Source organism: Podarcis erhardii (genome assembly GCF_964252035.2).
Source record: "Podarcis erhardii genome assembly, chromosome: 8".
NCBI lineage: Eukaryota > Metazoa > Chordata > Lepidosauria > Squamata > Lacertidae > Podarcis > Podarcis erhardii.
Window position 1 is genome coordinate 52458601 of NC_138499.1, and position 288358 is coordinate 52746958.

The 288358-nt window shown below is 41.1% G+C and overlaps 1 protein-coding gene and 1 long non-coding RNA gene across 5 annotated transcripts; one reads left to right on the plus strand and one right to left on the minus strand.

Moving 5' to 3' along the window:
• Positions 1-40527: 40527 nt before the first annotated feature.
• On the plus strand, positions 40528-161162 carry CDH7 (cadherin 7). Of its 4 annotated transcripts, none has more exons than XM_081875077.1 (12): positions 40528-40707; positions 51366-51590; positions 90889-91183; positions 120390-120509; positions 127822-127989; positions 130088-130275; positions 136365-136618; positions 142383-142519; positions 144240-144361; positions 145442-145559; positions 148586-148837; positions 159727-161162. In XM_081875077.1, the coding sequence occupies exons 1-12, from the start codon at positions 40582-40584 to the stop codon at positions 160218-160220; spliced, it is 2499 nt and encodes an 832-aa protein (XP_081731203.1). In that variant the 5' UTR covers positions 40528-40581; the 3' UTR covers positions 160221-161162. The 4 variants fall into 4 exon arrangements, with proteins under 4 accessions (XP_081731203.1, XP_081731204.1, XP_081731206.1 ...); XM_081875078.1 differs by having other exon boundaries at positions 40586-40707; positions 51177-51590; XM_081875080.1 differs by lacking the exon at positions 40528-40707 and adding an exon at positions 40828-41376 and having other exon boundaries at positions 51177-51590.
• Positions 161163-266716: 105554 nt separating this feature from the next.
• Positions 266717-269301, minus strand: LOC309348430. The gene is made up of 3 exons (XR_014159391.1): positions 269139-269301; positions 267997-268093; positions 266717-267104 (listed from the first exon to the last, which is right to left on the minus strand). It is a non-coding gene; the product is annotated as an uncharacterized lncRNA (long non-coding RNA).
• Positions 269302-288358: the final 19057 nt, after the last annotated feature.

The following is a 288358-nucleotide window of genomic DNA, read 5'->3' on the forward strand; positions in this document are numbered from 1 at the left end:
AGAAGATGGGAGAGGACTGGAGGATGAGAAAAGGGAAGGAAGATACTGACTTTACTAAAAACAGTTTAAGTGTTGTCAGTTCTGGTTAGGTGTTGTTTCTTGATAATTAGCTGGAGACATGCTCGAAACAGCTTCAAAGCACATTTTAAATGAGGCCATACTGTGGAGTCCACAGAAATACAACGCTAACTATTCAGTGCAATGTTAAGGAGTGTTGGATGTTTATTAAGCTAAGCACGTCTTCCCATATATAAACTTTAGTCAAATACACACCCACCCACAAAATTCTGTTTTGTAGTGTGTTGTTGTATGTTACAGTATTGTTGTCCTCTTCTGCTGCAGTTGCAACATAGCAAGCTATGTGACAGTCTAAAAAAGCTAGATGACAAAGTCTCATAATTTTTAATCCTTTAAGTCATGGGTGCAGGAACTTCCCCTGCCCAAGGGCCTCCTTCCTTTTTGGACAACTTTCTCAGGGCTGCATATAAGTGGTGGGAATGGCGAGAGACAAAAAGGCAAAAGATGTGACTCTTAGCTTTGCGCCAGTCGCATCTCTCCATCCAGACAAGTGTAAGGCATTGCGACAGTTCAGATACACTAGTCAGGCAAAAGAACTTGAGGAGAGTTCAGAGCAGGGCCAGTGAGAAGCAGAGCGTAAGGAAGTGATATGGCCTGAGGAAAGCACTTGTAGTGCATCTCTCTCACACACAGATCACCCCCGCCACTCAACAGCTGAGATTGCCCCTATTGAGAGGAAGGGGCAATTCCAATTTCTAACATTCCTCTCACACCACAGGTACCTTCTGGTGTGAAGGAAATTTAGCCTGGCATGGTGGTATGTAGGCACTGCAGTGCAAAAGGAACATTAGAAATTGGTCAGAAGTGCTACCATTATAATCAGTAAAACTAACACTACAAATGCCATGCTTGAATGCAGGAAAACAGGCAACCTTGAATACTTTCTCCCCCTCAGGACATTTTCAGAAAAATGTACAATACAAGGTTTGCCTTTATAGGCTAATGAAGGTCAATTCAAAATAAAATCTTAAAACCTTTAATTAAGCCTGGATAAATTAAACCAGTCATTATAAAGCTAGAAGTAAAACCATGCTTTGTTGCCCAGGTGATACAATGAGCATAAGAAGAGCATTGCTGGATCAAGCCAATGGCCCATATAGTCGAGTATCCTGTACTCAAAGTGGCCAACCAGTTGCCTGTGGGAAACTCTCCACAATTTCCATATAAGTGGTTTTTGAAAACACAGAGATACCAGGCATTTTAATAACCTTGAAGACCCCCTTCTTACACTAGATGACAGCGTAGATGGTTCAGGACATGGCCTCTGGGCACAATTTTAGTTCATGTGTCCCTTCTTTCAACACCCAGGAAAGTCACTTGAACAACCTCTCTTGCATCTGTAAATAAGTTTCAAGAAGCTGTCTCTTTAGTTGGCTGACATATCTGATTGTAGGGAGTATCTGAGGAACATGATACAAAGCAATAGTGGCAAAATCCAGTTCATAGCATACATTATAAATTGGCTGTCATTTCTGTTATTTCTGATTCACGCAGTCTAGATGTGTTACAGTGCTAACACAGGAGACACTTTCAGAAGTTGAAATAGCAGCTTCCTTGAGTGGGGCATGCTGTCACTTTGTTCTGGGGGTGAGCATTTCTGGTGATTTGTTGCTCCTGTGAGTAAATCACTTTCGCAGACAGACCCTCATGCTTGTCAAAGCTTATTCATGATGCACTTTGCATCAAGGCTACCTCTGAGTGTGTGGACTGACCTGCAATTGCTGTCCCAATCAAGCACCACCACCCCAATTGGCAGGTGGCCATTTTTTAATTAATAAATTTAGGGAATGGAGGTCAAACCAGTTTGGAGAGCCCTTATCAGTGTTGAGGGATTCTCCTTTAAATCTTTTGTAGTTGTAGGTGGCTAAAATGAGTGACGTGTTTTATACCTCTACTGACAAGGGGACTGTATTGCCTTCCTTAGGTTTAGTTCAGGCTTGGACATTGTGGTACTAGGCAAACATCATGGTGGACTTTCTCTGAGCATCTTATAGGCTTACTGGTCTTGGCCAAGTATTTTAAAGCTCCTTCAATAAAATTGTGGCCCAAACAATCCTGTCTCTTTTGTTCTACCCTCAGCAATAAATCATTTAAGGTTTATCCAAAGTTGAAACCCATGAGGAGTACGTCTGAGTCAACAATGGAGAAAACCTAGGCACAAATAATGAGACCAAGAGTCATGAATTAAGCCCTTGCTGCAAGATGATCCACAGTATTTCTGATGGTGTTTGGTACTTGAATGTAGCCAGAAGCTCAGCAAAATAAATCTGCTTCCCAAATCCCTCAGCATTAAGCTGGGAAGGAGAGACAAAGAAATCAGAAACACATGCAGCGTTTACAAGTAGATAAAAGCAGACAGATTTGACAGTTTGTCTCTGGACCAAACAAATTTATTGACAGTCCACCTTTGAAGCATTTGGCACCACTCTGTTTACGAACAGAAGAACAGGGTAAGATACACTTATTATAAGGAAAGGGTCGCGGGAGGCAGGTAGGGAAGAAGAGAATTGTGTGCCTGTACCACCCCCTCCTTCTTCCACAGGTCAACAATGGAAGAGCGGCAAAGCAATTCTGAACTTCGTGTTGCATTACAATCTCAGCTGGATTGTTATATTTGAATTATGGTGTCTTGTGTTTAATAAGTATGCAGATCTTTGCAAGAAGGGGCAGTGCCATATCACACAGGGCAAACCATATCTGGGTAATGAACAGCCATGAATCGGTATTTACAAGCAGTTTAATTTCCGAGGTCAAGACTCACAAAGAAGTTATGTTCCTTATTAATTCATTAGAGGTGCAGGGCTATTTTATTGGAATATAAAAGATAACCCTAACTTTGATTTAAACAAGCTGGTAAATCCAGAGCTTAAACGATTCTGCTATAAACAAGGAGCTTTTAAAAAGAGAAGAGTCTATTGTGCATAACACTTCTATTTCTAACAACATAAATGTTAATGTGATAATAAAGCTGCTAATACATTGCTCTAAGACATTCGCTTCATATAAACAATGGTGTAGTTTTCAAATTTACTTTTAGCATTTTGTGGACACAGTGATGGAAAAACTGCTCATATCTGGAGCCACCTCTGTCTCCCTCAATAACCTACACATCACTTTGCATGTGTGTGAGCTAGGGAGGAGGAAAAAGGTCGTTTACACTTAAGGTGGATCTACTGAATTTGCACTTTGTGAAACACAATGCGAACTGTCACAGTCATCCCGCAAAGTTCACACATTTCACATTTTGCAATACGATTCTACAGCCCAGTAATGTGTGTAAAAAACACATATTTTATTTATTTCATAAAATGTATACAGCTCTTGATTGTAAAAAACCTGGTTTATGAAAAAGATAAAACAATAAAATAATCAATAAGAACAATTAACAATAATTTAAGACATTCAAAAGAAAATCACAATCAACAATTAACTAAAACAGATTAAAACATGAGCTTTTGCATTAAGTTAGTTTTCTTGCTTGTATTTATTCTTTTTCTTATTTAAAAAGACCCTAGTGCTTGTGTAGGGTGGATGGTAGGAAGACAGATCATAACATTTCTTACAAACTAATAAGAACTCCAGCATTACCAGAACCTGAAAACTATTGAAGCATTCTAACAAAAGGTAAATAGATTTGAAGACCTAACCAGCAATTATTGTGTCAGGGCACCATGATAAGGAACGCTGATAACAAAGTTAATGGCAGGATAGGTGGCAGTCTATCAGTTGGAATAAATTGTTAGGTATGCATGGAAATATGTAGTTAGTTCCAGGGTAGTCAGAAATCACTCCATATATTTCCTATTCAAGCCCTCATATGGTTTCATCAGCAGTCAAACTGCAACACATGAGGGAAGTATTGGCACTCTTGAAGTAGGCGAAGCAGGGAGTGAAATCCTGGCAGCTGAGTAAGAGAGGAAATAGAATGGAGTAGCTTGAGATGGATTGTGTGTGTGTGTGTGTGTGTGTGTGTGTGTGTGTGTGTGTTTGCATCTCTGCCATATATCTGTGTGTATATGAACATAGGCATGAACATGCACACACATATACAGATGTAGAAGGGGGAAAAATAGCCAGCAGCCTGGTGAGAGGCATCATCACTCATCTAATCTCTGGGCAATCATGTTGAGGCCACTTACCTGGAGATAGAGAGGAAGGGGTGAGACACCAGTGAGGTCTGTGTGGTGTAAATACACCAGCAGACGTTCTGAATTGGTTCAAATGGTTCAAATTGGTTCACTGAACTTTCTGTTGCCTTGCCACTCTCCCACTACCTCCCAGTAGTGATACAGCTGACCAGAGGTCAGTTGAGCAGTGAGGCCCCACCACATTGCCCACTATTGGCAGAATGAATGACTGTTTGGGCAAGTCACTTTCTTCTTCACACTGAGAAGTTATTTTTAGGTGTTCCCAGAACTGAGCACTACCCAGAGAAAGCAATGGAGAAATCCAAGACGTCAGTATAGCGGTCCCTGCCAAATGCGGAATTGTGGGAGGGAAGCCAACTGGAGTCAGAGCACCTTAAAAAGCTCAGTAAGAACTGAGCATACTTGGCCATTATGGAATGCTGACTGACTTCTGGAGACAATGGAAAATTCTCTCTGTGTGTGAATGAACTGGAGTGGCCGCAATCCTAAATAGAAGCACTCCAAACTGCAACTTTCTATTGCAGTACATAATTTGTATGTTCTGATTTCATGATCAAGTTTATTAATTTATAAGAAATGTTGCTTTGTTGGTAAAAAGCCAATTTTCAATGATTCAAATAAAATTTTGAAAACGCAAACAAGGTATGCAGTCTTCCTCCCCACCACCAATATAGAAATTGACTAATCTATCATACAAAGGTTCAGTTGCCATGATTCTTAACTTAGTTAATCAACAATAATGGGCCCTGAAATACATACTACTCTTCTTTGTTCTGGCCTTCATACTTCTAAGATTCAGCTGGATTCATGATGGTTGAGTGTGGAACATTCATATATATTTTCTTTCTTCTTCCAACAACCTGTGTAGTAATAGGTACCCCTGACTGTTAGGTCCAGTTGCGGATGACTCTGGGGTTGCACGCTCATCTCGCTCTATAGGCCGAGGGAGCCTGTGTTTGTCTGCAGACAGCTTCCGGGTCATGTGGCCAGCATGACTAAGCCGCTTCTGGCAAACCAGAGCATCGCACAGAAACACTGTTCACCTTCCCACCAGAGCAGTACCTATTTATCTACTTGCACTTGATGTGCTTTGGAACTGCTATGTGGGAAGGAGCTGGGAGCGAACAACAGGAACTCACCCCATTGCGGGGATTTGAACTGCCTATGTGTAGAAATAGCTCCCTGCTAATGCAGGTAGTAATAGCTCCCTGATAATCTATGAGTGGAAAACGTGAAGTTCTGAAGAGGAATACCCATGCATTAGGGGCAAGGCTTGCATTTGCACCCCTGCCCAACCAGTCTTTGAACCTTCTTGTGTTTAGGTGAACTCATAAATACGGCTAATTTCCCTTTCCCATTAAACGTTTCAATTGCCATTCCCAGATTGTATATGGAAATGTTCAGGTCTGTTTCGATGAGGCATACTGAGAATTCAGGAATACTCATGCACACAGTGGAAGTCAGAATGGTTGATTTCATTTCTTATACCCACTTTCCTTGGATTTAGCCCCAATGAACCCGATCAGACAACCTTCTGCATATGCATGTCTAGGGTTGTATTGCCAACATCATGTTCAGAAACATCATGGCAAGTTCAGAAATAGGGATATACTTGATGTCATGGCTGCTTAATCATCTTAAAATCATGCACATGAAATTGCCTCAAACGGAAACAGTGATGTGTCAGGTTGCCAATAAAGAATAATTTTACTAGGCAAATATAACCCACTCCCCAATTATGACTGCATGATAGAACTGCAACATAGCTGAATACTGGAGGGTTGGGGGTGGTGGGTATCTGATTGCACATTTTTTGGCACATGATGCCACAAGAACATTTTATTAGGCAAATTGTTATGTCTATATACTATGCATGCAGATTACCATCTATAGAATGACAGCTGGGTAACATCGGCTGAATTTGCACCCACATCGAAGATATAAACAGGCACACATTTAAATAATGGTGCAGCATTTGATAACTTCTTATTTATGAGAAGAGGCATGGGAAAGTATTTCTCAACAGCAAATATGACTAACTTATTGATCCTAAGATAGTTCTTAATAAAGCATTAATAGCAAAGGGCAAACTAGAGTATATCTCTTCTGAGTAAATATTAAACCAACTTAACTTCACCAATTGTTTCCGTTGCAACTGTTGTATAATACAGAGCTAATTGTTTTAATGTTCTAGCCCTCCAAGCTGTGCAGATGTTATGCAAACTGCTTAGTTCTAATTTTCAGAAAGCAAAGAAGTTGTGGTAATTATTGGAAGAGTTTTCTGGATGTTTCAAATATTGTGTGGTGTGAGTTGGTAGCCTTAGAAGGAGTGAAGTTGCAATGAATCTTGAAAAAATATCTGAACGCTAGGACATATACCGGCATTGACCTGCCTCTGGTGAATGCATCATCTACTATGTATATGAAATCCTAGATTCAGATCACAACAAGCAAATAGAATCCTATTGCATAAATAAGAGTACTCCTATTTGATAACACTTAAAGATAAGAACACTCATGCCTTGGAATATATCTAGAATACCAAACTGGGGAGGTAATTGGCTAACAGAAAGTGTCATTGATAGAAGATTATATTCCCCAAGTTGCTGGACCCAGGATGGTCAGTGTGTAATTGCAGGACCTAATAAACTTGTGTGGCTCTCTCCCAGTCTTCAGGTCAGTATGGCATCCCATCTTGCTTTCGAATATACTGTCCTTCTAATGGTTGGGTTGGCATAGAGTCTGGTCTTCTGCCCTTAATATTGTACCTCTTTAATTCAATTTGTGTGAATACATAAGCTGTTTTCTTGGCTTGGAATGAAATCTTAGCAGAACTTTGGTGCAAACTGATATTGTCAGATCAGTGCTCACTGCTATGTTTAATTTATATACGAACAAAAAATTATTTCTAACATTGCTTTGTTCTATTTTCATCTATACTTTAGTATAATGGCATTGTGGTGTCTGCAACAATCTGTCTCATTCAATTAAACCAGCCTTTTTCACCCAACCTGGGGACCTTCATATGTTTTGGACTACATAACCCATCTGCACCAGCTGGTGTGAGGAGATGGAAGTTGTAGTCTAAAACATCTGCAGAAAGCTGTTGTAAACAATAGAAAAATCAGTACAAAACTTGTACATGTTGGAACTTCATGCATACATAGTTCAGAAGCATAACCACTATTTGGGCACTAACTTCTCATAACTAATAGTGAATGAGTTGATTTCCAATTGTTCTTATCGATGTATTTCCAAGATGTGAGTGGGTAGAACGACAGTGCCCTACCAGATGATCTGTGCTCAGCCTAAAGCAAAAGTGAATTAGGAGAAGCACCATGCCACCCATGCTCTGGGCCAAGGGCACAAGGACAGGTGGGAAATGTGCTCCATTGAAATGCATAATAACCTGGTAGGAAATTACCTTTAGCATTTCTCGTTTTCCAACTGCATTCAGACCCCAGAGCAAAGATGTGCTACTGCTGCTGCCACCACCAACCTATTTCCACAAGGCTCAGCATGAAGACAGTGTAGTTTTGCTGCACCAGATTCTGCAGTCATCTTTCTGTGACCTGTTTCAACCCACACTCACGGGGGAACAAATGTACCAACCTTGTCAAAGGACCTTTCCTACAATTCTTGCTGTTCACTAGGCAACATGGAAAGCAACTATGAAGGCATGACATAAAATGATATCATGCAACATTTGAAAAGCAAGCCAAAATATGGGAGATCATATGTAAAACAACAACAACAACATGCCAAGTGGAGATAAATGATAAAGGATATGATCCCCACAGTGGAATTATATTAGATCTGCCGAGCTGGCTGTAATTGATAAATGAGTTGAGTTTATCCTTTCAAAGTCTGTGCAATGACATCATGTTGTAATTTAATGCTGGGATCAGCTAAAGCTACACCAGCAGCAGCCCCCTCCCCAATCTTATCACCAATATGAGGGGACTTTTGCAGACAAATAATAAACAAGTTTCACTTTAGGCCAGGAAAGACTTCAGTAAAATAATTGCTTGAGGTCTGACACTGATTGATGAAGGGATGCTTATTTGTCCCCTCTATTTTGATTACTTTATTCTTTTTTTTCCACTTTGCTGGTGATTAGAGGTGTTTCAAAGGTATCTAGATTAATTCTGGCAGAAAATGAAGGATTACCAACATATATTTCACCCTCCCTGCAAAATTGCCTCAAAAGATGTTGCATCTCTTCCTTCCTGCTTAATTGTACTCAACAACTAATTGTTTACAGGGGATTAAAAAATAATAATAGAATAATCTTAGAACAGTTTTCCCCACCCCTTCAATAAAAATGATGGGTTGATAAAGCAGTAATTAATTAACTTTAGGGTCTGATATGAACATTCTAACATTGCCAGCACACCATGGAAGAAAACTTGAGAGGCAGAGTTGTGGTGGAATGGTAATATTTATTCAAATTTAACAAATAGAAGCAGTACCAAACAATAACTAAACTACGGGAACGTAGATTTTAATTGACATATGAAGGAAGGATCCCTCCCTCCCCAGGGCATGTAAATAGCCACATTTCATGTCTCCCCAGACAGGGATTGAGAGAAACTTCTCTCTTCCTTCTAAGTGAGCTTTGCATATGTGAACCTAATACATGTATCCAGGTATCGCTGTCCAGCATTCACCAAGGTGTGCATGTCAGGCCTAAAGGGCAGCCCCAGGGACCTCCATCCCAAGCCAAAGGCTGTAGAAGAGGACACAAAAGTGCCCTGAAACCCCATAATGTTTCAGGGTACCGGTTAATGCTCTTTCACACTTCTGCTCGTCCTGGTGCCTTTCCCCTGGGAAAACTCACTGTTTACTGCTGAATTGAAACAAATGTCAATCAGGTTTTTCTGCAGATTGACCCTTCTTCTGATTCAGCAGTAAACAGTAGAAACTCCTAGAGAATGTGGCAGGACAAACAAAAAGAAACTGCTTTGACTCGAGCCTAGAAAACAAGCAGAAAACCTCTCAGACCTGTGCTTTGTAGGCATGGAACAAGTGGAAGTGTTGATGAGCCCTCAGTTAAGTTCTTAAATTCTGTTACCTGTCCACATTGAATGCCAAATAGCCCAAATAAGTACAAACATCAAAAGCAAGTAGTAGTAGTAGTAGTAATAATAATAATAATAATAATAATAATAATAATAATAATAAAACCCTACAGTGTGGTGTAGGGGAAAACAGAGGATGCCAGTAGGCCAATCAGGGGCTCCCCTCAAAAGTTCTACTCAGGCCTCAGAAAGGGTGACTAGCCAAAAAAAGATCCCACACTATAGAAGGAGGTAGGACGCTGCATAAGATAAGCAACAGGTAGAAAGGGCAGAGGAGACTTCAGTTGCAGCCTGATAGATGCCCTCCTATTGGCATTCCTGCCATGTGATTCCCAAGACCAACTTGTGTCTTCCCCCAAGAAAAAGGTGTGTGGCAAATCCACCCTGCTAAATTGCAGGAGTGGCTTTAGGCCAGGAGAATAAAACTGATTTCATTCAGTTCCACTGGACCCTAAACTCTGCAAAACATTCGTGCAAAATTTGATAGCAGCCATTTGCTACAGTTTAGTGAATTGGGTGATAGACAGTTCAGTATGTAGGTTCTGCCTCAAGCCAAACACTGGTCATTTCATTCAAGCTGTTTACAACCATCAACCAACTCATGTGTGATCAAAATGTGGAGGTTTTCTCACTCATAACTGGCACCTGCAGAAACCCATTCATTTTTTTTAAGTAAAATGTTTCTTTGGTATTGGAAAGGGGCTAGCTGAAGACCCTGGCACTTAACTGCAATGAGATGGCTATCTCAAGTATCAGGTGCAGGGACAGAACATTGCTTGTCTCATCACCTGCCGGCTACTGCTTCAACTGCCCATCCACCTGGTGATGGTCCTTCAGAGCTGTTGCTCCTTCTTTAGTGCCTCATTCTGAAGAAGGGCTAAGGAGGTCCTTCCTAAGAATGAGACATTGTAGGCCCAGGCCACTTTCGCTTTACCTCATTGGCCAAAAATCCTGTTTAAGGTGAAGCAAAAGGTTGCAATATACTGTACACTTTTACCTAATTCTAAACATAATTTCTAGCCACCATGGCAAAGCAGTGGCAGCACAGCTGCTCTTCAAAGTTACCTCATCCATTGCTCCTTCTTCAAAGTAAGGCAAAGAGGAGAGGTAGACTGTGAGTTTGCTGGTGCTGCCATCACTTAAAGGTAAAGGGACCCCTGACCATTAGGTCCAGTCGTGACCGACTCTGGGGTTGTGGTGCTCATCTCGTTTTATTGGCCGAGGGAGCCGGCGTACAGCTTCCAGGTCATGTGGCCAGCATGACTAAGCCGCTTCTGGCGAACCAGAGCAGCGCACGGAAACACCGTTTACCTTCCCGCCGGAGCGGTACCTATTGATCTACTTGCACTTTGACATGCTTTTGAACTGCTAGGTTGGCAGCATCAGGGACCGAGCAACAGGAGCTCACCCCGTCACAGGGATTCGAACCGCCGAGCTTCTGATCAGCAAGTCCTAGGGTTTAACCCACAGTGCCACCTGTGTCCCATCACTTACACAGAAACAAAACAAAAGTGTAAGAGGATGGATAATGGAAGAAAGAAGGGGGACCGTAACAGTAGGAGGGAAAGAAGAGTAGGAGGAGTAGGGGGCAGTAGCAGAGATGCCACCCATCTCAAGTGACACAATATGTTGTGGTAGCCCAAACCACAAGCAAAATAGTCCTTTTTTGCTCATATCCCCCAGCCCCTGGTATCCAGAGGCATGCTGCTCTGATCCTAGAGGGGTCACATGGGCAGCCATTATTCATTAACTCCTTTTCAGAGCCATCCAAGTTGTTTGCCATCACCATATGTTGTGCTCCCAAATTCCATCCCACCTGCGAGATGGGGTTAACAACATTTTCAGAATGGGACCTGCTATGTTACATTGAATTCCATCCTGCTCTGAATGCACCACCTAGAAGCCAGAGGTTTGTAGCACCCATAATGGCATCCTTCCATGCCCAGGAATAGTCTGTTTTTTGCCCTGCCTAGCATGGTCTGATGGCACACAACTCTGACAGAAACTCAGAGCACACCAAGCAATTTCTAAATGCCCTTGCCAATCAAGACGATCTTGCACTGATTGTCTCTGTTGAAAATATTGCAGAGTCATTGTATCAGATTCAGCTGGGACATATGAGCCAGCATCGTAATATAACCTAGGCACACTTGGCCATTATAGGTCCATGTCTTGCAAGCATGTTCCAAACTAGGCACATGTAAATGAATCACCTAAGCCCTCTTTGCACATGCCACTGCCAGGAATGAATTTTTGAACATCCCAGCTTCTGAGGTCCACTCGAGTTCAGCAGAGTGGGGGGGGGGGATGTGTTAAAACTTTGTTTCCATTAATCCTTAAAACAATCTGATTCTGAACATGTTTTTGTTTAACTCTGTCAAAACCAATGGGATTTACTTCTGTCTCAGTACCCTTGAACTAGAGTCTCCCTACACACAGAAATAAAAACCCTGAATGTTCATATGGAACATTTGCATTCTTTCAGTGTCAGGGACAGTACTGCCCATACACCTCCCACTGTGTGCTTTAAGCCAGCCCTGACATTGCCCTGAATGGTGTAGCTAGACTCTCTGTGTTCATTCATGAAAGTGCCTGTGGAATTATGGATTGGATTGAGTGTGCTTAAGGCAGTGGTGTTAAGGTTTGATGTTTGAAAGGGAAACTTAGATGTTCTGGTCTTGTTTATTGATTTAGTTTTGCAACATATCTTAGTAGGAAGGAATGAAGCTCAGTTTCTGTTTCTCATTTTCTGATCTTCAATTCATTTGGTTCTATTTCTGCATCAATTTGGGATGATGTGTTGTTTTGCAAGCAATTTCTCTTAATCTTATGCTTTTATATACATTATTTTCCACTAATGTGTGCATATTTTGTACACAATTTTTGCTTGGAGAACTTCGCGAAATCTGAAGAAGTGTGATTCTCAAAGAATAGCTGTTTTGGCTTGCATATTGGTTCGGGAGGTAGGCTTTCATTAAAATTATGCCCCCACCTCCCCAAGTCTAAATATTAGTAAGCAACTTATTGTCTTGTAGGAAAGAGTCTCCCACTTCATCTTTATTTTTTCTTCCATCTTTCTATGTAGTCCTTTGATTACAGTCTCTACAAGTTCCCCAAGGTTCAATCTACTTAAATAGTAAGCTAAAGTGTCAATGTATATAAGCCATATGTTTATTTCAGATAGCAATAAACTCAGAAATCAAGATGCACGTAAAGAAAAAGAGAAAGTATTTGATCTGAATTGAGACATATAATTTTTCCATAATGGTTTCTATGAAGGGCTTGTGTAAAAGGCAATTGTCTTGTGACACATCTGTTAATTCTGTGTTTTCCGCCCCTGGTTTTTGCATAAAGCCTGCTATGTCTAATTTCAACATTTGAAAAGCATTTTCTCTTTCTGTCTTTTTCCTAGACGCTATCAGGAGAATAAAGCATTATGGTTTTGCCTCTGGGGCACAGAGAGACATTGTCCCACTTAGAGAGAGGGGGAAATAAAATCCTTGTATAATAACTGCAACTCCATCCTATTTTATGAGCCATTCACAGCTGCTAATTTATAAGCTTTGCATTTCTTTCTTCCAGAGGAAAGATCCATACAAATACAGCTGCTCAAACGTCCCAAACTGTATAATGCCCAAATGTGAGTATGCAGAGCAAAGCCAAGAAACATGGATTACAAATGTGGATGGTTTGACAACAATAGAACTTTAATTTCATAATTTTGGAAGACAGACTTTGTTAGGTTTATTCATCCTAAGCCATTTTACATTTACTAAGTAGAATCACTCTCACTTCCTTTATTATATATTTCTGATTGCTGTTGGTTTTTGAATGTGTGTGGTAGGGATATATGTGGAAATTAGTACTTTGAGCACTCCTATGTGCTGATGCAGGCTGCAAATTGCATACTGATAGCTACAAACCCAGCACACTGAAATACAAATGTGGGCAAAAGACATTTTAAGCACTGGTGTGCTTCAGATATTGTGGGCTTGCCTTAAAATAAGGAGTTTCTGGACATGAAATTGAAATTATAATGCACTGTACATTACTAGTAGATCCACTAGTGTTTTTCTTTTTTATGTAAGATATTTGGTTTTACTGGAAGATGTGGAAATCATAACTTATTTGTTAACAGCTGCCCATAAAATGATATATCACAACTGGAGGGGAAAACAATCCTACATTAGATGATTAGATCTTAAGGATTTGGGAATTAGTTCACATGGTTAAGCCAAGTAACTTTGCGAATGTAAGGAAAGGCAGACAACCTAACATAAAATGGCTCTATTTATTCTTTAATAATTATGTACGAAAATAATTGCCAATCTGGTTTTGTTCCTCTTTTGTTCTTTCTTTCTTTGTTCCTTCATCTCATCTGTTTCCTCTTTCCTCTTACATTATCTAAGACAGAAATTTATTGTGTTATTTGCTATTATAATAAAAGCAAAGAAATAAATAGATGTGCGTAAAAGGCTACTGTTGTTCTTTTAATTTTAAAAAACAACACTAAATGGAGTTGTAAAAACGTCATGCAGACTTCCTGTTTTACTGCCAGTCATGTTCTTTCCTGATGAATCTGCGTTCCTAGCTATAAATGAGTTAATTACAAGAAGCTAACTGCAATTTTATACATGTCTACTCAGAAGTGAGCCCTATTGAATTCATACTAGCTTTTTTGTGTGCTTTCTCTAATGTTTCTGATTCAAGAGAATGTGTGTGTAAGGGCATAGTCCCTAAGTGCCCTGAAAATAAGACCATCCCAAAATCTCTAGCCATTGCAGATTCTCAATACGTCACAGAGAGTCCCAAATTACCAAGGGGCCTTCCCTTCAGTACAACATTTCAACATGTTACTGGAAGTTCAGATCCCTGCGTCCCTCTAACTAGTACTATTTTTCTAGAAAAAGAGGTGTCAACACTCACCATGAACTTCTCCCTTGTTCTCTTAGAATGGCAATGGCACCCACCTGAGAGGTGCTGGAGCTTTACTATGCCTTCCTCTCCCTTTCTCCCCTACTCAACAAGCATCAGTTCCTGTTAGGGGAGAGTGATGTGTAAACAGCCTATAACTGTTTTCATGTGTATGTAAGAAAGAGTGTGCACATCAGTTTGCAAAAGCCTAAAGAGATGTGTTTTCAGCATCTTATGAAAAATGCATAATGAAGGTGCCAGATAAGCCTTTGTGGAGAGGGAATCCCACATATTACAGGCAACCACAGAAAATGCCCTCTCCTGGGCTGCTATTCCATCTCCCCACAAAAAAAGCTGAGGGCAGTGAAACTGCCAATAAGGCCCCCTTTGTCAAGCTTAACATTGAAGAGTATCTTTAGTGAAGGATGAGGTCTTTCAGTTATTTGGGATGTAAGTTGTATTTAGGCAAAAATCTAAATACATTGATACCTCAGGTTAAGAACTTAATTCGTTCTGGTGGTCCGTTCTTAACCTGAAACTGTTCTTAACCTGAGGTACCACTTTAGCTAATGGGGCCTCCTGCTGCTGCTGTGCCACCGCTGCACGATTTCTGTTCTCATCCTGAAGCAAAGTTCTTAACCTGAGGTACTATTTCTGGGTTAGCGGAGTCTGTAACCTGAAGCGTCTGTAACCTGAAGTGTCTGTAACCCGAGGTACCACTGTATCAGTCACAAGAAAATATTAAGTGCTCTTCAGTTATTGAGAATGTGGTCTATTTATAAATGACTCTTTAGTTAACACAATGGAAAAGAAAAGTCATACATTGTCCAATGTTTACCTTTGCATTTCCTTTCAAAGAAAGTAGTTTAATTATTTTTCAAATTAAACCTCTCTGAATTATGGTTTTGATGTACTTTTTTGTCAGTATAATGTAAATTATGAAACACCACTGGAATTAAGGACCTGAATTAAGGACCAAACCATTTTTGGAAATGGTTGTTGTGGCTGTATAGACACCATACGTTTAAAAGCACACTTAAAGCACATGACTTCCCCCAAAGAATCCTGTGTAGCTTACCCCTCAGAGAACAATTCCCACACCCTGGGAAATAATGTGCTTTAAATGGATGTTGTGCAGATAGCAAAAAAGGGAGAGGGAAAAGTAGCTTCTTTATGCATCAAAACAAATATTTACTTGTGCATATAGTGTTGGCAAATAAGGCATAAGACATTTGTTTCTAAGATACAAATCTGAAGGAAACAGCCAAGACTTACATTGTAAATCACTGAGATCACTGAACACAAGCATTTCTGAAATGCATTATATATAGTGATGCTTTAGATCTCAATTATATTTAGTGATTCATTTTGGCTGTTCTGAGATGCTCCACTGATGCAAAGTAGCTGTAAACCAGGATTTACCAGCAACCTCGCTTCCCCTTCTCCATGCTTCATGAAATATACAGGGAAGAGAGAAGCAGAGAAAGAAGGATGAGATAGTCTCCTTTCTCTCTCATGCTCCATTCTCTTTGTCTTTTCACCTTGAGCTGTTTGAGGAACACAGTTTATTGTTTCTGAATTATTAGGATGAGAAGATGGGGGGGGGGAGCTGGTCCATATTCATCTCCTAATCCTCTTGAGTGATGAAGGAATGTTGAGTCTGAAGTGCAAGAAAGTGCCACACCTTGTCCTTGAAGGGTAAAGGACTGAGAAAAGTGGTCATCTCCATAAGGAAACTTGGTTCATCCTTTGGGGAGCCCATCAATAAGAAGGACTACAATCTGAAGAACATAGCACTGAATAGCGATGATCATTTTATGACCCATCTTTGCCACATGTAAAGCACATTCCAGTTGTTGAAAGGGCAGCGTGAGGGGTATCAAGTAGAATTTCAGCCTGTGAGCTACCACTGAGTTATACACAATGGCTACAACTGCACCAGCCATACCAGTGAGGAAGCCTCCTAATAGGTTGATGGAGGTCAAGTGGTACTTCCTGACTCTTACAAAGGCTCATGGATCAGGCTTGCTAGCTGGGCTCCAAAACTAAGAGACCATACACAATGCCTATTGAACACCCTTAGCCTATGCGCCGACTCTTTTCCTGCCTCCAATAATAGGACTTGGGTGTGAAAGACTGACAGTGTGTCAGGATAATGAAGACAATTGGCTTACCAAGAATCAATCTGAATATCATATTATCTCACTTCTGTGGTTTTCTGTATCCACTCTATGTCAACCAGTAGCAGTTGGATCCTATATAATCTCTTTGGTGTGCTATGCTTTCAACAAGTGAGTTATCTCTTTTAGTTTAGCATTCCTTTTTAGTCTACCATGATATATAACCTTGCACTGAAAATGTGGTATATTGCAGCAAAGGGAATATTATGACTCTAAAACAAAAGTAGGAAGCATCAAAAGTAGATAAAGAGAGATATAAAAGGGCATGGCATTTCACTCAGTTGTATTGTTTATAAAGCCAGATTTAATTCTCCAAAATTATCAGGAGATTTACAGCTTGGAAGTTCTGAAGGCTCAAAACACAATCTGCAAAATGAGAGTAAGGGAAGGAAAAGCAATTTTCTTTTGCAAGCATGTACTATCAAATTTACTAATTTGGACACTAACTCCATTCCGAAGCTTAGCCAGCCTTTAATAATTTAACAAGTAGCCCTGATAATCTGCTACATTGTGCACAGTCATTGTGCCATTTCTAATTAAAATTGACAAACCCCCTGAAACTTGCCCTGGACAAATGCGCTGGCTTTAAAGTAACTCAAATTAATTTAACTCTTTGGGAACATGTTTGTTTTATAATGTTTGGACACTTCTAAAAAGGGAGATGGAAGCTTCTATGATGGGTTTGAAATTCTTTTGAAATGTCACTGAAAATAAAAAGCAATGGTTCACATAATGTGTAAGTGATAGCACTGCTATATGTCAGCTGCATGTCCAATATTCTATACCCAGGATTTTATTTTGTTTTACAGTTCTGGGTAGGAAAAAGGCAAAAATAATCTCCTGCTTTAAAGTATGCTATGATTTTTCAAAATGTAGCTTTTATTAGGTAATGTGGTATATATTAGCTAACTTCTTGCAGGGAAGTGGTACGCATAGTCAATCTCTGCAGGAAGCAGAATTGAACTCCCACACATCTGCTCAGTTTGGCTGTGGATTCCAGTTGCCCACAGGGAACCGATAATGAGCAGTTGATCCCTGCAGATGGAAAGCAGGATTGTACCACCATCAACTTGGTCAATCTTCTTTGGTCACTTTGTTGTTGTTTAGTTGTTTAGTCGTGTCCGGCTCTTCATGACCCCATGGACCAGAGCACACCAAATACTCCTGTTTTCCACTATTTTCTCCCAAACCCTCTGGCCAAAGTTGAAACCTTTGGCATCAGATGATGGACAGGTAGATGACCCTGCCCACCTGTCAAAGTTGGCCTATGGAGGTGCAAGGAGGTAAAGATCTGGCCTGCTAGGCCAAAATTGTTCCCCAACCCTGAGCTCAAAAATGGCATATCTCATTACATGTTTGCAGCTCCATGCTGTGTATGGTTTCCAGTCTTTACTACTGAACAATAATTGATGCTCCGTCAAAGAAAGAACCCAACTGATAAGAGATACACTGCAGAGAACCCAGTGAGTGAGAATTCTAGCCATGAAACACCCATAACAAGGCACAGTTCACTCTATCAGAGTGGATGCATGTTGGAGAATACTTCCAAAAGAATCAGAATAACACACTATTGGGATAAAGGAAGATTTTGAGGAGCTTGGTCTTCTCAAAATGAAAGCATCTCATAATTAGATAGTATATGTGTGTGGGGGGGTATTTTTTTAGGGTGGCCTTGAAAATGGAATGGGGGAAATAAGCAACACCAAGAAGAAAATTGAGGCTAGAAAGACAACTGAGAGGGGAAAAAATAGTTGATTGTGCAACTTAATGATAAAGTACCCAATACTTAAACATCCAAGTATTGTAGACCACATTCCTCCCTCATCTTTTATAGCGACCATTCAAGTGTTTCCACAGCACTGTCACACACGGTTTAAGCTTGGCGTATGGGGAAATATGGCTTTGTGGTCTGCTTCTCCCATCTCCCCTTGAGAGTCTGGATCTATGTGTATTGTATATTATATATATGATAACCTCAGTGTCATGGGCAGCAGGTGTGTGTTGGAAGGTCTGGATATTGATTTATGGGAGTGCAATGCACATCCCCATGTGCCACTTTTTATATGAGAGATCACTGCCTCTTCCCTTACAGCCACATGGGGGAAAGTAAAGAAGTGCATTAAGATGAAAGTTTATTAAACCTACATTCTTCTACTATGGTGCATCCTTTGTTTTCATCCTGTGTTCACAGCTTTATCTCAAACTACAGATCCTTTACTTTGCTCCACAGAGCCACTGAGAACTGAGCCAGTTCGCGTCAGAATAGCCTGATTTCTTCATTTGTACAGTACAACACTTTGTTCTCTCTCTAGATCACACTAGTGGATTTCTTCAGTGAGATGGAATCCAAACAGTGGCTTCTATAAAGAGAACAATTATCACAGTCCTACTGGTGGTCCAGAGATGGTGACTTTGTCTGATTGTGCTCTCAAGTACAACAGCAGCACTGATGACAATGATGCTAGCAAGCCAAGCCTTCTTCTGCCATTGTTTAAATTTCAGTAGAGAGTACCTACAAATTTAGCTGGGGGGAGGGGTGTTGCAATTTGTAAGATTAGCAAAGCTGATGATTTACAAGGTGGCCACTGGGTGGGGCAATAGTGCATGTTTATATAGACAAGTGTGCTGTTGCACTCTGCAGGAGAATTCAGGAGAATCTAACAGAGTAAATGATGTAATGATAATTAAGAAAAATATCATTGATTTATAGCATAGTGAGAAAATTGGCTTTAAAATGTTCATGTGACATTTTTCTTCCCCTCTTACTTTTTTAAAAAACAAAGGCACATTTTAGGAAAACTGCAATATAGCTTGCCTACAATAATTGATCTGCCTTCCTTTATCTAAGTATTTCGCTTTTTAATCCATTTGTGCATCCGCCTTCCTATTCCTCACATTGTGTACATTCTGAAATCAATTCATGGTCAATTTTCTCTTAAGTTAAAACCAATATTGTCAAATATTTGTCAGAGTTGTTGCTGTGGCTCAATCTAGGATTAGATTAAATCCTAGATACCTCTGGTTTCTGAAAACTATTGTTTGGGAGTTTTAAGAAGTTTTACCAAGAATATTTTTATACTAACGTATAGGCAGTTCAGCAGAAGAATCCCGAAATATGAGTCATCCTCTACTCCAGCCCACAAGGAATTAAAAAGCCAATGGGTGACCCTGACCTCCTGTGGGTTTATGGAATCTAATTTTAGTGAACAGCAAGGCATATAAGTCTGCCTGAGGGCAGCAAGCCACCCCTATTTTCTCAACAGCATAAAGGAAATTTTTTTGAATGGGAATCTTTGATGAATGCTACTGTCCTAAAATGTTTCGTGAAACTTCACAATTTCAACAATAATATGAAAGGCTACTAATCTTGGTTAGCACTACTGGAAATATGTGTCCAAGCTTGTTTGTTTGTTTGTTTGCTTTTAAAAAACCAACAACAATAAAACAAGGAAAGTGGACTTTTTTGTTAGGGAAATATTCCTTTTGTCCCCCTTCAAAACCTGGCATTAATTGATGACTTTTGTACTGCCCATGGCCTGTTACTTTTATAAATTGTGACTATCATTTAGAAGCAAGGTTAAGGTAAAGGTAAAGGGACCCCTGACCATTAGGTCCAGTCGTAGCCGACTCTGGGGTTGTGGTGCTCATCTCGCTTTATTGGCCGAGGGAGCCGGCATACAGCTTCCGGGTCATGTGGCCAGGATGACTAAGCCGCTTCTGGTGAACCAGAGTAGCACACGGAAATGCTGTTTACCTTCCCACCGGAGTGGTACCTATTTATCTACTTGTACTTTTGATGTGCTTTCGAACTGCTAGGTTGGCAGGAGCAGGGACCGAGCAACAGGAGCTCACCCCATCACGTTGATTCAAACCGCCAACCTGATCAGCAAGTCCTAGGCTCTGTGGTTTAACCCACAGCGCCACCATACTTAAACAAAGCGTGCACAACTATGACTGCTTTATGCATTATGAATGCAAGAATACTGCTGTCCCTACTCTGCCTGTAAAGCATCAGGTTTGCTCTAATACATGCAAATTACAGCCAGCTATAGCTCTTTCCATGCACTGTATGTTGAAGCGGCAAAGCATACAGAAAAGGGATATGGGGTTGCATCTTTCCTTCTTTTCCTGCTGGAGATGGGGCAGAGATATGATTCAGTTTGCATTCAGAGGCAAACCTACCTAATTCTAAGTTTCTGAAACAATTCACAAGTCTAAATACAGCCATGCTTCAAAAGTAGAAATTCTCCGAATTTTACAATGCAATTTTACAGCCAAGTAATGTCTGCAAGAATGCATATTCTGAAGTGTGCATTTTTTTAAAAATAGTCATGAAAATAAAACTAAAAATGCATTACATTTGGGGAAATTGCTTTGCAAAATGTTTATTTTATTCAAAATTGCATACAAATATATGTATCCTAGGAGAAATTCACTGATGAATTTTCATGGCAACTTCAAAAACAACAACAACCTGATGAGGAAACGTGAAGAACTGAACCGGACACTGAAAACATGAGAAACCAAGGGAAACCAAAATAGACAGATTCACCTGCTGGCCCCATCTTCACATGTTAGCATGGACATCAAAGGACACCTTCATGTATACATCTCGATATTGTGGAAATTTCCCTGGGTCCCAGAAAGGTCTCCATTCAAAGTCTTCCCAGCCTGGTAGACTTCCATGCCAATGTATGATTTATGGTGTGGGGAACAGCTATATGTCACTGGAGGCAGTTCCAGAGGCGTTGGCCCTGAAGCCCTTTTCCGTTTGCTCCTTTGCCATAACTAAATTCTTTATTACTCATATTGTTCTTACCCACATATGACTATCCTCATTTATGCTACCAGGAAATGCACCCACTGAAAGCCCTAAATGGCCTCGGCTCAGTATACCTGAAGGAACATAACCAGCCCCATCGTTCAGCCCAGACATTGAGGTCCAGCTCCGAGGACCTTATGGCGGTTCCCACACTGCGAGAAGTGAAGATACCAGGAACCAGGCAGAGGGTCTTCTTTGTGGAACCCCCTCCCACCAGATGTCAAGGAAATAAACAACTATCTGACTTTTAGAAGACATCTAAAGGCAGCCTTATTCAGGGAAGTTTTTAATGTTTGAAGTTTTATCATTTTTTAATTATTATCATAATTAATTCTGTTGGGAGCTGACCAGAGTGACTGAGGAAACCCAACCAGAAGGGTGGGCTATAAATAATAAATTTTATTATTATTATTGAAAATGTTCCTGCTATTTGATTCTGGTTTTAATATGTATTGTTAATTATGTGATAAGGATAGTTGTCAGGCCTAACTATCTTTCCATAAGTCTCACTGGATTGTTTTTTCCAACAGCCTAGCCCTAGAACATGTACAAAGTGCAATAAAATAAATAAAACAAAACAAAACTGGAGGGTAAAAGAAATGGAGAAGTTAAGAGTTCTGATAGTTACATTTCCATGCGCAGGATAAAAGAAGGAGCTCAAAGTGAATAAATATAAATGGTAACATTAAATGGAAAGGAAGGGGATATTTTCCTTTTGGTTACCAAATCTGATTTCAAGTCAGCTACTTGAGATCCAAGCAAGATAAAGGGCCAATAGTTGTTTGCTGCCTGTCATGGAAACTAAAGAGCTGGGTTTGCTCCACATCAGTCATGACAGAAAACTAAAAGGTATTTATCTCTCTCTGGTGGGGAAAGGAAGGGAAATAAACCCTCACATAAACACCAATAAAGGTTTTGCCTGACAGCAAGTGATCTATCTGTTCCCTAACAGTTCCAACATCCAATTTTCCTCATGCTGAGGCAATTCCTGTCTTTATCAACTTCCTTGGCCTCATGTGCCTTGAAACTACATACAAATCAACAGCACAAGAAGTAAAATGGAGGCCCTTTTTAAAAAGGGGACAGCAGTGTACAATAATGGGAGACAAATTGCTACTCTTGCTCCAATTCCTAGTGCCCAAGAAACCCCACAATTGGCAAAAATACCATTGCAAGATGGCTGGATGGGCAATCGCCCTTCTAACCCTTGTGCTTGTGGCATTGTGTAAGTACACTAAATCAGTAACTATATCTCTGGCAAGCTAACTTGCTCTGTACACTGAAATTATTCCTTAAAACAATTAATGACTCTAAGAACTAGCTATGCATGGCAAATTGATGTGTTCCTGTGATCTTACTGCAAAACATGCCTTTTTAAAAAATGCAGAAGGGATATTCCTGCACCAGCAAATACGTTCATAGAAATCAAGTGAGAACTGCAGATACTCTGGTGCATCTCAGACATGGACAAATCTGTGATGGAGATACATTTCCGTGAACCACATAGCAATGGATTTCATTTGAAGGATAGAGCCACATGAGGGAGGCTCATTTCCCATGCATAGGATCAGAGTTAATCCCAGAAGAAAAGCTAAGTCAGTATTAGGGTTGGCATTTGGGGGTATTTGCTGATGATCCCATTCCAGCAAAGGGCCCAGTGAGAACTGTGGAAGCCCCACAAGGTAGCTACTCTTCTTTGTTGTTGCCACTGCCTTTTCACTACCCTCTAAGTCAGGTAGAAGGGAGAGCAGCTCCCTTTCCCCAGTTCACCCCTTTGGCGGATACTCAGATTGGGCGTAGAGGAATAAGGGGAAATGAATGTACAACGGTGACACCAGGGAAAGAGTCAGCCTGCTGAATGTACCTAGACTGTCTGTATAATCTGGAAACTGAAACACACAGGGCTGGATAAAATTAAGGCATGGGGATTCCCCTGAAGAATTCTGGGAAATGTAGTTTAAGAGTGCTGGAAATTGTAGCTCTGTGAGGGGTAAAGTACGGCTTCCTTTACAGCACCTTTACATCTCTGCATATATTACAAGTGGCCAATTTGGATCCAAAGGCAAGTTTGGCAAGATTCCTCCCTTTAGGCTTTCCCTTGACACCTATGGGTGGGGGCAGCATGGGGTGCAGCAGAAGGGCTGGGTAAGCATGCCCAGAAGAGCTGTTTCTCCTCATGTGATCTTAATTGTGTGCAATATCAACCTAGGAAGATGGTCCCAACATTGATATTGCGCCAGTTACCAAGAGGTATGAAAAACAGGCAACAGTAATTTCTGAAGCTCTGCTGGTTTGTCATATTGCGAGAGAGGCGACTTCTAAAAGGAAAGGGGGTAGAATCCCCACTGTACCCATGAACCTCGCGGCACAGCCTTTGGGATCCACACCAGTAGCTTTCATTACAGCATTGCATCCGTGTTCAAATATTTAACAAGCTTGTTGTCAAAAGTAAACCAAGTATTAATTCAGGGCGTAAAGTAAGCATAATAAAATATTCATAAGTACTGGCATTAAAACAGCTGAAAGTAAAATAAGGGGGGGAATTAAAATGAAATTCAAGATTTAGTAGGAAAAGAACTTACTCACTAACCTTGCTAGTCTTAAGCACAGTGACTGTCTACAACATAATATTGCAGATTACTTCAGCGATATGTAAATTTAACTCTCTGCATTCAGTAATTATGGGTGTGATGCACAAATCACTTACGTAAGAAAACTTGTGTGTGTGTTTTATATCAAAATACGTGTTATTTCTATTTAAATAAATGAAATGTAGTTTACGTGGAAGCACCTCTCTAGCTAAGCAGTTTGTAAATCGCATTCTCTTTCTCTCTTTCTCTCTCTCCTTACATTTGTGTGTATCTAGTCTAGTGTCTGTGATTTATATCACTTAGAAAAGCATGCATATGCAGTGCTTTTTTTCTTAAAAAAGTTTCGGGGTACTCTCATTTTGACTCAAGAAAATCTCCATTTTATAGTTCAGATTGGGAAAAATACATACAATAAATGGACAAAAGTACAAAGATTCACAAAATGTTTAGGGATATGTGTACTCCTGCGTACCCTCTCCCCAAAAAAGACAACACTGTACATATGTATACAACCTGTAGTGGCAGTAACAAGCAAAAAAAAAGTAGCTAGACAAGCAAAGCTGTAAGTAACAACTGATTCAAACTAGAGGAGTCCTGTTGAAAACAGTGGCTATGACTACTGTTTTGAATGTTGGATTCAGACCTGGGAGACCAGGGTTCAAATTCCCATTTCGTCACAAAGTTCATCTTGGGCCATTCACTGCCTTTCAGGCTAACCTATCTCACAGATTTGTTTTGGGGATTAAATAAGGAAGGGAGACTCATGCATGTCACCTTGAGCTCCTGGGAGGAAAAGGCTGAATATCAATGCAATAAAATAAACGAATGAATGAACAAATAAAAATAAGCTGCTTGATTTCACTGGGTCTGCTCTGAATATGACTTACAGCACAATCCCAAACAGGTCTACTCATAAGTAAATCCTATTGAATTCAAAGGGACGTACTCCCAAATAAATGCGATTAGGATTGCAGTTTTAGCTGAATACAATGCATAGATGTAGATGTAGATATACACCAGTACATTATTGTAAATCTTACACACATTGATAAAAAGAATGCAGTCGTTTTAGCATTTTTGATCATTCTATAAAGCAAACACAAAGCTACTTCATCCAAGTTGTTTCAGCCAACTATAACACTTAACCCAAATGAAAATGTGGTACTCATATATTCCATCTGTTGAGTATGTTCATTTATCCATCTGTGAGACTGTACTAGCCATTGGCTGAACTACTGTGATGTCAATTGCCGGGGTTCTACTTTTAGGGTTCTCTTCACATCTATCTAAAATGATCTGTTCATGAGTTAACTGTGATCACAAGGAACCTGTAAACTGGAGGCACTGTGTACTGTTGATGCAAAAAAGAGGGGTCAGATATTTAATGTCTGAATTTAGAATAAACCCATTATGTTTTATGTTTCACTTTACCGCTAGTACTGAACTAATACGAAAGCACCAGTGCAATGTGTTGTTGTTGCTGCTGATGATGATTTTTTATTTCTCAATTGTATATTAAAATACAGGGGTGCTGATTAAAGTTTCAGGACTACAAAAGTAAAGAGGCTAAAACTCTTGACAGTCATTAAACTAGCTTAACATTTTCACATTATTGTGTTAGGCATTGTTGTCTCATTATAGTCCTTCTGGTGAGCATTACAAGGCTGCCTGTCTCTTGCTCTTGAGAATCCCTCATTTTTCCTCATGTGTCAATAACTCTCAAAAGCCCACAGTGTGGTGAACCTTTATTCCCTTGTGACAGCTGTCAAAGCATTGCCGTGCCACACAATTCACGCTGTGTTCTGGTCCTACATATTAAGGCTTATCCATTCCTTGCAGGGCAACAAAAAGGAGGTATGCATGAAAAAGCAAGTCCAGGAGAATCATGGGACACCCAAAAAGAAACTGGGGGGGGGGACTAAAAACATAAAGAAATTTAATTAAGAAAGCTGAAAAAAATAAGACTTTCTTGCCTACGAAAGGCAGAAAGCATAAAAGTGACTGTCCGGGTTGCTTCATAATGCTATAAATACACTTGAGGGAGGCAATTCTATGGCAAGATCTGCCAGGATGGGCACCTTATGATGCAGTGGATCTCTGGTTCAGCTGGTGTTAAGTCTCAAACCCTAGCTCAGCCAAAGACATGGCAGCATAGTTTGCTCATCCCAGCATAGTTGGGGCTCAGCTGGCTGAGCTGAGGCCATTGTAAGATCTCAGATAGGGGCGTTCTTAGGGTGGGCCAGGACCAGAGAGCAGGGATTCAGGCTGGATCCTAAGCCCAGTCAGCTCTGTCACATGATCTGTCAAGCTGGCATACACTATTTTAAAGCCTTGTTTCCCCTCTGCCAGGCATAGGCAGAGCAGCAGCAGCAGGTTTTAGATGTGGTGTAACTTTAAGCTGTTGTGTTCAGGTCCAGATAGCAGGCTTCCCACAGGCATCTAGTTGCTTACTTTGAGAACAGATTGCTGGACTAGATGGTCCTGCTCCAGGAGGCTCATCTTATCTTCTTATGATTCACACATAAGCACCAGAATGCACACAAAACTCTGTGTTGAGGGGCATGTGGTTCAGAGAAACAAAGGTTCACACCAGCCTTTTTCCCAGCAATTGTACTTAGCAACTTCTGGGAAATTTGTCTCTGTTTAGAATAACTATTTATAAGCCAGGAATCGGACAATGTAACACAGTTCTAAAAAAAGCAACATATCATTATTCAGATACAAGTCTTTGCCAGTTTTAAAATAATTGAGGTATTTATTTTGGAAACTAATTTCTAGCATATGCAATAGATACTCCTCTGTTACAATCGTTTTAGGCACTTTATATACTCTATGCAGGTTTTGTATTTGTTATCTGTGCTGTGTATTGTAGTTTTGACCTTCTAATTTGCTACTAAGTAGTGTAGTTGTATTGATTCAGTATCTATTGCACTGCAAAGTGGTGTGGCCTCATTGATTTAACTTGTAAAATGCTACTGGAATAAATCTGACAATTTCCCTCCCCCCCCCCCAAAAAATCATCTCTTGAATTCACTTACAAAATTCCTGATTCAATTTCAGAAGGATAGGTCAACTGCTGTTTACTCAAAGAACAGTCTTGAGTCATCAGTTTTCTAATATTCCCCGCTCCACACCTGAAACATAAAAAAGCTAGGGATGAAGTGGTATAATCAAGGTCAAATTTCCAACTGAATTCAGCCAAGGTGGAGTTTCACCATGTGGGTGAAACCAACTTATTTCAATATTATAATAAGGCAAACTCCTTTTAAATTCATCACAGAATTCTCAAGATATTTGCCAAGCCCCATTTCATTGGGTAGCATGAAGCTAACAACACAATCCTAAGCCTACATCCACTGGGATGAGCAAGTTAAGATGTGGCAGATCATAACCAGAGTTAAGATGTTGGGCCTCATCATCTGCTGCCCTGTGCATGGACTGTGGCCATAAATTCTAGCCCTGGCTGTACCGGTGGAACAATAGAAGATGTGTTTGAGTTTGTGTTAATGCTTATGACTCCAGTGGCTGCTTTCTGCTGTTGTGGAGCATATAGGAGCACATTTGCTTCAGTGCCAAAAATAGGGAGGAGAACAGTTCTTTTTGTTGTGTATCTGTTCAGACTCCAGGGCCTCCTATACCCTGTTGCCATTTTAGAGAGGAGCAGTGGCCCATTGATGTGTTAATTAATCTGTTATGTCTGGTCTCACTTCACAGATTTGCTGGGCTGATTTGTAGCAGGGACAGAAATGGCAGGATTTGAGGAATGCTGTCTGACTACAATCATCTGCGGAAGCTTTGCTACACACCAGTTCAATTGCAAGGGCTTACATTTCGGCCTCCTGAAGTGCACTATGCAATTTTAGCTCTGACTGAATGTTAAACTGTAAATTAAAAAAAGTTTGGAAAGGAAGTCAACACATCAAATTTCCAACCTTTGTCAAATGCTGCATATCCTTTATATAGCAATTTGGTGATGTGTTTCTTCCAAGCACTAAGCAAGCTGATAAAACAATGTGAGCTGGTGGTTTGTCACATTTTTGAAAAATAAAATTGGGAACCAGAAATGAGGAGTCACAAAAGAGGAATAACAAACAAACAAGTATTCTAAAGATGCTGTAAAAGGAGAAAGCAGCAGCAACCAGACACACATTTAACATGTGCCAACAAGAAACTCTGCAGTATGTTTTGCCATTTGCAGCTCAGCATATTCTCAAGCTCTCCCCTCCTTACCTCCTTTTAATTAAATATATTCACACATGAAATAATTTGGTGTAACTTAATAAATGTTTAAGCACCACTCCCTTCCATGTAACTGTCTTGTAGTTTAAGTCATTATGGCCTACTTTTCAACAGGAGAATGTCTTAATTTTGAGTGTATCAAATCTAATCCTACGGTTTATTGTGGGTAACCCCAGTTGGTCCTGTTCTAAGGCTTTCCCTTCTTTTTGGAGGAACAGAAGTTGCACGCCGGCACCGCTGGTGGCCTGAATCACCTCAATTTGTTCTAGCAATCAGAGGCAGCTGCTCCATGTGAAAGGAGCGTGGACCAGTGAGCAGAGCATTAAGACTGACCTCGGGCTGAATGTGAAAAGACTCAGCCTTTTCTACTAGGCCACTGGAGCATGTGCAAACAGATTTGCCGAGGTACAAAATGCTCCAGTGATTTAAAGCAAGGTTTTCGCCTCTCTTTCTCTCTTTTTCTTTTTTAAGGAATGAAACAGGACAGAAGACAATCTTAGCAACATCTGTTGCCTTTCAGTTGTGCCTTGGCAGAGGACAATATCTTTTCAGAAAGCACTGACACGCATGAGAAAAGGGGTGGGGGGGAAAGGCTTCAAGAGAGAAGTGTTAAGACATGTTTCCCAACACACACAGTTGGTTCTTTTTTATGGAGGGTCTATCAGAATTCTTTTGATGAGGAAAATAAGAGGGTGGGGACGGGAGACCCCCTTCCTTTGCCATTTCCCTCCCGTTTGTGGCAAAATTGTCCAGAAAGAAATCTTTAGCCAATTACAAGGTCCAAGTGGCCTCTATAACACTGCAGAAACTGTTAAATCTGCCTCCTTTTGCTTTTATTCTCTCAGTGAAAGGATGCTTGACAGCCCTAATCTGAAACACACTTAATAATAAGTGTGAAGAAATTTATGCTTAACATGGGCTCACATCTGTTACTTTTTAATTTTCTCATTAATTTGAGTTGGCTAATCATAGCTCAGGAGTGGCAGCACTGTTGTAACACTTGTACTGTGAGTTTTACGACTTATTGTTTTATTATTATTTGTGCTTGTTGTTTAGACAAGTTCCTTTTCCAATTCCTTGACGACTATCCCACTCCCCCCCGCACCATTCCATCTCACACTTTGCAAAACAAGAAAATGAAATGAGCACTAATTTTATCTAACTCAGAGAGAGAAGGGGGTTAGCTGCTCCCTTCCCTGCATCACTTTTCACAGGCAATTTTGCTCAGTCCATCCATGACATGCCTTCATAAAAATGACAGATGAAGCAACTGAGTAACTGGTGGGTATATTATCCTCCTGCAGGCATCTGCAGCTCAGAAAAGCACCTATTCTATTGTTAGCCTTAGGACTGAGAAGTAAATTCTATATTGTACACAAAACCATTCTTACATCCATCCCACCATTTGGTAGATAAATTAAATGTGACCACCCCTCTCAAAAAAGAGAGAAAAATAACAAGGAAATGGGCTGACACAGATTAGCGGCAAAGATGGGGTGGGGACAAGGCAAGATACAATTTTAAATAAACAGGAGGATATTGTCAGCCTATACAAGTATAAATGTGCAGATATTGAAGATTTCACACACGTTATTCACCTTTTGTGCCATGGTCTTTAGAGTAATAGTATCATACAGGTCATGTGTATTTTTGTCTGCAAGTGCTGATGTTTATGTAGCCAAAACAGCACCATCCATGCACAAGAAAAAAAAAGTATTATCATGTTCAGGGAAACACCAAAGTCTGCAAACGTACAAACAAATAAATAAAAACTAAGGGGAGAGAGAGGAGAACACCAGAAATAGATTACTGTGGATTGAACACGTTCAGTAGTCATGGAACATTGACTGTTGGGAAGAAGAAAGGAAAGCTGGGTGGAAGGGAGAATGGAATGGAGTAACCTGGAGATGGGCATGGCTGGCGGGCTGGAACACCAAGTAGAAGCTATCCACACAGCAACAGGAACAGCCAGTGGCATAGCGTGGGGGGTGCAGGGGGGGCCGGCCGCACCGGGCGCAACATCGGGTTAGGGCAAATGCACGGGTTAGGGGGTGCAAATCCACGGGTTAGGGGGCGCAAATTACTTGCCTTGCCCCGGGTGCTGACAACCCACGCTAAGCCACTGGGAACAGCTTGTTCTCTACTAGTGGTGAAACTACTTTTGTGGTAGGCATTAAGGGAGTGAAAAGCCACTGGAGGCATAAAGAACATTTGTTTTAACTATTTACAAAACAGTGTAGAGCTGGAAGGGCAGAATCTTGCATGTGAAACTAGGGTTCTGGTGGGGTGGACCTAGAGAAGGGGTTCTAAGCCTCTTGGGTGGGACTAGAGAAAGGGTTCTAAGCTGATTAGGGTGGGACTAGAGAGGGGGTTCTAAGCCTGTTGGGTGGGACTAAACCTGTTGAGCATGGTCATGGGACCTGGCAACCTGGTGTAAATTAAGCCAGCAAAAGAAGCACTGCAACTCAAACACTATTTTTAAGGCTTGTTTTCTACTTTCCAGACTAAGGCTGGTTCAGCTAGCGGTAGCCCTGCTGAACGGAGTTTGGCTCTGGTGTGATTTTGTACCTGCTTAACATACACACTTGCTTTACAACAGCTATATATATATATGTATATACACACACTATATATACACACATATACACATTTACACATACATATACATATACAGGTATAGGATTGCTCCCTAAAGGATGTGGTCAGGTGGTTTTTTATGAGATGGACAGAAGCAGTGGTGTATGAACACAAGAAGAGCTGTAAATGAGATGGAAGGTATACAAGTAAATATTTCCTCTGAGGGAAAGTATATCAACATAATGAAAGAAGCTTGTTTATTTGGTGGGCACATTCCATGGATGTTTCATTTGCCAGCATTATCCCCCCACCAGCCCCTGGAGTTCATCTGTGCTCCTCATTTCCTACCACAACTAGTAGGGAACTTTCATAAATGGCCACTGTCCTCATGACTGACAAGAAGCTTCTCTAGGCAGTGACCCAGTTATGCATTGCTACCCACATTTAGCCCTAAAGTACAAGAAGTAGTCTTTACTATTTCTTAGACAATGAATCAAAGTCAGTACTTTCTTAAAGTTACAGATAGGTAGCCGTGTTGGTCTGCCATAGTCAAAACAAAACAAATTCCTTCCAGTAGCACCTTAAAGACCAACTAAGTCAGTTCTTGGTATGAGCTTTTGTGTGCATGCACACTTCTTCAGATACACTGAAACAGAAGTTTCCAGACCCTTCTATATAGTGAGAAGGTGGGGAGGGGTATTACTCAGAAGGGTGGTGGGAATGGGTGATTGGCAGATAGCTGTGATGAGCCTGTTGATGACTCTTAACGACTGCAATAGGTCTTACAGGAAAAAGCAAGGGGTGAAAAGGTGAAAAATGGCTTTGTCATGTATAATGAGATAAGAATCCAAGGTCTTTGTTCAGACCAGGTTTCTCCATGGTTTTAAGTTTGGTGATAAGTTGTAATTCAGCAGCTTCTCTTTCCAGTCTATTTCTGAAATTCCTTTGTAGTAAAACAGCTACTTTGAGATCTTGTATAGAATGTCCTGGGAGATTGAAGTGTTCTCCTACTGGTTTCTCTGTCTTGTGATTCCTGATGTCCGATTTATGTCCGTTTATTCTTTGGCGTAAGGTCTGGCCTGTTTGTCCAATATAGAGAGCTGAAGGACACTGTTGGCATTTTATGGCATATAGAAGGGTCTGGAAACTTCTGTTTCAGTGTATCTGAAGAAGTGTGCATGCACACGAAAGCTCATACCAAGAACTGACTTAGTTGGTCTTTAAGGTGCTACTGGAAGGAATTTGTTTTGTTTTGTTTTGACTTTCTTAAAGGTTCTCCATACACAGGTGACCTTTAGCATTTTGTCTACAAGAGATCTGCTACCCCACAGTAAGATGGAATTGCCTCGTCTTGCTCCTACAGTGAGACTATGAGACTTATATATCAAAGAACATATGCTAGTTTCTCCGTACAGCATCTCAATGCCTCAGGCAAGGTCCAATTAGCACTTTCTGTTCCTTTATTTGACCTTTGTTTTTCTTTACTCCTACAAATTTGAAAAAAGGACAGTTGTGCATTTTCAGGTGAAATAAAATAACAGCATAACATATGGATGGATTTGTTCTACAGATGTGTTGATGTTTGGGGACACACCCAGGATACATTCCCAGAGTAGTTTAATAATCAATCTCACTGAATGTGGAACTCTTGGAATTTTACCTCTGGGAGAGGTATAGGGGTCTCCTAACAACTCTCAGCATCCTTAACAAGCTACAGCTCCCACAATTCTCTGGGGGAAGCCATGACTGTTTAAAGTGGTATCCTAGCACTTTATATGTATGATGTGAATGTGGCTATAATGTGGAAACCAACAGGTAATATAAACAACAGATTGTGATATGTCAAATACCACAATGGCATATATGTATTCTACCTGGCAATGACAGTCAGAATAATCTAGCTTAGTCTACAACACAACTAGCATGTATCTTCTGAATTTGCATATGCTTGCACTAACCATTTATACATGTATAGTTTGCACAACCCTGTCTTCTTCATGCTGAGCAGAGGGCGCTTCTTCATTCACTTCACCGGGCAGCTATGAATGCTCAAAAGGCTGCACTTATAATATTGTGTTAGACTAAGGACAGCAAATGTGGTGCCTCGACATATTGTTGGACTACAACTTCCATCATCCCAGACCTTCGACTATGGGGCTGATAGTTGTAGTCCAACAACATCTATATGATTAAAGATTGCATGATATACAGCAAGAGAGAGAGAGAGCATGTGTGAGAGACATTCATGGATTCATCTTCCTATTAATAAATCAATGATAAAACATTTTGCTGTAGCTGCAGTGGAATATCCAAGGTTTAATGAATTAATGGAGAAGTGGGACAAGGAAACAGTAAAGTGAATTCCACTACAGAACTATATAATAGACTGTGAATGGCAATCAAGTTGAGTTCTTTGTTGCTAGAAAGTTTTCCGTCTTTTCTTGACAGGTGTTTTCTGCTCTTTTGAGAAATGTGAATGAAAGAAATAAGCGTAGATTGAAGAGAGTCAGAACATGTGGATCTGTGTTTGATTTATAGTTATATCAGGATGCTTATGGAAATAGAAAGCATTCTCCTTTCTCAGACGGAAGGTCATATATTCAAGTCGCACACTTAGAGTTTGGCTTCCACATAATGCCGTAGTAAGGGAGTGGGGTTTGTGTGCACACACTTAGAGCTAGTTATATTTCTGTCATGCTTATGCAGAGCATGGAACACTATGCCTGCTATCCTTCTGATGGAGTATCTGGCAGATGGAAAGATAAACTTCCTGAGAATGTATCCTTCCTATTCCAGAAAAGCAATGTTATGGCTTAGATTGTAATAATATCCTATTCACGAGGGACTGGGGCTCTGCTGTTGGCATTCGTCTAAGGACAAAATGGAGGAGTGTGCCTTTGGGGGCGAAGTCAAACTGTTGAAACTGTTGAAAGCTCTAAAGACAAATATGGGAGAGACATGTTTTGTTGTAGCTGGGGCAGAGGAAGGTTGTGCTGATGCAGGCAGATGCACCACACAGAGCGGGCTTGAAGTTCCCAGCCTTCCTGAGAACATATCCTTCCAGAAAGGTAATGTTGTGGCTTCGATTGTAATAATACCCCATTCACAAGGGATTGTGGCCCTCCATATGTTGTTGGATTCTAACTCCCCTCAGCCTCATTCAGCAAAGCCAATGGTCAGGGAAGATGAGAGTTGTAGTCCCTGTGTGAGACAACATATGTAAAGAGTTGCTGGGTATTTCAGAAAGTGCCAAATGTACATTTTTTAAAAAGTACACATTTTGTTATTTCTGAGCTTAGCATTATACTTCATAAACATTTAAACACTGGTTGACCATCTGATCAGGGACGCGGGTGGCGCTGTGGGTAAAACCTCAGTGCCTAGCACTTGCTGATCGTAAGGTTGGCAGTTCGAATCCCCGCGGCGGGGTGAGCTCCCGTCGTTTGGTCCCAGCTCCTGCCCACCTAGCAGTTCGAAAGCACCCCTAAGTGCAAGTAGATAAATAGGTACCGCTTTATAGCGGGAAGGTAAACGGCACTGGTGCTGGCTCGCCAGTTGCAGCTTCATCGCGCTGGCCACGTGACCCAGAAGTGTCTTCGGATGGCGCCGGCTCCCGGCCTCTTGAGCGAGATGAGCGCGCAACCCTAGAGTCGGTCATGACTGGCCTGTATGGGCAGGGGTACCTTTACCTTTTACCTTTGACCATCTGATGGCCTGTAGTCTTGATCTGGCACCAAGCAATTTTATCTGGCGCTAGTGGCCATACCAAATATTTACCAAGATAATTTCCTGCGTAATTTTATTCGCAGGACACAAAAGAAGATTGCACTGGGAAATGCTTCTACTACTTACAATGTTGCCTCTCTCTTTTTGATACTGTATCTAATATGTAAATGCACAGATCAAATTGCAAAAGCTACTTCCCTAAGGTGTCCATCAAAATTATGACAGTTGCTACCTCCCAGGGAATGCTTATTTTTAGGGGCTAGCCATGTCAGTTCAGAGCATTTGATCACCGCAATCTATGTGTTAACAATCTTCGCCTTATGTTATTCCTCTGCCTAGTCACACAGGAAATGTGACAGATTGCATGAGCAGAAACAGCTCAGTAGTATTGGCGTAAGGCTGTCTGAGGGATGAAAAGCCTGCCCCCTGAATCCTACATGCTCCTTTGTGAGCTAAAGTGCCAGATATAGAGGCTGAGACTACACCATTAGAGCAGGTGTATGGCAGTGGCTAAATGTGTGCAGAAAAGGTCCTGATTAATATGAATGCTGTAAGGATTACTGGCAAAACGTATCTGAAGAGCTTTGGACAATGGAAAGTACTCTTAATGTTATGTACCATTATCCAAATATGAGTAAGAGAAGATTCCTTGGTTGCATCTGTTCCATTCATACTAGACTACTGCAATATGCTCTGCATCACGCTGTTTGGGTTTTCCATTTGCCTCACTACTAAATCAGACCAAATGGCAACCACGTTTTCCATGGCTGTTTGCACTGATTCAGCGGTAGAGTGCATGTTCCTCAGGGGAAGCTGTGGGACAAACACAAAACCACTCAGACCCGTGCTTTCCAGGCACAGGACAAGCGGAAGAGTGGATAAGCCCAGTGTAAAGATAGTTTGGAAACTTCCGCTGACACAGAATGCAGCCACAAATGCTCAAGGGAGCTAGATATTCAATGGAACCAATGCTGTCCTAATCACATGGTCTGCCTATTTGTTTTGGGGTTTCTTTTAAAGTGCTGAGGGTTGTTGTTGTTGTTTACCAGTAAACTCATAAATGGTTTGGGATCAGATGATCTGAAGGACCACCTGCACCCATATCAATCGGTCTCTAAGACAGACAAGCACCAGAGACCAAGTCATTTTGGTGGTGACCTCATATCACAGAGACTTTCTCCTGAACCTTGCATTGTTTCAGTCATGCTTGCAAGCTGCCCTAAAAGATGGCACAGGAATGCCTTTAGTTAATAAATAAAGCAAGTCTGAGGTCATCACAAACGATGCCCTTCCTTTGCTCAGAAAACGTCTTAGTCCTTCAGCCTTGCTCTTTAATGGCTAGCCTAAGATTCCACTTTTCTTAACACACACACACAAACACATGAAGAACAGAATCAGCTCCCGTGGTTAATTATATAGGCACGCACAAGAATGTCACAGGCTTTTTGTGGTTGAATGCATTCTATTATATTGCATCCGTGGCCTTGGATGCACAGGTTTGAGATGGGAGATTTCTTCTACTTGCCTCTTCAAAAAACCGACAAAAAAACCTGTCCTTGAATTCATGGTGCTAGAATGTTGTGCTTTTGGTCTTTGCTCATAACCCCTAATCAAAGATGCAAAACCTCAAAAAAGGGTTAGGAGATATGGTAGAGATTGTGATAAAGCTGCTCTTTGATTTTTACCCTTACAGAAATACCAGTGTTTGTATTTCATGTTTCAAAAGCTACACAATTTGAGACTGACATGATATTAGATTTTCTGAGTGATTAGGAAGCATACACACACACACACACACACACAAACCGCCCTACCCTTTTTTCATTCTTAAAAGAAGGAAATTGCTTTATTCTTGAGATATTTTGTTATCACTGTTGCCACAGTTCACAATGTGCTTTGAATTAAAGAACTACATTTAATTAGAAATCTACATAACAGCTTTGCTCTTTGAAAGTATGCAAAAGCTTTGAAGAAAAGGCTAATGCGCCTAAAAGGCAAATCAAAAGGCAGTGCAGGCCCAGGTTTATTTTGATGAGATTTCTGTGGTTGTGATGCTTGTTTCTTAAGGACAGGAGATATTAAGCATAAACAAATAATAGTAATCTTTGAGGAAAATTTAATCTTGGCACCAGCCATAGTAAAATCTAAGTTCACCAATTTTTCTTTTTCTTTTTTGCAGATTCAACATCTACATAAAACAAAGGGCACACAGATTCTCATAGGCTGATGGCCCAAACCTGATGCCATCATCTCTACTTTTTACTAGCTGCTAAACTGGGGTGGGGAACAGTAAGTCCAGGGTCCAAATGTAAACCTCCAAGCCTCTACATCCAGCCCTGGCCACACCTTCTTCAAAGACCACACTGGTTCTCCCCAAGCTACGCTCCCCACCAGAATTGTTCTGACCCTCCCTGAGAGCTTTTGCCTTGGCTGGGTTGCTTTCTCCAGCTGTGATAATGCCTCTTGCTTGCTTGGATGAAGGATGGAATGATGCGTTTGCAAGACTTCTGACTTCCGAGTGGCTGAAATGTAGCCTACTGAATGAATTGTAAGAGCCAGATCCACCACTCCACTCACTTTTGCTCCTGGGCTACCCACCACTAGCATGTGCCCCCCCCCAAGTATGTCCACAGTAGAATGTGGTTCCCCTCCCAGGTGCCAATCCGTTTGTCCTTCTTCCACCACCATAAAGGAGAATGTGGATGTCAAGAGTGGAATTGGGGGGTTGGGTGTTAATGTTAAGGGAAGGCACACAGACTCTTTGCAAAGGAAAATAGAAGCAGAGGCAGAAAGGATCAGCCTTAAATTCTGATTAGTTGCATGACTTTGCCATTCTGTGTCAGCTCAAAGGAGTGTTGCTTCTAATATAAATATTTATATATATATATATATATCACAGAGATTTGCACCTTTTCTCACCCTCTGGTCTAAACACACTTTCAAGCACCAGGAGGCAGATTAACTGCAGTCCCTTTCCCTCTCTCTCAGAGGAAACCCACTCTCTGCTATTGCTTTGGATCCATCTGGATTCACTCTTTTGAAGGGAGGACTAGATGACAGTGGTAGGTAAAGGAGAAAAAGGAAAGGGTGATTGCTTTAAAAAAATAAATTCTACATGAAAAAGATCCAGAAAACCTCCTGGCAATTCCGTACTGTGGAGCAGCTGTTTCCACCCCAGCATCTCAGGAAAGCCCACTGGTGCTGACCAGCTCCTGCTGAGGCCCAAGAGCCTCCAGAAAGGTTAGGGTCCTCTGTGTGTTTGTTTGGAGGGCGGGTGGCATAAGGCAGCTTCTGCTCCCCTGCCCACAAAAGTGAGCAAGTGAGTGGTAGTTGCAGCTGCCTCCCATCACTTATCATGTCACACCTTACTTCTAGAGGTGCGATGGAAAGAACCGGGGCTGCCCTGCTATGCCCCGGGATTTCAGGTGAGAATGTAAGCTAGAAGAAGTAGCTGCTTCTGCCTCTGCCTTTTCCCTATAGGCAATGCAGTTGGGCCATGTGTCAATTTATCCATCAACAGGGCACCTAAAGAGAGTGAAGGTGTGGAAGCGAGAAGCAAGCCCTCACCTATGCTTTCTTTCTTGGTGATGCAGCAGTGCAGCTCTGAGGGCTGGGCCTGACCCCTTTGCTGCACTGCCTACAGAGAGAGTACAGGCAAGCAAGAGGTGGCTTGCAAGATGGCTTTGCCTATTCCTGGGCAATTGGTCCCACAATAGTGCAGCTGGATCAGGGTGGATCAGCTGGATGGGTTCATCTAGCCCATAATTTTGTTCCCCAACACCAGTCAGATGCTTCTTGGGCAGCGGCAAACAGAACCTGAGCATAGCAGCACTCTATCCCCACCTGGGATTCCCCAAAAGGGGCATTTAGAAATATAGTGTCTCCAACACCTTTCTCTTAGCACATGGTAGGATTAGACAAGTGATGGTGGCACAGCTGGTAGGAGTGGGCCCAGTGGGGCTGGCCAGAGATCCATTCCATCCATTCAAAGAATATCCCATGCACCTTCAAAGCACGTGAATTCCAGCAAAGAATCCTGGGAACTGTAGGTTTCCCCCTTCACAGAGCTACAGTCTCACCATTCTTTGGAGGAAGTCATGTGCTGTTAATGTGCATTGAAAGTGAATTGAATATGTGATGCCAGACTGCCTCATTTATCTTTTTCTCCGTATGGCACAGTAGGGAGGCGCAGGTTGCCCTACTGGGCAACCAAAATGGTCAAAGACCTGGAAACGATGCCTTATGAGGAACGGCTAAGGGAGCTGGGCATGTTTAGCCTGGAGAAGAGGAGGTTAAGGGGTGATATGATAGCCATGTTCAAATATATAAAAGGATGTCACATAGAGGAGGGAGAAAGGTTGTTTTCTGCTGCTCCAGAGAAGCGGACACGGAGCAATGGTTCCAAACTACAAGAAAGAAGATTCCACCTAAACATTAGGAAGAACTTCCTGACAGTAAGAGCTGTTTGACAGTGGAATTTGCTGCCAAGGAGTGTGGTGGAGTCTCCTTCTTTGGAGGTCTTTAAGCAGAGGCTTGACAACCATATGTCAGGAGTGCTCTGATGGTGTTTCCTGCTTGGCAGGGGGTTGAACTCGATGGCCCTTGTGGTCTCTTCCAACTCTATGATTCTATGATTGTAGGTCCAATCCTGACTACTGCTACCCGCAAAACAAGCAGAATATCTGAGTGAAACGAGCTCTCCTTCCTGGTAAATCTCCTTTTTCCATTCGTGTGCTGTGGATATGAGGCCTGTGTGGACACTCTAGAGAGAGGACAAGCAAATGGAACACAGCAGGAGCCTCGTCTGAGCACAGTATGGAGACTCAGGCCTTATGGCTGATGTACCTCCACAAGTGAAAACCCTACACACTCGCCTGGCTTCCTAGGCATGGGAACAGCAGCTGAGCCTGAACAGCAGGCCCTGTTGCCATTATTGTGTACATGGCTGGGTTGAGGGCACTTGCCCCACAACACCAAACTCTGCAATTAGCCCTAGCTTCCTTGTTCGCCCTGTATTTTGGTGAGGAGGATGGGTGTTCAAGGTCAGCTTGAGATGCTCTGCTGCCCAAGGCAGGGTAAGTGCCATGCGGTGGTTAGTGCATTGGGCCTCCCCATTTGGTTATGAAGCTCCCTGCTTGACCTGTGGCCAGTTACTTACCTCACAGGTTTGTTGTCAGGATACCATAAGGAGAGGGAGAACCATGAGCTCCTTGAGAGGAACGGTGGGATATCGATATCATCAACATCATCGCACACCTCTGTCCATGGATACAGCCAGGATTTATGTGTGGAGGGGCAGGGCAAGGACACTCACCTGTCACCATCCTCTGTCTGGCTCTGTCTAGCAGATTTGGAATGAAATGTCTCCACAACAGTTGCTTTAAATTATTTTCTATTGACCCCGAGTGCTCAGAAAAATCTGCTAAAATCTTTCTGCAAGTTCTGCTTTTAGTTAAGTCTTTTTAAAAAAATTATTTACTTGATTTGGAGGGTGGGGACAGCTGCCCCTCGGGCCTCTGTCCCCTGAAAAAGTAAATGCATATAGTAACCCAGGCTAGCCAAATCATTTCTCCGTCCCTGAAAGTATTTTATTAATTAAATTGATATACCACCTTTCATCCCACTGAGCTGCAATACAAATGCAAGGGTGCCATGATAATAAACTAAGGAAGGCGCACTTCCCTGCGACTTCTTCCCGAGACCTCGAATGGGCCGCCTGAGGCCTCCCTCTGCCTAATGAAGAAGGCTGGTCCCGGGAGCTCGCTTCCCGGTCTAGAGCCGTCTCCTTGGATCTCTTTCCTTCCGGATGGGCTCCCTAAAGCGGATCCCGGGGTCGACTTGCGCTGCAGCCGCCCGCCCCTCGCATCCCGGAGACTCTCTCCTTGGATCTCTTTCCTCTCTCCATCGCCAGTCGAGGCGCAGGAAGCGCGGCCCCCTCTTTTCTCCAAGCGGGCGAGCGGGCGAAGGCAAGGCGCGCGGCGCTCGCGATCGGCCGGGGAAACGGGGCTCTCCTCGCCGCTGAACCGCCGCGCTCGGGCGGACGGCGCCGATTGGGCAGGGCGGGGCGGGGCCCGGCGCCGCAGGAGCACCCCCCTCGCCGCTCATTGGCTCTCGCGGCCTCTCGGCAGGCTCCGATTGGCGGGGAGGGAACCCCCTGTGTCGGCGTCCGCCCGAAGCTAAGCCGCTCGCCTAGGCGAAGCAAGTTCTCGAGCGGAGCCCGGGCACATGGTCGAGAAGAGGCGGCCAGGACTTCGCCGCTCCGGCGCCGGCCCGCTTGGATTAAAGGCTTCTGGCTCGGCGGCTGCGAGGCGAGAGAGACGCGCGGGGAAGGAAGCAGCGCGGAATAAGCAGGTAGGGCTGCATCGTGAGAGCAATTGCAGGGAAAGCGGCGGGTTAATTTCCCCCCACCTTCCCCTCCCTCTTCGCATTTTCCTCCTTCGCAAGCCTTTCTCCCGAGTCCCGGGGCAAAGTCAGCTGCCGCTCTGCGGCTAGACGGGCGGGCGAGGGGATCGCGTCCCGAAGTTTGCCTCGCCGATCGCGTCTCTCGCTGGCGGCAAAGACGCTGCCTGGGCAAAGAGGCTTCCCCGGGAGAAATGCTCGATTTCGCCGAGCTTGCAAAAGGCACCCGGAGCGGACTTCTGCTGCCTCTTCCCCTCGCCCTCCCACCAGCCGATGCCATAGATAGCAAGATATGATCGCGGGGAACAAACTCCCCATAAGGACCCTTAGAAAGAAAGCGGCTCGAGAATGGCTCAGGAGGTAGATCACGTAGGCAGCTGGGACGAAGCCAGCTACTCTTGCAAAAGGAAGCAAGGGAGGGGGCAAAGCTTCTCATCCCCCCTCCCCGCCGCCCCATGCTATTGCTGGAGAGCTAAACTGCTACCACCTTGCGCTTGTCCTACTGCCTGCTGCTGGTACTGATGCTGTGGACTGGAAGGCTAGTGATGCAGGCAGATCTCCGCGCGTGCCTCTGCCGCCTCCATCCTTTGGAAGCCGGGTTGTTTCGCAGTTTTTGCAAAGGTGGAAGTGAGAGCGTGTTTTTAATTAGCATGCACTTTGTGAGGTTCCCTCTGCGGTGTGTGACTGACTCCTGCTGACCTCCATCGTGTGCATGTGCGTGCGTGTACCCCCGATTCTTTTTTCCTTTTTTTTTTTTTTGTAAATTAGATTTGGCTTTTTGCCCTGCTTGCCTAGCTGATCAAACGTCCTGCTGATCGATAAAGTAAAATGGACATTTTGTCTAATGCTCAGGTCTTCCTTTTGTGATGTCAGGTGAGTCCCTGTTGCCTTCAGGATGACTTTTGTTAGGCATGGGTTTAAGGGAAGGGGGGGGGGGGACTGTGCTCGGTGAAGCTTTTTTGATTCCGCAAATGGAATCGTTGATACTTTAATCCTTTTCAGTTCTTGGGAAGAATAGCCCTGTTTGATAGAAAGTGCTTGGAGTCAAAGCAGACCTGAAATGACACTCTTGACTTCATTGTTTCATCTAACAGGACATATTGTCCTTTCTCTCCCCCTCCCTTCTTTCTTTTGGAAAATAAAAATATTAAGGCTTTGTTGAATATAATTATACCTTGCTAGGATGACACAAAGAGCCAACCACCATCAATTACAACCAAAAACCCCTCTTGGTAATGATATATAGGCTACTGTAGGCACCCCTGACTATATTGTGCTAATTTTGATGGCAGATGAATTTATGTGTCTTTTCCATTTATGCCTTTTAGTGAAAGTCAGATATGTCCATCTTTTGCAAAAGACAACAACCTAGCTTTTCTGCTGACATTTGGATTCTGGGATTTTGTGTGAGTGCTAATATGTCAGGTAGCCAGATATCCTGACGGGTCAGTGGTAGGAAATGGTATTGAGGGGTCTGGTTGTTTTCTGGCAGTCAGAATATAAATTGTAAAGCTGCAGATACATAAATTCCAGCAACGATTGATAATAACTGGCATGGCAGTACTCAGAGTGTTTAGCAAAAAAATAACTATAGGTTTCTTTAAAAGTATTTCCCTGCTGTGCTGCCATGATTTACCTTTGAAATCTGTGACTGAAGATGAGCTTTGTCTTCAGTTCAAAACCTCCCAAGTCTAACTTTTAAAGCACCACAAGGTGTGAGTACCTGAGGGAGTACAATGTGTATGGCCTGTGGTCTTCATAAAGAGTAGCAACATTTCAAATAAGTAAATAAAATCAGCTGACAGAAATGGAGCTTAATTGATCAATGTTTTGTTTGGCATTAAAATAAGCTGATAAAGGTTTCCTACGAACAGAAAATACTTGAGATTAGACACAGAAGCAGAACTTAGAGATGGATGGATGATGATCTGAACCAGTAAGGATATTCCTATGCGAATACCAAAAGTTTTCAGGTTTTGCTAGAGCTACACATGGAAGGCTTAAGCTGGTTAAGATAAGGGGGCGAGGGACACAGCACCATCCAGTGTTTAATAGTGATCATCTTTCTGAAAAAACTTTTAAGGTCTTCAGGGTTAATTGGAGGACATTGTACCTTTAAAAAGTGAAAGATTATAACTAATTAAGTACCGCTTATAGGTCAGGGGGATGGTGTTAACAAGGACACTCTTTAAGTCTCCCTGTGCTGATAGAACCACAGTGCTCTGCTTTTGTAAGAGAGTAACTGCAGAGCATCTGTAGAACTGCAATACATCCTAGAGTATGGCCATTTTTGCCTAAGAAGTATGGTCCTCATTTTGATGTCTTGTTTTCAATGCCTTAAACCTGCACCCTAGGTCTTTGGTGCATGCATGTGTTTAACCTTTAGAAAAGTCAGCCGCTGGGCTGGGCATTCCTATAGAAAACCATGTTTATTTCATCCTGAGTCAACATTCTTAGAGTGAAGAAGATTTTTTTTATCCCAAAGTGTTCAAAAATGTAAGTAGTTAATGGAAGTTGCTTATTTTCAACTTTTAAGTGATCTGGAGTTGAGAAACTCTTAGCACAGCCTGGGATGAAGTAAAATTCCATTGTCTATCTCACAACCAGATATTGCAGTAACATTTTCTTCTCAACTGTCGTCTTTAGCTGATGAGGTACCATTTGTTCATGTGTGCTTTCTCGCTAGACTTATCTTCTGCTTTCTCATGACAGTAAGGCATCAGATGAGCCTTGCTGAGAAGGGGTGCCTAAAGATAGGTGGTGTGAATGTGGAGCTATAAGCAGCAATACAGGAGTGCCTCCTCTGGGAACATAGTGGCTTTGCAGGGAGGGAGCTGCTACAAAGTAATCCCTTCTGTATATGGAGATGTCTTAATCTTGACAAGGAAATGAAAACAAAGGCAGAGTTGAGTGCTGGACTTGATTCCTGCACCTCTGCTTTAGCTATAGAAATAGCATAGAAAAACAGTCTGTCCTCTCTTTTCCCAAATGGACATTTGGGGGATTTTTTGAAATTTTGTCCTCAATGGAAGACAAATGGAAGCAAGATAGAAGAGCTCAAACTTCGTGTGTGTGTGTGTGTGTGTTGAGGCAGGCAGGGGAAGCAGCACTTTAGTAGGCTATCATTGGATAAAGTGCTCCAAATGATGGAATGGCTTTTTCTTTTTCACCTTCGAAATGATTTCCCTCTCCACTTATCTTCAGAATAAGAAAGAAAGAGAGAATTAGGGGCATTTGACTGGAATAATGTGCTCATTTTAATACCATAGGCTCATTTGAGAAAACCTTAGGAAAATGGGTTGGGTTACTCTAAACACACATCTTAAAAAGTTGTAAAAACTTCGTGCACTTTAGTCCTGTTTCTTGAGCGTTGTGTAAAGAATCATGATCACTTTTTTTTTGTTTGTATATAGTCCTTACAGAAAACTGTGCCATACCCAGAAATATGCCTTTTCTTTGTTTTGCAAACTTGTCAAGTCCTTTCTTGTGAGTTTGAAGAACCGGGACTTAGTTCGATGTAGTAGGGCCGTATATTTGGACCAGTTCATGCTCCTTGGATGTAGATACCAGGAAGTATGCCATACATGTTTTCACTCCTTTGTGACTATTTAGCCAAGTTTAATAGTTAATACAGGGAACTGAATGCATATAATCAAGCCAGCTTTAGCTTCAGAGAACTGTCTTCTTAAGGGAACCCTCCTATACTTCTCCCAATAAGACAGCTTCTGTCTTTGAGAACATCTGGGTCAGCAGTTGTAATATGGATCACAATCTAGTTATAATTGTGGTGTATGCTGTACCTACCTAGATTCCACTCCCTCCACACTGTTTAGGGTCCATGAAGCAAAGGTGCATTGAACATGCCTGAAAAATTGAACATTTCTCTTTTAAGGTTGGAGAGGAGTGTGCAGTTATGCTTGAAAGCCCACAGGAGGCGGACTTAGATGTTGCACCAAAAGCAATTTGGTTTTCCCTGTGGGTTTGTGAAAGAGAATGACAAATTGTAAATGATGTAGCTATAGCTGATCAGCTATCATGGGGCAGACCTGCTGCTTCCACAAGTATTCAAGGGGTCGTAGTTCAGACTCTGGGGATAGCAGTCAATGGTGGAATTATCACAACACACAGAGCGTTACTTGATTGAAAGACTGAGGAGTAGTGTGAAGATGAAGGGATAGATCTTGCACTGTTGACCTAGATGAGGTATAATTTTCCAGTTGCCATTGTCTGCGCTCCATATCAGGGTTGTTTCCAAGGAAAGTAAGAATCAGGGTTAACAACTGGGCGGTGCGATAATGCCGAGAAGCCAAAGCCATTAAGAAAATGGGAAATAGATGTGAAAGAAGCATTGAGGGCATTAAAAGGCTGCACATGACCTTGCAATGGAGAACTCTTGCTCTGTGGATGACATGGATAAGATATGGAAAGTTCTTAGAGCAAGCTGCCTTTCTATGGGTCTGTAAGTTATAACAGGAATACATTGGCGGTCGTGTCGTGTGGAGGTCAGGAATAGAGGAGAAAAATACTGATGGGGCAAAGCCTCGTGCAGAAGATCTGTCTTCCCCCAAAATGGCAGATTGAGAGTTGGGGTGAAGTGGACTTTGGGATGTAAATGGAAAGGATGGATTTGTGCCTAAAGGTCAGGTAAGGGAAGGAAAAGAACATGCCACATCCCAAAAGTTTAATTGCTATATAAGTTAATAAACACTGTTAAGATCACTCATTCATGACATCTCAGCTAACTGGATCAGAATTGCAATTATTGCTATCATGGTGCTGATCGTACTTGTAGTCAAATATAATAATTAGTATTTTTAGAGGTGAGAAAAATCTTATGCATCCTATCTAAATCTGTGGCCGCACGCTATAGTTAACTGTTTATAATGACTGCTCGTATATGAACACTGTGAAGCACAGCTGAATGCTAAAGGCAGTTTCTTGGAAGTAAGTCCTTGTAACTTTAATGTAACTGTGTTTGCAGTCACGGTGTATGGGCATTGTGTTCCATATATAACGGTTGGAACCTTAAAAATCAGTTTACTTGGAAATAGGTTTCATAGAGTCAGTGGGGCTTATTTCCAAGCAAATGTACTTGAGATCAGGTGCAAAAAAAATTAAGTGAAACTTTATTTGCCACTATATTTTAGAATACAATTTCTTTCCCAATGGGACACTTAACGTTACATGCAGGTAGCAAGAACTGTTAATTAAAAAACAACCTCAACAGTTTTATAGGCTAGTGAACTAAATATGTGTGTTAAAACATATTGGAGTGGATTTTTAGTAGTCATTCATTACTAATATTTTTTAAAAACCCTTTCTGTAAAATATACATGATTACAGTATCCTATCCCAATATAAAACCAAGAACCAGAGAATATGCTTCTCTGTGTTTTTGTATAGAGATTATTGAATTAAAATGATGAGTTCTTTCACAGTATATGGGCTGCAGCGATAAAAAATGAAAATATTTCAAATTAGAGTTAAAAATAGAGTTTTTAATAGAACTTGAGGGTTTTTTTTAAAAAAAAACCTTTTGAACTGTTTGATCTTCAGTTATAATTAGATGTTTAACATATACGCTAATTGCAACTGCAAATAATTTTTCCTCCAGCTCTTTTTGCCCGTTCATCAATTGTGCATTCCGAAGACATTCAAGGTTGAGACAAGTGCATTTTAAAACAAAATCTTTGAGTCACTTTCTCCTTCACTTAGTACTTTACTCCTTGAAGCAGAGATGACACAAATGACACCTAAATCGTAGGAGGAAGGTGCAGTCTCTTTATTGCTTTCAGTGGTAGTAATATTAGTTGCTGAAGCTGACAAACACAAGCCTTGAATGTATGCCTTGGCAGTTAAAAGGCCTTTCAGTAATATGAAAGCTGTGATGATATTTAACGACTTTGTACAGTAAATGATCCTGAAACGATGCTTATTCCGACACATACATATAGCTCAGTAATGTGTATTTGTGTGTTTATAGCTTTAGTACATACTTCTATATGAAACAGGGAATAAAGTATATTTAATAAATAATTGACTGTTCTGCAAGAATGGAAGGATATTATAAACTCGATATTGCTTTCCCATTTTTTTTTTTTTTTAGAAGTTTACTACACCGCAGTGTTAAACAGACTGGAAAGGCAAAGAAATAAAAGTAAAGAATTTGTGCAGATAAAATAACAGCCATTAAGACGAAAGCAAGTAAACTATCCAGTTGGAAAAATGTGTTGCCACTTAACTGAACAAAAATAATTAGAACAATGAAACATCCTGCTCAACCCATTTGAAAATGGGTAAATAATGAGGGCTTCCTGCAAACGATGCCAGTGTTTGTAGGCCAGGGTTAGTCACTTGTTTACTTACTTCAGGTATCCCCCCCCCCAAAGTCACTCCCTGTGGATCTGACACCAGAACTGCATAGATGCCTCCTTCCCAAGACTGCATCTGGCTCAAGGTTCTGGTGGTTTTATATAACTCTTCTTTCAGATATTTAGCATTGTGCTAAGGGGAGTTATTGATGACCTCTGTTACCATGAAAAGGTCTGCAAGGTTTCTTACTATGCCATGGTGATAGTATGTATGTAATGTGTACACACCATATATTTAAAGCACGTCTAAACACATGACTTCCCCCCCCCCCCAGATCCTGGGAACCAGCACCCTTAAACTACAGTCAGTGTTTAAAATTAGCCAGTCACCAGACGCATTTTGCAAATAACACGGGTCCAATTGCAACCACGTGGCGATCTCTAGATGCAAGCTTGACGAATGGGGAAAACAAAGTGTCACTTAGAGAAGGACCTGGAATATTTTCATTGAAACTTGAATTTGTTTTATTCTGGATTGTTTTATTTGATGTTTTCATGTGTTGTAAACCACTTTGAGATTCGTTCTTTAAAACATGAAGCACTGTAGAAATGAAAATAACAGCAGCAGCAGCAACAACAACAATAAAGTCCACTGCAAAACAACAAACAAAAACAGCACTCAGACTTTCCATGGTGGTGACCGTAACCCAGGTTTAAGGCGTCATTTGGTAATTAGATTGTATATGAGTTTCTAACACTGACTAGAGTTTCCAGGACTCTTTGGGGGTTTCAATACATGGTTTAAATATATAGTGTTTATGCAGCCATGATAATAAACCCAGGGCTGCCAGCCAAAATGTTGCAATATTTGTCCCCATGTCCTTTGCAATATATAGTTCAATTTACATCAGAGCCTGATTTCTTTACACTGCATGTTCCCCGCCAGCCGCCGCCAGTAAAGTGAAGCGGTGCTAATGCTTAGCAAAATTATGTCAGGATATGATGTAACTGGAAAACACATGCGATGGAGGGGGAAGCAACAACACGAGACTGCCATTTCCTTCAGCAACCCTTTGTTTCTGATAGCTCCACAGTGGTGGCTGTGGGTAAGCTCTTGACTGTTTGCTGCTTATGACTGTGCCTTTGGATTATAGTGGCTCTCCACATGGCAATTTTCACGCTCTTCTTCAGGTTTAGAGGAAAGGATAGCAGCTTTTTTTTTTTTTTTTTTTGGTCACAATAAAGGTTACGGCAATCCTGGAGTATAAATGTTTCCTGGGAGCAAGACATTTCAAAGTGCTTTGAAAAGAGGCCCTAACATATTGCAAATGTTTTACTGACATTTCTTATGAAAATTGAGCTGGTATTTTTATCCCTGTTAAATAACAATCTGTTGCCTCTCTGAAGGAAGCTGACAGTTTATCAATATCAGATGGCTACTACAACTAAGCTGGATCTGTGTGGTTAGAACGGTAATGGAAGGATGCAGAAACAGGCACTGTTCAGCCGTTAAACCACGTCAAGGTTAGGGAAACTGAATCATAGTTTGGTAGGATGTCTGGACAAACCATGGCTTCTATCAGCCAGCAAACTAAACATGACTTGAAATAGATTTGCAAAAACATCTTGAGGCCCATCAGGAAAAACGCGGGGTAGAAATAAGTATAATAAAAACAACAACATGGTTTGTATATTGTGTTTACTATGGTTTGTTATTGTACCTGAATTGACAAACTATAATTGCAACTATAGTTGTGGCTGTGGGGCAAGGTACCTTATAGAAACAGAAGCACTGAGCAAATGGAAAACAAAAGGCGGAAGTCATAAAAGCAGAGAAGCAACTGTAAATCAAAAATCACAATTTCCCTGTATGCTTGGACACTTAACCATAGCTTAATAACCTTTATTAATGCAGTCCACAGTTTGTTATGATGTCTGAATCGAGTCACCCTCATTCTTGCACTTTTTAAAGCCATCTCAGTGTATCCCCATGAATTTAGTTGGAAAGAAACGAAGTGACATCTCTTTTGTGTTGAATTGTTAAATCTTATTTAAAGCTGTGGTTTAATTAGAAACTCCAGGTTGATTTCATCATTCTGTTTAAAAGATAGACACTGCAAGTGAAAGGCCAGACTATTGGCAATCCATGATAGGCTTAACAACTGCCAACTTGCCTCTCTGTTGCTGAATAATTGCCTGAGGTCTTTAGAAGTGGGGTGGCGGGGGGGGGGGGGGCAGAGAGGGATCCAACATGGCTCATCATTTGGTGATTGTGATGTTAGTTGTTTCTCAGCTTCAAGTTGCCAACAATCACTGCAGTTCAATTCAAAATCCTTTATTAGGCATAGCACACCACACATTAACAAACAAACATCATATACAAACTGTATAAAATATGGGTACAGCAAACACAGTTTATCCTAGTCCCATTCTTAACTCCCAGAAATTAATCGATGTACATGAATAACATAATACAATATAATATAAAATAATACTGAAGAAGTGTGCATGCACACGAAAGCTCATACCAAGAACTAACTTAGTTGGTCTTTAAGGTGCTACTGGAAGGAATTTTTTTATTTTGTTGTCCTCTTATCATTGTTGGACTACAGTTCTCATCATCCCTGACTGTTGCTTGCTGGGACTGATGGGAATTGGAGTTAAACAGCATCTGGAGAGCATTACTTTGGCTACCTCACTTTGGCTGCCCTGCCAAAAACAAGCAAGCAAGCAAGCAAGCAAACAAAACCCTACAATATAATCATTCCACTTGAGAGAAGTTCTAAACATTCAACTTGCCATATAGCATAACAATGCTATAAAAAAATAGGAAAATAAAGAGATCATTGGAAGGAATATGATACCTGCTTTGAACTAGGTTTGAGAAGCATATGCAGAGAGAGGGGGCACATTTGATAAGACAAATGGTTGCTTAGGTTACCATGTTCCATCCACCTGAAGCCACCATATTGCATTACAGACTATTTGCATATTACAGACATATCGCAAACATTGCACAAAGGAGGCATGTGTTGGTTGACTAATTGGTACTAAAGTTGATGGAGCTGTTCCAAGAAAAAGCAAGTGCTTCATTTCTGTATTGTATTTTCATGCCACCCTTTCGCTCAGTGGTTCACAGTGTTGTATGTATCACCCCCAATCCACCTCTATTTTATTTTATCAACAGTCCAGGGTAGTAATATAGGCTGTGATATAATGACAGTCTCAAGGTTGCCCTGTGCTTTGTATGTTACTTCAACCAAGGTCCAACATTGTACTGTGTTCTTTAAGAATACAGCACAATGGCAACTAACCACATACTTTATTTTAAATTTTAAATATGTTTACTCAGATGTCAGCTCCAGTCCACTGAAATAGATTTCCTTGTGATAATGTTTAGGTTTACAGCTCTTGTTGTAAAACAATAGGATTAGCACCCTGATGCTAAATATTAGTGGCAGAGCATCTGCCTGTGACATTGGTATAACATTACTGTAACATTGCAGGAGCAGCATGTGCTTAGAAATAGTTGAGAGGGTGTCACTACCAATGTGTCCAGCCTAGAAAGTATATGTCTCTGGGATGAAATACTCTTGCCTGATGGCAGAGGATTGCAGGCCAAAGAGTCAACTACCTACCCAAATTTACCTTCTTCCAAGTCTCATAGTGCAGGTGCTGGTTTTGACCATTAAAGCTCTAAATGGCTTTGGACCAGGATATCTTAGAAACTGCAGATATCCTGCCATATGAACCTACCTATCATGTTCATGCCTCTTCAGAGGCCCTTCTTCATTTCACCTGCAAAGTGTTAGCTAGAACTGCCAAGGGACAGTGGAGGCCATTCATAAATTCAGGACATAATCCTGACAGGCTTTCTGCTAGTAAAAAGAAATACTCTCAGTCTTTCTCTTTCTCAAACATAGATACACTTAGCCATTGCTCAATAACAGTAATCAAAGAAAAAAGCACCCAGAATGCCAAAATATTGCATCTCGCTTCCTTTTGATGGGCGAAATGTAAAGTACAACTTGCAGCAAATGAAAGCTGAAAGAAATGTAATTTACCAAGAAATAATTCTGACAACAGTTCTTTTCTGTTTTTCCTTTATAGGTGTCTCTTACACCATTTCTCTTGTGAAGGCTATTCAGTAGTGGAGACCTTTTTTAATCGAACACTCCACAAATTATTATCTCTGGACTCCCAGCTGACATCCTGCTGGAGGCTACAGCTACTAAGCCAACTGGAACTGTGCCCACTCTCTCTTGTCAAGGTTTTTTATTTTTTATTTTCCTCACACAGGGAGAAGAAGAAAAAATGAAGTTTGGCAAGGTGGAGTTCTGCCATTTTTTGCAGATAATAGCGCTTTTCCTCTGTCTTTCTGGGATGAGTCAAACAGAACTCCCTAGATCCAGGTCAAAGCCCTATTTCCAATCTGGGAGATCACGAACCAAACGCAGCTGGGTGTGGAATCAGTTCTTCGTGCTGGAGGAATACATGGGAAATGATCCCCTCTATGTAGGAAAGGTAGGAGATTTGATCAAATGTCCTATGGCAGAGATACTTGTCTGTCAGAAGCCACTAAAACTGTGATCATGAATTATTGTAGAGTAAGTTGTGGTAAAGAGACATCTACTTGGAAGTAAGATTCATTTATTTCAGAAGACTTGGGCCTTATGCTACAAATCCCTCAAGTGTGATTCTTGTTTGTTGCTACCTTTCCATTTTCCCTCACACTGGTAGACATGTGTAAAGTCTTCAGCCCCATTGGTACCTCTGGCACTACTGTTAGTATCCATGACAGTGACACTGAACCTTTTGTGAAATATCCTCAGCCCCTTGGCCAGTGGGATCAGGAAAGCAATTGCAAGGGTTTGTGGGCCTTAATGGAAAATAAATGTGTTTGGCTTGAGCAGAAACTGTCTCAAAAGGTCTTACATTTCCCAAAGTGCCACTTTCAAAGCCTGACTTGGAAGATAAAATTACATTTGCTTGGTTACCTCTGGGGTTCTATACTAATCTGCCTCTAAGCTTTCTGAAACCTCCCCTTGGGAGGAATCGAACCATAGTTAAACTGTGGAATTCACTTCCAGACGATGTGGTGATGACCACCAATTTAAAGGGATGTACAGTGCAATCATATACAGAGGTGTCACTGAATTAATGTTGAATTAAGGACCCCAGTCTTAAAGAATCAGAGAGGAAAGACATCAGAAGTTAGATTTCTTAGTACATAAATATATAGATTCAGTTTTGTAATAAGAATTCTTTATTTTCAGAAATGAGGCTGTTTGCAGGAGGTTACTTATATTAATGGAGGATAGAGTTACTAGACACAATGGCTGTATGATTCCTCCAGGATAAGAAGCAGTACTAGTGGTTAGGGAAGAATAATAAGGCAGACCCTTCTTATGGGCTTCCCAGATGCATCTAGCTAGCTCCTGAGGGAGCCAGGATACTGGACTAAATAGACAGGCTTCTTCTTATGTTCTTATATTTAGGGAATAACAGATTGTTTAAATGGCTGTTTTACAGCTATTAGATTTTCGAGCATTTGCCTTTTCTTATGGAATTGACCTTTTTGGATAGCACTTTAAGCAGCATCACTGGATAAAGTAATAGATGCAAAGACCAGAGTTGCATCCTCATGTCTTTCCCCTATGCTGTGCAATTGAATAACATCATTTAATTTGTTTGCTTTGAACTGAATATTGGTAAGAATTCTTCTGAGGAAATGAGCGTGGTATTTCAGTAGCTTCCAGTTAATTGCTTCACGTCACATTTGCACAGCACCACTTTCTTCCTGCCCCCATGGATCTGTGATGTCCACAAACCTCTTGCTATTTCTGGGATACTTATTCCATTTCCACAGTTCACACATTACCTGAGGATCCATTTAGTTCTCCCATACCAAACCTTAACATAAGAAAGCTTTCTCCAATGTTCAGCCCTCCAGATGTTGAACTCCCATCATCCTTGACCACTGGCCACGTTGGCTAGTGCAGGTGGGTCTTGGAGTCCATCAGCATTTGAGGGGGCACCATGTTGGCGAAGGCAAACGTAATGCATGAGCTGAGCTCTCCATGAATGCACACACACGACTTCTTGGCAGCCTTAGTTGTTCCTGCAATCACAGTAGCTAAAAAAAAAGGTGGAACTGTGGCAGGTATACTGCATTATGAACCAGCTTTTAGCTTGAGTAGGGAATGAAGCATTTAATTGCTGAGCTCATTTGGCTGATTGCACGTACATTGGCAATATTTAGGAAGGGGTAGGTGACTTGGAAGCAGACGAGCTGCAAATGTTTGTTGTTATTGTAGAGTATGCTGGGTGAAAATGGATTACTTTGTGCTTTTTTGTTTTTCAGTGGGGATTGTTTGGCATACAAATAATAGCGAATGGCACTCTCGGATTCTGTGCATGTGTGTCTGAAGCTGAAGGAGAAATATCACACACTGTTATATTATTTGAGAAATACTGTAATTAAAGTCTGTATGGAAATCCATGTACACAGGCAGGCAGAGCTAAAGATGTGCATGCAACCATATTATGGGAATTTCCATATTTTGTTTGACTGCTTAACCATGCAACCCTAATGTTCTTTAATTTATTTGCTTTGGACAGAATACTGATAAGAATTCTCCTGAATCAATGAGCTCGGCATTTCAATAGCTCCCAGTTTCATCCAGAATCTCTAAAGTAAAACTTGGAACCTAAAACGGACAGATTACCTTCTTACCTGCCTCCCTTTGAATCCAAAGTTCCCATATTCAGATCAGTGGCAGGGTAATAAGTCAGTTCACAATGGTGTGATGTGCCCAAGCTGCAAATATCAGATTTACTTCCAGATCTGGATTATATAGTTATCATATGCTTGGGTAGCTCTGTCCGTCATGGGTATGAGCCCAATGTTGGGCAAAATATTCTGGCATCACAGGAGGTTGGCTAGAGGAGCCTTGTGGTCCCTTTCAACCCTACAGTTCTATCATTATATAATCTGTAAGTAAATATAAGTCCAGAATGCTGGGCTTGGTCCACATAGAAAGGCCATTCTTATGTTCAGCACCTTGCTTAGCAAAGTTTTAATAGTGGTGAAGGACGTAGAATAATCTCTGCACATTGATTATGCTTATGCTAACTTCAGCTGTCCAAACGGGTTTTTGGAGTCCAGCAACTGTGAAATCCTATCTTTGCACATAGGGTAGTTCCAGATACCTAGGATTTTGTTAGTTCTCCCTCTTGATCAAAATGTAGTGTTCTATCCAAAGCATCATCCTAACGAAACACATGTGGCAAGCACTGTTTCTCTTAACTTTGGTTTTGAGCATCTTTTCTTCCCAAGGTAACCAGCGCCAGGCAGAGTTCTCATCAAGACAGCAGTTCAGATACTTATTCCCCCTGCTGCCCCTGCCACACCTTTCACAGCTCTAAAGTGCTTCCAGGCCTCTGACAATACACTGTGCTCTAGGCCATCACTTTCTCCGTAAGGCTTATGCTGTGCCTTTTCCAAAGGCTTTGATTGTGATTGAATATACTATCCCTGATTTGCTGTCATATCTTTGTTCTGTAGTCCTTTAGTGACAGACTGACAAAAGACAGTGGGGAAGGACAGGAGAGATATGGAGATGAAGTTTGGATAGCATGTGTGTGCATGTGTATAGACTCCCCCCCACCCCCCTGCAAATCTCTATTTATTTGATCAAGGGAAATTGATAAAAATAGCATTTAAAATGACTGATCATTATTAAGTGCAACTGATTGTTAAGTGCAAGTGATTAAAATTGCCTATAATGAGATGATTATAGATGAAAACAAACAGCTATTCCCTGGTCTTCTTATTACGAATCTCTCTCTCTCACTAGAAGAAAGGATTCATCTTAAAAAAAGAAACCCTTTCCCCCATCCCCAGATACACTGAATCTCTATTACTGGTTTGCAGATCACTGACAGGTGCATCATCCTAACAAGATGTTTCTGATGAGATTGTACAAGGAACCCAGGAAGGAGTTGTGTTGTACAAGATCCCATTGTGGTTATTGTTAGAACACTGCTGACTCCACCAAGTTTTGAAGAAATGCCTCTTTAAAAGAATACCATTTATGTAGCCAGATTGAGATACACTTTACAAAGAAGGACTTTAGCTGTCAGTAGTGAATGAAAGTCAGAACTAAATAAATCAATGGGTGAAATCAGAATTAAAGCACCAGGCCTCTTATAATTATTATTGTTATTATTAGTTACTGGCACATCACCCTAAGGTCCCAGGGCAGCTTACAGCATTGACACATGATGGTAAAAACAGTTTTAAACAACTTACAATCACCAAAATTAAAGTGGGTCCCTAATATATCCTCAGGTGTCAAAAGCCGGGGTAAAGAGGTGCGTCTTCAGCATTTGCTGGAAGCTGTATAATGAAGATGCAAGACACATCTCTGTGGGGTGGGAGTCTCACAACTTACGGGCTGCCACAGAAAATGCCCTCTCTTGGGCTGCCACCCCCTGAACCTCAGGGCAGAGGAACTACCAAAGGGCCCCGCTGTCAATCTCAGCACCCATGAGGATCAATACAGGAGGATCTGGTCTTTCAGATATTTGGGGCCTGTATTGCATAGGATCTTAAATACTATTGTGAGCACTAACGTGACATGACCTGGCAACCAGTTGCAGCTGTTTTAAAGCAGGTGTTATGTCCAGGGGACATGGGGGTGGGGGAATCTGGCTGCTGCATTTTGGAACAGTTGAAATTTTTGAGTTGTCTTCAAAGGCAACCTCATGTAGAGTACATTGCATTATTCCAAACTGCAAGTTACCATAGCATGGAGTACAGTGGCCATGTCATCTCTGTCTAAAAGAACTGTAGCTGGTGAACCAACCAGAGCTGAAAAAGGCACTGCTAGCCACTGAGGTCATCTGGGCCTCTAGCAACAAAGATGGATGCTGAAGCACCCCCAGATTACAAACCTTCTCTTTCAGCAGGTGTACAACCCCATACAAAACCAATATCCAGTGGACCAATATCCAGGATTCAGGAACTATTCACCCATAGTTCCTTGCTATTGCCAGGAATCAAAATCAGTTTATGGGTCATCATCCAGCTCACCACCGAGTCCAGGCATTGGTCCATCATATCAGTTATAGAAAAGTAGAGGAGATTATTGACAACACAAATCTCCTAATAACTGATCTCAGTGGCTTCATGTGGGTGTTAAACAGCACTGGGGAGAAGATGGTACCCTTTAGCAGCCCTCCGCACAACTGCTAGGGGGCCAAAAGACAATCATCCAATGTTATATTCTGAAACCGATCCCAGAGATAGGATTGGAGCCACTGTAAAACAAAGCTTCCAATACTCACCCTACTAAGCGTGCTCAGAAGGATACCTTGATGAAGCCACTGAGAGATCAAGTAAAAATAACTGGGTCATACTCCTCCTATTCTTCTTCTGATAAAGGTTCACAATCATTTTAAAAGTAATGTGGTTATATGATACGGGTTTTGGTTTTTTCCTCTTTTTCAAAATTGAGGATATGCACTTCTGCCCTGGGATCACTTGGTGGTGAAGATGGGAATTCTAAATCTCACATATCAATAAAGAATACATCCTAGTCAGAAATGGTGGTGGAAGTATCTAAGTACAGTGGTACCTCGGTTTAAGAACAGCCCTGTTTACGAACTATTCGGTTTATGAACTCCACAAAACTGGAAGTAGTGTCCTGGCTTGTGAACTTTACATCGGTCTAAGAACAGAATCAAAACAGTGGAAGGGCACCAGTGGTGGGAGGCCTCATTAGGGAAAGCGCGCCTTGGTTTAAGAATGGTTTTTGTTTAATAACGGGCTTCCGGAACAGATTAAGTTTGTAAACCGAGGTACCACTGTATGTAGGAGAGAACAGGAGTGGGGTATCTCTACTGTTTGCAGAAAATAAGTAGATATGCAAAGAAGTGTTGAAGGGGAGCACATAGTGTGCCAAAAGTCTAAAGGATTGTTTTGAACCAGAAGTTCAAAGGTTTTGTGAGGGGTTGTATAGAGATGGGGAAGAAATTCAATTTTGTTTTCATTTTAATGGAGAGCTATCTAATTTGCGCTTCTCAAAACTAGCAAGCTATCTTTCTATATTTGTGCTTTTATGAATTTTGTGATGCAGTTCTCTCTTTTTTAAAAAATAATTTTTATTGAATTTTCCATTATACAAATTTGCCATATCAAACAATTTTCACAATTTTCAACTTTTTGGACTTCCCTCAGCTTCTCTGCCAATCATTCATATTTCCCCCTTTTTACACATTTTCTAAATTGAATATTGCATTTTTAGATTATCCTTACTGTCCTGTTTCTGTTTAACAATACTCCTCTCACTTCACAAAGCCTCTTTAAATCCCACTAGCGTTGTTTGTTCATCACATATACTTTTCAGATATTCTGCAAATTTTCCCCAGTCCTCGATGATCTCGTTGATATCTTATCTTCCCAGTTACAATTTTGTGATGCAGTTCTCAAGCTGAAACAAAATTTTTCACGAGTTTTTCAACAAAATTCGCAAGTTGCTGAGAATATAGAGAACTGAATTTAAGATAGGAAAAGTTAGAAATAGAGAGAACAAAAATGGACAGATTGGTGCATACCTAGCTGTGCATGTGAATTTTACATACTCTTTTGAACTAACAAGCTGTTACCTTTAGTTATATTATATTTATTTTAAAGAATGATTTACCTTAAGCAGAACAGCAATAACCTGCTTCATCATTCTGTTTTGCTAGAAAAAGATGTATTAATTAATCAATCAACAACATATTTAGATGAAAAATTACAAAGCTTAGTTGACTTTTACCATTTTTATACTCGTGTATCAAGCAGTAATGTACTAATGTGTCTCTAATGATATTGATTTGCTTGGCCTTCATATCAGTTGTGTGTTGGAGGACTTTAATTTTTCCATTTTTCATATGTGGGGTTGAAGCTGAGAGGTAAATCCCTAAAGCAACGTTGCTGAGCCCATAGCTGCGGTGGGATTTAACATTCTCTGATAGGAAATCCAGTGCACTTTCTGCTGATTCATAGGAGATTTTAGCTGAGGGTTTTATTCCACTGAGCAAGAAAAAAGCATGACAGAGCTCCAATTGCTAGTTTGCTTCTCTCTCCCTCTTTTTTTTTATTTAAAAAATATTTATTAATTTTTAAAAATACAACTGCAAAATATCAAGATGAACAAATCAATAAAAGGAAAAAAAAATCATAACTGTGACTAATAGAAGTGGTTTACATCATCGTCTTCATCTCCGATATTAAGAAATAAATGTCTTTTTTCTGGGTGATTGTTGGCATTCACTTCAGTAAACTTATATCATTTTATATATAATCAGTTTGGTGTCTGCATCCCTCTCCCCACAAACCCCTGTTTTTCCACAAACTTTTCCATTATGGGTGAAACCTGTTTCTGTTAAGATTCTTTACCATTAATATTTAGTTTGCTCCGATAAAAGGATGATAAATGAAAGCACTAAGACTCTGACCCTAATTATTTATGGGTTTTCTTGTATTGGAGTCATTTTTTAAATAAAAAAATGCAAACCAGTACAAATAACCCACCTGTCTTGCATTCTAATTATAATATTAAAGACCCAGGGTGCGCTTTTACATAGAATCAGATGCTATTGCTATAAACATTCAGTTAAATGTATTCATAATTTTTGCTCACGTGGAAAACATCTGTTTTGCCTAGAAAGCTTAACTTTTTTTCCAGGTGGGAAAAAGCAGATACTACTACTTGCTTAATGTAACAGTTGCTTAATCTTTATTTTGTACTATCTTTAGGGTTTGGGACTACTCAGTGTACCCATGGAAAAGACATTTGATTTACTTCTGAGAACAATACTGGTGGAATTTGTTGCACGCCAAGGCCCTGGCACACCCCTAAGGATAATAAAAACACATTGACACAGAATTTTAGTTTAAACATTAATGGGCAAAATTTAGGCCAAAACTTTATTGATTACAGAAATTTGAGTGGTATTGGCTTAAAAAGGTAAAGGTACCCCTGACCATTAGGTCCAGTCACGGACGACTCTGGGGTTGCGGTGCTCATCTCGCTTTACTGGCTGAGGGAGCCGGCGTACAGCTTCCGGGTCATGTGGCCAGCATGACAAAGCAGCTTCTGGCGAACCAGAGCAGCGCACAGAAACACCGTTTACCTTCTCGCTGGAGTGGTACCTGTTTATTTACTTGCACTTTGACATGCTTTCAAACTGCTAGGTTGGCAGGAGCAGGGACCAAGCAATGGGAGCTCACCCTGTCGCGGGGATTTGAACTGCTGACCTTCTGATCGGCATCCCTAGGGTCTGTGTTTTAGACCACAGCACCACCCGCATCCCTCTGGTATTGGCTTAGGCATTGGCAATAACTATATCTGACTCCTGTCCACCTTACAGGAAGTCTAGAAGGGTAAACCACCAAAAGAGGGAGCTGCATCAATGGCAACCAACTGAAGCTCATCCTGGGGTTCCCGCTGGGTCCTGGCATGGCCCTAGTCCCCAAGCGGACTTCGGACGAAATCCAGACCTGTGGATTCCTTTACCAGAATACTCTTTTACCTGGAGGGACAGGTGATGGTTGCACCTCCCCCCCCAACTCACTAAGCCAGTGCCTAACCACCCAACCTTACAAAGTTGTTATGATTGCTAAGAGGTAGGCAAAAATCAAATGGCCAGTGCCAATCTGCCAAGTGGAAAACAATTCCTACCTGGCCCCTGTTACAAAATAGATGACCAACCAAAGTCCAGAGCAAGGCCAAAGCAGACACCTGAAACACTAGGGCGGGTGAGCGGGCGTTTGGTGGCGTGAAGCCAGGTAAAGCCCTAGCGACATGCCGCTGCCTTTTAAAGGCCCCCACAGTCACACTACCACTCTCTGATTGGCCAATAGGCTGTGGCATGATCATGGGGCCACCATGTGGCTCAAACTCATCCCCACCCCCTCCATGGATTGGGGACGGGGTGCCTTGGGCACGGGCGCAATGTGGACCCTCAATTAGGAGGATCTGATTTCTAAAAAGTCCATGACTGGTTCAGTAGAAGGTATTCTGAGCAGCCACTCAGTGCTGCTTTAATAAAGCTACAGTTCTGTCGATCTGCTGTTTAGCTGGGAGTGGGAAGCTGCCAAGACAAAATCCTATTGCAACCTCATCATGGCCACTTCACGCAAGATGCTTCCTTCTGCAACTGAATTGGTTGTGACCATCTCTAGCTGTCCATGTATGAAGACAAGGTGGTTCATGATTCATGTGATTGTTAATACTATCAGCACCACAGCCTTAAAAACAAAACAAAAAAATGAAAACACGTTCCTAGGAAACACCACAGATTGTTGGTATGGAGTCAACTTGAGCTCATTTTGAGATTGGATGAAGTGTCAGTTTTCCTGGCGAGGGAAGAAGGATGAATTTGGGATCCTTTGAATCTGTAGAGGACTTGCACCCACTTTTTGTATTCCAGCATCGGTGTGCTGTACACTAAAGTGTGTGTTTGTGTGTATGAGCATGCTTGCCTCTCCTTTTCCCCATTGCCCTCCAATAAGTGACAGCAACAGTCTGAAGCAGGGAGTTTGCTTCTGTTCATTTTGCAGGGGTCTGCGCCATGACTTCACACAGCTGCCCTCCAAAATGGTGCTAGCATGCTGATTCCTTCACATGCCGCTGGTGTGTTAGTGTACACGGATGCCGGAAAGCCTGAAGAGGGTTATTGTCATGCTTGGGGAATTCATTACATGTTTGCGAGAACAAATGAAACCTATGACAAAATGTTTCAGTTCATTCTCACCTCCTTAGAAAAGTGCTTTCGCTCTGAGCTTCATCCAGCCTGGGACAGGAACCAGTTCAGGCTTCAGATGAAGAGGGGAGTTTCAGGAGTGGGAAAACAATCCTTTTCTCTCTTTCCTCCCACTTTCCCCTGCTGAGATACATAGTGCTAGATGGCTCAAGTTTGGTTCTAGCTGTCAGTTATAATATTTGTGTGCTTCATAGCTATATAGTGTGGCTGGGAGGGGCAGATTCTGGAAATTCAGGATGGAAAATGTCTACCTTTTCCTTGCCTTCCTCCATCTCTGTATAGTTAAGGAAGACTTTTTTGACTGCATGATATGCACCCCCAAACCTAGTCCTCCCTCCTCATGAATACTTTAGAATAAGCTCTTAGGAGCTTGAGTAGACTAGTTTCCTCTAGGCACCCTGCTAAACACTCACGTTCTTCCTCCACTCTTACTGACACCTCAGCTTTTCATACATATCCAAGTAGCTGACCAGTCTTTACTAGACAGGGTTTGGGGGATTTAAGCATTTTTCTTCTTCTAAAAACACATATATACCTAGGGAGTCCCCTGACTATGCAAGAACTATGCATTATTTTTGGATCGCTCCATTTTCCTTCCAAACTGATTGGCACTCAACCACCCGAGTCTGTTATTAGGGGGAATGATAGAAATTAATATGCTTTTTGTTGTAGTATCAGTCTAAGGATGTTTCAAGTGAGTTCACACATCTGGAACTTGTAATTAAAGTGCAATTATAAAAATGTGTGTCATGTGAGGAGAAAGACTGATACACCCCCCCCCCGAGAGGTAATTATATTGATAGTCTATAGCATATGATGTATGAGGATATCTTCAATGTTATTATATTACATGAAGCATTTTCATATATATCTGGTATGTTTGGTAGTTTTACAAATGTATACCATACTTTAATGGAATGACATTCTCTCTGATTCCATACTATGTTTTATATATTATTTTTTTCCTTTGAATGAATTGGTGCACCTTTTTGGATAGACATCGTGATGTAGCCATTGCAATATAGACAGAAAGTTGAATCCACCTAAGTCATGTTTAGAGTAAACCACTTGAAATCAATGGACATCATGAACTTAGGTCCATTGATTTTAGTGGGCCTACTGTGATATGATTTTGTTGGACCCATAATGTATTACTTGAGTTGAGGCTTTAGTTGGCTTTGTACAAGTGACATTTTCACAGCCACAGGGCTTGGTTTGTAAACCAAAAACTGGTATGCTCACATTGGAGAAAGCTTTCATGCACAATAAGTGCTTTGTTCCTTGTTTTCCCACTGCCAAAGATCCAAGCTGCTCTTCAGTTTTAAAAGAAGTATCATTTGGCAGTGAAAAATGCTACACTGTTATTTAAAAAAACAAATTGATTTGTCTGTACACATGATTGTTTTCTGAATACACAGATCATTTTTTAGGTGGCTTCTGTAGCATGGCAATCTGAATTAATGCCATTGCAGTACTGACCTTACTGAACTGTAAGGAAATGAGTGCTAATGGCTATAAGCAATTTGTACATTTAAAATGAGTTATGTATGCTTAAATATAGGGACGCTTGGGATACACTTAATAGTAATTAGACATTAATGAAATACAGTGTGGAGTGAGTAGGTTCTTATTCTAGTCTCATCCTACACAAAGTCTGACTGACTTCAGTAGGGCTTAGTTTATGTATTTTGGATAAGAGTGTTGGATTAGTACGTTTACTGCTTCTGTGTATTACCAGTATAGGTGAAAGGGCTCAGTATTAAAATAGTTATTCACATAAATACACGGAGATAGTGTGTGTGTACACGCGCGCGCGCGCACACACACACACACATCAAGTTTACCAACAGAACTGCTGAAAATTTCACTAGGAAACACCACCTTCTTCTAATACCCATATCTTAACCAGATAATATTGTGGGCTCCTCCAGACTTTCTGAATTCCAGGCCCAGGTCCGCACTTTAAAGCGCTGTGTCTGAGCACTTTTTCCCACTGGCACTTTCCCAGTGATAATCTACACTTTACTGCTGCAAACTGGAGCAAATGTCAATCCACAGAAAACCCAGTTTGCCATCTTTTCCAATTTAATGTTAAAGAAGGGATTTCATAGGGAAAGTCCTGGGGCCAAAAAGAGCCCTTGGAACACGATGCTTTAAACCATGGATCTGTGCCTAGAAAGTGTGGGCAAAAGTTAATTGTGATTGGCTCCTATATTGAGCCTGACTAGTGAGAAAACAGTAGAAAAAGTGGAAAGTGATCTTAACTAAATAGCATGCCTCTGTCCTTCATTAACTATTAATGCTTCCAACTCAGAGGATTTCAATAGGATGCAGTACAACTTAACTAGTTGGATTGGCCACTGACCATGGCTTTTATGTGCATTTTCCTAAATCTTTTTTTTTTTAACTAAATGGGATATCAAAATACAGCCATATGTCATGGCAAGAAGCGCTAATGGGCTTCAGAATGCGATTCATGTCTCTGGAAAATTATACAATGATTAACAGAAGGAGGTTGGGGTAAGTATCACAGCTGGATCATTAAGATGAGAAGTATAAAGTTTGTAATTAAAAAAAAAGGATGAAGAGCAGCATTAAAAAATTTTGTGTTCTGTCACCTGCAAGGTGTTCTTCAGTATGACAGAATATATTTGCAGTTAATTTATTGAGAGCCATCAAGCAGAAGAACAAGTTAAAAAAATATTGTGGTTTCTCCTTGCATAGTCACTTGAAAACATAAACCTTAGAACGCCAGTCTCTTTGGAGAATTTTGAACACAATTCTGTTCCTTTTGAGATCTATGGGATAGATCTATCTAAACTGACCGCAGCATGGCTCACAGATCATAAGGGGGAAATCTAGCCCTCGTTATAATATGAGTCCTTGTATACACTATTTTAGCTGACTTTTATTGGGAAAAATAAAGAGATTTTAGGGCCAACATGGTGATGGGGACGAAACCTGCCTGTTATGCATAACACTGAGTGACATTGCTTCCACTCACAGGGAGTAACCCAAGAATTGTTTAAAATGTTCATAATCTATAGTGGAATTTATATTAACTTAAATTTCTCTGGAAAACAAAAAGTACAAATAGGAGAATTCAGATATTTGCATATATTGTTCTTAGATTACTAGAATTTTTATAGCACTTTTCAAAGTAGTCCACAGTTCATGTTGCATTTTATCCCCACAACAGCAATGAAAGGTGTCATAAGCTAAACTTAATCTTCAGCCCCCTTTGCATTTAGAACATTTATAGAGTTATCAGAAGTTGTTTCAGAGGTGAGGATAAAATGTGTCCAGTGAGCTTTGTTAGCCTTTTATGCACTTTTTAAATGACACATTAATGCCACTACTGTATACACTAATTATGACTTCTACAGCTTGTTTATTTTGTGTGACAGTCAAGTTAAATCACTTGTGTTTAACGATAGTATTTGCTTATGTTAGCCATCTTGAGTCAGTAGCTGTTAAGGCCTTAAAGCAGGTAGGATCTATCTTCCTTTTTCTCTTGCACCACACCCTCCTGTGGCCCACTGATTGCAGTGGGTATTGCAGAGGGACTCTGTGCTCAGCTACAGTTGTGACCCACGGAATCCCAGTTTTTGGTTACTCTGAGTGGCAGCAGCTTTCTAGGGTCTCATAATATTTTCCATCACTTGGAATCTGATATTTTAAATTGAATATGACACGGGTGGCGCTGTGGGTTAAACTACAGAGCCTAGGACTTGCTGATCAGAAGGTCGGCGGTTTGAATCCCCGCGACGGGGTGAGCTCTCGTTTCTCGGTTCCAACTCCTGCCCACCTAGCAGTTCAAAAGCACAAAGTACAAGTAGATAAATAGGTACTGCTCCGGCAGGAAGGTAAACAGCGTTTCCGTGCGCTGCTCTGGTTCACCAGAAGCGACTTAGTCATGCTAGCCACATGACCTGGAAGCTGTATGCCGGCTCCCTTGGCCAATAAAGCAAGATGAGCGCCCCAACCCCAGAGTTGGCCACAACTGGACCTAATGGTCAGGGGTCCCTTTACCTTTATGACAGATAATGAACCTGAATCTTTTGTATGTAAGGCTGTACACTATTGCTGTGCTTTCACCCCTCCCCTTACAACCAAGTTGGGTTCTTGCAAGTTGGACCTTGAATGGTCCTTACTTTTCCTTTTTCTCCAAGGGTGGTAAAAGGAAAGGTTTAATAAACTATATCCTTGCAATGCCACCCTTTCTTCTCTTTCCTCGTAACTCAGAGCAGTAGGCGTAATAATTCTGTTTACCGAATTTTTGTTGCTGGTTATGATACATGATGATTGAAAACAAATAACTTTTTTACAAGACTGGCTGGAATTGGGGAAGCTGTCACAAAGAGCTGTACCATAAAATCTGTACTTATAAGCTGCATGCCTTTGGTGTGAATACAAATTAAGAGAAGCGGAGGTAATTTATTTTACTAGATCAACTAAGTGGAAATGCCAATCCCCACAAAAAGTAAACTTGAAGTTTCACACACTTTTTAATTTAAAATGGAGACTATGCTTATGTTTCCAGTTTTTGCAGAGCAAAAGTTTATGGATACAAGACCTCTTGCACCTAGACAACGTTCAAGTCAGGCTATTGCACTTATAAAACATGGAAAATGCTGTGCCAGTGCATTGCTTTAGGCTGTGCAAAGCATTATCCAGGAGTTGTGTTGACATGGCGGAATAGGGTGTGTAAATGAATTGTAGTAATAAACATAACCATATCTGTGTCGTCAGAAATGTGTACTAGTGCAAGATACTGCAATCAATTTGATGCAAGCACCTGATCTATACATAACCCCCACATAAGATGGTGTGGTAATCTGTTGGGGTTCAGTAATGGACTGGATGAGGCTAAAGAAGCTCACCTGCATCAAGATGGAGATGCTGTTGGTGGTGCTTCATATATGGACAGATGTTGAATTCAACCGGTTCTGAATAGGGCAATTCTCTTCATGCACAACACAGCTTGGAATACTAGTAGAGTCAGTATTATCAGTTGAAGGTGAACTGGCTTCCATTGTGCAAAGCTATTTTCATACTAAGGCTGGTGCGCCAAATGTGAACTATTGTTGGTAGAGAAAGGCTGACTGTGGCTATTCATACTTGGTTAACTACAGTAGAGTGGAGAAACTTTAGTTCAGAATACTCATTTATGCCCAAGTGCTTTTATTTAGGGCATGTAGCTCTCCTAACACCAGCAAGACTAATTAGGATGAAATCCTCTGCATACTGACCTGAAAGTAAGCTCTGTTTATCTTGGCGGAACTTACTTCCAAGTAACTGTGGCTAGGATTGGACTGCATGCTGACTTAAATTCAAGTGCTTAAACAGAAGATTGTGGATTGGGCTAATGGGGCAATAGTCGTCCTGGCAAAGCCCATTGATCGTCCACCCCCCACTGGACCACAATGCAGCAATAGACAGCGCACTGCCCTTTAGAGATAAATTGGATGAGCAGGTTGCGAAATTAAAGCAGCTGTTCTAAAGAAAGTGAAATACCAAAGTTAGGAAGCTTTCTGCATAAAAATGATGCACATTTAAAGTGAGCTACAATTAGTAACAGAAGGCCAATCAGTGAGATGGTGGTGCTTTAGAAATGGAGAGAGATGAGATGTCATGAGATAGAAAGCTTTAACATGGGTCCATGAAAGGGGGTGACGGAAGACCTGCAAACCTACCATATGCTTTGTGCTTATAATGATTACATTACGATCACATTGCCCACATGGGTAGATAGATAGTTCTGCCAGGATGAGACATGCAAATTGGATCAATTAGGATTGGAGAGTGCTTAGACAATCTAGGGAAAATGTTTACATGCTGTGTCAAGTGAAACTTCAGAATGATCAGTCATCAGCACTGGGTGTAAGTGATGCTAGCTTTGGCTCTAATCTATACAAATAGCAGAAGCTTTGAGGGAAATTCAGGTTGAAGAAAGATTGTGTTGTTGTTTTTTTTAATTTTAAAAATTGCTTTAGAAGCTATAATGACAGCTCCCTTTAGGAGATGGCTGATGATGTACACTGTCCAAAAGTATGGCAGGCACATTAGCAGGAGTCATTATAATGAAGACAGATTTGGTATAGGTAGGAGAGAAAGAGAAGAGTCTGATTCAGTTTGCAGTTAATGGAATAACTAATGTAAATAGCTGGTTCGCTTACTGTCATCATGATCACAATCCTTCAATTAGATGAAAGAGTCGGCCTCTGGGTGTAGGTGGAGCTCACCGTGCTTAACCAGAGTTCATTTCATTTGGAGGGGAAGACAGCAGGGGTGGGGGGAATAGAGAGCAGAGCTCTAATTTTAATCAATGGTTGGAAGCCTTTGTGTGCGAAAATGATGTATCTTCCATCAAATAAGTTGAGCTTGTGTTATAGTGGCTAATCAAGGAAGGCTGTGTGCAAATCTTAGCTTCTTGGTGGCGCATAGACTCTATAAGGCTACAAATGTTCCGGCAGACACTGAGCTGTTTCAGGATTTGCTCAGACTGCACAATTTGAATCTTAATGAAGATTCAGCAAACCCACAGGACCAAAATATAACAGCACAAGTCATTTCTGTAATTTCTCACCATTGGGTCGTTAATGGAACATAAATCCACTTTAACACCAGCAATTAACAGTCGTGGCTAACTTACAAGAAACGCCAAGAGTAGGGCATAGCAAGATTCAAATTCATGCCATTTTTACTGATCTAGGAGAGAAGAGCTAATGCACCGCTGTCTTGATTCTAATCCATTAATGTCTTCATTTGCAGTTTAAACGCCACAAGGTGCTTTGTTAAGCGAATAAATTTCACTTACGTGTGTGGGAGTGTGAGGAGATTATGTTTATTTAGTGCTATGCATATTCAGCAGAATAATAGGATTTTAAAAATGCAGTAGAGAAATGTTTCAAAATGTGTATCGGTTGTGTGGTTTACACTGAAGTCAATGCATTTGCTGATTCTTATTTTCCCGGGTTCTCCACTTAAAATTCTACAGTGTTTCTCCCCCCACCTACCCAACCCATAATTTCACGTGGAAGGTCATGGGCTTAGCCACAACCTCCCCACCTTCCTCTTCAAGAGTTGAACATTTAGCCTTGCTCATGCTCACGGTACCTGGAAGGCCTAGTAACAAAGTAATAAAATAGCTAAGAAAATTATTAAATATTGTACAAACTATACAAAACCTTTTTACTTGGAAGGACTTAATTTTAAATGAACTAAACCAGGTGAGAGTTACAGCACACATTGGAATGAATGTAAACTGTGGGTTGGGATCCAGAAGAGGCATATAGAGTGCTACAACAGCAGGCATTGGCATATTGTTACAGTTGGCATCTAGTATGCAGGCACCATGTGTTATAGTTCCACTAACTTAATCCAGGCAAAACAGAACTCCTTTTGGCAGGTGGACAATATGACTCGGGACTGGATTTACAGCCAGTTCTGGGAAGGCTTGCAGACTCACTGAAAGAGCAGGAGTTTAGTTTGGGGGTATTCAACTGGTCCTCCTGTTTGCTGTGGAGGTGCCAATGTGGCAGTTAGACTGGTGACTGGGAGTGGCCACTGAGACCATATAACACTGGTCCTGAAAGACTTACATTGGTTCCCAGTACATTTCCGAGCACAATTCAAAGTGTTGGTGCTGACATTTAAAGCCCTAAACGGCCTCGGCCCAGTATACCTGAAGGAGCGTCTCCACCCCCATCGCTCAGCCTGGACATTGAGGTCCAGCACCGAGGGCCTTCTGGCAGTTTCCTCACTGTGAGAAGTGAAGCTACAGGGAACCAGGCAGAGGGCCTTCTCAGTAATGGCGCCACCCTGTGGAATGCCCTCCCATCAGATATCAAGGAAATAAACAACTATCTGACTTTTAGAAGACATCTGAAGGCAGCCCTGTTTAGAGAAGTTTTTAATGTTTGATGTTTTATTGTGTTTTTAATATTCTGAGACTCTTGAGAGTCCCATGGACTGCAAGAAGATCAAACCTATCCATTCTTAAGGAAATCAGCCCTGAGCGCTCACTGGAAGGACAGATCGTGAAGCTGAGGCTCCAATACTTTGGCGACCTCATGAGAAGAGAAGACTCCCTGGAAAAGACCCTGATGTTGGGAAAGATTGAAAGCACAAGGAGAAGGGGACAACAGAGGACGAGATGGTTGGATAGTGTTCTCGAAACTACCAGCATGAGTTTGACCAAACTGCGGGAGGCAGTGGAAGACAGGAGTGCCTGGCGTGCTCTGGTCCATGGGGTCACGAAGAGTCGGACACGACTAAACGACTAAACAACAACACCAATATTCTGTTGGGAGCTGCCCAGAGTGGCAGGGGAAACCCAGCCAGATGGGTGGGGTATAAATAATAAATTTTTATTTTATTTTATTTTAGTAGCTAAGGGTGCAAGTTTTGACCCTTCCTGACAAAGCCAGACTTTCCTATGGCCATTACTGCTTGAGTGACCTCCCAAATTAGACTACTGTAACAAGCTACAGGGAACCAGGGAACAAGTTACAGGGAACCAGACAGAGGGCCTTCTCTATAGTGGTGCCTACCCTGTGGAACACCCTCCCTTCAGATGTGAAGGAAATAAACAGCTATCCTAGCTTTAAAAGACATCTGAAGGCAGCCCTGTTCAGGGAAGTTTTTAATATTTAATGCTGTACTGTTTTTAACACTTGATTGGGAGCTGCCCAGAGTGGCTGGGGAAACTCAGCCAGATGGGCGGGGTATAAATAAATTATTATTATTATTATTATTATTATTATTATTATTATTAGCTCTACGTGGAACTGCCCTTGAAAAGTGCTTGGGGACTTTAATTATGCTGCACCCTGAATTCTGATAGGAGCTAGGTAATTGGATTTTATCATGTTGCTTCTACATGATTTGCACTGGCTGAAAATTACTATCAGGGATAAATTCAAATTGTGGGTGTTAACCTGGGTACCTTTGGAACCACATATCATTTGTGCTCCACTCATCATCTGCTGCCCTCAAACTTGGGACATGAGACTGATGCCTACTGCGGTTAGGACCTTTTCAGTTGTGGCACCTACTTTTTGAAATGCCTTGCTGAGCAAGTTCTGTTAAGCCCCATTGTATTGCCTCAGGAAATTGGTGAATATCTGGCTTTAAAAAAGTCACAGAAATTGTGTAATCTTTGCTGGCTCAGTTCAATTATTTTTGAGCTTCTGTGATTTGTTAAACATGTTGGACAAGGATAATGTATTAATTTAAATGCGTATTGGGGTTTTAAAGGATTATGTCTTTTATTCTGTTTTTATTACTTTTTGTTATCTCCTGTTGGGGAAATAGTTGGCATAGAAAATTTAAAAATAATATAAAGAATCCTAATGAAGGGCAAGGGCTTAGAAACTGATCTGAAGACATACTCAACTTCTACTTTGTTATAATTAAGCAAGGTTTGCTCTGACTTCAATAATGGAAGAAAAGTGGTAAATTAATATGATAAAATTAGTAAATAAGTCTAATGTACGGGGAAAATTTAAGAAAGATGGTTGAATAAAGCTTACTCTTGAAGTTCTCTGTTGCCTGATTATAGCAGTCAGCTGTTGCCACACACTGAACTGATAAAAGGTTTGTTAGATGTTTTATGATGGCTGCTTTTTTACAGTGGTTTTGTGTAATGGGTCTCTCATCCCATTCAATATGCAGGGGCTGGCTGAAATCAAAACAAGAGAGGAGATGCACACAGAGCCAGGATGGTGTGCATACTATAAGCTTGTCATGAAACTGTTGCAGAACCTGGTATTGCTGGATTCAGCATCATGCACCCCCCAAAAAAGAAAGGGTCCCAACAAGTCTTAGAGGTGGAGGAAAAGGTCTTCTGGGTGGTGAAGTGGAAGAACATGAATGAGTGACATGTACAACTCCATGTCATTCATCGTGGCTAACAGATGACAAATTCATTTTGCAAAATAAGTAGAGGTGTGCAAATGTGCCTGGTTTCTGAGTTCTTTTGTGTGCAGTATTTTGATTTTATTATTTAGCAAGTACATACAAAAATTTGCATCTGTACCATAAAAACTTTGCAAATGCTTTCCATCCCACAAATATGTGGACCTGGAAGTTTTAAGCTACATGATTTTTCTCACATCCAACCTGCCCGTGGTAAGTGCTTAAGTATCCACAAAAGTACCAGTGCCACAGGTTGGGAACAAGAGCTGTCGTAGAATAGTTGTTGTTATGGTTATTAATTAGCAATTAACCTGCACATTCCTCCTCCACTTTTCTCCACACTCTTGCTCATTACAACACTCAGAGCCTTGCATGCACTCTCACCCCCCATCCATTTGAGCATCTTCTTAAGGACCCATTCACCACACTGAATTGTGAGTCAAGTGTGTGTTTAAGGATCATTTCTGAGAAGAGATGCTTTTATTAAATATGTGTCTTGTATGACATAGATGTGAATAACCTCACTCCCAGTATAGCACGCAATGAATTTGCTGCTAAGGCAAAGGGGGTTAGGAGGGGAGTAGGCTATAGTCTATTAATTTAAAAAGGGTCTATGGAGTGCTTAACACACTCCTACACACACACACACACACACACACAAATGCAAAAGTATGGAAGAAGGTAAAGCTCTGAATTGTTCTTTGACAGCCTTCAAACATTCACCAATCCTGAACTTTTGTCTATTATGTATGTGAGGTCGCTGATTGCAAGGAAACAGGCAAATAAATCTGGCATATAAAAAGTCCATCTAACTAGTCAATTTAACACTCTTTATTGTGTACACTGAATGATAGCAGCTCTGCACAGTTTTGTAGGGTGGTCTTCGCCAACCCCAGGACTGAATGAAGCTGGGACCTGTTTGAATAACACCTGATCCATCACTGAGCTATATTGTCTTTCCTAAGTCCCACTGGTCTGTGACACAAAGCCAAGAAAGACACAAGTCAACCCTATCCTCTGCAGATTTATTTAGATGTAAGTCCCATAAATCATAGTGGTGGAGCCATGGAGCATCCCAGCACTAGCATCACTGCAGCCTGCCTGGCTGGGGCAGGGCAGTGGCAAGTTCAGGAGTAACAGCGGCAGCAGCAGAGGCAAGCTGATACTTCTGCCAGTAGGTAGGCTGTGGCGATGCAAGGTTGGCCCCATGGCTCTGTCACATGACATAAGCCTCTACTGATGCTCCTAGTGGCCATAAATTCAGTGGAGCTTACTTTCATGCACATTGTACATATGATTGCAGCCTTAGGTGCTTAGTTAAGGCCTGTTCTTTACACACACATAATTAGGAGTAAGTTTGAACTTTGTGGGATCTACTTCTGAGTAAACATGTATTAAACCGAATTACAAGCAAGTCTCATTGATGTGAATTTGATAGAGGCAGCAATTCTAAACTCACTTACGGTACCTTGGTATAAGCCTCATTGAATTCAATGGAACTTACTTTGAGTAACACATGAGTATGTTATAAAGATGCAATCCCAAACCACTGAATTTAATGGCAGAACTCTCCTAAATTTTAATAAAACCTACAGCTTGTTGCTAAGCATGTTTATTCAGTAGTGACATTCATTGAGTTTAGTGAGACTTTCCTGTTCAAATGTAGGCAGCCATCACATTCTCTGCATTATACCCAATGCATTTTGATCAATGTGTTGTCCCCCGTAGTAATTATGTTTACCTGTCATTTTATGTCCAGATTTTTCTTTTCTACCAATCAGAACAAAATGGTTTGGTATAAAATAAATAAATTCATGGAAGTTAATTTTTGGAACTATATTAATAATTTCCCTAATTCACAGAATTCATTAGAATTATATAATTAGAGAAGATAATTTCAGAGTCTCGTCATATTGAAGGAAGAATTTGAGAACCATCCCCTCTTCTAAAAAAAGAACAATGAGATTTGGGGGAAAATCTGTTTCTTGACATTAACTATAAGACTTAAAATAGATGATGTGATGAGATCTGCCACAGTAGAATTATGCATCTTTATTACACATAATGGAAAGGTAGTTAATTATCAGCTATATTCAGAGAAAAATAATTTATTAATGATTTCCTTCTTATTAATAAGTTATCTTTCTCAACTGCATAGTTGATAAAATTCATGAAGTTGGGCAGACTATTAAGTCGTTTTGGGTGGAAGTCCATGGTCCCGTTGAAGATGTCTCAGGGCCAAAGGACAGATTGGGTTACCATAAGATGTCAAGAGACACAGCTCTGACATTAAGTTGGGCCTACCTCTCTGACATCACTGGCTCCTCAAAAGTCCTGACCCAACTGATATTGGAGCTCCAATGCCCAAAGTGGTGGGAAGTGGATCGTTTCCTCTCACCCTGATGTTTATGTGGTTGTCATCAGCTTAGTCCAACTTTTGCAGAGCAACGGAAGCAGTTAAGACTGCAATCCTAAACATGCTTATATGGGAGTTAGCCTTCCTGAACACATTGTAAGTGGGGCTTACATCCAAGAGAAAAGGTATAGGATATCTCTATAAGACACAGCATTCTAGACTGTAGTCTGTCCAGCCTTTTGTTTTGGCTCCCTAGGAATGAAGACATCCTGGTCATCAACTTGTTTTATTTAAGGCCTACTTTAGAAATTACAGAAAAAGGACAATTCCCATCATCCCTGACCATTGGTCCTGCTAGCTAGGGATTATGGGAGCTGTATTCCAAAAACAGCTAGAGACCCAAGTTTGGGAAACACTGGTGTAGAATCTCAGCTTGGGTTGGCAAAATATGATTCAGGAGTGGCTGGGGGCAGTGGGCCTGGTGTTCTCTCCCAGGACCAGGCACTCCCTTGGGAGAAGGGAACAGAAGCAGGCACCTAGACACAGCTTGCACCCTAGCTGCTTATGCAGAAATAAAGACTCTCATGGGTAGGTGCAGCACCTAGATGGGTAGGTATGGAATACTTGTTGCAACAACTTCTCCTGAGCTGTCTTGAACTTCTTGTAACTGACTCCAAACCCATGTACCTTGGACATGCTTCCTAGATTAGACCCATCCCAGCCAACTTTGTACTTTGTAAGAGCTCTGGGACTTGAAGCACTGTTTTCCTGCTGCTGAGTCTTTACACTTAGTAAGGATCCTTTGCTTACTTACAAGTAAGAGCATCTGTTGCTGGCAAATCCTACCACCAGCGCTTTCCTCACACACTGTACTTGCAGGAGTAGTAGGGGGTTGCAGGAGCAGATACTGAAGAGGAAAGGGTTCCTGCAGTCTTGTGTAGAAGGGGAAAGTTTGTCTGACACATACTATGCTTACTGAAATTCCCACTTCAACGCAACTATTAAAGGTGCAGGAGGACTGTCTTCTTTTGAATCTCGTCACCCTATTACGAGGTGTGAATTAAGTGTCATCAGGTGCCTAGAATTTGCCCTGAGGGTGCCAGTTGCTGAACCTTAACAAGCTAAGCTCCTTATGCTGTCTATATGGTTTGAATGTTTTTCTCCCACTGACACTTTTTCTAAATCTACCTATTATCCAGTAGTTTTCCTCTCTCTCATTCATCCCAGTATCTTTTCAAATCACCAATTCTTGCTTTCTGCTTCACAAGTTGATCTTGGCCAACCCTCCTCTGTTGAAGGTGGCACAGTTAGATATATTATCTCAGGGATGGGAGTCCTGCAGCTATGCAGTTGTTACTGGGCTTCAAATCAGCTAGGGCTGATGGGAGTTGGAGGCCCATAGCATTTGGATGGTCATAGCTTCTGCATCTCTGCTGCCTCTTTGGATCTCCTTTTGGGAGTAACTGGTTTATTTCAACATTTATTTTTGGTTTATATTGAGTAGTTTAAAAGTAGCAAAGGGGTAGCAGCTAGAGGACATGGAGTAATGAGTGGCCTTAATCATGTTTTGATTCAGCAGCTTTGCACATTTTATTTATATATGGTTTGACTGATTTTATAGAATTAAAGGTTAGAATGTGATTCTAATTTATTGCAGCTTTACTGTATCGTAAATCATTCATCATTAAAATGTGCCGATTATGCATGGCGTTGTAGTCCAGTGCTTTATGGGCTTCCTCAGAGTCAATTAGTCACAGTAATTACTTCAGATGCTTCACATTCACAGACTTTACCATTTTCACCCGTCCTATAAAGTTGAAAGATTTCTAGCAAATGTGCAACATTACATTACTAAAAGGTCATATGTGGTTTGTTTGTTTGTTTGCTTATTTGTTTGCTTGCTTGACCACTGAGCAATTTTCAGTAAATGGATCTGTTTCCCCCTCATTCTCTTTTAAAAAATAGCCCCTGGAAACCTATTTCTCTATATTAATGCATTTTGGAAACAGGTTCCTGTAAGAAAATCACTATGAACCAAATAGTGCTGCAAGCTATTTTGGATGGCTTTATGTTGCAATGGAATAATCCTACTAAACTATACACCAGTAATTTGACAAAAGAAATTCATAGGTTATGTAATGCTAATAGTTCAATACCTACAGATGTTGGCATGCAGTATATATTAGTTACTTTGAAACAGTTTGAGGAACAAAGAATCTCATGCTGAAATTGGGGGGAAATTGGGTAATATTATGCAGAGTATTCTATGACAAGCTGTAACATAATGCCACACTGATGGTTGCTAAGGTCATTAGAGATGTTTCTGTGTCTTGTATTGCTGCTCCCATAGAGTCTCTTTATGATTTGTTTGCTCATTTAAATCCTAGCTTTATTATGGGCTACTTCACCAATAAAGAACAGTCAGTGCACCCTGTCAGCACCTCTACAGGTGGTCTGAAGTGTTCAGCTCCTTATGCGTCCTCATTAATTTTGATGGAGACAGCAGCTCTGCAAGTTCAAAACCTCTACATGCAAAAGTTACACTTTCCACTGAAGTGAATGAGAAAGAATTGAGAGGGGATTCCAGATCACAACAAAGAGGAACTATAAGATTCATGGTTCCAGCACCATGTCATAATTTTTAAACATTGCACCAGTGTCATTTATCCAGTGAGTAACACTGATAGATCTGAATTTATATTCCAGCACTGCTATGGACCTGCTAAAGGACAGTGCATATGTTGTAACTACCACGTGAAGGTTGCTATAAAAGTTCATGTGCAAGTGCAGATCAGGAGTATTGGAAACAGTTCCCACATAAGTTAGGAAAGAGATTTGTATTGGTGAATATAATTTGCGTAAGAGGAAAAGAGCAGTTGTGGGGTAGCCAAGAATAGTGAAGAAGAAAAGAAGATCACATTGTTATCAGTAATCAGACATGATCCAGGAACAGTTCTGTAGAATTCCCAACCAATCAGCATCACATGCTAAAAAACTATCAGTGTCTTTGAGACACCTTGAATAAAAGAGAAAGGTGAAAACATCATTTGGTTAGCTGAGTAACTGAATGCCGTTTCCTGCATCTAAAAGATCTGAACTTTCAGTGTTGACAATTTGAAGAATCATCAGACTTAATATGGTTGAGCTCGCAGTCCATCTGGATCCTCATGGTCTGAGCTCCTTGCTGTTATTCATTTGGCCTGCATCTCTCTGTGAACATGATGGTGGTATCAACAATGACATTTAAATTTATTATATAACCTGTTATAACTCTTGAATGAACTCATCAGGATAAGTACGCCTCTCCTCTTGTGTGTTCAGTTAACACTGAATACCTGGGCAAACAGTCTGTAAGCTGGATCTCCCCATCCACAAAACAACTTTATTGTTGTGTAGAAAAAGCATTAATGGCAATATACACATGGCAGTCTCAAACTATTCTGCATTAATTGTTTTGTGTTGTCATGTGTGTTCTTATTAAAACTTATTTCAGTACTGAAATGGTGAGTAATATTTGCAGTAGCTACTTGGATGGAATTGAACTTTGCAGAGCAATTTTAATGTTCAAATGAATCGAGAAATAAATGCAAGAGTGCATAGATCAATTTGAACAAAAGGGATAAAGCAGCTAGTTCATTATTATTTGAAAATAATTTCCTTAGTTCAACTTGCAGCACTGTGTATGTGTGTGTGTGTGTGTGTGTGTGTGTGTGTGTGTGACTGTTGGGGGAAAAACTTGTGGCTGAAGAACTGCATATAGTTTTATGACAAAAGTCGAAGGTTTGTTCTGTTTAAATCAACATAAATTGACCCCACAATTGCCTCTCAGAATGTATCATTTCATTACCTATTGCAGTCCAGTTCCAATAACATCTATGCAGGTTTTGCCATTTATTTCACCCCTTTTTGACGGTGCTGAAATGTGAAATTGTTTCTTCCCCAAATTAAATCTTAGATTGAATATTTAAGATAATGACATCACTGATTAGTTACCTCTTAATGCCTTTTTAATCCTCCTGATGTATTCCTTGCTAGGGTGCTAAAAGAATAGATTGCTTCGTTTAGTCAGTGCAGGCTTAAAAGTGTCATGGGGATACTCATCTACATTAATGAGCCTGGGAATGTGAGCATTTAAATGTGAGCAACAAAGACTGCAACTTTATAGAATATCAGATAATGAACAAATGATGTACATCACCCTGTTGATTTTTACCACCCAGACTTGCTGAGCGGCATTTAAAATTTGATATTGACAAATGGCCATTTTGTTGAGAGGCGTGCAGTGATTATAGCCTGCAAAAACTTCTCGCACCTCCATGGCATACTAGCTTTCCTCTGATTCTGCTCCACCTGTAACAGCTGCTGCCCTGTGCTTTTTCTGTGGCTGAACTCCTCTTAATGGACTGGCTTCATATTTCTGCATTGCCAGAGGGCTTTCAGTGCTGCTATTAAAATTGAGAAGGAGGAATAGAGTAGTTTACTGCAGTAGCTACACAGATGGAAAACTGAGAAGGCCTAGCAAAGAAATACATGTTTATGTATATGTGTGACAGTGACAGTACTTGAGATTGAATTTATATGACCCAGCTGGTGCTCCCTCTCCCCCTCTCTCACACACCTCAGTATCTTTCCATCAGATAGTCAACCCAATAGCCACTTCATTACATTATTTTATGTTTCCACGGAAAGCTACCATCTGCATTTGATCCTTCATGTTGAAGCCTTGAAAATGTCCATGGCATGCAAATTGTAACAGGGGTGTATTTTAGATTTTTTATCTCACCCTGTAGACTGGCTAGGATTTAATAAGGACTGTGCCTGTGATTGTTTCACAACATAGTTTTACATATTGTCTTACAAGTGTTCAAAGACATTTAGAAATACGACATATCCAGCAGCACAGACACAGCTGTAAGATATGAGCTGTGAGACATTATTTCCCTAAGATGTCTAATGCTTGATACAATAGACATATGATTATATTTTGAGGAATAGAGAGCAGACTTCAGATGTGTGGGACCTATATTATTATTATTATTATTATTATTATTATTATTATTATTATTAAACTAGGAGGTCCACCAAAATAAAGAGTTCAGGGAAGACATGCGTTAACATTAAGGAACTAGATGCTTCTGAAGACCTTCTCAACCCAGGAATATGTTTATTTTCTGTAATCGAATGGAAAGTCCTTTGATTCTTAGTTTCAGCATCCTAGCTTAGAGGACAAGAAACTTCTGTTGTATTAAAAAAGTGTTGAAAACAGTTGCTGAATAATGACAGTTCACCCAGTGATCTCTAGCCCAGCTAGTCTTCTGCCTGTTCCTGGTGTACTTTTCTATTCCAGGAGACATTTTAATGAAGTTCTCTGTTTTTGTAATTGATTTTAATAAATATAAGCCTTTGTTGGGTTTGAGAATTAATTTTAATTTATTTTATCCATTGCATGCTTTTTGAAATTTGTATGTATGCTTCTTAGACATTCCAGTGATTAAGCAGTCTATAAATAGCTCAGATAAATAAATAATGCATATTTACAGCAATGATGAGAGCACTTAAAGTATCTCTATGTGGTTGTCATTGCCATGTCATTTTATTCTATTTGTTTTATTCATAGTGTTTGTGTGTCATCCAATAACAAAGCAGAAATTAAAGCTGTAAGATAAACCATAAGCATGGCAATAGAATAAGACCAGCAACAAAGAAAGTCAATATAAAGGCTGTAAGTGGCACTAAAAGAATTAAAGATAAAAAAGCCAGGGAAAATAAAAACAACTCTCACCTAGTGCTGAAAAATAATCACTAGGTGGACCACAGCAAATAGCAAACCAAATAAAGTTTTTACAGAAAGAACCTGAGCTGCAGTGAAATGGAAATGGTGCTGCATGTGGCTGATATGGGGTAGAGTTTTATGATATGGGGTAGAGTTTTATGGGCATTCTGGTGGGAATGCCCTCCCACCAAATGTCAAAGAGAACAACAACTACCAGACTTTTAGAAGACATCTGAAGGCAGCCCTGTTTAGGGATGCTTTTAATGTTTGATGTATCATAGTATTTTAATATTCTTTTGGAAGCCGCCCAGAGTGGCTGGGGAGGCCCAGCCAGATGGGTGGGGTATAAATAATAAATTATTATTATTATTATTATTATTATTATTATTATTATTATTAGAGTATAAACAATGTTTTTTTATATTCCTCATCTCCAGTAACAAAGACGTGTATCAATGAACATCCACAGACTGTGAATTTGTTCCTTTGGGGAGGACTGTAACCCTGCCCAGCAAACACCGGTAAACTGGACAGATGAGCCAACCAAAATAAGGACCACTGTCTTATCTGGATAGAGGTTCAGTTTATTGATCTACATCCAGTACAGTACTGCATCCAGGCGCTATTCTAGCACCATCACAACCTCACATGAGAAAAAGTGTCATGTGTAATCTGCATATTGATGACACTTCAGCCCAAACCAGTAAGTGAGCCCACTCAGTGGTTTAATGAAGGTGTTTAAAAACCTGGGGGAACAAACATCCTTCAGGACAATGGCATAGATGCAAGGGAGTGAAGCAGCAGTTATGCAGAACTACCTGATGAAATTGCCTGTAGCACAGAAGTTTCTGATGTCACCCCCCCTTTCACTGAGAAGGAATAGTCCCACAAATGTAGGGGGACATTCAGTCCAAAATTAGTTAAAACAATCTGAAACTGCACAGAAGTTAACATTTCAGAAAGCTGGATCATAGAGTGGAATGCATACTTAACACAGTTTAACCTTGGGCTTGGAATCCATACCTTTAATATGATTTGAGAACTTCTACTGCCTCTGCTCCCCCAATAACAGAGGCCCTACACAAATTATAAAGTTGTTGGGAGTGTCTTCCTTGAAAGAAATAGAAAGAGCCTATTAACTGTGTTTCAAACTAAAATCCTTTTCATCTACCCTTTCCAACACAGCATAGTTATGCTTCACCAAGCTCTTCCACCAAAATGATCGCACAGTCTTGAGAAATGGAATGAAGTGAAGTGAGTGGTCTTCATGTCCATCCTAAATTTTGCCTCAAGGGACAACGGCTTTATTTCCAGTGAAACATTTTAGCAATTACAGCCACTCTTTTCTGTTTTCATCTCTGTGAACCAGACCCTAAGGGATGCAGAACATACCAGCTCAATGTAGAACAGTCCCTAGGCTGCTTCAAATTACTCAGGAGGCTACGGGGAAACTATAAGTAATTGGAAAAAAAATACAAAGGCTGTTAAAAGCCATATTTCCTTTCAGTCTACTAAGCTCTGAGAGATGAGAGGCTGGACTTCAGCTTCCAGAAAGACACATTTGTTTGTCTGTTTTGTAAACATATGGCCACTTGATAGAAAATCCCATTTTTAATTATCCTCCTTCTAGACAACATTTTTGATGTAAATTTTATCATGCAATTTTAGCTGTGAATATCCTGAAGCTCAAGCCAGTGTTTAGAAGCAATTCTGCGTGGAATACACTCCCTTTATAATATGGGTGAATGGTTGGATACTGTCACGCAAATGGTAAACACTTTCCATTGATGACAATGTGTTCGATTACCACTAATACTACCCCCACCTTACACTGTAATATAATGTGTCTGGGATGCATTCCTGTGCTAATATAGGATGGGTTTTGCTCAACAACAGCATTCTTTGGGAACATCTGCATGCTATTTATACCCAATCCAAAAATCAAGAGTCTACCGCAAACCCATTTTCCTTCTCATGTTTATCTTTCTTTCATTTTTTACAAAATATTTTCTGTCATTATTAAATGATTCACATTCCTCCCTCTCCAGCTTCTAACAGTGTTGCCATCTTCTTATTCCTTTTAGCATCTATACTAATAGTGAAATCATTGTTCAAGGATGGATCCTTATGCAGCCGGAATGACTGCATCTTCATACAAGAGGCAGGAAGCAACAGGCTTGGGAAAAGAACTGAACTAGTTCAGTGACCTTGGGATGCTGAATGACTGTATATTTGCGGGGGGGGGGGGAGTCAGATAATCAGGGATGGAAGGAGGGAAAGGAATAGAATATCCTGGAAAATGATGTGGTTAGTGGTTGAAGCATTTTTCAGGGATTAAGACAGGAGTGGCTAAACCAGCCTTTCTCAACCTTGGGTCCCCAAATGTTTTTGGCCTACAACTCCCATCATCCCTGACCACTGGTCCTGTAAGCTAGCGATCATGGGAGTTGTAAGCCAAAAACATCTGGGGACCCAAGGTTGAGAACCACTGGACCATATGGTTTTTGTGGTTTCTTGAGATCTCCCTCCCTAAATTTTTGTGGCTTGTTTAGAAATACAATTTTTAGTTTTAGTTAACAACAACAACAACTGGCTGCTAATATGGATTTTTGTGGCCCTCTAAGGATCATTCAAAATGTTTCTGTTTTAAACTTTTTGAAACAGTAGTGGAGAGTGCCTGGCACTTCCTGGGAGTTTTTACAAACCAAAGAAATACTGTGATCTTTAAAAGACATTGTTTATTTCTTTGCCAAGTCATGGTATGAAGCAAAATATATTTTAGTACACAAAGAAGGGAAAGAGGTTGCGCCCCGAGGCCCCCAAGCCCTTTCCCAGTAAATAACTTCAAACGGACACATAATTTTAGTTTAAGTTTTTGAGCAAAATTTAGGCCACAACTTTACTGATTACAAAAACAAATCGAGTGGTATTGGCCTAGGCATTGGTCAGAGACTATAACTGCCTCCTGCCTCTCTGGCTGGCAGTCTGAAAGGGTAAAACACCAAACGAGGGAGCAACATCGGTGAAGATCAATTGAAGCTCACCCTGGGGTTCCTGTGGTCCTGGCATGGCCCTAGCCCCTCAAGTGGACTTCAGACGAGATCCAGGACCCCCAGATTCCTTTACCGGAATACCCTATTTCTGGAGAGCCAGGTGATAGCCACACCTCCCCTCCCCCACATTTCTATAAACCAATGCCTAACCGCCAAACCTTACAAAGTTGTGATGATTGCTAAGGGGGCAGGCCAAAACCAAGTGTCTAAAGCCAATCTGCCAAATGGAAAAATTCCTACCCAGCCCCTGCTCTAAAGCAGGTGACCCAATCCAAAGCAAGGCCAAAGCAGCAGCACCAAATTAGGGGGGGGCGGGTGTTCGGCAGCGCGAAGCAAGTGCCCCACCCCCATCGCGCTGCCACATTTATAGGTCCCTGGGATCACGCCACTCTCCCCAGTTGGCCCAAACAGCCAAGCGCGATCCCGGGGCCCAACAGACAAGGCTTGGGCCACGCCTAGCAACAACACACCCCGTAGGGGTGGCTTAAGGGTCCCAAGCACAACCAGGACCCTCGATTTAGGAGGATCCCATCTGCTAAAGTCAAAACATAGAGTCCTAGCACATTTTCCTAGGCGCAAACCCCATTGAGCACAGAGACCTATGTGCCTGTTAAGTAAATGTGCATAGAATTGCTTTGTGATCGTAAAATATTGGCAGGAATATTAGATGATTGACTGAATCCAGTATTTCACAGTTATATCCATATAGATCCAGGCTCTTAGAATGCCCTGGAACCTTGGAATTCCATTGCCAATGCTGAGCTAAATGGATCTGTGCTCTTACTCAGTATAAGGCAGCTCTCAGTATACAGTATAAGACAGTATAGTGTCCTGTCCCTATGAACTGTCTTTCTATGTCCTTAGCAACATTCTCATATCACTGTATAAAGCAATTTAACACAGAGATGCAATGACATATATTATTCAAATGTCTTCTAATTTTTGGAATAGTTTGCAACAAAAGCAATCAAAATAGCAATAGCAGCCGTCCAAAAGTTGTTGTTTTTTTAAAACAGCTTTTCTGGAGAAACAGTTTGCTTCCCAAGAACTCACATTGCTGCTCCCTGGCAAGACAAAGCCCTTAGTTACCCTGACAGTTTGCAACATATTGGTGCCAACTTGAGGGACCAGTAACACAGATCTGACATGCGCTGCCTATGTTGAAAACCTCTGGGAACTGATGCAGAATCAGTGTATGAGCTTGTTTGCCCCATCAGGCATTCTGAGGATGTTATCTCAGAGATCTTTGCCCGAGATGTCAATTCCTGTCTAAATAGAAAAGAAATTCCAGGGTATTTCCACCAAACAACCTTGCTGACTAACTTGGGTCATACAGAGGTCACTGTTAACATCTCTTGGGATAAGGTTCTCTGTATAGTGAATATCACAAATGATCATGGGAAAGGCGAGTTAACCAAAAGCCTTTGAAAGTGAATTAAAGCCCCGTGATTTACCCCATGAACACAGAAACAGGCCAGATGGTTTGGTACATTATGTATTACATTATCTGAATGGGACATCTGGAACATGGAGACTACTTTAAGTGTTTTGGCCATGGCGTTCACTGACTTTAAGCCAAGGATGACTGGAGATCTGTAAGTGTCTGCTAGGTACCATTTTGTTCAAAGGGTTTTATTTTGTAAATATTAGAATTGTATTATTGGCCACAACAAGTCAACAGCATAGGACAGGGTAGCAATTTTAATGTTGCTAAAAAAAACATTCAGGGCAGGAGAAAAGTAAAAATTGGGAATCCTCTTCCTAAAGAGCAGTAGTTCCAGACTTTGAATTTTGGGGTTAGTTGAACAGGATCTGCTCATCTAGCCCCAAATCTGTGTAGTAGAATGGAAAGGGGGATGTAATAGTTCTCACTGTTCTTCACAGCGTATGGGATAGGGTCTGAAGAATCACACCTTTTCTGGAATGCCCTCACCCTGGAAGCATGCCTGGGATCAATGCATGTAGCATTTGGGTGTTAAGTGATGACATTTTTGCATGCCCAGACCTTAGGATTTGATAGAGGGATGTGTGGCCTGCCCTGCAGTTTTAAATAGTTTGCCTGGGAATTATTCTGTCGCTGTTTTTTAGTTGCTCTTATTGCTCATTCAACTGATCTCGAAGCTTTTGGTGTTTATAATCACTCTCAGGGCCATTTTTGTGTTTTTCCATTCTTTTTCTTTTAATTTACATGCTGAGTTATTTCTGCACACTTGTAGAGCACTCTTGATTATTTAGAAACCAATCAGAGTAGACACATCGAAAACCATTGATTTAAGTACCATGCATTTTATGATTATGAGGTTGGGAGTGAGTACATGGAAGCACTGATCGCCTACCCTTGGATAGATCTGGGCCCCTCTCAGGTGAGAAATGGAAGAGGAGCATTACATAGTTTGGGGGTGGAGGGTGCATGAGTGCTTCAGAGATTTGGAGAATATATTGCAGTGTCCCTTTGTATGTGGGTTGTAATATTGTTGAATTTAAGTGGTTTATATATGAGAGGTTGATAGAGGCAGTATTTGACGTAATGAACGGTTGCCATGGTTACATGAAATGGAAGGTGAATGAGATTGGCTGATTGATTGATTGATTGATTGATTGTATGTTGTCTTTGTGTTATACAATCAGGTCTCACTTACTGAACACAATAAATTCCCTGGAAATTGTTCGTTAGGTGAGCATTTGCAAAACAAGTCCATAATTTCCATTATTTCCTATGGAAGTAATTCTAAAGTGGAATTTGTCCACTCTCTTCCCCCACTCTCTTCATGGTTTCTTCCTGAAATGACTACAGCCAATAAGCAAAGGAGAGACAAAGGAAAAATGGATTTGTCTGATCTTTTCTGCTCCTTGATTTGTCTGATCTCACCCCCCCCCCATTTTCTCCGTGGTTTCTGCCCGAAAATGGCTGCCACCAACCAGCAAAGCATAAAGAAACAAGGAAGTAAGAAAGCTGGCTGTTCAGATGAGTGAATCTGTGGAGCATATAGCAAGGTCTGTGGGTATCAGGGCCTTATGGTGCTCTCTGATTTTATCTATTTTTATATTGTGCTTATGTATATGTTATTGTTTACTTATTTTATTATGGAAGTCACTGATATGGCTTTATTGTCCTTTTTGTGTATATATGTGTGTGTGCTTACATGTTTATCTATTGTAAACCACTTCAATATCCTTCAGATAGTAAGAGGTTTATAAATGGAGGAAAGAATAAGAAGTAAGAATAAACCAAAATAAAATAATTCCTTCCAGTAGCACCTTAGAGACCAACTAAGTTTGTCATTGGTGTGAGCTTTTGTGTGCATGCACACTTCTTCAGATACGTAGAATAAACCATCTGCCAATTTTATTTGGATTCAAACCAAAATGTTGCAGTGTACATGCACCTCTCTCCAGAGTACTCTTGTTCAGTGCTCAAAGCAGCCAGGAAGAGAAGTCTTGTAGTGGTTCTTGGGCTTTGAAAGGAATGAGAACCTCTTCCCCTACTTCCCATTGCATTAGATACTGTTAAAAGAATTTCAGAATTTGGGCTGTCTGCCAGCTCTGAATCTCAATGTTTTGTTTCTGTGGGCAAGGATGAAAAATGGTATGGGGGACTTTAAAAAAACAAACAACCCACATCATGCTCATTCCTCATTCCGCATACCATGGATTCTATGGGTTCATAGCATATCATGAATACAGGATACTGTGGGTTTGATCCAGACTTTGCTTCCACGGGCAGAGTGGGGAAGGCTCCTCTTTCTGATTCCTCCTTCCACCCTGCAACACCCAGCAATATCTCTCACATTCTTCTAGAGGGTTGGGAGGGTTCTCTAGAAAAGTGTGGGGTTACAGGAGGAGAGGGGGAATCCATTAACTGGATGAAAGGTCATCTGTGCATGAAATGAACCTCTCTGTGGAAGGAGAAGTCTGGATCCAGTCTTAAGTGCACTTAGTTGCTCAAGCAGGTCAACTCCTTCCCTCTTCTCCATTGTCCATTTTTAATACTGACAACTTCTAATATTCCATGGTTCAACTTTCTTCAGCCATAGACTGTCTTTCCAGAGCTGGCAGCATCTCTGTGGTAGAAATTTGTGCTTCATTTTCTTCTTCTAATAGTCCATTTATACCATTCTACCAAGAGCTAAGTTGTGACTAAGGAAATTGCTGAGGAAATGTATTTCTGACTCTTTTCAAAATATTTCGGTTATGCATTGTTCCCTCGCTGTGTTCTTTCATTTCCCTCATGTTGGCACTAAAATACTCATAACAATGTTCACAAAAACTCTTCAGAGTGTTCTTTGCAGCACTGGGAACATCACAAATGTAACAAGCCAACCTATGGTAATTAAAGCTTCCCCCCACCCCGCTGTGGGCTCAAGGTTTTCTGTGCATAGAATCTGGTTCTTTTTAAAAAAGCAACCTTTATTGGAGAGGTGGGGGAGAGACCAAGCAGTTATTCACTGATAATGATGATGATGATGATGATGATGATGATGATAATAATAATAATTTATTTGTACCCCACCCATCTGGCTAGGTTTACCCAGCCACGGGCAGCTTCCAACAAAGGTTAAAAATACGTTAAAATGTCACTATTGCAAGTGCATGGAAAGCAAATGCAGTAATTTAAGTTATATGGTGGCTATATATCAGCTAACGCATCTGTAAACAGGAATCTCCTTAGTTAGCATGGACCTTTTAAAATACAGTGTCTAGGGTCCCCCCCATCTTCAGTTAACACCAGCCCTGTTATGTTGTTAGACAGTAGTTTTATGTGTGTGTGATTGTAACACTTGTGATATTTCTAACCGGAAAGAGAGGATGCAATAAACTTGATGGGAGCAATGATAGTATGGTGCAAGGAAAGGAGTGTGCCGTGAATCTACTGGGGTTGAGAATATTCAGTGGGACACATGGAGAAACCCCCTTCAGAGCTTCATCCTTAACATACAGGGTCTGAAACAAGTCAGTGGGCTGATGTACATGGCTTGCTTGTGAGCACTAATCAGAGCATAAACAGAGAGGGTAGCACTGTTTCCAGAGATCTTGGATATGCTGAAAGGGATATGCTGAAACAGCACATTTGCTTTCCTATGTATGTCCTTGAATGTGCCCTGTCCTGACCACAGTTGGGCACCCTGTGAGGTATGTTTGAGTGTTTCAGGTTGGTATTTGAGAAGGGGTAAGGCTGGAATTGCAGTACCTTGGACAGCTCCAAGCATAGAACTTGATGGAGAATCTCAAAAGGGTAGTCCTTTGACCGAGAGCCTTGTCTTCTGTTATCTCTTAGTCTGTATTCATGAGTGTGGATGCCATAGTGTAAAGGAGGTTCATTCCTCAGAGGAATCTGGCTCAGAGGGTATTATATCGGAGTGTCTGACTTGTGGGATTTGGCTCAAAGGGACTGCTGGTCTTTCTGATCCAACTGGTGGCAGTGCTTGCTATGACTTACTTGCAAAACATTTTGAGGACAAAATTGCTATCCTCCACCAGAACTTCATTAGTACAGCAGATGAATTTCAAAAGGCACCCACAGCACTGTCTATGTCTGCGGTATTGGATGAGTTTCAGTTAGTAAGGCTTTAGGACATAGACAAGGACATTGGTTCTGTTTGGTTGCTCTCTTTACTCTCATGGATGATAAAAACTATCAAGGAAGGGACAGCTCTCTGGGCTAGAAGGTGATTAATGCTTCCTGTCTAGAAACTCCTTAAGATCTGGATCTGGAACATCTAAATACTTATTAACCAGTTGCTAAAGTTTTCTTCTTGGGCAAGGTTCTTAAAGATAGAGTTGTGAGCTAGTTCCAGGCTCTCTTGGATGAAAACTGATTTTCTAGACTCACTTCATTCAGGGATTACAACTGGTTTTGCCACAGGAACTGGCTTGGTCCCCCTGTATCATGACCTTTGTCTGGAGAAAGGAACAGGGGAGTGTGTGACTGGCTTTCAATACTATGGTATTGTTCTGGAGTGGCTTCCCACATTGGGAGTGAGAAAGCAGTGGCTCCTTTCGTTCTTAGTTGACCATCTTCAGTGGGTAGTGCTTGAGGAGTGTTACCCGGCTTCATGGATCCTTCAATGTGGGGTGCCGTAGAGCAGTGTTTCCCAACCTTTTTTGGGCAAAGGCACACTTGTTTCATGAAAAAAATCTCGAGGCACACCACCATTAGAAAATGTTTAAAAAATTAACTCTGTGCCTATATTGACTATATATAAAGTAACTCTCTTTAATAGGAATCAAATAAACACAAATAAAGTATTTTATAATTACTTTATTATGAAATAGTAAGTAAACAGAAATATGAAAAATTATAAAATACTTTATTCAGTGAACCTGTGAGGGCCCGCCCTTTGCGGCAGCCGATTGGCTGCCGCCGTGGGCAGTGAATATTAATGATGTATCATTTTTGTGCTTCATGCTGTGGCCACAGACATGTGATCTGATGGTGAATTTGGGGTGACCCAATGCAAAAATCCTGAGAATCCCTGTGGATCCATGTTTTGTAACCACGTTTTTGCACCATTGCAGCCCCAGGCAACAGTGGGTGTGTGATTTTGGGGGGGCAGGCTGTAGCCATGGACATGCTATGTGATCTGATGGTGAATTTGGGGTGACCCAATGCAAAGATCCTGAGGATCCATGTGGATCCATGTTTTGTAACCACATTTTTGCACCACTGCAGCCCCAGGCAACAGTGGGTGCGTGATTTTTGGAGGGCAGGCTGTAGCCATGGACATGCTATGTGATCTGTTGGTGAATTTGGGGTGACCCAATGCAAAGATCCTGAGGATCCATGTGGATCCATGCTTTTAAACCACATTTTAAGTGGGGAGGGAAGGAAAAACACAGAACGGACAAGGAGCACGAGAGGGGTGTGCAGAGAAGCAGCTGGCTAAGAATGCAGGAGAGGGGTATAACGGGGAGGGAGGAAAGGAAGGCAAAAGTTTTCCCTCACCTACTCACCCAAGCCAGCCAGCTCGCACGCGCGCTCTCTCTCTCTCTCTCTCTCTCTCTCTCTCTCTCCCTCCTGCCTGCTTGCCTGGAGGGGAGGGGCTTTCCCTGCTCTTTGTTCCGTTTGAGCAAGCACAGCAAGGAAACAGAGGCGGGTGGGCAGTAAGACCCTGAGGCAAGTGCGGCTTGTGCTTGCTCAGCAGCTTCTTCACGGTGCTCCGCGGAACGGTGTTCTTCATCCCGGCGGCGGCGGCTCCCTCTCTTTCCTCTCAAGCAGAGCGGCCTTCCTGCTCCAGCCGCGCCTGCGCCTGAGGAGTTTCGAATCTGCCGCCGCGCGCAGGGTGACGTCACGGCCGCCGCTGGGCCAATCCGCCTGCTCGGCCCCGCCTCCCTTCTTCTCGCCTCCCTCACGAGAGGAAGCGCCTCCCTCGCGCACGGCGGATGCAGCCTGAGCAGAGTCCCCTCTCGCTTAGAGCAGTGTTTCCCAAGCGGCACACGAGGCAACGTGTCGCGGCACACTAGTGTGCCGCGGAACACCGGTTGGGAAACACTGCCGTAGAGTTCAATTTTATCTTGCATGGTGTTTAACATGTATTTGAGGCCTTCTCTGTGGTAGCTCCTCATCTTTGGAATACTTTCTCCAAGGAGGCATGCCTGGCACCATCACTATCTGCTTTTAGGTGCCAAGCAAAAACATACATGTTCTCCAAGGCTTTGGGATCTTAATAGCCTACTTATATTTTAGAATTTAATCTGCTTTTTTCTATAAATTAGTGGTTTATTTTAGGTTGTTTTAGGCTTGTTATTCGACTTGTTTTCAAATACTTTTTGTAAGTTGCTTTGAGTTCTTTTCTCTGAAAAAAACCAAATAGAAATATGTATAATACAATACAGTATAACATACGACTGTACGCTATAGTAACCATCCTGTTTATGTGAATGTAGATAATAGATTAACAAGCACACGGGTATAGCCATAAAGAATGCAGGAGTGCAGTTTATTTCATATTTGTACCAATCTAGAATTATCGAATTGTGGAAGAAAGCTTCCTAGTTGAACATGATCTCTATTATGTTTATGTTTCACCAAATTTGATTTGTTTTGATTGTGTTAAAACTGAAACAAGCAAAAGAACTTCTTTAAGACCAGACAGATCAGTTAGGACTCAGTTATATACACAGATGCTTTGGAGAAAGTCCTGTCAAGTTCAGTGAGACTGGCTTACTAGGCATGCAGGTAGTATGTGAGAACATATTATTAATGATTATTATTATTCCATTATTTTAGTAAGCAATTAACAAAATACAACACATTTGCTATCAACAAGTATATTGAAAAGTTTTTCTATTCATACAAATCCATGGTATTACTTTTCTTTATGATTATTTGGATCCAAATATTCAAAAATCTAAAGGTGCAAGCCATGTAAGTCAATATCACAAAGATAAACCTACTAGTTCAGTTGGTAGCTAAAGAGGTACTTATTCTCAGGGTTGTGGGTTCATGTCTCACATTGGACAAAAAAATCCTGCATTGCGGGGGGTTGGACTAGATGACCCTTGGGGTCCCCCCAACTTTACAATTCTATGATTCCATGAACTTCTAAGTAGTGGATTACTCTGGGGTAAATCTACAAGATTGTCAACCTCCTAAGTTCAGCAGCTGTACTCAGAGAAAGCTACAGGAATGGGATGTTCTTGCTTTGAGCTGCCATGAAATACATTTGAAAATAAGATTGTTTATGGAATGAGATGGGACTGTCTGGCTCACGGGAGCCAGCTGAGAGCTTCCCATTGTTTGTTACATGCTGTGCATAATCAACATTTGGCTTAACTTTCCAAGAATGATAAAATTTCATATACTGCTGCATGACATGTGAATTATTATTATTATTTTTTACATATATTCATACCACCGACTTTCCTGTAAGTTAATCTCATCTCTCATCAATTTTTCACCAGCTTCACTCTGATGTTGATAAAGGAGATGGCTCCATCAAATACATCTTGTCAGGAGAAGGGGCAAGTTCCATTTTCATTATTGATGAGAACACGGGGGATATTCATGCTACAAAGAGGCTTGATCGGGAGGAACAAGCCTACTACACCCTCCGAGCACAAGCACTAGATAGACTGACAAGTAAACCCGTGGAACCAGAGTCAGAATTCGTCATTAAGATTCAGGACATCAATGACAATGAACCTAAATTTCTGGATGGCCCTTACACTGCTGGCGTGCCTGAAATGTCTCCTGTGGGTAAGTACTTGCAGTTGAAAATCAATTCTTGTTTTTCTTCCCTTTTCATTATTTGCTTTTTCAATATTTTCTTTCTTCCTATTGCTTATTGCTTTATCACACTACTGTGTTGTCTGTGACTTACTTCTCTTGAGTAAAAGCCAAGCTTGAACCCACCCCTGAAATCTGCTAATCCGTGACATGCAACACTTAAAGTTTCTAGATGAATATTTCAAGAATAAGGGAGGGAGCGTATCTGTGAAACTATTTTCTGAAACAGATAAAAGGTACCATACATTCAATTGGCAACTGAAATAATCAGGTGACTGAAGAAACTAAAATATGGTTTTGTAGAACTGGAACAGGTTTCAGTGACTGGGGCTATGTGAGGGATGGGACAGGATGGAGGTGTATGAAATCAAGCATGTTGTGTAGAAAATGTACATATAAATGTTTTTCTTCCATTTATATCGCTAGAATGAGGAGTCATCCAATCACTGAATGTTGAACTATTTGGAATAGACAAAAGGAAGTGCTGCACAACACAGAGCCTCTTAAACTATGGAATTCTCCTCCATAAGATGTAGTGATGGCCACCAAAGGAGATTAGGCAAATTCAAATTCAAAGAGGATGGGATAGGACTAAACTAGTAGTGATGTCTATATGCCACCTTCAGGATCAGTGGTAGCATTCCTTTATACAGTATACCAGTCAGTGGGAAACAATAACAGAAGGGGGCTGTTGCCTTTATATCTGGGCTACTCACAGGCAATTGGTTGGCCTTCGTGAGAAACTGGATACTGAGCAAGGGAGATATTAGTTCTGAACCATATGTACAAAAAGTTCTTAAGGGACTTTTTTGAAGATTCATTTGAAGTGCTTAAAAAACGTTAATTTGATGTTGCACCCTAAGTGGTCCTTCAATGTCCTCAGCAGGAGAAGTCCCTAGGTACCAATCCATGATTGTCCACATGTCTCTGCTTCACCTTAAAGAAGCAGATAAAACAGCCCTGTTGAAATGTAGTAATTCGGTATTGTCACTGATTGCTAAATATTGTAAGAGTTAGTCATTATTAATAACATTGTTGTCAGTCAAGATGAGCTTGGGTTTTTAGGTACTGCTTGTGTATTTGGCTATTGTTCCTTCTCAGGAATAGGAAGAAGATACCATCAGTTTCTGATAAGTATTCCATGTTCAGTCTCAACAGACTATTATCTGGGTGTTTCATTTTTCCCCTTGTACAGTAACTGGAGTCTATCTTGTCTTTTCTCCATTGAGTTTGATATACACACTCTCTCACACAGTTCTAAATGTGTTAGTTTTCTCACTGAACTGTGCTGGTTATAGAAACATAATTTCTTTTACCTTAATAACCTTAAGATACCATTCCCCCCCCCTCCGGATCAAGTCACTTTAGAAAGGCATTCATCTCTAGAGTTTGGGAAGGTATTCTACCTTCTACAAATTAAGCTAGTCTCTACACCAGAGGCAGTCAACCTTTTTATACCTACCACCCACTAATGCATTTTTCTTGATGGTAAAATTTCCTTACCACCCACCAGTGCTGCAGTAACATGTAGCGTAGAACCCCCTACTGCCCACCTGGAATCCTGAAATGCCCACTAGTGGGCAGTAGGGACCAGGGTGACCACCCCTGCTCTATACAGTAGCTATCAGTGTGTTCAACTGTAGCTTAAAATAACAATATGTGGGCTGTTCTGTGTCAATATTTTCTTTGCAGTCTATACTGTTCTAACTGCCTCCCTTTTTGCTTCAAGATAGTGGTGGCTTTTGGTAATATGGTTAAAAATTTCTGGAATGATGGGAATTCTTTTGCTGTAAATTAAGTTGCATTGTCAGTCATGAGTTCATGTGGCAGGCCCAAGTCAACAAAGGTATTGCTCAGCTGTGTAACAAGCCTATAGCATGCAATAGTAGGCAAATGTGTAGGCAAATATTGATACCCCTAGAATAGTAGCCCACAATAACCAGATAATATCACCTTCCCAGTGCACACAGGTCAGTTGTGAGCCCCAAATGCATAAAAGTTCATTGCTTTGTGTTGATCAAGTTCTTTAGCAGTCACAGGGTAGAGTTTTGTTATTTATGTCATATCAAATTCCAGTCTACCATACTGTATTCTTGGCCCCTTTACAACATTTGGTTAGACCCTGATATCCTTGTTTGAGAAGGTCTAGGAAACTTCTTCTTGTATATCATGGTGCAACAATATAGGTTTTTTGTTTTGTTTTTGCTTACTTGTTTGTTTGTTTTGCTCTTAGGCCTTTCAATTCACTCAGTTGCATACAGACAGAAGAGTACTTCCTAGCATACTCTTCAGATCGTTTCTCTTCAGATCGTATAAATCTTTCCCCTTTTTGAAGAGTACTTCCTAATAGTCTCTGAGGTATTGCTAAGGTATTCAGGTCCTCCTGATCTAATATAGTGTAGGATTTATCCATGAGTAGATGTCTACATCTGACAAGCCTGTTTTAGAATGCTGATAGAGAAGCACACATAGCATGTGCCTGATTTCTTCCTTTCACTTGCAAGTCCCTGTTTGCACTGTGGGCTTCATAATAATGCATCTGCTATGGATGCCTGTTTTTGTCTTCTAACGTACTTGTCTACTGAATTGATTCTCATCATTGTTAGTAGAAGATGCTGGCCTAGTAATGTACTTGAACCAAACATTTTTCTTAAATCAAGGTCACCAAGGGTTTATAGTCTGTGAAGAGTCTGAAAGAAAGTAGATCACATAGGCATCTATAAAAGCTTTATAGTGCCCAAACACTAGTGAAACATTCTCTCTTTTCAACCCCTTCAAATTTGTGCATAGCATTTTTCTGCTTCAGTAAGAGGTTAGGTAAGCAGTCTGGAACAGAATGCAGTGAGCTTGCATTCTGAACTAGGCAGATGCGGTAGCATCACACCTTATTCAAAACTCCTTGCAATAATAATAATAATAATAATAATAATAATAATAATAATAAGAAGAAGAAGAAGAAGAAGAAGAAGAAGAAGAACAACAACAACAACAACAACAACTTGTTGGCATCACAGAAAGTATAAGATTGGCTATCAGAAGTTGTGTGCCCTTTATATTTGTAAAGGTAGCCTCCTGAACTATCTCCCAAGCTGGTCATTGTGGATTTCAGTAAAAGGTTTAGTGGCTGTGCCTCTTTGAAGACGTCTTTTGAATATTTATTTATTTTAGTTAGAAGAATTTATAAAGCACTTAGTCAAAGTGTCCCTATGTGGTGAACCTAAAGCAATTACAAATAAAACCAGCAATGTTTAGAAACAGCTATATGTAACTTGTTAACATGTCCAGGTAAGCTTGATGCATTTTTTTTTTAAGCCATTGCATTAAGCAGGACAATGAAAATGTTCAACAGTGTCAGAAAGCATCTTGGTTCTGTAATGTTAGTCAGTGCTTACCACTCTTTGGACAATGTCCTTCTCTAGGCCTGTCCTTGTCCCATATTGTGTGATTACTTGACCCAAGAACTGCATTTCAACTTTGCATCAATTGGTTTGGTCCAGATTCAAGGAGACTGTTCTATAAGATGACCAGAATTTTGTCATGCTCTTCCATTGATGTATTAGGATGTGTATTAGGATCTTGTTCACTAATACCACAGCTCTTTTTGTGTTTCTAAGGAGGCTTGTCATCTTTCTCTGAAAAATCCTGGGAGCACTTGTGATTCCAAATGGCAGACATTGAAAACAATATCCCAAAGGATGTGATAAATTTAGTCAGTTCACCACTCAGTTTTGTCAAAGGTGTTTGCCAGAAACTGCTTGAGGCATCCAATTTGGAAACTACTTTGGCTCCTGTCACTTTGGGAAAAAGGTCATCTAGCATTGGGAGTACATATTTTTCTCTGACTATAGCTTCATTAAGTTTTTAAAGATCTAGACAGGTGTGCTTTTCCCCATTTTTCTTGATGACAGGGAGCATTGGTTCATACCGTGAGGTGAGCTCAGTCATTTGCTTAAGTTCCTTTCTTTTATCCTTCCTAGCTCCATTTCTACATTGTGATATAGGTGAATAGATGTTCTGTGGCTGCTTGTATGTAGTATTGTTTGGCCACAGATCTTAAAGCAGTGTCCACAATGTCTCATTTTCTTAGGCAGTTTTTGTCAAACAGTCCTATTTCTCCCACAACTTTTAGTAGCCCCATTCAGGCAGCTATTTCATGACTGAGGATTGTATGGCAGACAGAAACGGCTCATCCGTGTAGCTTGTTACTGTAGTAGAGCATCCAAAACCATGTATAATGTTCATTGGGCTGTGTAAAACAATTGCTGCCTTTTGCACATCTGTGAGTGCTCTGGAATTTTGCATAGGCCTTCTCTGAAATAAGTGTAAGATAGGCTCCTAGATGTATTTTGAAATTAATAGCATTTTGACTGGTAGTTAAGTTTATTTTCCAAGGAGGGTCAGTGTCCTTACGCAACATAAACTTTAAGAAAAAATGCCTGTAGACCACTGTGGTGAGTTGTTGCACCACCTGAATACAACAGGTTCTCTAGGCCTATAACGATAGTAAAATGTCCTGTCTTCAAACACTTTCCGCACTATGCTTCTCTAGCTTGACTTTTGTAATTGGTTTTTGTGAATTGCATAGAGAATTTTGATCAATGGGTTGTCTAGAAATGGCATTAAATCAATAAATATGGCTTTGTAAAGAGTTACATCCTCTTACAGTTGCATACTTTCAGAAAGCACTTGGTCTATAATTCCAAGCACCAATTTGTCTTTAGAATCTTCAAGCTCACTGTGTTCATCCTGTTAATTCATGATATTTATGGCCCTCCTCAGCAAAGGTAAAGGATTTAAAAACATTTTTAGCTCCCCACACCTGTACCATAAAGGAATAAGCACAATTCTTTTCTCTCTGGAGCTTTTTTGGTCAGGCAAAGGTAAACAAATTTGACTCTTTTCTTCAGGATTCTTTAAACTGGAACCTTCTGGTCCTGGGAACTGTGCCTAGAGCTGGGTGAATCTCTCATCTTTTCAGTCCTAAGTTCAGTTCTCCACATTTTTATATGAAAATCAGCATTTTAGTGTGAATTTATTCTAATGCACACATTTTTCTTTACAGTTTTGTTCATTATTCATTTTTGCAAAGCAATTTTCCCTAATATAATGCCTTTCTGTATCTCATGTTCACTAATATATGCATTTTTGTACACATTGCTTGTCTAGAGGATACCACTAAAAATACAGAGAAGTGTAAATTTGGGAAGGTGGCTGTTTTTGTGTTGTTTCAAAATGTACAAATTATGTAAGTTTCCCTTTCAGTGTGGGCTAAATAATAATAATAAAAATCCCCTCCATAACGGTGACACTGTTTGTTATATTTGGAATTTGTGAGATCTGACACCAAGTCATGGAAGAATCAGGACACCAGTCAGTCTCCACGAAGAACAGAACAGTAGCAGGAATCTCATGGCTGCACATAGATACAATTATGCCTGGTGCTATCAAATGATTAATGCAATCTAAAGCCCCTACTCTACTCATGTGGCTTTGCCGAGTGGTGGGGCTACTGCCACATCTGCAGTCTTGCAGCACATTGTGGCCATGGTGGAATATGGGGAGGCAGTAAGACTGCTGTACTAGCCTGGAGCTGGCTTCACAATCACAATCGGATCAGGCTTAATGCCATCATGTGGCAACAGTGAGACTGGCTCAAGATCCAACAAGCCCCAGATTAGCTCAGCCCTTTGCACTTCCTATATCAGGGACTTCTGCTGACTCCCCATGGCTGGCATCCCACTACTGTCACTCTCACTCACATGTTTGGCAGGCAGAGTGACATTTGCATTATACTCTTTGCAGTGGGAGGTCATCTTGGCTAGGAGAGCTGGGTAAAGGGACACCTCATCTCGATCCAAACCCCACCCAACTCAGCTCAAGTGTCTTTTGGATTGCTCTGCTAACTATATAAGGACACCGTCCACACAGAGAAAGACTAGTTTATTGTGGCATGAGCTTTCATAGCTAAGGTTCTACTTCATTTGATGCAGTTTTAGACCTAGGTAAAGGGATGCCTGACTGTTAGGTCCAGTCGCGAATGACTCTGGGGTTGTGGTGCTCATCTCGCTTTACCGGCCTAGGGAGCCAGTGTACAGCTTCCGGGTCATGTGGCCAGCATGACTAAGCTGCTTCTGGTAAACCAGAGGAGTCCATGGAAACGCCTTCCCACCAGAAAGGTCCTTATTTATCTACTTAAACTTGTTCACAGATGCCATTTGTTTATCTCAAGTCAACAGTCTCTTGGTGTTTTTGAGAATCCAGATTGTATCCAGACTTATTTCCCCAAATAGCTTGGCTGTATCTTTGGGTATATTTATTCCCTTCATTGGTGTCCATCATTAGTCGTACACAGAGTAGAACCATTGAAGTGAATGGACCTAACTTAGTCATGTCTATTAAATTCAATGAGTCTACTCTGAATGACCAACACTGGGTACAATCTCTTGTGTTCATGTAACTGTGTTAGCAAGTAAGTCTTCCAGATTGCAGACTGAGAATATAAAAATACCACATCAGAACAAACAGTCTCCAGTTGCTGTGCACTGCTCTTGAAATCATTTGTCCCTGTAGCAACGTAAAGGAGAGTGGTTTGAAACATGAGTCAGGGGCAGAGGGGAGGCAAGTAAATCACTTTTACTGCAATATGATTTTACTAAAATGTAAGCATAAATATTATTGCTGAGTTGATAGCTGGCTGTTTTCCACAGTCCTTTAACACAATGTCAGTGAAGGAAAAAGGAGAGTAACCTCTGAAGGAAAGATGGAGATCAGTGTTTCTAGAGGGGGGGAATCATGAGGGCAAGAAACAGAATTCTTAAAGCTGTTTCCAGCTGCAAAAACTTGGATAATCCATTACTTTTAAGACCAAATGATTCCCCAACTTTACGAAGGCTATATATTTGAACAGAGAAAACCCCAATGCTGAGATCTCTCTCTCTCTCTCTGTGTCTCTCCAGTGGCCTCTCCTAGGGTTAGGAAAATTTGATAGAAGCACCACACTTTAGGTTGCCTTTGTATTAAATATATATTGTTCTTAAATCTCTGAGATTTTTGTGTGGATTTGTATTCCCCGAGTTCAGCAGGGGGCAGCATAGGAAAGTATCTTGCTCCTTCATCTTACCCCCTGAAGAGGACGGCTCTCCAGCTTTCAAACCTTTGTTATTTTTCTTCCCTTTTCCTATGCTGATCTTTTTAAACTCAGTGCTTTAATCCCCAAGCCACATTCTCAACAGCAGTGTTTTTGTCGAAACCCAGAAACATCTCTGAAATAAATATCATGAGGCCTCAAAGGTTTCATTGGGTTCCAAACACCCCCCTTTTTTTGCAAAAGAAAAAAGAAAAAAAATGAGGTTAATGACTCCATGACCCTCCATACTGTCTGTCTGTTGCCAACATGATTGGAAGCACCACCACACTTTCTAAGATTCTCTACTTTTCCAACCATGATCATTTAAGGTTTCCTGTGCTGTAGGAGGGCAACTAGCTACAATTCCCAAAGTTCCCTGGGAAGGATTGTTAAAGCACTCAGGGAATTGTAGTTCGGTGAGGAGAATAGTGCTTTCCTAACAACTCTTAGCACATTTAAGAAACTGCACAACCATGGGTTCTTAGAATATTTTTTTATAGCTTATGAAGCAGCATTCTTTAATAATAGGCATCACTGAAACCTGGTGGGATAAGTCCCACGATTGGAATGTAATAATGGAGGGATACAATCTATTTCAGAGAAACAGACCAGACAAGAAAGGAGGAGGAGTGGCGTTATATGTCAGGGATGTGTATACCTGTGAAGAGATCCAAGATTTAGAACCTCAAAGCCAAAGTGAGAGCATTTGGGTCAAAATTAAGGGAGAGAAGAATAACAGTGACCTCATTGTGGGAGTTTACTATAGATCCCCAAGCCAAACGGAGGACATAGATGATGCATTCCTGTAACAGATGGCCAAGCATGCAAAAGGAAGGGAGATAGTAGTAATGGGGGACTTCAATTACCCGGATATTTGTTGGATGTCAAACTCAGCCAAGAGCATAAGGTCAAACAAGATTCCTCACTGGCCTTGCAGACAACTTCATTGTCCAGAAAGTGGGAGAAGCAACAAGAGGAACAGCCATTTTAGATCTGGTCCTAACCAATGTTGATGACCTGGTTAGTGGGGTAGAAGTGGAAGGATCATTAGGCACGAGTGATCATGCTCTTCTGAAGTTTACTATACAGCGGAAAGGAGCAGCCAAGCATACTAGGACTCAATTTCTTGACTTTAAGAAAGCCGACTTCATAAAACTTAGGGAAGTGCTGGGTGAGATCCCATGGACAGTAATACTAAAAGGAAAGGGAGCTCATAATGGCTGGGAGTTTGTTAAGAGGGAGATAGTAAGAGCACAACTTCAGGCAATACTAATGAGACGGAAACATAGAAGGTGCCTAAAGAAGCCAGGGTGGCTATCTAAAGAACTTTTAACTGAGTTAAGATTAAAAAAGGATGTGTACAAAAAATGGAAAAGGGGGGAAACCACCAAAGAGGAATTCAAGCAAATAGCCAGCACGTGTAGACACAAAGTCAGAAAAGCTAAAGCACAGAATGAACTCAGGCTTGCTAGAGAGGTTAAAAGCAACAAAAAAGGCTTTTATGGGTATGTTCGTAGCAAAAGGAAGAACAAATAAACAGTGGGGTAACTCAGAGGAGAAGATGGTGAAATGCAAACAGGGGACACAGAAAGGGCTGAACTCCTCAATGCCTTCTTTGCCTCAGTCTTCTCCGATAAAGAAAACAATGCCCGACCTGAAGAATTTGGAGCAAATGATTCAGCAGAGGAAACACAGCCCAGAATAACTAAAGAGATAGTACAAGAATACTTGGCTAGTTTAGATGTATTCAAGTCTCCAGGGTCAGATGAACTGCATCCAAGAGTATTAAAAGAACTGGCAGATGTGATCTCAGAACCACTGGCAGTCATCTTTGAGAATTCCTGGAGAACAGGCGAAGTCCCGGCAGACTGGAGGAGGGCAAATGTTGTCCCTATTTTCAAAAAGGGGAAAAGAGAGGACCCAAATAATTACCACCCAGTCAGTCTGACATCAATACCAGGGAAGATTCTGGAGCAGATCATTAAGCAAACAGTCTGTGAGCACCTAGAAAGGAATGCTGTGATCACCAATAGTCAGCATGGATTTCTGAAAAATAAGTCATGTCAGACTAACCTGATCTCGTTTTTTGACAGAATTACAAGCCTGGTAGATGAAGGGAACGCAGTGGATGTAGCCTACCTTGATTTCAGCAAGGCATTTGACAAGGTGCCCCATGATATTCTTGTAAAGAAGCTGGTAAAATGCAGTCTTGACTATGCTACCACTCAGTGGATTTGTAACTGGCTGACTGACCGAACCCAAAGGGTGCTCATCAATGGTTCCTCTTCATCCTGGAGAAGAGTGACTAGTGGGGTGCCACAGGGTTCTGTCTTGGGCCCGGTCTTATTCAACATCTTTATCAACGACTTGGATGATGGACTCAAGGGCATCCTGATCAAATTTGCAGATGACACCAAACTGGGAGGGGTGGCTAACACCCCAGAGGACAGGATCACACTTCAAAATGACCTTGACAGATTAGAGAACTGGGCCAAAACAAACAAGATGAATTTTAACAGGGAGAAATGTAAAGTATTGCACTTGGGCAAAAAAAAATGAGAGGCACAAATACAAGATGGGTGACACCTGGCTTGAGAGCAGTACATGTGAAAAGGATCTAGGAGTCTTGGTTGACCACAAACTTGACATGAGCCAACAGTGTGACGTGGCAGCTAAAAAAGCCAATGCAATTCTGGGCTGCATCAATAGGAGTATAGCATCTAGATCAAGGGAAGTAATAGTGCCACTGTATTCTGCTCTGGTCAGACTTCACCTGGAGTACTGTGTCCAGTTCTGGGCACCACAGTTCAAGAAGGACACTGACAAACTGGAACGTGTCCAGAGGAGGGCAACCAAAATGGTCAAAGGCCTGGAAACGATGCCTTATGAGGAACGGCTAAGGGAGCTGGGCATGTTTAGCCTGGAGAAGAGGAGGTTAAGGGGTGATATGATAGCCATGTTCAAATATATAAAAGGATGTCACATAGAGGAGGGAGAAAGGTTGTTTTCTGCTGCTCCAGAGAAGCGGACACGGAGCAATGGTTCCAAACTACAAGAAAGAAGATTCCACCTAAACATTAGGAAGAACTTCCTGACAGTAAGAGCTGTTTGACAGTGGAATTTGCTGCCAAGGAGTGTGGTGGAGTCTCCTTCTTTGGAGGTCTTTAAGCAGAGGCTTGACAACCATATGTCAGGAGTGCTCTGATGGTGTTTCCTGCTTGGCAGGGGGTTGGACTCGATGGCCCCTGTGGTCTCTTCCAACTATGATTCTATGATTCTATTATTCTGCAATCAGATAGGTCTTTGATGGTCTTCCATTGCCATAAGCAAAACTGTGAATAGTTTTGTAAGTACCGCTTTGCCGGTGAGTCTTGGGGAGGACCGCTCCCCCTGGAAGCCCATTTTCCACCTTGGTCCTGGGGGCGGGCCCCATACTCCACCACAGCATATAAGGCTCCAAGGAGGCCTTGGGAGAGGTTCCACGGGGGGGGGGGGGTGTACTGGGACAACTAATCTCAGTGATCATGGGTAGGAGGAGGAGTTACGCTAAGACCAGACCATGTCATTACCGAGGAAGCAGGCTTAGTCGTTGTCTGAGGACTATCCCTGCCTCCAGGTCTGGTCCTGACCGGACGGATACTGGAATCAGCAAGGGATACCCACACAACCTGAAGGTGCTGCTGTGCAATGCCAGGTCAATAATCCATAAAACCATTGTGATCCATGACTTGATCGTGGATGGAGGATTTGACCTGGCATGTGTGACAGAGACTTGGTTGGATGAAGCAGATGGGCCTGTCCTTGCCGCTGCTTGTCCACCAGGTTTCTCTTACACACAGCAACCCAGGTCATGTGGGCGGGGAGGGGGGTGGCAGTGATTTTTAGGAAGTCATTAGTTTGCACCAGGTGTCCTATTGGAAAGACCCAGTTCTCTGAGTGCATGTTCTGGAAGTTGGGCAATAGGGGCAGTACAGGATTCATTTTGGTGTACCGACCTCCCCGCTGCACCAAGGATTCCCTGTCCGAGCTGCTTCAGGTCGTGGCGGATGTTCTCCTGGAGACACCTAGTTTGGTTGTTCTAGGGGATTTTAACATCCATGCCGACACGACCTTACAAGGGGCCTCTTGGGACTTTGTGGAAAGCATGGCCTCCATGGGGCTGTCCCTGAATAAGTTTGGCCCAACTCATAGTTATGGACATGCCTTAGACCTGGTGTTCACCTCTAGTGATGTGGGTGATCTGACACTAAGTAATAGTGAAACAAAAGAAGTGCCATGGTCAGATCACTTCCTGGTGCAACTGGACTTCTCCGCGACCCTTCCCCTCTGCAGGGAGGTGGGACCAATTTGGATGGTCTGCCCCCGCTACTTAATGGATCCAAATGGTTTCCAGAGAGTGGTAGGGGATGCTTTATCCCATGTTGATGGCCTTTCAGCTGATTCCCTGGTGGCCCGCTGGAATGCGGAGTTAACCAGGGCTATTGACTGTTTGGCTCCGAAGCGCCCTCTCTGATTGCATGGTTTTCTTTGGAGCTGAGGGCAATGAAACAATTGTTGAGACGGCTAGAGCGTCGATGGTGGAAAACTCACTCCGAATCTGACTGGACACAGGTCAGAGCTCAATGTCGAGCCTACCAAGTGGTGATAGCGACGGCGAAGAAGACTTTCTTCACCGCCTCTATTGCATCTGCAGAAAATAGTAGCAGGAGACTCTTTCAGGTGGTCCGCAATTTAACGGAACCACCTTTACCACCGGGGCCTTGTAAAGACCCCAAGATCTCCTGCAACGATTTTGCAAAGTTTTTTGCAGATAAAATCACTCATATTCGGAAGGAGCTAGACACCACTGTGGGAGCAGGGCTGGGGCGGGAGAGTTCTAGAGCCCTGTCTGGTCAAGTTGCATGGAATCAATTTCAATCCGTTACCCCCAAGGATGTGGACAGGCTGCTTGGACGCGTGAAACCAACCACCTGTCTCCTTGATCCTTGCCCATCCTGGCTAATAAAAGCAAGCCGGGAAGGGCTGGGCGATGGGCTCTGCGGGGTGGTGAATGCTTCCCTCTGTGAGGGAACATTCCCAGATCCGCTAAAAAAGGTGGTCATTAAACCACTTCTTAAAATACCATCTTTAGACCCGGCCAGTATGGCCAACTATTGCCCAGTCTCAAATCTTCCATTCTTGGGCAAGGTGATTGAGTGCATGATTGCTGAACAACTCCAGGCACGCCTGGAGGATGCGGACCATTTGGATCCCTTCCAATCAGGATTCAGGCCTCATCATGGGACTGAAACTGCCTTGGTCGCGCTGGTTGATGATCTCCGGCGAGCTAGGGACAAAGGTGAGAGTTGTTTCCTAGTTCTGCTGGATCTCTCAGCGGCCTTTGATACAATCGACCATAACATCCTTCTGGACCGTCTAGAGGGGCTGGGAGCTGGGGGCACTGTTATACAGTGGTTTCGCTCCTTCCTCCTGGGCCGTGTTCAGAAAGTGGTGGTGGGGGATGAGTGTTCAGACCCCTGGGCCCTCACTTGGGGGGTGCCTCAGGGTTCCGTCCTCTCCCCCATGCTTTTTAACATCTATATGAAGCCGCTGGGAGAGATCATCAGGGGGTTTGGACTGGGTGTCCATCAATATGCAGATGATACCCAGCTCTACCTCTCTTTCAAATCAGAACCAGTGAAGGCGGTGAAGGTCCTGTGTGAATGCCTGGAGGCGGTTGGAGGAAGGATGGCGGCTAATGGATTGAAGTTGAATCCTGAGAAGAGAGAAGTACTGTTTCTGGGGGACAGGAGGCGGGCTGGTGTGGAGGACCAGGTGTGCAGCCTGGGAGTCATTTTGGACTCACAGCTGTCCATGGAGGCGCAGGTCAATTCTGTATCCAGGGCAGCTGTCTACCAACTCGACCTGGTACGCAGGCTGAGACCCTACCTGCCCGTGGACTGTCTCGCCAGAGTGGTGCATGCTCTAGTTATCTCCCGCTTGGACTACTGCAATGCGCTCTACGTGGGGCTACCTTTGAAGGTGACTCGGAAACTACAACTAATCCAGAATGCGGCAGCTAGACTGGTGACTGGGGGCGGCTGCCGAGACCACATAACACCGGTCTTGAAAGACCTACATTGGCTCCCAGTACGTTTCCGAGCACAATTCAAAGTGCTGGTGTTGACCTTTAAAGCCCTAAACGGCCTCGGCCCAGTATACCTGAAGGAGCGTCTCCACCCCCATCATTCTGCCCGGACGCTGAGGTCCAGCGCCGAGGGCCTTCTGGCGGTTCGCTCATTGCGAGAAGCAAAGCTACAGGGAACCAGGCAGAGGGCCTTCTCGGTAGTGGCGCCCGCCCTGTGGAACGCCCTCCCATCAGATGTCAAAGCGATAAACAACTACCTGACATTCAGAAGACATCTTAAGGCAGCCCTGTTCAGGGAAGTTTTTAATGTGTGATATTTTAGTGTATTTTTGGTTTCTATGGAAGCCGCCCAGAGTGGCTGGGGAAACCCAGCCAGATGGGCGGGGTACAAATGATAAATTATTATTATTATTATTATTATTATTATTATTATTATTATTACTATTATTATACACATTTCAACAAATTTCACATTGTTAGAGGTGTGAAGTAAATTTTTGCTTTGAAGGCTCAAGTAGTGGTTATGAAATAGGAAAAACTTCCATTAAAATGCAGGAAACAAGTGCCTGCCAAAGTCCTAAGACACAAAATTAATGTGACAAGAAATCTATGGATCACCTTACCAAGTAAATTTCGACTTCTTGGTTGCCATACCAAAACATTAAGATATACTGGCTTACACTGACTGGCAAGGCATCTGTAGAGTTTCAACAGGAGTCTCCCATTCCTACCTGGAGATGCTAGAGATTAAACCAGTAGTGCAAGGCAGATGTTCTACGACTGAACTAAGACCCTTCCATTGATCCGGCTGCCTTGAACCAAAGTGGTATTGTCCAAATGTCCAAGGAAAGCAGGAATGCTTTGCTCTGGTTTCAGATGGATTTTGTGCCCACACTCAAGTCATGCTTGTTAGCTCATTGTAGCTCATGTATTTGAACACAAGTGGAGAAAATATCTGAATAAATGCAACCGAACAGAGATTGTCCGTGTTGTACAGGGCCATTTACAGGCTGGCCCAAAGGGGGTGGTAGAACCAATGGTAGCTCATTGTGACTTGTTTACAAAGCATTTTGAGGATAAAATTGTTTGCATCCACCAAGATCTTGACTCTGCTGTTATAGCAGATGAATCTCATGAGGTGTCCAGAGCACAGTCTAGTCCTGTTGTGTTGGATGAGTTTCAGTTGGTAAGGCTCAAGGATATAGACAGGGTGCTTGGATCAGTCAGGGCGACCACCTGCACTCTAGACCCTTACCCCTCTTGGCTGATAAAAACCAGCAAGGAGGGAACAGCTGGCTGGGACAGGGAGGTGATCACTCCTTAAGAAACCTTCCCTGGGTTTGGGAAACCTAGCTAACTACTGGCCAGTTGCTAATCTCCCTTTCCTAAGCAAGGTTGTGGAGCGAGTGGTTGCAGACCAGATCCAGGTGCCTTTGGAAGAAACTGATTTTCTGGATCCATTTCAATTAATGTTTTGCCCCGGTTTTGGCACAGAAACTGCTTTGGTCACCCTGTATGATTATCTCTGTCGAGAGAGAGACAAGGAAAACATATTCCTGTTAATTCTTCTTGACCTTTTACGGCTTTCTGTACCATAGACCATGGTATCCTTCTGAAGCGACTGCTCAAGCTAGGGCTTGGTGGCAGCATTTTGCGGTGGTTCCAGTCCTACTTGGATGGTCGTTCCCAGAGGGTGTTGCTTGGGGAATGCTTTTCAGCCCCATGAAACCTTCACAGGGGTTCCACAGGGCTCAATCCTATCCCCCCTGTTGTTTAACATCTACCTGAAACCGCCAGGTGGGGTTATCCGGAGGTTTGGAATACGTTGTCAGCAGTATGCTGATGTCACTCAGCTCTATTTCTCCTTTACATCTGCAGGTGAGGCAGTTGAAGTGCTGGACCAGTGTCTTGCCTTGGTAATGGACTGGATGAGAGCCAACAAACTGAAGCTCAATCTAGATAAGACTGAGGCGCTGTTAGTGGGTGGTTACCTAGACCAGGTGGGTGGGAGATCACCTGCTCTTGATGGGGTTACACTTCCTCTGAAGGAGCAGATTTGTAGCTTGGAGGTACTCCAGGTTGCTCACTGGAACAAGACAGTTTGAACATATTACATGGATCCTGGTTCAACTGCACTGGCTACCAATTAGGTTCTGGGCCCAATTTTGACCTATAAAACCTTAAACGGCTCAGGACCGCAGTACCTCAAGGACCGCCTCTTTCCATATGAACCTACCTGGACCCTGAGATCATCTTCTGAGGCCCTTCTTCATGAGCCTCCTCCTCAAGAAGTCCAGAGGGTGGCAACACGAGAATGGGCCTTCTCTGTAATGGCTCCCCATCTGTGGAATGCTCTCCCCAGGGAAGTTCGCCTGCCATCTTCATTATACACCTGTAGGCACCAGGCAAAAATGTTCCTTTTTAACCAGGCCTTTGATTGATTTGATTGGCATCCTATGCCCTTTTAAAATGTGTTTTTTTGGGGGGGTTATTGACTTGTTTTTTATTATGTATTTTGTAGTTTTATATTTTGATTTTATTCTGTGAACTGCCCTGAGACCTCCGGGTATAGGGCAGTATATTAATAATATTAATAATGTAATTAATAAATGTGGCCCTTTTTGCCCAACAGAGCCAGTGTGGTGTAGTGGTTAAGAGTGGTAGACTCATAATCTGGTGAACCGGGTTCGCGTCTCCGATCCTCCACATGCAGCTGCTGGGTGACCTTGGGCTAATCACACTTCCCTGAAGTCTCTCAGCCTCACCCACCTCACAGAGTGTTTGTTGTGGGGGAGGAAGGGAAAGGAGAATGTTAGCTGCTTTGAGACTCCTTCAGGTAGTGATAAAGTGGGATATCAAATCCAAACTCCTCCTCCTCTTCTTCTCCTTCTCCTTCTCTTATTTTCATTGAGGGGAGGGATGAAAGTGCAGTGAGATATGATCTTCTCCTCTTTCTGGGAGTTGTTGACACTCTTTCGAATCAATGAAGGAAGAGGCAGGCCTCAAGCTAGTGCAGTAAAGGTCATGTCTCTTATTCTAGTACAGCACAGATATTTCACTCAGGAATATCCTAAGCATATCTGCTTGAGGCTCAGCTCTTCTTCATTTGTGTTTGTGTGTGTTTGGCTCACTTCCTTGCATTTTCTCTTGCTCTTTGAAATAAATCAATATCTGAGACTGCCTTGTATGTCTGATCCTGTGCCAGTGAATGCTTAAGGCCTTGTGCCCTGTGGCTAACAACCACACAGGCAATGTACTCTCCGAGCACCCAGGTAATCCTTGCATGATGCTAGCCATGGTGTTAAAGGCAGTTGTGCAGACTGAAGATTTTACACATGCAGGAACTGGGGTGGGAAGTCCTGTGGAGACAACCAAACATGTCACATTCAAAGTAAGTGTAGAGTAAAAGAAGCTTGACTCCTTCATAAACAATGTTTGAAAGTAGGTGGTAATTAAGCCATTTGGACAAAAGCCCCTATGTAGCTTCTTGTATAATCCTAGCAGATGTCTTTGTTTTGGAGAATGATTAGAACTTGAAATCAGCGGGCTTTTCAGAGAAGATTCATTTAAGCTGTGTGGTGCAGCTAGATGGAAGTTACTTTTATAGATAATTGGAGACACATCCTTTCCCTGATTTATGATGCTAACAGTTTACTATGGTTATATATGGCAGACTACTTTATTAGTTCTGTCGCACGTACAAGTTATTCCTTCACAGTGTATATTCTTGTTCAGATGGTAAAACAGAGGGAAATTAATTCCTTTACAAAGGAGCAGCAAAAGGTGTATAAATCACCAGAAAATAAGGTTTAAGTGGGATTATATGTGGTGCATGGGCCTTGTATACTACGGCAAATTAAATCTACTTCAAGCTTCTTGGAATGGTATATTTAAATGCCTTTGGGGTTACCAGTGGAGTAATATTTAATACTGCATTAATATTGGATTAAGGATTTAGTACCATGAACTGCTTGTGTGGCATTTATCTTACATAGTCACATTGATTCATAGTTTATTTATAAGACACGGCTTCTAATTAAACATCTACAGCATTTATGAAATATTAAGGGGAAACAAAGTATCTACCTCCTATTTTGTTTAAAATTATATCCATGGCAAGGATTTTATTAATTAGCCATTAAGCATAGCAAAAATAATTTTCAGCCAAAATAAATTATGAAAGCATGAAAACTACCAATCTCATAGAGATGATTACTAAATTCTCCCCAGTTTTTTTGGTCCAGATTTTCTGATCTTGTTTGCAGCATGGCAGCAGTGCATTAGCAATCCACTATTCTTCCATTTAAAAATAAACAATTCTATCTGTAAAGACTGCTGTGCATGCACAGTTTGCCTGATATTCTTTCTCATCATGTCTCTCTCTTTCCCCTTCCCCCCCTTCCACATTCCAAGTTCTCAATGTACCTAAATATCTTTGCAAATTAATTAAATACTAGACAAAGCTTTCTGGGTCATCTTGGATTGATCACATTCTCTCAACCTAAACTCTACCTCACAGGGTTGATGTGAGAATAAAAGTGGGGGTCACTATGCATGCCCTGAACTCTTTGGAGGAAGGTCGCAGTGATCAATTAGAATATAATAATGTGTTTTAAAGAAATGTTGATGGAATGTTATGTATGTTTCCATCACCATATATGTGCACTGTGATTCATTAATCCAAACAGATGCTGGTGTAACCCTGACACCAAAAAAGACAGAAATGAACAGATGGAACTGAAAGCTGTGACAAAATGCATGTATGTTTGTTCTGGAATTAATTTTTGATTTTATCCCATGTAAAATAAGCAACAAGATAGATTGGAATGGTTAGAATGGTGACTGAATGAGTCTTGACCTTGACTGAATCAGGGTGACCTTTATCAGAAGAAAGAAGTATGGGTATATGTGCCAACCTATCATTCTTGATCTTTCAGCAGCTTTTGATACCGTTGACTATAGCATCCTCCTGAACTGACTCAGTGAAAGAGATAATGGGCACTGTTTTACAGTGGTTCAAGTCCTATCTCTGGGGTTGGTTTCAGGTAAGATCATCTTTTGGCTCCGTAGCTCTTGTGGCTATTTAACATCTAGTTGCAGCCTTCGTTATTATGAGATTTGGGGTGAACTGTCATCAGTATACTGTAACATCTGCACATCTCTGTAGTGTCTAAATCAGGAGAGGCATTGGAAGCCTTGGGCCACTGCCTGGACTTGGTGATAGGCTGGATGAGGGTCAAGTCTGAATCTAGGCAAGATGAAGGTTCTGTGGGTGAGAGAGTCAGTTGTCTTCTTTGGATGGTGGTGTACTTCCCATGTACTCCCATGAAGCAGCTGGTTTGTACGTTAGGGTGCTCCTGGATCTATCCCTGTCACTAGAACTCCAGGTGACCTTAGTAGCTAGAAGTACCTGTTGACCAGCTTCAAATGATAAACAGCTATGGTTGTTTCTGGACTGGGATAGACTGACTACTGTCATCCATGCAATTGTAATCTCAATATTGGATTATTGCCATTCACACTATATGGGACAGGCCCTAAGGTTGGTCCAAAAGCTGCAGCTACTGCAAAACACAGAGTCTTGACAACTCACTGGGACAGCAAATTGCTACCATGTTACACCACTGCTGAAAGCATTTCACTGGCTGCCAATTAGCTTCCAGGCTAAATCCAAGGCACTGGGTTAGCTAAAGGATTACCTAAAAGATTGTCTCACCCCTTAAATACCCACCTGATTACTGTGCTCTGCAGGACAGAGCCTCCCACAGTCATTATCTCACCAGAATGTCCATTCCATAGATTGTCAGAATTTGGCCATTAGTGTGGCAGTAGCTACCCTTTGGAACTCCTTCCTATGACATATCAGACAAGCACCAATTCTATTGTCTTTTGGGGGCCTGTTGAATGTTTTCTTTTCTTTTTAGCAAGCCTTTGAAGTGGAGATTCTTATCCCAGTCTGCATTGGATTTGAAATTATTTTTATATATGTTTTAAATTGTTAAATCACCTTGGTATGTTTCACAGAAAGCCACTCATAAAGGAGATAAATAAAATATGCAATATCTACAATCACAAATATACATTTTGTGTAAGAATGGTGATTGGCCATGAGATTACTTTTCCATGATGAAGAGTCAGCACTTGGATACAACTAAGAGAAAATTAAGTATGCTTAAGTACCGCTTCACTCAATATGCCAGCAAGTTTGGAAAACTCAGCAGTGGCCAGAGGATTGGAGAAGATCAGTCTACATCCCAATTCCAAAGAAGGGCAGTGCCAAAGAATGCTCCAACTACCGCACAATTGCACTCATTTCATATGCTAGCAAGGTTATGCTTAAAATTCTACAAGGAAGGCTCAAGCAGTATGTGGACCAAGAACTCCCAGAAGTGCAAGCTGGATTTTGAAGGGACAGAGGAACCAGAGACCAAATTGCAAACATGCGCTGGATTATGGAGAAAGCCAGAGAGTTCCAGAGAAACATCTACTTCTGCTTCATTGACTATGCAAAAGCCTTTGACTGTGTCGACCACAGCAAACTATGGCAAGTTCTTAAAGAAATGGGAGTGCCTGATCACCTTATCTGTCTCTTGAGAAATCTCTATGTGGGACAAGAAACTTCAGTTAGAACTGGATACAGAACAACTGATTGGTTCAAAATTGGGAAAGGAGTACAACAAGGCTGTATATTGTCTCCCTGCTTATTTAACTTATATGCAGAATTCATCATGAGAAAGGCTGGGCTGGATGAATCCCAAGCCGGAATTAAGATTGCCGGAAGAAATATCAACAACCTCAGATATGCAGATGACACAACCTTGATGGCAGAAAGTGAGGAGGAATTAAAGAACCTTTTAATGAGGGTGAAAGAGGAGAGTGCAAAATATGGTCTGAAGCTCAACATCAAAAAAACTAAGATCATGGCCACTGGTCCCATCACCTCCTGGCAAATAGAAGGGGAAGAAATGGAGGCAGTGAGAGATTTTACTTTCTTGGGCTCCATGATCACTGCAGATGGTGACAGCAGTCACGAAATTAAAAGACGGCTGCTTCTTGGGAGAAAAGCAATGCCAAACCTAGACAGCATCTTAAAAAGCAGAGACATCACCTTGCCAACAAAGGTCTGTATAGTTAAAGCTATGGTTTCCCCAGTAGTGATGTATAGAAGTGAGAGCTGGACCATAAAGAGGGCTGATTGCTGAAGAACTGATGCTGGAGGAGACTCTTGAGAGTCCCATGGACTGCAAGAAGATCAAACCTATCCATTCTTAAGGAAATCAGTCCTGAGTGCTCACTGGAAGGACAGATCCTGAATCTGAGGCTCCAATACTTTGGCCACCTCATGAGAAGAGAAGACTCCCTGGAAAAGACCCTGGTATTGGGAAAGATTGTTTATATATATATATATTAATATTTTATTGAGTTTTTACAAAGTAACAAACAAAATAATACAATAAACAACAAACAACAAAATTAACAACATAGAAAAGTATAAAAAAGAAAAAATTTAAGAGCAAAAAAAGAAAAGAAAAAAGACAAAAAAGAAAAACTCTCGTTCAAATTCGTATCATTCATAACCTTATTTTCCTTACTTCCACCTGCCTTCCTTTCTTGTATTCCAGTTTAACACATTAATTTAGCAAGTTCATTTCTTATTCGGTATTATCTCTTAAATATTCCTTTAAGTATTCAATTATTCAAATTTTTAATCCAAAAAACCTAACCCTTCTTTCATATTCTTATATCTTGTTCACTAGAACCCCTTAATTATATTCCAATGTCCTCAGCATTCAAAAATTTTACAGTGTTTCTGTAGGTAAGCTTTAAACTTCTTCCAATCTTCTTCCACCTGCTCTTCTCCTTGATCTCGGATTCTAGCGGTCATTTCTGCCATTTCCATATAGTCCATTAGTTGTATCTGCCATTCTTCCAAGGTGGGTAGATCTTGGGTCTTCCAATGCTTTGCAATAAGTATTCTTGCTGCTGCTGTGGCGTACATAAAAAAGGTTCTATTCCTTCCTTGGCACCAGTTGGCCGACCATGCCCAGGAGAAAAGCCTCTGGTTTCTTCAAGAAAGTATACTTAAATACTTTTTTCAATTCATTATAGATCATCTCCCAGAAAGCCTTAATCCTTGGGCACGTCCACCAAAGGTGAAAGAAAGTTCCTTCAATTTCTTTACATTTCCAACATTTATTATCGGGCAAATGATAGATTTTTGCAAGCTTGACTAGGGTCATATACCACCTATATATCATTTTCATAATATTCTCTCTTAAGGCATTACATGCCGTGAATTTCATTCCGGTGGTCCACAACTGTTCCCAATCAGCAAACATAATGTCATGACCAATATCTTGTGCCTATTTTATCATAGCAGATTTTACCGTTTCCTCCTCAGTACTCCATTTCAGCAGCAAATTATACATTCTCGACAGTATCTTAGCATTGGGTTCTAACAATTCTATTTCCAACTTTGATTTTTCCACCTGGAAACCATTTTTTCTATCCAAATTATAGGCCTCTCTTACTTGAAAATAGTGTAACCAATCTCGCACCTTATCTTTAATTTTCTCATAACTCTGCAATTTCAATTTGTCACCCTCCTGCTCCAGAATTTCCCAATATTTAGGCCAATTAGATTCCATATTAAGTTTTTTCAAGGCCTTTGCCTCCATAGGTGAGAGCTACCTGGTATTGGGAAAGATTGAGGGCACAAGGAGAAGGGGACGAGAGAGGATGAGATGGTTGGACAGTGTTCTCGAAGTTACCAGCACGAGTTTGACCAAACTGCGGGAGGCAGTGGAAGACAGGAGTGCCTGTCGTGCTCTGGTGCATGGGGTCACGAAGAGTCAGACACAATTAAAGGCCTAAACAACAAGTACCGCTTCAGTTATTAAAATGACAAACAGCCATGACTGACTGTGGCTTCCCAAACTTAACTGTACGTAACTTGGAGGCTGGCCCATTGGGGCAAACAAGACACTTTCCCACCAACTTATAGGGATAAAAGTAGAATTAGTTGGCTCTGCCTCTCATTGGCTCTTATTCTTCCTGTCACTAGCTCTGGCTCCACCTACTGCTGGCCTCCTTGCCTTTGACCCTACCACTTCCAATGTACAACTATCATATGTGACAGTTTATCCCTGTGTATAAGTGATTTCTGTACAAAAAACAATGTTTGATGACTGTCTCACCTTCAGTAAATATGTATGTTGGTTTCTGTATGTGTGGATAACATGCTGAAGTTCACTTCTTATTCAGTGCTCCACTGAAGTGGTATGTCAACTACAAGTTTTTAAATAGAACCAAACCACTTCATGCATGTGATAAATTCATGCTTCTGAACCATGTAAAAATACTGAGGGCTGGGGAGTAAAAATATAAGGTTCTACCTTCTTCTTTTCTACAGTGCCAAAAAAGGATGGTGAGCCACATCCCAGGGTTTTTTTTAAAATAATAATAATATTAATAATAATAACAATGCAGAATACGTTGTTGACAGCACAATCATATGCATATTGACACAGAAATATGCCTCATTGAGTTCAGTGGCATTCAGTGGTAAGTGTTTATAGGATTGCAGCCTTAGCCCTTTACGTGATAAGCTCACATGAACTGCTCAGTTAAAGACATAGAAAGGGTCCATAAAAGGTAAAGGGACCCCTGACCATTAGGTCCAGTCGTGACCGACTCTGGGTTGTGGCGCTCATCTCGCTTTATTGGCCGAGGGAGCCGGCGTGCAGCTTCTGGGTCATGTGGCCAGCATGACTAAGCCGCCTGGATAGCTCAGTTGGTTAGACCATGGTGCTGATAATTCCAAGGTTGCAGGTTCGATCCCTGTATGGACCAGCTGCATATTCCTGCATTGCAGGGGGTTGGACTAGATGATCCTCAGGGTCCCTTCCAACTCTACAGTGCTATGCTATGCTATGCTTCTGGCGAACCAGAGCAATGCACGGAAACGCCGTTTACCTTCCCGCCAGAGCGGTACCTATTTATCTACTTGCACTTTGACATGCTTTTGAAATGCTAGGTTGGCAGGATCAGGGACTGAGCAACGGGAGCTCACTCCGTTGCGGGGATTCGAGCTGCCGACCTTCTGATCGGCAAGTCCTAGGCTCTGTGGTTTAACCCACAGCACCACCCGCGTCCCTTTCGAGAAAGGGTGCATAGTTTGTGCCAATTCTTACATTATGCAAATTGTGACTTTGCAACACATTTAAAAAAAAAAAATCAGTGGAACTTTTCCAGGAAAAGTTATGCATCAGTGATGGTGCTTCTCTGAAGGAGAGGGAGGGATGTATCTGGCCCACATCTGTGCAGAATCACATAGAAGAGAAGAATGTGCAGAGAGTTATGTTGTGGAGCTGGTTCAGCTTTCCCCTAACTTTGCTGTTGTAATGACACAAGGGGAATGTGTGTGTGTTTTCCAATGAGTGACAGAACAACCCATCAATTAGTATCATGCTTATTGCAAATGTGGGCATTGCTTTGTGATTGACACAAGGGCCAGCCAATTAACACTGTGCAAAACTCACTTCTCACAGTGGAAAATAATCTGTCACAGCCCAGGGAAAGGATATTGATATGTGCAGGGATTTCTGTAGTAGGCTTATTGTCAAATGTATGTATATATCCTTTGCTATATGCTTTGTTTAGAGTTGTCTATATTAGGAATATTAATAGTTGTTTGTGCTGCTTATTTTGTGTTGTGTGTATGCATGTGGATAGTTTGGATTTACTGATTGTTCATGACCAACTAATCTAGGATTCCAAATTAATCTGGTTCAGTATTACTGAACCAGTGTTTTAGCACTGGCTAAAACAAGACCTGATGAACTTTGCAACAGTTGCTTGGCATGCTGTGAGCAATGGTGCACAAGCATATTTCTACTCCTCCGAGACAGAGTGGAAAAGCAAAGTAATATAGTCTCCCTGCACTGAGTTGTGTGTTTTGACTTCCTAACAAGTGTGCAGACCTACACACTTCATCGTGGAGGGTGATCCATAAGTATCCCCTTTCTAAAATAGCTTCTCTTCCTTCACACACTTCCATGTTATAGTCTTCTCTCATACTTGTTCCACCTCAGAATGCATTTGGGAAGATTGCTGATCAAAAGCATTTCCCCTCCATGTGATATGCAGACACATACAAATCAGTATGGAGTGGTCTGCTCATGTGACCTTGGCATAATATCACTGCAGTTGGATTATTGTGAGAAGGTAAAATGAAGGTTGCAAGGTTGCCTGTTGAAAGTATAGTAAAAATGATAGTGGAAAATAGCACTGGTGAGAGACAAATGAGCTGTTTAGGCATTGAAACTCTTCATTTCCTAACCACTTATCAACTCAGAAGTAAGTTCCATTGAATTCCTATACTTATGTACCTGAGACTTGCAGCCTGAATCTCTGACTCTGTTTTTACTTGTTATAACTTATTTTTTGTCTGTGTTATGTTAATGCTTATTGTAGTCTTTGTAGTCTTTGATCTGATAATCTCTGAAGTGGTAAATCCCCTGGTAGAAAGGTGCTATAGGAATGCATATAGGAAGGTGCTATAGGAATGCAGGATGGTGCTTCTTCCTACAGCAAGAATGGTGAACTGGGGGCCCTACAGATTTGTTAGTGATGGAAGTTGGCATCAAACAGTTTCCACAAGGCCACAGGTTTCCCACCCCTGGCCTTTAGCAATGTCTGTGGCTCTTTTCAAATTCTGCATGCTGTGAAATACAGGTCACCACTCATGACAAGAATTGGAAGCTGCTGAGCAAGAATAGCTTGATCATCCTTCAAGAAGAGCATCAGTGAAGGGAGTAGGCTGGGCTAGTTTACTCCTTTCCCCTGCCTTCCCCCTTGCTGCCCATCCTACAGCATTTGATCATTCTTCTGGGGACATTTTGTGTTCCAGTTTCCCTTGTATATGTGGGAGCAACTTTTCTATGAACAACTCCTACATAGCTGGGGGGGGGACCCCCAATGTTTAAATGAGCCAGTCATTGGGTAGGGCCTGATTGCGAATATTTTCCACAGATCAGCACCTTCCTCTGGCTTACTTCTGAATCTGTTGGACAGCGCCATACAATTTTCCTTTCTCCTCTTGCCGTTGTACTCAAATCCTGCTTGCTTGTTTCCTACCGGCATCTGATTGGCCACTATTAGAACAAGATGCTGGACTTAGATGGGCCATTGGCCTGATCCAGTAGGCTCTTCTTATGTTCCCTTGTGTCTAGAAGAGGTTCACTCAAGACCCCAAGCATTGCACTTGTTTTAGATTTACATTTAAATCATCACCTTCCACATTTTCTGTGTAGAAAATCCATATTTCCCACACGTATCATGCAAAGAGGTTTGGGCAATCAAAAGATATTTTAGTAACTCCATTTTTTTATTTGACCCCTGGAGTTTAGCAACTGTACTGGCTTCATCCATAATATTGTCTGCAAGAGAAACACCTGGCATTAGCAAGCCAGCAGGATTTACAAGCCACCCCTAGTGGGCTTACAGAAACTGTCATTGCAGTTATGTATGATTCTGTGGTTCCCTTAAGAATGATCAGCAGTAAACATAGAGCTTACTACGGGAGGAATTTGTAAGGATTGTTGTCAGTAACTGCAGGTCTTGAGAGTTCAGTTAGCACTTCCTGGAGAGATTGTACATTTCAACATGACAACACAGGTATTCAAAAGAATGAATTGAATGAGCTTTAGTAGCTTCACAGTATAGAGCCCCTTACCATGATCACTACAGAGAATATAACAAATAAATAGATCCAGTTTAAAAAGTCACAATTTTGCTGGCTTAGATAAATTTGCATTTTCTTGTCCAGTTCCCAGAATGGGAGAGTTCCAAGGCAAAATAGTAATAATAAAGTATTACATGCTATCACTGCTTTTTAGAATAAATAAATATATAAACCTTCATTGGGGACACTCTGGATATGCTCCGATGTACCCACTCTTAGACCTTTTAAAGAGGTGTTTTCTATCAGAGGGGAGAAACATTCTGCATCTACTAAAAAAAAAGGACCTTATATCCTTACCCCACCCCTTTTTAAAGAAGTTAGATCATCTTGTAAAGGAACAAACATTTTGTACATGTTTAAAGGCTAGGGTCTTTGGGAAGGGACACTCTGGACATGCTCAGAATAAATCAAACTTGAGTACTCAGAGGTACTTAAACTGCCAGAATAACATGAAAGTGCATTTGATATTGCTAAGTTTGGGACTTGTTGCATATTATGCACACTCTGGAGAAAAGCATGTTTGCCAGTGCTCATTGGGAGAGGTTTTTTGTCACATTGTCATAAATCTTTGCACTTATTTCAAAATAATTTTCACACAAGTTTTGAACACAGGTCATACCAGGGAATTGCTGCTATTCTTCGGAACTTCAGTAGTGCTTCCCTCTGATGTGCTCTGAATTCTTCAGGTGGCCTGTATAATCTTAGGACCCCAATGACGTGGGATCTGTGCACCTCAAGGACCACCTCTTTCTGTAGATTCCTCTTCACAAACTACAGTCAACGTCTGGAACCCTGCTCCAGGTCCCTTGATGGCAGGAGCTTGACTGGCAAAAATCAGGGCCAGATCTTTTCTCTTGCGGCATGCCTTACCAATTGAGGAGTGTTACCAGATTGCTTTATTTTTGCTGGTGCGTGTCACCGTTTCAATGGCTTTTTTGGGTCTTGTTATAGGGGCTTCGCTTTGATGTCCATATTTGTGACGTGCAGGGGGAAGTGCTTTGGATTGCAAAGCACCTTGAGTGTCTTTGAAAATTAGGCAGGGTGAACATTTTAACAACAACAACAACAACGCCGCAGTAGCAGATGTCAATAAATAAGGCGTCACCCTCTCATTGAGAAACACATATTCCTCAGATCAAGGTCATTCAGCAAGTTCTTCCCTTCAGAGCTGAGCTTTCCTCATTCCCATTCCCCATTTTCTTTGAAAGAGGAAAAAGCATCATGTACTTCCTGTGCTGCTGGCAGTGATAAGAGCCTTGCTAGTGAAGTTAATACAATTAGACACATTTGCACAATAAAGCATAAGCAGTCCTGGCTATTTACTAAATTATATTGTGAGCAGTTCATTAATTAGAGAATCAGACCAGGACATGACTTTCATAAACTTGTTAAATTGGCTTAGAGCTACACGCATTATGAAGTTTTAATATCCTATTTAGTATCCTATTTAAATAGGTGTACAATTCTTTGGATTTCAGAATCTTTAAGGCATTTAGAATGAAGGTAAGGGCTTCAGAATGAAGCCTGTGCTAATTTGTGTTGAGATGGGGAACCATGGTTTCTGTGGATTAGCAGTTCTTTCATTGTAGACTGATTTGGGATATTTGACCCATCCAGTACTTGACCTTAAAGGAGGCAATGATTACTTTATTTTCCTGAGGCTTATCTTTAAAAACAAACAAACAATTTTTATTGCTTTTTAAACAAATACAAATACAATAAGCATTAAATATTTATCCAGTAGTACAGCTAATGGTGTTTGTTTTATCCATTGTCTCTAGACTTCCATTTAAACATTCAGCATTCAAACATATTACTTTAATGTAACCTTGCCACCTAGAATATTGAGCAGACCCCCTTCTTTAACTATGTTAATGATCAAAATCAGAGGAATACTTTATTGGTCACTGAGACCATTTTTACTCATCCCCGCCCCCCAAACCTGGAAACACTACTGCATTACATGACCAAAAACCATGGAAAATTCTTACCGAAAAGTCTGCATGCATAAGTTAATGTGATTTGTCGAAATCTACACACATATGGGAATACTTTTATTGAACATTGTACATGTGCTGGCATATGCAATTACGTTTATAGTGTAATATATGAGGAAGCCCTTATTAAGCAAAAAAACTAGATACGACAATTTCCAAATGTAAGAGCTTTTTTATGTTTTCCAATTTCATTACTCACCAAAGGGCAGTGAAAGTATATTTTTATTATAAATTTAACATTTTTTATTATTATTAACGATTTACTGCTTCAGATTAGGCATATGGGTTTTCAGAGAGAACAAAACCTCATTTTTCTGCACGGTGTGAAAGGTCAATATTATGTTTAGAATGACAACTCTCTGGTTCCCTTCTAGAAAAATTCACAGCCGTACCTTTATAATGAAGCTGGTAGCACAAGTCAATTTCTGAGTGAATAAATGTTTACATAGTGAATTACTTCTAGTCAAGGATTGCCTTGTTTGTAATCTCATCAGAGAGGCCAAAGGTTAAGTGTTCACAGCAAATTAACAACCACCTCACTCCAGTCATGGTCTGGGGCAAGTCACCTTGACACACAGGTGACTTGAGGAAAGCTTTTTCATGCCATTCTGTTCTCATCTCCCTGTGGAGTCATGGAGCACCAAGATCATTAAAAGTCGATCAAATCAGCACTTTTAGCAGAGGAAGGAAAAAATTTAACGGCAAGAAAATAGGTTTAAAGGCTTATTAAAAGCTCAGCGCCTCTTTATTTTTAGAGGATCAGCCGTTTCTGGGGGGTAGCAGAAGTCATTTAAACTGCAGCTACCATTTTACATCAGAAGCCCCTTTACTTTTAATGATCCTCGTGCAAGTCCTGCCAGTGATGACTGAATTCACTGGGATGCCTTGGCAGGCGGCTGAGGCACATTTTCTATAGCAGCAAATGGAAGAAATAATCTAATCCCATCACTACCATTTCTTACAGAGATGGGGAATTTATGGCCCTTGAGTTGTTGCTGAACTAAAACTGTCAACATCCCTGAATCTTAGCCATACTGGGAGTTGAAGTCTGTTACCAAGGCTTTTCCTCCCCCAGCCAGAATGCCATTCTAAGAGAATGAGGGAGATGTTCATGGTGAGTTCCAGCACCTCTTTTTCTATAAAAATAGCACTAATTATTACTCCTCTGAACATTTTCACAGGAACCTCCGTGGTACAAGTAACAGCTACTGATGCCGATGACCCTACATATGGAAACAGTGCCAGAGTGGTCTACAGCATTCTTCAAGGACAGCCTTATTTTTCTGTGGAACCAAAGACAGGTAAATGCTCTTACACTTCCCATATCTACAGCTTTTATCAGGGAAAACTGAAAAGAACCTCCAGAGTTCTCTGACAGAGGTGCACTCTATTTGACTATCACTATAATCCCATGATGCAGGAAAGTAGGGCTGCCCATGTTCACCTTGTGAATGAATGCATGAATGAAACTTTCTTTGCATCAGCCGTCGGCAATAGCAACAAAAAACATTCCGATATACACAGAACAAAAGAAAAAGTCAATTATATAAAACACAGTTTAGGGTCCTGAATTAGCAGTCAAATAGTGGACCTTATTCTGATTGCCCCAGCTAGAAACCTTGCAACTTTTGCAGTCATCTGCTCCTCTGGCTCCACGAAAGCCAGCGTGGTGTAGTGGTTAAGAGCGGTGGACTCGTAATCTGGTGAACCGGGTTCACTTCCCTGCTCCTCCACATGAAGCTGCTGGGTGACCTTGGGCTAGTTACACTTCTCTGAAGTCTCTCAACCTCACTCACCTCACAGAGTGTTTGTTGTGGGGGAGGAAGGGAAAGGAGATTGTTAGGCGCTTTGAGACTCCTTAGGGTAGTGATAAAGTGGGATATCAAAATCTAAACTCGTCTTGATCTGCCAGGAGAAACGACACTGTGGCAGTGGCTGGGTGACCCAAAATGGTCAATAAAAGAGGCATGATAATCTCATTCCTCAGGTCTTTGTAAAGAGTGCATGTGAGGACGACATGTGCCACTGATTCAGTGCTACTGTCTCCTCAGGGACATATGCGTTTTTTGTGTGGAATCTGTCGGAATCGTCCCTCAAATACAGCCAAATTATTATTATTCTCATTGTGAGAAGTGAGGTTACAGGGAACCAGACAAAGGGCCTTCTTGGTAGTGGCACCCACCCTGTGGAACACCCTCCCTTCAGATGTGAAGGAAATAAGCAGCTATCCTATCTTTAAAAGACATCTGAAGGCAGCCCTGTTCAGGGAAGTTTTTAATATTTAACACTGTATTGTTTTTAACACTTGATTGGGAGCCGCCCAGAGTGGCTGGAGAAACTCAGCCAGATGGGCGGGGTATAAATAATAAATTATTATTAATAATAATAATTATTATTATTATTATTATTATTATTATTATTATTATTATTACCTTGTGTTCACCTTGTGTGCTCCCTCTGCCCCACTTTGTCCCCTCCGCAAGCCTATTCATGGTCATGGTTGCAGTTCTTGGAGAGAGTTTGCATGTGCTTGGCAGACTGCCTTGCTGCAGATGTGTCCCCAACCCCATGGGAAAGGGCTGTCATTGGGGCAAACAGGGCAAGCATGCAGGGCCCTGCTGTCCAGCATCCTGCAGTTTGAATCATCTGAGCATGGACATCCGAATAAAGCTTAACTGAACTCCAGATTGCAGGCAAAGGCTGTCATCTAGTAAAGCTGTCTGTGGATAAGTAGACACATAAATGGCTGTGAAGGCTAAATGGGACCGAAATGGAAGAGTATTTTTTATTATTTGTTGATTATGGCTATTTGGAAAATACATATCACCCAATTAAACATGGTCTCTGGGTGGTTCACAATTATTATTACTTAAAAAAACACAACCGGTCAGATACAATCAAAACTTAAAAAAAAAAAAAATCAATAGGAAGGAACTATATCAGCTAAGGATCAGTGTAAAATCAGCATGAAACCATCATGAGGCAACATAAAATCAATAAGAAGGGGGGGGACCCAGCATCTTTGAATATCAGATGCAGGAGTCAAACAGCAGGGAATTATCATCATGTCCTTACTTCCAAAGTTATCTTCTTGGCCATTGTTGGAAATGGAGTGCTGAACTCAATAGACATTAGGCTGATTTGGTAAAACAATTCTTATCCTCTAATGCAGGCTTTGCCTGTGGATACATTTGGAAACCTGAGAAACTGTGGCAAGCAACCTTGCAGCTGCACACACCACATATTCACTCTCTCTCTCTCCACACACACACACACACACACACACACACACAATCCAGTCCCCAGCTGTGACCTTCCCCACACTCAAAGTCAAAACAACTGTGCCACAGTTAAGTTTGAAAAAGATTTGTCTACAACTGGAGGCTTCTTTTAAGCCTGATTGCAGCAGTGGAGTGCTGCAGTCATTGGGGTGGGTAAGTCCAGTTGAGGTCAATGGGATTTACTCCCAGGTAAATGTGTATAGCGGGACACAGGTGGCGCTGTGGGTAAACCACAGAGCCTAGGACTTGCCGATCAGAAGGTTGGCGGTTTAAATCCCCACGACGGGGTGAGCTCCCGTTGCTGAGTCCCCGCTCCTGCCAACCTAGCAGTTCGAAAGCACGTCAAAGTGCAAGTAGATAAATAGGTACCGCTCCGGCGGGAAGGTAAACGGTGTTTCCATGTGCTGCTCTGGTTTGCCAGAAGCGGCTTAGTCATGCTGGCCACATGACGCAGAAGCTGTACGCCGGCTCCCTCGGCCAATAAAGCAAGATGAGCGCCACAACCCCAGAGTCGGCCACGACTGGACCTAATGGTCAGGAGTCCCTTTACCTTTACCTAAGTGTGTATAGGATTTCAGCCTTAAAATGCAGTCTAATTTTCTTCTGAAAAGTAAGTCTCCTTGGGTCTACTGGGACTCACTGCCAGGTGTGTGTAAGATTGTAGCCTTTATCTTGAGGAAGAAGCCACTGGTCATTTTAAAACTACCTTGTCTCTTTTGGCATGAGAGCTGTTGCAGAGTGGGAGGGAATCAAAATTCTCACTGTGATTGTGGCTCTCTTTCCCAATTGACATGCATGGACCGTATATTTGGATATGTGGAATTTATAGTCTAGATTTTATTAGATGTGTGTTACTGCAAAAAAGTATGGGGGTTTTAATGTTCTTACTTATGTTCTTATTTCCACATCCCTGAAATGTGTTTGGTTTTTGTAATAACAAGTATATATTTGAAACATGTAAATACTTGAAATTATTTGTATTCATCTCTACCTTTCCCCCCCCATTGTGATCTCATCCATTTCCCCAGCTTTATTTATCTGCACTCCAGCAGGTTTCCTGAGACTTTTTTTTTTTAATCTTCCAAATATTCTAAGAGGATGGGTTTGGGTTTTTTATGTCTTATCTTTGTGAAGAGTTGTTTGCACTTCAGAGTTAGAGTCTGCCTGAGTTCTACAGTTTGCATGGTACAGTTTTCAGAGGAAATTTCCTACATTCAGAATACTGTCCAGTATTATTATTATTATTATTATTATTATTATTATTATTATTATTACCTTTATTGTCAATGTACAACCTGTGTACAATGAAATTAAAATGTGGCAATGTTTATGATTATCTCTTAAGTAAAATATCTCCCTTAGTCATTGTGCCAATTTTGAGCACTTTGGAACCTCCTCCTTACAAATACCTGTGCAAAATGAGTAAGTGTAGGGTTCTCTGATCATACAGACAATCAATCATGTGGAAATAGCCCTCTGTGCATACCACTATATGTACAGGGGCTTGCTGCAAAGATAATGAATGTGCACCCATCAGTGATGGAACCTGTCACTTCCACGTTGTTCCCTTCCGCTGACCCACATTGATTTTGCACAATGAATGTATGCAAGGGGCTCGCAAACAATTGATGGGGGCTTCCAAGCAGAAGCATAAATCGTTTGGTCCAAGGGTCAAGTTTCTGGTGCTTTAAGACTCACTTTCTGCCCCAGAACAGCTTTTCTCCCTTCTCGCCTTACTTTCTACTCAAAGTTTGCTTGCTTATATTAAGAAGATAAATATTTTTATTTAACAAAATTTATATACTGCTTGATTGTACAAAACCTCTAAAATCTACTATTGTTCTTGTTAAGTCTCAGCCATCTCTCTCTCTCTTTCTACTTTCCTTCAACATCTCCTCTGGCTACTTTTCCTCAGCATGCAAGGTGTTGCTGGTGCATGCATTGGTCAAACCACAAGGCTGTGGGATGGCTGGGGGCAAGTGAGGAGACACAGGACAGGCTGTGACTCTTGGGCCTACCTGACCATGGCCCAAGGCCCAGACCACTGTTTGAGAAACACACACAAACATGGGGGGGGGTATTATTATTTTCCCCAAAGTAAGGTTATTCTGAACATGACATTGCACTTGTCATTCATAGAACAATATAAACCCCTTTCCACACAGCAGATGGGCAGGCTGCAAGCAAGCAAGCATAATTAAGTCCTCATACATACAGGTGCTTTTGCCACTTTCATTTTGCTTAGAGCAAAGAGTTTCAGGGATTTTATCTGATAAAGTATGGGCAATGTGACAGGAGAGGGGCCTTGGGCCTACTCAGCCAAGCCTTGAAATTGCATTTATTTCTGTAATTTTCAGCCTATTGTTTCTTGCCCTTCCTTCAGCAGTTAATGAGTCTGACTGTTCGCACTCCTTCAGATCTGTTTTGTCAACTTTGCCATAGCCTGTCATACAATTAATTACATTCTTCATGAAGGGAGACATCCCACAGGCTTGTGGGGTCAGCATATGATTTAAAGAAGGACAGATTGAAAAAAATAACACAAGGGAACCATTTGTGAAGTTGTCTTTTAGCCTTCCCAGCCTGTTTAGTATGGATGAAATAAAGCTATTATTATTTTACTTTATTTAAAAAAATTGTCCTTTCAGCACAGGGAAGATTAATGAGCTACTCTGAATTCAAAAGAAGAGGAAATAAATAAAACTGGAACTAAAGAGCTTGCAAACATTACAAGGAGATATAGAAGCCCCAATGCACCTCTCAGTTATCCATGTATTTTATGTTTCCCTTCTGCTGACATGTAGCAGTGGTAGAGTAAAAGCCCATCTCTCTGGAAATCAGAGACACCAGCTGGACTGTGTAACAAGCATGAAATAGTCATAAAGCCTTCCTGGTTTGAGGAGGAATATTTATTTATCTGATACTTAACTGCACAGCAGAATGATGACAAGCTAGCTTTTCTCTCTCCTCCCTTTACATTTCAAGCCATAATTACACATGGCACAGAGATGACCAAATGGATAAAACTAAAACTAGTTCAGATAATACAGTGTTTCAATTACTATATCAAAGCTTCCTAATTATAGTGAGTGCTTTAGAAGTGGTTATTGGTTTTTTTTTTTTTTGTTTGCTTTAAAGATATTAGCTAATTCAAGATAGCTTCATTGAAATGCATAGTGTGATACAAGATTATTCATAACAGCAAGAATCTGTGGGGCCATTTACCATTTCGAGCCATTAGGAAACTCATTGTGGCAGCCTGGAAGTTTAGAAACTGCTCTGTTTAGATTGATGGGCCTCAGTGGCACTGGGGCTTGGGCTAGCTCTGTTCAGGCTCAGGATTCCTAAGAGAAAAGTTCAAATGCTGTTTCACTGGCAAGTCTTTCTCAGACTGAGCCTTAAATGGGATCTGTGGTCCTATCTCAGTAGCTAGGCCTCCCTCCCTTCTTTTAGAAGTCCTTGACTACAGTGGATCAGAGGAGGCTGTTGTTCCACTAGGGCTTCTGAACTGGAGTCCATGTAGGCAGACAAGAGCAGCAGAGAGGTACTGACACAATGGGCTGACTCTGAGGTCGTTTTGTCTCCAAATTCTTACCCTCATCCCCTAAAAAGGGGAAATGCAACTCAAGGGTCATGACATCCACCAAGTGTTGAATGGCATATCTTTTCTTGTTCTCCTCTTTGTGGTAGAGAATATATAGAATGACAGGGCGGATGTCCACAGTAAGCCTTTTCCTGGATCTTGAGTGCTCTCATTTTGCAAATGAATCTCCACAACCCTCGAGACATCTATGCACAGACCACATCAATCCTGCATCTGTCTAGATGACATATATGGAAGATGACAGGTCATTACAAGGCGAAGTATGAGAACCCAGTGACCACCTTGAAAAAGATGGAATTGCTTCTGCATGGCATCTATGTATTTCCATAAGCAGGTTGTGTGTATTAACATTATATGGTCTGTCTCTGGGCTACTGTTCCCCAGCTGGATGCCCTCCAGATATTTTGGGCTTTAATTCCCATCATCCCTGATCATTGGCCATGCTGACTGGGACAGATGGGAGTTGCAATGCAAAACCTCTGGAGGAGTTGGGTTTGAAAATGCTGCTCTAGGTGCTTGCCCAAGATTCCTGACAGAGGCTTCCAGCAGCATGGAGGCAAAACAGTCTTTTGAAGCTTAGAACTAATGGCAAGTGGGTGGAAAGTAGCCTACCCCCAATTTTTTTTTTTTTTAAATGAAGTCCTTGCTAAATGCTCATAAGCAAGAGAGGTGCAGCAGACATTTTAACATCAACTATGGATCGTGTTTAGTCTTGGAAATGAACCAGCATGTTTAAACTTTATAGCACTTATAGATTTCCCCCCTTATTATTGTTAGCTTGTAATATATTGGGAACATGTCTCTTGATTGCATATGCTTTGAAGTATAGTGCTTTTCCATTTCAGTGTTCGGGTTATGAATGGATACAGCCATTCTTTATACAGTACATTGACTATATGTATGGCTGTAAGCTAAATTCATTAAAACAGGAGTGATGGGGTATATAAGGTAGTTCTGACTTGCTCTATAGTAAATGCTGAAGCACAGGAGTTCCATGTTTTTTAAGGGTGCTCTGTTTCAGCTACATGAGTCTAACCACAATGTATATTTTCACATTCTGTGTAGCACAGGTCTGGACTGAAAACGGGGTTGTGGACCAAGCTACAGTGGGTGTCTTCAGGGGCACAACTACTGTATTCTTTTTTCTTTGTTATTATTGTTTAAAGAGAAAGGGAAAGAAAGATGGTTAAGCATGGAGAAAGAGACAAAGGGAAGCAAGGGAGAGACAACCAGGGGCAAAAATACGCACACACTTCTATCTATCTAGAGCATGCCATGCAGCAGGTTGAAGTTAAAGGTGAGTCCTAGGTCTGGAAACATTGAAAACTACATTATTAACATGCAGGGCACAGTTAGAGAAGGCTACGTTCACATTATATCCCACTAGTGAATGTTCAAAGCTAGTCAATATGCCTAGTAATAAGGCCTCTCTTTTGGATTGTTCCTGTTGACATGTTGGATCAGTTCAAATCCCTTACATTAGCGCAAGGTGACTAATCTGTGATCCTCCAAATGTTGCTGAACTTCAGCTCGCACCATCATTGACCATGCTAGCTTGGGCTGATAGGAGTTCTAGTTTAGCAACATCTGAAGGGCCCCAGGCTAGCCACCCCTGCTTCACTGTACTCTGTTTATCTTTTGATTGGTGTATATTTTCCCCGCTATGCTTCTGAGTTGGAAATGTAGCTCTGCCACTGTTTCATTTATACGCATTTTGCCATATTCCAGGTATTATCAAAACCGCGCTTCCCAATATGGACAGAGAAGCAAAAGACCAGTATCTACTTGTCATTCAAGCGAAGGATATGGTTGGTCAAAATGGAGGGCTCTCTGGGACCACCTCTGTCACCGTCACCCTTACAGATGTCAACGATAACCCTCCCCGCTTTCCTCGCAGTAAGTTTCTGTGGATGATAAATGAGGAAGACTATATTTCTTACAAAACTAAATCTACGTTAGTTTCAAGTCCAGTAGTGAGCCTTTCAGGTTCCCAGCTGTTCAAGTGTGTTGCCTGCACTACATAGTATGCCTGACCATTGCACCCTACACATATTCTGAGGGGTTATGCAAATGTCCATTCTCCATCTTTGGGATCCCTTTGGGGTTTTTTCGTGCATCGACCTGTGTTGCCAGTACTTGAGGATGTTTGATTTCTTTCTGACTTTATGATTACAGTATTTCTGTGATTAATTATAAGGTGCATCAAATTACCCTGTGTAGGTGGATGCATAGTTGTTCTTGTGTGCATCTCGCATTGCCTGACTATCTCTGTCAATTCTCTCCCCCACCCGCCAAAGACACTGAGAGTTTCATAGAAAAATCAATCTGGGAAGAACTAGAAAACAATCTGCCCTCAATTTACTTGCTTTGACCAAGGTGGCTCATGACTGAACTAAGCAAGGAAAAGAAACGAGCTTATTTCCAGACTTGAGCTAGCCTGTTTATACACAGTCGGCTGCTCTTCTCCACCTTGCTGCGATCTTTCTTGTAAAGTCATTGCAGGAGTGAATTAGACTAATGTGAGGAACATATGCATGCCCAATCTGGTCAGTTTTCAAGTGGGTATGAAAAGAAACAAGCCAATCAAAGCAAGACTGGGAATTAGATTCTTTCCCCCCCTTGAATTGTTTGGGTAATAATAAAAAAACCAGAGATTCAGCTTCTCGAGTTGAGAATGTTAGTGGCTTCAGCCTGCATTTTGTTAAGCTGCAATCTGTATCAATTTCAGCTTGAGCCGCAGGTTTAGAGTTTTCACAGGAGAAGAAGGATGCCTTTGCAAGAATAGCATTTATCTCAATTACATGGCATGAAGAGCCAGGAAACTGTCTCCTTAAGACACAATTAAGACTTATATCTTATTTTACAAATGGATTTATTCTTTTCTTTGGTGACATGAGATATACTCAAGAGAAAATGTCACTGGCTGTAGTCTGCCTTGGTAGGAAAGTTAGGTTAAGTGTTATTTTTCCTTCTTAGATGTTATTTTCATCAGTTTACTTATGCATCACTTGATTATGTGGATTTATAGTTGTGAGAGCGGAATAATGTTGGAGGAATGGACTCAAATAGCAAAGCTTAAAGAATTTGTTCCTTGCAAACTCCAATAAAAACAGATATTATCTGCACATCCTGAACTAATGTGTAGACCAGAACATAGTTATCCTTTGGATTTCACACTTCTCTGCATTTTTACAATGCAATTTTTGGCTCAAAATGCATTTGCAAATTGATACTTCAAGAGAAAACAGCATTTAGAAATGAACATTTTGAGATAAAATACCTTTAAAAATGTATATTTTGCAAGGAAATATGTTCCAGTATATATAAATTCCCATGCAGGTGTTGTTGTTGTTTTTTAAAAAAACATAGGTTAAAGAGGAGCAGGCATATGAATGCATGCATTTAAAAGAGACATGGACTGGAAATAGACAGATCCATCCTAGATTCAAATAATACTGTGAGCAAAATTTAACTATTTTGGAGTGGATCTAACAAAGCCTGACCTATGAATATTTCCTTCCTCCAACATGACATTAAATACTACAAGCAAGGAAGGTGGCAAAAATAATTTTTAGAATAGATTGTGGATGGAAGCAAGGGTAGCAGCGGTCTTCTTGTACAAAGTGGCTGGTCCTTTTTTGAAAAGCAGAAAGATGTGCCATCCTATAGAGGGCACAGAGGAGAGAATGCTGGTGTTGTGATATTAAATCACCCAGTCTTCAACAACATGGAGCACTTTAGATGACCATGCTGGCTGGGACTGGTGGAAGCTGCATTTCAGTCATCATCACAATCAGCATCTTGAGGGCACCAGATTGGCCAAGGCTGAAAGAACATTTTCCCTCATGGCATTTTAAAGAAATACCAAATGTATTGTGTTTAGAACCCTTCCGCTATAAACTAAGTGAGGTCATTGATTGATTGATTGATTGATTGATTGATTGATTGATTTGATGAACAGATGAAAATCCAGGGACTGTTCTGAACTTTACAGGATCGTATCAATATAATGTCCCAGAATCGCTACCCATGGCTTCAGTGGTCGCCAGATTAAAGGCTGCAGATGCTGATGTGGGACCGAATGCTGAAATGGAATATAAAATAGTGGATGGTGATGGCTTGGCTGTTTTCAAAATCTTAGTGGACAAAGAGACACAAGAAGGAATCATTACAATACAGAAGGTAACCTCACTTCATTATTTCTGTCATGGTACACAAGTAACACCATCTCACTTTCAGTTTATGCAAGGAGGAGGCTTCAGCCAAAAGACAGATAAATAAATACAAGTGAGACCTGCAACCAAATAATACTGTTGTATTATAGAGTACTGCTGCTTGGGATACCAGCCATTTCATTCCCCTTCACCCCGTTTTCTGTCCCTCACCTCCTCTAACCATCAGCTAGCAGACCATGGCCACTCAGACATAGTTTCTATTGGTCTGTTTTTGGGGTTCCCACCTGGGAGGGAGGCTCTAAATATTTTTGTTCCTCTGAAAACCTTGGGGTTCTCCCAATCTTGCTGACATCTCACATGTGGGGTGATGCCATTTTGGTTACATAAGCAACAACTCACAGTCTGAACATTGGAAATAGAGAGAAGGATGCCTTGATCATAAAACACACATTAAGAATTCCCAGCTATGTAGGACTCCCCCCACCCCGCCTTAGTCGGCTAATAGGTAAATATCAGGAGTGATTTCAACTGATGTCAACATACATACATACATACATGCATGCATTAATTGAAAATGGATAGCGTAACCTTCAGTAGTTATGTCAGGGTTAACAAGAAATGTATCAACAGTGCCAAGAAAGAAATGTTGTAGTTCTGTGGTTGAATGGACAGAATGAAGGACGAATTCTGAAAGTTTGATCATCCTGTGGTTTTGTTCTATACATATGGAATCCTTGCAGTAGACAAATTGTCATTGATGTTACTTTTTCCATGAACAATGAATGATTCTGTAAATGAGGGAGTTACTTTCCCCTTCCTTAGTCTGTTCAATGGGGAAGGTAGGAATAGATGGTCCCTTTAGGGAAATCTAGTTGATTCTTAATCTGAGTATGTGCCACAGAAAACAGTTTTGTTTTCATAACTTTTGTTATTTGAAGACAGTATTGCAGTCTTCTTCCTTCATTCCTTTCTCTCTCTCTCTGTGTATGCGTGTGCACGTGCGTAAGTGCATTTCAATATTGTTGTAATTTTCTGATTTTAGTCTCTTTGTTCTTATTGCATTGCTTGTTTTATAATCCCCAGTGAAATTGCCTGATGGAACAAGGTTCCTGGGACTCTTGTTCATTTGACAGATGCACAAGCCTGATTAGTGTTAAGATTAACCAGAAGGGGAGAAATGATTCTCCAGCAACAGGGCTTTTGAATGGTAATGGTAAAGGGACCCCTGACCATTAGGTCCAGTCGTGACCGACTCTGGGGTTGCGGTGCTCATCTCGCTTTATTGGCCGAGGGAGCCGGCGTACAGCTTCCGAGTCATGTGGCCAGCATGACTAAGCCGCTTCTGGCAAACCAGAGTAGCACATGGAAACACTGTTTACCTTCCCGCTGGAGCGGTACCTATTTATCTACTTGCACTTTGACGTACTTTTGAACTGCGAGGTGGGCAGGAGCAGGGACCAAGCAATGGGAGCTCACCCCGCCGCGGGGATTCGAACCGCCGACCTTCTGATCAGCAAGTCCTAGCCTCTGTGGTTTAACCCACAATGCCACCCGCGTTGAATGGTAGATTACTGTAAATTATATCATTTGATAGTTGTCATCTAGTTTTGTTTAAAAGGAGAATCTCAGACTGCTTCCTTTGGAGAATAACTGCATATCGAGTCCTTCCTTCCTTCCTTCCTTCCTCCCTCCCTCCCTCCCTCCCTCCCTCCCTCCCTCCCTCCCTCCCTTCCTTCTCTTGTTCTTCTTCAACAGAGAGGGCTTGCCTTGTAATTTCCTTCAGATAAGACAAAATGCTCACTTTTTTTCCAAAAAAGTTGAATGGATGAGGCATAGGATCTAATCAGATAACACTAATGCACAGATATTAATGAAGCTGTCAAGCTCCATTCACTGTGCTGAAGGAAGAACCAAAGTATGTTTTGTCTTTTTAACCTTCAGCACTGTTCTAGTGATTTGTGAGATGTTTGTTTGCTATTATAACAATCCCCATATTTCAGTCATGGTCAGGAAGGGTTAAAGTGAATGCCAGCTAAATGATGGTTGTTATAAAATAAACATTAGCGTCAAAGTGAAGCAAAACAAACAAAAAACAAAAACAACCCTTTTGATGGAGCATCTTTAGAAATTAAAGATTCTCTAAAACTTTCTGCATTGTAAGGGCTACTTTGCTTTCCACTATGTCACTGGAAATTTTCATAGTTTCATGCATGAGAAAATCAATAAAATTACTTTTTTTTATCTGATCCAGTATTTGAGAGCAAGAGTCCTGTCAGACAGATGGAGCCATTTAATTATTGCTACATAGAATCACAGAGTTTGAAGATGCAGGAATATGTCGTTGTCCCTTACAGGGATCATACCTGCAACCATGGTATTATCAGCACCATGCTCTAGCCAACTAAGATGTCTGTTAGTTCAGGCTGAGCAGGATCTAATTCTGTGCGATGGGCTGAATGTGGTATATGGCAGCCATTACTGATTAACAACTGTGGGACAGAGGTCCCTAGGCACTTACCAGCAAGCGTTTGCTTGATGGCAGCAGAGAGACTGGGCGGCTGGCACATGGCTCTTGAACAGTCAGAAACACCCAGTGTAGGCCTATAGCACGATCAATCCATGCTCAAATGTGACACTGCCTGGCCATGCTCTTAAACAGTATATAATTTATTTTTCCTCCCCTGCTTTATTATTATCTGTTACAACAATAAACTATTACAATTTATAAAACACTAGAGTACTGGTGTTCTTGTCACATTATCTGCTTTCCTCTATGAGTTCACACTTCCGATGCAAGACATTAAAACATTAACAAATCCACGGAACACATTTCTCCATTCTGATATTTTCTGGCATTATTCTATGGACACTCCACACTTGAAGCTCTCATTCTCATGCTAAATGATGGTGCCACATGCTGTCTGAACATAGTAAGAGTACCTCTTACCCCAGTAAAAACAATTAGGCATGTCTATTTCTGATTCAGGAGAGAACAGAGTTAGTTAGCAATTGTTGTATGTCTTTATGTCAAGTGAGCATTATGCTATGGTCATCAAACTCTTTCTGTCTGCTGTATTTTTATTAGGAAACTTACAAGAGGGCTGCTTTAAATAGATTTCTTTTGTTTTTTTCACATCAAGTACTTAATGTCTTGAAAAACTGGCAATAGTTCATACTCCATTCACTTTTTCCAACTGGCTGCTTTTGTTGTAATAATTTTCCATGAAGCAGTTTTACGAGACTGTATGCATGATGTATCTATACATTTCAGCAATTCTCACTCTTGTTTTTGCAGTTGGTACAATCTTGCAAAAACAGCAGTGATTGAGACTTGTTGAAATGTAATTATTTACTTCTTTATTATATTCTTAACCCAAACATTCATCATATGATCCCAGGTTGGCTTACAGTTCTGTTACTTAGCAATTCCAATGGGAAAATTCATAATGCACCATATTCACAGCATTGCTAAATAAAATAGCAAATGTGATAATAATATGTTGGTTGAAGTATGCGTGTATATCTGCAACTTCCTGGGCAGTGCAGTTGGTATGAATCCTAAACCCCGAACCAAAGCACTTTGGAAAGACCCACGGCTTGTTCTCCATAGCTCCCCACACTGAATCAGACCCCTTCCAAAACTTGGGGTCTTAGTCAAAGAGACACAAAGACACAGACAGTTTGTGAAAACCTCCAACACCCAATATTACTTTGGTGGTTTGTTTATTTTTTAAATTCAATTTATATCCTGCCCTTGCTCTGAAAAGAGCCCAGGGCATCACATAACGATAACATTATGTATGATTGTTGGGAGATGGGAGAAGTGCCGTTGTGAGTGATAGCTCTAGTTTCGAGCCACAGAATGACCTCAACGGGAGTTTCATTTTATTTTCATTCATTGTGCTTTTGGGAGAGATGTGGAAGGCTCTGATCAGCTGCTGTCAATTGAGAAGCAAACAAAAACAAAGCCTCTGCTTTCATTTATCATAACTCGCTAATCTCTGGACCTATCCTTATGAAGTTTTGCAGGTTTTTCGGATAGGGTTCCCCTCACCATTTATGCTGGTTTCATACATACTAAGGTACCAAAAGTGGCTCCCCAAGTCCTGCTGTCGCTTACCAAACAGTTTGAATCCATTTTTTTGCCCTTACCTGACCTCTTGTGTAATTTGTAGGCACTTATTTGATCTGCTACCTCCCACGTTGTGAAGTGTTGTGATAGCAACATTAACTGCAATTTGTCCTACCATTCTTCTTAATCAATCTAATTTACATGTTTGATTGTGACATTAGCAGCAGTTCAACTGCTTACCATTTGGCTGATTTATATGATTTGAAAACAGCTTCACACACTCAAAAATATTATTATGATTTATTATTGTTAGCTTGAGTTCCATTATTTACTCTCATTAAATAATTATCTTGTTTTCTAATTACCTACATTTTGAAAGTTAATGTGTAAAAATATCAAATAAACCAATCAATTACTAAGCAAATTCTGGTTTCTTTTCTTCATTTCTTCTCCTGAACATATGCTGTTACCTTATAATAATAAAAACATAATATTTTTTATGTACATTAAATTTAGAAATTAGCAATGCAAAGAGACAGTTTACTTACCAATGCAAACAACATTATGCAGTGTTCTTGCATTATGCAACCATGTCCTGGTAGAAGCTCCGTGGAACTGCATTCTATTCATTTAGTTAACAAAATGTATACACTGCTTACTAGAACAAAAGTCCTCTAATGCTTTACAATGGACAGTTCAAAGTATTCATTAAAAACACAAATAAAAATAAACATTAAAAACTAGTTACACAAACATATTAAAATGGAAAAGGCAGTAATTTCAAAACACTGCTACTTACTAAAATCACATACTAAAATTATGTGCCTAGGTAGGATTGCAGTAAGGAAAAAAAAAATTATGTAGCAGTCACCAAAAACAATAACCTGCCATATATCAGTAGACAAGGAGATCCAAAGTGTAAGTGCTGCCACACTTAAGGTTCAGTTTCTTGCGTGTGTGAAATCAACAAATTGTGGCGCTTCTAAGTGGTTGAACTGGCATGTATGGGGGTGAGGCAATCCTTCACAATCTGATCCCCAGCTACTGCGTGCTTTACTTGCTAATAATAACATCTTGAATTAGGCCCAGTAACAAATTGGCAGGCAGTGTAGATTTCTAAGCAAGGCTGCTCTATGCTGACAGGGTCTTGTTCCTGTCAACAATCATGCTGCCGCATTCTGGGACGTGGGTGGTGCTGTGGTCTAAACCACTGAGCCTCTCGGGCTTGCCGATCAGAAGGTTGGCAGTTTGAATCCCCGCAACAGGGTGAGCTCCCATTGCTCTGTCCCAGCTCCTGCCAACCTAGTGGTTCTAAAGCATGGCAATGCAAGCAGATAAATAGGTACCACTGTGGTGGGAAGGTAAACGGCATTTCTGTGCGCTCTGGTTTCCATCACAGTGTCCCGTTGCACCAGAAGCAGTTTAGTCATGCTGGCCACATGACCTGGAAAGCTGTCTATGGACAAATGCCGGCTCCCTCAGTCTCAAAGCCAGATGAGCACTGCAACCCCATAGTTGTCTTTGACTGGACTTAACTGTCCAGGGGTCCTTTACCTTTACCTCTTTTTTTTTACCTAACTAGCTTTTGGACCAAACACAAGGGGAGCCCTACTTAGAGTTCTTTGATGTAATCCTCTCTTGAAGTCACCGTATTCTGCCTAAAGTTTGGTAGACTAGGTATTCCTGCTTGGCTCCCCATTTAGCTAGACTACATTTAGCTCCCCAATTAGCTGGATTATTTAGTGTTCTTATTGGTGTGGTAGATGCTCTTTCACAGACCCTTATTCCATTTGGACCTCAGTGTGGGTTGACTTTTAAAATCTCTGTTGCTGGGAGGGGGGATCTGTTATGTGAATTAGCTCAGACTGTGAGAAATACTGGCATTGTGGCACAAGTAGCATTTTGTACTTAGGAATGGTAAGCCTACATATTATTCACTCATATTTGCAAGTCAAAGTGCTGGCTGATTATAATTTAGAAGTTGACTCTGCTGCTTAAACTTCTAAATCACTTTTTCTCTGTAGGAGCTGGATTATGAAGCCAAGGCCAGCTACACCTTGAGAATAGAAGCGGCAAATAAGCAAGTTGATCCTCGTTTTTTAAGCCTTGGGCCCTTCAGTGATATGACAACAGTGAAGATCATTGTGGAGGATGTAGATGAACCGCCTATATTTACCTCACGTTTGTACACTATGGTAGTGTCTGAAGCAGCTAAAGTAGGCACCATCATTGGAACTGTTGCAGCTCATGACCCAGATGCATCTAACAGTCCTGTGAGGTAATTTTGCATTTCATTTCCTACTTTTGCTGCTGCTTATATCTATATAAAAAAAATTTACTGTATTCCCAGATAGAAAAAACACCTTGGGTTGTATCAAACTAAGTTCTTCTCAGAGTTGTTGTTGGCTTCCAGCGTTCTCAAGAGACAATGAAGTATGCCTCCCGGGGTGGAGCCAAACCACTGGAGAATCACAGTGCCTGCTGGGGCTGCAGAGACCAGTAACTCACACTGTTTTTGCTTCATTAACAGCACTGAAATGACCTCTTCAGGGTGCAAGTCTTGGGCTACCCAGATGACAATATTTTCTCCCTCTTGGTCTCACTGATGTGGTCCAAAGAAAAGCAGAGCAATACATTTTGCACCAGCTTGGCTGCAGTAGTCGCCAGAAAGAGGAGTACAAGATGCCATTCAACTGCCTTGGGGACTCTACTCTGGATTTGCACTGGGTTTACTCTTTAGCCCCTCTTTTCCTAAAGATGCCACGCAGTGCAGCGGATATGGAGTTTCCCTTGGGGTTTACTCCTGAAGCCTTTCTCATTAATGAATATAGTGGAAGTTTAGGATCAGAGTTTTCCTTCTCCTAGATGGGCCACCTTCTCAGGTTGATGAGTCGCATCTGCCCCTCACTTCCCTCTACAGCACATGCAGTAACTGCCTTCTTGAACATTGGGCCCAGTATTGGTCTCGTCTTCTCAATCCACCAAAGCCTGTTTTTGCATGTAGGGGAAGTCTCTAACTCACTGAAGGTTTAAGATCCATCAGCTACAGTCTTCTGGTGTAGCTGCTGTCACATATTGACCCCTTCCCTGAGCCACAGGCAAGAGTTGAGTGCAACTCTCCAAAAGTGGACAGACTACTCCAGAAGGAGCATGTCATGTCCCCAGCAGAAGTACTACCACTTCCCTCCCCAGAGTAAACCCACTGGAACTAATAGACCTAAGTTAGACATGCCCATTAATTTCAATGAGTATATTCTTAAGTACAGCTTAGTTAGATACTGCTGAGTATATTTTGTTGTCATTTGGATTGACTTGTCTTGGTATTTTCTGGGTTCAAGACAAAGCTTGGGAAAAGGAACTTTTAAGTTCACTTTGATGTGGAATAGTCTGTGCACTCCCATTATGTATGCATAGGCCGTGCATTGCTTGTGAAAGTCTTTACTCATGTGGAGTTTCACTTTGCTAAGGACCCTTGAGCAGCCAAATCAACATATCACCAATTTGTTACTACGTTGTAGCTGTAAACAGATTTAAATCCTTTGGGGCACAGCATAATACAAATATTTTAAAACATAAATATTCTTTCTACCCTGCAGTATGCGCCCATATAATTACATTTCAGTGATTTTGTTGTATCCCCGTGTTTAAATCGCCTTAAAATATACTCCCCACTCCCAGCACTACACATGAAATCATAACTGGATTATGTAAGGAAAATATTTTGTAGAAGACAAGAAGCCATTATTATCCACAATCCATAGCTTATGTTCCAATTAAATTAATTACGCCAAACGCTATGCAGAACAAGTTATTTACAGAAAGGAAGCAATGTGTATGCTGGATGCATATCGGATGTGCATTTTGCAGAAATCTGTTCCCAAGCCTCTCTTTACTGGAGGTGCATTCATTTATAAAATTGTATTTTTGTAGCTATTTCCTTGCAATGTAAGTGCTGAAAATGTATTTCAGCCTACAAATATTTCTCTCTCTCTCTCTCTCTTTCTCTCTCTCTCTCTCTCTCACACACACACATACACACACTGCTGTTTTTCATATATATGTATATCTCACTCTACTTTGGTCAAAAAGGGAGCTCTTCAAAATAAGTTAATGTGATTCAAAAGTACTGTGAATTTTCATAGAATGTTTATCAAATACTTGTGTAAAAGAGCAAATACAACTGATAGGCCTGAGCTCTGTCTGTTTATAGGGCAGCAGTGCTAACCATGCAGTGTGTTATTGAAGCTAGAATGAAATCCTGTTTAGGTGCCGGGGCTCCCCTTGAAAAATATATGATGAAATAAGAAGAGATCACCTTTTAACACATGAAGTGTGTCCTTTTGTCATCTGGGACTGGGGGAAAGGATGAAAGTTCCAGAGGATTCACAGCTACCAAACTCAAAATGATATGAAGTGCAAGGCCTTTTTATAGCCTTTTTATATGCCTGCCTGCCTTTGTTTAGTCCTGATTAGAATTTCTCCCAAGCTTGGCAGCTTGAAAGAAAGAGAAAATGGGGCAGTACATCTGATAAAATATATTGTTGTCACTATTTGTTTTAGACATCTTACACTTATTCATTATTTTAGTATATAAGGCCGTACTTCTATACAGGTTCCCTAAATTACTCTGCCATAAAGGTTTTTATTGCAGTCTTCCTCATTTTGTTGTCTGCTTGAGAAAATTGAACTACAGCTTTTAAAGTGACTGGCTCCATCACTTAAAAAGCAGATTGAGCCTGTCTAGGAAAAGTGATTTCAAACACCTGTATAGTCAAAGACTCATTGAACAGTCTTGGGAACATTACTATCCCTCTCTCAGTCTTAGCACAGGAATTATAGTAATCTACTTCAGTTTAAGGAAACACCCAGGGTTGTATCCAGTGCTCCATGTGCATTTTTCCACTGGTGCAACTAGACTTCCTTGTCTCCCAGCCTCCAGAGCTGTTTTGATGCTGTTCAGGGGGCTAGAGGGGAAAATGGGAGGAACAGGAAACTCTTCTGCTGGTGGTAGCATCTAGTGAACAGAACCACTCAAAAGTGTGATCCAAAAAGCAAAATTTAGCTTGGATACAGTTTGTTTTATAGGTATCCCCAAATCATTGGAGCAGGGGTTGAGTGGGAAAGGAAGGGAAGAGAGAAAAATGTTGTGCAAGCTGCCTACACTCATGCTGCTTGAATACCACCCAATGTTATTAGAAGGCTTTAATCAGCTGAATTTTTCTCAAGGAAATATGTCATGCAAACTAATGTTCTCGGAACCGGCTTTTGACTAGCTATGCTGAACAGTGTCAGGGTTAATAGCTAGGAAGCTTGGGAGCTGTCCAGAGATTAAATTCCATCTGCCCAGGCCTGCCAAGAGTGGCTACATTGCAAAGGTGACAGGCGATGTCTCGGGGGGAAGGATGCCAACCATGAAGCTGTTCAAGAGCTGTGCATTGCAGACCAAATACAGCAGTTCAAGCATGAGGGGAAAACAAAAGCAGGGAGTTACTAAAATGAAAGCCAAATGAGCATGTCATCAGTGCAGAAACATTCCTAAAGGGTAGGCAATAAAAATAATTCATGCTCTTTGGGTTCATTAAACTGGACCAATTTAGTTAGAGTCACACAAGGGGTCAGATTTTCAAATTTCATCTGCAAAGGTCCTCCAAACCCCCCAAATTTTTTTCCAGGAGCTGCAGAGAGAAGGGGTGGCAGAAAACTCCATTCTGTGATTGTGAATTATGTTCCATTCATGGAAGATACATTAGGATGCAGGCCATTGCCTTCAGTAACTAAAATGCAATGATATTGTTATTTTTGTAATATGCAGTTATAGTATAAAATGTAATTGCTCACTCAGTGAAATCAACAAAAATATTTTGATTGGTTAACAACCCTGCAAATAATTTGTGTCACTCGTGTCACTTTCACAAAATTCTAAATGTTCCCACTGGCTCAAAATGGTGGGTGACCCCTGTTGTATATTTGCAAAGCCTTTTTGAGCAATGTGGTGGAAAATCCCACCTTTTCTGTTCTATGAAAGCGCTGTTGATTCAGGAAACCATTGTAGTGGATTACTGCACTAAGAAACAGGATGAAGGCTTGCCATCTGGGAATAATACTGTGAAGTACAAATGTGCAAACTGTCTCATCTTTACAATCAAAATCATCACTGTTTGAGCTATCCATCCTTTTGGTTAAAAGTGAACGAAGACACACACACACACACACACACACACACACACACAAAGAGAGGGTTTTTTATTGTTGTCAAAGTACTTCCAAGGAAAGTGGAAGCATTTCATGTGAAGAGAACATAATTTGCAACAGCTTGTCCTTGCCTTTTTTCAAGCAGTGGTATTTGCATCCTTAAGCACACTCCCACAGCATTGTACCTAGTGCTGTCAGTAGTTGCTATGGAAGATCTGAACTTTTGCTTTACCTTGATTGGCCAAAGAGGTGAAAATTCTGACCTGCTTATTTCTTTCCAATCAAGCTGTGGAATGCTGTGTGGCCTTTTCAGCTCCCTTCTTCTCCACTGTACATTAATTGACTAAAGTACTCGTATGTGTGTTTTTCAGAGTCTTTTTGCTGGGAACCCTTCTGCAGGTATCTTAAAGTAAAATGTGGATGCTACTCTATTTTGATTTGCTTATGAAGAATCCTAGTTAAATAGTTTTGAGTGCTACTTACACCAGGGCAGGAAAACCTGCCACACACCAGATATTATTGGACTTCAGTTTTGGTCAGCCTCAATTAGCATGATCAATGAATGGTCATGGATTAGTAGTACAATAAATGTGGAGGGCCACAGGTTCCCTATCCCTGATTTACATCCACATCACAGCTACACTTTCCTTTATGTGCATTAATTTGCTTCTCTTCGCCTCCTGCATCATGTAGAGAGATTAATGTGATTGAGAACTCCCTTTGAATGGAAGGTGATCCTTTTGGATGGATGAGTCACTGCCCCACCAACCTCAATCTACCCTCAGCCAACCCTCACCTGCCGACCTTCTGACTTAAAACTGCCTGTTAGTTTTCTCCTCTTAATGTCTCAGTGTTGTCCCCTTTAGAATTCAGCCGGGAGGACGATAGGGGGCAAAACAAGAATCACTTGCTCCAGCTCTGGCTCTCATTGTCTCTGGCTCCTCCTAATGTTCAGTTCTCTCACTTCTACCCTACCAGTCCCAATGGGCATCATCAGCAGGGCTATAAAAAAACAAACAAACTTATTTCATGGCAAGCAGGTGACTTCAGGCTGACATATATTCACTGTCAATCAGCATTCCAGTTAAACACAATCTGGCCTTCTGGTATATTGTGTTATATCAAAGGTGTGTTTCTAATGGATCTAAAAGTACATAGCCAATTTCCAAGAGGATAATTAAACAGTCAACAATGGGCATTTTCTCCCTTTCTCATGGCTTATTTTCTGTCTGAGCTTTTCTCCTCCTTGAAAACAGCTTGGGGGATCAGGCAAGGCGAGCTTAAGCCAAGGTTGCTCAGTGACAGGAGTCTGTGTTTGTATGATGACAATAAGGCCCCAGGAGCAAATGTAGTAATACGTAATCCCTGACCTACTCTACAGTTTTCTTATTCACCCCATGGGCTTTTCTGCCTGTGACAAAAAGTTCAGTGTCTCGCAGTGGAAGCTCTGCTGGGAACCACAGGGAATTGATACAGCCAGGTGGCACAGTTCCAAATCTATTCCACATTAGGTTGGGTTCAGAAGTAGAGTCTTCCAAAAATAAATGAGTGGTCGACCTAAGAGCAAAAGAGCAGAAATGGAAAGGAAATACCTGTGACCTCAGTTAGGAAGGTATCATGAAATGCAGGAACTGAGCCATCTTTCCTCGACACAGTGAATTTTGCAGAATCAGATTGCTCTGTGTAACAAACTCTCTGTGTGCTGTAAGAGCTGTAAGACAGCTGACAACAAAGGAGAAAAGAATTTTGATGAAAAGCTCTTTGAGCTTAATGTGAAATAAATGAAACTTAACACACACACACATTGCAATTATACATACATCAAAAGTTTTCTTTCATCTTTCATCCAGGTACTCCATAGATCGAAACACAGACCTGGAGAGATATTTTAATATTGATGCCAACAGTGGGGTGATTACCACTGCGAAGCCGTTGGATAGAGAAACAAACGCTATTCATAACATCACTGTCTTGGCTATGGAGAGTCGTAAGTTCCCACTGCAAAGCCATTTTTTAAGCCTTTAAAAGTGTTGGTGAAATGAATCAAGTTGTTCACCAAGAACCTTAAGTGTTGGAAGAGATGCTTTAAGCCATAAACAGTTAACTGTAATGAGTTAAAAGTTAATGCTATTTCATGACAATTCTATAAGGTTTTTAGGCAGTATCATGTATCATAGAATCCTGATCTTAGAACTATAATGTCTCAAAGAGGGCAGAAACACCCTTAATGTATTTATATATTATTGTTTAATCTTCCATGGGCATCTCCTTGGATTAAAAGAGAGAGGATAGAAATTAAAGAGTTAAATAAATATATGGGGCAGGATTCACCTAGGATTCACCCAGCAGCAGAAGCCCTGTTCAAGGATTTATGCATGCAAAATGGGGTTTTGCCCTATCTCTTTCCACTGCCCCCCTCCAAATTGTCTTGAGGGGTCTGATGAACCCCCAAAATGGGGGGGGGGAGAGAGAGAGGGATTGTTCCCTCTGGCAACCTGAAGTGTACATGCAAATAGAATGAATGGAAGCATGTGGCTTTGAATTTTACCCATGGTGTTAGAATTGACAGTATATGTAGAAGTAGTCAACAAGGTGCCCACCAGAAGTTTGGAATGCAACTCCCATCAACATGGACCAGGGGTGGGAAATATTTAACATATGGCCTAAACTGAGGAACAAATTTGGCCCATGAGGTTACTTCTCAAAAACCACTTCCACCTTACAATCTGCTGATGTCACTCTGATGGGGGATGGGTGGGTCAGGGTTCAATCCTGCATTGGCTGCTTACACCTGTTTCTAGCAGGAGACTTAGGGCACACACAGCAGAAAGTAACCCCTGCTCATCAGTTCATGAGTGATGGTTAATTCCTACTGAGTTTAGCTGTAAGTGTCTATTCCCCTGCTAGGAACAGGTGCATGGAGCCAAAGCACAGCATAAGTCTGTTTGAAAACCCTTTTGCAAACAGTTCCACAATGCATTTTTAAGCTCCACTTTTCATGGGTTTGATGAACAGGCTGCTTGCAAAAGGGCTTTCAAACAGCCTACAGTACCCTCTGAAGTCCTGACAACCAGGGCTTCAAAGCATACTATCACCTGGCATCATAGTTATGCCACATGATTTACAAGTGGGCTGGCTTGCATGTCTGTCAGATTTGGCCAACAGGATTGGAGAGATAACCATCCAGCCCTTTGGCCAATAAAGTTTTCCCCAGCTATAATCCAACAACATCTGAATGGCACAATGTTGTATACCAACTATACAGTATAACAACTTGCAACTGTAGAATTACAGTTTACTTACATTTGTATAACAAGGGTTCATTAATACTGCTAGATTAAGACCCATCATTTGTCATAGATGCATCCATGGTTATACAGGGAAAATAATTACAATTCTCTTAACTGCTGGCAAAAGAAAGGAAATGGAAGGAGCTGGAGAAATTACCCTTCTTTATTCCCTTCCCTGTACCTTTTTCTCATACGTTCAATGTAGGCCATTAGGAGAAATAGGACAATGTACTTGAAGAACCATTGGCCTGATCAAGCATGGCAGCCCTTTTCTTCTTTTCAGTTTTGGTTCACTCTTAGTGACAAAAATCCCACTGACAACTTAATTTTGTGGTTCCAGAAATATGGAACATATTTCATAGTTTCAGAATTGGTTCATTATGAATAATAACAACTGGTTCTTGTCCTTTGAAACAGAAAACCCTTCACAAATTGGGAGGGGATATGTGGCCATCACTATTCTTGACATCAACGACAATGCTCCTGAGTTTGCAATGGATTATGAAACTACTGTCTGTGAAAATGCAGAACCTGGCCAGGTGTGGATTTATATTCCTAACAGCTTGATGATATTTGCTGCACAGCAGTAATTTGATTTGCATTGATGCCTCTTTTAAGATAAAATATAATCAGTTTATTGCAGTAAAAATGACATGTTGATTTGAAGCTAAAATAAACATTAACTAGATATGAAACCATCATCCACGAGCCTGTGAGAAAACTGCACAGGGAAATCTACACTGCATATGATTTTGATCATCCTCTACACTTCCTAATCCATGAAAATAGCAAATTTCCATTCTTCCAGTTAATTTCACTAAAATAGACCTTTTTTTAGAGTAAAACTACACTGAGTACCAGCTAGATGCTTTTATGCTCAGATTCCATAAATGGCCTTCTTTCTCATGTGTCCTCAACTGTTGAATAATGAATCTCTCATAATTCCTTGAATTCCTGGAACATATTAATTCTTTAAGAATTGCTGCTGTGTCACATCCTACCAACGTTCTCAATTCAGCTTGAATTTTTTTAAAAATATTATCAGCAGAGGCGTTACCCAATTAAACTGTTCCACCAACACAAGGTTTTTTAGATAAGCAATGAACTTCCCTGCCCTTTCCTTATGCAACTCCTAAATATGTTCTGGCAGTTCTCACAACCTTCTGGATTCAGATTTACATGGCATTCAGGAAGTGTATAGGGAAGATGGGGAGGTTTTATTGTGCAACTAAAACTCCTTGTTCTAGCGGAACTGTTTAGTTGGATATCTCCCCAGGTTTTTATCTGCACGGACACCATTTAAATGACAATGGCTTCCTGTGCCCCCATGCAGCATTTTCCCCAATTTAACTCTTTCAGCATCCCTTGTAATCACACACACAAAATTAACAGGGGTGCTATCGAAACAGAAACTCTAAACCAAATTCTAATGAGTGCCTGAATTTTGATGAGTACCTGAATGTAACAAAAACGGACTGTGGGTCACACCACTATATAAAATTTCCTCTCCCTTCTTAGAGCTCTGAGAAGTTGCCTTTTATTGAATGCAGACTAAAATATTGCCTTGTATTTAATGCAAACTAAAATCTAACCTGAACGCAAATCACTTTTCTCTCTAGGCAATTCAAAGAATCAGTGCCATTGACAAAGATGATCCACCTAGTGGTCATCAATTTTCCTTCAGTTTGGCAGGGGAGGCTGCAAATAACCACAACTTTACATTACAAGATAATAAAGGTAAGGTACTGGCTGTGATTGTCAATGTCAACCCAAGGGCATTGTGAGCGTTGACACACCAACACTCTTATTTCTTCAGACAGGCAATACCGACTGTCATCTGGAGTAACTTCACTGTCAGGAAGAACATTAATTAAGAGCAATCAGACCCCAAAGTAATTTTTATCCATAGATTATCTGTCAGGAGAAAGAAGCTGCTGCTTAAATCATTTTAAGCCATGAGCCAAACAGATGGGCTTCAGATCCATTCTTAAACAGACTCTTTTTCACTTTTTGTTTTTATAGGTCTTTATCTAAATTAGATTATACCTCAGGGCAGCAGCTGAAAAATTTCCTGGATCTCATGTTTGATTAATGTAACTCAGGAAATATAGAAATGAGCCCTTAAACATGGCAAATTGGCCACCTCTTTGAGAAAACAACTTTTTCATCCATGTCTATTGCTGCTAAAAATACTTATTGGAAACACAAGCTAAAGGTTCCATGTTTCTAGGCTGTTAGTATGATTTAGCTCTCCTACGTGGAACAACATTTTGCTAAAGGGTAGAGATCCTTGCAAAGTTGGAAAGAGCTATTCTTGCTTTATTTATTTATTGTATATTTCATTTGCCCTTAAAGGTGGATGTTGGAAAGAATTCTAGATGAAGTCCTTCAGCTCCCCATCTCAAACATGAAAAATAAATGCAGCAGACCCTCCACAACAGAAAGCCATTACCCTTTTCTGAAGGGTAACCTTAACTGGTGTGAGGACTGGTAGCGGACATTTCAAAGGAGGAAATCTGTGTCACGTATAATGGTTCAATCAATGCCACTGCAATTTGCAAGTTCCCATTCACAAGTTCTAGAATCTTCTGCATTCCAAAATAAGCATGTAGAAGTTAGGAGGCTTTTCATTGTTTTGTTGCTGTTTGTTGATGACTAGTTTTATTTTTGGGAAATGCTCCCCTCTGTTTCAGGTTTTACAGTTTGTATTAAAAAATGCAAATATGCCAATTATGATTTCTCACCGTATTCACAAGTGATGTTTAAGCTTGCACCTCCTCCAGAGAGAAAAGCATATATTGGTTCTGAAATATTAGAACTGGCAGGAGATTTTTAAAGTCAGTTGTCACCTTTTTGTATATTTTTAGTATATACACTGAAATCTTTGTTATTCATTTATTCAAAGATCTTAGGTGTGATCCATTAGCAAAAAGTAAATTATTTGTTGTATCTGTTCATCCGTGAACATCTGAAAAACAATTGGAAATCAGTTGTGACAGCAATTTGTGTTGATTCACATGGTACCTCTGAGAGGAATTTCAAGAGCTGCTAATTTTATTAGGTCTCAAATGCACATCCTTTTAATATACATAGCAAAAGGCAAATATACATGAAATATCTTCAGAATGTGTCATTTATAATGCATTTTTGCTCACTTTACTCCTTGAAAGATGTTAACAGAGATGCATTCATTGAGGATGTTCTCTTGACTACATAGATTTGCCCCCTAAGTTTCAGTCTGGACTTCCTTAGTTCCAAGGCTATGTTTTTTTAACAAAGCCATCTGAATTATTATAACAAACAGCCCCATTTTAAGAAACAATCCAATGTTTTAAACCATGAGCCACCAAAGAAAAATACTGTTCTCATCTTCTCCAGCTGATGTGTTGTACACTCAGCTATGTTAGTGTCCTCATGTATGACGCTGATGATATAATTATGGATAATAGCAAGAAGCCTACAGAAAGGGCTATAACTCAGTATTAGAGCACATACTTCACATCAATCAATTTAGTCTTTCCAGGTCAGTGTAGACAAGATTGAGGTAGACCATCTTATAGACCATTCTGTCTTCTTAAGAGCCTTATTTTTCCCTAATTGGTTAGAGAAAATAGAAAGATTTGCTTCACAAAGTTATGCGCTAAGGGTGTGTGTGTGTTTTTCTTTAAGTACCAACAGATAAGAAACACGGGACCAAACAAAGTTCATTAGAACTTAGCCATTACTTGCAAGCACAAGTGAGCTGTTGTTTGCACACACACTTAAGTGCCAGTGCAGATCATCTCTCTCTCTCTCTCTGTGTATACAATATTTATTTTGTGCTCATGGGTACACAGTTGTATACATATTCTTCCTTGTACAATTTACTTTGTACCATTCATGCACATTAGATTTCCATCCATTTTAAACCATGAAGTGCTGTACTTTTTAGAGAAACAATTAATTTAAAGCACCTTTAAGAGACCTTTTCATTCCTTGACATTAGAATCTTGATATCGTTTTCTGAGAATTTGCACATTTTTGTTTAGATTAGCAGTGGCTTTATTCAAATTCTTAACTGAACGAAAAATCCTTTTCTCAGGGTTTGATGAACACATCCCTTCCTACACACACACACACACACACACACACACACACACAACACACACATCAAAACCCTCTACAAAGATAGAGTGGCTAGAGATACTCATGGAAGGCCAAGTGATGTAGTCCTCTTTTTCAAAAAAATAAATAATTGGAAAAAATTGAGTGAAATTTAACATATGAAATGAAGCACTCATGATAAATTTTCCTTTATGGGCTTAGTGAATCAGAACATGTCTCCCTGCTGTTCTCCACATGCACATGGATCCTAGACCAGGATAAGCCAATGATGGTAGACATGAGAACATGAACTTTTAACCTTTCTGTTGTCTTTTCTTGATCCCCTCTATTAAGATTGCACCTTGCATTTACAAGGCCTGTCATCAGGCAACGTGGAAGACTTGCCGCAGCTTGACTAGGGAATTAGGCAAGGAGACATGGTACTGCATTAAACAAGGGATACCTATGAAGGGATAACTATGAAGGACCCAAGGTGGGCTAACCTTCAGCCCTTCCCAGGGCTTGTTCTTTGCAGTCTCAGGTTGTAAAGACTGCAAGCTTGTTGCTATTGGTAAGGGTAAAACAAATGGCATAATAAATTGATATGTATTTTAAAAAGGCACAGAATATTTCTTGAAGAAATCCTGTCAGTTTCACTCTTTGTCTTTGCCTCGGTCCAGATAACACGGCATCTATTCTAACCAGAAGAAATGGATTCCGGAGGCAGGAGCAATCAGTTTACTATTTGCCAGTATTTATTGTGGACAGTGGCTCTCCTTCACTGAGCAGCACCAATACACTCACTATCCGGGTGTGTGACTGTGACGCAGATGGCATTGCCCAAACATGCAATGCAGAGGCCTACATCTTGCCAGCAGGACTTAGCACCGGGGCACTCATAGCGATACTGGCTTGTGTTCTGACATTGCTAGGTATGTCTTTGGGGTTTGTTCCCTGGAGAGGGACAGTTTTCCTTCAGAACAAATGCAATTCCTTTACTTATATGTGTTTGCAATTGCTTGGGTGGGGATCAAATAAAATGTGTTTATTTATTATGATATTTGTATACTGCCTGTAATGTGGCCATCTCGAGGTTGTGTACAATAGGTCATGAAATAGAATACAGAAGCCAAAATGCAAATAAACTCACTAAATACAAGAAGTAACAATCAAGAGTTAGAAAAGGAAAAGGTTCTACAGTGGGAGGCAGTGGATCAGGCCAATTCCCATCTAGTCCCGCACCCTGTTCTCACTGTTCAACCAGATACAGCAGTACCTTGGTTGGCGAACTTAATCTGTTCCAGGAGTCTGTTCGACAACCAAGGCATGGCTTCCGATTGGCCGTAGGAGCTTTCTGCACTCAATCGGAAGATGTGGAAGTCGCATTGGACGTTTGGCTTCTGAAAAACGTTCACAAACTGGAACACTCACTTCTGGGTTTGCAGCATTCGGGAGTCAAAAAGTCTGAGTACCAAGGCGTTCAACAAGCAAGGTATGACTATCCCTGTGGGAAACTTGCAGGCAGAACCCGAGTGCAAGAGGACTTTCACCTCCTGCAGTTTCCAGCAACTGATATTCAGATATATAGCCATCATGACATCATGACATTGTTTTGGGAAAACAAACCACAAACACTAAGCAATTTTTGGCTTCTTGTGGTTTGTGTGGAGAGAAACCCTGGTTTTGGACAACTCAACACGCCAGATCATGGCTTGTTTCCTGGCAGCAGTGGAAGAGCAAAGCACCAACAATTACCAGCATGCTTTTCATTCATATTAAACCATAGTTTAAGTATGGTTCAGTGGGATGTGCAAATCAGGCCACTTTATAAGTGAGCTACTAGAATTGTTCCTGTTTTTGTAAAGGAGATGATTTATATCCTCTGTCAAGTAGGTGCATTTATTTTAACTTTTAAAGTTCAGATATACATAGCTCAAGTCAAGCTATGATAAGGAGTGTAGCAAACAGTGCTGGGAGCAGTGAGGTCTCTTTAATCAGGCACAACTTACACATGGGAAATGCAGGCAGAAAACTGGATTAATGAACAATAATGGACATAGTCTAGTAGTCATAGGCTTATAATGCCCAAGCCTTCACATGTCTGCTCAAAAGTAAGATTTATTGAGTTAAATGTAGCTTACCCCAGATAAGTGAGTACAGTGGACACTTGGGTTGCGAATGTGATCCATGCGGGAAGCACGTTTGCAACCCGCAGCACTGCATCTGTGCACGCACGGGTCGTGATTCGGCGCTTCTGCGCATGCACAAGCCCCGAAACCTGGAAGTAACCCATTCTGGTACTTCCGGGTTCGGCGCAATGCGCAACCCGAGATCGCACAACCAGAAGCATCCGTAACCCGAGGTATGACTGTATAGGAATACAGCTGAACATAAACTTATTACCACTTGTGTATGTGTCCAAAACCCCTTAATAAATATAGCTGGCAAATGTTAGATTATTGAGTATATAACTGAAGCATCAACATGTATTTCCATTTGCCCCAAAATATTAATGAGTATGAAAATACCATAGAGCATATGAAACAGATACAATATACTGCACTTGGTTCCCTACTAGGTTCAAATTCTGTCACATAGACATTTCTCAATAGATGGTAAAGTTTTAAGAAACATAAATGAACAGAAATCCAATTAAATATCAAGGCATGTCAAAATTACAATATTCGCTACTGTATTCTTTTTAAGTTTTACCTACTCACCTGAAATATTATGCTGTTTGAAAAAACAATGTTACATAGTAAAAATTTTGACATACACGTGTTTCTTTCATGTAACATTGTTTTTTCAAACAGCATAATATTTCAGGTGAGTAGGTAAAACTTAAAAAGAATACAGTAGCGAATATTGTAATTTTGACATGCCTTGATATTTAATTGGATTTCTGTTCATTTATGTTTCTTAAAACTTTACCATCTATTGAGAAATGTCTATGTGACAGAATTTGAACCTGGTAGGGAACCAAGTGCAGTAACTGCTAGTGCAAAATACCGATCCATCCATCATTTTGCATTTGGCTGTGCTTGTCAGAATTGACACATTCTTCATCTATGGATTCTGGTTTCCAACCTAGGCCTCCTGTGGTTCAGGTGTCTTAGGAACAGACAGGTAGAGTTTTCCAGCAAAAGTATGAGATTCAAAGACGACAGTGTTTTATTCAGGAAGTGACATTGCCCATGACAAGAAATGACATACGTGAAGACTAAGCTCTCCAGACAACCTTTCAGACTGTTAAAACTGCAAAAACAGCTTCCATAGTTTACATGCAATGCTCTCCATATGCCAAGTGTCACAGAAAAGAGCATTTCAAGCCAAACTGAACTTTGCTCAGAATTACTGGGAGTTTTAAATCAACTCAGCAGAATACAAATTGTTAGATGAAGAACAAACTTTATGCCACAAATATTTCTGAATTATTCTCTACCTATCTGTTGCCTGATTTAGAGCGGTGTTCAGAAAGAGATCTTGGAGTCCAATCCCATTTATGTTTACTAGGAAGTATGAGTCAAACTTAATTTAACAATCACAGAAGTATCAATTGCAGTATCTGTTTAAGTAAATTATAGCTGTGGGTTGACCAGACTGGCAGTAGGTTCTTAACCCTTTCCCCCCTGTACTGATACACCATGGAGTTTCTTGTCTCTGCGCTCCTCCCAGCGGTCATTCCTCCTCTGGTCACTGCTATGGATACATGACCTTACTGTCAGGGACTCAATATTTTAAACAATCATCCTAATCCCAGAAATTTACTAAGGATAATATCCAACTAAGTCTAATTCAGGTCTGACATACTGAAATAATGGGCTTTATTGATTTAAATGGATCTGTTCTGAGTATGATTTGTTTACTTGTTTCATCTCTCCCCCCCCCCCCATTTTTGGTAAAAAGAGGAAAGCTAATAGAAAAGAAAGAGGAAAGCTAAAAATATGTCACAGGCCAAAATTGCCTGATTCTTCCCTTTCAACAGAGAGGAAGTATTTCACAATGCACCTCTCCATTACTCTTTTAAAAATCTGGATGTATACCGCATAACTCATAATGGGCAACCTTTGCTTGTTAAATACTGTTCAACCTCTATTCCTTATTTGTAAAACAATAAATAAAAGGGAGCTGCTGTCCGCATTACGCAGTATGAGGTGAGAGACTGAAGTGGTAAAATTCCAGCCTGCACCTTTACAGGCTAAGGATAGAGTTTCACACTGTGATTTTTTCCCCATGTTAAAAAAATATCCCTGCAAGTAGCAAACATGCACAGGAGTGGTTTAGTGTATTCCTGTCCCTAATGGGACCATGCTACTGCATTTGGGGAGCTTTTTATATGGGAAAATGATTTTTTTTAATTAAAAAAATTACACAGACTGAATTGGTACTGTCCATCATTCTCCTTCCCGAGTCTCTTACTTCATTTTTTTCATTTAGACAGGCACTACCTCTCAGATCCAAATAGCCCTGTTGTTATTGGAAGCCTTTAAGGCAATCTGTACATATGAAGCATATTGTATTCTAACTCTTGTCAGCTGTGATGCTGTTTTTTTAAAAAATGGGGGGGGGGTAAAGATCGAAAAAATACATGATTGTAGCTTATAAAAAGCAAAAGAAAATCATCTTGCTGGGTGTCATTATTTTTATACTGTACATAATTCCTTAAAGAAATAAGTGAGGAAAATCTTCAATGCCTCTGAGAATTATATGGCAATTGCGGTGTAATTTCCCCCCAGTTAACATCACAGACACACAATAGTAATTGCTTTTATAATAACTGTTTAACATAATCGTAACGATCATTTTGTGCCCCCTCAGACATGTACAACTGTTTCTCAAACTCAAAAGGTTTTTCCTGTGCTTCAGTTAGGCACGGGAATGTTATTGATAAGCCAAAACCTTTTTCCTCATCTGATGTATCAGTGGCACATAGGAGCACTGGTGTGCACAGGGGAAGTCCCCTTTATGGCCCACAAGAAAGTGTCCTAATAGCCATTTTCATTTCCCCATAACATTTTCCCCCACATAAAATCGTTTACAGTGGTGCCTCGCAAGACGAAATTAATCCGTTCCGCGAGTCTCTTCATCTAGCGGTTTTTTCGTCTTGCGAAGCAAGCCCATTGACGGCTTAGCGGATTAGCGCTATTAGCGCTATTAGCAGCTTTTAGCGGCTTATCGGCTTAGTGGATAAGCAGATAAGCGGCTTAGCGGCTTACAAAAAGGGGGGGAGGGGGAAAAAACCGCAGGAACTCGCAAGACATTTTCGTCTTGCGAAGCAAGCCCATAGGAAATTCGTTTTGCGAAGCACCTCCAAAACGGAAAACCCTTTCGTCTAGCGGGTTTTCCGTCTTGCGAGGCATTCGTCTTGCGGGGCACCACTGTATATACTGCCTTTCAGCCTCCCAAAGGCCCCAAGACAATTGACAATGTTAAAATAGCATTTGGAGGGGAAGCCAAGAAAGCATTAAAATAATCCATAGACAAATGAGAATTCAAACCATTCAAAGCTGTGCAGAATGAAGAGGCTTAACTACCTGGATGTGGTCAGTGAAGAGGCCTCCCAAGTTGCATGCAAATAATGAGCATAGAATCATAGAATCATAGAGTTGGAAGAGACCACAAGGGCCATCGAGTCCAACCCCCGCCCAAGCAGGAAACACCATCAGAGCACTCCTGACATATGGTTGTCAAGCCTCTGCTTAAAGACCTCCAAAGAAGGAGACTCCACCACACTCCTTGGCAGCAAATTCCACTGTCAAACAGCTCTTACTGTCAGGAAGTTCTTCCTAATGTTTAGGTGGAATCTTCTTTCTTGTAGTTTGGATCCATTGCTCCGTATCCGCTTCTCTGGAGCAGCAGAAAACAACCTTTCTCCCCCCTCTATGTGACATCCTTTTATATATTTGAACATGGCTATCATATCACCCCTTTACCTCCTCTTCTCCAGGCTAAACATGCCCAGCTCCCTTAGCCGTTCCTCATAAGGCATTGTTTCCAGGCCTTTGACCATTTTGGTTGCCTTCCTCTGGAGACGTTCCAGTTTGTCAGTGTCCTTCTTGAACTGTGGTGCCCAGAACTGGACACAGTACTCCAGGCGAGGTCTGACCAGAGCAAAATACAGTGGCACTATTACTTTCCTTGATCTAGATGCTATACTCCTATTGATGCAGCCCAGAATTGCATTGGCTTTTTTAGCTGCCGCGTCACACTGTTGGCTCATGTCAAGTTTGTGGTCAACCAAGACTCCTAGATCCTTTTCACATGTACTGCTCTCAAGCCAGGTGTCACGCATCTTGTATTTGTGCCTCTCATTTTTTTTGCCCAAGTGCAATACTTTACATTTCTCCCTGTTAAAATTCATCTTGTTTGTTTTGGCCCAGTTCTCTAATCTGTCAAGGTCGTTTTGAAGTGTGATCCTGTCCTCTGGGGTGTTAGCCACCCCTCCCAGTTTGGTGTCATCTGCAAATTTGATCAGGATGCCCTTGAGTCCATCATCCAAGTCGTTGATAAAGATGTTGAATAAGACCGGGCCCAAGACAGAACCCTGTGGCACCCCACTAGTCACTCTTCTCCAGGATGAAGAGGAACCATTGATGAGCACCCTTTGGGTTCGGTCAGTCAGCCAGTTACAAATCCACTGAGTGGTAGCATAGTCAAGACCGCATTTTACCAGCTTCTTTACAAGAATATCATGGGGCACCTTGTCAAATGCCTTGCTGAAATCAAGGTAGGCTACATCCACTGCATTCCCTTCATCTACCAGGCTTGTAATTCTGTCAAAAAACGAGATCAGGTTAGTCTGACATGACTTATTTTTCAGAAATCCATGCTGACTATTGGTGATCACAGCATTCCTTTCTAGGTGCTCACAGACTGTTTGCTTAATGATCTGCTCCAGAATCTTCCCTGGTATTGATGTCAGACTGACTGGGTGGTAATTATTTGGGTCCTCTCTTTTCCCCTGTTTGTGTGGAATGTTTGTGTGGAATAAGGTGGTCCTTCAAAGCTGGCATTGCCCCTAATATAAATAAAGAAACAAAAATAAACATGAATCCACTACTTTTTGGTGAAAACAGCACATTCACCTGGAATGTTTTGGAGGATCACACAGAGAGTGCAGCATTTCTGGTAATTGCACTTTAAGAGTCTTAATTGCCTTCCTCTTGAACCTTGCCAAACTCAAACCTGAACTTTAGAAACCATGTATGTTCAACCTGGCTTTTGGTACCAGAGGTGGGTGTACTAGCCTCCCTGCTGGTGTCACTTCATCAACCAAACTCATAACATTCATTTTGGCTGGAGTGTACTCTTACTTTGTACTCATTTCATAGATTGTATGGGTTGTTCCAGGGCAGAGATGGCAGCCATGTTCTTCCTAGCCAAGCTAATAAGATTGCTCTGCTCAGTCTCAAGGGAGATGCAAACTCTACTGGCTCCTTAATTATCCCCAGTCTGGATTGAAACAAGCTGGCGAATAATAGTCAACTTCACCTATACAAACTTTACTGGGAGTACGGATGGGGAAGAAATTTGATTCAGTTGGTGTTTAAAGGCAAACTACCTAATTTGCACCTTCCGTGGGTCAGCAAACTTTTTCAGCAGGTCTACTGTCCCTGAGACCTTGGGGGGGGCCGGACTATATTTTTTTGGGGGGGAAATGAATGAATTCCTATGCCCCACAAATAACCCAGAGATGCATTTTAAATAAAAGCACACATTCTACTCATGTAAAAACATCAGGTAGGCCCCACAAATAACCCAGAGACGCATTTTAAATAAAAGGACACATTCTACTCCTGTAAAAACACGCTGATTCCCGGACCATCCATGGGCTCGATTTAGAAGGCGATCGGGCCAGATCCGGCCCCTGGGCCTTAGTTTGCCTACCCATGCACTATGTGTACAAAATGCTTATGCTAAAATGTGCACAAAATGCATCTATTGGGGAAAATTGCATACAAAAATGTGTATGTTAGGAGACACTAAAATGCTGGTGAATTTTCATAAGGACTTTTTTTTTTAAAAAAAAGTAAACTGATGTGGGAATATGGATAATTGAACTTAAGAGTGAATAAATGGGGAACTGAAATTGATTGAAATGTGGAGAACTGTACTTAAGAGTGGGAAAATAACAAACTTAGAGCAACTGAAATTATCAGATTCACCCATTCCTACCTGAGAATAAGCCCTATATGATGCAATGGGACTTACTTCTGATTAAACACAGAACTGTAGAATGGTAGAGTACAATGCAGGAATATTCGCCCAATGTGGGGCTCAAACTCCATGACCCTGAGATTGAGTCTCATGCTCCATCAACTGAGCTACTCTAAACATGCAAAGGAATTCTCTCTCAATTCCAGAGAGGAAAAGTAAATGACTTAAGGACCCAATCTGGGGAATGAAGAGGGGGTTTATTTTCTGCTGAGTATAATTTGGGGAATAATCTCACCATTGTTGGGGCCCAATATATGGTGAGGGGACAGCACTCAATGCTGATCCATAGCATAGGGCCCAATCCAAGGGTGGGTACCCTGCCAAAGGTAAGTAGACAATAAACATATCTACACTTTGATTGGGCACCTGCAGTGCTCCCCCATACAAACCAATGGAGTGCCTTCAGATTTATTCACTTGCTATAGAGAAGGAAACCTTGCAAGAAGATAGGCAGGCAATTTTTTTGATTTCCTCTGTGGTTGGTTCAGAAAAATTAATTTAGGTCTTCTGATTTGTGGGGGGGGGGGGGTCATAAAATTTTGGGGTTAATCCAAGGCAGGTTTAGGAGTGCTCAGTCATCTATTTTAAAATATGTGGCTTAGTGGGGATGTGCTGTATGCTTGTAGCAATGGTAGATTTTCAGTTTTGAAGCCTGGAGGTTGTGGTTATAAGTAAGACTAACGAACAATCCTGAAAATTAGCTTTTCTGGCCATTCAACTAGACACTGATTATTGCCATGAAGTTGTTGGGATTCCCCTCCCTTTCTCCTTCAGTATCTCTCCTAAAGCAGTTCCTGTCGAATTCCAACTGTTCTTGCACTGGAATTCAGCACTAACTGGTTTTGCAGGCAGCGAGTGCCATGACTCTTGCAGAGTCGCTAAAGTGGGATTTATTCATGCAGAGGTTAAAAATTATTGTTCAGGAGCAGTTGGAGTGATTAGAAATTAATATTCTCTTAAAGCCATTTAAATGCTAAAATGTTTAACCTTTCAAAGGACTTCATATTTTTCTTGGCTTCAAGCAATCGTGGGCTGTGTGAGGCATAACCACATAAAACATTCATTTTATCGTGATTTTTATTGTACCTCTAGGCTGGCAGATCTACTAAGTTTCATATATTTTGCACTTATTAGCAGGTATTTAACTCCCCAGATGAAGTCTGCTGAACATGTCATAGTGTGAAAACACATTTTCACTGGAGCAAAGAAAAGATTAACTGCTCAATACATGGCTGTAGTACTATCCTAGTGTGGTCAAAAGTAATTCTTTTAAAAGAGAAAAGAGACGAGCTTCATCAGTGGGCTCTTCATTTGAATCTTATTACTATCCTCAATATTTTATTTCATAAAATTGTAGTGCTAAGTCCTGAAATCTTTCCAGTTTAATGACTTTATAGTTCTTACCTTGCGTTTGTGCTCATTATCAACCTATGAAATTGGCCACAATAAGATTGCCACTTGCCAAAGGTGACTGATTTTCACAGCTTTGAAAACCAGCCTTCTAGATTCACAGTGTGTTCTGCTACAGACTTTTCCACCCCACAGAACAAGTCTTCCAAAGCCCACTTTCAATATTATCCCCACATCTTATTTCTTCAGCTCATTTATATGCCACCTTTCATTACAAACAGTATCATGACAATTAGCCATGCAATAAAAGAATAAAATAAAATGTACAGTGGTGGCATCCAAGAATTGTTTAAAAGCTCATTGCCTGGGAACACCTGAGCAAATAGGTAGGTTTTCAGCAGTAGACAAAACAGCAAATAATTGGTGCCTGATGCTGGTTAGCTAGTTGCAGTCTTAAAGAGGAGGACTGCAGTATGTTAGTTGCAGGTCCCACTTGTTAATGTGCCTACATAGTACCTTTCCCTATACTCAGAGCAGAGATTTAGCCATCTAAGAAGAGAAACATGGAAGAGGCGCCCTACTCAACCTCACTGTATACCACTGTTAAAGGTAGTATACATTTGAAAATTAGAATACGTCAAAACGTTTTCATTTATGTGTTATTGTGCTAATGTAGCCACTGAGTTAAATTGCATACTTAAAACATCATTTTAGGGGAGCGGTATTTTCTGCAACTTGTAGTTCTGCAGCTATTGTTGTTGCAAACAACCAATAAGCCATCACAATTTATGAGAAAACAGTTAATGTATCTCTACTGTGATGCACACTGGACCGTCCAGCTCTGTTTAAGGACTTATGGAACTTGGACTGTAGGTTCCTTCCAGTAGGTTATATTGCTTATTGAAGGCAAATAGAACAATTTATATCCTTTGTTTTTAAAGTAAAACAACAAATAGATGAGCTACCCTTAAAACAATGTGCATGTGTTATCTGGAACTGAAATGATGTCTTTGCTTGATTTATGAACAACATTGGTTGCAAATGATGATAAATGTATGGTACAGCTTAGTATGATTATCTATCTATCTATCATCTATCTATCATCTATCTATCATCTATCTATCTATCTATCTATCCTATCCATCTATCTGGATTATTATGTGTTATACAAGTCATGCTAAGTGCAGGCCTATTGAAATCCATGAACTTCCATTGGTTTAAATGGGCCTACTCTGCATGTGGCTAACTCTGGAGATCACCCATCATCATTAGAGTATGGTCACATCTTATGTGCATTTAACTTACACAATTTCAACCATACGCAATTGCAGGCTGCGGGTTGAAATCCTACAAGTTAAATGAAAGCAAGGATGAAAGCTTAAAAACTTTTTTTTCCCTGCCAGATTTTCCTGGCACAAAAAGAACTTTTAATGTCTCTCCTTTGCTTGGGAAGCAATGCCCTCTCCACACTCTGACTCTCAACACTTAAATGTTGAATAGTCTTTGACTGTTTCCACAAATGCTCATCTTCGCACCAAAGCCAACAACAAATCCTCTTAAGCATCAGAAATAGCAAAATTATTACATCGTCATATCATAGGCCTGATCTAATAAATGCCAGCAGCCTTTGCAGTTCTCATCAGAAATAATTCACAGGTACACAGTGCCGTACTCTGCATTAAAGGAAAGTGTTATCTATTAGAGAGATGCTTTTAATGCACAAACGGAGACTTATGTTAGACATTATTTAACAACCCTGAATTTCCCAATCAAGGATCGAATACTTCATCAGGCAGCCTGTCGTCATATACTTCAATAATGGAGTCACTTCCCAAAGTCTGACAGTTAAATTACACATGGTATGTTTATGAATGTGCTTTTATCACCTGAGCAATTAAGAGTTCAGAAGAAGGTCTCTTTTTATTGCATGGCTGTGAGGTTGTAATATTTGGCCCGAGCTGGCTCTGGAAATTTATGTTTTGGCAGCCAGTGTAGTATATAGAATTGCATATGAAGATGTTAAATCAGGATGAGGGTGGCAATAAATTGTTTAATGTCTGAAAGCCCTTGGTCTAAAAGCCATTTTAGAACTTGTTAGCAAATTTAAAAACTGACTGTATGGTATGACCACCATAGTGTGTGAGCGGTTCTCTTATGCATAATTTAGAAATAGCTCTGCTGGTAAGTAAAACCTTAATGAATGGATAAAGTTCAGTATATGCCTTCGCTAAATGTATTGCCTCTTCCATTGCAGTGCTTGTCCTACTCATTGTTACAATGAGACGACGGAAAAAGGAGCCCCTTGTTTTCGATGAAGAGAGGGATATCAGGGAAAACATAGTCAGATATGATGATGAGGGAGGCGGAGAGGAAGACACCGAGGCCTTTGATATGGCAGCCTTGAGGAACCTCAACATCATCCGAGACACAAAAACGAGGAGGGATGTAACGCCAGAGATCCAGTTCTTGAGTAGACCATCCTTTAAAAGCATCCCGGATAACGTCATTTTTCGGGAATTTATTTGGGAAAGACTAAAAGAGGCTGATGTGGATCCTTGTGCTCCACCGTATGATTCCCTGCAGACATACGCATTTGAGGGAAATGGTTCGGTGGCTGAGTCACTCAGCTCTTTAGATTCTATCAGTTCAAACTCAGATCAGAATTACGATTACCTCAGTGACTGGGGGCCTCGTTTTAAACGGCTTGCAGACATGTATGGAACTGGACCAGAAAATTTGTATTCATAGCCTTTGAACCTTTCTATGACGATGCACTAAAGAAAAAGAAAATAAAAACTCAATATCTAGGACTAAGGAAAATCTGTAAATATTTCTCCATTTTTAACCTTTTGGGTTTCTTTTTGCCTTGGTGAAGCATATCTTCATTAGAACTTTGTCCTAGGGACTGCACTGAACACACACAGATTCTGAGCATCCAATGGCATTATTTTGATAACATTAAGATGCTCGGGCATGTGCAAATAGATAGCAACCCTCGTATACCTGCAGAGGCAACCAACCTCTAAGAGTAAGTAATGCACTGTGACCTCAATGAGCCAATGATATCCTGTAGATGCCTTCGCAGTACTGCTGGGTCTAGACTGCAGAGTCTTTGCTTAGTGGAGAGAAGGGGGAAATCATTTACTACGTACAATGTTAATACAATATATTGTCTACTACTGATGCAAAGTTCTTTTATTTACAGTGTTGCATGCAGTTTGCTGGCTCAGAAACAAATCCAACACGATGACTTTTTAAAATGTTGGTCTTAAAAGCTATTTAGTCCAAAAGCCTCTGTAAATATCTGGGTGACTCTAAAAATAGATTGCAATTCCTGTTATGAAAATCTGCAACATGTGCCATTGCCTTATCAAAATTGTTTCCAGGATATGTCAAATCAGAGATCTGGAAAGTGATTACCACAGTTTTGTGATGCCTATGTAGGTATGGGGGGGAATTGCTGTCTATTTACAGGGTTTTTTTAAATTATCCTTACCTCTTCTGATTAGTACAGGAGAACTTATCCTTTCTTCATTTTTTATTTGTTTTTAAATAAAACATTGATGTGTAAAGTTATGTTTATTTTGGAGCTCCAGTCTCCATCACATTCAGGTTTATTATACTGCATCATGGTATTAGGTGCTTGAGAACATGCTGTTTTTTCCTCTAGTCTCAGCTACATGAAGGAAATGAAGCATGGAAATAGAGAAATTACAGTGAAGCAATTGAGTCCCTCGTTCATCTCTCTGAGAGGAACACTGCTACAAGGACACACCACTGTCATTGTTCTTCTGAGCCATTACAATGTCTAAGATATTTGAATAAAATGTTTGTACTTTGCATTTTCAAAAGGAGACTACAGAGGCAGTCGGGAGCGTCTCTAATGCAAGTTGTAGCTTTCAAGGTCATCCATTCTATGAGCTCCAACGATTTAAACAAACCTGCACCTTCCATCAAGTTTGCTACCTCTTTTGCTGCTGCGGAATCACAGCAAAAGACTCGGCAGCAAAAGACTCTTTTACATTTCTTTCATATGTTAAGCAGTGTGGTACGATTAGCACCAGAATCCATCTTCAGATCCTGATGCACATAAGTATTTCCCCCCCAGGGAGTTAACTTCATAACACATCAACTCTATGCTGGTTCAGGTGTGCCAAACTCGAAGGATTATTGCAGTCGGTTAAAATAATGTTGGATTTTTTGAACTAGAATTTATTAGACTATGACAAGTTTTTATGATTCAGGCAATATTTATATTTTAGCTGTCCTGATTTATTACTAGCAAATAGGACATGGATTCAAGTAGAATAGCGCTTTATTTTAATAGTCTTTTCCTATTTTCGTCTTTCTCACACTTACCCCTTTGTTTTTCTGAAGATTGCTTTTGAGTTCCTGAATAAGGCTCAATCCTGAAAACATTAACCCCTCCATTCTTGGTTTTCAAGACTTGCTCCAAAACTGAATAGTGCTGGAACTTAAGGGTTTGAAGGACTAGGACTAGCCATGTGCTGAAACCTGTCCTCCATTGCTCAAGAGATTTAGCCCCCTGTGAGAAAGGTTCTGTTTTTTCTGCCTCGTTCTCATTGTTCTTTGCAAATTGCTTCAGAATTTTTTTCAGAATATTGGTGGGTGTGAGACAGAGCTTACTTTATTGTGAGGTGGCCAGGTGGTGTGTGTGTGTGTGTGTGTGTGTGTGTGTGTGTTTTCTTCTTTTAATTTCCAGTAAACATTTCTCCTCAGTACTCTGCCGCCTCCCTGGCTACCTGCACTTCCTGACTTGAAAAAGTCCTGTGAAAGAAGTTTGTGCCGCAATGTCTTCCCTTGAGCCCTTAGAGCCAGGGAAGCTAGCTACTAAATGGCTAATTTTGTTTCTAAGGGTATCTTTCCTTTTACCAAACACTTCACAGCAAAACCACTGTCAGGTGTGCTCCACCATCCTGTGCTTACAGGAAAGCCAAGCTGAGGGGTTTTCAGGGAAGGCTGCAGAATGCAAACCATTGAAGAGGTGATTTATAGAATGAATGAAAGAACACACAAATACCTCTTGGTCACTTTGGAAATAAGGTAAGCACACCGCCCCCAAGAATTTCACACATTTTTCTCTCTTCTTTGATAAATTTTGATTCCAATGTCTTTTCGCATTCATTGATGGAGTTGGGGGAGGGGGACAGAAGAAATTATTGGTGGTACTCACTAAGCCTAATTTGGGGGAAAATAGGGGCAGGGTTCTCAGAATCTGTTACTGTGAGCCTCCCTGAGTCAGGATGCGAATGGTTTTCGATCATTCCCAAACTTTGTAATTTACACAAAACAAATTCTCTGCATGAGCTGCCTCTTGTCCTAGGCAGAAAAAGATCTGAAAGCCATTGGCCCCCAACACAGTCTTCCAGTTACCTAGCTGGAGTGCTTTACAAGTTCACACTCTGCCAACTGAACACATACATAGCTGAGACAGGCTCCTGTTGGGGTGAAGTTTGTGCCTTCCCTAGCAACTACTAGCACCACCATAGGGAGGCCCACCTGACATTCTGAGAACCTATCCTATAGAAGGTAGTGCTCAATCTGAATTTGTTCCTTTTGAAAAAGGACTCTTGTAGGAAGGAAAAACTATCACAATGGATGGAGGAATTTCCTTAAGGCTCTGTAATTCTTGCAGCTCAGCATTGTCAATGAACTACATGAAAGTGGCCTTCAGCTTCATCAAAAGAATAAAATTTGTTCATGCACAACACAATTCTTTACCTTGGGTAACTTTTTTGTAGACAATCATTGTTTCATGATTCAGTAGACTTTGCTTCTAGTGTGTGTGTATGTATATATATATGTATATATGTGTATATATATATATATATATATATATATATATATATATATATATATATATAATGTACTGATTTTGTAATGGAACTCAAAAATATTGTCCTTGACTTTTAGTCACATATGTAAGATTTCCAATAAAAAAGTTTTAAACAATGTCAAGTTCATGAACCTCAATTAGAAGTTGGGCTGCAGGAGTTTTGTACTTGTTGCACAATAAGGTTTCATAGAAAATTCTTGAAGAAGCTTCTCCTTGCAGCTTGAAAATACTGTAGTTCAAGGCCAGGATCCAAAGACTTGTGCATTTAGCTCTGAAGGGCGATTGTAGCTTTTGGTTTCCGTTTCTCAAACCTCATGTCACCTGCCAAATTACTTTTTAAACTAAAGAATTTGTGATAGGATATTCATAGAATAAAGTAAAGAAATGCTACGGAGCCCTTTGAGAGACATGGGCCACTTTCGCTTCTAAATAGGGCTTCTAAGTAGACATGCATCTGATTGCACTGCTAAAGTGTCTCTGCAGATCCTGGCCCCTATATTTGCATTTAAATAATGAAGTGTTGTCATCACTCAAAACAACTGTAGTCCTCATACATGTTTCTCTCTCTATATGTATATAGCTGTATAATATCCTTTTTCAAAGATATAAACTGCATTGTTACCTAATCCATGCCATGAACACGATTCCATTGATCTATTGTTCTTCACAATAAGTCTCATCGGTTGCAAATGTTAAGGTCAAAACAATATTATTCCATCCTTTAAGTCCAGTATAGAGACCCAAGTGTGTTCAGATCTTGCACATATAGTTCTCCCACTCATTTCAGTTGGGCCCCTCTGCCCAAGTATTCCTTTGCATTTCTGGAACCTCAATGTGGACACGAGAGTTCAGGAACACATAAGTCATTACTTGACCAGGGTGCTTGACTGCAATATCTATATACATAATGTTTAATAATAATAATAATAATAATAATAATAATAATAATAATAATTTATTTATACCCCGCCCATCTGGCTGAGTTTCCCCAGCCACTCCGGGCAGCTAATCTGGTGGCAAATGTTCCTATGATTTAAATTGGTCAGGAGAGTTGTGAATGATCTTTGTTTCAAGGTATTTTTTTATTGTTAGATATTTCTGTTGATTCCACAGAATGAGAGACACAGATTAAGTTAGCTGAGACATTAATATTGGAACAGAATATTTTGATGTGAGCATGAGTAAATTCAAGAATGTGGACATGTTTAGCTAACAATTATTGATTCACATTTGATGCCACATTTCCTAGTTTGCTGTATATTTTAATGTTTGATATACTACACTGTTAACTTTGGCTGTAAATCACTTCAGGCTCCATGTACATAATCCAATTTCTTGCCTAATCCTAAAAACCTGGCCTATCAGCATATAATATAAATAAGTGGTGTACTATCAGGTGCTCTACCATTGCATTACTTTGGTGTCTCAAGCTGCAGTCCAAATGGAAGTATCTTATATTGCTAATATATTGTTTGGTTCTTAAGACCTGTTTGCTGAGAGGATTTTGATTCCACATGCTTCCTTCCATAAAAAGGTATTGTGTGGGCAGTGACAGGCAGAGTTGCACTTCCACGTATATAATAATCAGTAGTAACCTACATGTTATTGGTACAAACCACTATTCTTATCATGTTCCAAGCCTAATCAAAGACTTCAGCTGTCAACCATCTGTTGTGCCCCAATTTATAGATGCTCAGCAAAGCCAAACCTTAGAACCTTTTGAGGTTCATTACTTGTAACATGGTCTTCATTATAGATAACTTCATTATCTTTTATAATGTCTGTTTTATCTGGGTACATAACAAGGGGAGAAAGATGTAGAAGAAGCAAAAGTGAATCAGGTCAAGCTCCAAAATTTGCACACTCACTGACATTTATTACATCTTTGCTCTGCCTCAGCACTCCCTGATATAATTATAGTGTATCTTCTCATTGAGACTAAGTACTCGTCAATTGGGACTAAATGTGATATCAAACCAGACACTGAAGACACCATTAGACCATTCAAGTCTGACTGGAATGGTCAGCCTAAGTCTGACTGCCTTTGTATTTCCTAAATGATTGAAGTATTTTTTTAAACCACTCAGCCCCTGAAAAACAGCAACATAATGATGGGTTAGCATGAAAACTACTTGTTAAACGATCACAGAAAATGCAGCCAAGGGGAAGGATGTGAAACAGTCATTAGAGTCATTAAGAGAAAAAGAGACTGGTGAATCAAATTTGAATGCTCCATCACTTCCTTAATTACTTTTCTCATTCCTCCTAACACAGGTGAGCCTCAGCCACTGAATAAGTACCCTGCATGCTTTATACCTCTGTAAGGCAAACCTGTTTTAATTATGAACTTGAACTGCTTTTGGTATAGTACATTTAAGCCTTTTGCTTAGACTCTGTGTCCTTGGGTTTCCATGGCTGCTTGCAAAAATAGCTATTGTACATGGATGGAGATGGTTGTGCAAATGGTTGCAAGTGGCATATGTGCTTGTCAGTTGTTACTGTGGCAGCAGAACTGGTACAAGTATAAAAACAGATGCAGCAGATTCTTATGAAGAAGCTCAGTATTGAGAATTTGGCTTCCAAAAAAGGCAGCCTGCCCACCACTGCTGATATCCCCCTGCAACATATAGCCACAGAAAAGTGTTGGATATGTTTTATGGTGCACTCTTAATTCACAGAAGGCAATTGTGTTGCTTCACAGGACTGGGCAGTGTCTGTGGGAACTGAGTGTGCACTAATAACACAACCTGCAAACCAATGTAACCTGTTTCATGAAGGTCAAAGATTTCAAAACCGTTACTTTAAAGAGATGTGGGAAGCCAAATACTTCCCATGCACAGAGTATGGGCTGATGATGTTTTAACAAATGTTTATTATATTTTCTGGTTTAATTTGGTGTACAGTGCCACACTATTTTATTACAACCTGAAGTTTGGTTTAGTACCCCGCTAAATAAAGTGAGCAGATGGAGTCATACCCTTGTGCTTCTGTAGCCCCTAAGCTCTGAGATGGGCTGTTGACTTAAATTAGAAATATGTGAGCATGCCCTTCTGGCCAATCACAATGTAACTGGAACATATGTTACTTTGAATAATATCACCCTTCTCTTAGCCAATCTGGAAATCTCTCATGTTAGAAGTGTAAATTAATGTTGGTTTCCATCCGAAGGTATGTGTTGGGTGGGCATTTTAAAAGCCTTATCCTATGGATCACTTTTAGGTGCTATAACCCATTATATTCATTTGAATATCGGTTCTTCTGTATGAACTTGCAATAATTACATGGCAGTTTGCATCAGTTACATAGCAATGTCTACTCCAGGCTAGTCAAAACATTTAAAAAGTATAAAGGGGGGAGAGAGGGAAACACTGTAGCTTAATCTTGGACTACCTTTGAAATGTGGGTAAACCAGCCAAATGAACAAGTCCAGCCGAATGAAGTTCACTAAGTTAGTTCAAAAAATATTTTAACTACATCAGAAAGTAGTTCCCCAAATTACCAGGTGAAAATACCCAATGAACTACAGGTGAATCAAGTTCATTTTAAGCTAGAACTTTGAATAATTCCTAATTTATCTTCAAGTTCATTCCCTTCCCTCAAGCAGGGGCCTTGAACTTTTAGCTTTATTTTCTTTTTAAAAAAGTAAATTAATCAGACATCTATAAAGAAAGTTATGAAGAATAACATGGAGGTGATGTCCTAAGGCTTATTAGGCAGCTACAGAGCTGTTGATGTTGCTAAGGTCACTTAGTGATCCATCCGAAGGAAGGAATGTGAAGCCTTTCCTATATCTTCCCTGCTGAAAGGAATTGGTTAAGCTTTTTCTAGTATGAAAATATGGCATCCTGTTTGTCAAACATCTTATTACTTGTGTTGCCCCTCATTGTCCTCCTGCTCTCTCCAGGAAAACCAGTTTACCAGTGAATCAGAACAAATGTCAATTTGCAGAAAACTCGACATTCATTACTATTTAGTGGTAAACAATTCTCCAGGCTTTCCCAGAAAAAGTAGCAGAGCAAATGAAAAACCTCTCAGTCCCATGCCTAGAAAGCGCATGACAAGTGGGAATTTGGATGAACTCTTTGGGGCCCCGTATTTTGGCACTGCAGCTTGAAAATTCTGGAAGCTGAATATATATTTCTCATGATAAACCTTTACAACTAAAAAGTTCATCTGAATAAACCTTAACTGGAACTAGTTCCATTTGGGAAATGATTAATTTGAACTAGAAGTACTTCCTTTTTAAAACCAACTTTCCAAGCACTGGTGCCTTGAAGGAAAAGGAGAGCTCCTGAAGCCCAGAGCTGTAATAACTTCCCCCGGACTCATCAGGCATTACATTGAAAATGGCCAAATAACATGCATTGTTACCTCGTGGCCAGTCTCCCTTTAACACTAGTTTGTCGATTAGTGTAAAAGACTGGCAATATGACAAGGAGCTGCTTCTTGAAGGGGCTTCTGGCTGCTATATGCACAACAGCTCCAGCTGCCTTCACTGAGAGCTGAGCAGGTATTTTCAAGGTCAAAAACTGGGCCTAAGAGAATTGCTTCCTCTGGCTGATTATCTGAGCGGCATTGTAAAGAAGCTTTGAGGCTGGGAGGCAAATGCTGTTTATAGAACGGGTGGCTGCAGTGGGAGTACATGTTATAGCAGCAAAAGGGGAGGAAACAGCAGTGTTGCAGTGAAAAGGTTGTTTCCTTGCAATATAATGATGAAACAGGGGGCTTAGGAAACAAGCAACAGCAGTCTTAACAATCTTAGCAAAGAGATGTTTAGCCTGATATCTCAGGAAGGAGTTTCAGAGACTTATGGTCAAATACTTAGCAGAATAGATCTGTACATCCCAGGACTTTTGCTATTTCACAGAGTTTATTATATCTGTTATTTTGAGATGTATTTCAGCCTTCTGTGTTCTGTCTTTTCCCTCAGTCTTCTCTTTGTCAAATACATCTTTCAAGACTCTCAACCAAGTTCTCTGGGAACCTTTCTTTCAGAGTTGGATAGATCCTCTGCAATCACTTCTTTACTGTACCTATATCATGTATTTGCATTCCCAAGAGAGTTATTAGTCATCTATTACAATTATTTAGACGCCTCCTTTCAGGATACAGATCCTTCCAAAGTGGCTTTCAGATAACAAAGATACATCAATAAAAGTACAATAACAATATAATAATTAGAATCCTACCCGCAGAGCAGTTGATGACCTGGAGGTAGGGCAGAATTCAGCCTAGCTGGAATAGATTCTGATGTCTTGGTTGTTTGTCTGCCTTTCCTTTCTCCCCTGGGAACTTTCCCACAGGGCAGCTGGTGTTAGATGGTCCTGAGAGAGAAAGAGGAGCAGAAAGGCCATCTCTGGTCTGGTCATTATCTCCACTGCCTGCTTCACTCTCTTTCCTGAAATCCCTTCCATGGAGAAGTTGGTGGCAGATGGCTCTGTGGAAGGAAGAGTCCAACTGGAATAGGTTCTAAAGTGGTCTGCACCAGCTTTCTGCTCTTGCATGGAATCCTGAATTGCACTTAGAAAAATTGCAAATCCTATGGGTGAAAGTGGCATCCTGAAATCCTACGGAGCTATTCACTATGCTATCTTCCATTTGGTATCCTCGGATTATTGAAACCAGCACAGGACCTTCTGCACTTACTAAACTGATAAAAACTAAATTGCCATGGCTGACTTCAAATTCTATCTTATCAGGATTCCTGCTCACAGGGAGAAATTAGAAGCTTATTCAATCAAATGCACTTTATTAAAACCCTCTTTGGACTTTCATATTAATTGTGTGAAATGTATGAAGAGCAGCCTCCATATCTGGGGACACAAGGTTGGTGCTTCCATGCACACCTTTCCCGCTATTCCCAGATTTACATGCTCATGTATTCAGGCCAAATGCCTAAATGTGACTTTTGTCATTCCAGGAACATCTCCTGTTAAAAGCCTATCTCTGGGCATGTGGGTGGGAGTGGAAGAGAGACCTGTCTGTTTAGAAAGTTCAGTCAGATATAATGTGGTTATCTGATAGTTCTACTGAACAGCTTCAGTGATTCTGAGCTTGTCAAGAGGTCACTGTTTCTAGACTCCTCCTTGTGGACTGAATGCATTTGGCTGCACAATAGAGCAATCAAGTGACAAATGCACACTGAGAAGGCTGCATAGCCAGAACATGTTACCCATCTGTCGAATATATCCTTTAGCCTTAGCAACACTGATTCCTCCTATAGATTCCGCCCATGTATTTGGCCTAGCATTTGTATCAATCTGCACCTACCTGCTTGTCTAAATTGATCCATTGTGCTCATATTCTGGGGATTTGGGGATTATTATTTTTTAACTGCTTAGGATATTGTTACAGAACTTTTTCTTAGTTTCTAAAGTGAGACTCTGCAGTTCATCATTTGATAGAAAATTTTGCCCTGTCATGTCCTGAAAATATAAATTAAAGGTTTTTCCCCTGATTTGTGCATTCATAACACAATTACTTCTTCTATTACTATCTTTTTACTTTTATTTATTATGAGATCTTCTACTCTAAATAGAGTGCTCAAAGCATATAACATCATTAATTTAAAATAATACAATTAATAAAGGGCTCTAAAATAATAAAAAATGACTCCAGCATATGTCGAATATGGCATGTTTGTCCCATCTTTCTTTTTTATTTAATTGATCCTCATGAACGTAGACATAGCAAACAATCAATTAATCATTTAGGCATCCTTTCAACAATCTGGTAAGATTGAACAATATGTGACTGTCTGCATGGCTTATCTAACTTTAAATGACTCTGGTAGGATCCAGTTTCCAAATTTTGAATTAATTATATATCTGATGCCTCATCAGTACATAGAATAAATTACTTAGGAACCCCCCACTCCAGTTGTTTATTTATATCTCTGCTAAGAAAATATGACACCTGCTCATTTTGTCATTCAACCAAATTTTAGGTCATATTTGTATTGGTTCACTGTGATTCTGGGATGAGAGGGACTTTGAAGAGTCAGGATGAAAAATACAAGGTTTGGCACAAGCTGGTCTAGCCAATCAGTTCTAGAGCCAAGTGATTCTAGAGGTTAGGCAGCTTTTGAGAGTCAGGGAAAATCAAGGCACATAGGCCAGGTAATTACACTGCAGTGCAGTGTACTTTATGTGCAGTGCTGTAAAGGAGATGAACATCAAAGGTGCAAGGAAGAAGCACAAAGCCAGCCAACCAGGCAGGTGTTGAGACTAAATGTATTTGTAAGGCAGGCAGATTATACTGAAGCAGAATGGTTGATCTTGTCACAACAAGACTGAATTGGAACCCAGGATTGGAATCTGCCAACAATGAGTTTACCCTCGCCAATTTCCAGACAGTAGCTGCTATGTTAGTTGGTTTCAGCAAAAACACCAAAGAGTCTTGTGAAACCTTAAAGCAGAGATGGAAAACCTGCAGTCTTCTAGCTGTTGCTGGACTACAACTTTCATAATGCTGTGATCATTGGTTATTCTGACTGGAGGGAGTTGGAGGCCAGCAAGAGAGTCTCCATCCCTAACTTAACAACTAATACATTTTTTTATGGCATACACTTTCATGGACTGGTGCCCATATTCATGAATCATACTTCCCTAGATGGTCCAGAAGGATACCATGGTTGATGGTAGCAAAAGCCACAGTACATGGTCTCTGAGGTCATAATTAAATTTGTTAGCCTTTAAGATGGCACAAAAGGGACGCGGGTGGTGCTGTGGTCTAAATCACAGAGCCTAGGGCTTGCTGATCAGAAGGTTGGCGGTTCAAATCCCCGTGACGGGGGGGGGGGGGAGCTCCCATTGTTTGGTCCCAGCTCCTGCCAACCTAGCAGTTCAAAAGCACATCCAAGTGCAAGTAGATAAATAGGTACTGCTCCGGCGGGAAGGTAAACGGTGTTTCCGTGTGCTGCTCTGATTCACCAGAAGCGGCTTAGTCATGCTGGCCACATGACCTGAAAGCTGTACATCGGCTCCCTTGGCCAATAAAGCGATATGAGCGCCACAATCCCAGAGTCGTCCCTGACTGGACCTAACGGTCAGGGGTACCTTTGCCTTTTTAAGATGCCACAAGATGTGATTTCTTGCTTATACTCATTATTTTTGGTTCCAACACTTTACTGGTAGTATTATGACAGGTACCTCCATGTTAAAGGAACAGGCACAAAAAATGCAATGGATTTTCAAAAGCCTTTCAGATAGAAACCCAAATTTGAAAACAAGAGAATCAGGTTCAAACATTTGGTTATTTTGAATCTTGTTGAGTGCCCTTGAGCAAGTCACTATCTTCAGCAAAACAAGCCTGCCAGAAGGATAAAGATAGATAACAGTATATTAGTTCACAGTGAGTGCTTTAGATAGGGTAGGAAAGAAACTGGTATTAATAGTAACATCCTTTGCTACAAGATGCATTTGCTGGCAAATTAATGCATGTAATGGAATGAAGCCAGATCACCTTCTTCTGACTATTATTTATCATTCCACTGATCTTTGTGTCGTCATTATCCACAAAGTCAGCAATGATTTTCTCTTCCTCCTGTTTAATCAGCAGTTCTCAAAATATCTAAAAGCCTTCTCCAAATACAATGAACAGATGTGCTGCCTTGTGAGCCAATTTCCACTCCCCACCACGTCCACCAACAAGGTGTGAATTTTTGTTAAAATGCATTGTTTGAGAGAAACCTTTGATGTTTTTTTAAAGAAAAACTAGAGCAACCATCTCTTCCTAATATCTAAGACTGATGTAGTGTTGGTTGGAAATACTGGAGGAATGTCAATATTTTTCACATTTAACTGAACATTTAAAATGATTTTCTTCTGTTCTTTGCTATCTCCTTCAGTGAGGTTAAGGCAAATTGAGGTTATGATGCCGAACGTTTTAATATAACCCCCCTTTCAAGAAGGTCACCTACAATATTAATGGCTACCCTAGTCAAGATATTGAGAACCCATAGAAAACAGAAGCTCCCATGGGCCAGCCAATTAGTTTTACCCTCCTGTTGCAGGAGAGAGGAAACATCTCCTTGCCCAGAGAAAAAAGACATCAATGTCTTCCTCATTTGGGCTATGAAGTCCAGTCAAGTCATCCACCTAGCATCACATGTGGGCAGTGATTTTTTTTTTTTAAGGGGGGGATGGGAAAGGTGCCAGTACCCATATATTGATAAAAGTCATCAGTTAGTAGCATGGCCACAGGCGTCCACTTGTGGCCTAGATTCTGATGTCCTAACTCTCACCCAGCAAGTCAGATCTGAGAGAGCCTTCTGCAGACTGAAATACATTATTTTGTGACCACCCTTTATTTCCTTGACTTATTTCTCAATAAACTGCCACCAGAAGCCTGTTAGTGGATTAAATCAAGAGTGGAATGAATGCAAGAGAACAGGTAGTTTTAGATATTATGGTCTTATTACAGCCAGCAAATGCAACCACACCTGGAACACTGTGTCCAGTTTGGATCACCACCAGTGGCGGAGGAAGGGGGGTGCGGGAGTGTGTGTGGTCCTCTCCGGGTGTCATCACTGAGGGGGGAGTGACAAAATGACAAAAATATGAGGGTTTTTAAAAATAAAAATGGGCTCATGAAACTTTTTAGTTCAGTCAACAAACGTAATGAAACGCGGCTGGTACTGGGTGCCACACTGCGGGGACTGGCACTTACCACGGGGCCTGCAGCATGCCCAAGACAGGCGTCTCTCCTGGGAGTGACATGGCAGCTTGGGTGCCTGCAGGCTCAGCGCTGCCTTGAAACAGCAGCGTGGGACTTGCGTCTGCCCTCCGCCTCTCCCTCCGCTGCCCTACAACTGAGGGGGAGGTGGCGAAGAGGCTCCACACAGCATGCCCTGCCCCCATGGGTGTCCCGCCCCTGGCTGCAGGACGCGCGTGCCACACCCGGCACCCAAGCAGCTAGCTATGCCACTGATCACCACACCTCAAAAAGAGCATTGTGCACCTGAAAAGATGCAGAAAAGGCCATGCAATGTGATCAGGTTGGAGTGTAAACCCCAATGCCCTTTGAGGAAAGGCTATCAAGCTTGTAATTTTGTGATAGAACTGTACAAAGTTGTGCATGGTGTGGACAAAATGGATGGAGGGACTTTTCTCCCTCACTCAGGAGTCATCAATTGAGGCTGAAGGGTGAGAGATTCAGAACAGATAAAAGAATATTAGAAACTATGGAATTTACTATTGCAAGATGTATAGATGGCCATGAACCAGAGATGGTTGTAAAAGAAGCCTGGATAGATTCATGGAGAATAAGACTATTAATGGCTGTGTATGTGAATGTGTGTGACTGATCAGAGGCATGATGGCAGTCACTGAGGAACAGCTGCAGGATAAGACTATTGCCCTCATAGTCTGCTCCAGGACTTCCCATAGGGATAGAATCATAGAATTATATGATTCCATGGTTCATACAATGGTAGCAAAAGTCAAGAATGAGAGCCCACCACCTCCCGAGGGAGACCATTCCACTGTTGAACAGCTCTTACAGTCAGAAAGTTATTCCTGATGTTTAGAGAATCTCCTTTTGGCCACTGTGGTGAACAAGATACTGAACAAGATGGTTAAACTGGGATCTTCTTAAGAGTCTTTTCCTATGGTGTGGTGGGAATAGCCTGGAGAGAGCTCACTTTTTCACTTGTGTCTATTTGCTCCTGACTAAGTAATGGGTCTGCAGATTGCTGTTACGCTCCTCAATAGTACTTTAATGTATATCATTTATTTACCCAATAAGCCTCTGATCTAGTCCTGGCACCTGCTGCACCCAGGACCATTCCTACAGTGAAATTGCTGGAGCAGTTCTGAGGTGCTATGGTGGCATGTATCACATTCACTTGTTTTGCTGAGCTCCCTGGGCCTTTGCTCTCCCCCTAGCTCTCACTGGAGAAAGTACACCAGTCATGTGCATTGTGACGCTGGCATTTTTGTTGATAGCACTGCATTCCTTTTAGACCTGCTTTGGCTTGCGCTAGGCAATGGCCATAGAATCAGAATTGAAGAGTTGGATCCATGAGGATTGTTTAGCCCAACTCCCTGCAATGCGGGAATCTTTTGCCTAACCTGCAGTCGAATGCTCTATTGACTAAGCTATCCTTCACCTGATGTCATTGAGCTTTATGAAGTCACACGTGATGTGGCTATTGAAGTAACTCACACTAAGATCCTGTTGAAATTCTTCTTGGCTTCTCCGGAGCATTTTTAGCAACTATTTTGATTTTCTGCAATTGTTTACCATGCTTCTCTTCTCCTGACTTGTTTCAGTTTGGCAGGTTGTATGGTGGGTTAAAGAAACATCATGCCATTCTTCTTTGTCATAGTTCTCTGTGAAAGTCACTTTGACCCTCAATACGCACCTGAATTCAGCTTTCAACTAACTTGTAGTTTTGAAGGCCGTTGAGATGCTCTCACATTGAACATCCTACACATTTTGTTTTGCTGACCTAAATGCGTCATTCTGATCCTTGACATTTAAAGTTACAATGCCAATTAAGCATTACATGGAATCTCAGAAGACCAAGGGAAGTGAGATATTTATATCTAGAAGACAAAATAGTGAATAATGTGCAGGACTGACTTAAGGTTAGAATACAAAGCTTCAATTCTTAGCAGCAAACATCTGGGATGGGTTGTTTATAACTGAATGTATTCACTGGTGAGCTGTTAACTTGGAGGCATTAAATTTATGACAGTTTAGGAAAGAATAAAACTGAGCACTGGAGACTGAAAGTTAGATTGTATTTCACAAGGAAATAAATCCAACCTGCTTCTAACTTCAAATACACAGGGTACGGTAATTCAGCAAGGCAAATTAGAGGTCAATCATTTGAAGAAACACAGAGGTCCATAACTTGGCTGCCTTTTTGCCACCTTGAGAGGAAATGGATAGCCACATAATTCCACTGATATTTTAAAACATGATTTCCTTTACTTTCCCTAGGGATGGACAAAGTAGTCACTTCTGGTTTATCTGTTTCTCATTTCCCCCCAGTGCTGAGTTCAATTCACTGCATTTCTGAAACAGGGTTGTGTTGTTGTTTTTAAGTCCTCATGACAATTCATCAGGATTTAAGTGTACATTTTTATTAATGTGTGCATTTTTGTATGCAGTGTTGCTTGATATAATGCAATTTTGTATGTTATTGTCACTAATATGTGCATTTTCTCTTATACAGAGGTGGGGAACCTCAAACTTGAGTACCAAATGCGGCCATTCATGCATCTCTCTCCAGACCACATTTCCTCCAAGCCATGCCCTCTCCCCCCAGGCTACACCTTTCAGACCCTCCTTGGGTGTTTTTAATGACTGGAATTTGTCCTTGAATGTGTCATTATACAGGAGATTGCAGCTATTAAAAGCACAGCTATGAACACAAATTATTTCTGTTGTTGTTGGCATCTGTCTGTCTTGAGAGACAGAGTCAAACCACTGTGTTAGCAGCACCAAAGTGACCTCCATAGGGCATAAGCCTGGAGGTCCTGGGCTGCCAAAACAACAAGCCTCGCTGATGTGGTCCAAAGGAAAACAGAACAATGCATTTGGCACCAGCTTGGCTGAGGGAGTTGCCAGAAGGAAGCGTACAAGGTGCCATCCAACCGCCTTAGAGACTCTACTCCAGATTTGTGTGGGGTTTACTCCTTGGCCTGTTCCTCTCCAGAAAATATTTTGTAAGGTCACAGAGGTTTAAGATCAGAACTTCTCCTAGATGGGCTACCTTCCAAGGTTGACAAGCCCCATCTGCCCCTCATTTCCCTCTGCAGCACATGTAGAAACCATTTTCTTGACCATTGTCCCCTCAGAGGTTCTCTTCATATGCATGGAGAGTCCCTAGCCCATCAAGGGTTTGAGACAGTGGCTACCCTCACCTGGTTTAGCTGGCCATTCGAAGCTGTTCCTGGGATGTGGCCACTGTTACATGTTGACAGCTTCTATGAGCCACAGGTAGAGCTGAAGGCAAGGTGGGGACCAAGAGTGAACAGACTACCCCAAAACACAGCAAATGCTGTCATGTATTAACTACTGCCTTGGTATTCATTCTTTGATGAAACTATAAATCATTTCTCAAGAGCATATGCAGTGAGCATTAGTTGAGCTGATATGTTTTCTGCATACAACCCAGAACGAAAAGCTGAAAAAGCACACAGGGATCTTCTAAAGAAGATGGTTCCCAGAGCATCAGTATGTGAGAGTATAATCCATGGATGGAGGAGAAATTTGATATTGTTTGCATTTCTACGAGAAACCACCCAATTCACACTTTTCGAACCAATGAATGGAACAAAACACAATTATCCTTTTCAATTCATACATCTTTGAATTTTGCAATGCAGTTGTCCAATCAAGCAGTATGTACAAAACTGCAGGTTTTATGGATGCATGGGGCGGGGGGAGGTACATAACTTTAACATATCGTTAAGGTTATATACCTTCCCATGTTAATGTGAACATAATGTTAAAATGCATTATAATAAAGGACATTGCCTGCAAAGATGTGTATACAGTTATACCCTGGAAGTCAAACAGAATACGTTCCAGAAGTCCGTTTGACTTCCAAAACTTTCAGAAACCAAAGTGTGACTTCTGATTGGCTGCAGGAACTTTGGCTTCCAAAAATTGTTCAAAAACTGGAACACTCACTTCTGGGTTTCAATCGTTCGGGAGCTGATTTGTTCAGGAGCCAAGGTGTTTGAGATCCAAGGTATGACTCTATTAGCAACAATTTGCACTGAAATGCTGATGAGGATTAAAAATAACAATAACTGGTATGGAAATATGGAGAGCTGATCTTAATACTGGTGGGGGGGATGGAATTGAGACAAAAATGGACAGATTCACCCATCCCTAGCTACTATGGAACATCTTGTTTCATTTTCTGCTTTCAAACTGTAGATATTCACAAACAGGAAGCCTGAGTTTTGTTTTGAAGTCAGTCTTGCACACACCTAAAAGTGGTGGCTTTTGCTGGTCAATAGGGTGGGGGCTGTTCTGTGTAATTAATGAGTAGTGGACTCAAAATAAAAGCCAAGCATCAGCAGTGCCAGACAGACTCTAAGGAGACACTTGGAGGAATCCAGCTGACGACAGCAGAGAGAATTTTGCACATGTGTGCAAGCAGCATCTTCGGGGAAAAATCTGTCTTTTAGAAAAAGAAAGAAGAAAGCCAACTGCACTTTTGCCATTTATATTGCAATATTATGTATTATATTTACATAAAATATTGTGTTTTATGTTTTAACCTACCCAGGGACCTTAGGCTGAAAGGCACGTAATAACTTACTACTACTACTACTACTACTACTATATTGTGACTGCTGGTTCTTGGCTGCTAGTTTGGTTTTCTAACCTAGGAAGATTCAGCTTGAATTTCTGCTTTGTCTCTTGACAAAAGAGATCCTTGCACCTCTAGCTTTCTTGTGTTTTAAAAAAACCTCTGCTCCTGATTTGTTAATCCAAATGAGTCTGAAGTCTTTGTGTATTCCACTCTTGTGAGGTTAGCAGCGTGACTGCAGTGACTATATTTAGTACCCTGCCTACACAAATCCTGCAAGTAAGACTGCTGCTGCCTGCTCATGCACTATCCCTCTTTTATTGTCAGTGTGGTTCTCCAAACCCCCACCTTCCCATCTTCACGACTGAAAATATTTGGCTATAATAGCCTGTTCCTATATAGTCAAGTGAATTTTAAACTTTTCACCTGCTCAGGCTCTTCATTTTTAAACAGCACTGAGGGAACCCAAAGCAATAACAAAATTGGCAGCTGTCCCAATGTCATCAGGAGAGGAAGGAAAGGGTGGGGGGGAGGGGATTTCAAGATGCTATGCTACTGTGCAAAATGTCAGCGATTAAAATTAATTAAAACTCATTAAGTAACTCCCACCTTCATGCTCCCTATTGGTGTTTATTTAATTTTAACATTACGATTGTGGTCACCCTAGGCACAGGCCATTAAACAGATATAAAGCTAGAAGAAAAGACCTCACATAGAATATAATTTTTTGGGGAGGGGGGTTTGCTAAATTGCTCTGATCATCAGCTCCCTTCTGCACATATTGATATAGATTATATGTGGCTGTGGCCTGGGGGAGTAGAGATGCAGGTTCCAATCTTGCTTAAGCTACATGAACTTTAGATCTACTTTCTTGTCCTCTGGTTTCCCTCTGAATGTTATCTTCACTCTGAAAACCTTACATGCTCAGTGCAACATTACCAGAATGGTCATCACTTTTGTGTACTTTATCATTACATTTTTGTTGTTGCAATGCATATAGGGAGATATCCATCCCAACCCACTGTTAAGCTCATATTGCTGGTAGAGTTAAAATAAAATTTTAATTTCAGAATAGGCAACGCTCATTCATATCAGATTTTTTGCTTCCATGGACTAGAACCATTTTTTAAAAAGCCATTCATCCCTGATTGCCTCCCCATCATCTGAATGCCTAGAACATTATATTGTCCTCTTTCTTGAGTTAAGGTCAGCCAAGTTTTATTGTTGTATGGGTGATTCCAACAATGACCGTAATAGTTCCAGCTGCTTCATCTGAGAAAGATATGCCCTGTGAACCCAGTCTCAGATTCATAACTCAGTGGGCTACTGGTTGTTTGTCAGATTTCAGTTATGTCTTGGTAACTTCCTTCCTGTACTAGATTCCTTCATCCATCCCTGATAAGAACAGCCAATGTATGAGCACCATTGGAGACCTGGAACCTCATCTTTTCTTCAGAGAGGTCTTAGTGAGTTTTTGGCTTCTCTAGTATGTAGGGTTGGTTGAACCTCCTCTCATTACTGAGCTCTCCCTTCTGTTCTTTGCAAATTCCTTTCTCCCTTCCATCTTCCCACAATACCTGTTTCTGCAAGGAGTTCTCTTTCCTTGCTTGCCAATGGATTATAACCCAGAAAGAGTTTCCTGTCAGTTCCAGCTGCATCTTCCATGCTGAAGTGATATTTCCTTTCCTAAGGTTTGTCTTCATTCAAGTATATGCTGCTGATCTCCTTCTCCCTCTCTTTATAATATGCTGAGGAAACAAAGAGCATCCCACAAAATTCCGAGGCTCCATAGAGACAGGTTTGGACTGTGTCAAGCCTTTGAGAAGTCCCAGCTACAACCAGCCTTTGACATGATTTAAATCACAACATCCAAGGGGGGAACCGTAGTTCAGTGATTGAGCATGTGCTTTTGTGTTCAGAATGTTTCAGGTGTCAATACCTGGCAAACCCAATTAAAAAGAAAAGACCACAGTTGGACAGGCATTGCTGGGCCCAGGGTACACCAGGGGTAGCAAACATGTTTCCTCCAGATGTTGCTAGATTCCAATTCCCATCATCTCCAGCCAGCATGGCCAATAATCAGAGACAGTGGGAGCTGGAGTCCATCAACATCTGGTGAGCATGATATTGGCCAGTCCTGGAGCACACAGTATTGGACTAAAGAGACATATATTGCAGGCCCAGGTGGACACCCCTCCCCTCTTGGTGACTGAACAAGACCAATGACTCACACATGGCAATGTGTACTGGGATTCAAAATGGCCACAACTTTTATTATCAATTTCAGATGTAGGAAACCTTGGCTTAGGCATTGGGCATGTATCCGTCTCAGCCCCCCAGCCAGGGGAACTGAGGCACAGCAGTGTTAATCAGATCAGAGTGGGCACTGCAAAATGCATGTTTACACAGCAAGCCCCCGCCTCTCCATGCAGCTTTGGGACGTTCACTGACAACCTTTTAGCGTATGGCCAGTGACTCTCTTCACAAACCCCCTTTAACGGGGAACCCTGAAAATGCAGCCGCAGGGGGGGGGTGAGTCACACACACTTCACACACACACACACACACACACACACACACACACCAGTAAGAATGATAGACTAAAGGATTTTTCCCAAGGCCTAAAACTGCCAAAGTTGTGACAATTGCTATGGGGAAGGCGAAACCTGCCTAATTCCTTCCTGGCCCTTCAACAGCAACCATCATAGGACTGTAGCAACACCCACGAACCTGAAAAGGAGAAAGATTAACATAAAGCTGGTGATCAAAGGAAGGATAGGGTGGGTGAAGCTCCAAAGCCAACTGCACTCTCAGTACAGGCTCTGCCTCAAATTTAAGCCCCAGAAGCAGACCAGAGCGACGCCTTCTCACCTGTGGTCCACTTACCTGGCGCCGCCCCCAACAGCGCCACGGATAGGTGCATTTGAACAGGGGGTTTGGTGATAACCCCGTAACACTCCACGGCACCAGGAAGGCGTGCCACCTCCTGGTGAGTCTCGACAGGGATCGGGGGTGCCAAACACTGGGGGCTGCAAATGGCACCTACTATCACAAAAGGGGTGGTGAGCGCTTAGTCTCATCAGATTTAAGGCAGCTTCCTGAGTTCCTGTTATTTTGTCTTATTAGTTACGTTACCTGAACATATGCTGATAAGCTTTAGTGTGTGTTTGGATGCTATCAGATTCCCTTTTGAATCAAGGGGCAGACCAAACTGTTCTAAACTGCACTGATTTGGATACCTCTGAAAACCCACCTGCCCAGAAGCTAGTGTCATGGCCCCACGTAGTGAGCTGCTTCTGATAATGTACCACAACAAGACACATTTTTGCTACATTTTTTCATAATAGTGCTTGGGACTGCCATTTCTCTTCAACAATTCCCTGTGTTTCTCTCCCAGATCCCCTTCATTATGACATGAACGGCCTTCATTATGACATGAAATAGTGTTGTTCCAAGGAGGATTCCTGAGGGGAGGAAACGGGGCTCCCATTAGCAGCCACCATTTGTATATGATATATAATCATCGATAAAATCACATGAAAGGGGAAAAAAGAGGGTCAAGGGACTTCAGAGAAGGCCAGTTGCTTCCAGATTCTTTTCATGTATTCCACAAATGATGTCAGGTTTTCAAATCTATTCGACAGTTGATATCTTCTCTTAGGCATTATTATAATGTCAGCTTATCCTAGCAAAAGAATTTGTGACACTCTTAAGCAATACCTTTTCCTTTGTACCTTTATCTTTCAGATGGTTCAGCAAGAAAACTTTCTTGACTTGCTGCTTCATCAAGTATTCTCCATTTTGTTATATAAAATGTACTCTTCCTAACCTCTTTCTTGTCTTTTCATTTTTTGAATGTTAATTTGAAATCGGTATCTTCCCCCTTTATCTTTAAGTCTGCTCCTCCAGTTCAGTAAGCACAATGGCAACTTTAATCACAGACTCGGTTATAGCTGCTTTAGCCAGCGTACCATTGAATACACATTGGTTTTCGCTGCATGTATTCTTAATGTCTTTTTTTGAAAGAAAGACAAAAAAAGGTGGTGTCACTTGTTTCAGAGATTTGGCCACACTGCATTTCTAATACATCAAACTTTCCTTGCTCTAGGCAACCTTCCCCAACTTGGTGTTTTGATGAAATTGGTGTATTGTGTAATTGGCTTAACACTTATAAACTGCTTAGAAGACACCTTGGAAATTAAGTGTCATATAGCAACAAGTCTTCTCCTTCTCCTTTCCTCCCATAATCATCCCTGACATTTGACCAGTCGCAGTCTAATTTTACCAGGTCAGTGACCATATAATAAAATTTGCATTGCATCTGGAGGACACTGAGTTGATGAAAGCTGCCTTTGATGGCTGCTAGCTCCAGCCATAACATCAAGCCTGCCCACTTGATGTGCATGTGTTCAGCATGGACATCTTCAAATGGGTGTCTATGCTTAATGTGTGGAGGGCAAAGATTGGGGAACAATGTGAGATGCAATGTCAGGATGGGAGCAGCACTGACAGGTTTCCACTCCCTGTTGCATCTATGATTGCTCTACACATGAAAAGGGACATACCTTTCTTTAGTTTTAGAAAGATGTAAATGGACGTATCAGAAGCTCTAGATCAGGCATGGCCAAACTTGGCCCTCCAGCTGTCTGGGACTACAGTTCCCATCATCCCTGACCACTGGTCCTGTTAGCTAAGGATGATGGGAGTTGTAGTCCCAAAACAGCTGGAGGGCCAAGTTTGGCCATGCCTGCTCTAGATGATCTGTTCACATCACCCTATTTTTTTTATCTGGAAAGAAACATGATTGTCAAGATCAGGGAGCTGATGGTGAACTGGAGCAGCAGATAACAAGACCAGTAATGGTTCCAGTCAGTATATCAGGAGCCCTCCCAAGAATTTAATATGCTCATACTGCTCTATATATGTCATAACGGTTGAGATCACAACTTAAAGGTTTGGAACGGTCTCTCGTAAGGTAAATGCTTTGCATGAAAAAGGTTCCATATTCAATCCCTAGCATTTTTAGCTAAGAAAAGACTGTTCTGTGTCAACTAAGCTGGAACTTGATGGACAAATGGTCTGACTCAGGTATGTATTAAGTTCTAATTGACTAAGTTAGCTTTACTCTGAGATGGAATGTTCCAGGATATTGGAACAACCAAATTAACAACCCACTTTAACATGCTCTCATTGAAAATTATGGAAGCTTGTGGTTCTTGTGAGGGAAATCCATTGGTTCTGTCCCCAAAGCTTAGATTTTAGCATTTTATGTCAGTAGTTAATTGAAGCTAAATTTGGATATGACTCACAGCACGTAAAGGTTGAGCAAGTGTCTTCATGTCTTCACTACTGCTTCCAACTGTTCGTTACCATAACTGCACTTGCACAGATTTAGTAGTTTGCCAAAAATGTGGTAGAATTAAAGTCAGATTTGACTTTCAGATTACTTTTCTTCTTGAACAGGATGCCTGTTTACTTCATTAGGTACTGAATCAAGTCTTATGAGGTAAATTTGTTCATGTTGCAAGCAGGTATGTTGGTAATTAAGACATAGAAATTCATTTGCATAGGTAAATGATGAGTGTACCAATAAATAGGATGAAAAGGAATCCTTATACAACTAGCCATGATGCTTACCCTTCTAAATGGAAGTACCCCCATTGGGATGGATTGAGTTTTCGCCTTTCTGTTTTCCTCTCAGCCCATAAACAGCAGACCATAAAGGGTCATCTGTGGACAGTTCCCAATTTGACACCCCAGATCAGTCTTGATGCAGGCAGCACTCCCGAGGTTTAGTGGAGGAGGCCATCCTATCACCACTGTTGAAATAAGCTTCAGCTGGATGGTTTTGTACTTGGAATGGGACAGGTTGCCATCTTGCCTTTCACTTCAGGTTGAAAACTACCTTAGGCCAGCCCTGCCACTTAAAGTTATTCTATTTCACCAAATGGAAGGGGAAAGAGTTGGAAGCACACACAAGCTTCACTTTCTCTATAATGACCTGTTGTAATGCCTACACACATGCCTATATACACGCACACACACACACACCAAAGGGAGGAAAGAGAGAAAAAAAGGCTGTACCTCAAACCTTATGAGGATCCCTCCATAAGGTTTGCAATCCCATAGAGAAGTATCACCTTTTCAATGTTTTTCAATGAATTTTCACATCAGCCATACTTTGCAAAATAGTACTGAACATGTTGTCTCCATGGGACATTATCTCTATTTCAGAAATGTGTGGGAACATCTGTGGCTCAGTGGAAGAGCACATGTTTGGCATGCGAAAAGGTCGTAAGGTCAGTTCATGGCATCTCCAAATAAGGTTGTGAATGACCTCTACATAATACCTTGGAGACCGGCTCTCAGTCATTGCTGAGAATACTGAGCTAGATATACCAACAGTCTGACCCTGTATATGGCAGCTTCCTGTGTTCCTAAATGAAGGAATATCTCCACAGAAAGAGCAGTTAAAAGCAGAACCTTGCTGGGTTTCCATTTCCCACTGGGAGATAACTTACCTGTTTGCCTTACTGTTTCATCCACTGTCTGCACAGCATCATTACAGCTCAGGAAGCAGTTACCTTCGTTTCATCAGTTAATGGTGACAGAGAGTGCTTTTGTTTATAAGACCTTCTGTAAGGAACTTTCTTTTGGGAAGTTGACTGACAACCAAACCATTTTCTTAATGAGGTATTGATTTTCTTGAGCTTCCTTTCCATGTCAGACATGAGAAGTTCATACTTTAAAGACACTGGCTGTAACCAGGAAAGCAATTCAAAGAATATATAGTTCCTGTATATAATGTTCCCATTAATTCTTGTTTAGTGGGATCCCCTCCATGCCCCCTCACACTCTGCCTGTAACTTTCTTAAGTTACTTTTGTCCTTGATGATTGGCTGCCTCTAAAGCTTAAAGGTTTAATTGGGCCTTTAAAGCAGAACTTACTTTTTAGAGGAGCAACCTTGTTACGAGCTATGACTGAAACTTTGTTAAGGAGCTCCTTAACTACTCCAGATAGGAGTGTGCATTCAATGCCACCACCGTAGTTTATTTGCACACTGCTTTTCCATAATAAACTATGCTCAAAGTGGCTCACAACCTCAAAAAGTTAACATAAGATATTTCACTAACAGCTAAGAAATTTGTGCTGTCTTAATTTAAGATGGTGTAAAAGGCCAGGGTGTGAAGTGGGCCAGATCCAAACTCTGTTCAGGAATGGACTTATTGCTGGCTGAGCCTTCCAGAAGCCTTTAAAACAGAGTTTGACTTACACCACCCTTTTGCCAGTGCAAGATCCACTGGGTTGCCAGGACATATGATTGAACTTAATGGGGTTAGGGTCCATCATCCTGTCCTGTCCCCCCTCTGGCACTGACCCAAAATGCCAATTTTTCAGGGCTTACATTGGCAAAAATTCCACGGTCTTAGCTCAGCCAGCTTAGCCCTGGCAAAATAAATAAATAAATAAGCAAGCAAGCAAGCAAGCAAGCAAGCAAGCTAACTTTAGGATTGGGAATGGTTTGGATTAAGGCAGACATATAAAGCTGGGGTCCAGGGCAGGGGAGAAGCCCTCTAGACTTCCCTGACTCACCTCCAGGCCATGCAACCTCTCCCAGGTCCTGAGATTTATGTCTGGCTTGTGTGTGTCCTTGAGCTGTGATACTGCTTCTTGCTTGTCTGCTTGTGGGGAAAAGAGGGTGCATTAAGTATGTGCAGAAACTGGTCTGATGTATAAAGGTAAAACGTGCGCTTGTTTCTTAACCCCTTTTGCCTCTGACCCCATCCACCACTGGCCTGAGGCCCTTGGAAGGAAGGAAGGTGAACCTCCTTCTGAAAAAGGGTTCCCATCTTCAGATTAGAGAAATGACATGGGAAGAAATAGTTAAATGTTCCCTTCCCTAGTGCCAATTCCCTAAACAAATTAGCAGCCCCTCATGGATGTTCTAAAAGTAAGAAAAGACAACCCCTTACAGCCAGCACCACTGGGGAAGGTAATGATTATGAATATCCTGAATCACTCACCTACTTCAGCCTTTAGTGAATTCTTTCCCATCATTTATAATCTTTAAAGGAAGGCAGCTTGTCACCCAAAATATACATGCACATTGTTAACTGTGAAGGGCATATTGGTGCTTCTGAACTTTTTGCCTTGTGTTTCTTTTTCTAATAATATAACTGTATAGACTCGTGTGTGTGCGCGCGCGCACGCGCGGTTTTATACTATCTTTTTACTGCTTTTATATTGCACTTTCTGTTTCAATTATTTTTGTTTGTTTCAATTATATTGTTGACTGGGCTTTGTTGTGCAGTGGTACCTCGGGTTACATACGCTTCAGGTAACATACGCTTCAGGTTACAAACTCCACTAATCCAGAAATAGTACCTCGGGTTAAGAACTTTGCTTCAGGGTGAGAACAGAAATCGTGCTCCGGCGGCGCAGCAGCAGCGGGAGGCCCCATTAGCTAAAGTGGTGCTTCAGGTTAAGAACAGTTTCATGTTAAGAACAGACCTCTGGAACAAATTAAGTACTTAACCCAAGGTACCACTGTACACCACTTAGAGATCTTTTTTTAAAAAAATAATAACAATAATAAGTGCTTTATAAATGTGTCAAATATCTATATGAAAGTAATATAAATGCAAAAAGACCAGGCCACCACTTTTGTCTATTTAAAAGACTTAATACAGGCACAGGGCAGGATCCTTCCTGGACAAACAGACCGCCCCACACAACATATTCAGAATGGAGACACACACATGCACCCATGGGTGGCTTATGACCCTTGGAAAAAAGACTCCACTAGCATCCATGGGAGTAACCCCACTCCCCAAGCTCCTATCTGTGTGATCCCCATTCTGATTGTGGTGGAGAGTGGAAATAACTTTGCCCTCCCTACCCCAGAAAGAAGCATTCCCTTAGCACCTGAAATGAAGGCTAAAACAAGTTTGAGTGGGCAATCCTATGGCGAGATCTGCCAGCGATAAGCAGCATCCCAAGCATTTAGGTCCCAACCCCAGCTCAGCTGAAGACGCACTGGTGTAACTAACTCATCCTGATACATCCTGATACAGCTGAGGCTCATCCAGCTGAGTGAAACCTGGCTGAGGTGTAAGTCCCCCCAAAGGATGCTCTGGAGGCAGGACCCAAGATACTTAGACTGGATGCTAGGCCCACTCAGCTCAATCATCTGACCTGACAAGCCAGCACAGAGCATTATTTTAACAGGCTCTTTTCCTGCTGCTGGGCTTAGCAGCAGTAGCAGCCCTGTCACTGAACAGGGCTTGGATCTGGGGTAACTTTGTGCCAGCTTACATTTGACCAGCTTGCTTTACCCCAGCTTCTTGTGCTTAGATTGGTCCCACCTCCCTGTATACCAGTTATTAAGTGGATGCTTAGTTAATCTTCCTGAGCTCAGCTTCTCAGGATCTGCAAGCAGCATATCCTTTGATTATGCCTTCACAAGTTTGCATGGAAGATCACATCTTTTGTTAAATATTTAATGAGCCTGGAAAATTTAGATATTTTAAAGCAAGCCAGTTATGCTGTAACATAAAGCGCAGAGGTTTTGACCTCGTTGATGTGGAACTCTCAACCGGTTAAATTGGTGATCATTATCACTTAGATGTACAGGAAGAACAGGAGAACAGATTTGCCCCAGTCAGTTCTCCTGAGTTAGCAGCTTTGCTGTACGTTAATTTTCCTTCCAAACACCACAGCTAACTTCAGAGTGCTGGGTAGCGGGAATTATTATGGATTACTTCTATTTCTAACTTGATCTATTCATTCTATATAGAAATGATTCTTTTCTTTTAAAGTAAAGCCTTAAATTGTCTTCATAATGTCCATTGTAGTACAGCATATAGATTTAATTTTTCTTTCCTATTTGAGGAGTTAACATCATCAAGCACATCTAAAATGGCCCGGAGGTTATGAGAACTAAAGAATGACACACAAAAAAGGCTTTATGGTGATTCAAGGGGGGGGGGGCATACTTTGGAATAATGGATTTTTTAAAAGAAAAGAAAAAGAAGAAGACGAACAGAATAATATAATTTTCTAAATTATTTTAGATAAGCAAGGCCATTTCTTGCCCAATTCAAAATAACAGAGAAATGTGCAAATCACAAAATGTATAAATTAGAGTAGGGAAGGGGGGAGAATGAAAGAGAGATGGAAAAAAATGGAGGGCAATAGAAATTATGTTAGGATATGACAGAAACAGGATTAGGAAAAGGGTACAAGTCATCTCAACATGGGACTGGCTGGATGGAGATGGAGACTGCAGCCCTATATAGAAACTGTACACATATGGAAAATTTGGAAATGTTTCCAAGGCAGCCTCTTCATGTCAGTAATTGGACATTATGAACTACTACCTCAGATCCTGAGGCATGAAACAGCACATATGGCACACACAGGGCTCCTGTATGAAAATGCTACTGAGTTGTGTGAGCATTCTTGTTGAAGATACCTCAGCTGAGCCTATGTTTCTCCTTTAGCCCTGTTCAGGTAGTGCTCATGTGTAAAGAACTACTGTGTTTAATTTGGAAGGGGTCCCACCACTTTAGCTACACTTCCCAATGGGCCAGGGCTGCAGGCCTGTGGCTGATTATCTGCTTTCCATGCAGAAAGTCTCAGGCACAATTCCCAGCATCTCCAGGCAGAAGCCTCACTGTGAAACCACAGTCACTGTGGAAAACTCTGAGCTAGATGGACCAACGGCCTGGCTCTCTGTATATGTCAGCTTCCAATATTCTTATCTTGCCTCCCTTTCCTAAACCAACCATGCATTGCACATGGAAACCCACCAAGAAGTCCCAATGCATGAAAGGGTATTGCCTGATCAGATTGCCCATGTGACTGTTGACATCTTGAATATTTAGTTAGAGAAGACTTTGTCAACCTGGTGCCCTTCAGGCATTTTGGACTATAAGTGCATCGGCTTCAGTTATGGATGGCAGAGAAATTCGGTTTGGGTAGGATTTTAATGTGAACCTATCTACACCACACATTCTGAAACAAAACACTGCTATATTCTAAAATTCACTCTTCTACAAATATTTTGATGCAGCACTAAAAAACACCCCACTCAAGTGACAAAAATGCATATATGAGAGGGAAATGTGCTTAAAATGCATGTATTAGTGAAAATAACATGTAAAATGCATTGCATTACAGAAAATTGCTTTAAAATGTGAATATCAGGCACAGCTGCATACAAAAATGAGTATATTCAGAGCAATTTCCACTAAAATTCTCAAGAATTTTCATGAGAACTTTTTTTTTTTTTAAAAAAATCAAACTGATGCAGAAACGTGCCAGACCAAATTTAAAGCACAAAAATTGACAGAATTGTCCATCCCCTAACCCCAGCCCAGGTAGCTGAGGCTGATGGGAGTTGTAGTCAAAAACCTATGGAGGGCACCAGGTTGGCAAAGGCTGAAACAGAGCAATCTTATGCCACCATAGAGTCCCAAGCTCAGCAGTCCCATGCAGATCTTCTTCCTTAAAAACTGAAAACCCAAATCAAACTGCAACCCTTTAACCATTTGCTCCAAAATATGTATATCCTATCACATTTTGCCATTGATTTTTTTTTTTTTTTGGGTTGCTTCTCTTCTTCATTCCAGTTAGGAACATTCATTGAGACAGAACACCCACCTGTCCTTGTCATTAAAAAGGCACCCTGTCTTAAGAACTTTAAGACGTCGGGAGCAATGCATCAAAAAGGTTAACGGCAAATGAAATGGTGCATTTCGTTGTCACTCTGGACTTCATTAAAATTTAGTATCAGTTATTGGGCGTTTAAAGATCTCAGCTCCCATTGCATTGTCTGATTTTGCCCTTGTCGTTTCGTTAATAATTCAAAAACTTTTGTTTCAAACATCTCCTGTCAGCATCTCTGTCAGCATCATGCTAATAACTCGAACAGCACCTGAATACAAAAAAGATGGGAATTTCAAGCATGGTGTGTTTGTGTGTGAGAGAAAAAGCAGAGATCATGCCTGATCCTAGGAATCTGGAGTAAGACATTAATTTTTACACTGAGTAAAAGAAAATGTGTGATCCTTAAAATAATGTTGGTGTTTGCTAAATAAAATCATATATTGATTGCCTTTGTAATATCAGCACGCCTTTCCTGGGAAGAGAGTGCCAGAAAAATTTTCAAGAAGGCTTCCATGTTTAATGAGATGCCATTGCTATCAAAAGTTTCTCCAGTTTTCAGGGTGTGATCTCTTTTTCTCTTACTGAATCTGAAACCCTTTGTTAAACCATGTCTAAATATATGAGTACAACTTGGATTGCACAGCTAAGGAATCCTAGCTCAGCCTAAAACTATTCTATTTGTATGATTGGGGATATGCTTGAGAGTTCAGAGCTGTATATTCATCTCAAGAGCTTCCTCTAAAATTCAGCATTCAAAGACTGGTTCAAAACCACTGAGCACAGATAATCCCTGCTGCTTTTGGCAAATTAGTGTGTGCTGTTCCCCTAGCAGGAAAATAATTCTTGTTTATTTGGAGAATTCTCCTAATGTTTGTTGCAAATGATGTTTGTTACAAAGTGGTATCCGTATACCACTACCACAACACCAGATCCGCCAAAAGCCAGCAACATTTGCTCTTTTGCTAAAGTGTGTGCAGTCACTTTGAAACCTGCTAATAATAGAATTTATTTTAATTAGTGCTGGACCATCTTCTCCCAGCCCAGACTGAGCTGCTACTCAGTATCATCTTAAAGAGTAGAAATATTCTATTTAAGGTGTGCCAAATGTGGTTTGACTATTTCTTTACGTTACATGACGAGATCGTGTTTGTTGTTCAGGAGAACACTCTATTACTACATGGTGTATGTGTTCACTCTGATTCTTTGCTAAAAGGCTTAGCGTGTCAGAATATTTGCTTTGTGGCCTAAGTCCCAGTTAAGTGCCTGATGTAAGTTTTGCTCAGAAACACTGAAATAACTCTCTCAGATTGAGTAAGGTTGGTAGAGACAACCCAGTACGATTTCTGTTGCACGCCACCCCAATCTCTGGGAGCGATGTGAGATTCCAGCGGTTCCAGATGCTTACCTAGGGTTTTGTTTCTTTGTTTCTTCAGAATGAGGGACAGCAGAGACAGCCTTTATGACATAGGGTTTATTTACACATATATATAACCTGAGCCTACGATGTAGCAGTTTGTAGCATTAACATCCCAGAAGGCCTTGCTTCTCACATAGCCACAGCCTTGGATTCAAGCAGAAATCAGACATAGCTCTCTCTCTGGCTTCCCAGCCTACAGCTTTGGTTCTACCTTCTAGCTCAACTCTGATTTGGAAGGCACAAGGAGAAGGGGATGACAGAGGACGAGATGGTTGGACAGTGTTCTCGAAGCTACCAACATGAGTTTGACCAAACTGCGGGAGGCAGTGGAAGACAGGAATGCCTGGCGTGCTCTGGTCCATGGGGTCATGAAGAGTCAGACACGACTAAACAACAGCAAAAAACTACCAGTAACTTGAGGGAGGGGGCTTACCCCTTTGCTATCTAGCACAGAGTCACTTCCTTTGTCACTTTAATGGCCCATACTTGAGGGCCATCACCTCACCAGGAATCCCAGGTATTCTAGGAATTGAATCTGTGCTGGATCCAGGAATTAGAAGTGGGCTCAGGCTTACAGACTACCCCCTACCCAAACTCATAACAATACCTTTCTCCTGTTCCATGTGTTTGTTAGTTCATGATAGCCACTGCAGTATAGTGTTTAGAGTTTTTCACAATGAATAGTGAAACTCAGCTTCAGGTGGCCACTTGGTAAAGTTCACTGGAGGGGTGTTCACACATCACATTCAACATCTGTGTATCTATGTACATTAATAGCTGAGTTACGCAACTCTACAAGTGTACACTCTTTCACACGAACCCAACTTGCATGTATTTTCAGTATAACATGTGAGCAAGGCTTAGGTAATCATGAACAGTTCCTATCCTGTCAGCCTAACCAATTTCACATGGTTGTTGAAGGGATAAAATAGGAGGTGTACCATGTTCCTCCTCACTGGGGAAAAGGTGGGGAATACATGAATCAAGGAAGCAAATTTATACTTAGATAAAATAGCTGTATAGTACTAAGTGTGCAATGTTAACACTGAATAGGGTGCAAAAGTACAGCAGTGCCTTGTGGTGTTCAAGCCCCCCTGGCTATCAGTGAATGAAACTGCTTTATAAATCAGTCAGCTCTTCTTTTTCCCTGTGCAGACAACATTCAAGGTTTTTCAGATTACCCACCTTTTTAAAAAAAGTCGGTGTCAAGTTTTTTATTATTTATAAATTATGCTTATGACTGTTCATTTGTGGGCCATGGGCTGTGTTAAAGACACTAGCAACCATTTGCGCCTCATTAACTCAGATCCTTCAACTGGTGTTCATATTGCTATTATCGCAGAAAGATAATGATTCCAAAGAGTCATTCTATCATAGTCTAGACTTTCTAATGAGACACCACCTATAAAGGTTCTTTTACTCTCATTTTGAAACACTGACCTTTGAAAGGGAAAGGTCAGAATACAATATAGGGTGGAAAGTGAACACTTCCTTTCTTTTCCCCTTTTTCTTTTTTAAAAGCTTAAGCACTCTTATTTACCTTTGCTTAGAAATATACTTTGAAATATATGTCCTATGTCATGGGTTACTAATGCGGTCACTGGAGTACACATGCACCAGTGGAGTCCCTTTCTGGTGCTTGCAGAATCCCCTCTCTTCCCTTCATATAAGCATTTTGTCATCAATAGCAAGCTTTCTTCAAAGCCTAAAAGCTGGTGGTGGGAGGGATGATCCTCCTGGAGAATGCAGCTGGGGAGGGGAGATTAACTCTTGTCTCTCCAATTACGCTCTCCAGGAAGATCACCCCCCCTCTCTCCCAATAGGCTTGGTGGGGGGGAGGGAGAAGAAACAAAGGCTCTTTTAAATTTCAATTGCTGGAGAAGGACTTGCTGCACATTTTAAGGATAAAGTAGCTTGACTTTATGGTAACTCAGCAGTTGCTGCAATTTCAGTTGAAACATCCAATGCCACAGTTTGTGAATTGATGTGGGATAGGTTTCAGTTTATGCCCAACAACATGCTCTCTTGACTGCTATCCCTTTTGGCTTATTAAATCTAGCAAACTCTGGTTGCGTCCAGAGCATACTTTGAAAGAGGCCACTCCTACAGAAGCTGGCTCTGGACCCATTGATTTGGGCTCACTACTAAACAGTCATAAATGTTTTCCTCCTAAGGTAGGTGACGAAGCAGGGGGACTGCAGGCATTGTTGGATGGCATGGATTATGTAGACCCATCCCAATCTAGGTTCAGATTTGTCATGTTCAGGTAGGATGCCTGATACCCCAAGGCAAGGCAGTGCAGGACCATGGATAGCTCCAACAAGTCACTCCAATAAAGGATGAGAGCAGCCTGAGCCTTTGTTTGCTTCTGTCTCACAGGCTACTTTACCCAGGCTCCTTTCTCTTGTGGATAACTTCAGAATCTTAAAGGGTCAACCTTCAGGTCTGGAGCTGGTCACTCCTCCTATGTACCATAGCCTCCCTCCTGGGCAGCTCTCTTCCACTGGACTAATGTGCTGTGAGAGTCACTGGGTTCCTCAGGCTCAGGGAAAGGTGCTCTTGAGGGTCCTGGATCTGGACCTGCAGACATTGGTAGTATAGGGGATTGTTCTGTGTGCTCCTGTCAGCCAGGCTCAGTGTCTCCAGGAGCAGTGTCTCCTGGTCTCATAGCTTGAGACTCTGATACCTTTGACTCTGAATTTCGATCTCTGTTGAACTCTATCATGATAGATCTGACCATGGGACAGAGTTTCGCCTGTTCAGCCTGATGGATAACCTCTTCTGAGAACAAGACAAAGGGAATGCAAACTTGAATGTGCCTCTTGATTTCCACCACTGCCATCAGTATGAATAGAATAACATACAGTACAATCCTTTGCATTTATGCTCAGAAGCAAGTCCCACTAGGTTAATCCAAGATAACTCCTATATCTATAGTGGCAGTGGTTGGCAGGCTGGCATATTCAGGGTGGCATTGCTCACCTGGTTACTGACAGAGGCACAGGGAGCTCAGTGCAGTGACAGGAGCACTCTCCACTGTAGGGCCTGTACCTTCCTTACTTCCTGCACATTGCCTCTCCCTTTTGCTAACTGGCAGTGATGCTCAGTATTGGGAAGCCAGGTGAACAACACCATCCACTTCACCCACTGCTGAGCTATAGGAGAACAGCTTCAAAAAGCCAAATCTACACCAATATCAGTATCAAATGGTGCAGCTTTTCCTAGACTATGCAACTTTTGATTGCAACTGAGGAGTTGTATGTTTGAATCCTTCCCAAAAAACACAAAACTGTAAGCCCACCTGGGGGTGGGAAAAGTTGTCAAAGGAAAAGGATAGCTTTGAAGGCTTTTCTTTATGTTCTAGCTCTCCATATGCAGAACAGCTGTGTTTTTACATGGAAAAACTGAAACATGTGCTCCCCGTCTGCAGTCTGCAGTGGCACAGTCCAGCAACGTATGTACCACATGATTCTGCTTCACGTGTCTCTGAGGATCTTAGTTCAGCATAATACTCTAAGAAACATGGAACTGTTTCCTCTAATAGTAAGTGGCAAGGCTGTCTATAAATCTTAACAAATCATCAGCAACACCAAATAATCTGTCTCTGTTTTAACTTATTTGCTGGTTAAAACTGATCTGTGAAGAAGCACCAGTCTTGTAAAGAAGAGGAGTTTGATTTTCTTGTGAAGAAAACAGTTATTTTGTCATCCAAAGGCTTTTGCTTTATCTGAAGCAATTCTTTCCCAAGCTGTATCTTCCTGTTCTCTGAGAAAAGAATCAGGGGGTACGAAAACAAGACACTCGAAACCACAAACAACAGAGAAAAGGAATGCGATTTAGTGAATCCATGAAAGCCATTTGTTGCCTGCTGTGTGCTGGCTGACTTTTATCTTGTAATTACATTGAATCGGCTCCTAAACCTTTTGTTCCTTTGGCTGCACCATCTTCTGCGCAAGGCACCATCAGTATGCCTTAACAATACATTAGCAGAATGACAGCTTCAATGGCATACTGAAGCAACATCTCATCACAGCAGCAGCACACTCTGATGATTTATCACTCCAACACATCATCAGAATGAGGCAGACTAATAATATATGATTAAAAAACCTACAGGGGCATTATGCGGGAGTAGATTCAATTTGGGCATTGCAATGAAAGGTATACCAGAAAACTACTGAAACGTCGAGGCATATGCATAACTAACCTATTTGTGTCCTTGCAAGGGGGTAGCATATTTGCATCCCAGACTTGTGAGTTCAGCACTTTCCATATGTTATGGCATTAAGACCAAAGCTGTATGGAACATCAAAGGCGGCATCTCAGTGGGGCAATCTTTTTGGATCCTCTTAGAAGGAAACAAGGGCTTTACTATGCTTCAGGGCCTGGCTTCTCTCCCATTTCAGGGCAGCTAATGGAGCCATAACTGTTCAGCCCATAACAGGCTAGCAATGTGCTTTTGAGGGATGGTCTCAAAGGACACATTTGGAAGCCTAATGCGGTTGAAGAGGATTATAGTATTTATTATTGCAAGTTGCAAGGTGAAAGTCAGGCTGTATAGGGAACACATTGATCTTGAAGGCATTTGCTACTGAGAAAGATGTAAATAAAGCCAAAAATTCATCTTTTTGGGGGGGGGGGGTTATGCAAATAATATAGTCCAGTGAACCACACATGCATGACTGCCAAGTTTATAAGAACAATTTTCTTTCTACTTTGCCCTAAGCACCCTTTTTCTTAGCTCCTTAAGTCAAAAGCATTTCTTTTCTTAAGAAGACTGGGATGTCTGCAGTGATTTGTTAGGTTATTTCAGCCTTTTCAGACAAACTCATGAAGGATAGGGCTATCCTTGGCTACTAGTCATCATATAGATGAATGACGTGCTGGGCTCAGAAACAGCGTGCCTCTGAATACCATTTGCTGGGGTACATCAGTGGGGAAAAGTTTACACCCACATGTCCTTCTGAGTTTCCCAAGATATTACTTATTGGCCTTTGATCTGATCCAGAAGGCCTCTTCTTTGCTTTTCTTGCAGAAATAACAACAACAGCTTTACTGAGTGACCTCAAGTTTCCTAAGGGGTGGCAAAATCTTCTCTCTGTGCTGCCTCTTTCTACAGCATTGAGTTCTATAGTCATTTATCATATCAGTCCTTTTCCCCCAAATCCAATCTGCTTGCTCTGAACAGTAGAAGAGGAATAGACATACCAGATTCAAAGGGATTCAAATTGTGTCTTTTCCCCTTATTTTTATTTTGAAACAAAAACATGTTAAAATAAAATATCACAGTGTTTTCTAGTAATTGTGCTCTCGGTTTCTGTCAGTGGTTTCAAACAATGCAAATATATTGCTCAGTAAAACAGAATGATACTCTGGTTTGAAAACACACTTCTGTGAACAGCAGCTCCATGAAGGTTTGGAGGCAAAGGTGGCTTTCTTTCATAGATAAATATGTTATCTGAGAAATATCTGAAAACCTTCACACATCTCTCTGATTTTTTAAAAATCTGATTTTCCTCATTTCCCCAATAAATTAGGAGTGCAGAACCTCAGGCCTCAGAACTATATGTGGCCCTCCAAATATCTCTGTCTGGCCCTTAGAACTGTATCCATGCCATGCCCTTCACCCCAGGCCACACCCTTCACTGGCACTGCTTCATGCCCTGAGTGCTTTTTGTCCTTAAACTCTTATATTGATTCTCCCTTGCTAGGATGTAGTCTCGTTTAGGGCCATACTGTATGTGTGTGAAGAAATTAGCCTCCTGTACAAAGGTAAACTTTACTGTTGCCTCTGGCCCACCAACAGCAGGCAGTCCTGGGGATTTGCTCTGAAGTGAATGCAGCCCAGACAGTGAAGAATGTACCCATTGCCTTTGGCAAAGCTGTGATGCTAACCAGTGGCATGCAGTCAGTGGACTAGGGAGACTACGCTTGTCCTCTAAATGTTCCCCTGGCACCCAACGGGAAGCTTCTGCTCAGCTTTGGGAGGGAGGTGTGATGCTCTTATGCATGGTGTCGTGGTGTCAGGACATCACAACGTCACACACACCTAATAAAAAATCACCCTCACAAGCTAGTACCTGTTGCCCTAACTGTTCCCCTAGGAAAAATATTCACCTCACGCCACTGTAACATGTTGGGTTCAGGGCCATTGGGAATGAATTTGTATGAAGAGTAAAGTATTAGAAGAGTAAGGACCAACTAAAACAAAATCAACAACTATCGATCCATAAATAAAATTGACACAGCACAATCCCATGCAGCTTTATTCAGAATCGAGACCCACTGAGTTCAATTAGGCTTTCTCCCATGTAAACCTGTCTCATCATTGCAAGCTCCATTGTTAAGAAATACTTTACAAAAACCAAACTTGCAATTATATTGTTGTTGATAATGGTAGTGATAATATGTTATAGCCCATCTTTCAAATAGAACATTCAAAGAAGATAAAAGCAGTAACATACACTGACATACTTTTTGTTTTAAGGTTTTGGGGAAAATACTGGCATTCTCCATTCTTCTGGGAAGATGCAGGCGGTGCTTGGTGCTTGTTGTTCTGAAGAAAGTTTTCCACCTTCCAACCTTGCATCAACTAATTTGTTGTGCATAATCATTCATGCCACATAAGCATATGAATAGCCCTATTAATGTCAGCACTTAAGATCAAGCACATGTTTGGCTGGATGTGGGCCAAAATGTATTACAGCAACATTTCGTTCCTGGTTGACCTAATGTCATAATGAGCCATCTATCAATGTAATGCGGTAAAAGTAATATTTTACATTATTTAGATCATGTCATGGTGTACTCCCCAAGGGCTCGGACCCTTCCACTGACAACCAGCCAATTTTTACATTGATTTTAAAATAGGTGTCCTGACTCACAAGACCTTGCATGTCCTTGGATTCTCTTACCTTAATAAGCTGCCTTCACTTTACATTCTGGTTGAGTGCTAAGATCTCAGGATGCCAGTCTCTTGATTGTGCCAAAATTGAAGCTGAATGAGTTAGTCAGTGCAAGCAAACTGATCTTCAAAATACCGAGAAGGGTCAGAGTTTTAAGACTCAAGGTCAATGCATGTCTCCTCCTCCTCCTCCTCCTCCTCCTCCTTCTTTTTGGGTGCAGGCAATATTAGGCCTATTTTTCTTGATATGAGTCTGTGCTTGTACCATCTATGTAACAGGCTGATAAACACAGAAAGAACATGGGGTGCTTCCTTATACTAAGTCAGACCACAAGGCCTATCTGCCTCAGAATTGTCTACATGCTGATGGGCAATGGCTTTCCTCTATTGCATTCAGCATTCTTAAATCTGGCTGGACCATGTCCTTAATTTCTAGTTTTCACAAGAATATTTCTCTTCACATGCAATTTTCAAAAGGCCAATTCAGTCCATTATAAAGGAAGTTTCTCAGGATTTTTCAAGTCACATATACATTTACATAGAATGACAGAATGCAGTTCCAAGAAGCGTTTGTGGGTAAAAATTAAATTCTAAAAACATAATTATAATTCTACCAATTATCTTTCACTGCACAGTATGGTACTGTGCTATGCATGAAGGAATATGAAAGATAAGAGAATATAAAAGGGGAAATGTTTTCTGTAATGGGATTACAAAATGAAAACAGACTGTTATGTAAATTTACTAATTACTACAAGCTTTCCAAGAGTGGTATGTTAACAAAAATCAATAATTACATTTACTAAGTCACACTTTTAAGGGGTGGTGGTGGTGAGTAAAATCATTCTACAAAATCAGATCTGTTTGTGATAACCCTAAATGTTGGTATAACTATAACTTGAAATCCAAATGGATAGTATGTGTTAATAATATTCATATTCCTTTGTCTGTAGTCCCTCACTCCAGTTGTTTCTTTATGTATCAACAACTATGGGGCATATACAACATGGTTCTCCTTCCTGCAAAATATTTCATATTCCCTCCAGTGGAGTGACAGCTCTGTGTACACAAAGGAATGTGGGGGTATGGCTGCTCCATTCACTAAAGTAAGTGGTGAGGTCCTTTGACATAAGAGCTCTGAGTCATGGAAATCATGGAACTGATCGCAAGGGATGTTCACTTTTATAAATGGAATTCTCTTTCAGCATAGCAAACTGAAGCAACTGAGACCCCCCCTCCTCCTACTTTTTCTGTGGTTACACGTTCTTATAAATGCATTTTTACATGATAAAAAACCATTTCACAGGTGTAGAATGCAATAAACCACAGCTATATAGAGATGGCAGCTGTTGGTGGAGGGTATATCTTTTTTTGTGATATTTCACAATCAAAATTGAGCGTGGAAGTCTATATTCTATAAACTGCAGCAGCTGAATTGAATAGTACTAAACTAAGCCCTCTACCTGGTTTGAGATTTCAGCGGTGAGGGACTGTTTTTAAGAAAAGGAAGAGTGGATTTCTCAGACGGAGAGCTGTTTTAGAAACACCGAGTTCACGTTTTCCAAAAGAAATGCTACGTTACATTAGTAGAAGACAATTTTGCTAATGTGGAAAACTGAAGATTGGATCATGTAGCATAATTCAATTCTAATATGAAAGGAGATCTCCAGAATGATTTGTTTCAAAACTCTGCCCATGTTCATTATGTTCCTGGATTTATTTTAATGCCTGCCAATGTGTGGCAGTAGAAGACTCATTAAAATGCTCGGATGATCTTTGAAGAATTAGTAGAATGCTTCAAATACATTCTTGGACTTTCTTGATGTATCTTGCCTATGGCACTTATGAGTAATGAGGCCATCTACATTCATGAAATACAAAGTTGGTTTGCAGAAAGCCATAAGATACCAACAGCATATTTACACACATATTTTAAAAGTTTTGAAAATGCTTTTTTTAAAAAAGCGTTTTATGAATTTTCCATAAGGCTCACCATCGTCCTCTAGTTGTATATTGCACTTAAAACACAATCTAAACATTTTATTTGCAGCTGTATAGCTGAGTCCATAGGTTAAGGGAGAACAAGCCTTCGAAATAGAATATGACTTACACCACCCCTTTTGCCAGCCTATGTTTTGCTGGATTGTGAACAAACAGAGCAGAATTAGGATCCAATCATAAATCCTGCCTGCCTGGTCCCACAACTTCACTGCAAGTGCCAGGCGCAGGGCGAGAACTTCAGTGCTCAGGTCCGCCATCTAGGCTCCTCCCCTTTGAATGCCCCTGATTAGACAGTTTAAACTTTTTGGTTTGTCGGGCTTTCTGTCCTTAATGCATCTGGACAGGGAATTTGCAATAGTCAGTTGCTGGGATGTGACTCTTTGCTGTTCTGGGAATGGAGGGCAGTAACTTCTGCCCACCCAGAGAAAAGTAAGTGGTCATTCCCACCCACCACCCACCCCTGGAACATTCATTTTCCAGTGCTTCTGCCAGGAAAATTTCTACCAGTCCCACCTCAATCATTTTAGCCAGTATGAGGGAATCACACTAGTGTATCTCTAGCTGAGTCAGGCATGGTGCTTCTGCCAGGCTGAGCAGGGAATGTGCTGGCTGATCCAGAAACCTACCACATCTCAACTCACTCATCCTGGTATATCTAGGGTTAGAATTACACCTTTAGACTTACTTCTGAGTAAGCACACACAGGATTCCATTGCATGTGTGCTACCGGCACATTGAATTGATGTGAGCACTCCATGGCCCCGACTTCATACAATACATACTAAAATATAGTTGGTGTCATTTTCTACTAGCATAGGAAAGGTTGGGCATTTTAATGTGCCATTTCATGTTACTATTATATGGACACCATTTAGCAGGACCTTTGCAGTTTTGTTATAAATATTCTTTTTATTTAATGATTGTGTTTCCATTTATTTTGATAGCTTCTGAAGTGTTCTCAGCTTGCCTAGTTTATTTAAGAATGTTTTACATAAGTTAATAATGCATTGAATGAAACAATGACATTTGCAGAGTGTTATTTGTTAGGTTGGGACGCGGGTGGCGCTGTGGGTAAAACCTCAGTGCCTAGGACTTGCCGATCATATGGTCGGCGGTTCGAATCCCCGCGGCGGGGTGAGCTCCCATCGTTCAGTCCCAGCTCCTGCCCACCTAGCAGTTCGAAAGCACTCTTAAGTGCAAGTAGATAAATAGGTACTGCTTTATAGCGGGAAGGTAAATGGCGTTTCCGTGTGCTGAGCTGGTGCTGGCTCGCTAGCTGCAGCTTCGTCACGCTGGCCACGTGACCCGGAAGTGTCTTCAGACGGCGCCGGCTCACGGCCTCTAGAGCGAGATGAGCACGCAACCCTAGAGTCAGACACGACTGGCCCGTACGGGCAGGGGTACCTTTACCTTTACCTATTTGTTAGGTTAAAACAAAATAAAAAAAATTCCTTCCAGTAGCACCTTAAAGACCAACTAAGTTAGTTCTTGGTATGAGCTTTCGTGTGCATGCACACTTCTTCAGATACACTGAAACAGAAGTCACCAGACCCTTCTATATAGTGAGAAGGTGGGAATGGGTGATTGGCAGATAGCTGTGATGAGCCTGTTGACGACTCTTAACGACTGCAATAGGTCTTACAGGAAAAAGCAAGGGGTGAAAAGGTGAAAAATGGCTTTGTCATGTATAATGAGATAAGAATCCAATGTCTTTGTTCAGACCAGGTCTCTCCATGGTTTTAAGTTTGGTAATAAGTTGCAATTCAGCAGCTTCTCTTTCCAGTCTATTTCTGAAATTCCTTTGTAATAGAACAGCTACTTTGAGATCTTGTATAGAATGTCCTGGGAGATTGAAGTGTTCTCCTACTGGTTTCTCTGTCTTGTGATTCCTGATGTCCGATTTATGTCCGTTTATTCTTTGGCGTAAGGTTTGGCCTGTTTGTCCAATATAGAGAGCTGAAGGACACTGTTGGCATTTGATGGCATACACAATGTTAGACGATGAGCAATTAAATAGTCCCGAGATGGTATGTGTGATGTTGTTGGGGCCAGTAATGGTGTTGTCTGGGTGTATGTGGCAGCAAAGTTGGCATCTGGGTTTATTGCAGGCTCTGGTGCCAGTGTCCGTGTTAAGTCTGGTTGTAGTATTATTGTGGGTTAGGAGTTGTTTAAGATTGGGTGGCTGTCTGTAGGCAATGAAAGGTCTTCCAGAGCTTGAGAAAGAGAGCTGTCATTGTCCAGGAGAGGTTGTAGATCTCTGATGATGCGTTGTACTGTTTTAACTTGGGAGCTGTATGTGATGACTAGAGGTGTCCTGTTATTTTCTTTTTTGGGTCTGTCTTGCAGCAAGTTCTCTCTGGGTATCAGTCTGGCTCTGTTGATCTTTTGTCTAACTTCATCTGCTGGGTATTTTAGTTCTAAAAAGGTTTGCTGTAGATCTCTTAGGTGAGAGTCTCTGTCTGTAGAATTGGAACAGATGCGGCTGTAACGTAGTGCCTGGCTATATACAATGGACTGTTTGGTATGCTTGGGATGGTAGCTAGAGGCATGTAGATATGTTTGTCAGTCAGTTGGTTTACGGTATAAGGTGGTGTCTATGCGCCCATCCTGTATTTTTATAGTAGTGTCCAAAAAATGTATTTCTTGCATAGATTGATTCATTGTTAGGTTGATTGTGGGGTGAAAATCATTGAATTTCTGGTGGAAGGTGTCCAGGGTCTGTTGACCATGTGTCCAGATGATAAAAATATCGTCAATGTATTGCAGGTACAAGAGAGGTTTGAGTGGGTAGGAGTTTAGGAAACGTTCTAAATCTGCCATGAAGATGTTGGCATACTGTGGGGCCATGCGGGTGCCCATTGCTGTGCCGCTGATCTGAAGGAACAGGTTATCACCGAATTTGAAGTTGTTGTGGGTAAGGACAAATTGGCAGAGTTTGGTAGCAAAGTCCGCTGTGGTTTTATCTGAAATGGTGTTCCTTATAGCTTGTAAACCATCGTTGTGTGGGATGTTGGTATACAGAGATTCCACATCCATAGTAGCTAGTATAGTATTGTTAGGAAGATTATTTAAAGATTGTATTTTCCTCAGAAAATCTGTGGTGTCACGTACATAGCTGGGAGCACTGATGGCATATGGTTTCAGAACAGAGTCCATATAACCGGAGACACCCACTGTAATAGTGCCAATACCTGAAATGATGGGGCGTCCTGGATTTCCTGGTTTGTGTATTTTAGGTAGAAGATAGAAAGTTCCTGGTCGAGGTTCTGTTGGTGTGTTTGTGAGGATCTGTTCTTGGATGTGTGGGGGTAGCTCCTTAACAATCTTGTTCAGTTCTTTTTTGTATTCTTGTGTAGGTTAAACACTTGGTGGTCAGGAAACATGGGCGATAAAGCTGCAACTCTCAAATCACATTTTTGTTTTGTTTTGTTTTGTTTTGTTTTGTTTTGTTTTGTTTTGTTTTGTTTTGTTTTGTTTTGTTTTGTTTTGTTTTGTTAGAAAACACTACCAACCCCTATTGGTATTGATGGGGTTATTTCAGTGAGCAGAGATTGTGTTTATTATAACCTAAAGCAGAATATACCAACTCTACATCAAACACTTCTCTATCTCCCCCATAATTAGTTCTCCCTGTACAATGTCTGTGTCTCTTTCCTGAGTAATTTACACTTCTGCAGAGTGATCACAAAACAACTGGGGGAAGTTCACACTTGTAAAATGAGTGAAAAACACTTTTTTCTATAAGTATTCATACATCCAAATGAACAAGAAGGTACCCCAAAGAGTCCAAACATTAAGTTAAAAGGAAACCAAATATCACTGTTTAATCACTGTTGGCTGCAAGTACAGTCAGAATGCAGATGGAGCAAACATGGACTCAACTCTTATTTTTAACAAAATTAGTGTCTCAATTGGGCACCCTTTCTGTTAGCTTCATATTTGACAGATATGACTCCTGTGCTTCCATTCACATAAACAATTTTCTCCTGCCGAACATACCCTATAGTAGCCTTGTAAATAAAAATCTCCAAAAACAAGACCTGAAAATATACAAATAGCACTTGCATTGCATTCATATCCATGTAACTGTTAAATGCATCTGATTACAAAATTACAGCATAAGCAATGAATATTATGAACAACAGAATGCTAGCAGAAGTCCATTGCAACACAGGCATGGCGGCAATTCTATGCACAAGAAGCTGGTGTCAAGCAAGCCAGAGTAAATTAAGACCATAGAAAGTGACACCAGATAAATAATAATCCCACATCAGTGCCAGATTTATGTATAGGCTAAATAGGCTGAAGCCTAGGGCCTTTAAATCTAGGGGGCCTCGCGGATTTCCGGGTTGGCGCCTCCGGCAATGGCTGAGCTCCTCCGATTGGGAGGAACTTACTCCGTGAAAAATAGGGCCTGACCGCCACGGCGAAGGCGGAGACCCACTGAAATCACAGGCGGAAGAAGCCTGTGAACTTGGGATTTGGCTGGCACCTTTTGCACCTCCCCTACTCACGGGGAAACCCTGTTTTGGGGATCTGGAGCGACGTGGGGTGAACGGCGCGGTGCTTTGAATCGACTGCTTCTTTCACGGAGTGAAGCCGCATTGCTGTTGCTGGAGACTGCTGACTTTTTTCTGTGGACAATTGGATTTTAAACAACTACCCATGCGTAGAATGGAAAATTGGATCTTTAAGTACCTTAATTTGGTGCCGAAGAGGGAAGGTCATAAACAGGAAGTCCGCCTTCCGCTTTTGTAAATAGACTGAAGCAAAGACGTTACAAGCTAAAGTCTTTGAAAGTTTTTTATAAAGGATTAAATCTCCATCGGTTAAAAATACAGAACCCCCCTTGGAAGCAGGTGAAGAGGGGGGAAATTTTGAACTTGGTAAGCCTGTAGGAGTGAGGGGAAAATCAAATTGCCGTGGCTCTGAACCTGGGGGCGGTCTGCTAGATAACGCTTGGGGAAAGTTTATTGACAGAACGGATTTGACAGCTAGCTAAAATAAGAGCAAGATACTGTTTCCATTGTCCTCTTCTGCATTTAAAATGGAGGAAAAAGTAACTGAAAATCGAAATTATGTTTAATGCCTGAGTTGTGCTTGAAAGAACTGATACAAGTGGAGACTGTTTCCCTCTAGAGGGAGCCTTTGAAATTGTTGTAGGAGTGTAACTGGGAGGTCTCCAGCTGCAAGATAAGGATTCTGAGAACCAGAGATTGACCTTGGACTATTCAAAATGTTGACAGGAGAAGTTATTTTGACTGCATTATGTAAGACAAACTATTTGCTGGAAGAGATTCATAAAAAGATGGATGACATGACTTTTAAAATTGATAATTTGGAACAGAAAGTGACTAATATGAGACAAAAAGTGAGCACCAACACAGAAATAATTCAGGACCTGGCACAGGAACCTACCTTGGTAGAACAAATGGTGGAGGAAAAGGAGAAAGCCATTGTTTTTGAACCTAAAATAACACAAGTGGGATCCTTAGTTCTACAGAAGCAAATTGAGGACTATAAATTGAGGCCTTTTATGATTGAATCTAGAAAAAGCCAGATTTTGAGGATTGGATCCCGGCTTGGACTGAAGAAGGAAAGTTGGAAAGATCTCTCTATCCAGGGATTAATTGACTTTTGGGACATGGACTTGGATTTGAAGGAGATTGAAGTTTTGGGGGCCTTTGGATTTGGAGGAATCTTGAAATACGTCCTGAAACACTGTATAGACTCTAGCTTCAACTATGGAAATTTGGCTGAACTGTTCAGAAGGAATAAAAGTAATGTTCGGATGGAGTTCTCTCGAGATTTACTTTCTAGCATTAAAGAATATGAAGAAGATCTGCAGAAGGGACCTGGAAAAGAGTTAAGAGCCTCGGACATAAGATCTCCAGGTTGATGGACTATATGTAATTGACGGAAAGGACTGGCAGAATCCGAAACCAGGGAGAGGAGTTGATGGAAGAAGATTGGAAAATTTAAAGTTTATATATAGAAATATCGTAAAATTAATGAGTGATACAAAAATGGTGGATTGATATTTTATGGATTTAGCAGAAATGTTATAAGGAGTTAAGCATATATAAGTATTTTAGTTTTAAGGTTAAAATAAGGTTAAAAAAAATTGGTGAAAGGAGGGAAAGTAAAGTTACATTATATTGAGATAAATTACAGAACAAAAATTGGAAAAGATGGAAAGGATTTGCTGAAATAGTTAATCGAATTAGAATACAAAAAAGGGAGGTGTGAGGAGGTCAAGGAAACAAGCAAATGAAAGATAAGTTGGGAAGATTAGTCATTTTTTTTGTTTTTGTTTTTGTGGTTTCTTCCCCCCCCCCCTCTTTTTCTCTTATTGTGATGTGTTGTTTTGCTTTTGTTTAATATGGTGTTATTATTTTTACTTTTGCTTTTTGTAACCCTTAAAAATTTAATAAATATTATTTATTTTAAAAAAATCTAGGGGGCCTCGCCAGCCAGCTCACTCCCCAGTGCCACAGTCTCCCCTCTCCCACAATTGCAAACCCAAGACTTCATGCAAGGGCAGGGCAACTCAGGCCCAGCAACTATGAGACTCAGGGCTAGCCAGTTGGGGCTAGCAGTGGGGCCCAACTTGAATTTTTTTTGTAGGGCCCCAGTTCACAGCCAAAGTCTGCAAAATCTTATAGATATAAATAAAATCCATCTAGATTGCCCTGGTGCGGGGGCCCCCTTAGGAGCAGCAGGCGGGCCCAATTTGGCCCAATTGCTCCAATTGCCTTAAGGTCAGGCCTGATGAGACTGTGCAGGGGTTGGACAACTAAATATATGTGAAAGGAAGAGGAGCAGGTTTGCTCAAGTGTGCTGCAGGTAGAAATACTGTTTGTAATGAAGTGAGAGCAGTAGTTTACTTGCTTGAATTAACAAATAAGAAAGTTTTGAGAATTTAAATTCTAGATTAAAATTGATTACTTAATTGAGAAGGGGATTGTAACACAAACACTGGGGCCTAATTTGAATAGTAGAGTGCCTGGTATCTGGTGGGCAATCTCATCCTTTATTTCCACACTGTGTCTGCAGACCAAATCACCTGTCAGGAGTTATGAGATTCAGGTGAGGGTCAGATGCCTTGACAATCCCAGCAGGTATATAAGAGGACAATCACCCTGGACAGGCCAGTTTTTTTTAAGGAATAACATTACAACTTCATTTTCCTAAAAAATAATGCTTATTCCACAAAAGGTTTACAAGTTCAGTTATTGCAAAAGTTTTTCAGCATTAATTTTGTGCATTTTTAAAAATCATTACGGTATTAAACAATAATATCTTATGTCCTTTAGAGGAGAAATTGTCAATTACAGAATTTTGAATACGCGTCATCATCCTTGGCTTCACTCAGTTTTGTTTATAACACTCCTCCATTTTCTTCTAGTTGTGAGGGTGGGAGATGGGGATGGGCCTCACAAGTGGAGTAGCCTAGGGCCTCTCTTCATCTAAATCCAGCCCTGTCCCACATCTATTAAAATTCTAAAGAATTTCTAGAGCTTGCTGAGAGTAATTCAGGGGAGGGCAGGTTTTGGCAAAGCACTTATAAAAATCCCCTCAGAAATGCCAGGTTCATAAAAAATGCAGAGGAATTTGGAAAGCTGAGATCAAATTTGATAATAGTTTTTAGTCTATGTGGGTATTTTCGATTAGACACATATATTTTCCTATTAGTCCTACTACCACCCCTAGAGCTGCTGTCATATAATTGTTCTCCCAATGTTCTGGGGAATCTGTTCTCATCTTAGTATTCCAGAGGAATAAGTGCATAAATTCTATTAATACTACAATGAATTTATCCATTAATTTTTCCACACACACTGAGAGAGGAACAAATTAATTCCTCAGCCTCAATTTAGTTCCCCCCAATTCAATATGCATTCTATTGAGATATGTGTTAGAAGAACACAGTGTCCTTGATCTAACTACTCCCCACAAGCTTGAATTGGGAGGAGGGAGCAATGAATTTTATCAGAAACTTCAACTGAGTAACATAAGGGTGTTGATTACGAAAAATATTTACAGTAGGTTATAAAGCTTAACATATGTGCTCACACTGTATTTTTAAATGAAACAACAACACTGGAAGGAGTATTTAAAATGTTCTCTTGAGCTGCATAATTCTGGGAAGTGTGACTGGTGAATGCTTTCATACATGGTGGTAAAGAATAGTATACTTCCATGAATTCTTAGGAACCGAATAAGTTGCCTTACACTGAGTCAGGTTTCTGGTTCATCTAGGTCAGTGTTTCCCAACCTTTTTTGGGCAAAGGCACACTTGTTTCATGAAAAAAATCTCGAGGCACACCACCATTAGAAAATGTTTAAAAAATTAACTCTGTGCCTATATTGACTATATATACAGTGGTGCCCCGCAAGACGAATGCCTTGCAAGACTGAAAACCCGCAAGACGAAAGGGTTTTCCGTTTTTTGAGGCACTTCGCAAGATGAATTTCCCTATGGGCTTGCTTCGCAAGAAGAAAGCCTATAGGGAAATCTCCAGGGACCTCTTTTAAATGCTGGCGGTGGGGAGCAAAGCCTTCCCCCCCTCCGGCCTTCAGAAGAGGTCCAGGAAGGCCGGCGGGGGCCGAAAGGCTTTGCTCCCCACCGCCAGCATTTTAAAAGCAGTCCGGGATAGCAGGGAAGCGCTTCCCGCTATCCTGGACGGCTTTTGAAGGCAGGCGGGGGGAGCAAAGACTTTTGTTCCCCCGCCCGCCTTCAGAAGAGGTCCAGGACCTCTTCTGAAGGCTGGCGGGGGGGTGAAAGTCTTTGCTCCCCCCTGCCTGCCTTCCCGGGAGAGCGGAGAAACGCAGCGTGTTTCTCCGCTGTCCCGGACAGCTTTTGAAGGCAGGCAGAGGGGAGCAAAGACTTTCGCCCCCCGCCCGCCTTCAGAAGAGGTCCAGGACCTCTTCTGAAGGCGGGCGGGGGGCAAAAGTCCTTGCTCCCCCCCTGCCTGCCTTCCCGGGAGAGCGGAGAAAAGCAGCGTGTTTCTCCGCTGTCCTGGACGGCTTTTGAAGGCAGGCGGGGGGAGCAAAGACTTTCGCCCCCCGCCCGCCTTCAGAAGAGGTCCAGGACCTCTTCTGAAGGCTGGCGGGGGGCAAAAGTCTTTGCTCCCCCTGCCTGCCTTCCCGGGAGAGCGTAGAAACGCAGCACGTTTCTCCTCTGTCCCGGACGGCTTTTGAAGGGGGGGGGGAGCAAAGACTTTCCGCTCTCCCGGGAAGGCAGGCACGGGGGAGCAAAGACCTTTGCCCCCCGCCCGCCTTCAGAAGAGGCCCTGGACCTCTTCTGAAGGCGGGCGGGGGGCGAAAGTCTTTGCTCCCCTCTGCCTGCCTTCAAAAGCTGTCCGGGACAGCGGAGAAACACGCTGCGTTTCTCCGCTCTCCCGGGAAGGCAGGCAGGGGGGAGCAAAGAGGTCCTGGACCTCTTCTGAAGGCGGGCGGGGGGCAAAAGTCTAATTCTAATTTCAATGAGTGTGCCCTCCCACGGCACACCAGGCAACGTCTCACGGCACACTAGTGTGCCGCGGAACACCGGTTGGGAAACACTGATCTAGGTCAGTATTGTCTGTGATCCCAGGCAGAGGCTCTCCAGGGTTTCAGGTTAGGGGTTATTCCCAGTCCTACCTGAAGATGGCAATGACTGAACTGCATGCAGTGCAGGTGCTCTGCCACTGAGCTATGGCTCTTCTTTCTCCTACTGGCCAAGGCTCTTCCATCTAAATGAAGTATATACATTTGTAAATGGGATGCTCCAATCAAAGGTGGGCACTCTAAGTTGACAACGAGTCAACTTCAGTGTGTTCAATAAATAAAATGACCTTCTGCTCTTGTGCCTTTTGTTTTCACACAGGGGCTTACTTTGGTCTTTCTAATTTCAGCCAAAATTCGGTACCACTCACCTTCCGTTGCACTCATTTCACTATGTCATAGATGCAACTCTCTGCAGCATCTCCTTGGCTTGGTGTGCAGTGCAGCGGAACTGGTTGTGCTGCCCTAAATCCACCTCTATGCACTGATCAGGCTGTGGGAATGGGGAAGCAGTCTACCCCACTTCTATTCTGCTTGCTGAAGACTCTCCTGTCTAAATCTTAATATCTGCTTTTTCTTAGGTCCACCGTGGTACCCTGTGTGGGATAACCAGCCTCATATAACCAAAATGCTTAAATCTAATTAACACATGAAGGGGTTAATACCATAGAGTAAGTTGCCCTGCTAGGCTTAGCCCACTTTGGGAGGAACTAGGTAATCAAGATTTTGTTCTGCTTTGAGCTGGTTGCTGCAGCTCATAATGCATTGCTCTTACTAGCCACTCTTGAGTTCATATACCAATAATTTAGGAACTTTCACCACTCTAACTAAGCCAAGTTTTGCTGCCTGTGCAACTTTTTCTGAATGCTGTATGAAAAAGCACATGAGCTGACCTTTGCAGAGTTTGTAAGTAAACCATTTCTAACTTACCAAATGTGTGGTCTTTTTCTGTGCTAGAGGAAGAGGGAAGTTTTAGAACTCACAAGGGCCCATTTTAAAGGGCTAACAACCTATATTTTAATGCTTTACTTTGCTGCATATTCTGTGATTTTAAATCTTCCCTGAGGTTGTCTCACCAAAAAGTACTTGCCCCAAACTTGGATCTTGGCATCCAGGAATTCTCCTTTTATACCTAAATTTTCCCTTGCCACCAACACTCAGGAGGAGCAGTGGGTAGTGAAATAAGATCAAGTTTCAACAAATATAGGGACCATGTGTTCATTTGTGGTCCTGGGATTATATTTTGCAGAAAAGTTTTCCCCACCATGAAATCTTTAGGTGTCCATCCTTTGCATGTAAATAAGTATTTTGGTAAGTCTCCAAGAGGACACCTTTTATCAAGAGCCTGGCCAGAAATTGATTAAAACAAAGAGATCCACACACTTGTAAGTATTCCTTTTTTTGCTCACCCGTAACCTAAGGCAAACAGCTCAGAACTGGGATAAAGATATGATGCTTCTGAAATATAATATCTTGCCCTTCCCCTTTTGTCTCAATGAGCCCTAAAGCATGACCAAGCCCTGGACAAAACTGCATGTATCAGTGAAATAATCGAAAGAGATGGTTTTCATAGTGCAGTGTATGTATATTTTTTCTGTCTCACTGGCTTCTTTTCACTTAGGACTCAGCAAAAGGAGAACAACTTATTGAATATTCAGGGTATGTGAGCAGCTCAGTTTCTGCTGAATCTAACTAAAACTGATTAGGCGAAATAAAGAAAGATCTTTTTTTCCTATGTTTTGTTCACATTTCAATATCTCCTGGGCAGGACTTTTAAGTTATTCTAATTGCATCTATTCTTCATACATTCATTTATAATGACTAGTGATTTTGGACATATCAAGACAAGAATATGAAGCTTATATACGAAATATCCTAGCAACAGGACCACTAGGTTTTAAGAATGTGTATCAAGATTAAGGAAGTATTTTTTTACAATGGGCAAAAATAAAATAAAATAAAATAAAATAAAATAATAATATGATCTATGCCCAAATTGTGGTTGTTATATTTAGGAACATAAGAAGCTGATGTATATTGAGTCAGTCCATTGATCCATCAAGCTAAGTATTGTCTACTCTGACAGAGAACAGCTCCCTGGGATTTCTAACAGGGTTCCCTGCCAGCCGTACCTGGATATGCTAGCAATGAAAGGTTTCTTCGTGTATTCTTTGTGTATCTAGTATTGTATATCCATCAATGGGATGTATGGGGTCTTGGGGGACATGTCATGCTCCTTCTGAGGTAGCTTGTGTACCTTTGGTCCCCACCTTGCATTCAGCTCTCACCCATGGCTCCTAGAAGCTGACAGTGGCCACACTGCAGGAAAAACAGGCTCTGGTGGATTGAATGGATGAGACCAATAGTGGATCCAATGGTCAAGAAGACAATTTCTCCACTTGCTGTAGAGGGAAGTGAGGGGTAGATGGGGCTCATTCAACCTTGGGAGATATCTCAACTAGGAGAAGGAAAGCTCTGATCCCAAACCTCCGCTGCTTTGTGGGATATCTTTGGGAACAGAAAAGCCTAAGGAGTAAACCCTATACAAATCTGGATCATAGCAAAGATGATCCAGATCCAAAAACCATCCCTAAGATGGTTGGATGGCACCTTAAAGGGTTTACTCCTGCAGCCAAGCTGATGCCAAACGCATTGCTCTGCTTTCCTTTGGACCACAGCAGGGAGACCGAGAGGTATGTCTTATTATCTCGACAGCCCAGAACCTCCATACACACTGCCCAGACATGAACCCTGAGGAGGTCACCTTGCTTCTGTTAACACTGTGGTATGATTTCACCTCCAGATGCACACTCCATTGTCTCTCAAGACAGACCGAGGCCAACAACAGATATCCATCAGTGATGCATCCTGGGAGACTGTCAATTGGAAGTATCTTGCTTATGATGCTCAGTAGTAAAAAACAACTACAAAAGTTTAGCAATTATATGTGAACTATTCAAATTGGTTAAACTAAATGTGTTTATTTTTTATTTATTTTTTTAAATAGGAACCTAATCAAATCAATGGGAGAGTGAAGCACAAGCTTAAATATGTCCAACTGAAATAAATGGGACATGCAAGTGCTTAACCTTGGGTGGATATTGCCATATATTTATATTTTCCATTGTCCTGACTTAGAAAAAAACCTTACACACAGACTTTCTTTTTTGCAAGGCTCACACATAAGTTCCCACAATGTTGAATCACATTACTAATGACACATCAGGCCACAGTACGTACATTTGCTTGTAGTTTACTTCTAATTATACTTGACATCAGTCAATTTTTTTTAAAAAAAATTAGCATGTATTATTTTAAAGTTCCATTATTGAATTAAATAGGACATGACTATGTTTTCAAAGAGGAAGGGTAAAAATTAGAGAGCAAAATTTGTGCCAGGGTAGTGTAATAGTGTGCTGGATAGATACCAGGAAGACTCAGGTTCAAATTCCTCTTCAACACAAAACTTATTGAATGACTTTCAGTTAGTCAGTGTCTTTGTGGTACACAGTGTTAGCCAGGAAATAGCTGGTTCATTTCTCTCTTTCTCTCTCTCTCTCTCTCTCTCTCTCTCTCTCTCTCTCTCTCCCTCTTCTCCTTTGCATGGATTATTTATTGAATAACATTTTAAACCAGGAGTCTTAAGGTGACTAACTTCATGAAGAGCTTGCTCTTGTCTTACATTCTAGCCATCTTGAATCCAAATTATATGCAGTGGTACCTCCAGTTGCAGACGGGATCCATTCCAGAGCTCCGGTTGGATCCCGAGGTTTCCGTAACTGAAGGGACCACTTCTGCGCACACGTGCAGCGCAGTGGAGCGCTTCTGCGCATGTGTGCTTGGCAAAACCCAGAAAAATACTTCCGGGTTTGCTGCGTTCACATCTTGAGGGATACGCAACTGGAGGTGTGCATAACCAGAGGTACCACTGTACTTGCATGCGCATGGGAACCAGTAGGTTAAGTCCAGCTGATGGTGATCAGTGGGGCTGAGATTATTTCCCTTCTCATGAGAAACCCCATAACTTGGTGTAACAACAACAACATACAATGGTACCTCAGTTTAAGAACAGTCCTGTTTACGAACGATTTGGTTTAAGAACTTCGCAAAACCAGAAATAGTGTCCCAGTTTGCGAACTTTACCTCGGTCTAAGAATGGAATCCAAACAGTGGAAGGGCACTGGCAGTGGAAGGCCTCATCAGGGAAAGCGCACCCCAGTTTAAAAATGGTTTTGGTTTAAGAACGGACTTCCAGAGTGGATTAAGTTCATAAACCGAGGTACCACTGTACCCCGCCCATCTGGGTGGCTCCCAACAGAATATTAAAAACACAATAAAACATCAGGCATAAAAAACTTCCCTAAAGAGGGCTGCCTTCAGATGTCTTCTAAAAGTCAGATAGTTGTTTATTTCCTTGACATCTGATGGGAGGGCATTCCACAGGGCAGGTGCCACTACCGAGAAGGCCCTCTACCTGGTTGCCTGTAACCTCATTTCTTGCAGTAAGGGAACTGCCAGAAGGCCCTCAGAGCTGGACCTCAGTGTGCCTTCAGCCTCTAAGCTAGTGAAATGTCAAGGTGGTAGCATCAATTAAGTAAAAGGGGCAGTTTCCCCTGAGCATACCTCCCTGACAAAAGTCAAAGATATTGGGGATGGGGGCTATTTGATTAGGTATGACCCAACTGCTATTTCAAATGAGCACACAAACAACATGAGAATCATGTCTATGTAAAGTGATTTATTACAAGCATCTTATTTTATATATATATAGTGGGTTTGGGGTGGGTGTGCAAATGCTCAAAGCCTAATAGGTTACATTGTCAGGCATAGGTTACTTTGATTCAACTTATAAACAGCGAGTGATTCCCCACCACCACTAGGAAAAAGAGATTGAGGTCAAAGACCCCAATTTATTCATTTAGACCTCTCTATCACCATTCCAAACATCATATGTTAACCTCTGAGTTTAAAACTAGGAGGGAAAAATTACAAGTGTGACCTCCCTCATGGTGAAGAAAACAAAAGACTTTTTGTTGTTGTTGTTGAACTGAGGTTTTTACAGCTTGCTTAACTATATGAGAGAACGAAGTGCTACCATGCCATAATTGGGGTGAGATTGGAAGCCATGTCATAATTACAGCATTGCAGACCTTTCAGATTCATTGATTGAAGTTGGAAGTGAACTTTCCCTCTTAAGGGACAGCCCTTAGACTAAAGTCATTTCCTGTTTACTGCCCTGACATCTCACCTTCACCCCCTCCCCACGGCCATCAGAAGTCACTAGAAGTGAAAGAACAAAACTTCAGATCAGTCAGATTGCAGATGATGAGAATGAGTGGAGGAAATCAGCAGAGGCTGATCTAGGCAGACATTTGACAGGCTTCTGCCTGGAGAACAAACTATTGTTATTTGGGGACTGCATTACTTTATCCTAGAAGCATTTTCCCCTCTCAGGACTGTGTGGATTTTAGGCTGACCTGAACTTAAGAAGATGCTGTCCTTCCTCTATTTATTCAACTCTCAAAGTTGTGTTTGTTTGTTTGTTTGTTTGAAAAAGTGAACATCTGTTGTTGTTGATGTTGTTGTCATCTTAACTTCTTTTTTTAATATAACATAAAAACCTGAACCTATGACCAGTGCAATGTTTTGCTTTCAAAGTACAGTTTTTGCCTGTCTGTTCATATACAAGGCTGAATGAGAGATATTTTGCTCATTCTTACAAGCTCATGGATTATCCCAAGTCCCTTATTGTCAAAGTCAATAGGACCAATGACAGAATTACCTTCTTTCTTTTCTTTTTACAGCTACCTTCACAAGGGGTGAACAGCTCTTCAGAAAGGCTTATTTCATACTGGCCTTGCCCCAGGGCATTAAGCTAGCACCCCACTGTGCCCTCCTTCTACTTGTGACAGTTATTATGCATTTCCCCACGTGTAAGCAGCATGGTCTACTTTGCAGGACTCCCACTAGGTTATATTGCAAGCCTGGCTCACACATGCATGCAGATGTTTTGATTTTGTACACACACAGTTGTTAATTTAATGCACTGGAGAGAAAGGTTCGATCCTAGCCTCCTCTCTGTGTTCTGCTAATTTTCAGGTTACAGAACATCCTTTAAGTAGGGGATAATTTAAAAGTGATACTCCAGTTTGAAACAATGCAGCACATTCTATTACCTCAGAACTCTTCTCTCTCTCTTTTTAAAAAAATATTTTTTATTAACCGACCAATCAAATCAAATCACATCACATAAATTCCGAATTACAAAGCCGAATTTTAAATTTTTGTTGAGGGGACCCATATTTCAAGTTCCGAAGGGGGATTCCAATCATCTTCTTGCTACTGCGTTAATATCCAAATCAGTCCAAATAAAGTTCATAATTCTATCCAGTCTTATCTTGCTGTTTCCACATCTCATCTTGTTCGTATATTTTTTTCTTTTTTTCTTTATGATCTCTTCTGATGATCTCCTTAAGCAGATAAACACCAATTATAATCCTGTGTGAATTTTTCCATTCGTCCAATCCTCATATCGAGATGGTTTCCATATATCATCGCTTTCATAAATAACATCGCTCTTTCCATCATTAATCTCGCAATCTGTCGCTCTTAAGTCCCTCTGAGGAGTCTCACCCACAATATAAAAACAGCTCTATTCCTCCTCCCAGACTTAAGTCTTCCAACAGAGCTTGCCAACATGGCGACGGTATTTTTAAGTGTGTCATTCCAAAGCTCTTATACTTTCCACGATCTTCTTAAAACATGCTTTGGTTAGAAAATTTATCTCCACACAGTCATAAATCCACAGCTTAAGTCATTAAAACGACATTTCTGACTTGTGGGTGGCGGGATTCATGTTTAATCACATAGAGGAAAGAAAGGAAAGTTTTTTTCCCCTCCCCCATCAAGTCCCTTTGCCATACCGAAACTTGGCGTATCTTCTCATGATTTATTCTTGTTCCTCCAACCTGTCTTGTTTATCAGAGATCTCTTCAGTTAGCAGTCTTTACTCCCCCTCCTTCCTTGAAATATGTGCATTCGCTTCCTCCTAATTGTTTCTTTTGAAGTTCTTGCAGCTAGAGGCGCGGATCAGAGACAGCGTCCAGGAGCGCCAAGATCCACAGGAGGGCATTCTGCCTAGTGCCCCCATCCCCACAAATTTGGGGGTGGTATAGGGCACAGCAGGCAAGGGCAGCCCCCCCACAACCTTGGGGGGGTAGGGAGGCTATTTACTCCCATCACAGCCTCCTAATTACCTTGTGTGGGTTGGAGAGATGTTATTGTCTGCCATCTTCCGATGCGCCCCTAGTGGCCCCTCCACCTCAGAACTCTTCTCATTACCATTCTGTTACATCTGTGAACCAGGCCCAAGATGTGCCTATACACGTGGCTGAGCAAAGTGGTAAAATCCTGTGGGAAGAAGGAATGTTGATAATATATCAACATTTTTTTTTTTTAATGAGCTTGACCCCCCCCCAAAACTAGGAGAGACTTGAGTTAGAAAGTTTTCCCTTATGTATTAGTCTTCTACTTGCAGGGTATCTTGGCAGTTTGTGTGTTTGTTTTTGTTTAGGAAAAGAAATAAAAAGCCCAAATGGCAAATGCTATCATAATGTGTTCTAGACCCCACCCCCTTCCTTTTAAAAAGCAATTGCCTTTTTATTTAGTTTAGGAAAAGCTGTGGACTCTCCTTCAGTGCTGGAAGCCTATTTTTTGAAAACCAAAGTCAAAATATCAGTATGTCCACCCATTATAGATAATGCGTATTTCTCCTTGAGTCAGGACTTGGAGAACTATAACAGAAGAAAAATGAATTTTGATTAAAGGATACAATTCACTGGTCATTTGGATATGCCCTTGCTCTAACCAAGTTCCTATTACAGAACTGCTGCAAACTAAAGATCTTTTTTTAAATAAAGGAAAGTGATTACATCAGAAGAGTGGTCACTTAACTGCCAGTAAATTGATGGATAACACTGTTATGCAAATAGAAACCGATTGTAGTCGAGTATGGGAGGGTTTCAAGACAAAGATGTCAAGGTGTCAAGTACCCCATTAACTTTTCTTAGGATGAAGAAAGAACATTCCCACTTTGATATAAATAAATTAATCATTAGAGTGCTCAAGGTAAATGAAGTATTTCACTAGGGAAGGGAATGCATATCGGCAAATGGGCGGCTCAGGGAAATTTGCATGGAGAGGTGCTGCAGTATATGTGGATACAGAGCAATAAAGATAAGGTAGCAAAACAGGAGAGGAATGATCCCACATGCATATCTAGAATTACAAGATTAAGGCTGGTTGATACACACATGGCAATCACTTTAGACAGGGAGTAGTCATTCAGATGTTGCTGGAGTACAACTCCCATCAGCTTTGACCACTGGACAAACTAGCTGGGAACTGACAGGAGCTGGGAGTCCAACAACATCTGGAGGACACCATGTCAGCTATTCCTGACTTAAGGGCTATATCCCTCAGCGAAGACTTTCAGGTCCACCTCTAAAACAGATGTTAATACATGAGTACATGGTGAGAACCAGGAGGCAGAAGCAGCAGACCTGTAACGATACTCAGCCTGGAAACTGAGCAGGGAGGACTTGAAATTGAATAGTGGAGGGTGGACAATGGAGGTGAGAAGGGAAGGGAGCAGGGATTTTTGCTTCAAATAGATGTAGGAGGGACCATGAGGAGGTTTGCTCCCAATTTGAAAGCCATGTTTTGCAGGAACGCAACACAGCAAAGGCACCAGATCACGCAATAATTGCTCGAATTGTCTTCCTCAGCAGGTCAACCCAGCAACAGATGAGCCTCTAGGAATCTTGGTGGAACACCTTGAATGGAGCAGTCATGCTGTCAGGAGAATCACTAGCAGAAGGGGCAGGAAATTGTTTTGAGCTTGGGGATTCTGACAGGAAAAACAAATGACCTTTAGATGGTATTCAGAGTTTAAAATTATTTCAGATCCTGTAGTTAGAAAGGATCCTCTGGTCCTTGAAAAATTATCGTTTTATCCCAGTTTCATTTGGTTTCAGAAGGCTATTTCATTATTTTTGAATGCTTGTGGGAAGAAAATGCTTAGATGTCTCCTACACTGCATACTACCTTTAGAGAAAACATCCCTTGGTTTGGAGGATACTGAATAATAATAATAATAATAATAATAATAATAATAATAATAATAAATAAAAATAAATAAAAATGAAATGAATCTATTGAGTAAAGATTAGCATTTGGATGCAATCTATATGAAAAGAGATTTGTATAGCTTTGTTCAACTCACAGGAACCCACCTCCACCATAGCAATCCATCCTTAAAAAGATGAAAACCTAAATGTGAAAAATACTTGGATAATGAAACCAAAGTTATCCAAAGCTGGGGGGAAAGTCCAGAACTGAATCTGCTGCAAATGAGTGTTGCAAGCAAAATAGGAGTACTAATGAATGGAAGGCATGCTGCTATTCTATAACAAGGCAGGGAAAATTCACACATCATTCTTGCATAGTGAAATGTGGACCCCACTATTTAAATGCTCATATTTATACTTTAATGTAGATTGGTATGTTTCTGTCACAGGGCCTTCAAAGCAACATGATTATAAATACATCTAAGAAAGTTCTAAAAAGAATTCACTAATAACATTTTTTTTTTTTAGCTAACCATCCACCCCAGGCTCTCATCGCAACAGTATCTCAATTACAAAATTCCAAAAGATTTCCCAGGTCTCCGTAGGCATTGCAAAATGTATATATTTTCACCTGGGATTTTCAATGGAGCAAGAAATTTGAAATGATTGTTGAATCTCTGGTAAAGAGCTTGTCTGATTGCTTTGTTGCATGGGAAGATTACTGGGCAGTCTGTGATGAGATGAGTGATTGGGTAATCTGATGTAAAAGTGAGGCTGAGTTTTAAACAAATTTATCTACATTGTAGACAAGAAAAGAAAAAGAAGAAGAAAATATCTATAGGAGTACTTCCAGAAGGGGACAATGTTAGAATGTAGAAAGAAAGACAACGAAGTCTTGTAGCATTTTAAAAACTAAGAATTTCATACAGTGCTAGTACTGCACAGAGTAGATTCATTGAAGTGAATTTGCCTTAGAAGAAGAAATGCCTATAACCCTGTGAGATCTGATGTAGCAGAAGACCTGGGAGAGGAGTATGTTGGGATTACAACGGGAAACAGCCACCATTTCTATGGTTCCTGTTGATGTCTATATTGAAGGACCTCTCAAGTCCTAACAGGATACTCTTCACTCCTGTGTTGCACAGGACATGGCGTTCTGACACTCTATGCTCCTCCTCTGATATCTGCATGCTTTTCTAGTTCTCTGTCATATGGTTTCATTTTACCCTGTCAAATACCTGCAGATGATGATGATGATTATTATTATTATTAATATCATTAAGTTTTTAATAACAGCTGCAGGCTATTGTCTATTGGCTTTCAATTAGTGCTAAAACAACCTTCCTTGTAACTTTATGAGGTGAGGGTTTCAGGACTCCGCATTTCCTTATGTTTGCCTAATTGAAGGTTATCTCCATTAGGAGTGGCTGTCCTCACTCCCACAACCAACCAACCACACAATACAACGCTCCTCTCACAAATATTGGCTTGTTCTTCATCTTTCTTGCCCTAAGATTTGCCTGCTAATGATGACATTCTTCCACAGCATTTCCAGTGAGATACATGACAGGCCCTTTGATTCTGCTTTATCAATGGCTGCTAGCTTTGGTCTGGGTGACTTAATGGCAAATAATGACATTAAGCCTGCTCAGGAGCATCTTAGAGATTTTGACATGCTGAGTTTCTCATTTGCCTGGCAATTTTGTTTTGATAAAGCCAAGGCTATGGACTTTTTTGTGACACTTTTAAGGGAAACCTGCAGCAATATTTTCAAAATGCTCAGCAGCAAACAAAGGATACCCTCAGAGTGGTGACTGCCTCCTCCTCCTCCTTCTCCTCCTCCTTCTCCTTCTCCTTCTCCTCTTCCTCTTCCTCTTCCTCTTCCTCTTCCTCCTCCTCACTGACCCATACTGAAGGCTTGGGGAGATAATTTCAGGGACTTTAAGATAACCTTGAGGGTGGGAACCAAAGCTCTGTGAAAGGTTTGTGAGGAGGAATAGTGCCCTGCCCTAAATAGGAGCACAGTATGAGTAACTGAGGCTGCAGTCCTAATTCTAGTTACTAGGGAATATGGCCTCTGGAGTTCAGCAGGACTTACTTTTGAGGAGACATGCTTATGTGTTTGGTCTGCAGAGTGAATTTCAGGTAGGAGAACCAAGTCAAGATTTTGGGACTAGATACAGGTTTTGTTTGTTTGTTTGTTTGAAGCTCTGGAAGGTATTAAGATCAAAGTCCCTGCTGCATTAGTGAAGGCTGTCACAGAAGCAAAGTGAGAGGGAGATCGGCGAAGCAGCGACAAGCCAAGGGTAGCTCTGAGGCTGAACTGAGATGCAGGAGAGAGAGAGAGGTGTCAGACTGAGGAGGAAGTTGAAAGCCACAAGCCTAGAGATCAGGAGGGAATATAACTGAAAGTGATGGCAAGTTACCTGTCATCAGCTTTTGGAGACAAATGAAGAAAGGTAGGAGGAACCATGAGGGGTCGATCAAATCTAAAAGATGGAGATGTGACATTTCCAAGCCATGACAGGGCAGTGCCCCTGGCAGCAGTGAAATTTCCTGTATGTGGTGGGATGAAATTGCCCTCCTGACACAGCCATCACTGCTGGGGCAGTAATATGGGCAGGGTATTTTGGCTGCATTGCTGTTAAGCCCCAACCAGGAAAGCAGCAGTGATGCCCTGGATCTTAGGGAGGCAGCATGCCCAGGCAACAACGGGGGTAAGTTTCAAATCTACTGTTCTACCAAGCAGCTTCCACCGATATTAACATTAAATTATCACAATGTGGTTTTTTTTAAAAAAAGAAAGAAATGCTAGGTTTAATAAAATACTGAAAGGTAGGCTAAAAGTAGGAGAGTTTGAATAAATTGAGGATATTAACAAACCCTTGTAATGAAGATGCATTAATTTTTAATGCCATTTTAAGTAAAGTATATTAATACTTTATGTATGCTTTTAAGGTTCTGGAGGCAGAAGCTCTGTACTTATGCTAATTATATTGCAAACACATTTCCCCCTGATCCTGTGGCTATATCTATGACTGTAGTACCCTGTATTTAATTTAGTAAATAATGTTTAAATTAAGTATTTATCTTCCTAATTTTACATTAAAAATAGAATATGCCAAAGGTATGGCATGTACTTTACTACTAATGAATACACAGGATGGAGCCGAGTGGAGAATACAGTGTAATAAAACTCGAAAAAAGCTTATTTTACAGTGTGAGATGGCTTCCTTTTGTACCTGTGCAAATTGTAGGGTTATTACAACTTTCTACAGGAAGAGCTGCTTCAGAACTCTGATAGCACTGGTGCAACTGGGCCATTAGAAAATACTCAAAACCACTCACACATTTGGGGCAACACATTGTCGTATACTGGTTGGAATTTGGGTGTGCTGTGTCTGATGTACATGCCCATGCTATGGCACGGGATATGATGTGTGACCCAACAGATCTCCATGAACAGTTTTCCACTGGTTCAGCAATAACAACAATCCTCAAAACGGTTTACCAAAATAATAATTATATATATGTTCCCGGTGACCATAGTAAGAGAAAATGAGGGGAAAGCAAAAGGCTACCCATTCTGAAACAGCATGAAGAGACTGGATTGAAAATGGTATAACAACAACAGAATTTTCCTGAAGAATTCAATTTCTTGTGCACCTGGATGTCTCCTTCCTTTCTCCACTGTCATGCTTTCCTGCTCATACAATCAGACCAAGATTCTTTGCACCTATCTCAGGACTTCCCATTTCTCTTTTGTGCCCAGGCCAAAGAAACTCCAGCAAGTTGGATTGTTACTTTGGCTGATTGCACATAGTGCGTGTTTGGGAGTGGGATTAGGCACCATCTGTGCATGAATTGGAAGGCATTATCCGTGCGTTTGGCCATGGATGAACTCTTTTCATCCCCAAATTGTATCCCATTTTGGGTGAGTGGGGGTTCAATCACTTTGATAATATTCTGTTCCCATACCTGTGTAAGAGAATCATGCCTGCCAGTAGTTTCATTCCGAAATACATCTGTTGGATTCATACTAAGAAAGTAATGTTTGACTCCCATTGAAATCAATGGAATGAAAGCTGGATCCAGCCCAGGGTGGGGAGAATGGTGTCATATTGTTAATTGTTTCATCCTAAAAAATAATGGTTCTTCTTTATCCCCTTTTCTTTTCTTTTAGTCCCCTTCAGCTGTTCAGCCTGGTCACATGAAAACAAAAGTGTGCAGAAGGAGGGAGGGGCCACGAACATGGTGCCTTGTGTGAACCAGGAAAGCCCACTCTGCCTCAGATGAAAATCTGAAGCAAATTGCAAGTATGTTTTCCTGAACATACTGCTTTGAATCAGGGAGGGGGCAGTGCAAGACACCCTAAATTCTGGATCAAGTTATTTGAATTTAAGTGTGTATTCAAGCCAGACTCATGTGCTGCTTGTGTTACAAAAGGCTGATAAGAAGAGTTGGGATTTGATATCCTGCTTTATCACTCTCCTTGAGGAGTCTCAAAGCGGCTAACATTCTCCTTTCCCTTCCTCCCCCACAACAAACACTCTGTGAGGTGAGTGGGTTTGAGCGACTTAAGAGAAGTGAGACTAGCCCAAGGTCACCCAGCTGCATGTGGAGGAGCGGAGATGCGAACCCGGTTCACCAGATTACGAGTCTCCCACTCTTAACCACTACACCACACAATGAATGCTTAGGAAGAACAGTGTAAAATAGCTGATGGGAGAAACTCAGAGGTTTTATGCTGCTGAACCTCCTCCACTGTAGGCTTCAGGTTGTACATCACGGTTTCTGCTGTATCTTATTGTCCCATGGAAAACACAAACCCTGGGTTAAAGCATACCTGTCAAGTGCCCTGTTTTAAGCAGGACAGTCCCCTCTCAAGGTGCTCCAGGCTCTGCCTTCATCCTGGGGCACCCTGATTTCACATGGCAGGAGGAGGGGAGAAGCAACAGGCGAGTGAGGGCACAAGAGAAGTGGTGGATCAGGTGGGCGAAGAAGAGTGGGTAGATGGGATAGTGGAGTGGGTGTGTCCCCCAGAAATGCTGAAGGGTATGTTTAAAGCATGACTGAAACCACTGGAATTTCAAACCGCTCAGTGTTAGAGATGGCATGCAAGCCACCATTGGGAGTCCTTAAAAGGCACTTACATGCCCCGTTCTGAACTTCATACTAAACACATGAAGGTTGGAGATGGAGAGGTTGTGCCCAGTGATGTTTGGGACAGGGTCACTGAACGGCATCACATGTCCAGGTTCAGTGCTTGAAGTGGGCTTTAATTTTGTTCTTTTCTGGATTTGCAACCTCATCTTAGCCAAAATATTGTTGAGGTTTATATTTGCATAACCATTTCCTGCCAATTTCTCTTCACCTTAGGGTACCTATATAGCTGTATTTGAATCATCACCTTTTAAAGGATAATAGCAGCTGGGTATCCCAAACTAGTTGGCTCACATCACATGGATAAATCCTCATTTATCATGGAGACACGAACTGGAACTAGTTAGTCATCCCGTGATATATTTTGGGAATCACCCAATGTACTGAAAAGTAAATCAGTCATTTTCTGATGTCTGAATATGTTCTAACGTGTTCTTTTTAAACTGATGAGTCATCTCCTAGGAGATTTGTGTGCTACATTAAATCCAAGCCAATATCCTTCCCAATGAATTTAACCTTTTCTTCTTCGTATCTAAAGTTGGCACAGCAAACGGGTGGGGAAGTATTGCTGAGGACAGATGGTAAGGCACAATTAAAAAAAGAAAAGAAAAAAGGCTGTTTGAAGGTAATATGCAGGATCCACATTTTAAGAAGATGATGTGGTATTTAGAGTACTTACAAATATGAACCTGACCTCATTTTTATTCCCTTTAAGTTACTGCTGATCAGTTACAACTCCAAAACCACATCATGAATAGCTTTTCCTTTTTAGTTTGTTTAAAAAATTGTGTAGGCCTTTAAATATACAACACGATGCTGGGTTTTGTGTTGGGTTACCAAAGGAAGTCTTGGAATCTGCAAGGAAAGATAACACAACTGAATTTCATTTCCTCTGATGAACTTTAGACTTTAAAAACTTGTCAGACTTTAGACAAGTTAACTTTAGACGATTGAGAAATATACTTACGTGTGGGATATATCCTCTTATGAGTGAAAGAAAACCACCTAACAAAGATTTTATAATGCCTTTATTAGGACCAACAAGTCCATGAACGAGTGAGAAGAATCTCCAGTACATGAACTTTCTTCATATGGATAGATGTAAAAAAATAAAAAATAAGGGGGTGGAGAGTTGTAGTTTTTGTGACATGTCTAAAAAGGAACAGACCTGTTCATGGCAGGCATAGTTTAATGTGGTGCCATCTAGATGCAGTTGTACAAATCACATCACTTCTGACAAGTAGCAGTAGCTCAACACTATTTGAGGGCTGCATGTGGCCTTCAAAGCCTTTTTGGCAACCCTCAGCAACATTTGACGAACTCCCAGGCTCTCACACTGCCTTCCCAAAGCTGGGTATGGAGGTATTGGGCTTTGGGAAGGAGATGTGAGGCTTCTGACAGGGTTCTAGAGTCCTCCTGCCTCCTTCCCAAAGCCTAGTTAGTACTTTCCCAGATTTGGGGAGAAACTGGGGCACTGCCAAAGCCTTGCACCTTCTTCCCAAAGTCCACTGCCTTATTTAGTTGGCTTTGGGAAAGCAGCATGAGGGTGCTCTCTCTCTCTCTCTCTCTCAACATGGGCACCATGTTGGCTATCCATTAGTCTGCAGGTCTTTTCTCCACATGCAGGTCTTTTCTCCACATGCCTCTCTTGTACTCCCCCAAAACTTGAGTCTCAACTTTAATAGCCTGGAGTCAAAAAATACCAAAACGCGGGAACGCAGGTTGCATACGAACTATGGCAAACTACAAAACAATACTTCCCACCATTAGCCTAGTTGTGTTTTTTAATAGATATTTATATATAATTTTGCTCTTTTCAATTGTTTTCCACTCTCCCCTGTGTCCTTCCATTTCTGAAGTGGAATGAGAGAAAAGGAGATGGAATAAACCAAGTCTCCACTGGGAAGCAGAATCATTTGCCATTCATAGAAAATTAAAGAGCACACACACTCTCACATGCAATTATATTAAAATGTATAATTAATTAATTATCATGGGGTTGCTTAACAATGCATTTAAAAATCAAAGTACAGTTCTAACATCGTTTTCATCAATAAAAGGACCTATTAACCACCTGTCCTACCATTAAACACAGCAACATTTAAATGTCTGATTCCCCCATCAGTTGCACATGAAAATGTAGACCCTTTCAAAAATGGTAAATGCAATGCAGCACATTGGGTGGAGGATCAGGGCATGGGATAAATGCATCGCACTGATGCACCCCGTTGGAGATGCAAATATTCTCTACAATATATTATTGAATTCAAGTAAGCTGAAAAAGTCAGCAGTGTTCTCTAAGTGGAGTGGTCTGTATAGTGCTTTTTTTTAGAGCTTTTATGAATAATAGAAGTATGATTTTAGAAAATTTGCTTTGCTAGCTAAACAAAATCCAAGGTTCAAATGTGAAGAATAAAGGTAGAACACAGCTGAAAATTTGTTAACTTTTCAAATGTAGGGGCTTAAACTAAGCCAAAGCTGGATGAACATTACTCAGGTTTTGCCCTCTGAACTTGTCTATTGGAAGAAAACAGTGCATTTCTATATGGATTATATAGGGGCAAATACTGACTTTCATCTATATATTTAGGGCAATGCCAGATCACCGTTATGCATGAATGAGCATGATATGCAGTCACCAAAGATGATGAAGGAAGATCCAGCACAAGCCTGAATGAGCAATGGATGGCAAGCTATGAATGAAAAAATGGGGCATTAAAAAAAAAAAAGCAGACCCACAAGTTAATGTTATCCTTAGGCAACTTTCACTTATTCAACCAGCACTTACAAGACTGATAGATAATGCAGATGCTGATCTCAGCAGCACTAAATAGCTGCTTTTTTCAAAAGAGATGAACCAAATTCCTGAAGTTTGATGTCCACTCCAGAGGCATAAATACTTAATCTGTAAGGCATGTAGGGAAGCTAAATTCCAATTTCAAATTATTTCTCTTTCATATTTTGTGTTTGTGTGGGTGTACACACACACACACACAGAGAGAGAGAGAGAGAGAGAGAGAGAGAGAGAGCACATTGTAATTTGTTATGTTGTGCTTTAATGTTGCTTTACTATAGTCAATGTCATTGTTAATCCACTGAGACAACCTGAAACACACTTTTGCAGCTTTGAAATATAAAACACACATTTGATATCCTTAGAGATATTGGAGTTGCAGAACTACTGTGCTAATGCTCTGTTAATTACTCACCACCCCCTTTCTCCAAACAGTACATGATAGTATAATATAGTTCCCTTGATCGTCGCTATGATCCAGGTGAGGTGGCTTACGCTGAGTGACAGTGACTAGCCAAAGATCACTGTCACTAAATGTTTTGAACCTTTGTTTCCTTGTCTTAACAAGCTGACTGGTCCAGAACCTCTCCTGTTACCCTGCAGGCATGGGAATGAGCAATGCTGCTGCCGCTTCCACACTGCTGCTGTGACACAAGTATCAAGGCCTCCTTTTTCTGTCCCCGGAGGATCAAAAACTAGACAAGTTTTGCTAGATGCAAAATACACTTGTTTGGAAAATATTGACACACACTGATCCAAAAAGGACCCAGAGAACAAGCTGCATGGCGATGCAGTTTTCCTACCCTTGCCCTGGATTACTAACATATGAGTTCTTTTATAGAAAAGGCTGCTTTTTATACCACCCGAGAAACTAGAATAATCTGTTCCTAATAATATAGTATGTAGGAAAGAAGACAGGTCTTCTTGCAGTGGTTTGAAGTTGGTACAGAGAGACTGCTGAAAGTACTGTGTAAAATTAAGACCCCAGTGGCTGAAGCATCGAGAATGAAGTCTCTTTCCCATTATAGCTTAATCCTTGCTCTGCATTCAATTTGCCTGTTATCAACTTCTCTTCCCAAACTATCTTTAGGGGTTAAGAAGGGGTGGGGAAATAATATTTCATTTTCACTTCACTGAGATTTTCTTATTCTCGAATTGATTTCACATTTTAAAGTTCACCAGTAGTCAAGCAGAACAAAAACAATTTACAAATAGTAGAAGTCTGAATTTTCCAAAATGAGATCTATTTACTTTGGTACGTGCAGTCATTCATCCGTACTGACTTCAGTATATCAGCACTGTGTAGACCACTAGGAACAGAAATGCTGTTCATTCTACATAACACTCTTTATGAAATAACTGCTATTTCCACAACAGCTCAGATGGAAGAAACCAAATATCACCCTTTGTGAAGCAGTGTCTATTAATCCTTGTTTGTGAGATCAGGTCAGGAACACATGATTGGGAACAGAGACACCAGCTTGCAGGGGTGATTGAGGGGGGCAATGTTTTGCACGTGACATCAGGACATCAGGAAGAGCCAGGGGCAGAGCTGAATGTATTGGCCATGTGACTCAATGGCCAATGGCTCCTCCTTTTTGGTGCTGCCACTTGTGGGAGGCTGCTTCAACTCTCCTTCCTGTGAAAGGAAGTGTCTACAGAACAGTGTGTGGAAGACTCTGCCTCCGGTGTCAAATAGCAGCTGGAGTGAAGGTAGCAGATCGTAAAACCGATCTGAAAGAAAACACATTTATTTAATATACATTATTACATGTGCCCTGGTTCTCCAAGTTGTTGAGAATTCTAGGGGTTATTGGAATGAGAATATTGGAGACTTGTGGCATTATGTGATGTATGGTAGTATATGCATGTGAGCATAGGTGGAGATACAACTTAATATCAACAGATACTCCAAGGTTCAATTGCTAGGAGGACCTAGCCAGAGTCCTCTGGATATTCATTAGCTTCCAGCAAATATATGTCAATCTCTCTGTGTTTCTCAAAAAACACAAAAAAACCTTTCCAGTCAATTTTTGTCTTTAACACAGAGACACACACACACCAATGACATTGCTTCCACTATTCAGAAGCAGATTTAGGGTAGCACACAGGGTGCTGAGTCTAGGGGGCACCACAGGGCATCTCAACTAATGAATTGAGCAGAATGGAAGGCAAGAGGCAAAGGGGTGCCAGATTTTGGCCTTGCACAGGTGCCACTGAAATTCGAAATACTAAAGTGTGCCCCTGTGCTATTCCTACCATAATGGCAAAAGTACATCCAGTTCCTGTGGTAACATATTGTCCCTTGTTTACATTGCAAAGCAGATACTTAAGAAACCTGGGTAGGGCTTTTTATGCAACAAAATAAAGTGGTTTGATCATTTTAGCAGAATTATTTTCCAGTCCCCAATCTTGAAAATATGTAATCACGAGATTGGAGGGGATCCCACAAGTCATTTAGCCCAATCTAAATCCCAACACAGTATCAAGATTCCTGCTCTTCTGTTCAGAACTGTATCCAAAACAGCCTGATATTAATAATCTCCTTTCCCCCCCAAGATATATGTGTTAGGCTTTCTGTAGCTAGTCCTGAAGTACTCACATCAAGAATGCTTTATAAATCTAATGTGATTTATTGATTAACTAAGAGACTATGACCACTTTTTGGTGGTTCAGCAACCACTGGTGCTTTGTAAAAGAAACATAGACACACAGAATGAATATGCAGTTCTATGGGTCTCTTTTAGGCAGGCATTCTTGCACATCATTGCTTTGCAGGGAAATGTTAGTCACTGACATATGTGGTATAAAGTGAAATATATGAGAAAGGCAATGGAAAGCCAAAGGGCAAGAGTTAGAGAGAAGTCATATTCAGCAGCAGAGAAAATGCTATGGGCAGCAAGAAACAAAGGCATGATGTAATAATCATAAGGTACATAACAGAAAAATAAATGGGAATATTTGGAATATGAATGAAATCTAGAACCAGCATGATTTTGGTGGCTCAGGCTAATAATCAATATCAGTCTCATACATTTACAATAGTATGGTCAGTGGATATAGTGAATAGGGCAAGTGGAAGAACCACCAGCTGAATTCTCAGAGTGAAAGGCAAAAAAATATATATGCTCACATTTACTCCTCCCCTGGCCCCTGATATCCATCTTTAATACATTTTTTTATCACTTTCATCCTTAAAAGAGCTCAGAATGGCATACATGTCATACTATGTAAGCTATGCCTATGTAGCTTAATGGGGGTTTAGTCCCCTCACTCCAACTAATTGGCCAATGAAAAATAGAGGCAAACCCCCTCACCCTCACATAACCAACCAACCAAAACAGACAACACATTTAAAAACAAATAATTCAAGAAAATGCCCTTTTGTTCCCCCATCTACCAAAGCTAGCAGGTAGTGGCAGCGTACTTTTTCTTTTCTGAATGATTTTGGAAAGAGGTTGGAAGGCCAGAAATGGACTTCCAGCTGCTTTACCATCTTCTTTTCCCAGGAAGAGCATATCTGCGCCCATGTAGAGCCCAGAGGCATTGGTGACCCCATACATACATCACAGTGATCCTTAAAATAGTATTTCATGGTACGAATAAGATACCACCCCCAGAAAAATAACCAGATTTATTCAGGATTTCTCTGCAACTTTTGAGTTGGAATATAAACGGCTGCAATATTCCGGAAAAAAAGGAGGAAAATTTTTCACATATTAAAAAAAGAACAATTGGACATCATCTGCCTGCAAGAAACACATGTGACCAGGCTCCACAGAAAAGTGTTAATAAAGAAAAGACTCGGCCAGGAATTTATATCTTCGGACAGAGTAAAGAAGAGAGGTGTGGTGATATATGCAAAAGAGAGCCTGTCACCTAAATTTTTATTTAAAGATGAACATGGAAGAATTTTGGCAATTGAGATACAACATCAAGGAGAGAAGCTTTTGATATTAGGAATCTATGCACCAAATGAGGGGAAATCGGAATTTTATAAGAAGTTGCACGAGACTATGCTGGATTATCTGGACTATAACAACATCATCATGATGGGAGACATGAACGGGGTCGTATCAACTAACATGGATAAGTCACAAAGCAAAAATGTCACAAAAGACGGCAGACTACCAAAGACTTTCTTTGAAATGACAGACAACATGGACCTGATTGACATTTGGAGAACAAAGAACCCCTTGGGAAGAGAGGGAACATTTTTCTCTGAAGCCCAACTGACATGGACAAGAATCGACCAAATATGGATATCTAGATGTCTGGCACCTAAGGCTAGAAAGGTGGAAATCTGCCCAAAGACCTGCTCCGACCATAAAGCAGTAAAGATGGACATGACACTACTACCAACCGGCTCCTTTAGATGGAAGATGAATGACAATTTGTTTAGAGATCAGGAGATCACTAAGAAGGCCCAAAAAGTTTTGAAAGACTATTTTGAGATAAATTTGAACACTACGGTGGAAAAAAGGATTATCTGGGACACAAGTAAGGCTGTGATGAGGGGGTTCCTGATACAACAGAATGCTGTAAAGAAAAGGACACAAAATGAGTGGAAAGACAAAATTTTGGAGAAAATTAAAGAATTAGAGAAGAAGTTAAGATCAAATCCGAAGTCACAGCCGACTCTGAGAGAAATTAAACTCCATCAAGCACAATACTCTAAATTGATAAACCAGGAAATAGAGTGGAAGATCAAACTAATGAAACAAAAAACTTTTGAATCGGCGAATAAATGTGGAAAACTGCTAGCTTGGCAGTTGAAGAGGAGACAAAAATTAAATACAGTTACAAATTTAGAGATTGAGGGAAGAAACATTCAGAACCCTGTGGACATTAGAAAGTGCTTCCAGAGATACTTCAAAAAATTATACACTCAAGGGCCGCAAGACGAGGTTGAGATTAAACAATTTTTGGAAAAAAATGGACTACCAAAATTGTCACAAGAAAATAGATCAATCCTGAATTGTAAAATAACACGACAAGAGATTGAACAAGCCATTCAGAACATGCAACTGGGCAAATCTCCAGGGCCAGATGGGCTGACCTCCAAGTACTATAAGACATTAAAAGACTATTTGATACAACCACTGATGGAGGTTAGCAATGAAATTATGGAGGGGAAGAGGGCGCCGGAATCGTGGAAGGAAGCTTTTATCACATTGATACCAAAATCGGAAGCTGAAAAGACACAACTTAAGAACTATCGTCCCATCTCTCTTTTAAATGTGGATTACAAAATATTTGCAGACATTTTGGCAAGTAGATTTTAAAAAGTTTTAAATGAAGTAATTCACAAGGACCAGGCAGGCTTTCTCCCAGGTAGACACTTGTTTGCTAATACAAGGAACATTATCGACATTTTGGAACTTTTGCAAACAGACATAAATACAAAAGCAGTGTTAATTTTTATAGATGCGGAGAAGGCCTTTGACAATATTTCCTGGAGATTTATGAAGGGAAATCTAAAAGAAATGGGAGTGGGACGGGGTTTTGAGAATGGGATTGATGCAATATACTCAGAACAAAAGGCTAAATTGATAGTTAACAATGTGGTTACAGAAGAGTTTGAAATCGAAAAAGGAACATGACAAGGCTGCCCTATTTCCCCTTTGTTATTTATTTCGGTTCTGGAGGTGCTCTTGAATATGATTAGAGGGGACCGGTTGGTGGAAGGAATTCAGGTCGGAGCGAAACAATATAAACTTAAAGCTTTTGCAGATGACCTAGTTTTGACCCTGCAGGAGCCAGAATCTAGTACGAAAAGAGTACTACAATTGATTCAGGACTTTGGTCGGGTGGCGGGATTTAAATTAAACAAACAGAAAACCAAGGTGTTGGAAAAAAACTTGACAGATACAGAGTCAGAACGGTTTCAGAGAGAGACAGAATTAAATGTGGTTAAAAAAGTAAAGTACCTAGGGGTAAATATAACAGCAAAAAATCTGAGTCTATTTAAGGATAACTATGAAAAATGTTGGTCAGAAATTAAGAGAGACTTAGACAGTTGGACAAAATTGAAACTTTCTTTGTTAGGCCGAATTGCTGCTATTAAGATGAATGTATTGCCAAAAATGTTGTTTTTGTTTCAAACACTACAGATTGAGGACAAGACGGAGTGCTTCCAGAAGTGGCAGAGAGATATTTCTAAGTTTGTCTGGCAGGGCAAAAAGCCCAGAATTAAGTTTAAGATATTAACTGATGCGAAAGAAAGAGGGGGCTTTGCCCTGCCAGACTTAAAGTTGTACTACGAGGCCGCAGCTTTCTGCTGGCTAAAAGACTGGCTACTTCTTGAAGACACTGATGTACTGGATTTGGAAGGTTTTAATAATGCTTTTGGTTGGCATGCATACTTATAGTACGACAAAGTTAAGATCAATAAGGCCTTTAAGAACCATATTGTCAGAAAAGCAGTGTTTAATGTCTGGACAAAATATAAAGACTTATTGGAAAACAAAACTCCAAGGTGGCTATCACCTCTGGAAGCTAAGGCCCGTAAAGACCCAATATGGAGGCCAAATGGCCAAAATATTGGGAAATATTAGAAAAAGATGGAGACAACTGGAAATTGCAGAGTTTGGAGAAAATGAAGGATAAAGTGCGAGACTGGTTACACTACGCTCAGATTAAAGAAGTCTTTAAAAATGACAAAAAGTTAGGGTTCCAGGTGGAGAAATCGAAATTGGAAACAGAATTGTTAGAACCTAAGACTAAGGTAATTTCAAGAATGTATAACTTGCTGTTAAAATGGAACACACAAGATGAAATGGTTAAATCGGCTATGATAAAGTGGGCACAGGATATAGGCTATAACATCATGTTTGAGGACTGGGAAAGGTTGTGGACCACTGGGTTGAACTTCACTGCATGTAATGCTTTGAAGGAAAATGTAATGAAAATGATATATAGATGGTACATGACCCCAGTTAAACTTGCCAAAATATACCACTTGTCTGATAACAAATGTTGGAAATGTAAAGGAAATGAAGGAACATTCTTTCACCTCTGGTGGACCTGCCCTAGAGTGAAGGCCTTCTGGGAAATGATATATAATGAGTTGAAAAAGGTATTTAAGTATACTTTCCCCAAGAAACCAGAGGCCTTCCTCCTGGGTATTGTCGGCCAGAGGGTGATAAAGAAGGACAGAACTTTTTTCCTGTACGCAACAACGGCAGCAAGGATACTCATCGCTAAGCATTGGAAAACTCAAGATCTACCCACACTGGAAGAATGGCAGATGCAACTGATAGACTATATGAACTGGCCGAGATGACCGGCAGAATCCGAGACCTGGGAGAGGAGAGGGTTGAAGAAGATTGGAAGAAATTTAAGATGTATTTGCAAAAATACTGTAATTTGGTTGAATGTTAAGAAGGATGCTAGATCATAAACAATTGAGCACCACTAAACTAGACGGAATTGGGATGACAAGTGAGAAATATAAACCTTCTGGAGAACTATTAGATTATATTTAAATGAATGGGGCATAAGAACGTAAACAAGATGATAAATTGCTGGTAAAAATTTACAATGATGTAAGTGGGAGCGGGAGACGCGAGGGAGTCCAAAGAAGTTATGAAACTATGTTACGATACATGTTATATTGTTTATTATTTTTACATTTGTATTTAAAAATTTTAATAAACATTTTTTTAAAAAAAATAGTATTTCATGGTAGACCAGGGTGGTTTTTCCCTGTGTGATACTCAAGTGAACCCATAATAACTATGCAATGGGATTCATGAAACAGTCTATTTTACCTCTTATTCTGGCCTCTTATTTGTTCTGTGACTCTGTACAAATGTTGGGATGTTTGGAAGGCTGCATGAACTGCTCTGCTTAGCTGCAAGGAAGTTCTTATGTTAATAAATCTACCTGTCTCTGCTGAGTTGTGATATGAGATCAGAACCTATAGAGGCATGGAAGCTGAAGTAAGTCCTCCATTCTTGGTACTCACAGGTGAAGACTGAAGATGTAAAAGCTCATGTTTATGGTTTAGCTGAACCAAGGATTTCTGGTTCATTGGCACTGGTGCTCAGCACTGGTGCATGAGGAGATGGAGTGGCAGTGGTTCCCTTCTGGTGGTGCTGTTCTCCAGGGTGGGACAAGGTGAGGTGGTGGTTGTTGGCCCTGTACCTGTGACACACTAACACTGCCAACCCAGACCTCCCCCGACCTCACTACAGCCTCAAGTCCCACACCATCCCTGTCCCGGTGAATCCAATGCCAGCACCTGAAGGACACCAGTGCCACTATTAGTCCCTCATGAGATGCTGCTTTGTGGTATTCTTAACCACTGTGTCTTAACCACATCTCTGAGAATGAAAATGAAGCGATTAATCCATAATAGTGGGGGGGTGTATGTTAATTGGGGTGGGGGGGTGGGGAAAGAGCTGTTGATCCAGGAAAGTTTCCTGAAACTTAGGGTGGTACTCAACTACATTTCACTCAGAGTATGCCCACTGAAATTAATGGGCTGAACTTACTGAATTTAATTAATTTTTATGGGTCTTCTCTGCAGAAGACATATTTGAATACTACCTTGAGATTCCAAGATGACTGGATGATTTCAACATCAATATTTCTATGATCACCAAATATATACCCACTTTAATCATAGATACCTTTGGTCTGACAGCATGCAGGCTTTCAGTCGCTCCTTCAGCAGTTAATAGACATATTGTGCTCATTTTGCTGCCCCCTGAGAAGCTTTGTCAGTGAGTTCTGACCTATAATCTATATTTAAGGTTCAGTAGCATTTCAGGAATACACACAGTGATCTTATTAATCTTTAATAAACATGACTCCATTTCATTTCATGACTGGATTTAACAGCATTAGTTTCCAAGATAAATTACAGGTGGGACTACAGAACAGACAGAAATATAATTGTTCTGGACTTTATTTTCACTTCCTGCTTTTTTTCATTATTCAGCCATGCAACTTTATTTTTGTGCTGACTGGTGCATTTGAAGAAAAATGCCTCTGTAAGTGAGATGACAATCACTGCCATTTTTATTTTAGGGCTTCATCGTTCTGGCTGAAAACACTTTCAAGGTGGAATATATATATATATATATATATATATATATATATATATATATATATATATATATATATATATATACACACACACACACACACATATATATATATGTGTGTGTGTGTGTATAATATAGGTCAGATTCCAGTACCACACAGCATTCTGGGTTTTTTTTGGGGGGGTGTAATTCATATAAATCTCTTTCTGCGTCAATGCACTGATCTCACTGGGAGTAAATGACCCATCACTGTGTAGAGTCAGCCAGGGAAAAAAAAGTAATGTAATGTAAATAGCTCTGCAGATTGGGGGGGGGGGGTTGCAACCTATTACTGGTCAAAGCCTGTCCTGAAATGGTTCACAACAACAACAACAGTACAGCCATATGGTAAAAAGTAACAGATGAACTCCCACTACATGTTTAATTTTAAATATCTGAAAAGACTGATCTTCATTAAACATCCTTTCGGTACACCTCGCTAAAGTGTTTGAGTGAGTCAGAGAAGCAGCCAGTGGACACCTGGTCTCCATAGGTATTTTTATGCACCCTTTATATGCATTTCTGTACACATTACATAGCTGAAGAAAGGCTTTGCAAAATTCAGAGATGTGTAAATCTCAAAGGATGGCTGTGTTTTGGTTTGCATATTGTTTCAAAAGCACCATGGTGCATCTACAGCAGTACAACTGGATGCCTGCAACTGCCTCAGCTGCAACAAAACATATCTTTCCTGTACTGGTCTCTACAGCCACAGCAGGTGCTGCAACCATCCAACAGTTTGACTTTACCCCCAGGCACACTCCACCATTGTCTCTTGAGTCAGATTGATGCCAACAGCAACGCTAGCACTTCTGTCCCAGGCTGCCTTCATACGGCAATTTATTCCATTTCCCAGACATTTCCCTAACTGTTAATTATATTTGAGCTTTCCCACAATGTAAAATCCACTTCCAGAAATCTAATGGAATATAGCACAAGCTTAGCGCTCATTTCCGTGTTAATTGATTCCAGAAAAAATCCATTTGCTGCCCCCCTAACCCGGAAAATCACAGGGGTAAAGTGACAAAATTTGGAGCGGTATACGATCTTACAGTTCTTTCCTACAGTTTTTCATAGGGGAACAGAAGCACATACATTCAGAAAGGGTGATGATTGTTGTTGTGTCACATCACACACACTGGTGCAAATGAAATTTAGTGCGACATGCAAGTATATGGGTCAAGCAGCCACAGTTCCATAACACAATGGGCATTGCCGCATGAAAGGAATGTTAGAAGATCTAGCAGAAGTGCTAGCAGTATAATCAGGAAAGCTAACACAATATTCCCACATCTTAATGCACCTCCCATTTCTAAGGTTCCCTTTATACTGTATGACTTTTTGCATTATGGAACTGTGGCTTTTTGATCAATATACCACCATACCATGCTAAATTTCATTCACACTAGTGGGAGGGTGTTTACAACAGCAGACATACCTAGGCATGTCGCCATCCTTTGTACACATGTGTGCTTCTGTTATTCCATCATGTGACTCATGAAAACATAGGGAAAGAACTGTATGTTGTAATACAATCCCAAATTCTATTACATGGCATGTTCCAATTAAACTACATGAAAAAATTGCAAATATTTTCTAGGAGTTAATGGGGTTGCAAACCCTTTTTTTTCCTTCCTGGAAGCAATTAACATGGAAACAAGTGCTCCACCAGATTCCACTAGATTTCCAAAAGCGGCTTATGTATCAAGTGAAAGATCACATAAAATTCAGAAATGCAGTATTTCCAGGTAAGGAAATATTGGGGGAAATGAATAAAGTGCTGTTTGAATGCTGCCTTAGTCATTAATCTCATTTCTGATCAAGGAACTGATGAATCCTACTAATGTGTGGGTTTCGACTGGAGCTTAGTATTTTCTGTGCTATACTACAAACATGGGATTTCAAATTATTTGAGGTTCTCATATACATAAACAAAAATGACATGGCTTGATTCAATGTGACACATATTTATGTCCTATTAATAGAAAATGTATTCTGGAACATATGTTCATGAATTCTCACCATGGGGCCTGGTTCCTCCTATGTCTGCTGCTAGTGGAACAGCCAAGGTGCCTTCTGTTGAACTGGCACCTTTCCATGTGGTACTGGAAGTTAATCAGGAGACACAGCAGGCCAGCAATAACTTTCCTATCCCAATTCTTTGAGCTCCTGCCCTGCTATGCTAGACTGCTACCACTGTGTGAAATTGTCCTCTTTTTCAGGAGGCAAGGGATATACAAAACTCCATGCATGCAAAAGTCAAGACATGGTGTCATCTGGCAAATGAAGTTCTTGCACTGAAACATCTGAATATGCTCACAAAAGGGTGAGTTCCAACATCTCTAGAAAAATAGCACTGCTGATATCATTGTTTTTGGTCTATGCTATTTGCAGTCACTGCATTTGGGTGAATATGTACCAGGATCACACGCGGTGATGTGGTGCTCCCTACTGAAATATGAAAGGTTCCATATGTATTGGTATTCCACCATCTTTTAAACATGCACCTGTTTACATAGGCATTCCTTTGATCTTTTGACCTGAGTCACCTGCTTTAATGACTGTGTTGATTTAATGGGATATTTTTATTGCATGTTTAAAACATGGGTATTTGTATTTTAATGTTTTCATGGGGTTGTGTTTTTTAATTCTGTATTTTAATTATGGAGGTTTATACTTTATGTTTCTGTAATCGGTTTTTATACCTGCAAACTGCTTATACCTGGCAATAAGCAGCATATTAAAAAAACAGCAGCAACAACAGCTATAATAATCTAATATAATCACAGCTACATTGTCAATGGGTAGAGCAGACCTGAGGAACCCATACAGAGGTTGCTCTCATCCCTGACCATCGGCCAGGCTGCCTGGGGCTGATGTGAAGATGAACTTCCTCATTACTGGGTTAGGAATACCACGAGACTGCAGTTAGGAATGGTGAGAAACACCCTAAACTGCGAAAGCCCTAAAAACTGAGCCGAACTTGAATTCCAGTGATCTCTTATTATCTGTGGCCATTCAGATATTGTTAAAGCTACTACTCCCAGGTTCTCTGAACATTTGCCTTGCTGACTGTTCGGAGTTCTAGTCCAGAAACACCTGGAGGACCAGAGGCTCCCCATCCCTACCTGTTACAATGCAATAACTACCTTCTTGTATATGGTACATTGCCCACCTGAAAGAGCAATTCAACATCAAGCAAAGGTTCAGCTGAATCAGAAGTTCTAATGCAAAGTCTATGAGAATGTGCCTCTCATCTTGTGGGAATTGAAATCCGTCAACTAATAACAATGACACTTTCAGCTTTCTTGTATCTTTTAACTGACAATTTTTAATGAGCTTTGCAAACATGAAGTGAGCTTCAGTCCAGATTTGTGATATCCATACGGGACGGGACACCACTCCTCCTCTTTCTGAAGATTCTCAATGTCTGTGATGTCTTTTTTCTTTAAAAAAAAATCACAGTAGAACTGTGCTGCTTTTTGACAAGAAATGGAGAGGGAGAAAAACATAGAAAACTGGAGGAATTATAGCTGACAGCATCCAAATTAGACATCTGGATTTGGGCATAGAATTCAAGGATTAATGTCCCTGGGTTTATGATGAGAAGTATTGTGAAAACACACATTGAAATAATGAATTGGAAATCTGGTTTCAGAAGAAATCCTCTTGTTTCAGCTTGAACAGGAATGATTCTTCCAAGACTGCACACCATACTTTTCTTGTTTTGGATGCTGACTGATGATTTATGTTGCATCCATCACAGCCAATGGCTGCATAACTAAGCGCTGCCAGTTTCTGGTATTCATGGGGTCACAGATGCCTGGAGAGATTGCTATAGATCCATCCTCCTGCTTGATGAAAGTATTGCACCCTAGCTATTACATAAATTCAAGAAGAATAAGGCTATCTGTGTCTAGTAACCAGTCAACAGTGGTGAAAACACAACAGCTGAATAATATGGAACTCCTGCCAGTGCACCTGCACCATGCTGACCTCCCAGTCACCATCCCCTTCTCTCTCCCAGCAAGGTGCAATGACACCAGTGACAGGAGATCAAGTAAGTGTTGCCCCCTTTCATGATGACTTATGCTACTAGCCATGGTTACTGTTAACCACACCCAGAACCAGAGGTGGCATGCTTGGGGAACAACACTGGGATAGGTCTCCTGGTCTCAGGTCCTCCTTAAGGACTTTTCATGGATATCTGCTAGGCTACTATGGATAACAGGATGCTGGAATAGGTAGGCCTTTGGTCTCATCCAACAAGGTTCTTCTTATTGTCATTGAACAGGGTAATTTAGATATAGTAATCAGTCTCAGGGCTCAGTTCAGGACCAAAGTACAGGTTATAAATTATTCTTCCCTCCATTTTTCACCCCACAGCAGGCTTGGGCGTGCTGTGCCTGAGCAGAAGAACAGCACTTAGAAAGAGGATGCTTAATCCTCTTCTCTCCAGGCATTTGTCATCACAAAACTTGCTCTCTCAATCTCACCTGGGATAAATATATAGACTCCTCACAACTTCCCTGTGTCTTTCTCCTCTGTGGGTGAAAAGGTATCTAGGGAAGAGATCCCTCTTCTGCCACCCTTTTGTTCAAATGCAGCTGCCTGGAAATGACAGGATGCCATGAAACATATAATTTGGGCCTCAGTGGGCCTTCCCAGCACCCACTGGCCTCACGCAGCCACTCAGCTTTATTGTAACTGAATGACTCCCCGTGCATATTTTTCTTTTGTAAATCTGCATCATGGATAAGCTAAGTAGGTCTGGGTTTGGTCAGTGCTTGGATGTGTGACCACCAGAAAGCTAAGGCATACCGTATTTTTTGCTCTATAAGACTCACTTTTTCTCTCCTAAAAATTAAGGGGAAATGTGTGTGCGTCTTATGGAGTGAATGCAGGCTGCACAGCTATCCCAGAAGCCAGAACAGCAAGAGGGATTGCTGCTTTCACTGCACAGCGATCCCTCTTGCTGTTCTGGCTTCTGAGATTCAGATATTTTTTTTCTTGTTTTCCTCCTCCAAAAACTAGGTGCGTCTTGTGGTCTGGTGCGTCCTATAGAGCGAAAAATACAGTATATACCACCTTGTGGTTCCATGACAGAAGAAAGCCAGGATATAAATTTTAGAAAACAAATAGGGTTGTGATAACAGTTATAGGCTGATTATGAGAAATATTGTTAAAACTAAAAAAGGGCCTTCATTTTACTATTTAAACCACACCCTCCTTTCTAGCCAAATGCTCTTTTGTTTAAATCATAAAGCCCCTGCACATTGTTTTCTTCCCAAATAGCCATTTATTTTAGAAATAAGGTAAGGTAAAGGTAAAGGACCCCTGGACAGTTAAGTCCAATCAAAGGCGACTATGGGGTTGCGGCACTCATCTCTCTTTCAGGCTGAGGGAGCCGGCGTTTGTCCATAGACAGCTTTCCAGGTCATGTGGCCAGCATGACTAAACTGCTTCGGGTGCAACAGAAGACTGTGACACAGTGATACCTACTTATTTACTTGCACTGGCGTGCTTTTGAACTGTTAGGTTGGCAGGAGCTGGGACAGAGCAATGGGAGCTCACTCCGTTGCAGGGATTCGACCTGCCAACCTTCTGATCGACAAGCCCAAGAAGCTCAGTGGTTTAGACCACAGTGCCATCCGTGTCCAGGCACACCACTATAGTGAATCAAAGAGTCTTCTAGCACCATAGAAGCTATCAGATGTACTACAGCATAAGCTTTCATCAACCACAGTCCACTTTATCAGATGCATGAAGTAGAATTCTCAGTTGCCAGTATATACGGGACTTGACAGGTGTAAGCAGTGAAGTCAAAGAGAAATTAAATGCAAAGGACACAGATGCATACAAAATAAGAACACCGACTGTTTGCAACAACAGTGAGAAGTGATAAAACAACAAACTTGGTAATGTGGAGTTAATTAACACCCATAATGGGACAGGAAATCATTATTCCTGTTCAGATCCAAATGGAGAAAATTGAACTTCTTGATGAATTCCAAGTCAGCGAACACTCTAAAGGTTCAATGATTTCTTTGAAATAAATTTAACTGCAATCCTAAAAATATTTATCTCAAATTTTCAAACTAGGGACGGTTTTTCACAGGAGCAAAAATTGTAACTAATAACATCATTGTACAAATTAATCTTTTTGGACCTGTGTCACTTTTGCATTGCTTTGTTTGTTCAGTGCCATTTCTGCATTTTGGTTTTTTGTGCTTTTAAAAAACCTACATTTAAAAAAAATAATAAAAAAAATTGAAAGCATTTTGCTATATAAAAAAATGTGCATATGTATCTTCTGTCAAAGTACACATTTGCAGACACAGTATATCCTAAAATATGCACCACATTTCAGTAAAGAACTGTATTACAAAACTTGGACAAATGCAAAAACCAAAGGATAACAGTTTTGGTTGTGTATCTGAGGGTTTATAATGGGCATTGGAGTGTCAATGCAGCAGTCAAATAACAATGCAAATTGGGGTGATTCAGGGGTCTTTCTGTCCTCCCAAATAAAAGTGCAAGGTCAATAATGATACTGAGTTTAATCAGGCCCTCTCAAAACTATGTGTCACTCTACCATTCTATTTTTCCATACCACATAGCTCTGTAATTTCCTCTCCCTCTCCCTCTCTCTGATTCTCTGGGTGAGGCACCCTCAAACATGGCCCTCTAGCTGTTTTGGGACTACACTTCCCATCATCCCTGACCACTGGTCCTGTTAGCTAGGGATAATGGGAGTTGTAGTCCCAAAATAGCTGGAAGGCCGAGTTTGGTGATGCCTGCTCTAGGTGCATGGGCTTTGCAAGAAGTGAGACTGTCCAAATTGCCACCTGTGAAAGAGTTCTGGATTTTTATTTTTAAAGCATACCCACTGATGGGTTGTTGTTGTTGTTTTTAAGTTAAACCCTTCATTTACTTTTTTTTAAAAAAAATGTACAGTGCTGTTTTAACAAGCACACATAACCCTGAACTCTCCAGAAGTCTGCAAGCAGGGTTCTTGGTTATTTTAAGGTAAGAAAATGCATGATACTGACCCTTACTCTTTCTCATCATGAGGGCTTATGGAGGAAAGTGAATCACTTTGACTTACCCCATTCTAGAGGGGCTCCCACTCATCCATGTTGGCCAAAATGTGTGTGTGTGTGGGGGGGGTTTAATGGTGTTTCTAAATTCCCCACTATAGTGAATGGGAACTATAGAACAGTGCTGATCCACAAGCAGAAACTGAAAGAGAGAGCACAGAACAGCCCAGAAACAGATTGGATTTACTAGATACATGATGAGATGATAGATAGACAGATGATGATAGATATAGATAGATAGATGATAGATAGATAGATAGATAGATAGATAGATAGATAGATGATAGATGATAGATGATAGATAGATATAGATGATAGATGATAGATAGATATAAATGATAGATGATAGATAGATGATAGATAGATAGATAGATAGATGATGATAGATGATGATAGATGATAGATGATAGATGATAGATGATAGATAGATATAGATAGATCAAGAACAAATCTTGGAGCCTGTGCATGTGCCTAATAATTCTGTGTCAATCTTCATGTTAGTCCAGGAGGTGTAGATCCATTTCATTTGTATTCAAGTTTGCTAAGACTGTAATTTTCACAGATTCTTCAAGGAAGCCCTATTGTGCTCAGGGGCACTTATTTTTGAGAAAACATGCATACGGTTGTTCTTCATAGTACACACTCATATCTTAAATTGAAATCAATAGGGCATTTTTATACAAATCTTATCATAATGTTTCTATACATCCGACAGTATCTGTAAAACCAGAAGCGACTTTTTAAAAATCATATGTCTTTGAATGTTGCAGCTGCTAAATGGTGATCTACCCTAAAGCCCCAAAGAAATACTTTTCTTCTCTATAATTAACCTTTTATTTTAATATGTTCTTACAGGGTGTGTATTCCATTCCTTCCACTCTGATGAATACTATCATTAGCATGTTCAACCAAATTATTATACTATATACAAGTAGCTTCTTAGTTTGTGGGAAATACCTTTGTCCCCAATATGAAACTTTTTAGTTATTTAAAATACTTCCACCGCACCTTTCTGGTGCTCATGGGGACTCACAACAGTCGGGGGGGGGGGCAGGATACAGAGTGATGATCTTCCTTCTCCTAATTCATCTTCCAAATAACATAAACTATGATTAAATTGAAGTTCAAATGCTACAAATAAATCAAAATCAATATGCTGGAATTGATATTTTAAATTTTTTGTTTATTGTTAGCATCCATCTGGCTTCCATCCAATGGAAGACTGCACTGTCAGGTGTAAAGTCAAACCATTGGAGAGTTACAGCACCTGCTGTGGCTGTAGACACCAATATGGGAGAAACATGTTTTATTGCAGCTGGGGCAATAAAAGGCATCTGGTTTCATTGTTACAGATGAACCATGGCACGTCTTCTCTCTAGTTCCTCCCAGAGGTCATTGCTCCTCTGATCACTGCTGTGGATTCACAACCTGACTGTTTGCCCCCAGGCTCTGCAGTCATCTGCAAGGGACAAAGAAGTCTGTAAATAAAAGAGATAATGTTATAGTTTGGAAGCCTTATAATTTCCAGGCAAACAGATGTAGAAAGGCTCCAGATAGCTAGTTGTAGCTCATCAGTTAAGAACACCATGCATTTTTACTTTATTATAATTTTTAAACATACCGGTACTCTCTTATATATATATTTCAGTTTTTTAAAAAAATACCAGCTCTAAATATGAGCATATAGGTAGCCCAATTTGGTGATCCAGTTAATGGTAATACTAAATATTTGCATTGTGAAAGAAAAAATGTTTTACCAAAATGAAAGTGAGAGTGAGTAGAGGGAATGCATTTTGGGAGTATTTCAAGCCAGTCAAAACAAAATAAATATTCTGAAACTTTCCATTAAGTCATAAAATTGTTATTCTAGCAGAATAAAAGCTTTCATTTAATAACAGGGTACATTTACACCGCACAGTTGTGGGGATTTTATTAACAATAATCATTTCATGTGACTTGCATAGCTTTTTGTGGAAAGGAGGCGAGAGAAATCGAGAAGCCACTATTGTTTATAAATCTTACTGCTAGTACTCCACATACAACATTCAGGCGTATGCATAACTGATGCCACTGGCTTGGGACTGTGCACACAAACTCAACCCGCCCATGTGACCTGTTTAGAAGAAAGGGGTGCTGCATTCAGTCCTTCTCTCCTTTTCTCATCATCATTGTCATCATCATCATCATCATCCATGTGCCACCTCCTCCATGAAAAGTTTGGAGGTTGGCAACATGAAACTGGGTCTTTTCTGTGGTGGCTCCCTGCTTCTGGAATGCTCTCCCCAGGGAGGCTAACCTGGCACCTTCATTACATATCTTTAGGCACCAGGCAAAAATACTTCTCTTCTCCCAGGTCTTTGCCCAATTAAACAGTCTATGGTCTTTTAAACTGGGGAGGAGGGCGTATTCTTGTTAGTTACTAAACTGCCTGGTGATTGTTGGATGAAGGCTAGTATAGAAATTTAATAAATAATAATAATAACATTTTCTCAATCAAGAAATATGCATGGTTCTAGCTGAGAACACCAACTACCTTTAGGACAGAGCTGTATGACTACGTTACACTGTTCAGTGTGGGAATCTTTTAAGTTTGGCTGGTAATTTTGACCAGGCATATTATTTACCAACTTGGGGTTGTATCCACTTAAGTTTTACCCAGCATTAGGGATGGATGAAGCTGCCAATTTCTGTTTCCTCTGATTTCTATTTTTTCACTCTTAGGTTCAGTTCTCCACATGTCCACATCAGCTTGCCAGTCCTTTTAAAACAAGCCCTTGTGAAAATCCAGCAGGGTCTTAGTGTAAATTTATCCTAAGATATGCATCTTTGTATGCAATGTTGCCTGATAAATGCATTTTTACCAAGTAATTTCCCATTCTGCAATGCATTTTCATAAAAACATGTGTTTTTATGCACCATTTATATGCATTTCTGTAAACATTACTTAGCTGGAGGAGTGCATTGCAAAATTCAGAGAAGTGTGAATCTCAAAGGATGGCTGTGTTCTGATTGGCATATTGTTTCAGAAAGCACCATGGTGCATCTTCAGCAGCATAACCAGATGCCTTCATCTGCCCCAGCTGCAATGGAACATATCTCTCCTGTATTGGTCTCTACAGCCACAGCAGGCACTGTAACCTTCCAACAATTTGACTTCACCCCCAAAGGCGGACTCTGCCATTGTCTCCTGAGACAGCTCGCCTATTAATGCAAACTTAACTGATTATCTCTCACATTCCTACCTAAGTCAGTTATGTCCATCAGCTTTAATAAGCCTACTCTGCATTTGACTAAAGTTGGCTGCAACTCTTTCTGTTTTAAACACCACGAGGAGATGAGTTCAGACATAATGCTCTTGTGTTGTTTCTTCAATCTGTTCTCCTGTTGGTGCCATTGCATTAAAATAGACAACTATGCCACAAAAAGATTAGGCTGTGGACAGTCCCTCCACATAAACATGAGCAAACTTGCATGACAGTTTCGATACTCTGAAGGGGCAGAATTATCCTTAAAAAGTTCAGCTACATTTTCCCTGGACCCTCTTGCACTGGCAGAGTAGGATTAACCATGCATTCTGTAGAGCTCACATTTGCACCACAAAAGCACCTTCCAGTTTAATAAGGCAGAGCAAGAAATCAGCATGAGCTTGTAGAACTAGCTGATTTCCATGATCACATACTAGCTTCAAAATAAATGTTGCACAGAAATATCCTAAGAGACACAGGATACAATGTGAAGAGTCATTGCTGACTTGGAAGAAGAACCAACATGCTGTTTTTGTTTTTGGGGTTTTTAAAAGTTCCCTGAGTGGGTATGTTTTTCATGCTTGGACATAAAGCTTTGTGGAGTATGCAGAACAAGAAAGCCAGAAATTCCATATTTTCCAGTTATTGATCCTCATGACAGTAGAAGCTATGTAGGCAAGATAGGAAATGATTGACTGAAATTTCAGTACAGGACTGATTACATTAATTTTAAAAAATCAACTGGGAGTGGGAGAAAGATCCGAAGATCTCCTCTCCCAAGAAAAGAATTACTTTCACTGTCAGAAATGCTTTCTGCTTTGTCAATAACTTTGGATGTTTTATAATCTGTATTGTCAGGGGCTCAGGAGCAGAAGCACAGGGAAGGGAGGAAAGGGAGAGCGAAGGGGAAGAATCGGAGGGCAGCGTAGGAGAAGATGACAGTGGCCCGAGAGATTCCATGAGCCTCTCCAGCGAATAGGAAGATTCACAGAAGGGGGCCCCGGTGGCCAGGGCAAGGGGGGTCCCAAGGGGGACACTCCAGAAGCAAGGGGCCAGCGGGGACTCCCAGAGCAGCAGCTGGAGATCAGGACCAGCTTCCCCACCAGAGCATAGTGGGGGGGAAGAGTCCCAGATATCGGGTCCAGCATATCCCCCACCAGGGAGAGAAGATGAGTCAGGGCTGACCACGCCTCCATCGGAGAGTCAGGCAACGGAGGGGAGGTCAGGTCCAGCCAGCATCCCGGAAGAGGGAAGCAGTGATAGAAGCAGTGTAACGGTCAGGAGGAAGGTCACTGGGTTGGCGCAAGAGCCAAGTTCAAATGTACAGGCGAGCGGGACAGTAGAGAACGAGGACTGGGAACCAGGTCCTAAAGCCCGCCGGAGGCAGGGGGAGGAGTCAGGCGACTCAGCGTGAGAAGAGTCCAGAAAGGGGAATGCCTCAGCGGGCAGGAGGACCCAGAGGAGGAGAGAGCAGAGGAAGAGGTGGAGCAGGGCTAGAATCTTAAACTGGTGTCAGGGGGGAGGAGATTCAGACGGAACTTCGACGGTCTAGGGTTTAAGACGTAGAGCTGCGCGCTGCGGCTTTGAAATGGAAGCTGAACTTTAATAAAGACTTTTGTACATAACGACGACCTGGCGTTGGTCCTCTGTGAGCTGGGACCTTGGGGCAGCTCTGACATGTATATTTACTGTAGTAAATTAACCTGAATATTTCTGGGTGTGGAAAAACAAGTACAAGGAAGGGATGTTGGAACATCCTAATTTCTGGAAATTCTGGGAAATGAAACTCATTTGCTTTTAATTATCAAAATGTAAATGAATGAAACCATTTCAACCATTGTTGCTTTTTCTTTGACATTGAAAAATTCTTGATTTTGCTTTTAGAAACTGTTCTTTACAAAAGTCGAAGGTTCTGCCCAGGAAACTGAGAAGGACAAAATGAAACACACACACACACACACACACGTGATTAGGGAATGAGAAGGAGAGAAAAAGCATTGAAATTATGGAAAAGAGAAATTTATACAGAACCTTTCTAACAGGTCAAGGTTTGGGGAGATTGGGTGGAAGCAATGAAGCTGGCAGATAGGATTAATTAGAGTTAAGAATTAGAGCACTGTTTGTGAAAGAAGAAACAGATAAGACAGAAAGGGCTACAATGGATCCAGAATCCATAAGTTAAGCTGAGATAGCTAGAAACTGTTTCACTGCTAATTATTGATGTGCAATGAAGTAAAGACTCCTAGGGCGAGAAAGTCTCACCCCACCTTGTCTGTATAAGCTTGGCAGGAGCAGGGTGTCAACAAGCAAGACATTTATATAGCTTCTGCTCAGTTATGAATCTCTTGCCTTGTTCATGTAGCTTGACTTCTGGACTTTGTGCTTGTTGCTGAGCCTGTACTGCTAACAGCCTGATTAAAATGAGAGTTACTCTTGTTGTGTTTTGGGATGGGAGCCTGATACTGTTAGTTGCAAGTATGCATACACACCCCGAGGCCATAGTTGAGCTCTGGATTGTTAACTATATGTGATGAACCCCAGCTGATTCCCAGATTAGACTTAACTCTTCTTGGTTGTACACTTCTGACCTGAAGAAGTCAGAGCTTTTACGGCTGTTGGTGTGGGCTGCTATGGTTGTAGTAAGCAGATTTCAGAGTTTTAAGGTGTGATTCAAGATCAAGTCCACACAGATGATGATTTGAAGGTGCCAAGAAACCCAGCACCAAATAGTACATAGAGAGCTTTATGTAATTTAGACATAATTTAGACTTAAACTTCCAGATCATCAGTCTGCTGAGTCATCTTCTTTGTACTCTAGATGCAACTTCTGGCTCAATCTGTGGTTTCTAATTTCATCCTCTCACCAGTTGCCATGGTTACACAAGAACAAGTCCTCTGGTGCCTGTTCTTCAGGGTCCAAGATAGCCTCCAATTTATCCCCAGATAAGGGCAGCAAAAAACATTTAGGAACACTGGTCGCAGTTTTTGAAATGACATGGACCCAAAGAGAGTTTTGCCTGCAAAAGCCACATGGAAGCCAACAAGATGTATGTGTATAGTTAAGCACTTAAGTTCATATTGATTGCAAGGGGATAACTTCAACTGGATTTCTGCCAAAGCTGTTTTCTAAAGACTTGGACCTGCTAATATGGCAACAGAGAACTAAGTACTGCATGGTCGAATCTGGCAGAAAGCTGCATTGGATATGTAAATAAAATACCTTATGATGTCTCATATGACATAGGAAGCTGCTTTAGACCAAAGGTCTTGCTCAGTACTGCCTATGCTGATGGACCGTGGTCCTCTCGGTTCTAGGCAGGAGACTTTTTCCATCTTCTTTGGACTTGGCAGGGATTGAATCTGGGGCCTTTTGCTCTGTCACTGAGCCATGACTACTGGAAGAAATTTACAGTTATAAACCCTCATCCAGCAAGGTCCTTTGCATATGTGTACACATGTACAGTACTGCAGATATTTGCCTTTCTGAACAGGAGTTTTCAACCTTTGAAAAGAGGTTTCAGTTCATTGTAGGCATCCTACCGTGAGGGGTTGAAAAACAGCACCTCAAAAGCCCATAATGTATATGAAGCTTCCAATGTGCTCTGCTGCATTGGACCATAATCTCATCTCTACCATTTCATAGTTAAAATCAGGTGAACTTTTGCTATGTGCTAGCCACTTAAAATGTCGTTGGTGTTAGCTTTAACTGCATGGGAAGCACATGGATTTCACAGAGGTTCTTGTAAGCATTTTAATATGATGTAACCGAAATGTGAGAACAATGCAATAGCATTGTTAAGAAGTAATTAAATGTGATTAAGAAGTAATTAAATGTGATTAATTTTGTGGTTGTGATTGTGTTGTTGTTGTTGTTGTTGTTGTTGTTGTTGTTGTTATTATTATTATTATTATTATTATTATTATTATTATTATTATTATCTACTGCTGCTGCTGCTGCCGCAACTTCAGCCACCTTTCTATTTCCTTCATTTGTTTTCAGGGAAAACATTCCCAGTTGCTTCCTTTTTTTGGCACTCACCAATGGCAACTGAAATCAATGAAAACAGATTTATAATAAGCTTTCACATAAATCCTTTTGGTGGAAGAAGCAAAGAATTAAGTCCCAGAAAATGAGGGGAGGGGAGAGATTTCATTTGGTAAGCCCTGTTATCTTTCGTTGTAAATATTATGCATTAATTTCTTCTTTCTTTTTGAATTAATGGTCTGGTGTTAAAGAAGTCATCTGGTGGAAGCCCTTGCTAGCTTTGTGAACAGAAGACCTTTCCTTCTGTTCCCTCCAGAAAATGTTTCCTTGAAGCATATTTTTCTAGCTTCGGTCTGAAACAGTGCTTACTTTCAAACTAATTTTCACCCAAAGCACTTTCTCTTGGTTTGGGTGCTAAATGAAGTTACTGAGGGGGAAAAGCTTGCATTCCAAATTGTAACTCACAAAGTTACAGCACAGGAAATGATGAATGTACCTCTCAGTGCAGTCTTTTCTTCCCTACCAAAACCAAACAAATAAAAAGATAACATCTCGACAGATTAAAAATAAAAAGTTGTAGTAGTGCATTCCTGTAAGCAATCAGGTAAAGATCAGCCTGCATTTGTCTGCAAATTCCTAAGCCATAATGTGACACATCTTTGATATGAACCGCTCCCAATAAACAATCTTTTTAATTCGCATTTTCTGCAAATCTGCCTTGATAGAAGGAAACATGCTTACAAGGCATATAATTCCTTCTTTACACACAGTATAATTACTGAAGGAATTACTGATCTAAATCTACATAATCACTAATTGAAAAAAGCTCATCTTTCCACGTCAGACATTGAAATAACCTTCAGATACATATGGCAAATTGTGTGTGTGTGTGTGTGTGTGTGTGTGTGTGTGTAGAGCTTCATTTTGTAAGTTGGGTTTCTTGGCCATATTTGCTGAATTTGCCAAGCCTTTATTTTATGATAAACTTTTATCTCTTTGTGGTAGCACACAAAGGGATTTCAAATGCAATGTTTTATTCATTTTTCAAAGTCCAAAGCTCCTTAAAAGTCTCAGAAGATTTGTTCCATTCTTCCCTCCCCTGCCTTTGTTTGTGGGTGTGAATGTGTATGTGTGCCAGTAATTGGCAACAATAGAGCCATTTTTGTTCTACGGAAAAAAACTAACCTCTCCCCTCAGTTTTCTGTACTAAGGAGTCTGCTTTTTGCCTGACCCTCTTATTGGCTATAAAAGCTGGTTGAAAGTTCAGGGTTCTTCTGTCACTGAAATGCTCTACTCTGTTTATTTCTCCTTCAAGTGGGATCAAAAAGCCACAGTGAAGAAAGGTGCTGTGGACCATAGAAGACATGAAAGTGGCAGAACCATCTTGAAATATATGTCTTCCCAGAAAATCATTTATGAAGTGGGGCAGGGAGTTCAATTTTCAAGAGCAAAAAGAATGTATGGGTGAATGCTGTTGAAACCTCCTCTATCAGAGTTTACATCTACACATTCTGAGGAGCTTTTCTTCACTCGGGAATTGGTTGGGTTTTTAAAACTGTTTGTGCAATACTTCAATAATCTATCTACCCACTGAACTTTGTATGAACAGCAGCCTCATGTGTAAGACAGCCCCACATTCAGTGCATTGTGTGACCAGGCCGCAACAGCCCCAGCACCCAGGGATCATAAAAAAGGAATAAATACTCTGACAACGTGTTATGGAATTAAAATTAGGCCACAACTTTATTAAACTTCCGAATGTAGGAAGACCTTGGCTTAGGCCCTGGGCTTCTACCCTCCCCCAAAGCTGGGGGAACTGGGGAACATCAGGGTAAATGGGATATGGGGGTGCACTGCGAGACTTATGTGTATGCAGGCAGCCCAGCCCATATCCTTGCATGCAGGGTAGTTCACTGAAAACCTTTCGGTATATGGCCAGTGACACCCATTATATAACCCCTTTTAAGAGGGGACCCTGGACTCGGCGCTGCAGGGGGGTGAGTCACCACTTCACACACACACACCCCATAAAAGGGAAGAAAAGACTAAAGGATTCCACCCAAGGAAATAAACCACCAAAGTTGTGATGAATTGCTACAGGGAAGATAGAACCTGCCAATGCAGGAAAAAAATTTCCTGGTCCTTCAGCAGCAACCAGTTAAAGACCATTGCAGTGCCCGCTAAAAAGGGAGAAAAAGTTAACCTGCAAACAAGAAAACACTAAACTAAGGGAGGGTAGGGTGGGTCTGGCTACTGTTGGCTCCACCCCCCATATATAAATGGGACTGGCCCCTCCTCCCAGCAATGAAACTTGACAACTGAGGCTGGGCGTGAACCTCCAAATAATAACACTGAGAGGCAGGTCAGTTCCTGTTTGCCATTAAGTTCCCTGGGAACTGTAGCACCGCGTGCAATCCTGCAAAGGGCACCCATATTGTAAAGTGTGAGTGCTCATTACAATAATCTAAATGAGAAGTTAACTGAGTACATATAACTGTGGCCAGGAGATATGTGTATGTGTGTATTTATATACACACACATAGTCAAGAAGTGTTGTAGTAACAAACCAGTTTCCTCTGCTGAAAAGTACAGTGGAAGCTCGGTTTTCGAACATAATCCATTCTGGAAGACCGTTCAACTTCCGAAATGTTCAAAAACCAAAGCATGCATTTCCGGAAGCATTTACATCTGGAAAACTCAATACGGAAGCTGCGTGGCACATTCGGCTTCTGAAAAGCATTCAAAAACTGAAGCAGTTATTTCTGGGTTTTCGGAGTTCAAAAGTCAAAATGTTCAACTTCTCAGACACTTGAAAACTGAAGTACCACTGTACAGAGTTTGGGGCCTCTGAATGGCTCTAAATACCTCGAGACTGCAAACATAGTATTTTAGCGGGAATGCAACTCAAATGCATCAAAATTATGCAAAAGGATATGGTTTCTAACACATTGTGAAAACTCTTTATCAAGGGAAATGTCTCTAAAATCTCCCTAAAAGCAATGCAAAATGCACAGAAAAAACCTCTGAAGTAATAAACTAAGGACACATATGGGAGTGCAGTGTCTAACCATTGTGGTTAGATAATGCACTGTTTGATTAAAACAGTTTGCTACCTTGAGTGTGTTGTCATTTAAATCTGCTTCAGAAGATTGGAGTGCCCTCCTGAGCAAATTTCAAGGGGAGGGAGAGAGGGGAGATGGCTGAAAATTGTCTCCTTGCACCATTCCAATGACTGATTTGCTTCTATCACAACACAGTCACTGTTGGATACCATACCATAGCAATTTCTTTGTCCCTTTCAGAAGATGCCCAGAGGATGGCAAGGAGAAAACAGGCTTTTTCATTGGTAGCCCCCTGTTTGTATAAACAGGGAACTTTATCTTGCATTGGCACTGACATTTTTTTGGTACCAGGTGAAAGCATTCTTATTCAGATAAATTTGGATCAAAGCTAGAAAAGAGGTGCAGAAGACAAATAAATCTTCTTAAGCAACTTGCACATCAAATCTCATTTAAGGTGAAAGTCAGAAGCTCTCTTTACAGGCAACTGAAAGAAGTTTTCAAATACCAATAAATACAGGGATTATACCAGTCACCCAAATCCCACAGATTTGAGTTTGTACACCTTTCTGTGTCCTGTATACATGTCCCTACAATGCTGACATATCATCAGTTGTGATGCAGTACCAGTGAAGTGGTTTATATTGCCAATCATAAGCAATAATGTGGTGTTGAATGTTTTATCTCTGAGTACTTTTGCCTACAGGGGTCATGCTGGTTGTTGATAAATTAAATTAGCACTTGGAAGGTGCTCAAGCCATGGGGTACCAAAAGCAGTCTTTGTCTGAAAACTATCTAAATCAGGCGTTGTCAACCTGGTCCATACTGCCCACTAGTGGGCGTTTCAGGATTCTAGGTGGGCGGTAGGGGGTTCTACGGCACAAGCTGAATCCTCCTTCCATCGAGCACTGCTGGGTGGTAAGGAAATTTTATCATCAAGAAAGATGCATTAGTGGGCGGTAGGCATAAAAAGGTTGACTACCCCGGTTTAAATAAACTTGCCCCCTCCTTTGCATTAAATTCTGAAGCAGAAGGGGGAAAATAACTTCCAAATGTATTTTTGCAATTTTTTTTTTATACTAAGAATCACTTAAACAGTCAGAAATTATGTAGATCAAGCTACTATGCATATATATATAAAAAAAAGTACAAACTCAGCTTATAAAAGCACAAATCAAGGGGCTTATTCACCAGCCTCTCTTTTTTAAAGAGTGAAAATGTTTGAGACCAATTTTAGAAGTAGTTTAAATGGAATTTTAATTGATTTTCTTAATGTTAATTTGGAACACAGTTCTCTTTATTACAAATGAATTATGGACACAAATTCAATAATCTTAGGTTAGAATAAACCTTCCCTTCAAGGCTTTTTTAACTCAAATAATTCATTTTCTTCCTCAATACTTGGTTAGCTGTTTTTAGTTTTTAGTTTTTCTTTTTGTAGTGGGCTCACCACATTAGTGTAAATAGGCTGGCTTTCTTCTTCTGTCCCTTGGTATGTTTTTGGTTGTTTATTTATATGTTTATTTGGAAAGGCACTACAAGGGGCAACAGTAGCAATACCAATTGTGTTGGCAGCCTGGCTATCATTTTTTATTCTTACCCATGTCCTGGACCTAGCTGCATTCCAGGGCAGTGTGTATGATTGAGAGAGAGAGAGAGGACATTTGCCACAAAATGGTGGAAAAAATTATGCACATTGGTCTTATTATTGATGGGAGGGAGGAGAATATCAGAAATTTTAGCTATAATTTGGAAATAACTGATGTTTTTGTTGTTATGGTGCTCACTAATATTTGCTAACCTGATTTCACATACAAAGTTTGCAACACGTTTAACTGAAACACTTCTTTGATGTATCTAGATCCAGCCCCGGTCTCAAATGGTGTCATGTTAAAATGATTTTAATCTATGGTTACCAGATGTCCCCGTTTCCCGGGGACAGTCCCCTGATTTACAAATCTGTCCCCGGACAAAATCTATCCCCAGAATGTCCCCGGATTTCATTTAATGTCCCCGAATTTATATTTTAAGTTTTATAGATTTATTAGTAGGGAATGACTGTTGCGTGATTGGTTTAACGGCTCAAGACACATCATATGGGGGCTTCCGGTGAGGCAAAATGGTGGGCGCCATGGCAGTGAACAGCTCCTGAAGCCAGCCAGAGTCAACTGTGCCACTGCCGAGGGGGAACCGAGGATCCGGTGCGTCAGCTAGAGGTACCGCTGCCCCCCCCGACCCAAATCAAGTTGGGAGTGAGAGCACCTGGCCAACTGCCCAGTGCAAACCCTGGAGCCAACACAGGGGAAAGGAGGAGAAGGAGAAGGAAGAGAGAGAAAGAGGAAGGAGAAAAAAGAGGAGAGCCGCGACCTTGCTGCGCCACTGCCACCACTGAGGAGGAGAGGTAGGAGAGCACCGGGAGGGCAAGGACACGTGGCCGAGCCCAGGCCCGACCTTAGCCTATTCCACAGTGGCTAGTGCTCCAAAAGTGCAGGCCGGGGCCCCGAGGAAGGCTGTGTGACAGAGGAGACCACAGAAGAGAAGATATTCTTTTTTAAAAAACACACACACAAACAACACATTTTTTTTAATACCTTTTTTTTTCTCTTTTAAAAAAAGTGTCCCCGGATTCTTTGAAAAAAATCTGGTAACCTTATTTTCATCTGAGGCTTATGCCTCATGGTTTTACTGTTTTACTATTACACTGTAAGTGTAAGAGTGTGTTATTTATGAGATTTATTGTTTTTCATTTTTTTAAATGCAAATGCCATTTTTGGTGCAGAGCTTTGTGGAAAAGTACCGTAGATTACAATAAAGATATGACTAGGAGAGAGAAAAGCACTTGGGTATATAGGAGCTAATTAGGGCTTCATAGCTCAAGCCCAGTACAATTGCCCATGCACTGCTATAATAATCAAATTATGACTTTTGCATCCTTGCCATTAAAATCTATGCCTTTCTATAGCTGGATGTGCTCTGTTCTGCATTAAAAAGACTGCTGGTTTAGTTGTCCTCTCTGGATTCAGTTATGTATTATCAGTTGGTTCCTTTCTGGAGTAGACTTACAACAGAGGTTAACAGCATGCTCTAATGCAATGCTATGCCCAAGCCCTCTCCAAGGGAGTTTCCGTCCAAGTTCTATAATGAATGACTGCTGCTGTGCCAGCAGAGCCCTTGTGGTTTTACTGTATTAAATAAATGGCCGGCATGCCTGAAATACTAAACACAGAACTGGCAGCTGGGACAAGCATATTCCCCAAGAAATTCTTGAAGGAGTTAATGCTTCAGCTCTCCTTGTACATAATCTATGGTTATGGGTCTCTCATAAGAAAGCTCTGCTGTATAGATGATGGAAGCAAGGCAGAAAAGAAAGTGATCCTCTTCTCCAGCCCATTTGCACCAGCTCATTTTCCTGCAATCTGTCACTGAAAATGGTGCAATGAGTAGGCATGTGCAAAATCCTCCCTATTATCTTACAGAATCATAGAATTGTAGAGTTGGAAGGGACCCAAGGATCATCTAGTTCAACCCATTGCAATACAGAAATCTTAACTAAAGCATCCTTGGCAGATGGCTATCCAACTTCTGCCTAAAAACCTCAAACGGAGAGCCTGTTTCACAGTCAAACAGCACTTACTGTCAGAAAGTTATTCCTGATGTCTAGTCAGAATCTCCTTTCTTTCAACTCGAATCCATTGATCCAAGCACTACCCTCTGGAACAGGCGAAAACAAGCTTGCTCCATCTTCCATGTGACAGCCCTTTAGATATTTGAAGATGGTTATCATTTCTCCTCCCAGTCTCCTCTTTTCCAGGCTAAATATAGCCAGCTCCCTCAACCATTCCTAATATGGCTTGGTTTCCAGACCCTTTATCATCTTGCTGCCCCCTCACCCCCCACACACACATTCCACATTGCAGCTTGTCAATATCCAATATGCAGTTTTCACTTTGGAGAATGAAAAGCTCAGATATTCACTTTTATCCCTGGAAATGCAGTGACAACAGCCCTTACACCTTATTTGTGATTTATTCCCCATTGCTCCTGATTATCTTGCCATTTCCTTTACTTCCTGAATTTTAAACATACTTTGAATGTACTCTAATTCTTCTGCTACAGCTAAACAACCCACACTTACTAGTCTCTGGGTAGGATGAATTAGGGTGCAGGAAATCAAATATTCTAGTTCAAATAATTCCAAGGATGTAATGACCCATTTGCATTTTAACACAGATTTTGACTATTACACCTGAGACTTCCAGTAAGGCAGGGATTAAAATTTTAAAGTAATTAAGAATTGATCACCCTGTGCATTTGTTTGCTCTATTAAATAAAGTTGCTTACTCTTGTCAGCAAGAGTGAGGCTGACCCCAACTTGTCCTAAGTTATATTGTGGTTCTAGTTGTAGTAAGCATTCAGAAAGGGAGCATATATTGTTCTATTATCCACTAGGTTTGGTTTCTGAGACAGATATTCTAATTGCAGTGGTATGGACAGTTATCACTAACCAATCTTCTTCCTGATGTTTGCAAGCACCTAGAAATCTGTCTTATACTGGGTCCAATTATTTGTCCATTTATTCCCATACTCTAACTGGCTCTCCACAGTATGAGAAAGAGATTTGCTTTTCCCCACACCTCTTTTTTAACTGAAGATGCTGTGAACTGAACCTGGGACTTTCCACATAAAACACATATGCTCTGTCACTGAGCTGTGGTTCCCTGCACTGCTGCCCACAGGTTGGCATTTCAGAATAGGGATGAGCATCCAAATGTATATGCCTGGAGTAGACAATGTGGTGTCATCCAGATGTTTTAAAGTGTGGCTGCTTTGTTGTTATCCCCCATCCATCCACTAAAAAAAGTCCAGTTTATATCAGATAAACAGATGGTTGAATGGGAAGGCTTGGATTCCAGTCTGTGAGTGCTCTCATCAAGGAGCAGCAACTGGCACTGCACAGGATCAAATTCTCAGTTGGTAAGCTGGAAGATTTGATCCTGTGCAGTGCTGCTTCAGGGGGTGGAAAGAACGAGAGGCCTGGTGGGAAACTAATCCACCTATCTCCCACCTTCTCCCAGAAGAATGCAGCCTCCTGGTTGGTCCCTTGTTTTCACTGCTTCTCATTTTTCCCACCCAGCCTGTATCTCTTTCCTACATCCCCTCCTCCTGACAGCCTTGCCCATAAAATGTTTACACGCTTACAGTGTTGTGTGTAGTTGTCCTCAAAAAAACAAGAGAGGCACTTGGTCAAGGAAACAAAATTCGGTTTATATCTGGACCATTCGCCAGTAAACCTTATCTAAGTACAAGTGAAAATAAGAGAGCAGAAGAATTGTCTTGCTGGATCCTACCAAGGTCGTCTGAGTCCATTAGCCTGTCTTCAGCAGGAGTTGCTGTCAGCCAGATGCCGCTGCTCATCAACAAGGCTTGAAAGCCATAGTTACTTGTTGTTCTAGCATAATGCAATCGTAAGTAAGCCCCACTGCACTGAATTGGGGAAAAAATTAAATATATTCATTGAGAAAAAGAGGACAATTCATTTCAGTGTCATTACCATAGCCTTGATAGCTCAATATGTTACAACATTTAAATAAAAGTCCCATTTATATGGGCAGTATATATCTCAACCGAACCTCAATGGTATACTTTGGAATCTCATTTGACTATCATTAATGAGCACCAAGTGAGATATCTATTGCCTCTTCATATGGAGTCTTCATTTAAATATCATCACTGATATATACCTAGAAAACAGCTCTCTAAGGCTTTGCTTAACCAGGGATCCCCAACCAAGTGACCATGTATTATGGACTACCACTTTCAATGAGGAAGTCATTTTCATCTAAGTAAGGCATAGGATTGTGATCCTAACTTTCTGTACCTTTTTTCAGTTTCATATTTTTATTAGATGGAAATGGTGGCGCTGTGGGTTAAACCACAGAGCCTAAGACTTGCCGATCAGAAGGTCGGTGGTTCGAATCCCTGCGATGGGGTGAGCGCCCGTTGTTCAGTGCCTGCTCCTGCCAACCTAGCAGTTCGAAAGCACATCAAAGTGCAAGTAGATAAATAGGTACCACTCTGGCGGGAAGGTAAACTGCGTTTCCATGTGCTGCTCTGGTTCACCAGAAGTGGCTTAGTCATGCTGGCCACATGACCCGGAAGCTGTCTGTGGACAAACGCCGGCTCCATCAGCCAATAAAGCGAGATGAGCGCCGCAACCCCAGAGTCGGTCACGACTGGACCTAATGGTCAGGGGTCCCTTTACCTTTACCTTTAATACAGTATTCTGTATGTGGCTATGTTACAGAATTATATAAATAAATTATGCTTGCTGTTCTTTGTGTCTGCAAAAGATTGGGGGGGGGGAGGAAGGAATGAACTAAAATTTATGTTTTCTGTTTCTATTGCGTGAGTCACTTTAGAAAGAAATTCAATCTGACCTCTCCTTGGGCAAATGTGATTGACAGAATTTCGGTGGATGTGGTATTAATGCATGCAAATAGCAGATTCAAAATGTAGCTTTTCTCAAGTTACATTTTATCATATTGATTTCATAGGAGTTACACTGCTATTGTACAAATTTATGGTATTAACCCAAGCAGCATCTGTATGCAGCTACAATATGTGCATGAACCTGATATCTCCACTTCTTTTCTTTTTTCACTATTCCTTCTGTACGTGCCTAGTATTGGTGCTCAGCACCAGTGTCAGCCACTGAGCTTTTCGGGTACCTTCCAAGGCCTCAAGGCTCTGGCTAAGCTCACTTCTATGCCTGCCCTGTGTTCCCCTTATTCTTTTGGTCTGACACACTCACCAAACTGATGACTGGATCTAGCCATCCTTTTATTTCCTACTATGCCCTCAACCTAGGGTCACTTTGAAGATTTAGGGGAAATTGAAAAGACTGCCATATCTAGCTGCCCAAAACTACTTGAAGTGCTGTCACCACAGCCAAGAAAACCCACCAAGACCTACTGACATGGGAGGAACACACCATTCTCTAGAGCCCTCTCAATCTTGTTGCCAGTCCTGTTGGTGGTAGAAGGCATCTCACTTAGCGGACACTATGAGTTTCAAATTAAAATCTTCATCTCCCCCACTAGAAATGGTAGATGGGCAGAGAAAGACACCTCTTTGTGCTGTGACCCTGAAGAGTGAAATCCATCCCTGTTTAGTCTTTTATATTTTTTTATAAAGTTTTCGATTCTCTTGATTAGGGGTGGGAAACCTTTTCAGCCTCAGGATTGCCTGCCAGAGACCACAGTGATGGATGGGGCCAGAGGCAAAAATGGATGAAGCAATGGATTTGACTATTACTTTTTGTGTTGTAGGTTGCGTTCAAGCCATGTAAAAGTCAGTGGTTTACACACACACACACACACACACACACACACATCTCTTGATGCTCCATCCAAGCAAGCAGGGACATTATCACAGTTGAGTAACATATTCCAGCCAAGAAAAAGTACATGAGAAAGGCATGGAGCAGGTGGGGGTATAGCTAGGTGTGGTGTGACCTGGAGAAGCATGATGTGGTGAGATTCCTGAGAACCAGACAGAGTCGGAATGGCCAAATTCATCCGTTAGGTCTGAGGTTCCTCACCCCTGCTCTAATTAATACTAAACACTAAAAAACTTTACTATTGATAATAAACATTTTAACACATAAGCTTGTTTTAATAAATATTCTGGGAAGGCTTTTTTTTTTTTTAGACAATATTATCTGGTAACTGCTAAAATATATATTTTATGCCCCTTCTAAAGTATCTTTTTTTGTCACCAGTTGTTCCAGGAATACATTGTGTTTTTGCCATCCACAGCTAGGATGTGAAGAATGAATTAAAGGTTAGCAATGAAGGTTAGCAATTGATCCATAAGCAGACCAGCCTTTGAGTGATCAGTCCTTTCTGTAGTGTAGTGCAGATGCAGGTGGCAACTCAATTCTTGACCCAATGCACATTTTTCTAGCAACCTAATCCATGAACCAGTTAATCTGCAATTCTCGACTTTCAGCCAGTTTAGTGTTGTAATGCTGAATGGTAGATTGATTAGGCTTTCCTCTCTTCTATCGTTTAAAAAAAAAAATGTAGAGTTAAGTTTTTTCATTCATCAAGATATGTTCATTTGCTCAAGCACCTTAAGAGTGAATAGGCTGGTTCACACATTGCCTTTCACATTTATTGCATTTTGCCACATGGTGCTTGCATCCATTCAATCAATCTCATCTTGCATAATGTAACAATGAGTCATAAAGAGGTTATGTGTGCCTGCTCATACATACTTAGGTTTGTTAGCCAGTAAAGGTTTTGTTGATCTTCCTCATCACACTAGGATGCTTGAACTAAAGGTGGGGGGGGGGGAGGTTAGAGTAGGATAAATGTTGGTTGAAGCCACCTTGAAGTGCAGACAATTTCCGTCTGAAATTCTAATGTGGGTTTACTGATTTGCTGGCTAGCTAGTAGAGGGGCCATGTGTTGCATTTATAAAGAAAACATGACAAATGTGTCATATACCTTCAGTGCTCTTTGTTCCCAAGGAAAGCAAAACCTAGGCACTTCCATTGAGCAGGGAACCATGCAACACTGTTTTGCATCTTATATTCCATGGGTGAAGGGGAGCAGGGGCTTTTCTTATGAGGACAGCACTCTCAGGTTCCTGTTGATCTAAGCAATCCCTCATGGCATCTACTGATGCTTCCAAATGTGAAGCTTGGGTGGCTGTCACCGATGGAAGCAAAAGCTTTGAAAAGGCTCAATATGGAGGCCAAGTGGCCGAAATATTGGGAAATTTTGGAACAAGAAGGAGATAAATTGAAATTGCAGAGTTTTGAGAAATTAAAAGGCAAAGTGCGAGACTGGCTTCATTATTGTCAGATAATGGAGGCTTATAAATTGGACAAAAAAATTGGATTCCAGGTGGAAAAATCGAAATTAGAATTGTTAGAACCCAAAACTAAGATTTTGTCAAAGATGTATAACTTGCTGCTGAAATGGAATACTCAGGATGAAATGGTTAAATCCGCTATGATTAAATGGGCACAGGATGTTGGACATAATATTATGTTTGCTGACTGGGAACAGTTGTGGAACACTGGTATCAAATTTACGGCATGTAATGCCTTAAGAGAGAATATTATGAAAATGATTTATAGGTGGTACATGACCCCAGTCAAGCTTGCAAAAATTTATCACTTGCCCGATAAAAAATGTTGGAAATGTAGAGAAAATGAAGGCACATTTTTTTCACCTTTGGTGGACGTGCCCAAGGATTAAGGCTTTCTGGGAGATGATATATAATGAACTGAAAAAGGTATTTAAATATACCCCTTTGAAGAAACCAGAGGCCTTTCTTCTGGGCATAGTTGACCAATCGGTGTTAAAGAAGGATAGAACTTTCTTTATGTATGCCACAACCGCAGCAAGAATACTTATCGCAAAATATTGGAAGACACAAGATCTACCCACTCTGGAAGAATGGCAGATGAAGGTGATGGACTACATGGAATTAGCAGAAATGACTGGCAGGATTCGAGATCAGGGAGAAGAGTCAGTGGAAGAAGACTGGAAGAAATTTAAAGACTATCTACAGAGACATTGTAAAATTAATGAATATTAGAACAATGTTGGATTGGAATTAAGTGGTTTCAAGCTGTAATGGGTTAAAAGAATATGAAAAAATGGGTTTATACAAGTAAAAATTTAAGATTGTAATAATTTAAAAATAAGACTTGGGTAGCGTAAAGAGGGAAAGAAATTGTTGAATTAATAACTTGATTTGGAATACAAAAAAGGGAGGTATGAGGAGGTCTGAGAAACAAGTTAATGAAAAATAATGTGATGGAAAGATTGACTGTTTTTAATAATTCTTATTCTCTATTTTTTCTTTTTTTTCTCTCTTTTTCTTTTTCTTTTTTGTAATGTAAAAACCTTAATAAAAATTTTATTAAAAAAAACACACCAAATGTGAAGCTTGTTTGCAAAACTGAACTAAGTGGCAGCAAAGTCAACAACTGCAATTCTTGTTAATGTTGAATCTATCCTTGGATAGAACACGTGATTTCATTCATTACATAGACCCTGTTTCACCACAAGGGGGACATTCCCTTTGGGGCATCCATCATTGGGCCACATGCCACTGATGGAAGGTGCCAGAGGCAAGAATGGGTAGATCAATAAATGTAAATTTTATTTTTGTGTAGGTTCATTTCTAGACACACAAAGCTGTGTCCTCCATCCAAGATCCATTATCAGAGTTCAAGGCATTCCAGTCAGGCAAAAGCACTCAGAGGGCACACCAGGGCCAGTGAGAGGTATGGCCTGAGGAGAGTTCCAAGGGCTACATAGGAAGGAGTGGAGGGTCCTGACACAAAAGAACAGGAGCCAACTTCTCTCTGTAACTTGTCTCTCCAGTTTTCAACTTTTCTCTGTGTACAATAAATGTGCACAGCCATTTTCATTTATTATTTATTTATTTATTTTGCTTCCCTCCAGAAGCACTGTTTCCAAATATACAATAAGCTTCCAGTACATGGAGGTGATTACCACATCTGCATTCTTAATCATGTGCTTGCCAGCATCAGCACAAATCGCTTTCTTATTGTTGGGGAATTCTTTCCTTGCTGAAGAATTCAGAGTCTTAAAGTACAGCAGCAAAGCTTAGTGGCTGAGGCCTATAATGAATAGGAGTCGGGGATCATATTTCCCTTTTCTGAATTCTGTAAGATAATCTGAAGCTAAGGCTATTGCCAGTTCCCTTCTCACACATTTGTCATGAAAATCTGCTTCTTGAGCTGATGTTGGGGGCAGACTTTTTTCCATAGCTTGGCAAAGTTTTTTCTGAGTCTGATTTAAGCAGCAAAAAATCCTCATTATCCAATAGCAAATATAAATACAAAATACATATACACATGCATGCAGCAGCTTTTGCCAGTGACCTTAAATAGCACATACATTACACTATGTCTATAAAAGTACATTGGCACACATATTTTAGTGCTGGGTGAAAATTGCCTCCATTCTGCGTGGCAAAATAACAGGGATACTGGATTTCCTCTGCAGGGGAACAGAATTTCTCCAATGTTTCGGGATGGCTGAAAAGGAAATTCTCTTCTGATAAATTTTGGTGTAGTTAATATTGAATGAAATTATATCCATGTGGAATACAGGAAGTAGTGGACTAAGAGAGGATGATCAGAAGGCTTAGGGGCCAAGCCCCACTGCTTCCTTCAATCACTTTTAAACAATAACAACCAATAATTAAATCTGGAATCACAGCTGCAATACTTTATTCATTGCAGAGACGTTGGAGGGCACTTCAGCAAATATTCTCCGGTTTGTCCCAATGAATTTCTCCAACAGTTTGGGGGGGGGAAAGACACCCACCCACCCAAAATACTTTTTTGAGAAATTTCAGCCCAACCCAATTTTTTTTTGGTAACACAATATACTTAGGATTCTCAGGGGAAGCACATGTTATACAGAAGATACAGTAAATTTATTCTTTGTTGCTGATGGATCATATGTTACATGTGTTACATGTATGAACCACATGTGTGTCCAGCATGGATATAACCCCAACATGTACCTTCTATGAGAAGAATGAAAACTGGAACATAGAGACTGATGGATGTTTAAAAGATTTTCAAATATTTAATCTTTTACCCAATAAATAACTTTTCACTCTAAGAAACTCTCAAACATGTGTGTTGTTACAAAGAAAATACGGAGAGTACATGGCTTTATGTATGGGCAATCTATCTGGAGATATTTGTATTTTGAGCAGTTAGTGATCTGACATGTTTATCCTTCCTGCCCCCTGTTCCTTCTTTTTCCCTATCTCTCGTTCAGCTCTTTGATGGCTGAGAACAGCCTTTAATGCCCTAATCTGTGGAAGGAAATTCTTTGATGTTAGACTTTGATGTTTTTGGAGAATGTGAGGTGGCTAATGAATAATCTGTACGTAGTCAGTCGAGCAAGCCATGCAGGCTAACAGGCTAGCTATCTATAAATCAGATGGTGTTGGGCAGAGTCTGAGAAGCTCATGCATGGACTGATGGCCACGAGGCTGTGCAAACTGAGGCTACCTGGGGAAGTCACCTTGCCACTTCTTGAGGGCTTCCAGATTGAGGTGCTTGCTTGGTATGTATATATCACTTGCTGTTTACAATAAAATCTTTAACCTTCTCACTCACTTGTGTTTTGTATTACTTCTGAATCTCATTTAAAAGAACCACCTTGCATTTGTCAAGACACTTTAACAGTAGGTTTTGTTGTTGTTTAGTCGTTTAGTCATGTCTGACTCTTCGTGACCCCATGGACCAGAGCACGCCAAGCACTCCTGTCTTCCACTGCCTCCTGCAGTTTGGTCAAACTCATGTTTGTAGCTTCGAGAACACTGTCCAACCATCTCGTCCTCCGTCGTCCCCTTCTCCTTGTGCCCTCCATCTTTCCCAACATCAGGGTCTTTTCCAGGGAGTCTTCTCTTCTCATGAGGTGGCCAAAGTAGTGGAGCCTCAGCTTCACGATCTGTCCTTCCAGTGAGCACTTAGGGCTGATTTCCTTAAGAATGGATAGGTTTGATCTTCTTGCAGTCCATGGGACTCTCAAGAGTCTCCTCCAGCACCATACAAAGTAATAATATGCAGGCAGCACCCAGTCATAATACACTGACACACTCTTAGCCCTAAAGAATAAAGATATCCTAAATTCCCTTAAGGTATGCAAAAGGAAGTGGGTGTAACCAGCAGTACAGACCAACAGGAAATAATGACAGGAGCAAAGCTTATACTTTTCCAAAAGACAGCCAAGATGCATGGTCAGGATCAAGATTCTAATCACTGCTTAAGGGTTAGGCTGAGCTCTTCTTTTCCCACTATAGCCTTGCATTTTAGTCAGGTCAGAAACACCCTTACCCACTCGGGTCAGAGCTTCATAGCATTGCCAATTTGGAAGTGTGGGGTGGAACAGTGCATTGCCAATTTGCCATTGAAAGTGCTATCACTTAAATTCTTTTGGTTGTGTGTCCTGTATGTCTTGGTGTTCTTTGTGCACATCCTGCAACTCCTGTACATTTGGTTGGGTGTGCGTGTACAAGACTGTGGGGAGCGAAACCCATTTTTGATGCACCAGCATCAAATAAGCCCCCTAAGGGTTGGCCAAGAATAGATGTGGTCCTTGGGCAAAAAAAGTGGGAGTTAGCTATTCCTATGAAAAACATAGCCTCTCATCACTTAAGAAAAAGGAATAATAAAAGATACGATCTTATCATTTTGCATAAAGAAGTGAAAAGGGCAGCATTCAGGTGGCTATAGAAAAATAACAAATCTTGATTAACTTTTCTATGTCCTTAATCCAAACCATTCCACATTTTGTTATTCACATTCAGAATGCTTTCGACTTGCATTTCTTGCAAAGCAGCTTCAAGTACCACATGGCAAACTACTTTTAAAACACATGGAACTTCCAAAAGTTACATGCTTTTCCAAGAAATATAAATAAATGAGCCACAATGAGCCTAAAGTACATTTTTGGATTGTGACATCCACCTAATAAATATCTCTTTCCATCTATCTGTATTGTAAAGTGGTTCAAATGTGCTGTTGAATTTTCATTAAGAATGAGTTTTTAATGAAAATAGACTTTTGCAGAGTGCAGTTAGCACCAGATTTATATAATCTGGCTGGCCCATCGTGATTGTAATGGTTCTTTACCTATGTGCTGCTTTCTCAAAGCATGCAAATCTCCCTAAGTTTTCATTTTTATCTCCTATTGAATTCAGTAATATATCCATTGTATCAATGGCATCTTAAATCTATGTAGCCTATGCTTAATCAGCAATGTGACCAAGAAAGATTATGGATGTCATTCCTGCAAGGAAAAGCAATATTTCAAGCATAATATATAAGGGTTGTCAGAGACTTGCAATGGTGATTTAGTTTGTACACACGACTTTATTCAAAATGTAGGAGGCGCCTACAAAGAATATATGAAAAAGCACACTCAAGGGTTGGAATTTTGTTTTATTTTTATTTTTTATTTTTACAGCATAGTCTTCTGACAAATACTAGTCTAGTGCAGTTAAGGAGTGGTTGAGCATTAAGTGAATGTACAGATGATCACATGTGACTATACCAAAGAAATCCATTGGAACATCAGATAATCAAATAGGAGCATAAAACCACCTTCATAGTAGCAACTAGAACATAGAGTCATGCAGATTTTCCAGTTACATTCTGTTATAGTTGCATGGGTTTGATGTTCATATTTTGCTTCACTCATCTTCCAGTTCAACTTGCATATTTTCTAAAATTTTACAGTTGGCACAAACTTTGCAGTTGATAGCTCCCTCCACTTGCATCTCTTTATTCACCTTCTGTCCTCTCCACTACCTGCAGCTGGACAAAGCCCAGTGACGAGGGAAAAGAAAGATGTTAAACAGAAACCATGGCAAGCTGTGCATGTGTAATCTCAGCAAAGCCTTAGGATCAAGATCCAATGAATGACAGGTTACTAGCTCAGTGATGCTACTCCAGAAGCAGGATCAAGTTATTCCGAGCCCCAAACTTGGGTAAAAAATTAATCCCATTCATGCAAGGGTGGATTTAGGGCCATTGGAATGGTGCACATACATTGGATGCTGAGCCAAGGGGGCGCGTCTCAAAGTCTGGTAAGCAAGGTGCTGGGCTTTGGGGAGGAGGCATGAGGCTCTAACAGGCAGGGCTGTCTTAAGCATATGTGGTGCCGGGGTGCAAAGATCCGCTCGGTGCCCCCCCAGGTTGCCCAGTTCCAGGTGTGCAGGAGGGCAGAGCCAACTGGTCGCCTCAGCGTCTCGCTGGCTCAGTCGCCCCTGAACTTACACAGCAGAAGAGCCCACCACAGCGCTCCGACCGATGGGCAGCCTCTTCCCTGGACTCAACTCTCGGGCCCTGGAATCTCGGCCTGGTGCCCGGGTGCCCTACTACACCCCTAGCACCTATGGGTAAGACGGCCCTGCTAACAGGGTCCTATAGTCTTCCATCCTCCTTTCCTTACCCTAGTTTGTACTTTCCCAGCTTTGGAAAGGAGGTGGGAGAGTGCTAGGACCCTACCAAAGCCCTAACACCTCATTTCCAAAGCTGGGTACCTCCTTACCTGTCTTTGGGGAGGCAGTGTGAGGATGGGGGGGGAGGTTTGTCTCCAAACTTTGGCCTTGCACAGGGCACCATAGTACCCTCGCCCACCACTGTATTCAGGCATTCCCCCTCATGCAGTTAGGATCATATGAGCAGGGAGAATGGGCTATGCTACCTTTCTCTTCTGCTCTGTCATTGTTAGGGCACGTCTGAAGACTTTCAGAATGGAACAAATGTTAGTGCTTCTAGTCTTTGGGTTGTGAGATAACATGCTATAATACAGAGGAGAGACAAAAACAGAGTCATGGTTTGTAAATCAATTAAGAGGGGGGGGAAGTCACATTCATTCGGAGGCATAAAATTGATCATTTTCTGGTGCTTATTTCTGTTTGTAAACTTCATATTTTCTTTCAGCTTGCTCAATATTGCTATATGGTCCATTCTGTTATGTCAGTAGTTTTGTTGATTCTTGTCTCTTCCTATAAAATTACAGCATTCGAGACAGAAGATGTGATGAAAGAGGCTTAGTCTTAAGAATCAAGCTTCTGGAATGGAAGAGAAAAGAATAGTGATGCTGAACATTAATAACACATTCTGAAATGAAATCTCTGCACAATAGGAAGAGTGTCAATCCAATAGACAATTCAGAGGGAAGAGCTGTAGCTCAGTGATAGAGAACATGTTTTGCATGTGAAAGTGTTCAGATCTATTCCTGACATCCTGGGACCATGCAGGACCTCTACTAGCAGTACTGAGATAGGAGGACCAATGGTCTGACTCAGCATAAGGCAGCTTTCTGTATTCCAAAGATAGTTGGTTAATAAAGAAAGGACCAACAAATGGTATTCTGGCAACCAAAAGTCCTGATCTACTGCTTATCATTAAGAAAGCCTCTTTCACCTTTTTTCACCAGCTGTATGGCATTGGATCCAAAGATGCCTTGCCGAAAAGAAAGGCACTTCTGCTCAGGTAAGTTAGCTCTTCTAAATTCTGCAGCACCTTTCAAAAAATGAAATGGAAGCCTTGCCAAAGGTCAACAGAGTACCTGGAATACTTATTAGCAGCAAGAAAACAAAAACGTGTTGTGGTGTGTTTATTGGCTTACCAATTTGTAGCCCAATGTCTAGTACAGGTGTATAACCATAGGACTCAACTCCTACGGGCTGAGGTCCCTTTGACCCACCCAATAAACTTTTTGAGGGGGCCAGGGACCCCAAAAGTTCTTAAATGTTGCGTGTAGACTGTAGAGACACTCCTGCTTATAACAATTTGTGACAAACCAGGTGCAGTGGTCTGCCAGGACATCCTATTTTGTACCTCTCTTAAGGCAGCAAAAATAGGGATGTTGTCGAGCATCTGGCAAGGTAGTCAGCTGGGTTTAGCTTGGTGAGTCGCAAGCTGTGCACATTTTGGCCACATTCACACCATACGTTAAGGCCACAATGACACTACTCTAAGCAGCCATGGCTTCCCAAAGGAATTCTGGGAGCTGCAGTTTGTTAAGGCTTCTAAGAATTGTCAGGCAGCCCCTAACCCCTTCTCAGAGCGATTTAACAATCAATCCCTCTCCACAGGGAACTGTGGGGATTGTAGCTCTGGGAGTAGTATAGTGGTCCCTAAACAACTTTCACTCTCCTGAACAAACTACAGCTCCCAGAATTCTTTGAAGCCATGCCTGTTTAAAGTGGTATCATAATGTGTTACATGTATGGTGTGAATGTGGCCCAAGTGGTCTACTTTATCAGATGCTTGAAGAAGTCTGAGAAAGTGATAATAAACTGACTAGATATTCCAATGATTTAGGGCACACTAGAAAACAATTTAGTTCTGCAAGATGAAAACCAAATACAAATCACATTTGTACTCAAGCATGCAGAATACAATTCAGCATGGACTTGGAAAGGGTTTGCCTGAGTCTTACCTACCAAATTTCTAGGGTAGTGCTGGGCCTGTCTGTCATGTTGACCACTGGAAGTTTTCCATTGGGAAATGACAAGATGTAACTCATATCAATATAAGAAACCAATGTTTCTCTCATTTTCCTTCTCCTGTGCTTTCTATTCTCCCTGCCCTTGCATTCTTCTTCCTTAGCGTTTCAGGCAGCTTCGAACTCCATCCCACCACTAGAACTTAAAGCATTCTAGAGCCTGCTCTGCTAGGAAAAGATGGAGATTGGAGACGTGGCCTCATGCTGTTTGTTTGTAATATTTATTACAAGGTAGTTTCAAAGTATTCAGAAATAGCGCTCATTTACACATATATTTTCTTCAGAACTTGTTACAGTTTTTCTCACAAGTTTTTCCCCTTGTCCTTTTAAGCTTAGTTATATTAGCTTGCAATTATCCATTTTTTTTTTTTTTAAAAAAATATATATATATATAGTAGTAAGTCTCAACCTGGCAAATGACGTTCTGAGCATCTGTCTGAGTCCACCCCTGCCAACACATTTTTAAAAAGAACACAAAGGGATCTTTTAGTTTTAAATTTCATTTTGCAAACTGCCGCTCTTCTTGTGGTACCAGATGCAAAACTAGACCCAGCTAGAGAGCCGGTTTCTCTTTCCATCCCAAGAAACCTACTATTGTTCCGTTTCATCCACTGTTTGAGAACCTTTTCAAGGAATCAATGTTGAATTTAACCCCTTGACTTTAGGTGAAAGTAAATGGATTTCAGTGTGCCTAATTCTGGTGGATTGTGACCACAACACATAGCCAAACATTTAAATCCTAAGAAATACTGCACTTTTTCAGGGGGAAAACCCAGTTCTTACATGCTAGAATTTCAGAACTCCTTTGGGGTTGGATGTTATTTTTAAACACACTTGATCCTGAGATATAAATTGTTGGAAGTGCAACAGCACAGATCATTCAGTGTGCAATTTTAGAGTTAATGCTGTTATTAGTAAATCAGCTAACCAAGTTGTGGTGTTGCTTAGCAACCAGGCAGAGTCAGTTGTGGAGGAAGGGGGTGTCACCACTGAGAGGGGTGACAAAATGCCAGGTGGCACTCACCGTGGGGCCTGCAGTGATGCGGTGACTTGGGCGCCTGCAGGCTCCGCGCTGCCCCAAATGGTCCGCCCGCCGCCTCCCCCTCAGCTGTAGGGTGGCTGAGTGGGAGGAGGCTGGCAGACTCCTTGGAGGCCCCATGGAGTGTCCTGCCCCAGCTGGCCCTGCCCCATGCGTGGCTGGCCCTGCCCCTGGGCACAGGGCATGCACGCCGCCCCAGGCGTCCAATCGGCTTGCTCTGTCGCTGGGCAGAGTGGAATGAACTTTACTGAGGTGGCATGTGCTCTGATTAACTGTGAAATTTTCCTCTATGTTTGGTAGAATGTCTCCTTGCTAAGAACAAGGTCTCAAGTAAGAAAGACATAACCTCTGTGTTTCTTCCTTCTCAAATTATACATTTTTTTTTTTGTTTCTTCAGTTTGCATAGTAAAGTGTTATCAGCATTTCCTTTCTCTCTGTGTTAGTTAAGTGACTTTGCAAACATAAATCACTCCTCCTTCTGAATCTTGCATTTAAATGAAATGACTAATGTGAGCTGTCATGGATCTTGTTCGCTGTGATATACACGAGCTCAAAAAGGGATCTGGAACACATACTTATTCATTTAAATTATTATTATTATCCCAACTTTCAATTTCAAATTTTGAAGGCAGCATGCAATATCACACTGAAGCGTCTGTTATAAAAATAAAATATACAAAGCATAAAAACACACACCAAAAAATCAGCAGCAGTAGTAAAAAAGTGGCAATAAATCATATAATCACCAATCATATCCAAAGCCTGGGAAAGTAAAAAAGTTTTTACAGGTGCCTAAAAGCCATCAGGTTTGGTACCAGGTAAACTGATAAGGGGAAGTGGTATAGTACAGATCTTACTATAGCGAGGGTTTTTTCATATATATATATATATATATATGCAGGTTTTGGTGTCCTCGGGAAGACACCCGAGGACACCAAAACCTGCATTCCTGTACCCGTGAAAATCTACGAAAGCAAATATATATATATATATATATATGCGATTTAAAAACATGAATCTTCATGATGAAAAATAAGAGCTGAGCCAGAGGCTACAGGGAGCAGTGAGGTCACTTGTAGGCAGCAAATCACAGACAGAGAACGTAACAGAATAAAAAACAAGAACTGGGATTTATTTAACAAGCAGGGGAGAGCAAACAAAAGGGGTAAGTCAGACAGTATGTTGTTTAAATTAAATATTTCAATAAAAATAGAAGGAGATGGAGACTAATAAAATAGTGATCTGCAGATGAATGATTAGACCTGTTCACCAGATGAGTCACTGGCTGGCTGGGATGCAGCCATAAGCCTCTGTTTTGGTCATAAATGTGGATCTGCTTTTGTTCTGAACAAATGTTACATGTTCTCTTCTCATCAAGGCCAGCACCATGATGGGGGTGCGGGGCTTACTTGGGTGGGCCCCTACCACTATAGGTTCCTGGCAGCTGCCTTGCGTACCATTTGATGGAAGGGCAGGGTGAATTTTAACAAAATAAAAATTCACCATCACTGTGGCCTTCTTCACCTCTTCTTCTAGCAATGTTCAGCTATGCATCTCTGAATTTCCTCCACCAAGACTTCCCAGCTCTCCCAATCTCCACTGGCAGAACTTTTCCAAGATCTTCTCAGTTGGTCACCTGTGGTGGGTCCTACTAGTGCTGTGCTCCAGGCATCCCACAGACAGGGTGACTTCCTTCCTTCCTTCCTTCCTTCCTTCCTTCCTTCCTTCCTTCCTTCTTATGTCTATAACCCAACTTTCCTCCAAAGAGCTTGGTATGCATGGCTCTCCTGCTCTTCATTTATTCTCACAAAAGTAGGTTAGGTTGATAAACTATGACTGACCAAGGTTAGCCAGGAAACTTTATAGCTGAATGTGGATTTGAACCCTGGTCTCCCAAGTACTAGTGCAACACTCTAACCAGTACACCATGTTAGCCTTATATAGCAGTTTGTTTAATGTAGCATGTTCAACTGATGCATTTTTTAAAAAGTCTGTTATACAATATATACATTAATTAGGTTTTAGGCTGCAATCCTATGCACATTGACTTAGGAGTAAACCCTAATGGACAGTGTTTGACTTCTTTCTGAGTAAACATGCAAAGGACTGCCCATAAGATAGCCCCACTGAACACAGCGGAACTTACTTCTGAGTAAACATGGATGGGATAGCACTGTATGTTACTTCTCTGCAGTATTCTCTTCTTTTTGCTTCACTTCCGCAACCTCTGTTGTTATTCAAAACTATATGTAAATTCAATATGAACATTTATTTATGTGCATGATCCAACGATTTGTGCTTGAACCAGTAATAAACATAATGGCATTATTAGAATTATCTGTAATTTCAGTAGAGACATAGTCTTGCATTCTGTAATGATACAAATACATTTCTGTAGAGAGGAGATAATGACAATAAGTGCTGAATAAAATATAACATAATTTTATTTTAATTTTCCTGTGGTTGTTTATAATTCTGACCTAGAAATAGCCCCTACCAGAATAACATGGTAAACTGTACAAGGAGCATTATATTTTAGAAATTGCAAAATGTGTATTCGTAAACGTTGTGATAAAAATAAATATCAGACTGTCTATATACCAAAGACATGTTTAGAATGCAGCACATTTTTTTAACGAATGATCGTATCTATGAACTACATTTGCAAATGTAAAAAATATTTGCATTCATCTACCTATCTTAGTAAGAGTAGAAATGGATTATGGCTCCATGAAGCTTGATCTGAAAGAACATATCCTTAATTCATTTGCCCGTGTCATCTCATCTTAGATGCAAAACTTTAACTAAAGTAATGGCATGGTAAACATCCTACATATGCATAGCATAGGTGAAGAAAAACATATGCAGGAAGTGAGCAATTTATAGCTGCCATTTAAGATCAGATATTGCTCATGAATAACCACAGCAAATTCATCACATAACTACAGATAATAACAAACAGTGTAAATGGTGTCAACATGCAGAATCAATAGATCACTTCATGGCAAGTTTCCCTGTACTGTCAAATACTGATTGCCTAGCAGCCAGGAAACATGGGAGAGAATAAGCTTGCAAAAATATCCACAACGAATTAGCTCAAGAATTCCAGAGTGGGTGCCGTGTTAGCCTCCTGCAATGAAACAACAAAATTTGTTTTAACAATAAACCATCAACCTTTGGTTTTAACATGTTCTGTTATGGGCTTTCCACATTCATTCTAAAGGTCCAAAAATGCCAGGAAATTACAGCTATGAAAGGCTGCACCCTTAACAGAAGTGTTATTTCAGCAGTATTGATGGGCTACAATCTCCTATGTTGTGATTAATAACAGCTTCACAACTACAATGGAGCTGAATCAGAGACTTCTCTGATTCAGTGGGACTGACTGTCATTGTGATGGACTGAAGTCCCAGATTTGTCTGTTCATTGGAACAGATATGTGGAGTCTAGGCAACTGAAGCTATTCTGCAACTGAAGCTACCATGGCATGTTGCAAGTACATGGAACCAGGAACCACTAGCATACATATAGAATGATACAGCTGGGAGAAGCCTTGAGGCTCAACTAGGCCAACTCCCTCTTAGTGCTGGATGGTAGTAGTAGTAGTAGTAATAATAATAACAACAACAATAAATAATAATAATAATAATAATAATAATAATAATAATAATAATAATAATAATAATTTTATTATTAATACCCCACACATATGGCTGGATTTCCCCAGCCACTCTGGGTGGCTTATAGCATATTGAAACAAACAAACAAACAAAACAACAGACATAAAAAACTTCCCTAAACAGGACTGTCTTCAAATGTATTCTAAAAGCCAGATTTCCTTGACCTCTGGTGGGAGGGTGTACCACCAGGTGGGTGCCACTGCCGAGAAGGCCCTCTACCTGGTTCTCTGTAACTTCACTTCTCACAGTGAGGGAACCACCAGAAGGCTTTCGGAGCTGGACCTCAGTGTCTGGGTTGAATCATGGGGGTGGAGATGCTCCTTTAGGTATACTGGGCCGAGGCCGTTTAGGGCTTTAAAGGTCAGCACCAACACTTGAATTGTGCCCAGAAACATTCTGGGAGCCAATGTAGGTCTTTCAGGACTGGTGTTATATGGTCTTGGTGGCTGCTCCCAGGCACCAGTCTAGCTGCCACATTCTAGATTAGTTGTAGTTTACAGGTCACCATCACATAGAGCACATAGGTGAAGTATTCTTCCTAATGCCTCCTATGCATCTCTCACACAGGCTTTTGGTTACATGTGTAATCCAGAAACATCCTATAAGGCAGATTAATATTGTCCCGTAGTGTAGAATCTGCAGAAGAGATGAAGAAAAGAGAATACTGCCTTACTTTTAAGCACTTTGTGAGTTTGTGGTACAAGCTTTGGACCACGTAGGTTATGGAGCTGCATTGTAACTAATAATAATAATAATAATAATAATAATAATTTATTATTTGTACCCCGCCCATCTGGCTGGGTTTCCCCAGCCACTCTGGGCGGCTTCCAACAGAGATAAAAAATACACTAAAATGTCACATATTAAAAACTTCCCTGAACAGGGCTGCCTTCAGGTGTCTTCTGAATGTCAGGTAGTTGTCCATCGCCTTGACATCCGATGGGAGGGCATTCCACAGGGCGGGCGCCACCACCGAGAAGGCCCTCTGCCTGGTTCCCTGCAACTTGGCCTCTCGCAGTGAGGGAACCGCCAGAAGGCCCTCGGAGCTGGACCTCAGTGTCCGGGCAGAACGATGGGGGAGGAGACGCTCCTTCAGATATACTGGACCGAGGCCATTTAGGGCTTTAAAGGTCAGCACCAACACTTTGAATTGTGCTCGGAAACGTACTGGGAGCCAATGTAGGTCTTTCAAGACCGGTGTTATATGGTCTCGGCGGCCGCTCCCAGTCACCAGTCTAGCTGCCGCATTCTGTATTAGTTGTAGTTTCCGGGTCACCTTCAAAGGTAGCCCCACGTAGAGCGCATTGCAGTAGTCCAAGCGGGAGATAACCAGAGCATGTACCACTCTGGCGAGACAGTCCGCAGGCAGATAGGGTCTCAGCCTACGTACCAGATGGAGCTGGTAAACAGCTGCCCTGGATACAGATTTGACCTGTGCCTCCATGGACAGCTGTGAGTCCAAAATGACTCCCAGGCTGCGCACCTGGTCCTTCAGGGGCACAGTTACCCCATTCAGGACCAGGGAATCCTCCACACCTGCCCGCCTCCTGTCCCCCAAAAACAGTACTTCTGTCTTGTCAGGATTCAACCTCAATCTGTTAGCCGCCATCCATCCTCCAACCGCTTCCAGACACTCACACAGGACCTTTACCGCCTTCACTGGTTCTGATTTAAAAGAGAGGTAGAGCTGGGTATCATCTGCATACTGATGAACACCCAGCCCAAACCTCCTGATGATCCCTCCCAGCGGCTGCATGTAGATGTTGAAAAGCATGGGGGAGAGGACAGAACCCTGAGGCACCCCACAAGTGAGCGGCCAGGGGTCTGAACACTCATCCCCCACCACCACTTTCTGAACACGGCCCAGGAGGAAGGAGCGGAACCACTGTATGACAGTGCCCCCAGCTCCCAGCCCCTCAAGACGGTCCAGAAGGATGTCATGGTCGATGGTATCAAACGCCGCTGAGAGATCCAGCAGAACTAGGAAACAGCTCTCACCTTTGTCCCTAGCCCGCCGGAGATCATCAACCAGTGCGACCAAGGCAGTTTCAGTCCCATGATGAGGCCTGAATCCCGACTGGAAGGGATCCAAATGGTCCGCTTCTTCCAGGCGTGCCTGGAGTTGTTCAGCAACCACTCGCTCAATCACCTTGCCCAAGAATGGGAGGTTTGAGACTGGGCGATAATTGGCCATCGTGGCCGCATCTAAAGATGGTTTTTTAAGAAGCGGTTTAATAACCGCCTCTTTCAGCGGGTCTGGGAAGGCTCCCTCACGGAGGGAAGCATTCACCACCCCACGAAGCCCATCGCCCAGTCCTTCCCAGCTAGCTTTTATAAGCCAGGATGGGCAAGGATCCAGGAGACAGGTGGTTGGCTTCACTCGTCCAAGCAGCCTGTCCACATCCTCGGAGGTAACAGATTGAAATTGATCCCACACAACTTGACCAGACAGGACTCTAGCACTCTCCCGCCCCGGCCCTGCTCCCACGGTGGAGTCTACTTCTTCCCGAATCTGAGCGATTTTATCTGCAAAAAAATTTGCAAAATCATTGCAGGAGAACATGTGGCCCGAACTGGGCCCCGATGTTACAGGTGGTTCCGCTAAATTGCGAACCACCTGAAAGAGTCTCCTGCTGCTGTTTTCTGCAGATGCAATAGAGGCGGTGAAGAAAGTCTTCTTCGCCGTCGCTATCGCCACCTGGTAGGCTCGACGTTGAGCTCTAACCCGTGTCCGGTCAGATTCAGAATGAGTTATCCGCCACCGGCGCTCTAGCCGTCTCAACGATTGTTTCATTGCCCTCAGATCCGTGGAAAACCACGGGGCTCTCCGGGCTTCATGCAATCGGAGAGGGCGCTTCGGAGCCAAACAGTCAATAGCCCTGGTTAACTCCACATTCCAGCGGGCCACCAGGGAATCGGCTGAAAGGCCATCAACATGGGATAAAGCATCCCCAACCACTCTCTGGAAACCATTTGGATCCATTAAGTGGCGGGGGCGGACCATCCGAATCGGTCCCACCTCCCTGCAGAGGGGATGGGTCGCGGAGAAGTCCAGTTGCACCAGGAAGTGATCTGACCATGGCACTTCTTTCGTTTCGCTTTTACTTAGTGTCAGATCACCAACTATGTGCAACCTTAGTCAAATGGAAACCATATGTAAGGTATAGGGTTAAGGCTTGGTAGTTCTCCATAATATTGCTGTGTGAGTGACCATTTTGTTGAAACTCTTGCCTTTTAAGTCATTAGATAAAGCAATGTACATAAGGGACTGTGAACAGACACACATCCTTATGTAAGTAGTAAATTTCTCTTCCTAAATTCTCAGTGGTCATACTGATCTTTACCATAACCACTTCCTCAAAGAATTTGGTGCAGTATATCAGCACACTGCTGTTTTCAAGGTAGAATCGTGTGGGGAAAGAAGTGAAAAGAGCATTAGAAAATGGGTCAGAAATGCTAGCAATATAATGAGTAAAGCTAACACAATATTACCATGTCTGAATTCACCCATAGAAACCTTCTGGACCATACAACAACTTCATACGGAATGTGAACTTCCTTCCACTACTTAACTGTCTAGATTTTCAGTTACAACACTCATGGCCTACAATGCAAAGGGCAAGGAACTTTCACTGTAAAGTCTCAATTCGATGATTATTTTTTATGCACTACAAAGGAGAGATCTTTCATCAGAAAATGGGATTGTGACATACACACAACACATATTTTTGGCTCTCCTTTGTGCAATGAAAATGGATCTAAATAGAAAGATAATTGGAAGACCGATTTTTAAAGAAATCAAATAGCTTACAGTTGACTTTGCTTTAATATTTCTCAAGTTCCAAGATAAAAGGTAGTCTTTGTCTGACAGCAATCATTGTTTGGGCTGTCATCACCCAGGTCAGCAATTTCATCACTTTACAGATTTTTTTTTTTAAATGGAATACCCAACAAACTGCTAAAATTCATCAAAACTCTGAGAGAAAAGATTTATTTTTCCAAGTGACATTCTAAGGCTGCAACTCTATAGTCACTTATTAGTGAATGAACCCCATTGGTAGATTTTTGACTTACTTACAAGCAGACATGCAAAGGATTGCATTGTTAGGCTGCAGCACTGTACCTAACAGTAAGCCTATTGAACTAAATAGACCTACCCCTAAGTACACATTTACAGGATCGTGATACTAGTCTTCTGTTTCTATATATTATAGTAAATGACAAGAAATCGAACCACAGCTAGCTAGACCACTGAACTGTCCTCACACTCCTGGGATAAAACCATAAAATGAAGTAAATCATTAAAATTATGGGATATGCTGTTCATATATTTATGTTCTGTGACATTTTTATTTATTTATTTAACCTTTTCACACTCAGTGCAGGTATATTTGATATCAAGGTGAGACCTAAAAAGTTGATTAGATGGGTGACACCACCAAACATTAGACCAAATACATAACCATTTTTTTCCAGCACCATTACAAAATGCCTTTCAGATTGCACTAGCACCATTGCAACCACCCACTGAACTCACTGCACCAGTCCCACTCCCAGTCACATACACCTTGCTGGATGTATTTATTATTCCCACCCCATCAAAAGAAGCACAAAAGCCTTCTGCTTTATTTTAATGCCAGCATTGTTTACAATAGTGTTAGTGTCCCTGTTTGCTTTGGAAGATGTTAATACTGTATTTAAATCACACAAATTATGAATTTATGCAAGCATGAAATATCTAAGTTGTCACGACTATAATAAGGGGATCATCCATTTATATCACAAAGCATTTTCAAACTACTAGGAGCACTTAGTTGATATTGCAGACGCTAAAAGGAGAATGACCTGATGGGTCACAAATTGTATTCCATTAACAGCAAAGGATATATTTCAAGACTTAATAATACTCTACTTCTATTAGCCACTGCAAAAAATAATTCTCACAAAGCCAGATGCCACATATTAGCCTCTCTCTTTTTATTTTCCACATGGAATTTTAACTTTGGAAAGATACTCCATAAACCATTATTTTAATTCTATAATACAATACAATGCATTTACATTTTATTGTATAATAGCATGTATTGTCCCAAATCATTTATTTATTTATTTATTTGCTATCTGGATGCATCCTTTTGTCTTTTATCTGTCCATCAGAACTGCACTCCCTCCAGCCCAGCAAACAGCTGTGTTTTTGATGAGTAGGGTAGCACCAGGAAGCAAAATTTGAGTAGTGGGAATAATCTCTCTCTCTCTCTCTCTCTCTCTCTCTCTCTCTCTCTCTCTCTCTGTGTGTGTGTGTGTGTGTGTGAGAGAGAGAGAGAGAGAGATTATTCCCACTACTCAATTTTGCTTCCTGGTGCTACCCTACTCATCAAAAACAGAGAGAGAGAGAACAGAAAATGGCTTGTAAGAGCCTTATGCAGCCAGTGGACCAGAGGTTGCTCAAATGTGTCTTGTACAGCAGGTTGCAAATGGTATCAAGTTTATGCACACTGCAGTTATGTGGAGAACAAGGATGGACAGATCTGTTCAACTTGAGCCTCTCAGTTTCTCATTTTCTCAGTTTCTCTCTAGCCCAATGGTTGCCATTAATTTGATTTGAATTAATTTTATAATGAAATGATTTTAGAATGTTGTATTATTTTACTGTTGTTAGCCGCCCTGAGCCCAGCTTTGGCTGGGGAGGGTGGGATATAAATAAAATTTATTATTATTATTATTATTGTTGTTGTTGTTGTTGTTGTTGTTGTTGTTGTTATTGTTATTGTTATTGTTATTGTTATTGTTATTGTTATTTTCTCATCTTAAATTCAGTTCTGCAGAAATTTGCTTTTTAAAAAAGAAGGGAGAAATTCTCATGCAAGTTCACCAGCATTTTAGTGATAATTTCTCCTAATACATTTTTATATATGATTTTGAAACTGGGCAAAAACAATTTGTAATGCATTTCTGTCATTTTCACTAAGATATGCATTTTGTAAACATTACTTGGCTAGAGAACTGCATTGCAAAATTCATTGGTCCATTGTGGTGCAAGGGGAGCACCTGGCGGGAGGCTACTGAATGGAGGAGGAGTGCCTGTCTTCAGGAAAGAGGGTTGGCATTTTAAGACTCTAAAGTTAGCCACAAGAGGGGCAGAAGCTTACAATGGTTCAGTCTAATCTCAGCCTTTGCTGAAGCAAGCTGCTTACTAGAAGCTATGTGGACCTTGCTGCTTTCTTCATGGGATCTGGCATCAGATCTGAACATGAGTCAAGGCCACAATCTCCCACTGATCTGAGTGTTTTTGTGTAAGCAATAATACCTGAAGAGGCACCCTGCTAGCTTTTGGTGAGTGGTATTTCTTGACCACAGGACAAAAGCTTTCCAAAAGCCTTTGACTTGGAGTCAAGTTTTGTATGTGTGCCATTGTTTATGGTTTTGCAAAATGCTTTCCAAAGCATTCTTGAAGGGAATTGTAAAAATAAATTTTAAAATGTCACCATTCTCTAAGCAGCCTGGCTAAATCACAGCATTCTAGAATCCCAGGGATGCACCTTAAATAATGTCACACCATTCTTTATTGCTGCATGGCTGGTACATAACATTAACATTTTATGATCCTAAGTACTTTTAATTAAACCGAAGCTGTTAGTTAGAATGGAGATTACAGCATGCCATACTTTACTCTGACACAATTACTTATCTTTTAATTAATAATTCTTTTATTTGTTACAAGTGCAATTGCCTTTAATATTCCACTTACAGTCTTGTATGTATGAGCGTTTTTTTTTTAATAAAAAATCCACCCCGGAATAATGCTGCCTAGTAAGTGAATTCCATTTATTCACAAGGCAAAAGAGTTCAGAGACATATATTTTGTCTGAAAGAGTCACCGAAATAATGAGCCTCTGAACTGTATTGCGAGCAGAATTAAGGGGGGAAGCTAACTTTAATTAATATGTGCATGGAGAAGAGCTAATACATGAATGGAAAAGTTACAGAGACAGAAGGACTTGGGCATGGCATAAGCTTCTGAAGCAATGTTTGGGATTTACCTGCACTAGAATTAGACACCAAAGAGCACAGGGATTCCTTCCAAGTAAAATAAAGTAAGGTTAAGAATCCCACCAACAGAGATGTACTGTAATCCAAGGACTGCTTTAAACTCTGCAGCTGAAGTTCTGTTACCTTGAAATGCCACACATAACTATGATAGACATAGCTCAAACATACAACAAAATGAAGATGGTTGGCAGTGTCATGGGTCAGCAACGCTGGGTATCTGCTGAGGCCCACATCCAAGTAGGGGAATTCTGCCAGTTCTTGAGCTCTCCTGCTCCACTCCATTGCTTATACATGCCTTCTTTGAAGGAGCAGTGAAAGGAGGATGGGGAACAGTAACAGCAGTGAGGAAGAGATAAACCCACACAGGGAGCATTTTGACCAAGGGTACCACAAAACCTGAGAACCATCATGGTGTTTATGTGCAGAATAATCCATAACATATGCACTTACATGTGCAATATATAAAGCTGGTTTATAATTCAGTTGTGCAGACCAGGGCCACCACAACCCCACTTCACATAAGTAGCTGGCTTTCTATGCTACTAGGGGTGATTTTCTTAGGGTTGTGGCTACTGAGATGAATGCTAAACTATGGACGGATGTTGTTCTGGTGAAAATCAAAGGTGTCCATACATGGTGTTAAACTGAAAAATCTTCTGATGTGGTTGCCAACTGGGCATTAGGATTAACATCTAGCATGACCCACAGTATTCCAGCTGCTAGAAAATTGGAAGAGAGGAAGAAGAGATAGAAGGGCAGAAGAACCAATTTCTCTGCTGCTGCCACTGACAAATCCCTGTTACATAGAAGCCACTTGGTGAGAGGGGTCCTGGAGTTCATTGTCAATGAGATATAGGGCTGGATATACTAGTGAATTTAGAAACTGAGCAAAAATGACTATATTTCTACTATTCTCAGAATCAGTCATCGCAAAAATTCCTGGGGAAGTTTGGTCATTGCTAAAGAACAAGTTTCAAAGTCTGGTTCTTGGATAAATTCAATTGTAAATTACAAAAAAGAGCATTATGTGGGACCATTTGTACAGGCTACTTTCTTACATCTCATAAAACACAGTGATAAGGGTTCTTGATGAGTGACCAAAGTTAAAATGCAGGAGCGAAGTGCTGTACACATTTCAAATGGTACCTTTATTGTCCTGTGTGATGGGACTGTGTTCACCATGTATAGCAGATGTGTGGGTGTTTTAAATGTCTACCACCTACTGCTGCTGTTGCTACAACACATAAACAAACAAACAAACAAACAAACAAACAGAAAGAGAGAGAGAGAGAGAGAGAGAGAGAGAGAGAGAGAGAGAAAGAAAGAAAGAAAGAAAGAAAGAAAGAAAGAAAGAAAGAAAGAAAGAAGTGCTATTAACACAAATGGAATACAAATGGATCTTAAGCACTTCTGGATGAAAAGCAACTTATGAAAACATGTTGACTTTGCTTCAGTTAAACTTGTAATATCTGTGACACTAACAACAATGAAGCTTGAGCTCCAAATGAAATTTGCAGACTACTGAAAAATGTACTGCAATTTCTCTTGTCACGAAAGAATATAATACACAAATAATGTTCCATAAAGAAGGGAGCCAGTAATTTCACAAATAGAACATGATGAATTTCCGTGAAACAAGATCAGAATTTATAGGCAGCTAAAATGAAAAGTTTTCAGTTTAACATTCATTTCTGCTACAATTTTCATAAGAAATCTTTCAAAAGTATATGGTTTATGGATGCATGTGAATGCAATCTTGGGCATATGAGCTATGTCATGTAAATACTAAGTGAAAGTGTAATTAGAAATATAGAACACCTTAATACTTTCTGAATTGAGTCTCAAACCTACAGAAGACAAGCAATAGATTATATTTCACCTATGGGGTATGCTTAAAAACCACAATGCATGGATCCATTGTAGAAATCACTTCTTATACAGTCCAATCCTCCACATATAAAGTTAAATGAGACTTACAACCAGGGAAGTAGGTATAGGGTATAGGGTTACAGTCCCTATACTATGCTGAGTTTAAGGTTTGGTTCACAATGGGATGGTTTCCCCCCTTCCCCCATGAAATCTTATACTACTCAGAAGTAAGTCCCACTGAGTTCAATGGGATTTATTCCCAAATATATGTATAGAATTGCAGGCCTTTGCAGAGTTTGCGCAATTTCCTCCTCTTTATATTCCATTTGCACCTTATTCTAGGATACACCACATGGATAGCTCATTTGGTTAGAGTGTGGCGCTGGTAATGCCAAGGTTGCAGGTTTGATCCCAGTATGGGGCAGCTGCAGATTCCTGCATTGCAGAGGGTTGGACTAGATGGAAGGGACTTTTGTTTCGACAAGCTTTCCCAGTGTGAGTGGGGATTAGGTCCCTGCCTTGGGTATTTATCTATATAAACTTACATTTTGCCATTTTTATTGTATAATTGCAAATCTCATTGCAATTTATATGGAAAGCGATTCATTCATTATATTATTAATGTACTAAAAAATTAATTTTAAATAACACAAGATAGAATAAAGAAAAGAATGGAGCAATAGGTATGCAATTTTGCAGCCAGTTCTATGCCGCTGTCCATAGCATTTGACAAAATGATAGTATATGAACACCAAGGGAACACATTGACCCCTCTAGAAGAGGAGTAGAGGTGCAGTGGTAGCCATTGGGAGCTGTTGGCTCCCCTATATAAGAGCTGGAGTAGCAATTCTTTCCACAGCAGAATATTGCTCTTCAACAGTTCTGTAGTAAGATATTTATTTATTTATTTATTTAAATGTACATTGAAAGGTAAGCAAGAGCAGACATGTACCCACTTCCAGGGCAGAAGCCACCTCTTTTGATATGGCTGCAGCAGCTCAAGCCAAAAAATACAGCCACTCCATTGGGCTTATAAGAAATAAAAGGATGCCTATTCAAAAGTCAAGACAAAGTGAAAGCTTTTTTTTGTTTGTTTGTTTTGTTACATACTTCATTTGCCTTTTCTCCCTGGTCTTGTTATGTCTTCACATGAGTTATTGTTCAGCTAGATAGCAAAGCCATTATACAAAATATGCAAAATCTCAAGATGAATATTTTGAATAAAAGGAACTCGGAGCTATTACAGGGAATAAGATTATGGCAATACAGCCTTGAGAGCACACTAGAGGTGCCCTGGGTGAACAAAATAAAAGGGAAATAAATAAAAATAACTTCTAAGCATCACCGTTTCTTTTGCCTGACGTATTGAACATTGCGCTCTCTGGATAGTCAACAGTCACCAATCATTTGCAGGAATGGAACCGCTCTGGAAAGGATAATGCTATAAAGTTCATGACCCACTTCCCGAACTAACTTCAATGATACTAATATGAGCAAAAAATAAGTGTACATTTTTAATCTTCTAGGTTTATGAGCACGGCAGCAGGAGGTTATCCATTGTTTAACATTTTGATTTAGACACACCTCAGTGGTTTGGTTGGAGATTGTTTTGAAATGAAAAGTATTAAGTTACAGGCTGCCAGAGGAACTCCATCACTGTGAGAGTAATATGTCACAGGAGCCTTTTAGTATTAATGCTACAGTAGACACAGTAGTCAATCTTGCCTTTGGATTCCGGGGAAAGGAATTGCACATAAAAGAAGCAGCTACATGAGATGTAACTTGTAAAACTTGTCACTGTATATATGTAGACATGACTTCTGTCTAGCCGTGCTGGAAATGTTGAAATTAAGCAAATGTGCATTGTAGCCAGCATTGCAAGTGAGCGATGTGATGAGACAAAAAGAGCAAAATGAAGCCTCCCGCTCTTCATAAAATCTCTTGCAAACAGCAGTAAGCAGAACAATTTAAAGTGAGTCCGAAGTGACAGAGGAACAATCCAGACACATGGTAGAATTTCAGATCAAAGCAGCAGCCAGGATTAATGCTAACTTTTAAATTAGAAGAAGTGTCATGCTTGCCAGGTTAAGGTCTGAATGGCCTATCTGCTACCAAGTAGCTGTCTCTCAGCTGAATTATAAGCTCTTTGATTTACTATTCATTTTCCATCTCTCATGATAGTGTGCAATCACACATTTGCTCCTATGAGAGAGGAAGAATTTAGTTGAATACATTTTTAAAAAACTAGAAGAAGAACTACGTTCAAAGCAAACATGATATGTATTTTGTCAACCCCACAGTGCCAAAAGAGACATCTCAATCTTCAATTAGCAATTTACTTGTGCACAGGGACAGTTTTATAACACCACCACACAGCTTTGAACTTTTACGAACCAAGGCTGTTTCTGAAATATGAGCCTCTTATTCTTTACTGCATTTTTTGAATCAGAAAACAGAGATGGCCATTTCCTGTATTCCCAGGTGTCACTCTCTTCAGTCAGCGGCCCAGTGGCCAAAATTATATTTACAAGTGGCCAGGTCCCTCCTAACACCAGCAGCTTTTCCTGGCTTGGGATGGGGGTGTGGTAGAGCAGGAGCAAGGTCAGGGCTGTGTGGACACACTGGGGAGAGTGCTGGATTGGCTCTGCCATGCATCAATGCAACCCTGACATCACCACCCTGCCCAGGTATGATGCAGTGAGGTCCATGTTGATAGGGTGGCTTTGCAGCGTCACACCTTCACAATGGCCATTACCATCAGGTTATATAATAAAGCCAGCACAAAAAAGGTAAAGGTAAAGGACCCATGACAGTTAAGTCCAGTCACGAACGACTCTGGGGTTGTGGCGCTCATCTCACTTTACAGGCCGAGGGAGCCGATGTTTGTCCACAGACAGTTTTTCCGGGTCATGTGGCCAGCATAACTAAGCCGCCTCTGGCGAAACCAAAGCAACTCACAGAAACGCTGTTTACCTTCCCTATTTATCTACAGTACTTGAACTTTGATGAGCTTTCGAACTGCTAGGTTGGCAGGAGCTGGGACCGAGCAATGGGAGCTAATCCCATTGTGGGGATTCGAACCGCTGACCTTCCGATCGGCAAGCCCTAGGCTCAGTGGTTTAGACCACAGCGCCACCCGTGTCCCTTCACAACTTAACAGCAAAGGCTTCACAGTTATGGTGCACTGGCATAGCCTGGACATTACATGCAAAATCCAGAGCAAGTTAACATTAAAGAGCGGGAGATTTCCAGCACGTAGAACTTTCTGTTGCTTATGACGAATTCCTTTTTGTTTTTGGGAGCTGCACTTGGGCTATAATTCAATTCAATTAAAAACTTTTCAGTTTTAGCATGTTCTGTTCAGGATTTTCCATATCCACAGCACCAAAATTCCTGGAAATTGAAGCTGTTTAGGGTCACACCATTAACAGACTTGTTATTTAAGCAAAATGGATTTGGGATACTATGATGTGGTTAGGAAAGTAAGTTGTCAGAGAAACCAATAGCTGGAGACCCTATGGAAAGTGAGCAGAAGTGGGCAGGTATTCCAGCTTGCTCACCTGAAAGTGGTGTCAGTAAAGTGTAAAATACTTAAACAAATAAAACAAGAGAACAAAGTTAAATTTTGTCTTTGGTATTGAGCTGAACGAAAAGAGGCCCGACTAGTCCTGTATGCTGAATCCAGTGCTAGGCCAGTGGGATGCTCCCTCAGAAACAAAAGGGGGCAGCAGGATCTATGGGAGTGTTCATGCACTATTTTATGCTCAGCCTGTATGTGTGACCATTTAGATTGTGCAATTTATGTTCTCATTTTGCCCTGGGGAGAAAATAATATGAAGAAGGGGGTTGGGATATGAAATTGAAGTGCATGAAGTCAACTAGACCATATGGACAATCCATCCCCCAGTACACTCAGAGGCATATTGTTTCCTTCTGCGACAAATGGAAAACAAATCTGTTAGCATTTTTATAGCCTTGAAGCTGCACCTGGAAGCAGGGCATGACATATCAAATTGACAACAAGTTAGCGGCTCACGAAGCACAAAGCATCACATTTAGTCACTGGAAGCTTAAAATAACATTGCTCCGAAAGGGAGCAATTTACTAAGCACTGCCAGTCACACGGGCTTCATTCATTTCAGTTGTGCTGCTGGCATGATCCCCTTCCTCCTGCCTATGAAAATGAATGGCAGCTATACAGAAGGAAAGATTTGGTGGTTTGCGCACAAACTATTATTGTTTATTGAAGATAAGTGAGGCAGGGATTATAAATGATTGTGGAATAACAGAATGTTTAAGTGAAGATTTAAGCAAAAACTCATTACCTGAAACAATTATCATTAAGAGTTAAAACCAGGTGCCTACCCCTAGGCTGTTTTCAGTTAGATTTGCCCTGAACAGTTATTCCCCTCTGCTGACAACAGCAACAATGAAGGTTCAGTAATGCCCTCTCAATATTTGATTTGCTTATTTAATTTCTACACTGTTTAATATATTAAAACTATCTCTAAGAAACCAAGGCACCAACAGACAACTTAAAGAAAATATTGTTACATATACACACTTACATAGACAAATGTTACATTAATACAAAGTTACTAACAGGGCTTTTATCAGCTGGAACTCAGTTCCAGCACCTCTCAGGTGGGTGCCATTACCTTTATAAGACAAGAAGTGAGGCATTCATGGTGAGTTCTGGTACCTATTTTTCTAGAAAAATAGCACTGGTTATATGTGTATATATATATATATATATATATGCAGGTTTTGGTGTCCTCGGGTGTCTTCCCGTGTAAAAGTTGGGGTGTCTAGGCGACGTTTCGACGAGGTCTCACTCGTCATCTTCAGGCTGGTGCTTTCGGCTTCTTGTTACTGGAACAGAGCAGGATCTCAGTGTTTGAGTTCCTATAAA

Excerpts from the sequence above, each read along its gene's own strand:
- CDH7 (XM_081875077.1), top strand. The coding sequence starts at position 40,582 with ATGGTCGAGAAGAGGCGGCCAGGACTTCGCCGCTCCGGCGCCGGCCCG. Across the intron at positions 142,520-144,239 it reads TGTCTTGGCTATGGAGAGTC|AAAACCCTTCACAAATTGGG; the intron begins GTAAGTTCCCAC and ends CCTTTGAAACAG. Across the intron at positions 144,362-145,441 it reads AAAATGCAGAACCTGGCCAG|GCAATTCAAAGAATCAGTGC; the intron begins GTGTGGATTTAT and ends TTTTCTCTCTAG.